At 36.1% G+C, this 232,216-nt stretch overlaps 6 protein-coding genes across 9 annotated transcripts; 2 read left to right on the top strand and 4 right to left on the bottom strand.

The window, feature by feature from the left end:
• Nucleotides 1–1,216: 1,216 nt before the first annotated feature.
• LOC112058469 (uncharacterized) lies at nt 1,217–11,400 on the bottom strand. 2 transcript variants are annotated; one of them, XM_024099326.2, is made up of 8 exons: nt 9,756–9,909; nt 8,726–8,821; nt 7,572–7,671; nt 6,286–6,454; nt 5,009–5,125; nt 4,217–4,362; nt 2,689–2,875; nt 1,217–1,929 (listed from the first exon to the last, which is right to left on the bottom strand). In XM_024099326.2, exons 1-8 carry the CDS (start codon nt 9,821–9,823, stop codon nt 1,805–1,807), a joined length of 1,008 nt encoding a protein of 335 aa, XP_023955094.2. In that variant the 5' UTR covers nt 9,824–9,909; the 3' UTR covers nt 1,217–1,804. The 2 variants fall into 2 exon arrangements, with proteins under 2 accessions (XP_023955094.2, XP_023955104.2); XM_024099336.2 differs by lacking the exon at nt 9,756–9,909 and adding an exon at nt 11,223–11,400 and having other exon boundaries at nt 1,219–1,929.
• Nucleotides 11,401–12,833: 1,433 nt separating this feature from the next.
• On the bottom strand, nt 12,834–24,653 carry LOC112058458 (uncharacterized). Its single transcript, XM_024099315.2, has 8 exons — nt 24,500–24,653; nt 21,439–21,552; nt 19,675–19,774; nt 18,473–18,641; nt 16,209–16,325; nt 15,807–15,943; nt 13,901–14,090; nt 12,834–13,078 (listed from the first exon to the last, which is right to left on the bottom strand). The coding sequence occupies exons 1-8, from the start codon at nt 24,586–24,588 to the stop codon at nt 12,936–12,938; spliced, it is 1,059 nt and encodes a 352-aa protein (XP_023955083.2). The 5' UTR covers nt 24,589–24,653; the 3' UTR covers nt 12,834–12,935.
• Nucleotides 24,654–43,261: 18,608 nt separating this feature from the next.
• LOC128199926 (uncharacterized) lies at nt 43,262–46,255 on the bottom strand. The gene is made up of 3 exons (XM_052891558.1): nt 46,055–46,255; nt 44,909–45,016; nt 43,262–43,347 (listed from the first exon to the last, which is right to left on the bottom strand). The coding sequence occupies exons 1-3, from the start codon at nt 46,253–46,255 to the stop codon at nt 43,324–43,326; spliced, it is 333 nt and encodes a 110-aa protein (XP_052747518.1). The 3' UTR covers nt 43,262–43,323.
• An 11,451-nt stretch (nt 46,256–57,706) lies between these two features.
• On the bottom strand, nt 57,707–72,497 carry LOC112043280 (uncharacterized). 2 transcript variants are annotated; one of them, XM_052881428.1, is made up of 2 exons: nt 72,380–72,497; nt 57,707–59,055 (listed from the first exon to the last, which is right to left on the bottom strand). In XM_052881428.1, the coding sequence occupies exons 1-2, from the start codon at nt 72,416–72,418 to the stop codon at nt 57,985–57,987; spliced, it is 1,110 nt and encodes a 369-aa protein (XP_052737388.1). In that variant the 5' UTR covers nt 72,419–72,497; the 3' UTR covers nt 57,707–57,984. The 2 variants fall into 2 exon arrangements, with proteins under 2 accessions (XP_052737388.1, XP_023934371.2); XM_024078603.2 differs by lacking the exon at nt 72,380–72,497 and adding an exon at nt 66,768–67,064.
• A 22,004-nt stretch (nt 72,498–94,501) lies between these two features.
• Nucleotides 94,502–207,262, top strand: LOC112058447 (5-hydroxytryptamine receptor 2A). 2 transcript variants are annotated; one of them, XM_024099295.2, is made up of 8 exons: nt 94,502–94,747; nt 168,978–169,418; nt 180,387–180,489; nt 183,818–183,947; nt 188,761–188,959; nt 195,225–195,348; nt 201,352–201,459; nt 202,629–207,262. In XM_024099295.2, the coding sequence occupies exons 2-8, from the start codon at nt 169,097–169,099 to the stop codon at nt 203,530–203,532; spliced, it is 1,890 nt and encodes a 629-aa protein (XP_023955063.2). In that variant the 5' UTR covers nt 94,502–94,747; nt 168,978–169,096; the 3' UTR covers nt 203,533–207,262. The 2 variants fall into 2 exon arrangements, with proteins under 2 accessions (XP_023955063.2, XP_023955072.2); XM_024099304.2 differs by lacking the exon at nt 201,352–201,459.
• LOC128198079 (uncharacterized) lies at nt 129,782–134,050 on the top strand. Its single transcript, XM_052881429.1, has 2 exons — nt 129,782–130,614; nt 133,972–134,050. The coding sequence occupies exons 1-2, from the start codon at nt 129,782–129,784 to the stop codon at nt 133,982–133,984; spliced, it is 846 nt and encodes a 281-aa protein (XP_052737389.1). The 3' UTR covers nt 133,985–134,050.
• Nucleotides 207,263–232,216: the final 24,954 nt, after the last annotated feature.

Genomic DNA, 232,216 nt, shown 5'->3' with positions numbered 1-232,216 from the left:
ACATTACAAAATACAAAAACCGCTTAGGTTTTTCTTAGTCTTAATAGAGAAGAGCAAGAATGGCATCGATTCATTTTTGCATATTCTTTCATCATCATCATTATCAACCCATAATCGGCTCACTGCTGAGCTCCTCTAAGAAAGAGAGAGGTTAGGCCAATAGTCCACCACGCTAGCCCAATGCGGATTGCCAGACTTCACACACGCAGAGAATTAAGAAAATTCTGCAGGTTTCCTGACGATGTTTTTCTTTCACCGTTTGAGACACGTGCCATTTAATTACTTAAAATTCACACATGTATATTCTTTAAGTGAATATTAATCAAGCCATGCTTAAACATGTCCATCACGTCATGATGATTGATATGTAACCCATATAACATGCGTTTAGCGGGATATGTTATCGTGTGACATAACGGACCACATGTCGGATGGCTCATTTATCACAAAGGGTAATATCCGGCACAAAGACGTTGAAATCACTGCGTCATCCTGCGGAACTCTATTCTGAGGAGTGATCTGAAAGATCTAGGTCCAAATATAAGATTTTTTTATACAAATATTTTTGGGTCAACCTATTTCCGCACAACGTAAAATTGATTTCGCCCAAGATACTTTAGGATTGAACCACATTTTCACAATTATCTAAATATCATTCGCATGTGTTAAGTTATAGGTTGGATGATTTTTAGGGATCAGTATCTGAAAAGGAAAAAAACTAAATCACTTTGTTGTCCGTTTGTTTGTCCTCCATTTCAAATTGTTCGAAATCCTCGGTGGGTGCACCCGACTCGCATTTGTCTGTTTTTTAATGGGTAGACTTTGGCTGCTGGCTGCAACGCGTGCAGAGCAGCATATGGTGAAAGGCGTTTAAAACCTAAATGATACTTATTTACTATTTACCCTTGACTTAGTGGTAGGTGGTGAGGTGGAAGGAAAACTGGAAGGGTATAATTATATCTTTGCAGTGCATATATGACAAGAAAGTGCGTCCAAAGAATACCTATTGTGACGGTGCATCACTGCAATTAAGCTCAATGTGGTTAATAACTCCGTATTAGTTAATTTTACGTATGTTAGAAAGTAGTGGATTTTATTGCTGGTAGGTGCAAATAAAACACAAATTCTTAGAAACTTATTTTATATATTTTAACGTTATGCGCATTTTTAATGTCCCTGCAATGGAAAGCTTATTTATTGTCAACCTCTAGGTGGGCTGAAGACATCCAGCTGGTTACAGGGATCGTCTGGATGATGCTGACCACGGTGTTGGGAATTTTTACAGCAAGTATGTAGCTGCCAGTAAGCCTAGGATGTGCGCTACGAGATATCTCGTAAAAAGAGAGACATATTGTCCACAAATAACGGCGTAATAAAATCACACTAATCACACTAATATTATAAAGGCGAAAGTTTGTGTGTAAGTGTGTAAGTATGTTTGTTCCTCTTTTACACTGCGGCTACTGAAGCGATTTGGCTGAAATTTAAATTGGAAATAAATTTTACTCTGGATTAACTTATAGGCTATATTTTCCGGGATACTTTTCATCCCGGAAAAATCCATGGTTCCCGCGGAATTTGTGAAAAACTAAATTTCACGCGGACGAAGTCGCGGGCGTCCGCTAGTATAAAATATAATTCCTTTCGTTGCGTCAGGACAAAGCAGAAAGTGATATGTTCGACTCCACAATGACAATAAAACTTTCTCTTACACGAGATGATACATTTTCGTAGACGCATTATAAGCCTACAGCAGTGTACGTCCATCGGCTAATATGGTGATTATTGACTTCTTCTTGTAGCACTATTCACGAGCAAATATGTCTAAAAGAAACTGTTGATATTTTTCTTTGTTTACATTATAAGCTACCCTCACGTTGGCGTCCTTTTTATCGACAAACTCGTTGGTATTCATACCTCGTTGACTACCTGTAATTAAAATAATTTGTTACAATACTTACTAATCATCATCATTATCAACCCATATTCGGCTCACTGCTGAGCACAAGTATCAGAGGACATGACATTATGAGAGCATAATGAGAGGGGTTAGGCGAATAGTCTATGACGCCGGCCCAATGCGGATTGCCAGACTTCACACACCTTACTAATATCATATAATAACTATTAACTCCTTCACGACAAAATTTCTTTAACGAGCTTTTTACAACTCGAGCGACTGTTGAGTTCAGCTGTATCTCACTCTGTCTAACACAATACTTTGAAATGAGAAAAATAGAGGTGAATTCGAAACTCGCACTTGCGATTTTTACTTATCATCGTTACAAAATAGCGCTACTGATTCAATTGAAAGATACACAGTTTAATCGTGGATAAATCTATGGTTTCCGCTGCATCACATCTATTACTATAAAACCGAAAGTTTAAGTAGGTATTAGACAATGTGCGCATCACAGGAACAGGGTCCGTCTAGGCTATTCTGATACGATGTTTTTGTAACTCGCTAGTGCAAGTTTTGTATTCACCTCTATCTCTCTTTGTCTAACACGACGACACTAGAATGAGAAAGATGGAGGTGAATTTGAAACTCGTACTAGCGAGTTAAAAAAATATGGATAAAAAATAGCCGTGCTTTGACATGTGATCATATTTCATTTAACAGATGAGGGTATATATTTTTATGCCGGTTTTCGTACTAATATACGTGAATATTAAAAATAATCATACCACATAATGTAATGCCATTTTTAGAATATTTATATTCTTCGACCAATTCCGGGTTGAGGGCGATAGCTACCGCGGCTGGGTCCAGGGCCTGCCACTCAACGTTTTTTTTCAATGCAACTTGTTCATACTTGTTCTGTGCTCTGATTATGTCGGTATCGATTGCTCCTAAAACATCTTCTCTCCATTCCTGTGAAATAAAATCATATAAACTTGACAAAATGTAGACAACTATCATTAACGTGTTAGTCATTTAATCTATACTAATATTATAAAGCTGAAGAGTTTGTTTGTTTGTTTGATTGAACGCGCTAATCTCAGGAACTACTGGTCCGATTTGAAAAATTCCTTTACTGTTAGATAGCCCATTTATCGAGGAAGGCTATAGGCTATATATTATCCCCGTATTCCTACGGGAACGGGAACCACGCAGGTGAAACCGCGCGGCGTCAGCTAGTGTAATTAATAAAATCAAACACATTTTATAACATTTTTAATCGAATTAAAAATTTATCCTCATTTTTATGATCAGCTTATTTTAACGGCCTACCAGGCCAGATCTCCTTCTTTAAAGGAGCTGAGACATTGAGCTCAGATCAACTATGATGTTACAACGCGGGTTACCGACAGCCAAATCTGGATTTAGGAACATTTGAGTAAAAAAGCGCTCTTTCGTTGAAAGCGGGTCATCTTAAAAAAAAGGTACATAATCAAAACTCTTTGAATGTTTATTTTTTTAATTGGGTTTAAATTACGTTTACGTGACAATATATTGTAAAAAAATATCAATAGAAAATGTATTTTAATAACAATATGATATTGCAAACTAGTTTTACCCTATCGTTTAACAGTCATATTTGTTTTTTGAATAAAAAAAATTAAGAAAAAAACAAATCGAAATCAAGAAAGTTTTATTCATTACAAAAATATGGCGTTTTAAACAATAGTCTTAATAAGTGAGTGTACCGTACCACCCGCCCGCGCTTTCTTGCACGCACAATCGAGTTATACCCAAAAAGCGGGACTGAGCTCGCGGGACATTTATTTTGGATTTAAAAATCGGGACGTCTGGCAACGCTGGTTAAAGATCGGTGTTGTTATCGCCGCGTTGCAACGACTTGCAATATAAGGCGCCCGCGGCCCGTCGTACATACGACTTCAGTTCAGTGTGCTCGTGGCGTTCGAGCCATCCACATCTCTTGTTGTGTAATTCTTTATGGGTTACTCGGGATAGGCGGGGAGAGTGACTTGAGTGGAAAAGGGGAGTGTTTGTTAACAGTCAAATGTACCTCTAACCCTACACACAACGTTCACAAGTGCGTGACTTCACTCAAGGTCATTCTCTGCCATTCTAGGGTCTTATTTTGATTACAGTTAGATTTGTTGATTAAGTTGTCCTGACAATATGTTATGAATCATAACCTTTGTTCGACATTACTTTTCTTATTTTTGTAATCACTTCTGAGTCTGCTAAAAGTACCTATTGCAAGTATACGAATAATATAATCATTATTTTATAAGCCGAACTCACCCTACTGAAGCTCAGATAGCGTATAGTCTGCGAGAAGGGGAAGATGGTCACTTTGTCGGGGGTGGCGTGTTGAAGCACCACGTGGTACGCCTCCACGTCCATGTGGGCGTTGAACTCTGGCGCTGTTAACACCTGCAGGTCTTCAGCTGTAATATGAGATAATGGTTAACGGCATACCAAGAGGCCATCCTCCATCAAGAGACTCAAGAGGCAGGTGATAAATATAACGAAATATCAAGGAAGGGGAGTGTATCACGAGTTTAAGAGGATAGTATTAAAAAAAATACTTTGTAAGGACTGAGGAATACACGTGACTTTTTGGGAGGTTGGTATTTGAACCTCACAACGTATCAACAATGCTGGGGGGGTTAAAAATGCTATGTATCATACGGATCACACGAATCTACCGTTAATTTAAAAATCTGTTTGATGCGATGCTTCCCATACGTAGGTACGATGCGGATATGTGAAAAAAAAAAAATTTAGACGCGTTATGGTAGGCGTCCGCCTACCATAACGCGTCTAAATTTTTTTTTTTTCTACAAGTTAGCCCTTGATTACAATCTCACCTGATGGTAAGTGATGATGCAATCTAAGATGGAATCGGGCTAACTTGTTAGAAGTAGGATGATCCACACTCCTTTCGGTTTCTACACGAAATCGTATCGGAACGTTAAATCGCTTGGCGGTACGTCTTTGTCGGTAGGGTAACTAGCCACGGCCGAAGCCTCCCACCAGCCAATATGATGATAATGATGATAATAAGTAATAGGTTATGTTTTGAGCTCTCACCATGTACATGACCTGCGGCAATGTATAATTGAGATAATCTATTTATAAAATTAGGGTCCAGCTTTAGCGCCATGGCAACATTTGTTAGAGTGCCCAGAGTTATCACAGTTAGTTGACCTGAAAAGCAACGTCATTTTATACTATAGACATGTTTGACGTGACGTGTCTACAAAATCACAGAAAAAAGTGAGCTACTCCACCGAGCGCACACATGCACAATTTTGGGTTTATTTCCATTATATATTTATATAGGTATACACAAAGTTCCTAAATACACAACTTGAGATTATAAATGTATATTTAGGTATTATTTGTTTAAATAACTTTCGTCATTTATTAAGCGACTCAATAAAATGCGGTCAATTAACCGCTTTTGTTCGCCTCAATTTTTCCGCGATAGTGACATATCTCTATGATAAAATCTTTGCTGAAAAGTAAGATAAATCTATTATATCGCATGATAGCATACGATAGTGTTGAGTTATCAATACATTTTGGGAAGTCCATTTTATTTGGCTTTATGTAGTGGTAAGATTACTGTAAAAGCGAGCCCAGTTGCTATGTCTGGTGTAGGGGTCTAGACGCTGAAGATCGCTTGAAGGAAACACTTGGCATCGAGAAACTTCTTTATTCCAACTTCTTATTTTGTACTACTACTAGCGGACGCCATACTTACAACCACTATTTCAATATTGGATAGAAGCAGGCGTTACTTTGCGGAAGTTCGTCATGATTATATAATGATTTATTTATTTTGCTATCATCCGCGAAAAGTCGACGAACCCATGCGACAACGTCACCCAGGTCCGACAAAATACTCTCTACGTACGTTTCACCCCGAAACCGGAGCATCCTCAGGAGATGTTGACTCTACAACGTGCAATTGCACGTTGATTGCACGTTGTAGAGTATTTTGTCGGACCTGGGTGACGTTGTCGCATGGGTTCGTCGACTTTTGGCGGATGATAGCAAAATAAATAAATCATTATATAATAACCACTATTTCATCCCCTTTTAATTTTATTTTCGCAATAAAAAAAATCCTATATCATTTGTATTATGGTCTCAAACAGTGCCAAGTTTCATTTGAATTCATTTAGTAGTTTCAGTGTAATGTCCGATTAACAAAAAATATGGACAGACAGACAGACAAAAACAGTACCGATTGTATAATGCTTTCCAAAAAAAATTTTAAAATATATTTAATGTAAGAATTTCACCAAATATGTCGTTTTAATTTTTTTTCATTATTTAATTAATTATTAAATTGTTGTTACCTTCATGAGTTTTTGATAGTTCGATTAAAGCTTCGATAGCTCCAAGCTCTTTTGGCTCAACCAATCCTGTTACAACCTCATCCACATCACCCATACCATCTATCCCGTAATACGCCACAGTAGCAGGTGTTGTCACCATGGATTCTTTACTACCTCTGTATATTGGGACCTGAATAAGGTGTTAAAAGTCATTATCGTCATCAACAACCCATATTCGGCTCACTGTAGAGCACGAGTCTTCACTCAGAATGAGAAGGGTTTGGCTAATAGTCCACCACACTGGCCCAATGCGGATTGGCAGACTTCACACACGTAGAAAAATAAGAAAATACTCAGGTATACCGGTTTCCTCGCGATGTTTTTCCTTCACCTTTTAGAAGATGTATTTAAATCTATTTTTATATGTTATGTAGAGATAATTCAGCTGGTCATTTTCATGCCCAAAGTGAAGCAATATTTTTGAGGGGTTTTGTACCTCGAAAATGATGAAACGAAAACCTTATATGAGGATCAAATTGGTGGTCACTATTGCCCGTATTAACCAGCATTGAAGCATCGTGGTGGGTTGGGAAGCACCTTAGGGAGGGAGGCTGATAATAAACTAACAGTTTTAATTTACCTTTGAGAAACTCAATACGGTATTTTATACTAGAGATAGGGCACTAGCGCGTCAAAACTGAGGCGGACAAATTGTCTTGATTTTATTTAGTCGCTTATTAAACAACGATCGAATCAGAAATGAGGAGATCCGCAGAAGAACCAAAGTCACCGACATAGCTCAACGTGTTGCGAAGCTGAAGTGGCAATGGGCGGGGAACATAGTTCGAAGAGCCGATGGACGTTGGGGTCCCAAAGTGCTGGAATGGCGACCCCGCACTAGTAAGCGCAGTGTTGGCCGACCCCCCACCAGGTGGACTGACGACATCAAGCGAGTCACTGGGATTCGCTGGATGCAGGTGGCTCAGTATCGTGATGTTTGGAAGTCCCTACAAAAGGTCTATGTCCTGCAGTGGACGTCCAGCGGCTGATATGATGATGATGATGATGATTATTATTAAACAACAAAATTTATTTATTATATAATAGTTACCAAAATATTGTCTACGATGTCGAGTTGTGTATTTAGGAAGTGTAAAAACTATATATACATAAATATATAATGTAAATAGATACAAAGTTGTGAATGTGTGCGCTAAGTAGTGTCACTAAATTCGGATCACTTCTTGCGGTGATTTCGTAGGCACGTAACATATCTATCGTATGAAATAATCGTTGGAGAAACTTACATCTTGTCTTTTAGCAACTTGTAATATTCGCTGATTGTTTCTGCAGACGTTGTCTTCGTTGGTGTTTCCGTTTCCGGTTGTCAATCCGATTATCTTTGGTCTGCAATTAATAGTGAAATTTAAGTGTTAAAAATATTATTAAAAATCAAAATTCAAATTGTAATATATTAAGTAATACATATATAAATTTTAATATTATATTTACGTATATATTATATTATATTTATTTAATTATTTATATATATAATTACATATAATGTATTGCACCTTCCAGCTCTTTCTTCGTTCATCTTTTATTGGCATTGATATACCTGTCGTCAATAGCCATGATAGTATAGGTATTAGTCTGGCTAGTTCTTTAATAACACTCTCATGATATGCGGGCGACGGGCGGAAAGACTCCGCGGGTGTAAAATCGTGCGTGCGGGGAAGTGACGTGCATCAGTCGTAGGTTTTTCATTCAAACTATACACGTGTAGTCGTGATACACTACTGAAAACGAGTCTCCTCTTAGAATGAGGGTTAAGCTAATAGCCCACCATGCAGGCCAATGTGGATTGTGGGTTTCACACACTAGATAATTAAAAAAAAGCTCTCAGGTATGCAGGTTTCTTCACGATGTTTTTCTTTCATCGTTCGGGACACGTGGTTTATAATAATGCACATAACTGTAAAGGTGCATGCCTCGGACATACTGAACCTAAGCCCTCCGAATCGAAGGCAGAAGTAATATCCACTTGGCTATCACGGCTCTTCCTAATAGCACAGAATAAAAAAAAATGTACAAGTTATCAACCCATATTCATCTGCTGAGCTCAAGTCTCCTCTCAGAATGAGAGGGGTTAGGCCAATAGTCCACCACGCTGGCCCAATGCGGATTGGCAGACTTAAAACACGTAGAGACTTAAGAAAATTCTCTGGTATGCAGGTTTCCTCACGATGTTTTTCCTTCAGCGTTTGAAACAAGTGGGCTATCACGGCTATAATTGTAATTATCAATTATAAACAATTCTTCATTAAGGAAGCAAAAGGAAGCATAATTTGTTTACAGTTGCTTATTTCTGGCTACGTAGTTTAGCATAATGATATTTGCTGTTATCACACAAATCAACTTTGCCTAATATTATTTAATAAACTGATTATCTAAAACTTGCCCATTATAGTGTTTTTCATACAGTAACGCTAAAAATATTGCCATAGCATCGTCCCCGCCTGCGTCGTTGTCTATGATCACTTTCGGCGACGTGTCCCTGTAACCCAATAAATTGAAAATCTTTCGTTATCAATCCATATTCGGCTCACTGCTGAGCTAGAGTCTCCTCTCGGAATGAGAGCGGTTAGGCCAATAGTCCACCACGCTGGCAAAATACGGATCGGTAGACTTCACACACGCAGAGAATTAAGAAAATTATCTGGTTTGCAGGTTTCCTCACGATGTTTTCCTTCACCGTTTGAGACACGTGATATTTAATTTCTTAAAATGCGCATCTATCCTCTGGAATCGGAGGCAGAGGTCATATCCACTGGGCTATCACGTATCCCTTAAAAATCTTTATAGAATATTGTGAATATTGTTTAGTTATTTTATTAGTAACTAACAATCGCCACGTGGTTCACCTGTGCAGTTCCCGTTCCTGTGGGAATACGGGGATAAAATATGGACTTATATCTAAAACGGACAAAGTTGTTTAAAGAATTCCACAAAAACTGTGAAAGTGTAAAGGAATGGTAGACAAATAATACTTTTTGATTTTTGATTTGTTTATGTATTTTTACTTTATTTACTTTTTTTCAGTTTCTTTTTGCAACAATTTTTCAACAACAAGCTTCAGAGCCATCAGTAGCCTCAATGCAAACAAACAAACATTCAAATCTTTCCTCTTTATAATATTACCTTAAATATTTTCTAAAATCTAACATGAACGCATGCTAAATAAATACATAGTATAAAACAAGTTGCTTGATGCCTAAATCTTTAAAACTACGCAACGGATTTTGATGCGGTTTTTTTAAATAGATAGAGTCATTGAAGTGTAAGGTTTACACTCGTATGTATAATAACATCCATTTCCGCGAAATTTGTGAAAATATGAAATCCACGCGAAGTCGCGGGCATCCGCTAGTTGCTGTTAAGTAAAAGTTAATAAATTGATTGATTGATTAGAAAATTGACTTTTAACTTACTTTTCACACCTGCAAATATCCACAGTAACGAGAATAAAACACATCACAAGATACACAGAGATCGTCATTTTGGTAACGCTTGATAATAATCGGACGTATTATCAAGTCAATGGCACAGTGGACTATGAACTAGCCGGCACGATTATTGAGATGACTGATACGTTCAGAGTATTAGCGCTGGAGTGTTCAAACAAGGCGAGTTACTTGAAACTAATTAAAGAAATGTATTTAAGCCTTAACAGCTACAATGGTATTTTTACATCCAGGTGACTTTTGTGTTTATAACTTAGTTCCTTTTATAATGCAGCGCCTTCAGGTTTCGTGTGTTCTCCTAAGTCTTCAGTGGCCATAAAAAACGCGGAGAAAAAAGTCTTTAGCGAGCCCTGTGTGCCTTGTGGGAGATTTCAATGTTTTCGTACAATTACTATCGCGTAAACGTAAACGCGAATTTATATGGAATTAAAACATTTGTGCAATAGTGCCACTAGATGGCGCTGTTTCATTACCTTAGAAATTCGCGTTTACGTTAACGCGATCGTCACAGTATCAAACTGCCACTAGGCCTTCTGGTTTTGAGTTATACTCGCAACCTAGTGTTTTTACACCCTTTGCAGTCATAGTGGGGTTTTGATTTATAGTGTAAGTAATTTTAGTTTTATTTTTAGTATTTGTGCAAAATATACCATGTCATGTGTAAAAAAAGTTTGTCATTATGTACTTAATTACAATATATAACTTTTGTATTGTAAAAAAATACAATTATTAAAACTTTAGCAATACATGGCAACAGACAAATTGCTATTATAAGTTCCTAATAATAACAAGCATATACCAACATGTCATGTGAGATTACTTTGTCATAACAGGGATATAAAATGTGGGTAGATATGTCACTATTCTCAGTCAGGGCAGAGGATTAAGTGCCAGCAGTAAGTAGCTACCGAAAGCGATTACTTATTTTTATATTGCATCTAACAATCTCTAGATTTTTAAAACGACTACCTCCTACAAGACCACAAATTTTACCTCTGTAATATTAGTATAGATATACATTATACAAGTATAAATATATAATAGATAACCGAGATAAATACTGTCGAAAATGTCGTGATTTGAAAAACATTTCCAAAGTTCCAAATAGAATAGGTACTTACCATGTCATTCAACGGTAATGACCTATTCGTGTAAATCGTAATGACTATTTGACTTTTAAATATATAATAAGATTGTGGTAGACATACAAAGGTAGATACTTACTTAATAATAATTGTCTAAATAACAGTATAATGATAAAATTGATAAGAATGTTTTTTTTTTGGTTAGAAAAAAAATATCTAATACCGTCATAAACAAAGCAACATAAATATTACACACCAAACGCTAAGTGATTTTACATTTCGGTTTAAAAGAATAGAGGTAGGTAATAAAATAACAAAGAATAACAAACAGTAAATTGCTAGAACATACCTTTGGCACTGCATTGTTCCTTATCTTATCCTTAATAATAACCGAGAAGTGTTCTAAATATCTCCAACAGTGTTGTAATAATGCCGCGTTCAGTTGCAGACTGAATGAGGACTGAGGAGTGAGGAGGGAACGATCGAACAAAAACAAAATGCGATACATCATTCCGATTCCAAGTTGTAGCGTTGAGTGTGTCTGTACTCTGTAATCGGAATCGATACTTGATGCTTCATATTTCTACTAGCGGACGCCCGCAACTCCGTCCGCGTGAAATGTTTTGAACTCGGTTTTATAGCCTTATGGTAGACGTCCACTGATCGCACGCTACATATCGGACGCATATCAAACGAATTGTAGTATTATTTGTATAGAAAGTCATACAAGTGCGTCCATTGATCCGCATCGAACGGATTTTATCTATCGTAAAAATTCGTTTGATGCGATACGTCCGATAAGTACGATGCTAATATGTGGACGCCTATAATTGAGCGAAATATTTTGAAAAATACTTTCTTAGCGGATGCCTACGTCATAATAACTATTTTTATGTTGTGATTACTTTGTACAATACAAATAAAGTTATTTTAAGACTGAAATCTCCTAAAATATTATTTGAAAGCAAATTATGTAACAAGGATTTTTGTTCATTATTCACTTCTATACTATTTATTTTCTATTATTATTATTATATTCTTTGGCAATTGTAGTACTTGATATAGTACTTAAGTATTTTTAATTTTACTTTAATTATAATACTTTGGATAAGAATTAAAATCTCATCATGTTTTCTTATAATTACTTATAAACATGTTTACATTTTTTTCATTTTAACTTGTACAATAACTTGTTCAAGTGAAAAACGTTTGATAAACGAGGCACAATCACAAAGAGCGATAAAGTTTAGAAGAAACTAAAGATATAAGTCGTATTTGTACCTCATTGACATCACGAAACAACATTCTAAAATCCATATTACTAATATTATAAATGTGAAAGTGTGTGTGTATGTTTGTTTGTCCGTCTTTCACGAGCAACGAATTGACGTGATTTTTTAAGAGGAGATTGTTAAAAAGCTGTACAGTGACATAGGCCACTTTTTGCCTCTTTCTGATCCCCCATTTTCCTATTATGGGGGGTGGAAGTTTGTATGGAGCATTCCGCAATTTTCAAGGTAGAAAGCTAAAAATTGGTATGCAGACTATATGTAATTGTAATAAAAAAAACCGTGCATCATTTTTTTTTTGAAAATCCGCCCCCAACCCCTTAAAAGAGGAGGTGAAATTGTATATGGGACTTTTCGTAGTTGTCAAGGTAGGAAGCTAAAAATCGGTAGATAGGGTTAGGGTAGGGTAGGATAGAGGTAGGGTAGGGGCTAGGGGTAGGGTATGGTAGGGGTAACTTTCACGTTTTAGTGAGGATGGCGAGTTCACTAGTACCTATGCTAATTATTATATTCACGTAACGTCATCCATTAGGGGCACAATTAGGTACTTATTACATTTTATTATACTTAATTATGTCCCCTAATCTCTAAAACCTCCCCCCACGTTCAACAATGCACCCTTTGCACATTTTGATAATTTTGTTATGGTTATATTAATAAAACATGGTAAATAATAAAATAAATAAATCGTTTATTCATAATGAACTTAAGCAAAGTAACGCCTACTTCCATTCAATATTTAATAAGTTTGTTCTTTATCGTCTCCTTACTAGTTAACTAGTACTGACTAATAAATCTGATGAAAACAGATTATACAGAAACTCTTTGTACGAGTCCTTATTTACTTTGAATATCAATCTGGCGTTCGCTCCTTCCTCTTGTACGTAATCATTTGTATTGATTCCTCTGGATTTGTCTGTAAAATAATAATTTTTCATTAATCTAAAAGTATAAATATATACATTACGACGGTATGTGCTTCGCCATCTAGACCCTAAAGCCTGTGTTAGGGTTATTAAGATGATTCATCAGTTATCTCGTCGTCATCAACCCATATTCGGCTCACTGCTGAGCTCGAGTCTCCTCTCAGAATGAGAGGGGTTAGGCCAATAGTCCACCACGCTGGCCCAATGCGGATTGGCAGACTTCACACACGCAGAGAATTAAGATAATTCTCTGGTATGCAGGTTTCCTCACGATGTTTTCCTTCACCGTGTTTGAGACATCTGATATTTAATTTCTTAAAATTCACACAACTGAAAAGTTGGAGGTGCATGCCCCGGACCGAATTCGAACCCACACCCTCCGGAATCGGAGGCAGAGGTCATATCCACTGGGCTATCACGGCGATCAGTTATCTAGTACTATTTATTAACACACACACAGAGTAAACAGAGTGAGTATTTACAAGCAACGTACTGAAGCCGGTGAAACCTATTAAAAAGCAAACGTCATGCGTCTTCTTGACAGCCGCATATGCAAACTTTTTTTATAATTTGTATTTCTAAATCGTCTTAGGTCTGGCTTCGGCCGTGTCTAGTTACCACCCTACCGGCAAAGACGTACCGCCAAGCGATTTAGCGTTCCGGTACGATGTCGTGTAGAAACCGAAAGGAGTGAGGATTTTCATCCTCCTTCTAACAAGTTAGCCCGCTTCCATCTTAGACTGCATCATCACTTACCATCAGGTGAGATTGTAGTTAAGGGCTAACTTGTAAAAAAAAAAACCTGCTCATACCATACAATATAATGCTGTTGTTCGTATATAAGGCGTAGTCTACAACAGTGTGCTCTTCCAAAGCGATAGCCATCGCTGCGGGGTCCAGGAGACACCAGTAACTGTTGCTCTTGAATGATATCTGCTCGAACGTATTTAGTGAGTCCATGATTTTGGTCTTAATAGACCCGAGTGTATCGTGTCTCCATTCCTGGAATAGGGATGATGACAATTTAAATCCTACTTATATTATAAACGCGAAAGTTTGTATGTTTGGATGTTGGTTACCCGACTGCAAGGAGGGTTATGTATTTTTAACTGAACGGATTTACGTAATTAGTATAACGTTAGATTTGTCTCAATAACCCAAGTGTTCTCAGATAGTGAAACTAAAAAAAAATAACAAGACGACTGTGACTGTGATATTACAATATGGGTATCAAATTCAAGAGCTTTTTGTGAGGATTAGATAGAATGATTTTCTTCTACATTATTTAATAGGTCCCGACTGCTTTCTAATTGCTTTCTACACTGCAGTCGGGTTGTTTTTATTTGTTTAATTTATTAGTTATTACTCTTTAACACCGAACTTTAACTTCTGAACCGATTTGGCTGAAATTTGGAATGGAAATAGATTTCAAGAAAAGCCTTAACAAAATGAAGTATGTCCGGCTGTAGCAGGCTCTGTATCCATGATGGTAATTGTAGATGCAGTCTAATAGCTCCTCTACACCATCAACAGCGATTATATTAATCGATCTTGATCACTGATGATCGAGAGTTTCCGCGTTTTTGTCGGTCTATTACAACTTACAAATAACTACTAAAATCTATTTACGGTTGTCTAATAAGTATGTTTGATACATACAGCTCGTGTGGGTTAACTTGACACCTGCCTCGAATGATGTTTGTACTTTGTTTGGTAGCCAGGCGTCAAGTCGATGCGCACGAGTTATATATATACATCGCGACAACATTCGTAACAGCGAAACGAATTATCTGTTTGTTTGCGCGACACTTATTTTAAGGAAACACACAGATATTAGCAAATGTGTAGCCACCTAGCGATAACCCGAGTATTCACGTTATCGCCAATGATATTAAATACTGTAGATGTGTTACTGGCGCGTGAAAAATGAGGCGCTAAAAAGAGGAAATTTATAGTCAACCCAATGTTAGTTGTGGTCAACAATAAAGTTTATTTAAATAAATAATACCTTAATATCGTCTACAATGGCGAGTTGTGTGCTCAGGAAGTGCAAAAACTATATAGACATTGTACATAAATATATAATGGAAATAAAGACAAAATTGTGCATGTGTGCGCTCAATGTTGCCTATAATTATTTGGATCACTTTTTGTGGTGATTTTGTAGGAACGTAACCGATCTATAGAATAAAATTATCATTGGTTATCGCAATGAATGCGACCTAGGCATATTATTGATAATAGAGTAGACATATATCAAATTTAATATAAACAATATTAATTTTGTATAGTACATGGAAAAAGGGTTCGAAATATATCGATATTAATTAATAAAAGTAAAGGATTTCTTATAAAAATAATTTAAAAATGTTTTTTTTTTTCAAATTTTCCAAACGTTATAAACGCTGTCGCCCATTTAGTGACGTCACGATAAATAAATGTAAAATACGTCAAAATAAATAAATGACTAATATTTTTCTCAAACGCTCCGTTTGGAAGGGATTTGTTATAGTGACGTCATGAAACAGTTGAAATATTACACAGGTGTTAAAAACATATATTATAAACAGGCGTTTTGGCTTGTTTTGTCAAAAACATATTTTAAAATGAACATTTCCATGTAATCACGTTTAAAAAAAATAAAAAAAAAACTTTCAATCTAGTAGAACGATAATTTAATACCATATAAAATTAAGTGTCAACCAGCCTATTACGTACCTTATCTAACTTTTGGTAAGTCAGTATCTGAGAGAACGGTATGATTGTCAATTTATCCGGTCTGCCACTGTTTACCACAATGTGGTAGGCTTCCACGTCCATAGCGGCGTTAAACTCCGGCTTAGTGAAATTGTCCCCTGAAACATATCGCACATCTATATTACTAGTACTAGTAGACGCCACGCGGTTTCACCCGCGTGGTTCCCGTTCCCATAAGAATACGGGGACAACATGTAGCCTATAGCCTTCCTCAATAAATGGGCTATCTAACATTGAAAGAATTTTTCAAATCGGACCAGTAGTTCCTGAGATTAGCCCGTTCAACCAAACAAACTCTTCAGCTTTATAATATTAGTATAGATTATCTTATGTAGTGACGTGTTAAAAAAAGCTATAAATTACCGTAAACGTGTCCAGCTCCGACGAAAAGCTGCGACAGTCTTGAGAGGAAGTCGGGATCGATTCTGACCGCCAGAGCTATGTTTGTAAGAGGACCCAACGCTACTATCACCAGTTCATCTAGAAAAAACATAGTCAATGATATAAATATGTTCGCTAATATCCATACTCCTAAATTACAACGATTTGAGGGCATCGATATAAATCGTTAGATGGGCCTCTCCATACGAAAGAACGCACAACTTTATGTCATTACCCAAAGACGTGCATCTTATCTTAGTACGTAACAAGCGCATGCTGCGAGTGGACGTGGACTTGAAAAAATATTTACTGTTATTTTTTCCCTTAACCGTGATAGCCCAGTGGATATGACCTCTGCCTCTGATTCCGGAGGGTGTGGGTTCGAATCCGGTCGGGGCATGCACCTCCAACTTTTCAGTTGTGTGCATTTTAATAAATTAAATATCACGTGTCTCAATCGGTGAAGGAAAACATCGTGAGGAAACCTGCATACCAGAGAATTATCTTAATTCTCTGCGTGTGTGAAGTCTGCCAATCCGCATTGGGCCAGCGTGGTGGACTATTGGCCTAACCCCTCTCATTCTGAGAGGAGACTCGAGCTCAGCAGTGAGCCGAATATGGGTTGATGACGTGACGATGCCTTCGTGTTCATTTTAGAAGTGTAAAAATACAAGCCACTACATAACGAGAAATGTGTTACGAGTGATGACGTACTTAATGTGCAATGACAATTTTGCGACCCTTTGAGGCCCATCTAACTATCTAAGATCGATGTTTGAGGGTAGTTGTGAAAAAAACGCTCTCAGCGGATTGTCAGACTTCACATACGCAAAGAATTGAAAAAAATTCTTTGGTATGCAGGTTTCCTCACGATGTTTTTCCTTCACCGTTTGAAATACGTAATATTTTTTTTTAATGCATAGAATTGAAAAGTTTGAGGTGCATGCCCCGGACGGGTGTCGAACCCATACCCTCCGGAATCGGAGGCAGAGGTCATAACCACAGGGTTATCACTATAAAAATTATATATCAGATGCTTATTTAATTCAAAATAAAATATAAAATTAAAAGTTTAAACATTTGATGACTATCCGACATTAATTACTTACTTAACAAAAAAACGTACGTTTTTCATTACATTACATTAATCATAAAAATTAAGTAGGTAGTGCTTAAATGTCATAGTAATAAATTAATTTTAAAGTGTTTATATCTTATCAGATCATTATGCAAAATGAGTTTTTTTATACAAGATCACGGGTACACGTGAGCAGAATTAATTACCTACATTATATATTAATTAAAAAATTGTTTGAAATAAATCTTCAAAAATGATTCACTTTAAATGTCACTTAAACAGTAAGGTTAATTACAATGTAAGCTTCGCAAATTAAATCTACGTATACGGATAAGGAAAAGCACGACACGTTTTTAAGCCTTGACCAGTGTTACGTTTCCTCCTTAAAATAAAAATTACTAGGATGATTATTTAGTAAGAACGACAATATAGTTTTAACGAGCAGGAATACAACTCGGTTTTTAAGTCAGTTTTCATTAGGCCAGCAAATAAAGCGCTGGTGTATAGGAGTTTATAACTTACTAGTAGATGCCGCACGGTTTCACCCGCGTGGTTCCCGTTGCCGTAGGAATCCAAAGATAAAATATTGCCTGCCTCGATAAATGGGCTATCTAACACTGAAAGAATTTTTCCTGAGTACCTGAGTTTAGCGCGTTCAATCAAACAAACAAACAAACTCTTCAGCTTTATTATATTAGTAAAGATTACCTATTTCTCATTCCGCGATGACTTTCTTACTTGACTGGTTTTCATATACGTGGAACTATTGACACATATTGTGTCAAGCCAACTTAAAGGTCGTAGCTCATTAGACCCACCCGGGACCCGACCCGCACCGCCTCGCCTCGAGTGGTCAATATTCTTCGTATGGATATGCTTGGGCAAGCGCTCACTACGTCAACTCCGTATCATCATCGCCGCGCCGACCGCGAGTGGACCATTCGATGACAGCTCGCTATTGACAAGCTTTCCTCGCGTGAACCGCGAGTTGACAACGCGGCGTCCACCTGTGGTCCACCTGTCGACGAGAATTGGACGCCTAGCGACGAGGCGGTGCGGGTCTGGTCCCGGGTGGGTCTAATGAGCTACGACCTTAACCGGGATATGGTAAAGGAGTTGATGATGATTATATATCGGCGAGAGACCTATCTTCTATAGATGGTTTTACCTTTGTATTTTTTGGACAGTTCTATCAGGGCGAAGACCGCGTGGTCCTTTTCTGGGGCAATAGCATCGTACACCGCCGTGCCGTTGTCTCCGAGCCCGTCGACGCCAAAGTAGTGGTCCGATGGCAATCCTGACAACAGCGCTCTGCTACTGCCTCTGAATATCGGAACCTGCGAATGATGCGATTTTCTTGTTGTTTTAAATTAATTTTAATTACTAAATATGTCGTCGTCGTTATCAACCCATATACGGCTCACTGCTGAGCTCAAGTCCCCCCAGAAAGAGAGGGGTTAGGCCAATAGTCCACCACGCTGGCCCAATGCGGATTGGCAGACTTCACACACGCAGAGAATTAAGAAATTCGCTGGCATGCAGGTTTCCTCACGATGTTTTCCTTCACCGTTTGAGACTCGTGATATTTAATTTCTTAAAATGCACACAACTGAAAAGTTGGAGGTGCATGCCCCGAACCGGATTCGAACTCACACCCTCCGCAATTGGAGGCAGAGGTCATATCCACTAGGCTATCACGTCTCTCAATATGAACTTACCTATTACACTTTACCTTAGGTACACAACAATTTTTTTTTACAAGTTAGCCCTTGACTACAATCTCACCTTATTGTAAGTGATGATGCAATCTAAGATGGAAGCGGGCTAACTTGTTAGGAGGAGGATAAAAATCCACACCCCTTTTCGGTTTCTACACGACATCGTACTGGAACGCTAATCGTTTGGCGCAGTTAATAAAGAAATTCCAAGTAGGTTACCTACTTTATTTTTTTAATTTTAACATTGTTTCTTTAACTAACTTTTTTTACTAATCTTCTTCTTTCGAAATGATTGAATTTTTAGTAGTTTTTCTCTATTTAACGGCCTTCGTGGCGCAGTGGTATGAGCGGTGGATTTACAAGACGGAGGTCCTGGGTTTGATCGAATGGGCCGATTGAGATTTCTTATTAGGTCTAGATCTGGCTGGTGGGAGGCTTCGGCCATGGCTAGTTACCACCCTACCGGCAAAAACGTACCGCCAAGCGATTTAGTATTCCGAGGTATCAGGTTAGCCCGCATCCATCTTAGATTGCATTATCACTTATTATCAAGTGAGATTGTAGTCAAGAGCTAACTTGTAAAGAAATAAAAAAAATAAAAAAATCGAGTTTATTATATTATGTAGGTAAAGTATGTGAATGTGATACATACATCTTTCCTCTCAGCAATGCTGAGTATCCGCTGTGTGTTGTTGTATGTTTGTTCCTCACCCACGTTGCCGTGAGTAGTAGTCAACGCTATCACTTCTGGTCTGAAAGTGATAACAAAATAGAACAATGACAAACTATGACGATAGTACAAATTTCCTAGTATGACTATTTATTTTATAACTCCTTACAAAATTAAACGTTAAACAATATTATAATCATGGTCATGGTCAAGGATTAGATCTCAGCCTTGCAGATTATTGTCGTATCCCCTTGAAAAACAGTAATAAACCCTTTAATATGAAACTAGCGGATGCCCGCGACTTTATCCGCGTGGTAATCAATGTGAACTTTCAACCCCTATTTCACCTTTAGGGGTTGAATTTTTAAAAATTCTTGAATAACGTTCCATTTTTTTATTCTTTTTTTATGATTTACCTATAAAAACATTTTTAAAACTGTAGCTCTAAAAATTTTATCCCTATGAGGGTAGGATTGATCAAAATTCTTTCTTAGCGGATACCTACTTCATAACATCTATCTGCATGCTAAATTTCAACCCGATCCGTCGAGTGGTTTGGCTTGTGCGTTGATCACTATGTCAGTCAGTCACCTTTGAGTTACATTTATTTAGATGTATGTAACAGGAGCCGTGATAGCCCAGTGGATATGACCTCTGCCTCCGATTCCGGAGGGTGTGGGTTCGAATCCGGTCCGGGGCACACCCACCTTTTCAGTTGTGTGCATTTTAAGAAATTAAATATCACGTGTCTCAATCGGTGAAGGAAAACATCGTGAGGGAACCTGCATACCAGAGAATTATCTTAATTCTCTGCGTGTGTGAAGTCTGCCAATCCGCATTGGGCCAGCGTGGTGGACTATTGGCCTAATCCCTCTCATTCTGAGAGGAGACTCGAGCTCAGCAGTGAGCCGAATATGGGTTGATGACGACGATGTAACTAGTAGATATTTAGGTTTCTTATAATTCTAGTCTAGTAGTTACTACACACACTAGAGTGCCTGTTGGTATAAGCCTTCTCTAGTATTTTCCACTCTGTTCGATTTTGTGCTACCAGTGATTTCCTGGCGTTAGTTTTAGATCTACTGCCCATTTTGTTGGCTTACGTCTTATACTGCGTTTTCCGTCTCTAGGCCTTGCCTAGCCTATTTCGAATCATGTGACCAATCCACTGCCACTTCAATTGGTTGATTCGAATAACCATATCGGCTACTTGGGATTAGGTACTGTCTGATCCAACTGCTTCTGATTTTGTCCTACTTTTTTACATCTGACATGTAAAACAGTAGGTTTTAATCGAGATCATGGATGGTTGCTGCCCACAGCGTGGAAACCGTTATTTCTTTCATTGTCACTTACAACAAACTTGGAACAAGATAGCGTTAGTTCGGTTTGCTTACAAGAAGACGAGTCTAATGAAGATGACATTAATCAACCGTCGGAGAGTGTAACGGAACCTCCACCACTCAACCCCTCTCCGAGCGCACAGCCGCTTCGCAGTTTGGATCGTGCCGCGATGCAAGAACCAGCTCATGACTAAGGGCCCCGTATGGGTTCGAAACTAGTCGGGCATACGCCGATCTAATTTCACGTGAGTTTTAGCCGTGTTTCATATCAATTAATAAAAACAGTAGATATTTACGACTAATTTGAGGAGGAATTGGTCATATTTAAAAGTATAATATGACATTATATTCAAACCCAAACCAATACTAATACATTAGTTTGGCTATGATTCAAAAGACTTACCCCTCATGGTATTTTTCATACAATAAGGCCATGAATAGAGCCATGGCGTCGTCTGCGCCTCCATCGTGGTCTATAATCAGTTTTGTCTTCGTATCGACGCTGGCTGATTCAACTCTGCAATTCAATGGTACGAGTATATCACTAAAGAAGATATTATTATTCAAGTTAGCTCTTGACTACACTATCACCTGATGGTAAGTGATGAAGTCTAAGATGAAAGCGGGCTAACTTGTTAGGAGTAGGATGAAATCCAAACCCATTTCGGTTTCTACATGACATCGCAACGCAAAATTGCTTGGCGGTACGTCGGTAGGGTGGTAACTAGCCACGGCCGAAGCCTTCCACCAGCCAGACCCGGACCAATTAAGAAAACCTCATTCAGCCCAGCTGGGGATCGAACCCAGAACGTCCGTCTTGTAAATCCACCGCGCATACCACTACGCCACGGAGGCCGTCATAACATTCTAGAACAGTGATTCCAATTACGACCTACAGGAGGTTCAATATTTACTAAAATATCGGACATTCACAACAGCGTTCGCGTAAAATTCCGTTTTTCACAAATCCCACAGTAATCATGGAATTTTCTGGCTTAAAAAGAAGCCCATGTGTTTATCCAGGGAATAATCTATCTCTATTTTAAATTTCAGCCAAATCAATTCAGCAGTTGTGGCACGAAAGACTAACAAGATGATCACAAACATGCAAACACTTACAATCAATCTTTCACCTTGATAATAATGTTCAGAGTCAGATGAAAACAGGGTCCTATGATGAATCGTGACTAATTTTGACTTATCTTCTAGTAATAAGTCAACACACAGCTAAAACTACTCGTACTTATAAAATACAACTAAGTAATACAGCAATGAATTTTCCTCAACTAAACCTTGCTGTAAAACATTTTCACAATTAATAAATTCAACATTAAATTTTCCTCGTTTATAGTACAAAAAATATATACGTTCTTACTTCTTTTTTTGAAGTCGGCTAAACATACTCTTACTCTATCAGCGTTATTTAACGGCCTAATACGTGGCGAGGCCTCCTTATAGGAGATGGGATATGCAGCTTAGACCCACCACACCACTCCAATGCGGGTTCGGCCGAGGCACGGGGACCACAATTTCTCAACTCCGGACTGAGTATTATTATATGAGCTACTGAATTTTTTTTTTCTAAAAAATGATTTTTTTTCGTCTAAAAAATTAATTACCTATCTCATCAAGGCCCACCCAGAATTCGAACCTAGGACCTCCTGATCCGAAACCATGTAGGTTAGGCACTAGAACACTAGAACCCTTAAAATACATCACTCTAATAGGCTAGTTGACAATTTTTTTTAAATAGTCTTAAATAATTCGATATCGAATTATTTAAGACTATTTAAAATTCTACTAGACTTAAGAAAACATTATGTTTTTTTAATACGTGATTTAATGAAGATTTTAATCAAAAAAAAATGTTTTTGACAGTACGAACTAAAACGCTGTCAGTCAAAATGGTCTATTTTATAGTTTCGTGACGTCACGTAAACACCATTAACCAAAAGGTTTAGAGTTTGTCATAATTGTTAGTTATTTATTAGTTTGACGTTTATTCCTTTAGTACATCAATTAAAATTGTGAAGACACAAAATGAACGATAGCGTTTTGACCTTTTAAAAAATTTGAAAATTTGAAAGTCTGACGTCCTCCGTGGCGCAGTGGATTTACAAAACGGAGGTCCTGGGTTCGATTCCCGGCTGGGCATATTGAGATTTTCTTAATTAGTCCAGGTCTGGCTGGTGGGAGACTTCGGCCGTGGCCTGTTACCACCCTACCGGCAAAGACGTACCGCTAAGCGATTTAGCGTTCCGGTACGATGCCGTGTAGAAACCAAAATTAGTGTGGATTTTCATGCTCCTCTTAACAAGTTAGCCCGTTTCCATCTTAGACTGCATCATCACTTACCATCAGGTGAGATTGTAGTCAAGGGCTAACTTGTAAAAAATAAAAAAAAAAGAAATAAAAAAATAAAAAAAAAATTGATAAAATACCTACATACATTTTTAAATTAAGGTTTCTATGAAATCCTTAACTTTTATTAATTAATAATGACATATTTCGTACCCTTATCCCATGTGCTATACGAAATTAATATTGTTTTATATTATACTAGCGGACGCCCGCGACTTCGTCCGCGTAAAATTCGATGTCAACTTTACTACTACCCCTACCTCTACCCTACCTCTACCCTAACCCAACCCTACCCCTACCCTACCCCGGCCCTAACCCTACCCTACCCCTACACTACCCCTACGCTTCCCTACCCGTACCCTACCCTACTCTATAAATTCTCTATCTTACTCCTATCCTTAGCAAAATCGGTCCAGCCCTTCGAGAGTGGTGCGATGACCAAGGGAAATAGGGACTTTTATGCTAATAATATAAAGAGGTAAAGTTTCTGTGGTCGTAGGAGGTAATCTCTGGATCTACTGGACCGATTTGAAAAATTGTTTTACCAATAGAAAGCTACGTTATTTGCGAGTGTCACAGGCTACGTTTGATCCCCATATTCACACGGGAACGGAAACTACGTAAGTGAAAGCGCGGGTTGTCATATAGCGCATTTTTTGCGTCTTTTAGAAATTTTGTATTATCTCCGAAACTATTTAACTAATTTACATACTATAAAGAGCAAATCTTATCTCCATAATATTCTTATGATTATTAAATAATTTATTTTGATAAGGATTTAAGTTATGTAGCATAAATAATGACGCAAACCTAAGTATATAAAATTTATAATTTTTAAAACACAAAAGGTACTATATCTGCTAATATATAGAAGATAGATATATGGTGTTAATCCAGAGTAAAATCTATTTCCATTTCAAATTTCAGCTAAATCAGTCCAGTAATTACGCCTTTAAAGAGTAACAAACATCCAAACAAACATCCATACAAACTTTCGGATGAGTCAAGTCACTGCATCGTTACTTATCAAAAAGTAACATCGCAGTCAAGAAATCATCAATATTTTAATTAAAAAAATAACAAAAGAAAATCCAGGTACTTACAATCCATAGACTAGATACAGAACAACCAAACTCACTACCACCATGATTGAAATCAGTACCGCTAATAAAACTCTATACGGTTTTAACATTTGTCCTTTTATACTTTTTGGATTAAAAAAAACACGCCCGGCCTTGTCTCTCGATATTATTTATGGAGCATTGTAATTATTTTAATATTTTCATGTGCTAAAGTAGCTCTTTTGATATAAGTACGAATAACTGGTTCACATTTGCTACTTAGTACTTTTATAAGTGCAATGAAACACTTCACATTATCTCTATCAAATAAGATTATTTATCTTAAGATGTTACGTGTATTATTAATGTTTAATTCGTATAGGTTACATATGTGACAATTAACGAAACTTATGATCGATGTCATCATCATCATCATCATCATATCAGCCGATGGATGTCCACTGCAGGACATAGGCCTTTTGTAGGGACTTCCAAACATCACGATACTGAGCCACCTGTATCAAGCGAATCTCTGCGACTCGCTTGATGTCGTCAGTCTACCTGGTGGGGAAACCAACACTGTGCTTACTAGTACGGGGTCGCCATTCCAGCACTTTGGGACCCCAACGTGAATCGGCTCTTCGAACTATGTGCCCCGCCCATTGCCACTTCAGCTTCGCAACTCGGTGAGCTATGTCGGTGACTCATTTCTGATTCGATCACGCAGAGATACTCCTAACATAGCTCGTTCCATCGCCCGCTACCACGAGCGACTAAGTCTCGGATCCATAGGTCATCACTGGCAACACGCACTGTTCGAAGACTTTTGTCTTCAGGCATGATCGATGTAGCTGTTTCTAAATATACATACTCGCACATATACATTCTATGTTCTATAATATATATATTATCTAACTAGCGTCGCGATAATTAGGATTAAAACCGTATTTTTTAACGTAGAAGTGACTGATCATGATTCTTTATTTAATCAACATCAATTCAATCAATTTAACGCTTGACTGCGATTTCATCTGATGATAAATGATGATGCAGTTTAATAAGATAGTAGCTGCCTATTTTCGGATACCTTCTGTTCTTTTCACCGATTTAGGTACGTAACTCTATCATATTTATTACGAGAAATTCGGCTCACTGCTGAGCTCGAGTCTCCTCTCAGAATGAGAGGGGTTAGGCCAATAGCCCACCCCGCTGGTCCACCACGCTGACCCAATTGGCAGACTTCACGCACGCAGAGAATTAAGAAAATTCTCTGGTATGCAGGTTTCCTCACGATGTTTTCCTTCACCGGAGATGATAATAATAATTATGATGTATAAAATATAAGGATCTGTATGTGTATTAAATAATTGGCTTAATAAAAGTACGTTTCTTGAAGAAAAATATTTTTTTTTTATCACTCTTCTAGGGCATGTTCGCCGGTTTAACATTTGAAGCTGTACCTATTATTTTTTTCTGCTGCCAATAAACTTCACAAACAAAGCAATTATTATAAGTCTTCAAAAAATATTGTAAAACACAGGCTGTATGGTCAACGATCATAACTTGTCCTGGTTGTAGACAAATTAGATATGAATTAAAAATGTCGTAAAACGTTGTAGCAAATATTTTTTTGATAAAGTTAATGATTTCATTATTAAAGTAGAATTATCAAGATTTTTTAAGTTTATATAAAATATACCAATGCTGGGTGGTAAAGATACCACTTAACCACCCGGCATTGTTGGGATATCCCTTTTTAGTAGTAACTACCACAGGTTAATTATTAAAACAAATCTATACCTAATTCCTATTATAAAGCTGAAGAGTTTGTTTGTTTGTTTGTTTGTTTGATTAAACGCGCTAATCTCAGGATAGCCCGTTTATCGTGGAAGGCTAAATCCCCATATTCTTACGGGAAAGGGAACCACGCGGGGAATAATAATCAATAAAACACTGATAAAAACTTTAATTAAATCGGAAGCCTACAACTAACAGGATATTGGATAACGACTGGGCGACAAACGCCCGACATCGACTTCGTCTTATTACAAAAATGCACAATTGCACAAGTAGTTTTACATTTATATGTAGGTATATTACGAATGTGGAAAAAGTATACAAAACACTAAAATGGCAGTGGACAGGACACATGATACGGGAAAAGGGCGAGAAATGGACAAAAACAATTTCAGAATGGTATCCAAGGGATGGTAAGAGGAATAAAGGAAGACAGGTGAAACGTTGGGAGGATGATTTTAAAAAGGTCGCCGGTCCTGAATGGATGAGAATGGCGAAGGACAGAGAAAAGTGGAGATCGTTAGGGGAGGCCTATGTCGAAGGACAAGCTGCTAATTAATAAGAATTATGTATATACTTTAAAATGTACCTAAATCTTAAATACCAGCAGTAATAAAGGCTTATTTTATTTTTATTTTATTTTATATTACGTATATGTGTGTGTTACCGTCACATACCCACCATAACTAGGCACCAATTTTAAAAAAGGTTCAAGTATCATTCTTGTCGTACCTATCTGTAACATAATTATTCTGTGCCAACTATGGGTAAGTAAGTAATAAGTAATACCTACCTACCTACCTACTTAATTTTTGTATAGTTAATTTTAGATGTTTAATTTTCAAGGTTTCAAGTGAAGATTTATTGGTAAGTACCTAGGTAGGTTGATAAGTTGCTACCTAGTAGTGCAGTTAATATTATACAGTTATTAGTAAACTTTTTGTTCAGTTTCTGATATTAGTGACCTAGCTAGATAATATTATATTGAAACTTATTGTACGAATAGTTTGTAATACTCTAAACTGGGTACAATTAACAATAATGAATAAAACAATTTGCAAAAGCATATTATGACTCTGCAATGTTTTTAATACAGAGCCACCTATCTTTACTCATATGTACTACATGGTCAATTGCTTCTTGATATATTTTTTTTGGCTGTACTGTACTTACTGCTAAGGAATGTAGTTCTGCTAGATGGCGCAGAAACGAATTAAGGTTCGTCAGATATAGATAGCGCTATATAAAAAAATATTATTATAATATACGCGCTCTACACTCACACCGTCCGCGACGTGAACGCTGAGTTCGCGCAAAACTTCATATTTCGTTAAAAGCCAATTATACAAGTTTTATGAGTGTGGACTCCACACTCACAAAACTTCACTCAAGGTGTGGAGTGGAGGACATGTTCTCGTGTGGATCCATGCCGCGAGTGTAGAGCACATGTTTTTTAATAAAGTGCCACCTACTGTTATTCTTGTACACTACATGCTCTTTAATTCTTTCATTTTATGGTTGCAACCTAAACACGTAGTTCTCCGCATATTTGTCATAGATGGCGCTAATATAAAACTAATTTAGGTTCTTTATATTAAATAAAGATGGCGCTGTATTATAAAATGAAATCAAAATAGGTCAGATAAATAAAATACCGGTCATAAAAAAACACATTTATTTCTATATTTTTCTCGAAAATGGTCGATAATCATCCTGAAAGGAAAACGAATATAATAGATAGGTATAATCATAGACGTCTATAGTACGTAGATTTTGTGATAAAATTATAGAGTTATGGTCCATAGTTATCTATGGAGATGCATCGAAGTTTGAACCCCAAAATTGTCCGTCATTTTTTTAAGGGGACGATGTAAACTCACACATCTAAAATAAATAACATTAATAAATATAATTTGGTTACACTACACACATCTATAAAAAAACGAAATACACACAGTCATATATAATTCTTCTGAGGGTAAAACGTACCTACCTATCAATCATTTAGTTGTAGGAGGGTAAGAATTAAATACTATAGTACACCAGAGAACAAAGATCTTACAGAATGAGTCTATACAAGCAGCGTGGTGATACCCATAAAAAAATCATCACGAGTCTCCTTGACATCCGTATATCTTATTTCTTAAGTTTTTGTAAGCAGTTTTTAAAATATTTAAAAATATAAGACGTCAATTTTCTTGAATAATATTAACAGTGACTGATGACTCGATGTCGTACTGACTCGAGAATGTATTCGTTTTCGAATTTAGTATTTGGAGCGGCTATGACACCGTCGTGTCCCGTACGCTCTATCTGCCTATTATTGGTTAAACTGTGGGGTACACTTACTTACTGCATTATAAAACCACCATTTCCTTATATTTTCATCTTCATCATTCGCTGGTACAAGTTCATTTAGTTCAGGCGCTTCTTGCACTATCCGAATGTGATCAAAAGATCCCTGATAACAATAATTATTATTACGAATTACTTATAAATGAAATTAAATATCACGTGTCTCAAACGGTGAAGGAAAAACATCGTGAGGAAACCTGCACACCAGAGAATTTCTTAATTCTCTGCGTGTGTGAAGTCTGCCAATCCGCATTGGGCCAGCGTGGTGGACTATGGGCCTAACCCCGCTCATTCTGAGAAGAGACTTGAGCTCAGCAGTGAGCCATATATGGGTTGATAACGTACGTACTTATAAATGAATATTTTGTACCTTTTTAATAGGTATGAAAGATTGAAAGCTCGGAGAGCACGTAAAAGCTTTCGTTCCCAGTCATAATATTACACTCGTAGTTAACATCAGAAATAATCATGGTTAATTAATTTAAATTATCACCGTAAGCCCACCAATCCGAATTGGAAAAGCGTGGTGGGTCTAAGCTTCATATCCCCTTTTCTAAAATTAAGGAGGCCTGGCCTTGTAATTAATAAAATAGTGGCCGGCCTGATAGTGATGACTCATACGAGAGGTACGTACGTACCTTGGTGCTTTGTAAAAGAAAACGATGTGCACCGTTCCCAATGCTATACTATTCTAAATTATAGTCATACAATAGACACAAGACAACTAGGACTCAGAGCTGTAAATCAATTTATAAAAAAAAAAGTTTGACCACTACATGTGCAAGGTCGATTTTGAATTTCGAATTGTATTGAGTTATTTGAACCACGTACCGATGTTTTCTTCCAGTGTGCGTTATTTTCATATTTTTCCTCTTTGGTAGGAACGTTGCTTTGATCTTTATCAATCGGGTTTTTGAATTCTGCGTTGACTTCATGCGGTATGTTTTGGTTACGTGTTTCAGGTTTTTTCTCCAGCTCAGTTCGTAAAAGATTTTTCATTTTCATAGCATTTTTGTAACCATGCTGAATATCAAAAAAAAACAATTTTAAATAAAAAATTCGATACTGTGGGCTCGACTCCTGGAGTCGAGTTACGTAATCGTTGTTTATTTTAGTCTTTTTTTCTTTGTATAGAGCGGGTTTTATTAGCGGGAACGAAGAGCTGAAACGCTTTGAACGACTCCAAGCGACATCGACTTCGCTGAACGCGAACGCTGATCTGCAATGCCTGGCAGTTCTATGCTCCATATCCTCTCATATACCTGAGGAGGGAGCACTGGCCCTTGAGTGGGCCGAAAATGGGCTGATAATGAATATCCAAATAATTCCATTAGCATTTAATCTTTCTCGTAAATGAAATTGAAGGGAGGAAAGTTTGCGCAAGTTATCTCACAGACTGGATCGTTTTCAATTGGTCCGCGTCAGTCTAAATTGCGTTTATCTAAATAATTTTGCTGCCATCTCGGCAATCTCGGCCGGAATTTGATAAAAAAATATCCGACGAAGCAATACGTCTTAATGATTTTAACTTAGTTATTAGCTGATTTAGTCGAAAGTTAGGTATATGGTACCGTTGAATTGAAAAATACGTTAGTTTATAATCTCACTCGTGATATTATAATCTACCGTCATATTGTGAACTGGAAAATACTGATTACCTACAATTTTGACGTGTTATTTTTCGGTATAATATAATATATCGAATGTGAAACCGTTAAATTGTCACTCAGGATATATCATAAAGTTAGTAAATATTTTCTTTATACTTATACAAAATACAAATTATTATAAATATAAAATTATTTTTATTCTATAAATTAATAAAAAAAATGTGAAATATATGTGACATTAAAATGCATATCTTTATTTATGTTATTTAAATAAACAAAATATTAATATATAACTTACTTTTGGAGATTTTTCGTTTCTGTAAGTTGAATTAATGTTTGAGGAATTAGAGATAATAAAATAATTATTATGTTATTTATAAATGAATGAAAATGAATGTACCTACTATTGATATGTTATATTCTTAATAATAAGAGTCAAAGGTAGTCTTTGTCAAATTTAGAATTAAAACTAACATAAATACTAAAACTCGTAACACGAATACTTATAAGTATATAAATTAACTTACAAATAAAACGACGAGTCTTTTTCCGATGTTCCTACGTTATTCTGTAATATTGAATAATATTTTGTAGATAATGGTAGTTAATTTGATTGAAATAGAAATTAAATATCTAGTCATAGATGCGTTTCTTCAGGTCAAGAGTGAGTTGTCAATAGGCTTAAGCTTGTTACATACTTGATTATTATTACTTAAAAGACACAGTTGCATAAATATTATTACTTAAAAGACACAGTTGCATAAATATTATTACTCAAGAGGCACAGTTGCATAAATATTATTACTTAGAAGACAGTTGCATAAATATTATTACTTAGAAGACACAGTTGCATAAATATTATTACTTAGAAGACACAGTTGCATAAATTATTATTACTTTAAATACACAGTTGCATAGATATTATTATTTAAAAGGCACAGTTGCATAAATATTATTACTTAAAAGACTCAGTTGCATAGATATTATTATTTAAAAGACACAAAGACCACTCTGTTACCGGGCCTAGGTATAATAATATGGTACAATCAAAATTAAAAAAAAAAAATAAAAACTACAAAAAGATTATTTAAATAACGGTTTAAACTTACAAAATAATTTCCATTTTCAGTAGCGACGAACACTTTGACTCTGAAAATAAAGCGTTATTATGTTACCCTCTATTCCTTGGGCTAATGAAGGAATTTCCAAAGAAAATAGCGTCAAAAGTGAAGCATAATTAAGTTTTACCCTTTGAGCGTGGGGATGTTCAACTTCTTTAATATCTTTAGAATTTCATTTTTTGCCTTCGCCTGTCTGTCCTGGGGATTACGAGATTAATGTACAATGGTTATTGAAGTGCATTCTTTACACTTATTACATTTTTTGTATGACTATCTCTATTATAAAGGGTTTGTTAAAAAAAACGTGAGGAAAGTATGGAAAATCCAAACAGAAAAAAATATTTTAGTTTTGTAACAATTTGGCTATAGGGATGATGACAGATTTTTAATATAAATTAAGAGTATGCTAATAGTAAAGCAATTTTGTAAAAGGAACAGGGTATCTGCGATCATTACTTTCGGAGCTACAGGGATTTAAAGAGTCAGATTTGCGGCGCTGTTGCGGAACCCTGAAAAACACCCATACAAACTGGTACGAATTAATAACGTCGTAGGTACATAATGATCTTTAGATTTGTATGGGCGTTCAAGCAAAATTACTAATATCTTTGTTATTTGTGCGTTTATGTTTATAGTTCATTTATTAAAAAATATCAGCTAATAAAGCTATAACTGTATGAATTTACATCTAATCACGGTAAAAGATTTTTAATAGATTTTAAAATTTTATAATCTTATTTATTTTGCAAATATCCAGACAATCTTTGATTTTTATGTATAAATTAGTTAACATTAGTATACAATTATAAATTAGTTGACCTTATTTGCCTGAATGTATCATAAAAATCGATATATTCAAACCTAGTCATCATGCCCATTGCTCCTAGGATAGGGTTTATTGTTTAAAAGTTAGTGTAAAATAATGGGTTTCTTATTTTTATTAAAGAATACCACTTAAATCTATACTAATGTTATAAAGCTAAAGAGTTTGTTTGTTTGCTTGAACGCGCTAATCTCAGGAATTACTAGTCCGATTTGAAAAATTATTTCAGTGTTAGATAGCCCATTTATCTAGGCTATATATTATTCCTGCATTCTTACGGGAACGGGAACCACGCGGGTGGAATCGCGCGGCGTCAGCTAGTAAATAATAATATATTATGAAACCAATCTTGATTTATCTTACTATATTAAGAACTGCTGTCTCCAGTTTGAACCTTTAAAAGAATTTATTTTGTATAAATATATTATGTAGTGATAGTAATATTATGAAGTGATTACTTATTATACAGTGTAAATTTAACTTTATCTTATTACCTTGGTTTTTCGTATTTTACTCGTGATAAAGATGGTATTACCTAAAAATTGATAAATTGGAATGGTTTAATATCTAATTAATGTCCCGTAATTAATGGGATAAAACGCAAATACCTAATTATTTAAGACGAATTTTAATAGTTTTGATAAAATCCCTATCCCCTTTGTAATGTTTAACAAAAATCAGATCTTTAAAATCTTAATTACAGCAGCAGCAATCTTAGTTATAGCATTGAAAAAACTCGTTTGAGATGAGTAATAAGATGGCGAGGGCGATAAATATAGCAAGGTACTTATTATTTTTAGAAAACGTACCAAACATACAAAAAGTATCTAGTTATTACCCACTGAAATAAAAATACAAGACATAGCAACGATAACAAGCGGCTGACCATAATGTAATCCGAAGGGAATCTCCTGAAACCTGAATACATTAGTCGCTCATTACGGGAGTCATACCTGCAACACGGAAACAGAATACCTATTAATTTCATGAATTAATAACCATTCATTATTGACATTAATCATCAATACATATAAATAATATAAAGTGTTTGTCTGTGATTTTAAAATAACTGTGTTTTAAAGTGCTAATTAGTGGTAATTACCTAGTACACGATCATCATCATTATCTACCCATATTAGGCTCACTACTGAGCTCGAGTCTTCGCTCAGAATGAGAGAGGTTAGGCCAATAGTCCACCACGCTGACCCAATGTGGATTGGCAGACTTCACACACGAAGAAAATTAAGAAAATTCTCTGGTATGCAGGTATCCTCGCGATGTTCTTCCTTCACCGTTTGAGAAACGTGATATTTAATTTCTTAAAATGCACACAACTGAAAAGTTGAAGGTGCATGCCCCGGACCGGGTTCGACCCACTCCCTCCGGAATCGGTGGCAGAGTTCATACCCACTGGGCTATCACGGCTCCTTCATTAATATGATGATACCATGATCAATATCAGCCGATGGATGTCCACTGCTTTTATGGCTTTTAATACCAGTCACGAACCAGCATCCGAGCGGCTCCGTACAACCCGGTTGATGTCGTCCGTCCACTTAATGGGGGGTCGACCAACATTGCACATTCCAGTGCGGGGTCGCCATATTAACAACCTCGGGACCCCAACGTCTGTTGGCTCTTCGAACTATCTGTTCTACTCGTACTCACTTTAATCCCAAGTTATCAATATTTCCATAAACACCCGCACCGCCTTCGAACTCTCTGTGAGGAAACTTGAGGGCTGACTTCAGCATGCCCAGCGTTGGGCGCAGCAGTGTGTGTCCTGGCTGCAGGGGTTCCGCTTCTGGCAAGTGACTGGCTTGCGATGGTACTCCCACTATACCGGACAACTCGCGAGGATCAAATTGGTAGAACCTCCTCTGAAATATATAATACATGAAATATAATACATATAAATGAAATTGAATGTGTGTTCTTCTAACACGTTCGCTGCGGCACTGATTTTTCTGTTCTTTACCCTGGTACTGTACGGGGTTTTTTGACCTCGTACTAAACTGTCTGTGGTGCGGAACGAGGTCAATTGACCTGACAGAAGGTTTCAGTACAAGGTCAAAAAATCTCGTACCGTACCAGGGGAAAGAACTGAAAAATCAGTGCCGCAGCAAAAGTGTTTTATAGTGTTTAAGTGTTTTTGCACAATACTAAATACAAACATGCTCTCTTAGAAATATTGTACGTCTGTCTGTTTGTTTGTCAAAGCTAGTCTTTGTTCGGTTGACAGATTTTAATAGGACTTTTACAGGTTATAAAGTAACAAATAGGCTACATTTTATTTCTAAAAAATAGGTACTTCTATTTAATCCTTTTTTATATTTTATTGCAAGTTAGCCCTCAACTACAATTTCACCTGATGGTAAGTGATGACGCAATCTAATGGAAGCTTGTTAGGAGGAGAATGAAAATCCCTTTCAGTTTCTACTCGACATCGTACCGCAAATCGCTTGGCGGTACGGTTTAGCCGGTAGCGTGGTAACTAGCCTCGCCCGAAGCCTTCCACCAGCCAGACCTGGACCGATTAAGAAAATCTCAATCAGCCCAGCCGGGGATCGAACCCAGGACCTCCGTTTCGTAAATCCACTGCGCATACCACTGCGCATTTTTCACCAATTTTTGTCATGTTAATGTTATTTTTTAAACTTATTAAAATGTTCATTTCATAAAAAAAAATCGTAACGTAAAGTAGAACGCTGTTAAACCTTGTAAAGCTTCCCGTTTCCTAGCTTTTCCTAGCTTAATGGCATTTTGTTCCTTGTCAACCCTAGGTGGGAATTACGTTGGGTGCAATAAATTACCCAGTTAAGGCTTCTCTTGTGTTGCTTTAACTTATTACAGGTTTAATTGTTGAAATAACAATTTACGAGTTCGAGTCAGATAACCGGATAGTGAATAATTGATTTATTTTAATAACCTAACCTAGGCTCACTGCTGAGCTCGAGTCTCCTCTCAGAATGAGAGGGCTTGGGTCAAATAGTCCACCACGCAGACCCAATGCGGATTGGCAGACTTCACGCACTGAATTAAGAAAATTCTCTGGTATGCAGGTATCCTCACGATGTTTTTCCTTCACCGTTTGAGACACGTGATGTTTAATTTCTTAAAATTAACATAACTGAAAAATTGGAGGTGCATGCCCCGGACCGGAATCGAACCTACACCCTTCGAAATCAGAGATAGAGGTTATCATGTGTTATCATGACTCTTACATACGAGTAGATGGTAGTTTTTGTAGGGCATTGATGATGATAGGACTGATACTATATGTCGGATATTTAATAGCTAAATAAATAAATTATTCATTGTTTATAAACTGACCATCATGAAGAGCAGCCTGATACTAATTAATAGATTTAGGGGTGATAAACTAGACTTCTTTTGATGATAATATTTAAAATTAAGAAAATAAACAGAGGAATACTTACTGACGGTGTAGGGTCGAGAATTCCTTCATTTTCAAGTCTCGTATTCTTTAAAAGTAAAAAGGATAAGTAAAAATCAATCATAGTTTAATCAATAAATAGTATATTAAGTATTTTTAACTTACAGCAATATGTTCGAGTTGTCGCTCCCAACTAATTCCGCTACATTGAAAAATAACCTGAGATGATTTAAATACACATAAGATGATGATGTACAAATCTTTATTTTTAGAAAAGTAGAATAAAAAAAATAGAAATTCATAAAATAAATTAAGTTCTTATTAATTGTAATTGCTAACTTATTCTCTAATAACTAAAAAAATATTGTTAATCGCTCCAGAGTTATCGCAGATATAGATTTTGTGAAAACATTTTCACTATGTTAATGTTTTTTTTTAATTTAAAATAACCGTTTTACATTTTGTAGGCAAAATATACGAGATAAGTATCAGCCTACTTTTTAATTGTGTAATGCAGTATCAGGCTTTATTATTTACTCTTAAGTTGGTGAGTTTAATTTACTCTCACTTACACAGTTTGGTTTTGACTGAGTTATTGAATGCTGGAAAATATAGCTTAATATATTTTCCGAGGCACAAGGTTAGGTTGTTATACTTTGACTTTCCATCTCCGGACTGATATTGAGAATTATTTGGGAGAAAACCCCAATAATTAAAAATCGATGCCTGGACTCAAACCCAGTACCTGATCCTCAGCCGCATAGGCTCTCCACTAAACGAATGAGGTCAATTCGCAAAATATAGCTACTAAACTTAATTAAAACATGGAGACGACAGGCGACAGACAGGGTATACGATGTCTAGCTAAATTGACAGAAATGTTGGAAAACGCCCGTTGCTACGTGTCTCTCCTTAGAAATAATTAATTACTTCTAATTAATAAATTCCGTCTGTTAACGCATGAATATTTAAATCTTTAAGCCATATCTGGTGTCTAAATTTACGAAAATGGTACGTGTGAAAATTATATTGAATAGAGAGTCGATACTGGGAATATGGTAAATGTCGCTCTACATGCCTTTATGGATATCCAAAAACGTAAAAAAGCTGGGTCTAGAACGGTGTTAGTGTCAATACTAGTATATAAGGTAGTGAACATTGGGTATGGCTGGAGACGCATACAAGTCAAGAGAGTACCCTAAAAGGACAAACATGTATAAAAAGATTTTTGAAAAAAGAATCAAGGTATATACAAGAATTCCGTAGCAATTGGAAGGACGTGATATTTTAATAGGAAGTGGAAGGAAGATTGCACTAGATGACTACAAAATCGCCAATTACGCCCGAATACAATAAAGGAAATTATAAACGCGAAAGTTTGTATGGATGTTTGTTTGGATGTTTGTTTTTCTTTAACGCTGGAACTTCTGAACCGATTTGACTGAAATTTAAAACGAAGATACATAATACCCTGGATTAACACATAGGCAACTTTTAATCCCGGAAAAAACCATGGTTTCCGCAGGATGTGTGAAAAGTAAATTCCACACGGATGAAGTTGCGGGCGTACGTTACTTAATGTTAATTTGTAGACAACTTGCTACCTGCTAGTATGAAATTGAATTAGAATGTTGAAACAACTTACAGTCAATAACGTGGAAACTCTGATAATATTTGCTGGCATTTCGTAAGTGCATGCTTGTCACTTAGTTCCAAGTAAAACGGTTTGCAATTAAACTTACTTATTGTTGAAAATGTTATTAAGATTCAAACACCGTGAAATAGCTGTTACTGTGTAAACTTTACCCTCTGCTTATTGTTTTTGAGTATCCTGTTAGGTATATTCATCATTTTTCATCATTAGCAACCCATATTTGACTCACTGTTGAGCACGAATCTCCTCTCAGAATGAGAGAGGTTAGGCCAATAGTCCACCACGCTGCCTCAATGCGGATTGGTAGACTTCACACACCTACAAAATTAAGAAAATTCTCAGGTATGCAGATGTCCTCACGATGTTTTCCCTTCATCGTTTGCCTCCGATTCCGGAGTGTGTGGGTTCGAATCCGGTCCGGGGCATGCACGTCCTACTTTTCAGTTGTGTGCATTTTAAGAAATTAAATATCACGTGTTTCAAACGGTGAAAGAAAAACATAGTGAGGAATCCTGCATACCAGAGAATTTTCTTAATACTCTGCGTATGTGAAGTCTGCCAATCCGCATTGAGCCAGCGTGGTGGACTATTGGCTTAACCCCTCTCATTCTGAGAGGAGACTCGAGCTCAGCAGTGAACCGACTATGGGTTGATAATGATTGATGATAGTCTCGCGAATTCATCCGCTAAAACCTAATCCACGTTCTTTATTGTACTAAAAGTACATTTTTCTCAATAACCTTTTCTATCTTCCAGTGGAAATGCCATTAAAATCGGATCAGCCATTTCAGAGATTAAACATTAAAAAACAAACAATAAATTCCAAGTAGGTACTGCAGTGTTAAATTACTCAGAAAGTTACTACCCACTCGGTAAATTGAATCGTTCGATTGAAAGTACGTTCTAAAACACATTTCTAAAGTGCATTGTGTAAAAGTGTCAAGCTGTCAAATGTCAAATTTTAGAATCGATCCATTAGCCCCGACACGTTCCCGGGCTCAGTTCTTCCGGTCTTTTGCGCATTTCACTTTTGGAATAAGGGTCTGTGTTAGCCAGACATACTACATTTTATTAAACCCCGACGAAAAAAAGGTGACTTACGGGCTAGTGCTCTTAGACATGTTTGATGAAAATCGGTTGAACCTCTGCCTTCGATTCCGGAGAGTATTTAAGTTTTCAGCTGTGTGCATTTTAAATTAAATTAAATTAAATACTTATTACGTGTCTCATACGGTGAAGGAATAACATCGTGAGGAAACCTGCATATTAGAGATTTTTTTTAATTCTCTACGTGTGTCTGACCGCAATTGGCCAGCGTGGTGGACTATTAACCCAACCCCTCTCATTCTGAGAGGAGACTCGTGCTCAACAGTGAGCCGAATATGGGTCATGAATGATGATATGAATATGAAATCATGTCCCAGTAGATAAATTTCCCAGTTTTTTTTTTAAAAGAATATTTGCCATATCTTTTATATATGACTAATATTCCCATTCCCCTCCATATAGTCGGAAAAGACTGTGCTGGGAGTGGGTACGACAATAGACCAACGGGGCGGGTGATGAGTCCAACCCTTCGGTGATGAGTCCGACCGCTCTTACCGTTGAGCTATTTTGTTGGCGAACTTTCATCTTCATGATGACATGATGAATGTCTGGCTTATGCTGCCTCGTTTTCTGTTTAGGATACCTATTTGAAATAATATCCACCAACCTAAATAGACCTACACACATCACATTGGACTTGGAACGTGTTGGCTGTAATATCCAGGTTTAAGCAATTTGTGATGTTGTGTTTTTTTTGTATTAGGTACCTACCTACTCTTTACAAGTTTATTTATTAATTAATTTATTTATTTATTCATTTAAGCTACATTTCCATTATAATATTTAACACATGTCATAGATAAAATGTCATAATCATTATAAGTGGAACCCTGTGAGGGTGTTGTAACAAGTTAGCCCTTGGCTACAATCTCACCTGATGGTAAGTGATGATGCAATCTAAAGCTGGATTTATATTTGTCTGACGTGTCGTGTCGTGACGCATCAGAACAGAATCAGCATCATACATTTTATATGGCAACCGTCCAGCCGTTTGGGCTGTAGGGCGTGCCAAAGAAATGGACATACATACACACATACAAACATACACATATACATACACTCGAAAAACATTACACTCGTTCTGACGCAGTTGGGTAAAAAGTGGTTGCATCCCGGAGTTAGAAAGTTACGCGTGCACTTGCACAGAGCACGTTTAAGACTTCGTTCCTGGTCATTATTACATCTAATAGAGCCAAATAACAGACAACAAATAGGTCGTCTAATGTCTAAAACCCTTATCCCTCAAGAAAATAAATCAGGCCCGCCAGTGTAGCCTTTAAAAGGTTTTTTTTTTTAAATTATTTTCAAGACTACAATCTCCCTTAGCCCTTGACAAGAATCACGAGAAATCACCTGATATATTATAGTAAGTGATGATGCAATCAAAAATGGACGCTGGCTAACTTGTAAGGAAGAGGATGAAAATCCACACACCTTCGGTTTCTACACGACATCATACCGGAACGCTATATCGCTTGGCGGTATGTGTTTGTCGGTAGGGTGGTAACTAGCCACAGCCGCAGCCTTCCACCATCCAAAAAAGGTATGTAAACCAATATGATTTGAAAATATAACATACGAGTATTGCGAAAAACAACCAGGTGCAAGGGAAACGACCACGCGGCCGATCACCTACCCGCTGGTCTGACCAGGTTAAGTCACTCACTGGACTCCCTGTAACAACAGCCATTAGAAAAGCTGAGGACCGGACTGTGTGGAGGGGAATCGTTAACAACGCATCGAAGGGACTGCAGTGCGGACACGACCTTCAGCAATGAAGAATGCGACCAAGAAGAAAAAGATTACGAAAAATTCACGTAGCATTCCACTACTTCACAAACCTATATTTTTTTTTTGCAAAAGCCACAGACCTTTCTTACGCTCAAGGTCGCCAAGTTTCCAATATTTTGATAAATAATAGGAGTCCGAAGCAGACTTCTCCCCGAATTCTCAACAAAACGACGATGTCTTTGAATTCATCATATTTTTTCGACTCTGTCTGGATCCATATTAGACGTTACTGACATCTTTTACTGTCAAATGCACTTACCAATTTATAGACGGCGTTTTATTAGCTCTGAAATACCTTCTTATTTGATATTGATAAGATATTTGGAGTAGAGAGATGTAAATTCTGTTGGAGTTAAGTGCAAGGGAAATAAGTATGATACATTTCTTTTTCTTTATTTTTTAAACTAGCGGACGCTCGTGACTTTGTCCGCGTGTAATTCAGTTTTTCACAAATCCCGCGGGAACCATGGACTTTTCCAGAGTAAAATCCATTTCCATTCCAAATTTTAGCTAAGTCGGTTTAGTAGCCGCAGCATAAAGGAGGAACAAACATACACACTTACACACACACACTTACAAACAAACTTTCGCCTTTAAAGTATTACTGTGAAGTGTGATAAAAGTAAAGCAATGTTAACAGTAAAATATTATCTCTGTTCTCGTAATATTTTCATATATATTTATGATATAAACATTTCATACAACGGTCCATAATTCCATATTAAAGCCACAACTTGATTTTCATCTTAAAAACAAAATAAATATTTATATTAGTGTAATAATGCAATTTTAACTTTTATCTGTTGTTTATTTTATTTTATTAACTAAAGAAACTAACGGCTCTACGACTACAATATAAATGTTTGTCTATTGTCTCTAACATATTGATTCCGATTGTGATTTTTTAACTTAGCTGTTGTTCGAAAAGTTGTAAAATTTTGGAGAACGTAACAGTAGCCTGATAATGACATTAAGTCATCATCATTAACAACTCATTTCAGCTCACTGTTGAGCATGAGTCTCCTCTCCAAATGAGAAGGGTTAGGCCTTAGTCCACCACGCTGGCCCAATGCGGATTGGCAGACTTCACACACGTAGAATATTAAGAAAATTCTCAGGTGGTTTGTGACATGTGATATTTAATTTTTTAAAATGCACATAACTGAAAAGTTGGAGGTACATACCCCGGACCGGATTCGAATCTATGCCTCGAAGACCGTTTCATAATATGTAATGAAGCCTAATAAACAATTACACTCGCAGCTGAAAAAATTTCAAAATACTTCAAGAGCAAACCTGCATACCTAATGAAAGTGGATCTTTTTTTTTTAACAAAATAAAGATTTGGTAGTGCTTAGTTATAGTAGTGTAGTTATTTTTTTGCACTTTTAAGTCAGATTGTAGTGGGGGTGACAGATTAGTAGGTAATTGAGGTAGTTGATGTTTCATTTCATCAAGTGAATCTAAGTTTGAACTTTATACGAAGTTCAACTTTACAATCATAAGTATAAACTCGCGTAAAATACTATAAATTTTGGCGCATTTCATATTTATTGCTCTTCGAATATTGCAGTACGAAAATAGATTGTTATGTCGCGATCGTCTCCATCTGAAGGGCGTCGAGATTCCTTTCAAACATTTGTCATTCAATAAATGGATTCCAGGTAAAAGGCGTTATTTTGCATGGAAGTGTCAGCACTCCAATAGGTATACAAAGACCCGTGGCATGTTCAATTTATTTTGAAAACTGGGAATCTATTCCGGTATTCCGGACACCTGGTTGAGTTTAGATTTACCTAACATGAGAAAAACTGTTGTATACGAAGAATGGTTTGTATTCGCCCAAAAATAAGGATATTTTTATTCTCTATTGTATATGTTCTCTCAATTTCAACGGCTCATTACTCTTATTATAAAAGAGGGGATATGGAGCGTAGACCCACTACGTTGCTCCAATTTGATGATAATTTAAAATTCTTTAACGACTACTATCAGATGTTATTTTTTTTTAATAAATACACTTAAACAATACACATCACTATCTAGTCCCAAAGTAAGCATACAGAGTAGCTTGTGTTATGGGTACTAAGATAGTTGATATTATAATAATTTCCTACTCCCTATTCTACACCTACCCTACCCTGCCCTATTATCACTCTACACCTACCCTACTCCTACCTATCCATGCTACCCCTACTCTACCCTATGCTCTCCGGGCACGGGCGTGTAACACCACCGACTTTCCCAACTCCGGGCTTAGAAGTATTCAAAATTTGTTAGAAAAAAGAAAAACACAGTATGAATTCATGACCCCGTGATTCGAAGTCACATTATCTAAACGCTGAACAAACGAGATAAGTAGATGTTTTAACATGTCAAGACCCTATAGACAACAAACCTTTTATCAACTGATACACTTATCTTGGCTTCTGACTGGATCTGGAGGAACTCTTTTCTTATTTATTCCTGGTTAAAAATGTTTAAAAAAAAAACATTGTAACGGGTGTGTAAATCGAATACTCTGTGACCCTTTATCACGTTCGCTGCGGTACGAGGTCAACTGACCTCGTATACCTAGCGTCTTTAAGAGTTACGAGGTCAATGCACCTCGTACCGCACCAGAGGAAAGTACAGAATAATGCAGCGAACGTGTTACACCATTTACTTTTTTGACACTTTTGCGTTAGGTGTCGATTTCTGAGCCGCATAAAAGATTTTCTTTTAACTTTAGGTCAGCGTTAAAGGCGAGGTTGCGGTTAAAATGCTGATTGCAAAATGGATTAAAAGTTACAAAGTCACTATAAATCCTCGAGACATTTTGCTTTAGTTGGAAAAGGTCCAAACTTTGTCAAATTACATTATTAGTGGATTTGATAGGATTCGTGCGAACCTCAAAGGTAATAATGGCGAAGGTCATAGAGAAGTTTGCACTTTTTAATAATAATAGCTTTAACATACTAATAAAAGATCTGCTATTTGATAATTCTAAAAACTTAAAACACAACTTAACTTTTCTTTGGGTCAGGTTCTAATTTGGGTTTTTATTTTCATTTCAACACTTACTTGTATAACATTTATCAAATTTTCTACTGTTTTTTTAAAGTAAAGTATGTAATGTAAAGTATACTTACAAAAATAAAATAACATGAATGTATCGAAAGATATATTTCCATTAAAATTTAATTATTATGTGACTTCTATAATATATTAGCTAGCCTATCGGTTGGTAGTCATCCTGTAAAAGAAACATTTTATAAAACACGCTATACCATAGATTATAGAAAAAAAATTAAAAAATAGAATCCAAATATTAAATAAATGATAGTAATTGTCATAAACAAATCCTCATCATCATCATCATCATATCAGCCGATGGACGTCCACTGCAGGACATAGGCCTTTTGTAGGGACTTCCAAACATCACGATACTAAGCCACCTGCATCCAGCGAATCCCTGCGACTCGCTTGATGTTGTCAGTCCACCTGGTGGGGGGTCGGCCAACACTGCGCTTACTAGTGCGGGGTCGCCATTCCAGCACTTTGGGACCCCAACGTCCATCGGCTCTTCGAACTATGTGCCCCGCCCATTGCCACTTCAGCTTCGCAACTCGTTGAGCTACGTCGGTGACTTTGGTTCTTCTGCGGATCTCATTTCTGATTCGATCACGCAGAGATACTCCTAACATAGCTTGTTCCATCGTCCGCTGTGTGATTCTGAGTCTTCTTATGAGGCCCATAGTTAGCGACCAAGTCTCGGAACCATAGGAAACAACCTAGTTAATTAATATTTAGGTAATAATGAGATCGGATACCAGATAAATTGAAATTCGATACGAACGTAGTCAAGTTTGCTAGTTAATACCTTAACTTACTCGTAGATACAAATATCTTAAATATCGAATTCAAATTGATCTTGATGTTCCTGACACCACGACAAATACAATAATCTAATGAGAACTTCGCAATTATACGATTCACGTTTCAACGTTCTACGCCAGAGGGCGTTTGTCGGCAGGCTTTCGAGATTTATCTTTCCCTTTGTTAACGTTTGCGTTTAGGATTTTGAACTTGGAACATAAACATTCCTTGATATTGAAATAGCACCAAAATCTATTTTCATAATGGATTTGTTCGGTATTACAGTTACGCGAAGTTAGAACACGACAGTTCAGTAGATCACGTAGATTTTACCGACTTCAAAAAAAGGAGGAGATTCTCAATTCGTCTGTATTTATTGTTCGTATGTTTTTTTTGTATGTATGTTACCTGATTACTCGAAGACGCCTGGACCGATTTGAATAACTCTTTTTTTGTTTGAAAGGGTATACCCCTGAGGTGGTCCCATTGTCACCATTTCAGGATCTGATGTTGTGGTAATCTGATGTTGTGTAAACCGGTATTGTGTTAATATAAGCCGTTTCTGAAAGAATTACATGAAGGAACACTGTCAGAAAAACCTAAATCTTTATGATATTCTTACATGACACGAATTAATACATCATTGGACTAGTACCGCCATCAAACTGATCATTAGTTAGAACATAATATGATAGATAGAACTTAGTACGATGTTATTTTTCGCTTTTTAGTTAAGTCAGTATGTTTTATGTTTTTGAAGTCGGTTGAATTTTTTTTATTAAAATTTTTTATTATTAAATTTTTGCCATATCTCTTGAATATGACCAATATTCATAATAGAAGTGGGAAAGACAGTAGTCTAGGGCGCGGTCTATCATCATCATCATCACCGTCAACGTCACCTTAAATAATAAAAGTATGGATATAAAATAGTTCACCTGGTTGAAATACCACCATTTTCTACCGAAAAACAAAGAAGCTCCGGAAGGTCCAAGGCTGCTAAATTCTGGTGCATACGGATTGACGTTCATATGATTTCCATCCATCTGTAGTATTTTATATATTAATAAATATTATGAGCTACTGTCTCTTATCAAAACAAAATGTTGCTATCAGATATGTTGCCATCGTCATCATCAGTTGATGGACATCCATTGTTAGACATAGGCCTCTTGCATGGATTTCCAAACAAAACGGTCCCGAGCCGCCAGCTCTCTCTGCAACCCGCTTGATGCCCCCTGTCCATCTAGGTGGAGGACTTTCTTAAAAACTCTTTATGGCTCTGAGTTCTCGCCCTTTTGACCTTAGGTGGAGGACTTTCTTAAAAACTCTTTTGGCTCTGAGTTCTAGCCCTTTTGACCCTAGGTGGAGGACATTTTCGACAAATGTTATGGTTGATTTTTAGAAACTAATCGTACCTACTATTAATTAGTTGTGCCAGTGCGTTGCCAACCATAGTTAAAGGTATCTGGCCAATATTTAAGTGTACCACTTAAATCCTGGTTTATGATCTGTGAAGGCATAGGTTAGGGATTATAAGCCTAGGCTTTTTTATTCGCGTAAATTTAAATATGACCAATATTTCCCTTCAACTAGTCGGAAAATACTGTATTAGGAATGGGTACAACAATAATCCAGCGGGCGATAATCGAACTGACACCACGTTGATGAGTCCGGCTGCTTTACCGTCGAGTTACAGATGCTTCATTTATTTAATTATTATTATTTTTTTTTTATTCTTTACAAGTTACCCCTTGACTACAATCTCACCTGATGGTAAGTGATGATGCAGTCTAAGATGGAAGCGGGCTAACTTGTTAGGAGGAGGATGACAATCCACACCCCTTTCGGTTTCTACACGGCATCGTACCGGAACGCTAAATCGCTTGGCGGTACGTCTTTGCCGGCAGGGTGGTAACTAGCCACGGCCGAAGCCTCCCACCAGCCAGACCTGGACAAATTAAGAAAATCTCAGTCTGCCCAGCCGGGGATCGAACCCAGGACCTCCGTCTTATCTTGTATATCCACCGCGCATACCACTGCGCCACGGAGGCCGTCAAAGTTAATTGCACAGATAAACTTACAAAATGGTTCCACATCCAATTCTGTTTATATTTGTCTTTGTGTACGCTGTAAGGGTTGCCTGGGTTCCTCTCGTAGTCTGAGGAGCCAGAGGAGGTATCTGAGGAGTCTGACATGGAGAACGGCTCCCGGTCACGGAACTTGCTGTTCACGATTGGCTTGTAGCTCTTCCTTCTGGTCGGCGACTTGGAACAATCATACATTCTGCTGTTTAGTTAATATCTTACTTTGATTTTTTACTAAATAAATTAAATTAATCATTATCAACTCATATTCGGTTCACTGCTGAGCTCAAGTCACCTCTCAGAGTTAGGTAAAGTCCACCACGCTGGTCCAATGCGGATTCGCAGACTTCACACACGCAGAGAATTAAGAAAATTCTCTAGTATGCAGGTTTCCTCACGATGTTTTCTTCAACGTTTGAGACACGTGATATTTAATTTCTAAACGCAAACTACTAAAAAGTTGGAGGTGCATGCCCCGGACCGAATTCGAACCTACGTCCTTCGGAATTAGAGGCCGAAGTCATATCCACGGGGCAATCACGGCTATTAATGAAATTAATAATTGTACTTTATTGTACACCATAACTATGAACTGAGAATACAAAAATCAATACATATAAATAAATATAGAAGTGTTTGTTTATGATGTCAAAATATTTGTGTTTTCTTTGTGTGTGTATAAAATTTTTGTACATTTTTCTAGGCGCCATGACTAGTCGAATGGACGAGAGTACCACGCGTATTTTTATACGTGGAATCCATATATATATAAATATAGTTATATGGTGGGATCAGTATTTAATTTTTTCATATTTAAACATTCATCACTTTTCCAACATGTTGACAATACTAAATATACATTAGATTACTCACAGTAAAAAAGTCCCCATTGACCTCGTTAGAACTGAAAAAGACAAACTCTTATTTTATAAAATTTTCTATGAAAATTGTTCAAGTTGTGACACAATCTTCACAAACAATGATAATAATAATAATAAATATAATAAATATACTTAAACAATACACATCACTATCTAGCCCCAAAATAAGCATACAGAGTAGCTTGTGTTATGGGTGCTAAGATAGTTGATATTATAATATTAATATACAATTATATACTACATATAATACTTATATAATGTATAAATACACACAGACACTGGAAAACACTCATGCTCATCAAACAGATATTTTCCAGTTGTGGGAATCGAACCCATGATAGATAACTATTACAAAAATAGCAAGTACTTTGACAAGTTAAATGATATTAAAGGATTTCAGGCATGATTTATGATGATATCTACGATTTCAGGCCACTTAATTTAAAATTGTAGCAAACCACGAGTTCACTGTATTAAAGAAAGGGTCTACTTGATATTACCATTCTAAGAAAATTTCCTTCATCTTTTATGACATCCAGATTTGCTGGCGTATTTAAGTAATGGGGATGATGACTAGGTTTGAATATATTGATTTTTATGATACATTCAGGTAAATAGGGTCAATGTTTAACTAATTTATACATACAAAGCAAAGATTGTCTGGATATTTAAATGAGATTATAAAATTTCAAAATCTATTAAAAATATTTTATCGTAATTAGATGAAAATTCATACAGTTTTAGCTTCCTTACATTAAATGTGACATTTTTTAATATATGAACTATAAGCATAAATGCACAAATAACAAAGATATTAGTAAATTTGTTTGAACGCGCATACAAATCTAACAATCATTACATTGCCTATGACGTCATTAGTTAAAGCCATTTTGTATGGGGCGTTTTTCAGGGATCCGCGGCAGCGCCGCAAATCTGACTCTTTAAATCGCTGTTGCTCCGAAAGTAATGATCGCAGATACCTTGTTACTTTTACAAAATTGATTTACTATTAGTATACTCTTAATTTATTTACAATTTAAAAAACTGTCATCATCCCTATTCTGAGGGCATTTATACATAAAATAAGTCCACCAATATAAATGTTTCGAAGTAAGTCCTCTTGGGAAAAGGAAGCAATATAATACAAAGAATAAAATTAAAAATATCATCATTAACAACCCATATTCGGCTCACTGATGAGCACGAGTCACCTCTCAGAATGTGAGGGGTTAGGCCAATAGTCCACCACGCTGGCCCAATGCGGATTGGTAGACTTAACACACGTAGAGAGTTAAGAGAATTCTTAGGTAGGCAGATTTCCTCGCAATGTTTTTCCTTCACCGTTTGAGTCACGTGATGTTAACTGAAAAGTTGGAGGTGCATGCCCCGGACCGGATTTGAACCTTCCAGAATCGGAGGCATCCACTGGGCTATCAGGGCTCAATGATAGAAAAGCTTGGGAATTCATTTCACTATAATATTAAGACTGGATATACTTAGTTGTAGACAACTTTGTGAGATTGTTATAACAAAAAACACTGGCTTAGTTTGTTGTGGGCTCTCCTCAGACCAGGGCACGTTTGAAATCCTCGAATTTGACTATAATTTTCAGTTTTCCACTTTACTTAACACCATTACTTACTATGTTTTATAGTGATAAAAATCTCTGATAAATTTATTAATTTATTAATAATAAAAATAATATATCTAAAGAAGTCAAGTTCTCAAAAGTTCTCACTGAAAACGAATTTTGACTTTGACTTCATTTATTGAAGCCTTCATTCGCACGAGAGTTTTTTTATCGGACGTTAAAAAAGCGTTCAAATATTCTATGAAGTTCAATGACTATTTCCAACGCCCAAAATTGAAAATCCAACACTGCTCGAAAAAACGTTTTTTTATCGTCCGTAAAAAAACCTCTCGTGCGAATGAGTGTGTATACATCTAAGTACATATTTTCCATCATTTCAAATGAGAACAGCTTAAAACTTTCGAAGTAAACAAATGTTTTCCATCGATTCGGTGTAAATGTTGTGATAACTCTGTAAGCTTTTCGTTTTATTTGGAAAAGAAATTCGTATGAAATGCTTAATTTGAGTCTTACCCGTCTAAGGCTTCGCTCGCGGCGTTCTCTAACTCGGACAGCTGTAGAAATACAATTTAAAATCCAACTACTTTAAAGTTTGTAATACAATTTGCGATTAAAATCCCACTACTTTGAATTTTATAAAATAAAATGATTATAAGTTTAAAAATCTTTTATGCCAACGACCTTGAACGCAGAACAAAGAAAACGCTAATGCGTTTGTATTCTAAGAAAAAAGAATATTATGTTCTACCTGCTGATCAGATTGTAGGCGTTGCCATGCTGGTGATGTGTTAATTAAGCTACTTAACTTATAATTATTATTATCCTAAATATTTTGGTTTTTCGGACATTGCTCTTTCATGCTCAGATCAATTACCTTAGGACCTGCCTTGTTAAACGTTACCCCTCTGTCAAAAGTAAATGATCACTATTTGATCACGTACATGATATTAACTGATGATACAATCTAAGACGAAGGCGGGTTTCGATTTCTATACGACCACACCACTTTCGATTTCTATACGACATCGTACCGGAACGCCAAATCGCTTGGCACTACGTCTTTGCCGGTAGGGTGGTAACTATCCACGGTAACTATCCATGGTTAAAGCTTCCCACCAGTCAGACCTGGACCAATTAAGAAAACCTCAATCGGCCCAGCCGGGGGTCGAACCCAGGACCTCTGTCTTGCAAATCTACTGCGCATACCACTGACCACGGAGGCTGTCAAATACATACGGATACTCCGTTTAAATTGTAATATTAAAGGCACAAAAGATAAATAATAATTAATGAAAAAATATTTGTTTTGGTGTATCAAACGGAAAAAATTGCTTACCTCTTTGGTACCTTCCTTGAACCTTCAAAAAACAGGAAAGTAAAAGTTAAAAGTTAATTCATTGTGTGTTTTTTTTTTTAAATTCATTGTGTTGTTTATTGTGTTCTTTATTTAAAAATATGTTGTGGTTAGTACTTAGATTTACGAGAGATTAGATAGTATTAATAACTATGATCTCCCATGAAAATTCCCCATGAAAAAGGAGCTTTCATAGTTTATGTATAGACAATAAATTATAGCATGTTACTTACGGATAATCGTAAGCCATTTGCTCTAAATTTGCAGGATCTATTTCAATAATAATCTGCAATATAAATATTAGGTTACGTCCAAGGGTATATAAACACATAGCAAATTTAATAACTTGCACTTAAAACACAACACTAAATACTATGTCGTATACTGATAGTTTGGAAGGCGCGGTTTAAACACCGTGCTAGATACGACTCTACGTAACCACTCTTCATACTTCAAAGCCCGACCTGGATTCGATGCCAGTACCTCGTAATTCGATGCCACATAAACTATCGACTGAACCAACTACGGCAATGGTAACAAGATCATAATTAAAAATCATGAATACATACCACAGGACTCCTGGTAAAATTATAAAAAAATCATTACTTTCCGAAACCATTATAAATGCATGAAATCAATAATATAAAATACACTATATGACGCACATAAATACGTTTTTTTCCGAACGGAATAATTTCCGCGCGTACGTAACGTACATTCCAAATGAAGAAAAACGTGAAGTCTGCAGTAGTCTCATAGGGATGATGACAGTTTTTTTAATTGTATATAAATTAAGAGTATACTAATAACAGAGCAATTTTGTGAAAGCAACAGGGTATCTGCGATCATTACTTTCGGAGCTACAGGGATTTAAAGGGTCAGATTTGAGGCGCTGCCGCGGATCCCTGAAAAACGCTCCATACAAAATGGCACGATTTAGCGACGTCGTTGGCTCGCTGATCGTTAGGTTTATATGGGCGTTCAAACTAAATTAATAATGTCTTTGTTATTTGTGCGTCTATGTTTATAGTTCATTTATTGAAAAATGTCACATTTAATGTAAGGAAGCTAAAACTGCATGAATTTTCATCTAATTACAATAAAAAATATTTAATAGATTTTAAATATTATAATCTTATTTATTTTGCAAATATCCAGTCAATCTTTGCTTTTTATGTATAAATTAGTTAACATTGACCTTATTTACCCGAATGTATCATAAAAATCAATATATTCAAACCTAGTCATCATCCCCATTCCAAATTGAAATTACGCATTAGGAAAACGAATAAGGTAAACGAGTGTATGCTGTTAGCCTTAATATAAAATTTAATATCTTGGCATAGAATGCGTTTCTTTAGATTTACAAACCTGTCATACTGCTCAGCTATATTATTTTTCTTTTTAATTCGCTGTATCAATTTTTCTAACAAAGTTGTCTGAAAAAGAATATAGGTACGTGTTTGAACTCTAGGTATGCAAGATACAAGATGTTATCTTGTATCAGACAGATTTAGGGAGAGGTCACACGACATCCTGCATATAAATAGCAATGATGCTGATATGCCTTACGGTGCACTGCGGCGCCGCACCGCAGCACGGTGCGGTGTACGCAGCGGTGCCGCTGCGGCGTATCGCATATAATTGCCATGAATATGCCACACAGTGCCGCAGCTGCGCCGCACTCCGCGTGTGTACTGCGATGCGTACAGCGATGATAATTACACATTAAAATAATTTTTCAATAATAAATATAATTGAAAGTTATACATAAGTATTATGTTTTATTCATAGGTATATCTTTTCCTTTTCTTCTATTAAATATTTAATTATTTTACATTGTTAATTATTTTATTTTATAACTATTGTGAGGGTACATTTTATTAATTAAACTATTGTGAGTGTAAGATTGTGTTGGTATATTTATTAATTTAATTATCCTATTTTATTTTATATGACAAAATATAATTTCTAAACATACCATCACAATTATGTTTGATTTAACTTAATTGCTATTGTCTTTTTTATTTTAATTACTCGTGTCTTTGTAACTGTTGTATGCCAGAAATGGTCAAATACATAATTATACTGTGTGTATTCTCAAAAACACTCAACAAATAAATAAATGAAAAAACGCGGCAAAACGTCTTCGGCGCGGCACCAAACCGCACCGTGTGGCCTCTCCCTAAGTTGACTTACCAAAACATTATCTGTTTTCCTAAAATTGCTATAAAGCACCCGGTCGTTTGTGTTTCCAAACCTATAAAAATATTTATTAACAGCTGGGATATAAAACAAATTATCGGCTATAACTAATACTAGGCCTATCCTATTGGATGCCTGCTTTTAATTAATTTTATTTTGTTTTGAGATTTAATTAATTTATGTATAACTGGGTTAGTACCATCAAACTGATCAGCAGGTAGAGCATAATATGATATTATTTTTTGCTGTTTTTAGTTTAGTGGGTACATTTTTTACCATACAGTTTGATTTTATCTTTAAACCACGACTGAGATATATAAAACTATCATGTAAGTACATTTTAATTTTTCTGCTTACGTTATTCCAAGATTTTTCAAGTTTCCGTAAACAAGAGTATCTCCCGTGTCTTTCTGGGGGTATTTGACGGAAGATTTCAACATTCCCCTCGCGGGCCGTAACAATGTGTGACCAGGGTGTAGCGGCTCTGCCTCGGGTAGATCTTCTACCGATTGAGGAACATCGAGAATGTCTTCATCACTGGTGCCGTGTAGCCGTCTCTAAAAATTACCCTAACCATTCAATATAAGCTATTTCTAGCGAGAGCTGTGATAGCCCAGTGGATATGAACTCTGCCTCCGATATAGGAGGGTGTGGGTTCAAATCCGGTCCCGGGCATGCACCTTTTCAGTTGTATGCATTTTAAAAAATTAAATATCACGTGTCTCAAACGGTGAAGAAAAAAAATCGTGAGCAAACCTGCATACCAGAGAATTTTCTTATTAATTCTCTGAGTGTGTGTAGTTTGCCAATCCGCGTGGGGCCTGCGTGATGGACTATTGGCCTAACCCCTCTCATTCTGAGAGGAGACTCAAGCTCAGCAGTAAGCCGAATATGGGTTGATAACGATGATTAACATTGATGGGGGTGCTATGAGTTGTAAATCAAAGAAACGGCCTATAATATCCACTTTCACTGTGTTCTTCAGATAGGTATTCTGAGCCCCCATTCGCACGAGCGCTTTTTTACGGACGTTAAAAAAGGGTTCAAATACAACAAATGCATTCCCAAGTAAATGTTCACCCGTCAGCGTTTTCAAAACGCGACGCTTTTTCGACCTGTGTTGCATTTTCAATTTTGGGCGTTGGAAATAGACCTTCATTTAACCTCATACTACATTTGAACGCTTTTATAACGTCCGTTAAAAAAACTCTTGTGCGAATAGGGGCTTAGTGTAGTCATCTAATTTAGATGATTTAGCGAGTTGGGACAATCTCATTTTGAATTAAAGGAAAAGGAATTAAGATACCCACTAGACGACGTTTAGCTTGATAGATTGATTGAGAAAATAAGGCTTGTTTTTCTATTCTTTATACCTATTTCTGGAAAAAACATATTTCGTATAATATTTGTACAAGGCAAGGACCACTGGACAAACGAGAAAGGTTATACCTCTACTAATTAGAAAATACTAATAATATAAAGCGGAAAATTTCTTTTATATTTGTTTATTTGTTTGAACACTCCAATTTCTGGAAATACCATTCGACTTTTAAAAACTATTTTTGTTTTCTGATAGCTAGGCTCATGAGAAGTGACCGTATACTATAAAGGGGGCGAAAAGTGCCATAGGCTGGCTAGGGGATACTTATAAGGTAAAGGGGGAGAGAAAGGAAGTAGGTTGCTGGTTGGTATTTAAAATTCGACGGGTAAGGAATTTGGGTTTCCACTCAGACGAGACGATTAATGGAAAACTCAGCGAGTAAAATAGGCTATATTTTATCCGAAACCGCGGGTCGTCGGTAAGTTTAGTATATTTTAGGACACGACCATTTAAATTAGATACTCTTGCTTGTTTGTTAAGTACGTTTGTCCATTTGACGAATTTCGTTACGTTAACAATAGGATTTGGGCGGCTAACATGATTATGCACTCCGATCCGACCCTGAAACTCTGGTACAAACTTGTGGACGCGTTACGAAGTGACAGTTAACAAAAGTTAGCCTAACTCACTGAGCCTCTTTTGTTACACGCTCTGTGAATAACTACACCCTCTATCGAAATACCAGAGTTTTATTAATTAACTATGTATAATAAACTTGTAGTTTTAGAACAGAAATTAAGTTTTTTTTTATTCTTTACAAGTATGCAATTTACTACAATCTCACCTGTTGGTAAGTGATGATGCAATCTAAGATGGAAGCGGGCTGACTTGTTAGGATGGATGAAAATCCACACCCCTTTCGGTTTCTACACATCGTAACGGAATGCTAGATCGCTTGGCGGTACGTTTTTGTCGGTAGGGTGGTAACTAGCCACGACCGAAGCCTCCCGTCCGCCCTTAATCATGAGCTGGTTCTTGCAACGTGGCACGATCCAAACTGACTAAGGCCCGAAGAGTTCGTAACTAGTCGGGCATACTCTGACGTTGTATTACGTGAGTTTTAGCCGTGTTTCATAATCAATTAATAAGTTTATTATTATTTATTTCCTCCTTTCCTACGAAGGAAAAAAGGAAAAATCAGAACATAACATTTAAACCAATAGATAATATATTTAAAACAATAAATATTGGTACGTAGTATAATCACCCAGAAAGCAATGTGAATTAGAGGGGCTGTTGGAAAGGAATAAAATAGAAAGGAATAAATAGGTTCTTTATTAATATTAATTCTGATATTGCCACACATAATAACTGCTAATTTTTAAATGGGTATTTTGAGTGCGAATATGTAGGGAAATAGACAACATTTTGTGTTAAGGTATTTAAAAATGTCACAAAATGCTGCAGACCCAGTGATATGCCATTTTTAGTGGTGGTACTAGATCGCTGTCCATAGCTTGTTAAAATATTTTGTGTAGGTCTTTGATTATGATTATTATACATGACTGTAGGTAGATACTTACTTGAATAATCTTAATAAATCTTCGCAAGTCCCTTGGGTGTATATCTTTTGATACTGATAGAGAAATACTCTAAAAGGAAGATAATTATTTAGATTTACCTATTAAAAATACAGCATAGTATAATGAAGAAGTTTTTTTCTGTCGTACTTTTGATAACGAAATTATCTCTGACTCTAACTTCAATATGTTTCCAACATAACGTTCATTTCCAAGTCTTAATGTTACCTAATAATGATGGTAGTCATCTTTCTTTGCAGTCTGAAAACTCTGTCTTTCTAACTCCAGATCAATATTGATAATTTCTCGAAAGACAGAAAAAACCATATTTCAACCTAAGACCGCAATTAGGTTTAGGGTGGTACTTATGTATTGATACCTAAGATGTTAATGATAATGACCAAAACTGATGGCTTAACGTGCTCTGCGGGGTACAGGAGTTGTAACACCACAAATTTCCTAACCCCAGGCTGAGAGTTTTTGTTAAACATCTCATAAAAGAAAGGAAAGCTCAGTATTTTATAGTCTGTCCCAACTTAGGAACTCATAATCCGGAGGTACATTGACTACCCATTGGACTAACGAGGTAAACCAATGACGTCATTATCATCATCACCATCAGCCATTATGCATCCACTGCTGGACATAGGCTTCTTTTAAGCAGCGCCAGCCCTCTACTTTTGGCTTTCTGCATCTAATCGATGCCAGCCACCTTCCAGAAGTCGTCCTTCTACCTAGTGGGGGGCACCCTACACTCCTATTACGACCATTGACGTACCTATACCCATCGATATAAATCGTTAGATGGGCCCCTCCATACTAAAGAACGCACAATTTTATGTTATTACCCAAAGACGTGCACGCACATTTTATCTTAGTACGTAACAAGCACATGCTGTAAGTGGACGTGGACTTAAAAAGTATTTACTGTATTTATTCATTTTAATCCTTTAATTATGCCTTCGTGTTTATTTTGGAAGTCTAAAAACACAAGCCACGACATGAATAAAGAGAAATGTGTTACGAGTGATGACGTACTCAATGTGCGAAACCAATGACAATTACACGACGCTTTGAGGCCCATCTAATGATCTACGATCGATGCCTATACCTTATACAATAATACGTGCTACTTACAAATAATATAAACCACACAAAAACTGTGCACTTCATTTTACTAATTTAACTTTTTCTGAATAAGATGTAAAACGTGTCACGTTTTCCTTTTAACTAACAATGACATTTAAAACAGTATTATAATGAAACGCAAACCAATTTCATACTCAAATACTATTGTTTTAAAGTTCTAAATCGTTAAAATTATTGGCTAAAGTTAATTGGTTGTATATTTTGATCTGACTTATGACTGATTTTTACGTTTGTTTAATTTAAAATGCAGTTAGCAAACCGTGAAATAAATATACAATGAGTAAGATCGACTGCTACCTACAAACCTATACGGTACCTATTGATCGGTTTTTCTTCAAAGCAGTTGTTTATTTGATTTAAAATAACAGTGAAAATTAAACCTTGTAAAAATAACTTGATGTGATGCTTTTGTGACCCCTTTCTTGCCTTCTTTTATTTTAATGAGGTTTTAGTCGTGGATAGTTTATGAGGCCTAAAAATTATGCACCTACTTAAAAACTATAAATTATCTTGACAGATCTCTCCCTGTACTAAATAGTAATATGTTTTTTTACTTTAAAGTAGTTAAATATTTTTATGAATTAAAATTATGTTAGTAGATAAAATATGTTATTTAGATAATTCCAGTAAATATCCAGGGTTAAATCTTCATAGAATATTTTTACTGGGAAATACTTCAACTTTTTGTAAAAGAAAATGTTTTCTAAGCGAAGGTAATAGGGTACATTTTTCATGACACACTTGTTCCGGATTTAAATGAACAGTAGGTATGAGTAACCCGTGAGCGATGAGGTGGCCATGCTTAATCTACATCACTCGTAGTGGATTTGGTATTGGTAGATATCCAGGGAAAATAGTTGACCTTTAATTGGTCATTTTAGTATGTCTTATTATTTTTAAAATTTTGGTGGTGTTGCCAGAAAATTAAGAGGTATCTAAAAGACTAAGAAAAAATAAGAAAGCATGAATAACTTTAAAATGGAACAACGGAAAAAGCGATTAAAATCGTGGTGTAAATAGGAGAAGTCACATTGACTTTTTACGTGTGAGTTTAACATGAATATGAGTTTAGAATATCAAACTGATCGAGCCTTTTACTCGTTTTATTCAAGGACATGTCATCCGGTGTTAAGTGAGGATCCTAAGATTTATTCACCTAAATTAAAACGATGTTAGATTTTTATTGATTTTTCTTGTTATATTCCACAAGTAAGCCCTTGACAGAGATCGTACATGATGTTAAGGGACGATCCAGTCTAACAGTGAAATTCATAGATGTTTTGGGGGCGCCCCCAACGAATCGTTCACCCACTGGGTGTCGAATTTAAACTCTATGCGTTTGAGAATTCGACACTTATCGGGTGAATGGCCCGCTGGGGGAGCCCCTGCAACGTCTATGAATTCCACTTTAAGATGGAAGCCGACTTACTTGGAAGAGGTACAAGAGTTTCTTTGTTTGTATACAATATTATTTTTGTGCAAGTAATACTTTTCTTTTTATTGTTAGGTGGACAATCAGCTTGATAACTGTTACAACTAGAACAACAACAATAAAACAACATACAAACTTAAAATATAAGACGCATTTATGTTCATCAAAAATGTATAAAAATTATTAACATAAGTATAAATTAGAGTAAGAGTAGGTCACGAGGTGTATCGGCAGTAACTGTTATAAACAAACTATGTTAATGTTCCAACTTATTAACCTAAATTTTTGTATTTCCATTGGCATAACTAATAATCATTTTTATAAAAATACTGATTTGTTAACGTAGTAAAAACAACAATTATATTTATTTCTTTGGAATGTATAAAAGGCTTTCAATAATGGGAAATACGAAAACTAATTCACAGGTGGGTGGACTTTACTCGCAAAGCTTCCTATAATATTGCCAGGCGGGTAATAGTTAGCTACAACGTAAACTTGACCTTCCTTGGTTCTAGCAACACCCACGCCGACTTCCTTGCTGTCTTCCCACACGACCTGGGTGAAATGTCCGGAACCTAAATTATTCGGCTCCTTACCAAACGCGTGGCATTTGATTTCACTGTACCATTTATCTACAGGAGCTCTTCCAGTTAGGGTAAAGTTAGGATCGCTCGACCATGCGTAGAATATGTTTTCACCATATTCATTTTGATCACGGTGTTCTACTTTGGCTTTTTTAGCTATAGCCTTGGCCCATTCTTCAGCATATTTACATAATTTCTTATTGAGTTCCAGTGGCGGCACTTTATGTTTAGCTCTATATTCATTGTGGGCTTGCAGAAACTCATCTTCAAACTTACTGTCTGATATTGAAGTTGATCTAAATATAGTGACCAAATCTGATGCATAATCACTTAGATTTTTACTGTTTCTATGATTAGGTGATGGTGGTGATAAATTATTGTTTGACTCTCTAGAAGTTGTTGAACTGTAAGTGGATGTGGAACGGAATTGCATAAACCCGGCTGGTGGGACGTTTTTAACGAATTGTCCACTGAAGTTGCCAGGAGGATAGTAATTGGCGACAACGTAGAGTTTACCAGATTTGCTCTTAGCGTTGCCCACGCCTAGCTCTCTAGTGTCTCTCCATATGATCTGTGTGAAATGTCCACAGTTTAATACATCGGGTTCCTTTCCAAAGGAATAGTCATTGATTTCGCTGTACCATCTGTCGACGCAATCTTTCGCTCGTATTTTTACATTTGGGTCAGGAGACCAACCGCAATAAACGCTTTCTCCGTACGTTTGATTCACGCTATATGACATGTTATCATTTCTAGCTAGCTCTTCAGCCCATTTTTGGCTTATTTTACTGATTTCTTTATTCAAAACTAACGGCGGAGTTCCATGCTCTCGTCTGTACTCGTTGTGTGCCTCTAATGCCTCGTTCTCGAAGTCACTTGATTTTGATCGGAAGAGTTTACTCTGAAAATAAAAAAATATTTCACATTAGGTCATACATGAGTAAGAAATATTAACAAAGTCCGGTTAACTAATAAAACAATCTTATCAACAGTTTCATAAAAATTCCTTTGTCGCTTGATTTGTTTTTAAAACCTCGACCGATTAAATTATCAATGTTACAACAAAGTTTTATGAACAAATTCAACATAAAAGTGATTAAGACTAATCGACATAATATAGTAAGGAACAAACATCGGTATCACAAATTACTCATACAATTTTATCAAAACTTATTTCCGCTTTTCCAGAATGACTCGATTTCTTAAATGCCACGTAAGACTTTTAAAGCCACCTATCGTAAATTAGTGTGTCGTCCTAAGAAAGACATATTATTTCATAATTTTACGCTTCATTCGAGTTATCTACGAGTTATTTTTCTATCCTTCGGGGACAGTAATTGTTTCTGAATAATAAGTACATTTATTTTGTGCCCCTGACAAAGTGGATGAAAAGTATTCTGCAAGAATATTCCAATTATTTATTATCCAGCGTTTTATTGTATTTTTAGAGCCTAACCTCTGATAATGTTTTGGAACTTATCCGTCACATTGAAAACGGAAAAACAACTTCATATAAGATTTTCTCAAAGGAAAAATATATTATCCATTTAACGGCCCTTTCCCCTTGAAACAGATCTATCAATGACTAATGCACTCTATACATTTCCGCCTTCATAGTAATGGCTTTTCGATAAAAAATATGATATTTCATTTACGTGTGCCTTAACTCTGATTCAGATGTTTTTTTCTGTAGCATTGTATCGTTAAGAAATGACTGTTTGATCGATTGACTTTCGAAGGCATTTGTTTAGGTACTATTTCTTTCTTCGTGACAAAAGATGAAGGTTGAAGTTAGTGATGGTAATTAATCACGATCATGTCTTATGTTGTACTAACCACAAATGCTAAATATTGGCAAAGGTTTGATGACTTGTCTGGTTTAAGATCTTTATTTTTCTCAAAAGAATTACCTTAAATCCGCTTATATGAGAAATACTATGAACTCGCTACAGACTAATTAGACTTAAATTTTATATACAATAAAATCAAAATACTTGATTGCTAAAAATGCGGGTAGTTTTAAAATTACATGTTTGTTACGTAGAATACACGACTAGTTTTAATTAAACAAAGATTATAGCTTACTGAATGCGACATGTGTTACATGACATGTTATTCAATAAATAAAATTTTCATTTGAATTGTAAATCAAAGAAACGGTCAAGTCATACATTTTGACTAAATAATAGGATTTGCAGAGAACTTAAGACTAGATTTCACGTAGAACACTATGTCAATACTTATAATATCTTGTAGAGATATAATTTGTGGCATTAGTATTCGTAAGGGTAATCTATGGATCTACTGAACCGATTTTGAAAATTCTTTTACTATTAGAAAGCCACGGTATTTGTGAGAGTCATAGACTATATTATTTTCTACTCGTATTCTCACAGCAACGGGAACTACGATGATGAAATTGTCATCGGTCATACGCAATATTGATATGATAGAGCTATAAATGTGGTGACAAATATCCAGATCCTCAATCATACAAGTATATTATCATGTATTTAGATCTAATAACTACAGTTTTGCAATTAATCATTACAATTCAAACTGAAGGTAATTTACCCTTTTCTTTAATATTGTTTATCGTGTTTAAATAATAGTTACTGATTAGATTATTTCAAGAATCTTAAGTAGAAAAATATAAAGTTACTAATCTTTCACGATAGTGCTTTATCTTGTTTAAAGAATTTTGTAGTCATACTATTAAATGAAGGAGAAGTCCAAAATAGGGCCTAATATCAGAACGATATAGAAATGAAAAATATACTAAAAATCTTATATTTTTCGTATCTTAGACGAAATAATATGATTGATAACTTAGATGATAAATTAACTTGATCTCGAACGGATCCAGTCAAGTTGTAAATGTACCTTTAAAAAATAATTTAGCTGATTTAGCTAACATACATTTTTCTGAAAATTCTCATGAAATTCTATTATATGACCCAATTTTTTGGGCCCAAGTTTGTATTGAAACTGGGTTTCTTTAGTTCTTTTCTTTCAACCCCTATTTCACCCCCTTCTTATTTTATTTTCGCAATAAAAAGTATCCCATAACCTTCTCCGTATTATGGTCTTAAAGAATTCAGATTCATATGAATTCGTTCAGTAGTTTCAGCGTGATGCCCGAATAACAAAAAAAAAAAAAAAAACACGGACAGACAGACAGTCAAAAAATCCAAAAAAATTTTTTTTAGCTTCAGTATCGAAATCGATTATATAATGCCCCAAACAAAAATTTTCAAAATATCTATAATGTGAATTGGACCTGCTATAGTTGTATTATATTATATATTTTGTAATTCGTAATTTCGTAAATCGTAATTTCGTAACGGAGATGGTTTTCAATTTCATACACTATTAAACCGGTAAAAAATAATTTTCATTTCCCTCATAATATTACGATGAAATGCCAATTTTCTTAAGCACCTAGGTAAGTGCGTACTTATCATTTCCTCTTCCATTTGTGGGTCTCCAAAGTGGGTAAACAAAACTTACCAGCCTTTTATTTCTACGTATTGTAAGGCTTATTACACACGAGCTACAAAATTTAGTTGTAACTAACTACATAATAACATACTTAGATCGTTATTTAATATAATTAGTTTAGTTACCTATAGGTTAGTAGATTTTGAACGCAGTGTCGTGCACAATTTTTTTAAATAGGGTAGGCACTAAAAGTACATATTTGTTTATTTTCTAAATCGAGTTCGTAATGGGTATTCAGAGTCATCTCTGAAATGACTGATTGTAGGTATTAGTAAACAGAAGATGTAGACGTCATAGTATCTTGAATATAAATATGTATGTAAATAAATTGAATTGACAGGTAACAAAAATTTACGTATAGAACTTTGCAAATTACCGCAAATTGTCTGCCAAAACTGCGCTATCACGAAGTCGTGATAACCTAGTAGATATGACCTCTGGAGGCTTAATTCGTAATGATGTTTTGTATAAATCGCAAGTGCGAGTTTAGAATTCACCTCTATTTCCCTCTGTCTAACATGATACTATAGACAGAGAGCGATAGATGCGAGTTCGAAGCTCACACCGTCGAAGTAATCAAAATATCGTTACAGAATAGCCTCTCTGCTTCCGATTCCGGAGGGCGTAGGTGGAAATCTGGTTCGAAGCATGCACCTCCAACTTTTTAGTTATTTGCATTTGAAATTAAATATCACGTGGCTCAAACGGTGAAGGAAAAACATTGTGAAAAAACCTGCATATCTGAGAATGTGCTTAATTTTGTTCATGTGTGAAACCAATTGGGCCAGCGTGGTGGACTATTGGTCTAAACTTTCTCATTCTGAGAGGAGACTAGTGTTCAGCGGTGATAAAGATAAAATTGTCAGCCAGTCTGTAACTGGCTTTAGGTCACCTTAGCGAACTTTCAATATGACCCGAAGCGTTATGTACACGGACCCTAACACGCCTACGCGTATCTACTAATATTCGAACTTGTGGCATTTCTTTAGAATAGATTATATTTATTTTGACGACCTCTATAATTCTCCCTTGTTGGTCCAGTGATTAGCCTATATAGGTCTAAGGTTCTTAATCATGGCAGGACTCAACATGGGGTTTTTTTAATTCTTAGTAACAGCCAGGAATACTAAACATATCCCATAATATCTTCTAAACGGCTGAACCGCTAGCCCCGAGGTTTCACCCGTATACTATAAGTATACTATAACCTGCCCAGGAGTATGAAAAATAATTGTACCAAGTTTCGTTAAAATCCGTCGAGTAGTTTTTGTTTCTATAACGAGACAGACAGAGAAAAATTTTACTGATTGCATTTTTGACATCAGTATCGATCACTAATCCGCCCCTGATAGTTATTTTGGAAATATATTTCGTGTACAGAATTGACCGCTCTACAGATTTATTATAAGTATAGATATAGAAATCTAGAAACTGAAGCCGATAAACGAGCTTTGGAATAAAGAAACCGAATCCAAATAATTGTCTCGCTTGTCGCCACAAACAAATACACAAAAATATACGTATAGCTATAAAAAATGGAACAATTTAGAAAATAAACAAAAATGGCGCGAGGTGGAAACCTAAACTAAAATGTTTTAAGTCAAGGCATTAATGGTGTGTAGGTACTGTAGGCTCAGACCAATTATAGAAGGACCTGTATCGCATTCATAGTCACGAACAAAATTGTCTGTCATTTTCTGAGGAAAACGAGCTTAAATTTTGTATATATCTTATACTAAACTAGAAGTTTTTGCCCGTTTTTTACACAATTCAATTACACAAAAAGGTATTTTTACGGAGCTCTTTAACCGACGAACACGATTACAACTATTTAACATCGATTCTATACCGACAGTTTTTATAATCGCATTAGATCGTTGATCATATACTTTGACAGAAAAGTAACGTCTAGCGAGGCAGGTCCTATACAATAATTGGTCTGAGGCTGTAGGTCACATAGATGCGGTTAACCACTGGTATAGCTGTATCGAAGAATATAATTTCAGTTATCTACGCCTCAAACCGCCGTCGTTCCCAGCAATATTAATTAAGGATCAAGTGGAACGGTTGCACTAATCTGCTATATTAGGAAGCGCGTGTACTTGGGTCATTGTTATTGGGTCATACCTACATTGTCGTCGTCATCAACCCATATTCGGCTCACTGCTGAGCTCGAGTCTCCTCTCAGAATGAGAGAGGTAAGGCCAATAGTCTACAACGCTGGCCCAATGCGGATTGGTAGACTTAACACACTCAGAAAATTAAGATAATTCTCTGGTATGCAGGTTTCCTCACGATGTTTTCCTTCACCGATTGAGACACGTGATATTTTCTTAAAATGCACACAACTGAAAAGTTGGAGGTGCATGCCCCGGACCGGTTTCGAACCCACACCCTCCGGAATCGGAGGCAGAGGTCATATCCACTGGGCTACCACGGCTCACCTACATTGTACTTGCATGTTTTAAGTTTTTGACAACATCTTTGACGCAGTTGGTAGTGCTGTTCTCAACAGAGTTCCGTGGGTTGGATTCCCAGCTTGGTTCAGTTTAGATATTTTTTAAATTCTAAATTGCCTCAGCTCTGGCTGATCGGCACCAGCCGTGGTTAGTTACCTCTCACCACTCTACTAAATCATCATCATCATCAGCCATTATGCATCCACTGATGGACAAAGACTTTTTTGCATCCAATCGAAGCCAGCCATCCGGAGACCATCGCTCCACCTGGGGAGAGGGGGGGGGGGGGGGGAATCACTTCGTTTTGGATTTTATCCATTAAAGAGATTCCAAGCATAGCTCTCTTCATAGCACGATGAGCGACTTGGAGTTAGTGGACTAGCCTCGCTGTCAGTGTCCTCATTTCGGCGCCGTAAGATATGACTGTAGAACGAATAGCTATATCAGTGTACCTCTACCTTTACTTCCACGTATGCCCGCTTCCACCTTAGACTTGGTCACATAACATCAAGTGAAATCGCAATCAAGGGCTAACTTGTCTTTCAAAATAAAAAATAAAAAAAGAAAGTGTTTGTTAAGTTTATCTCGTACCTATGTCTGTATCTGTGTATTTGTCTGTGGTATCCTAGCTCCTAAACAGATGGAACGATTTGGATGACGTTCTTCTTAATAAAATACCTAAGTTTTGAGAGAAGGTTAACATTTTTACATGAAAGGGATTTCTAATACAAAAATCGTGATTATTTATCACGCGGTCAGAGGTTTTCTAATATTTTTTGTATCCAATTACCTTGTTTGCATTAGTAAAGTAATAAAATGATGTTTCAAATGACGTTGAGATAAATGAGAAGATTTTAATTTTAATGGCTATAGGTACATTACAAATTAAATGTTTAATCCAAATACAAATTAAAACTACTTAAAAGACTCTTTTGAAGAGTTCAAACAGCGAATTTTAATTTGCATTTCCAAGAAGTTTCTCGCAAAAACCGTACACATGTGTTTCTGTTGAGGGCATAATTGAATACGCAATTTCGAAACTTGTTGGACATTCTATACATACCTACATCTCACAAATTTAAATTATCTAATAACATAATATTATATAAATAAATTTTAAAATAAATAATTTTAGTAATTTTCGAAGGCTAGTTAAGACCAAAATGTAACGATATAAAAATGTTAAGAAAATAATTAGTTTTTTTTAAATTCCTGCACATTTAAAATTTTCAAAGATGTGCCTTTTTGAAATTACATATTCAATTGATTTTGCAGTATTAAAAAACCAGCGTGGCGCAGTGGTTGGAAGAAGAGATACTTTAGGATAAACTAGTGTTGGACGTAAATGGAAACACTGTATCTACAAATTATTCTATATTTTACATTCTCATTCTCAAATTAAAATCTTCGTTATCTACCCATATACGGCTCACTGCTGAGCCCGAGTCTCCTCTCAGAATGAGAAGGGTTAGGCCAAGTAGATTGGCAGACTTCACACACGCAGAGAATTAAGAAATTCTCTGGTGTGCAGGTTTCCTCACGATGTTTTCCTTCACCGTATGAGACACGTAATATTTAATTTCTTAAAATGCATACAATGCAAATTTATATAAACATACATAATTATTAGGTACCTAAACAAAGTGAAAAAAAAAACATTTGCTTGCGTACAATTTTCTCAAAAACTACGGATTTATTTGGGGTGTGGAAAATTATTTATTTGTGTTGTTTTGTTCGGATTATTATAGTTCAGAGATACAAAATATTGTAGATGTTTCTGATTTTTTTTTAAGGAAAATAAATGCCACCTCGTTAATTATAATTGACCATTAAAAAAACTGCCGCTACATAAGATCTTGTTAATTGCCTTAACCGGGAAATCGAATCTTGGATCTCAATATTAATAGTCAAACTGCTGGATTAACAATCAATTAATTTACTTTTAATAATGTTACATACCTATCCATTATTAAAGTTCATTTTGCATACCTCAATATATCTTGTTTTGTTAATTGAAAAACTAGTAATTCTTGATAATATCTCAAAATTATTTATATGATTGATAACGACATTGGCATTGATTTTAATTTTAAAAATTAGTTAATACAAGAATAAATGCAATTTTTAAGAATTTAGTTGTTTCCGACTAATCTATTAATCCTACTAATATTATACACGCGAAAGTTTGTATGGATTTTTGGATGTTTGGATGTTTGTTACTCTTTAACGTCGCTACTACTGAAGCGATTTGGCTAAAATTTGGAATGGAAATGGAGTTTATTCTGGATTAACACATAGGCTACTTTTTATCCCGATAAAATCCATGGTTTCCTGAGATTTGCGAAAACTGATGATTTTAATGATATGAATGTTTGTTAATCCTTCACTCCTCGACTACTTAACCGAATTTGCTGAAATTTGGTATTGAGATATATTATAGCATGGATTAACACATGGGCTACGTTTTATCCCGGAAAAATCCATGGTTCCCGAGGGATTTGTGAAAAACTAAATTCCACGCGAACGAAGTCGCGGGCGTCCGCTAGTTTTTAATAAAAGCAGGTACGATTGAATATTCAAAAAAATTACAAATAATAAAATAATATATATTATCCGTGTAAAATTTGTCTAATATAAAATTAAAAATATTTACCATTGTCTCCCTCTAATGTATCCAAACAAAACGAGGAGTCCTTTTCACTTTACGGTTCCTGTCCAATTTGTGCGCCCTACTTTTGTATCCTTGCGCCTGAATGCGAATGCTTCCATTATGAAATTTTGTAGTGTTATCACAATATACACCCGTCCCTTTCTACATTCGTACATCAGAATGAGATGCAACGCGATAACCGTCAACTCACTTATTGTTGAGCCCTATCTGAGATTAAAAAGGAATAGAGTCGTTTGATGTAATCATTTATTTATTAACAAAAATTTTAAACAAACTCAATTTTTTTTTGTTTTACTCCTCTTAACAATAAATATGATTTTAAAATTGGTTTAAAACAGAATAATAACACATTTATTTAAAAAAAAAAAAAATCGTTTGTCGTAACTACTAAAATTAATAAATACTGGTTTTGTATTTTTTTAACGATATATATCATATATATTTTTTAATTATTAGTACATATATTAGAATAAATACATTACAAATTTAAAAAGCGCGTGTCTCGTACGAATTATGGGAAAACACTGATTCAAATCAACAGAACAATGGCCCCGGTTGTAATTACGTTATTAAGCCTAACGGAGTACCGGAAAATGATGCATCGCTTAACACAAAGAGCTCGCAAAAATGCGAAAGTCACGAAAATTGATACAACACGTAGCAAAAACGGCATGACTCTGCCTGACCCGTTCGAATAACGCTGTGTACGTTATAGGCGATTGCTTAGAAGCTCAATATTTAATAAAAAAAATTCAACCGACTTCCAAGTCAAAAAATAACTAACTAAAAAGCAAAAAATAACATCTTACCTATGTGCTACCTTCTGATCAGTTTGAAGGCGGTGCCAAGCCAGTGTTGTGTTTTAATTAAAGCTGTTTCTGAAAGAACCACAGAAATTTTGTAGTTAAATGGTGTTTAATTAAAACATCACTGGCTTGGCACCGCCTTCAAACTGATCAGAAGGTAGCACATAGGTAAGATGTTATTTTTTGCTTTTTAGTTAGTTATTTTTTGACTTGGAAGTCGGTTGAATTTTTTTTATTAAAATTTTTATTTTTTTATTTTTAGTGTTAGCATACCTACTGCGTGTGTACAGTCACAACCTATCTAAATGGAAAGTTCTTATCAATACAAAATTATCAAGTCCAAACCCAAGGTAGCTACTATGAGCCGTCGAGGAGTTCTCTTCACTGTGCTTCGTCTTCATCACCAGACCCTTAATACAGTCACAATCCATCTAGGTGGAAAGTTCTCATCAATTCAAATTTATCAAGTCCAAACACAAGGTAGCTACTGTGAACCGTCGAGGAGTTCTCTTCACTGTCCCTCGTCTTCCTCATCAGACCCTTAATACAGTCACAATCCATCTAGGTGGAAAGTTCTCATCAACACAAATTTATCAAGTCCAAACACAAGGTAGCTACTGTGAACCGTCGAGGAGTTCTCTTCACTGTCCATCGTCTTCATCACCAGACCCTTAATACAGTCACAATCCATCTAGGTGGAAAGTTCTCATCAATTCAAATTTATCAAGTCCAAACACAAGGTAGCTACTGTGAACCGTCGAGGAGTTCTCTTCACTGTCCCTCGTCTTCCTCATCAGACCCTTAATACAGTCACAATCCATCTAGGTGGAAAGTTCTCATCAACACAAATTTATCAAGTCCAAACACAAGGTAGCTACTGTGAACCGTCGAGGAGTTCTCTTCACTGTCCCTCGTCTTCCTCATCAGACCCTTAATACAGTCACAATCCATCTAGGTGGAAAGTTCTCATCAACACAAATTTATCAAGTCCAAACACAAGGTAGCTACTGTGAACCGTCGAGGAGTTCTCTTCACTGTCCATCGTCTTCATCACTAGACCCTTAATACAGTCACAACCCATACAGGTGGAAAGTACTCATCAATACAAATTAATCAAGCCCAAACAAAAGGTGACTGCTGTAAATCGTTGACGAGTTCCATCGTCTGTGTTTCGGCTCCATCATCAGACCAACTCCAAACCTTCATAAAGTTGTAGTGGTTTAAAATACCTTATGGAAACACTAACAAACGCACTAGCCGTCTCTACAACTTTCAAAAGTTCCCCTCAATTTCTCCAGGATGCCACCATCAGATCCTGACATGAAAAAAATGGGACCACCCTGGAAGTAAACCCTTCAAAACAAAAAAAGAATTTTTAAAATCGGTCCATAATTGACGGAATTATCGCTGGACATACATAAAAAAAAAAAAAAAAAAAAAAAAAACATACATACAGCCGAACGTAGAACCTCCTCCTTTTTGGAAGTCGGTTAAAAAGACAAATATTACTTTACTGTTCATCATCATCATTATCAACCCATATTCGGCTCACTACACTACGAGTTTCCTCTCAGAATGAGAGAGGTTAGGCCCCTTATTCACCACGCTGGCGGATTGGCAGACTTCACACACGTAGAGAATTAAGAAAATTGTCACGTATGCAGGTTTCCTCACGATGTCGTCCTTCACCGTTTGAGGCACATGATATTTAATTTCTTAAAATGCACATAAGTAAGCCGAGATAGCCCAGTGAATATGACCTCTACCTCTGATTCCGGGTATAGCTTGGAATCCGTTTCGGGGCATGCAACTTTTCAATTATGTGCATTTTACTGTTACTGTTATATTAAAAATTCAGCGTTTTAAATAAAACCCAAATTTTAAAAACTAAAATTATGTAATTGAAGTTTTTCGTTTCTCTAATAAAAATTATTTCCATCACAGAATATTATTTTAATGTAAAGTAATAGTATGGAATAGAATGGCTAATGTTTGCGTGAAAAGAAACTTGCATGTTGTTCTAGGATAATGATATGGATTTTTGGTAACGTTTGACTTTTATGAAATGAAAATATTGGGTGTTTTATACATATATAAATCGTTTCTTTTTTCGAAAATTTCATTAATTTTATATTAGTCTCAATAACACTAATATTTAATAACTAAAGTTTGTATGTCGGTGAGTGAGTGTGATTTGCTTGATTTACACATAGGCTGCTTTTCAATTCGGAAAAATCCATGGTTCCTGTGGGATTTGTGAAAAACTGAATTCCACGCGGAAGAAGTCATAGCGTCCGCTGGTTATTTATAAATTTTCTTTACTTTACACACAGTTTAAACTAGTATTCATTTTCAATGAACAAGTAAGATCACATTCGGTACCACTGTCTGTACACGCTGTACCACATAAGGTAATTGACTATTCACAAAACTGTTGGAAACACGACTCAGCGTTTGCAAATTAAGCTCAAAATTTTGGAACGTTGTACGAAATAGCTCGCGAGCATAAATTAGGAGCGACGGCTAACGACCTATGTCCTATAATTACGTGTATTATTATACTAAGTGTTGTATGTAACTTTAAAGTAAGTAGTTAATAAAAACGTTCACAAACCTGTCTTGTTTATAGTAATTAGTATGTTATACTAGCGGAAGACCGCGACTCCGTTGGCGTAAAATTCTATTTCTTAACATGGATTATCCGGTATAAAAGGAGCCTAAATGTAAATACTGAGTATAGTCTGTCTCTATTCTAAATATCATTCAGTATATGCGGCGTAATAGTTACAGTAACAATAAATAATTTAAACTGATACATCTGCTTACATAGACAAACTTTCGCCTTTATAATATCTAAATATATATAACTCAAAGGTGACTGACTGACATAGTGATCTATCAACGCACGCATTCTTTAAGAAATAACTTTGATAAATTCTACCCCTAAGGGGTAAAATAGGGGATGAAACTTTATACCCTTCATTTTTAGAGTTACAGTTTTAAAAATTTGTTCATAAATCATTAAAAAAAAATATAAAATATAATGTAAATCAAGAATTTTTAAAATTTAATTCTTAAAGTGATGAAATAGAGGTTCAAAATTTTTACTCCCTTTTTAAACACTTTAATGTATTTTTCCGAGATAAAAATTAGCTTTATAATAGCCTGTTGCTACGAGGTCCTTATTTTATCAGTTTAGATCTAAATAAGATCAGCGATTTAGCCTTATAAAGATAGACGGCACGAAATATTTTCAGTTATGTCCAGATATTCTTTCTGTATTAATACTTGCTAAAACAAAAAATAGTATTTATCTCAATAAAAAAAAATCTTCTCCATGCTTATCATTCTGTATTATTATTTGCTTAAACAAAAAATAGTATTTATCCCAATTAAAAAAAAAATCTTCTCCATGCATTTCTTTATCCATCGTGTTACGAGTTATGATGAATTCTTATCAATGGACGTCGATAGCTGGATTTGATACGCCAGATTGCGATTATAAAACACTAGTGTGTTTTTTTATAATATTTCGTTTTTTTATGACAGCGGTAATAGTACATGATTTAAGTGCGGCAAGTTGAAAATTACAGCCGAGGCGATATTGTAGCTCGAGCCAAAGACGAGAGCTACAAGGAAGCAGAGGCTGTAATTATCAAAGTGCACGTAACTATGTCATGCGAAGTTTTGTAACACATTTGCGAGGAAGCACACTTTCTGAAAATTAATTTGCGTCTTGCCTGTCTTTTTTTCTTACGATGAAATTTGGATACGCGTAGCGATAAGGATAAGAGTTATGGGCATTAATTACTAGCAGACATCTTCGTTCGTTAGAAAGTATATACCTACCTACTGTATCTACTTAATTGTTATACATGCTAATTTGTTTATAAGATTGACATTCCTTACAAAAATATTAAAAAGTAGGCAACGCAAGCGACTTCCTCCACTAAAAAAACACTATGAAATTTCAGTCCCTTTTTAAACACTTTAATGTATTTTTCCGAGATAAAAAGTAGGTACTTAATAGCCTATTACTACGAGGTCCTTATTTTACAATTTTTTATTTATTTTATTTTATATTATTATTTTTACTACACTACAATTTATTCAGTTTTGTGTTTGTGTTTTGTGCAACCAAAGCAGAATTACTGTGTTTGATCCTGAAATACAGGATCAAACACAGTAATTCTGCTTTGGTTGTAATAAGCATTGAGGCAGTTGGACAAGCTCTGTCTGCTAAGCCACTTCAAGAATAAGAAGTAATAAAAAATAAAAGATTAAGATAGATATCGACTACTGGAGATCATCTTTTCTAGGAGTTTTTAAACACAAAGCATGCGTTGCAAGTAATCGACTCCCTTCGATATGTTTTGTGGCATCGTGTCATCCAATAGGGGGTCGATAAACACTGCGCTTTTATCAATTGTTACTATGGAGTTAGTAATAGTTAGTTAGTTATAGTTGTACTATAGCTATATACTATAGCTATACGACACTCCCATGATATGCGGGCGTCGGGAGGGGAAGGATTGCGCGGGTATGAAATCGTGCGCGCGGGGCATCTCTACCGCCCTACGAACGAATTTGCCAAGCCATAACACAAATACGGACTCCGTGGCGCAATGGTATGCGTGCCGCCAAGCGATTTAGCGTTCCGGTACGATGTTGTGTAAAAACCGAAAGGAGTGTGGATTTCAACCTACTGCTTCGATTGCATCCTCACTTAACATCAGGATTGTAGTCAAGGGCTAACTTGTAGAGTATTAAAAAAAAACAAATACTTACAATATAAGGGCATCCTGGAACAATGCAGGGCAACTTCATTTTAGGATCAATTTAATAATTATTAGTCCGATATTTCGCAAACACATCACTTTTTAACACAAAAACTGTTCACAGCAGCCGTCCAAACTCCCTCTGTACTCGTGGCCGACAGTATAATCGGAGATAAGTTTTGTTTGTGATGTGTAGTACAAGTTTCAAGATTATAGATTTATCTCTAGTAATCGCAGGTTTAACTTTGTTGGTGACCTCTTTTTTTAGGGTTCCTTAGACGACTAGGAACCTCTTTAGTTTCGTCATATCTGTCCGTCCGTGGTTACTTATAAATCAGCTATTAGAATTGAGTACATATTAGCAAAAAACTATAAATTAGCTTAAGTATGAACTTAAGTGTGCGGAGAAAATTGCTTCAAAAAATCGTAATTCTCATTATTTAATAAAAAAACTGACCAAGTACGTGTCGAGCCACGAGCAGTGTAAGGTTGGGTAGATTAAGGTATCACTTTTTTTTAAAAGAATATTTGCCATATCTTTTTAAATATGACCAATATTCCTATTCCCCTCCAACTAGTCGAGAAAGATTGTATTAGGAGTGGGTACGACAATAGACCAACGGGGCGGGGATCGAACCACCACCACTCGGTGACAAGTTCGACCTCTCTTACCATTGAGCTATTGAGGCTCATTTTAAAACTATACTTTAATCCCTTATGTGAAATATATCGCTGGCCCTTAAGTCACAAAGAGAATAAAAAAAAACATAAGATACTCGTAGTATAAATTCTAAAATACAATAAATTTCGTTTCATTGTGATAATATGTAAACGCTATCCGCTTTTATCATATACCATACAAAATTACAGTCAAATATTTACCTACTATGAAGATAAGTGAAAGAATTTACAACGTAAAAATCCACTATAAGGTCAATTGTGTGCGTAACCCAACAGATTTTAATAAGATTTGCCTCTTGGTTTACTATTACCAGATATACTTTACTGGAAGTCAACTTAGCGGACGCGCGCGACTTCGTCCGCGTGGAATTTAGTTTTTCACAAATCTCTCGGGAACCATGGATTTTTCCATTAATATTAATCCAAATTATCCATTATCTTTAATCCAGACTATAATCAATCTTTACTTTAAATTTCAGGTGATTCGGTTCAGTAGCCGAGGCGTGAAAGACCATCAAAATCATAAGGTTTTCGAAAATCTCGGAAATCCATTGATTTTTTCGGGATAAAAAGTAGCCTGTGTTAATCCAGAGTAAAATCTATTTCCATTCCAAATTTTAGCTAAATCGGTTCAGTAGTCGCGGCGTTAAAGCGTAACAAACATCCAAACATCCATACAAACTTTCGCCTTTATAATATTAGTAGGATAAAGAAGAAAGACTTTTTGTTTGTTTGTTTGGAGCAAATAGGCTCCGAAACTACTGAACCGATTTTAACTATTTTTTCACTAAAAACTAAATTAACAGAAAGTAAAAAGACATTTATATAAAAATATATTTATATTGACAAAAATCAGAGATCCGTAAGAAAATTGCAAGAAATCAAATTCAACGGACAAAGTTGTGGGCGACCGCCAGTTAAATATAATTTTGTACATTGTTCCAAATTTGAATACAAGACCACAGAGTGTGATTGTTTAACTTTCACAAGTTGGTGTCTGGAGGCAGAGATTAAATAGTTACACGGTACACTTCAATCTTGACTCTACGGAAACTACCGTTTCCGTAGAGAGAAACGTAGAGTTTCAGTTTGGTAGAACGATAGCAAACTTGCAACATTGTTATTTCACACATAAGTAGTTTCACCTGTGTAGTTCCCGTTCCCGTAAGAATATGGGGATAAAAGCTTCAAAAGTGGATTCCAAATATAAGGAAACCATGTCGAACAAATTCACAACATTTGTCAGGACAACATAATTAACAAATTAAACTGTAACCAAAATAAAGCCCGATAATGGCAGAGATTGACCTTGATTGGAGTCTCGCACTTGTGAACGTTGTGTGTAGGGTTATAGACGTCTTTGACAGTTAAACAATACTCCCCTTTTCCACTCAAGTCACTCTCCCCGCCTATCCCAAGTAACCCATAGAGAATTACACAACAAGAAATTGGACGGCTCAAACGCCACAGAATACTGAAGCCGACAGCACGACGAGCACCTTATATCGCAAGTCGTTCCCGCAAACCGATCGGTACCCCTCTCTAACTCCCCACTCTTTATGGACCCAAGATCCGTCATATCCGTCTCAAACTACTATTTCCTACAATAGCATATTACACTCACAAATCGTGTCTTTCTATTGGCAAAAGAATATTCAAAATATGTTCAGTAGATCATACACACACTCAATACCACAAAATTTACAAGAGACATACACAACCTGACGAGTTATAAGAACACTAGCAGACCCGCCCGGTGATGAACTTATTTTTTTTAAATACCTAACCCGACGGACTCAAACCCAGGACTTCGTTTAATTAGTAAGTATATTCATTCTAATGGTTTCAAAATTTACAAGTAACTTTCTGGAATAAAGTGATTACAGTTAAATAATATCTGATAATTTTCATAATACAAATGCAGCTGACATTTGGCCGTTGAAATAACTTTTGAATTATATACTGAATCTCATATGATTTTTAAAATAAAGTTGTTATATTAAAGTTTATATCCACATGAATCTTCGTAGTGCATTGGGCATGCAGTACCATTTTTTGATTTGGAAAAATTAACCTTATCATGATTACAGTAAGGATCAAAATAGTTTCGTATATTTTTAGCTTATTGCCAATAACTTAGATATTACTTGTTATTTTATTATACCCCGTAAAACTTCATAGCTTTGAAGCAAATTCGCTACTATCGGGTAGATAAAAAATAATGGTCGTTCCATTCGCCGTCCTTTTTCCTTATTGTGGTTCCGTATGTGAAAAATATGACCCTCTAACTTAAACAGGATTTATAGAAAGTAATCTTTAACGAGCGTTATAATACTTATATGTACATTCACGCTGGCAGCTCAAAATCGTTTTGCTTGGATGCAAGATGCCTATGTCCAGCAGAGAACGTCCATCGGCTGTTAATGATTATGATGAATACTTTCAGAATCCTGACTTATTTCATAAGGACCAAGAATCTGCGATCGCCAGAGTTACGTCATAATATGAAGGCAGAAAGTCTGTTTGACCATTATCCTATCATTAGGTTAGAATGCTAAAAAAATATTATAGAATTTGCACAGTGGTGGCTTTGTAAGGTAGAAGGTTCCAAGTGCCCAGTGCCTCAATGGTCTAAGTAATGTACGTAATTTTTTGATATATTCCTTGCTATAATATGAGAAATCACGTCGCCAGTAGCCAGCCGGTTAGCATAGCGACAACTCTTCGAAAATACCGTTAAAGGTAGCCAAAGGTTGCCACGAAGTTATGGGTTGCTTTATGGAAACTATCACAGGATCTTAGTCCAAAAATAAATCTAAATCTAAATTTATTTATACATGATAACTTTTAACCCAATAATCGAGATATTTCCTTGCTTCTAAACTAGCTGTCTAAAATGGTTGATTTACTAAAGATTTTTATATTGCCTGTACCAAGATATACGTAAATATATGCATTTTAAAATAATTTTGAAATCAGAGAATAATTCTAAACATACATGATTTTTTTATAATAGCTGCTTTAGCGTTATGTAAGCTAGTCAACCTAAAAGAAAAGAAGAAGAGAAGAAAAAAGGTAAATAAATATCTATGTCACGGAACCAAAATCCTTTTATCACAACTCGCACGGCCGCCATTATTTACAGTTATACACTAGATATCCGTCTTCCATGGCATCCATCTATCCCCGCCTAACGCGGTATATTTAGCCGCTATCTCTTTCTATAATAGCGTGACAAGGACTCATCAATGGCAGACCTGATTGAACGTACGAAGAGGTTCAGCTTTGTATCGAGGAGTTATTATCACTCTTATCAAAATGGTGGACTGGTAGCGAATTAAAAGCAGGCGGGCCCATTTTTACCATCCGTTTTAGTTACAAATGGTTATTAAGTAAATCCTGTATATAAGCCCTCTTAAACTTAAAGCATATTTAACTTCACACTGTATTTGATGCTAAAGGGTCATGTTCTTATAAAAGGTGTCGTGTGAACATATACTTGGGAATGCATTAGATATTTTGTTGTATTTGAACGCTTAAACGTCCGATAAAAAAGCTAGGTAGGTACCTACCTCCGTTAAAACTTAGCATTGGCGATTTCTTAACGATCTTACTTTAATTCATGGTCTATTTCCAGCGTCCAAAATTGAAAATGCAATACTGCTTGAACAAAGGCGTCGTGTTTTAAAAACACTGTCGTGTTAACATATACTTGGGAATGCATTTGTTATATTTGAACGCGTTAAAAAAAGTCTCGTGCAAATGAGGACATTTCAGGTTTATTAGGTTTTATTTCCTCCTGATATGAACCTACAACTTCCATACTATTAATGACGAAGATTTGTCCGCGTAATCTTAACTGCAAACAAACGATCTTACTGGCGCTGTAGATGATTCAGCCTGGAGGTTGGTGTCGTAGAGCACGTTAATTTCAATTTTACGTCCACCACCCTGCATTAAATGAGCATGGCATGATGGTCAAAGCTCCATATGCCCTCTCCTATAAGAAGACAGATCTGCCCTGCGGTGGACCGTTAAAATAGGCTGTATCAAAAAATCGTATTTTATAAAACTTTTCATGTGTTTCTAAAATGTAATACGTAAGTGGATCAAATTAAACATTGCTCATGAATATCCCGGCGCTTTATGGCCCTCGAACATCGCGATGGCTTTGAAAACCGATTCAAAGACATTATCGCTACTTTGCATATCTCAATTGAGTATGGCTGCTAAATAAGCGGATAGTTTGAAGAAATAGAAGTTTGAATTTGAATTGTTTAATAGAAGAGTGGATTATTTTGACTTGATTTATAATATTGGGAGAAAATATCTAGGGCTGCTTCGTCGTGAAAACAGTGCCACAAATATTTAATTGCAATTAAAGTTTATAGCACAAACATCAGATAATAATAATCAATTGGAAGACACGTCACTTATTTATCTAAAGGTACGGTCAGTATGCTCTATACGAGCATGCTTATCATCAGTTTACATTTGGTAGCAATAAGCATGCTATTTTTAAGTATGCTCCTGATTAAGCTTGCTCAAAGCAAACATTCCAATCACACATGCTAATTTGTATTTAACGCTCTCTGTCTATAGTACGTGTTAGACAGGGAGAGATGAAGGTGAGGAGAATACAGAATAGCAATACCGATTGACTAGCATACTCAATAAGCATGCTCATTATTAGCAGTGTTGCGATACACATGCTAATAAGTAGCAACTGCTCAATAGTAGCATGCTTTTGTGCTTGAAATGAGCATGTGTAGCTTAACAGTAATTTGGTTAGAAAGAAACCATGAGACATGTTTTATTTTTTTCGAATATTTAAGTTGTGTCTATCTAATCAGTATTTTTGATGTTGTTGTTATTAAGATTCTTGAAATAAAACTAAACTGTTGTATTTCTTAACGTTCCGCTGAATTTGGAGCCACATCCAACAAAGCTTTTTTATCTTAATATCGTTTTAGATCTTAATAATATTAGATTCATTACAAATGTATGGGAAATGGATTTCTTTTGTCAGATGTTTTAGTCTTTGGCTCGTCGTTCTTTAAACAAGAGATTCCGATTAGATACTCGTATCTGTTTAAAAGGCTGCTTTTAATTGAATTTCTAGTAAATTCTTCAGCTTGAGATATTGCTTTCTTGCTTAACATTATCTGTTTTTTCTATCTTGTGTTTGGACCAAGGCTAAATTTTAGAAATTAAACTATCGTGAGTGTTATTCATATTAATTGATTATAAAACACGGCTAAAACTCACGTGATATCAGGTCGGAGTATGCCCCAATAGTTTCGAACCCATACGGGGCCCTTAGTCATGAGTTGGTTCTTGCATCGCGGCACGATCCAAACTGACTACTCCGACCTAAGTTTTAGCCGTATTTCATAATCAATTAATAAGGCTAAATTTATTAATATCAGTAAGATCCTAATTAGAAATGACCTTCACCTATTTGTTCTTTACATAATAAATGTTTTAAATCAGATTTAACACATTAAAAAACAATTCATATCCTTAAAATCATCGGTTTTCGCAAATCTCGGGAAACCATGAATTTTTTCGGGATAAAAAGTAGCCTATGTGTTAATCCAGAGTAAAATCCATTTCCATTCCAAATTTTAGCCAAATCGCTTCAGTAGTAGCGGCGTTAAAGAGTAACAAACATCCAAACATTCATACACACTTTCGCGTTTATAATATTAGTAGGATAGTAGGATGAGAATTACACTTATGACCTCAACGAAATTCAATCCAAAATTTAACCGGGCATTAATTAATATTAGTATTAAAACATAGCGTTTCTTACCAAATGCGCAGGCAGGGTAGCGCGGCACAAAGCCAGACCTCAACTTTGAATCTCAAAGGAATTGCCGACGCCGAGTTGGAGCTTGCCACTTTAAATTCCACTATGCATTGTTTAATGTTTAGCGATTGTGGTACAGATGTTACTGCATACTGCAACTGTGTAGTTAGTATTAATACTAGCTTGTAGAATAATAGCCTTTTTTTTTTTTATTTTATCGTGGGGAAATCCTCATGGATACCTTCTCGCCACGGGGAGGCAAGAAGGTTATGTCGGACTTCAACCGACTAAAACCCCACGGTGTTCCGACTCACCGCCTGATGACTAAGCCGCGGGAACATTTCATAAACTACCGCAACTCAGCCAGCGGCACTCGTAATCAAGCTCTCCTGTTGTGTTATTCAAATCGCTTCGGGAACACTAAAAACGTCCACAACTCGAGGATTTATATCCAGCGGGCGACAGATTCCCCGTTTCTGTCACCCGGACGTCCTCGTCAAGGAGGCAAATGACGGTCGTGAGCGAGCCGCCTTCGTCCTGCTCTTCTACGGCGGATAGGATGACACGCCAAGTCAACCTCTCTTAACCTTTCCGCCGCCTCTTGTAGAATAATAGCCTGCGGTAGCTAGACCTCATTTTATGAGTTTGATAGCCCACCACGGTGCGGTAGACAATTATGGAGTTTCAACCGTGGTGGCTTTGAGATAATTTTTTTTTTTATTCTTTACAAGCTAGCCCTTGTCTACAATCTCACCTGATGGTAAGTGATGATGCAGTCTAAGATGGAAGCGGGATAACTTGTTAGGAGGAGGATGAAAATCCACACCCCTTTCGGTTTCTACACGGCATCGTACTGGAACGCTAAATCGCTTGGCGGTACGTCTTTGCCGGTAGAGTGGTAACTAGCCACGGCTGAAGCCTCCCACCAGCCAGACCTGGACAAATTAATAAAATCTCAATCTGCCCAGCCAGAGATCGAACCCAGGACCTCCGTCTTGTAAATCCACCGCACATACCAATGCGCCACGGAGGCCGTCAAATAGTAATATTGTAAGAAAAGAGCAGTCTAGAAGGATATGACACTGCTGTGTGGGTCTTCTCCGGCCCGTGTAGACGGGGCGGGGGTACTGGCCTTGAGGCAATGCCTTCTTGCCCGGGTGTGTCGCGGGGGATCTGGCTCCCCCGGTACTCTCTTCCAACCCCTCCCGGGGTTGAGGCTTTTTCTTGAGCAGTGAAGGTGAGTGTTTGCTGTACGCCATTAAAGGATCTTCATTTAAGATAAATTCACGATTTTTGCCAGGACAACTTAATTATAAAATACGAATAAAAATGTAACTAAAATAAATACCCTAGAATGGGACTTCCTAAAACCACCACGACTCAAACTTCTTATGTCCATACATAAGTAAAAATATATACTAAAACACTTTCAGCTTTTTTTAAAAATTTATAAGGACTGCATACTAGGCTCTCATTCTGTTATTAGGACTTACTGAAAGTTAATATTTATACTAATATATAAAGATGAAGAGTTTGTTTGTTTGATTGGACGCGCTTATCTCAGGAACTACTGGCCCGATTTGAAAATATCTTTCAGTGTTAGATAGCCCATTTATCGAGGAAGGCTATATTTTACATATTATCCCCGTTTTCTTACGGGAACGGGAACCAGGCGGGTAAAACCGCGCAGCGTCAGCTAGTTTGTAAATAAATACTTTGAAAATTATGCTAACCGATACAATTTCACCTGTACCTACAGCACTGATATTACATCCTACTTACTATAATTTCACTTCGTACCTACTTGTTAAATAAACTGTAAACTATCTCATCTAACAGAATACGTGTGTAGTAAGCTACATTGTACATTATTGCTTTAACACTAAGGTTTAAAATAGCGTGTACTGCATCTACGTCAAGTGCCCAAAGGATTAATATCCAGATTGGATTGCCAAGAGCACGATCCGCTCAGAAAGTAACCTATGCACACCAAATTTCAATTTACACCTTATTTTCTCATATAACTATGTACCTACAGTTTATCTAACTTGAGAAGTCTATTTGGCTTTGGATGTAGTTGTGAAGTGTGTGTGTGTTGTTTGATGATAGGCTTTGGGCGTTGCTAGTTACCAACGTACGGGGAAATACGATTTAGTTCCGATATTTATTCCTCGGACGCGGACTAAGCGGTTTAGTTCCTCTTTCCATCCTTTCTCATACGCACTGCAAAGATGTGCAATGCTCTTCCAGCTTCCGTTTTCTCCATCACCTACAACGGCAACCTCTAACGGTTTCTATATACGACATCGTACCGGATCCGGAACACTAAATCGTTTGGAGGTACATCTTTGCCGGTAGGGTGGTAACTCGCCACGGCCGAAGTCTCCCGCCAGCCAGAACTGGAGCAATTAAGTAACCTCAATCAGATCAGCCGGAGATCGAACCTAGAACCTCGGTCTTGTAAATCCACCGCGCATACCACTGCGCCAAAAATCAAAATCAAAATCAAAATCAAAAATCATTTATTTCAAGTAGGCTCAGTTTACAAGCACTTTTGACACGTCACACGGATTTATTTATTCCTCGGACGCATTACCGCCAGCCATGTAGAAGATACTCAAAAGCAATCGGCATAGCAACCAATGCTATTGGCGTCCATAGTTTCACTTGCAACGTGGTTTCATAAAACCACACAATGTTTTTTTTTCTTTACGATTTTTTTTATGAATGACTAGTGGACGCTCGCAACTCCGCGTGGAATTCAGTTTTTCACAAATGACCCGCGCGAACTATGGATCCAGAATATATAATAATTTAATTAGGAGGAGGAGATGTTGACAAGGAGATGTTGACTGTACAACGTTGTAGAGTCAACAACTCTTGAGGATGCTCCGGTTTCGGGGTGAAACGTACGTAGAGGGTATTTTGTCGGACCTGGGTGACGTTATCGCATGGGTTCGTCGGCTTTTCGCGGATGATAGCAAAATAAATAAATTATTATATTATATTCATGATGAACTTCCGCAAAGTAACGCCTGTTTCTATCCAATATGGATCCAGAGTAAAATCTATTTCCATTTCAAATTTCAGCCAAATCGGTAGTAGTGGTGTTAAAGAGTAACAAACATCCAAACAAACATCTATACAAACTTTCGCATTTATAATATTGGTCAGCTTTGCACACAAAAGTGCCTGTTTGTATTAGCACTGCAATAAAGTCAAATTGTTTTCCATAAATAGAATATCAATTCGCCGTAGGTACAAAATAGTTTTCCGTTTAAAGAAAAAACAAAAATGATCTCGAATGCCAGCATTCATTATTGAAAAACTATTTTCCCCCTCCATTGAACGTCCTGAAGCGACTCTGCGAAGGCTTATCTGATTATATCCGCTGAAGTGTTCTGTTCACAAAGGCTTTAGATACACTTCCACTGTTGAACCTTGTTGTTATACTGTGAACAGGGTTTTACTGCGCGTGAAATGCATTTTGTTACATTATTAAATTTTAGTACGTAGGTATTGAAAGGGTAAAGTAAACCTTGACTGAGTTTGTTGTGGGCTTTTCTCCGACCAAGAAGAGTTGATTTTTCTGTAGTTTCCTCTGGTGCGGTATGAGGTCTTTTGACCTCATACTAAAATTGTATTTGGTGTGGTACGAGGTGCATTGACCTCGTAACTCTTGAAGACGCTATATATACGAGGTCAGTTGACCTCGTACCGCAGGGAACGTGTTAATAGGAGACCGATGTTGCCACCCATTGACCCATTATAATAAAAGGACGCACAATCATGTAGTAAATTTCACTTAAAAACTGGCCAATTTTCCTTTGACAGTTTTAGAATTATTGGTAAAGAAAATTATACCTAAAGGCCAATAATATTGTCCAATATTCAATAAAATCCCAAATACAGAGCAAATTCCACCTTAGTGATTGAGTTTAAGGTTGAATTTGCAAATGCGACTACTTGAATTGAATGCCTAGAAGTTGTGTTGGCACTTATTGAGAGGGGACGTTTTTTGGCTGACTTTCATGCTTACTTAACTTAGCCGATTTGAAAATCTTTCATCAATGGAAAGCTACATATCAACGAGTAACACAGACTATATTGTATCACCACATTCCTTCGGAAACGGAAACTACGCGTACGAAACCGTGTGGGTATCACTAGTATAAGTACTCCTAAGTACTCCTAGATACATAGCTCGAGCTGAGCACCGGACAATGTACAGAGATTAGCATAGCGATTTGCCTTCCGTTTTAATATCCTACTCGTTCCGGCCAAGCTTCGCTATAATATTAAAACCTTATATTATATTCCAGATTAAAAGACGGTATAAAACTCTTATGACTTGTAAAGTGTGTAGGAAATTCTTTTGTATTATTCTTGCACTTTCGATTGATTGCATTAAAAAAATGCTGCGGATTTAGTTTTATACACAGTTTTCCGCCACTTTTACTGTTATGAATTTGGTTAAAATTATTTTTCAATCTGCTGATAAACATATGTACCTATATTTTATTAGTAGAGGCTAATGAACAATCTTTATAGCAAATCCTCTGTTAACGGAACATGGAATACACAGAATACATTCATTTTAAACAATCGTAATTGTGTTTCTTCAATAGTTGCTAGCAACATCCCTATTACTCTCGAAAGCGAGACATACGAGTATCTGTACCAACTGGAAAATCGAGCAAAAAAAAAGGTAAAAATCTTTCGTAGATTTTGGTGTACTCTTAACAAGATCCCGAAGACAGTTATGGACCTGCCAATGTATAAGTTTATGCAATGTGTTAAAAACATTTACATTGTCGAGGTTACTACACAATTAATGCGTTCCATAATGATAAAGATGCTTGGGGGCCATTGGATCAGCTTATACCTCCAGGAAGTAAAACTAAAAGAAATTTTAATGATGTTAACGATCATACATTATTCAAAAATTGTACGATTTCTTTTTCAAAATAGCAATTGTTGAGTTTCTTGTCGGATCTTCTAAGCAAAACCTGCCTTCCGAACCGGTCTCACAAGAGTCAAGTCAAAAGTGCTTGTAAACTCTTACTTGAAATAAATGAATACTGAAATATCCCAACGAAATGGATACTGCTAAATATGATATAATGGCTGAACGTGTCGATTGCATTGACCAAAATGGAATATGGAGCAATTTGAAACAATAGCCAAACTTGATTTAAATTGCTCCAATCGCTTTTGCTTCTAAATGGATTGATCCATACGCGTTGTGTATGATGTATGATATACCGTGGAAGTGCACTATTAGAAAATAAAAACAGAGAGAAAATACGTTTATTATTAAGTCGTGCCACACATCACAACCTCTTAATTTGTAGAGTCTGATGACTCAACCACAGGCATATGGAGACCAAAACTCCAGTAGCGCCACAGACCAAAAATACCACAGACCACTTTGTTAGGTTTGGCATAACTTTGAAAATGTACCCGTTCAGCATTGTGCTGCATGACCATGACCAAGCACAAAGCACTGACAGCTAACAACACCTTGATCCAGGTTGTAGTGTTTGTGTATATATACACCGGTAGTGGGACAAAGCAAGCAGTCTGTCTTTGGCATCGAGAGGAGGCGGACGTGTGCTGCTGGCCATTATAGTGTAGTGGTGAGACGGTGACTTACTGCTATTACAGTAAGGACAAGGGACCTTACACAGGTGATGACACTTTATGTCAATCGGTAGAAGTTGCACTGATCGATCATCGAAGACTCGCCTATACAATTTCAACAATCAAACAAAAATCTGTTTAGATTTCCAAGACGGGTCTAATACTCAAAATGGTTGCTTTCAGAACGATATTATCGCTATCAGGGTATCGGGGTCAGCGCGGTGTTCGACGTAGAACGATAAATCACCGAGCAGGTAATATCCGTACATTACCCACTTCCCTAACAACCGTGCACCGGCGTCGAGTTCCGTGCAAGTTGCTAACAAATATACTTTGAGTTTGAGTACATAATATAGACTGTAAGCTAAATTAGAGTACATACTGTATACCTGTTACCTGCGGTGCCGGTCCGGGGAACCGAAAGACATTTTGTGCTCAACATTGGTAGGGTAGCTAAATCATGTCAAAATTAATAAAAGCAAATAGTTTCGTATAGTACTTGAAATAAGGGTCTAAAATATATGTTATTTAAAATTTCAGTAAAAGATTACTCGCGTATTTAGTCTATTTTTCCAAAAGCCAAAAACACCTTTCTCCATTTCGTGACTTCGTAGTCTTATTAATCATATACTATTGAAGTCAAAAAAAAACAGCCTAAAACTTAATCTTCCGAAAATAGAATACCTTATTAAGGCTTTTGGTATGTCTATTAATACAAACAAAATTCTTATAAACAACTAAGTGCAAACATTTTGGCCAACATTACCAAACTCAGAACAATGTGGAGCATTTAAATTCCAAATCTCAAAGTCACGGGTATTTCACTTTGAGCGCCAAAGTTGAGGTCCGTCGAACAAACGTCCGCCAACTTTGTGCCATGTGACCTCAAAATAACATTTACTTCATTGTATCGTTACTGATTTACTGAGAGCCGTGATAGCCCAGTGGATATGACCTCTGCCTTCGATTCCGGGGGGTGTAGGCTTAAATCTGGTCCGGGGCATAAACCTCAAATTTTAAATTGTGTCATCAACCCATATTCGGCTCACTGCTGAGCTCGAGTCTCCTCTCAGAATGAGAGGGGTTAGGCCAATAGTCCACCACGCTGGCCCAATGCGGATTGGCAGACTTCACACACGCAGAGAATTAAGATAATTCTCTCGTATGCAGGTTTCCTCACGATGTTTTCCTTCACCGATTGAGACACGTGATATTTAATTTCTTAAAATGCACACAACTGAAAAGTTGGAGGTGCATGCCCCGGACCGGATTCGAACCCACACCCTCCGGAATCGGAAGCAGAGGTCATATCCACTGGGCTATCACAGCTCTCATTAAATTGTGTGCATTGTAGGAAATTAAATATCACGTGTCTCAAACGGTGAAGAAAAAACATCGTGGGAAACATGCATACCTAAGATTTTTTCAATTCTCTGCGTGTGTGAAGTCTGCCAATCTGCATTGGGTCAGCGTGGTGGACTATTTGGTTTAACCCCTCTTATTATGCTAGGAGACTCGTGCTCAGCAGTGAGCCGAATATGGGTTGATAATGGTGGTGCAGAGGTCCTGGATTCGATCCCCGGCTGGGCTAATTGAGGTTTTCTTAATTGGTCCAAGTCTGGCTGGTGGGACGCTTCGGCCGTGGCTAGTTACCACCTTACCGACAAAGACGTACCGCCAAGCAATTTAACGTTCCGGTACGATGTCGTGTAGAAACCGAAAGGGGTGTGGATTTTTTATCCTCCTCCCAACAAGTTAGCTAGCTCGCTTCCATCTTCGATTGCATCATCACTTACCATCAGGGGAGATTGTAGTCAAGGGCTAACTTGTAAAGAATAAAAAAAAGGTTTATTGGACGTCAAACCGTTATCGCTGCAGGCATGTGGTCTTATTGGATGCTGGGTAGCATCATGAAAAAGCTCGGCCGGAAGTATAATATCCTTTTAACGACATCTCTAGTGTAGTTGGGTTTAACTCTATATCTCAGAAATTTCAGAACCAATTTTGATGAGACATACACTGTTCTCGAAGTTGGAGTATCCTTAGACCAATTCATAATGGAATCTGATATAGACTAATAATTATAAGCAAAAACTGTGCAATTCTGATAATATTATTTACATACGGGCCGAATTAATAATCCTATTTTTAGAAGTCGGTTAAAAAACGTTCAGTTAATGCTGCCGTTTGGTCCATTACAGAAAGTTGTAAGTCTAAAGTAGTATTATTTTCGTCTGTCATAGTCTCAAACCAATTATAGAAGGACCTTTATCGCACTCATAGTCACAAACAAAATTGTCTGTCATTTTCTGAAGAAAACGAGCTTAGATTTGGTGTATATCTTATACTAAACTAGAAGTTTTTACCCGTTTTTTAAACAACTCAATTATACAAAAAGGTATTTTTACGGAGCTTTAACCGACGAACACGATTACAACTATTTAACATCGATTCTATAGAGACAGTTTTTATAATCGCATTAGATCGTTGATCATATACTTTGACAGAAAAGTCCTATACAATAATTGGTCTGAGGTCATAGTAAACGTACTTCACCAGGTATCCAATAGAGCAATACGCAATAAAATACAGCATCGCTTGGAGCCAATATCTCTGGGGATCAATAAAATGTGGTAGACACGAGCGTCACTTAGCTCCTAGTCGCGGAGACAGCCGAAACTTTTCTCAAGGATTCTTTATTTATAATCACACTAATATTTTATAGGCGAAATTTGGCTGAAATTTGGAATGGAAATTGATTTTACTCTGGATTACCACATAGGCTACTTTTCATCCCGAAAAAATCCACGGCTCCTGCGGGTATTGCGAAACTCGTAGCCTCAAAGTAAGCGTACATGTAGCCTGTGTTATGGGTACTCTACATAACAGAACAGACAACGCTAAAAGCTAAAGCTTTTAGCAATAGAAGTAGCAAGAGGGCGTGGCCTGCGTACACCCGGGTGTGCGGAACAGCACAAGCGGGTACATGTACTAGCAGTCTTGTTTTATTCTATGACAAAAGGAATAAATAATATTAAACTCTAAAGTAAGGGTGTAAGTAATAAATAATATTTTCACTAAATATTAAACAGCAATTTAGGCCACGCCCCTGGGTACGCTGGTTTCAATACAAAGAATTGACACTTTATAAATCTAGTTACCTCTTTTATCTGTGCTTTACGCCGCTACACGTTATATCAGTTGCAGAGGCGTAACGGAACAACGAGCAACCTACATTGGTCCCTCAGAGACACTCCATGAGGCTTTCGATGACCTGGGCGGCCTGCTAAGCTTCTGGAGCGAGCTCGGCTGGATGGAGAGAATCCAGAGGAGACCTATACCAGGACCCACCAATCAATGGCCAAGTATGGAAACAGCCCAGAAGGAAGAAGAAGAAGACTGGTTACTCTAAGATAGTTGTTTTATCATGATAAATTTATATACTAGATACATGTAAATACTTATTTAATGTACATACTCCCAGGCACTGAAAAACATCCATGTTCATCACATAAATAGTTTTGAACCTACGGATGTGGATGCAAAAAGCAGGGTCACTGCACTGCATCTACAACCGTGAATGCACCACACACACACACACTAAAGAATTTTTCAGATCACTGTACCCATGCTATCTGTAAAAAGTCTACTGTGATACGCAGCCGTCGTAAGTTTTATTCTTACAAAGCGACGACTCCCTTTGTACTTATTACCACTGACTCTTTGCTCTTTATACTTTTCTATAATATAATATATCCTTTTGTTTTGTTTAATTGACGGTGTTGCCAGAATTAATAACACGCCCCGTGTGAATTAATTCTAAGGCTAGGTTAAATGCATACTTAATTTTATGCAAACCAGCCCAAGCGCCAGATTTAGTAAGCAAAACAGCTGCATTTATTATGATAAAATATGAGACTAAATTGTGAAAAATACAGACATGCGACAATTTAAAGGTCTCACAGAGATGATACGTGAGTCGTTCCCTTCTCCAATTAGCTCTACCTGTAAAAGATTCAACAGATTCAACGCTAGTCTTTGCCCTGTTACTGTAAGGCGCAATTTTTTTATTAATGCTATTTATTTATATGAATTGACTATTAACAACATAAAGTATGGATTCATATAACATGCTTGTATAGTTGCACAGATATTTCTCGTCAAACTGTACAAGCAGTTTGTTGGCAGGTTTGGGCTCAATAATCTAATTCTATTTACTTCCTAATTCTGCTTCTACTAATATCTAATTGTCTTTAAATTATAATTTAACCGTGTCTTTGAAATATTGCAATATTATTTAATACTGCGACTGTCTTGTCTCATGTCTACGTTTACACTGGAATAAGTTAATTTACACAGGCCTCTGTGGTAATACAAAAGATTTCCGCTTCATTTCCGCTGGCGAAACTTTTTTGAATAAGCGAATAGCTGGTTACATCGAGTTATTGTGACAAATGTTTTAATTAAGTTTATTAATTTCAAAACTCTATAATAAATTGTGCCCAAGTTTGTAAAATTTTATATCTGTTTAAACTGTTGAAGTTTTAATTTAGATTTGTTCATATTGCTGCGTTTGAATTTAGCTTTGAATTACAAACACTATTTAATTTGAATAAGGAGAAAAAAACTTTACAACAAACTACTTGCACAGTTAGTACAAAAGCTAAAAGTAAGAGCGCCTTGTAGATCAGGGACAAACTTGCACACAATTGTGTAATTACTAACACTTTAATTCAGGCTTCTGCATAATGGCTTCCAGACAAAATCATCTTAAGACATACATTTTAGCAACGAATCAAACGCACAATGTTTTCTCGAGATATTACGTATTTAAAGAGGCACTGTACAAAATCTCTCTATAACTTGCTTAAAGACCTTGGCCTCTCTAGAAGTGTAGCTAGTTCTATATTAGAGCGAGTATCCAAAGCTGCTCTAATAGGATCTTACCAAATTTGGCTAGGCAGGGAGAACAACACGAGCAGAGAACGGGGAGTGTTGATTGATCGTCAAGGAAGTTCAGGACTCTGCTCGGAGTTTTCTCTCTACCACGCGATGGACCCGGCACCCACACGGTGAATCCATGGAATGCTAAGATATTCGTAGCTGTAAATTGTAATAAACTGGACTGTAGTTGTATAAACTTGTAACTATATCCATATCCTAAATTAGCTATCCTAAGGTAAGTAAAATGAAATAAAACAAATCAGCTATTAATCAAGTAGCTTTCACTTACAAGTATTCTTATAATAAAGCAATTTTTCGCAAAAATAGTTTCATTATGTATATGTCGCCTCTACGGCGTAGACCTCAGCCTAAACTTTGCATAACTTTTTGTTTCGGCACGCATTCAGACCGTGCCGTTCATTTGTGAGAAGACGTCTCTCTATCAATTTTTGATCCCTATCCAGCATTCCCTTTTCCTTGTTTCACCTCTAAGAACAAAGGGAATTGTCCATCCCCGGCTCAGGCCTACCCTAACCGCCCGGCAGTATATTTATATTAAAAAATACTTGATAATTCTACTTTAATAATGAAATCATTACTTTATCAATAAAAATTTGCTACATATACGACATTTTTAATTCATCTTTAATTTGTCTACAACGGGGACAAGCTAAAATCGTTGATACAGCCTGAGTTTTACGATATTTTTGAGGACATATGATTGATTTTTTTGTTCGTTTTCTTGTTTGTTAAGCTTGTAGGTAACAGAAAAAAATAATACAAAAAAAATAATACAGCTACATTTGAAGCTGTATTATTTTTTTTGTCTTCGCCGCTTTGGTACACAGGCGAACATTTTTCCCTAGAAGAGAGAGAAAAAAATGTATTTTTCTTCAAGAAACATACTTTTATTAAGCCAATTAATTAACCAGATCCTTATTTATACATCATACTAAAATCGCCATTTACTTTTATAAGGAGGTATACCTAGGTTAACTGGGCCAGCGTTGTATGGACTGGTGGGCATTCTCCTTTAGTAAAGGTAAGATATTTACTATTTATATCCTTAGGACATGTCATGTCCAGTACTCGTAATACACCCACTTTTAACTCGAACGCCAACTAACATCTCTTAATCTATTTCGTGACATTTATGATGGTAAAATCACACCCTCATCATATTTACTAAATCCCTGGGGATATAGTGGCACGTACTGGCTTATGACTGTCGTTCGTGATGGAAATAAATAAAAATATTTGGGTCATTCCACGTCAAATCGACCAATAGTTGGACTCGACCCCTTTCGATTTGGATAAATTTTGGTCAGAAGTTTTCTTTTATCCTATAACGAAGTTCTGCCGAAGAAAAAAAATTAAAATTTTTTTTTTCAAAAGTTATGCAAAATCCAAAATTTCACTATTTTCCATATTTTTTAAATTTATGTTTTAAAAATCTCGAAAACTATTGCAATTAAAAAAATCGTCAAAATTTTTGTTTTTTCAAAAATATGAATTTTTGAAATTTGTTAAAAAAAAAATTTCTTAAATTTTTTTTTTTTAATCAGTTTGGCGAATCGCGTAATTTTGATATTTTGAACAGTTGAAATTTCATTTAGTGGCATAATGATGAGAAAAAATTGACGACCAAATTCAAACACCTGATGAGCTATTCCAATGGGCAAAAGAAAATGTTCACGGAATCAATTGTGACTTTGTTTCAAATGAGCAGATTCAGCGTATTCAAAAAAAACTTAACCAGAGATTTAAAAATGCTCTGCCAGTCGAAGGAATCCGAAATTGTCATGCCGCTATTCCCATTTCAAGTGATGTGATGAGAGTAAAAACCTCATCCTCATCTGAGGAAGGAAAGGATTTCCGGTTAAAAAATACAGATATCTACGAGTTCGTTGAAGAACCAGATATTAAAAGCAGGTAAAAATCTGAAATTTCTGTGTTAGTACTTTATCTATTTAAAGTTTGGATTTAAAGATTTAAGTCATATTAACATTTTTCAGGTTAAGAAAAAGAAAAAGAGCAACAACAGTAACTGAAGAATTGAAGAAAAAAAAATTTTCGTAACAGAATGTCAAGTAAACTTACACGTAAAAAGCCCTATTAAATAAATTAATAACCAATAATAAACAAATATCATTAATGTTTTTTTTCTCATCATTATGCCACTAAATGAAATTTCAACTGTTCAAAATATCAAAATTACGCGATTCGCCAAACTGATTAAAAAAAAAAAATTTAAGAAAAAAATTTTTTTTAAAAAATTTCAAAAATTCATATTTTTGAAAAAACAAAAAACACAGTTCCAAAAATTTCAGGATCTTTTAAGATTGGTACAAGGTAGTACACAAAAAAATTTGAGCCAAAAATTTATTGTCGACGGTCAATTTTGACAATTTTCAAAAATTCAAAATTTCACAAATTGGAGATTTTTCAAAATTTTTTTTTGAATTTTTTTTTTTTAATAGCCCCAAGTATCCCCTTTGAAGTTTACCATAAGCGATTTTTTTAATTGCAATAGTTTTCGAGATTTTTAAAACATATATTTAAAAAATATGGAAAATAGTGAAATTTTGGATTTTGCATAACTTTTGAAAAAAAAATTTTTAATTTTTTTTCTTCGGCAGAACTTCGTTATAGGATAAAAGAAAACTTCTGACCAAAATTTATCCAAATCGAAAGGGGTCGAGTCCAACTATTGGTCGATTTGACGTGGAATGACCCATTTTTTAAGTCCATTATAATTTTATAAACTCTTACGTCGTCTCAAAAAAATATGATTTTTTTTTCAATCTAGTAGAACCATAATGATCAATTTAAGACCAAAAGAAAAGTGTCAACTAGCCTATTGAATAAAAAACACATTCACCTGCATTTGACCCACACTTTTAGCGCAGCTAGGCTATTCTGTAACGATACTTTGTATAACTCGCAAGTGCGAGTTTCGAATTCACCTCTTTTTCTCTCTGTCTAACACTTAGACCATTAAAAAGAAAGGAACTGCCTCGTAAACCGTTACCCTTCTGTCAGAGATCAAGAATCAATGATCTAACGCGTTTATAAAAACTGATGCTATAGAATCGATGTTTCATTGTTGTGATCGTTTTCGTCGTGTAAAGAGCTCCCTAAAACTGCCGGTTTGTGTAGTTGAATGGCATAAAAAACGGCCAAAAACTTGTAGTTTAGTAAAAGATGGAGTAATGTTTCATTTGTAAGTATTTCTACCATAATTTTATCAAATTTGTAATAAAAACCATTTCTAAAAAGAATCGATTCTTTTGACGGAACAGCAAAAAATCGATCAAGTAATCGAACATTCTATATATATATATATAGAATGTTTATATATATAGAATATATATATATTCTGTGGATAGTCTAAGGGATTTAAGGGAAGGGTTGGTTAGTCTGTGTAAAAATTACGCGTGCATGTATTGCGTTTCAAATACATAGTTGTGTGTAGTGTATGGACACAGAATATACTTAATGGTGTTAAATGTTTTTGATGTGTGAGTTTACCTCGTCCCCCACAAAAAACGACAGATTTTTTTGTTGGTGAATTTGGGTGCGAAACAGGTCCATTCTATTTATGGTCTAAGGTCTAACACGATACTATAGAATGAGAAAGATAGAGGTGAATTCGAAACTCGCTCTTGCGAGAAATACAAAGTATCTTTACAGAATAGCCTAGTAGATCTCTATTAAAAGGCATATAAAAATGTATTAAGTAATACATAAAACATTTCTCACCCTCATGACCTGTACACGCTTGCGTTACTCACAAAGAACCACTCAATTTGTTTGATGTTGGACTTTAAGTCACAGTATTTCGGTCGAGGGCTCTTCCCTGAAGATCCGATTCTCACAAGCACTCAGATTCTTACAGCAAAGATAATTGTCAGGCAATTTATAACAAAAAAATCCTTTTGATACATAAAAGTCACTAAAACTATCATTAATAAATAATACTGTAATTTTGTCTTACGAAAAATCAATAACCTACGACATACTGTAATCCAGGTCAAATGAAACTAATTGAATTTTAATAATTCATTTGATTTTCGCCGTAACAGAAATAAAAACTCATACGTAATAAAAGATTAGAAACTAAGATATTGAATAATTAATGTTTAATATTTTTCAAGAAAACTGCCTTGAAATTAAAAAATATTCGGCAAACCTGTCCTACAAACGTATATTTAAATAGTAAAGTAAAAAAAACTAAATAGTATATATAAAAGCAAAAGCTCACTCATCCTGAAAACTCGAAGACTGCTTGACGTAAAATGATGAAATTTGGCAGGGAGGTAGTTTATAATTAGTAGACATCCGCTAAGAATTTTGCGTGAGAATTAACGAGAGAAGAAACAACAAGGCCAATCGAAGTCGCGGGCATCCGCTAATTCAGAATACAATATTCATCATCATCATCATCCGGTTCACTGTTGAGCGCAAGTCTCCTCCCAGAATGAGAGGGGATAGGCCTGCTAAGCTGGCTCAATGGGAATTGGCAGACTTAACACACGTAGAGAATTAAGAAAATTCTCAGGTGTGCAGGTTTCCTCACGATGTTATTCCTTCGCCGTTTGCAACACGTATTTTTTTTTAGTCTTACCGCCAAGAGATTTACCGGAACGCTAAATCACTTGGCGGTACGTCTTTGTCGGTAGGGTGGTAACTATCCACGGCCGAAGCCTCCCACCAGCCAGACCTGGACCAATTAAGAAAACTTCAATCGGCTCATCCGGAGAACCCAGGACCTCCATCTTGTAAATCCACCGCGCACACCACAGCGCCACGGAGGCCGTCAAAAATTTAATTTCTTAAAATGCACATGATTATGTTTATTTAAATATCGATTGGATACCTTGTATAGTCCAAACTCTTTATAGATAAGTTCAAACATTCTATAACTATAAAGTTCGAGTTATCAATTTCAAGAAATCGTCAGTTGTAGACCTTTACATAGGTTCAGTTTCAGTATTTCAGTGAAGCTTTAAGCAATAACCAACAGGTGCGCAGTATAAGGTACAACACAAGCTCATTCAACGGTGGCTTTCGCTACGAACAGACGCGTTCGAACACACGCGTTCCAAATACGAACTTTCAAATTCTAAATCCGAACGTTCTGTGCCGCGGAAAAAAATAAACTGTGCTAGTGGTTTGCTGAGTTGAGAATATTGATTAAAAACTTTTTAGAACATTAAATTATTTTTTAAAAATAGAATATAGATTGGAAAACGTGATTGTGTTGTTATCGGGGATCCAGCGACAAATCCACTGAAGGTATGAATGGTGTTATTAAGTTAATTGAATTTTCAGATTGGTTTTGATATTCCAAATGGGTTGTATTTCAATGAATAGAGACACGATTGATGTGCGTATAATATGCAATTGCGTATATTGTTTTATTTTAAATGATAGGGTTTTTATCGCATTGGTGCTGTTGACACTCTTCAATTTTAAATTTAAAGCTAGTTTTTACGTAATTAGAGTTACCATCAAATTATAGCATCTATTTTAATGATTATCCTCAGTAATATTTTAAAATATAGCACCAGTTTGTATAGTGAGTATTAGTTACGGATAACATATAGCAACAATTAAAGCAATTTCTTAAAGTCCTCTCATCAAACGAAGGTATAAAACCTACGGTGAAGGTCTCTGCTAGTAGGGCTAAAGAATCCGCATCATTTTGATTTTTCCCATCTGCATCCTTAGATTTATTTAGTGGCATTGATCGGCTTCAAGAGCTCCCAAATAATCTTTAATATGCTCCCGACCGAATTGTTTTTTTTTTTTTATTCGGCCACGGCGGTCAATTTCATAGTGAGATTAACCATGTACGCAGGAGATATTATAGTGAACAAGTGTGTACTATAGTCCGATGGGAGGGGAGTCTGACCAGTGAAAGATCAGGCACAGGATCGACGGCTTTACGTGCTCTCCGAGGCACGGGGGTGTACCAACACCGCCAACTTCCCAACTCTAGGCTGCTAATAAGATTTTTCTTGTGAGAAAAATCGCAAAACGTATTATTATTGGTTCAGCTACGGACAATGAGGTACGGGGTTCGAATCCCGGGTCAGGCTCTCAAATAACAAGGGTGTAAAATGCCAAGGTATTATAACTCATAGTCTGGTGACTGGATCAAGCAGCATTGGAGCAGTGTGCTTTATATCTCCTCCCTCTCCTGTAAAAAGGGGTCTCCTGACCCACTAGTGGCAATCTCTAAAAGAAAATGGCCTCGCTAAAGCCACTTCTATATTAATTCAAGCTACGCCATTAAAGGCAAGGGATCACTTTCGCTTACGTTCGCATTCTAACCAGCGGCATCCGTCGAAGCAGGTTCTTCTTTGTGTACAAAGCTTTTTTTTTACATTTAAACACTTTATTTTGTATATCTGGACCAAAAAACAAACAATATAACAAACGAATAAAAAATAAGATGTACTCCTAGGACACAAAAAGTTGACATTTTTTTTCTTTACAAGTTAGCCCTTGACTACAATCTCATTGATGGTGAGTGATGATGCAATCTAAGATGGAAGCGGGCTAACTTGTTAGGAGCAGGATGAAATCCACACTCCTTTCGGTTTCTACACGGCATCGTACCGGAACGCTAAATCGATTGGAGGTACGTCTTTATCGCTTCATAACTATCTCTTCCAGGCAACCTTATGTTTAGGAAAATATTAAAGTGAAATATTTTGGGTGGTGTATAAAAAATATGATGAACATTCTTTCACCGGTAAAACAGGATACACGTGCAAACCAGTAGCCTGCGGTTCTTAACCATAGAAGTTATTACATACTTATAAATTGTAAACAATGGATAATTTCTTGATTGGATTGGTAATGATTCTTTAGGGTAGGTATTTATTGCACGCAAAAAAATCCTTGAAATAGTATGTGCAAAAAATAAAGAATTTGAAAACGATATAAATTATTAATGAAAATCCGAAAATGAGCTAAGTCAAATCTTAAGCAATAATGTAATCTAAGTTCTATAATCTATAGAATTTGGCACCCACTTATATATACTATACGCACTTAGATAGAAGGCGTGATAGCCCAGTGAATATGACCTCTGCCTCCGATTCCGGAGGGTGTGGGTTCTAATACAGTCCGTGAACGGACCTTCAACTTTTCAGTTGTGTGCGTTTTAAGAAATTAAATATCACGTGTCTCAAACGGTGAAGGAAAACATCGTGAGGAAACCTGCATACTAGAGAATTTCTTAATTATCTGCGTGTGTGAAGTCTGCCAATCCGCATTGGGCCAACGTGGTGGACTATTGGCCTAACCCCTCTCACTCTGAGAGGAGACTCGAGCTCAGCAGTGAGCCGAATATGGGTTGATAACGACGACCCACTTAGATATCAGTTATATCGGCCAAATCAATAACGACACACGATGTGATATTGAATTTTGCTCCCATTTTCACATTTATGTTTTGATATGATTAATATTTAGGGTAACTTTAATGTTCCCTGTTTACTATTGAACCCTAAAAAGGTCTGATTATGCATACAAGCTGCAAATATGAAATAGCTTATAAATGAACATGTATACAACAAGCTGATTCAAATGTTTGGGGTAATTCAGTGACTAAATAATTTACTGGGGTGATTACGTCAATGTAACAGTAAATATCTGCACTGGCGAAAGCGCAGTCTCCTAAAAGCTGTTGCAATGTGACAAAGAGATTGAGTTAAATCTCAACATGGTGCTATTTCGAAATCCCCGGGCTTCAATACTGTTAAGTAATTGAGTTATCTTTTACGTAACACATCAAAACAATATACTTTTTTCATAGTACAGATCTTAGATTTCTACTCATAGTGCAAATTAATATATGTCTCTACTACATAATTACTACTACTAATATTATAACCCACTTCTTTCTCTTGACTGTTTTATTTTTCGTTTATTTGTTTTGCGTACAAATAAAAAGTAAAGATATATTTAAAATAACAATTTTTTAGATTGTTAAATTTATATATACGATTTAATCCAAGTGCAAAAACCTTAACCCAGATAAGCCTGAAACTATTTTTGTCTTAGAAAGTTGCGATTTTTTTATATATTCTTAATTATTGCCTCAGTATTTCAGGAAAAATAATAAAAAAAATTAGTGTCCCTCGGAAAAGCTGGAAAATGACATCCCATATATGGGTCGGTCGGTAAAACATATACTATTTACTATTAAGTGTTGAACAATGTATGTAGGCATAAATAAAATACTTTTTATTGCATAAAAGTATTATTTATTATTGTTTTAGTAAGATTTAAGTTTTTGCGACAATTTTATACTGAATGGTAACTAAGAAAACACTCTTTAGGATGCAAACGTATATTACACTTCACGCAAATATAATTGCAGTTTTTTTTACATACTTTGCATTTCAGAATCTTGCTATCATAGTTTATAAGGTGACCGATGTTATCATGTCGTACATTTTCAAGGTGACCTTTAGGTGCAGGACAAGGTCCACGTTTTTCACACCTTCTGTATGTTTCCAATAAGGCTCTTGTAACAGATCTGCGAAAACTTAGGTGATCAAGTTCTCCACCATCAACACGAAACATTTGCCAAGAATTATGCAGCGCCATGTCAATACTATGACAAAATAAAGGGAAATACCATTTTTTGCCCCTGATGCTGGTTCTGTATAGGCCTATATTCTGGTCGAAGCGATCAACCCCTCCCATGTTTTCATTGTATATTTTGACAATATGTGGCTGATCAACGTATACATATTTTTTCAAATGTTGAGAGAAACGTCTTGTATTTAGTAAAGGCTTAACATATTCCACATTTGACGCAACGGTAACAACACTGTTATCGTTCCATTTGCAAACAAGTATCTGTTCTTCTAAACTTGCCTTGTAAGCAAAACTTCCACGGTCAGTTTTTTTGAATGCCTGGTTGGATGGCAAGGGGCACTTGGAGACTCGATTTTCACGAACTGTACCGGTCGCTTTCAAGTTTCTATTTTTCAGTTCGTGTAAAAGAGAGATAGATGTGAAATAATTATCAAAGAAAAGATGAAAAGTATTGTTAGGGTACATGTTTTGAAGAGTATTTGCATACTGTAGTATTACACTGCCACCAAGTCCAAATTTCTTGTAAACAGCTGGTAGTTGTGTGGACTGTCCTTGGTAAGGATCAAACCAAATAACATACCCTAAACGAGTAGCCCCAATCCAATATTTGTAACCCCATCTAATTGGCTTACCCCTGATGAACTGTTTACAACTATGACCGCCGTAGTAAGGAATCATAGCCTCGTCAATACTATGCATCTCTTCAACGGGTGCATTTTCTTGAAAAACAGCGTTTAGCAAGCTAAATAAAGGCCGCATTTTAGCATATTTATCACTTTCGGTCTGAATCAATGAATTGTCACAACAGTGCAAATGGTTCATGATGTATGTAAATCTGTCACGAGATAGAGATGGATTCACAAGAGAAAATTCACAATCGGACGAGTTTTCCCAATACATACGACGTCTTGGCAAGCATACGTATCCACTATAAAGTAATATTCCAATAAAAGATTTCATTTCACTGGTAGTTACATTGCCTGGTTTGTTTTTTTGAGAAGCATACAAATTGGTATATTCCACAAGCATATTTATAACTTCGTCATTGAATAATTGGTCAAAATAGTTTATCGGTGAACGTAACATATTTCTGGGGCCTTCTAAGGGCTGGAAACTAGGAAAATCATTTGGTCGATGTCGATTCCTCCATTCGTACGTTTTGTATTGCACTGATGGAGGACGAATTACTGTATCTTCTAGTTCGGCAGATGTAGATGGCATTGGCTGTTGAAGCGGCTGTTCAATACGAGATCTTTTTTGTAAACTTGCCAAAGAAATCTCGTCTTCACTCTCAGATTCAGAATCAGTCTGATTGGCATAAATAGCTTCAGCAGGTGCACGTAAAATTGAACCAGGCAGGTTATGTATAACAATATTATCCTCTTCTCCTGAATCTTCATCAGTAACCGCAGTATTAGCGGTATCTAGTGGTTCAAATGTTATGCATTTTGGGACCGGGCTATCATCATTCTCTAACTCGTTCAAAATTTCGTGTACTGATAATGGTTTTGATCTGAAACGGGAAAAAACAAAATATTCAGTTAAAACTTTTAATGTATTATGGTTGTGCCGACAGACCCATACATGGGTTCATAGAATTTGCGGCCATATAAAAGTGTCAAAAAATTAGGTTTTCAATTTTTTATTTTCAACATAAATACTGAAATGTTACTTAGTTTCTATTTTTACTTCTATATTTTTAAAATTATAACAATTAGTATATTATAAACTTACCTTTTTGAGGACATGTTTTACAATATCCAATAAAAATATATTCAATCACGTGAAACACCAAGAAAATAATTAAATCACTGCGTTACTTGTCATTACAATTAACAGTTATCTACTAAAGCTTCTAAAAAAATGTGTAACTTGGTTTAAATAAATCAAATAATGAGGGTAGATTTTTTTATTCTTACGAACCCATGTATGGGTCGGTAGGTTTATCTGGGTTAATATTAAAGTTTTTTCTCTTAAGCTGGGTTAAAAGCTTCTCTTGCGCGGTTAGCGGTTAAAAAACTCATAAAGTTGTAACAATTCTTTTACCTAGCTATTCTCTTTCATTCTCCAATAAGAATAACAAAAGCTGGTTCTAAATTATAAAAATGTTACCGTTGGCTAGTGCCAAGTTTCTTGTTGGAGAAGAAACTTGCATTTTGTTTGTAGGGTTTGGTAGTCAACGAGGAAACCTTATAGTTTCACCATTTGAAATACTGTTCGTCTGACTGCGGTTCAGCTCAGAAAATATTAGTAGTAGAAAGCTGTAATTGCACAAGTGAATAAGCACGCAGACAAAGTTTTTGTTTGCTGTCAATTGTCATGTCATAGTTGCTTTACAAAAAAAACTTTGGTTTTAATTTTAATTTTAATTATTATTAGATTCTTTTGATTTAGTTTTAATTATTTCTTTTTATTTTATTCACTTATTTAAATTTCAATAAAATGCTTGTATTTTTTAAATTATAATGATACGGGGTACAAGAGTGGAGTGGAGTGGAGTTTTTTTTTTCGGAAAGCGCCAGATTAAGTGAGATTGTGGATTAAGAAAATTTTTCATATTTTTATTTGCAAACGTACGGGGCCCCTGCACGACAGAGGCCTCGTACGTCATTGATACGGCTGATACGGCCCTAGCTACGCCCCTGAGTTGAAGCTCTTAGTTAGGTGTGGCATTTGAGTCTAACAGAAGTAGGAACGGTAGGTGCGGTTCTGTTCACCATTCAGATTTCACTTGACCCTTTTACCGTTATTCAATAGCTTTACTAATAAAATTTTATTATTATTTTCCTTAGTCCCGTAGGTACCTTACTGAGGTCTGTTTCACGGATGCCCTCGGTTTATCAGCGCACTTTCCTTTTTCGTGTGATATCACACGAATATTATAAAGGCGCAAGTTTGTGTGTAAGTGTGTTCGTTTCTTCCTCCTTTGCACTGCGGCTACTGAAGTGATTTGGATGAGGATGAGAAATAGATTTTACTTTGGATTAACACATAGGCTACTTTTCATCCCGGAAAATCCAAGGTTCCCACGGGATTTGTGAAAAACTGAATTACACGTGGACGAAGTCGCAGGCGTCCTCTAGTAAGAGGATAAAATACTGCCTATGTTATAATATTCGTATAATGATTCATGATGAAGCTTTTGGTACTAACAAAGCTTTGTTAAATCTAATAACATTCCTATCTGACGTTTCAAAAATTCTTGTATACTGAATTTGACTTCCTACTAATCGAATATCAAATCCTTTATTGTCTGATACAATTTACAAGGTCGTAGGAAAATAAATAATATAATCTGTGCCTACACTTAAATCAATCGAGAAATTAATTTTAACACAATATTAAAGAGTTACACGTGAAGTGTCGGAAAATGTCTAGGCGTCTCCTCCTGGGAGTTTTCATCGAAAACGTTGTCTAATCCCTTTGAGATAGAACAAAACCATTCCCGCGTAAAAGCCTTCTATAAAGCGGAATATTCTACCATGCATTGTGTTGTTATATCTCAAAGGGATTTTGGTGCAGCGTTTTCGATGCAGACAGGCGGTTTGACTTTTATCACCACGAAAAATATTTCGCTAAAGCCAACGCTATTCCAACAATTATCATTGCAATTTAATCTATTTACATAAAATCTTATCTTTATCATGAATTACTCAGTTTGATGAAAACCGCATGTAAATCCGTTAAGTAGTCTTTGGGTTTTTGATGCTTTGTGTTAAACTGACAGACAGAACAGAAGTGGTGAAAAACTTCGAATTATAAGATGTATTTAAACAATTTTGGCTGGTGGGAGGCTTAGGCTGTGGCTGGTTAACACCCTATGACAAAGACGTACCGCCAAGCGATTTAGTGTTCCGGTACGATGTCGTGTAGAAACCGAAAGGGGTGTGGATTTTCATCTCTCTCCTAACAAGTTAGCCTATTGTAGTCAAGAACTAACTTGTAAAGAAATAAAATAAATAAAGAGAGAAAAGGAAACTATAATTAAAATAGGTTACAACTAGCATGATGTGATCCTAAAAAGGTTTTATGCTAGGTTTAGTTATAGTAAGCTGATAATAAAAAAAATCGTAACAGAAAAGAGTACTGAGAGTTTCTTGTCAATAAAATAATTACATATTCGTTTTTTTATTATATATTTTAACGGGACATAAAACACAAGAACATAAACAAAACTGTACCAACAAAGTCATTATGTAGTATGTAGACGCATAGCTACTAAATCATATTATCCAAAGGCACGTAGATACACGCCGAAGCAGCACTTCGTCATTGTTAGCATCGGTATCCACAAATTGCAGTGCATGCGCGGGATACCTACTTACATTGTATGCATACTGCTGTGCGATTCTGGTATTTTACACTTCGACGACCTTTTCGCCTATAACACGTCTTATTCAAATTTCGATAGAGAGACATGATAGCCCACTGGATTCTACTTTCGATTCGGAAGGCGTAGATTCGTATCCGGTCCAGGGTATTATACCTCCAATTTTTCAGTTACGTGCATTTTAAGAAATTACCTAAATATCACATCTCAAACAGTAAAGAAAAAACATCCTGAGGAAACCTGCACCCCTGAGAATTTACTTATTAATTATCTATGCGTGTAAAGTCTGTCAATCCGCATTTGGCCAGCATGGTGGACTAAGGCTCTCATTCTAAGAGGAGACTTGGAGTCATCAGTGAGCTGAATATGGGTTATTAATGATGATTCGAATTTCAAAATGTTTATAGAATGCCAATACTTGTGACGGTCTTCATGGCGCAGTGGTATGTGTAGAAGATTTACACGACGGTGGTCCTGCGTTCAATCGCCGGCTACGCTGATTGAGGTTTTCTTAATTGGTCTAGCTGGGAGGCTTCGGCCATGGCTAGTTACCACCCTACCGGCAAAGACAGCCAAGCGATTTAGCGTTCCAGTAGGATGTCGTGTAGAAACCGAAAGGGGTGTGGATTTTCATCCTACTCTTAACAAGTTAACCCGCTTCCGTTTTAGATTGCATCATCACTTAAAACATCTGGTGAGATTGTAATCCTCTCTGTAAATAGAAAATTAAGATTTTAGCATTTATTTACCATTATGCTTGTATGTAGGTATAAAAACACGGTTTTCTAATTTCTTATTTAAAACTTTCGCTGCGGTACGAGGTCAATTGACCTCGCACGTCTAGCTGCTTCAAGAGTTATGGGGTCGACTGACCTCGTGCCGCACTACAAAGTTTTAGTATGAGGTCAAAAAACCTCGTACCGCACCAGAGGAAAGTACAGAAAAATTAGTACCGCAGCGAAAACTTATTAAGATTATTATTCCAACATAATTGCCAGCGTCTCCCGTTGTTTATCTCAAACTTTGGGTGACAAAATATAATCAAGTAATCCCCGTTAGGTAGAACTTGAGAGACGCTTATTTTAATGAGGGTAAATCGTGTTTCCTCCATGTAAATTACATTTTATATTTTAACACTTTGGTGTTCTGATTATTATTTATTATCTATACTAATATTCTCAACTACCTACGTATACTATAGAACGCTGCACTCGAAATTATAGACGAATACGTATACCTAGGACATATGATCCAGTTAGGTAGGTCCAATTTCGAGAAAGAGGTGAACCGTCGAATCCAACTCGGCTGGGCTGCATTCGGGAAACTTCGCGACGTCTTTTAGTCCGAAATTCCTCAGTGCCTGAAGACAAAAGTCTTCGAACAGTGCGTGTTGCCAGTGATGACCTATGGTTCCGAGACTTGGTCGCTAACTATGGGCCTCATAAGAAGGCTCAGAGTCACATAGCGGGCGATGGAACGAGCTATGTTAGGAGTATCTCTGCGTGATCGAATCAGAAATGAGGGGATCCGCAGAGGAACCAAAGTCACCGACATAGCTCAACGAGTTGCGAAGCTGAAGTGGCAATGGACGGGGCACACAGTTCGAAGAGCCGATGGACGTTGGGGGTCCCAACGTGCTGGAATGGCGACCCCGCACTAGTAAGCGCAGTGTTGGCCGGCATACCACCAGGTGGACTGACATTAAGCGAGTCGCTGGGATTCGCTGGATGCAGGTGGCTCAGTATCGTGATGTTTGGGAGTCCCTACAAAAGGCCTATGTCCTGCAGTGGACGTTTATCGGCTGATATGATGATGATGATGATGATGATGATAATGATGATGATGATGATGATGATGATGATGATACTAATATTAGAAAGGGGTAAAATTTGTGGTACTGTAGGGGGTAATCTCTGAACTGAACCGAAAATTCTTCTGAAAGCCAATTGAGAAAGCAAATTGAGAAAATTGAGAAAGCCATGTTATTTGTGAGTGTTATAAAAAAAGCTTGGTGTTAAACTGTATCATACGACTGTGTGGTTTTAAATAAGTTTGTAAAATGGTGGTAATCAAAAAAAATAAACCTTGGCTAAGTTTGTTGTGGGCTCTTATCGGACCAAGGCGCGTTAGAAACCCTCGTAACTTTAATTTTAAGTTTTCGACTATTATTACCACCATTAGATTAAATTAAATTATGACATAATCCTGACATTTCAAAAGTGCTTGTAAATTAAGCCTAATTGAAATAAATGAATTTTGAATTTTATAGGCCAAAGAATTTAAAATAGTGATCAGAATAGAATAGAATCGAGATCATAAACAGTACTCATCAAGAAAAGCTGTAGTATAGAATAGAAAAAGAAAACACAGCAAATTGTTTTGAACTTCAGCATGGGTTAGGTAATCACAAATATTACTTATTTACTGCGAAATCCACTTTCCACCCGCACGAGACCGGGACGGGGTAGAACATCCCCTAATATAAATCAAAAGGGTCCGGGCCCGAAATAGAACCCTATGACGACAATTTTGTCTGCCAACAATCGGAAATTTTATTTTCCGTTGAAAAAAAGCCAATATTCTCGAGGCAATGGCTTCCGTAATTAGATTTTGATCAAATTGGGAATAAAAGAAGTTTCTAGTAACACCTATATTTGATTTGAAATGTTACCTGGAATTAAGAATATCTTGTTCAACTCTAGTAGAGAGTTCTATTACGTCAGGATTACATTAATTATATCGTGGTTTTGACTGTCTAAAATATTCTAAATCAAAATATAAAAGGCACGCGAGAACACAAGTTCTCTAACAAAGTAAACTACTTACTAAAAAGTTTCAATAACTCCACGTAAAGGTTGAGACCCCAAAGCCAAGAGTTCATGGGTTTGATACCTGCTCGTTAAAACTATTGTTGTACCCACCTCTAACATAGTTTTACTGGGTATTATTCAACAACAATCAATCAAACAACAGATACTAAATATTGAGAGTAATTGTTAAAATTCACCGCGGCTAGTTGCCTCGACTGGTGACAGAAGGGCTGGCTCATTTTTTGCGCAAAGGTTCAGCCTGGCTGTCCAGCGCGGAAATGCAGCCAGTATTCTTGCCACCATTCCACGTGGGCATTATTTGTAATGTTATTAGGATAAGTTAGCTTAAGTTCCTTATTGTATTATTTCTCAATAAAATAAACCCATTTATAAAATCACACTAATATTATAAAGCGAAAATGTGTGTGTGTATGTGTGTATGTATGTGTGTGTAAGTGTGTATGTTTGTTCCTCCTTTACGCTTTGCTTATGAAGCGATTTGGCCAAAATTTGGAATGGAAATAGAAATAGATTTTGCTCTGGATTATCACATAGGCTTCTTTTCGTGAAAAACTGAATTCCACGCAGACGATGTCACGGTCGTCCGCTAGTAAAATATAAAGTAAAAGTGAAAAATACAATTTGATTAATCGATGATATCGAAACGATCAATTGCTCATCGAAATTACGTATCAGTACGCTAACGAACTGATTGAGATCTACTGAAAAAAATCATTTGCGAAATACAATATAGCAGTGTAAAATACTTGTTAACGAGAAAATGTACAATTTAATTATATTGAATAGCTGGATGGCTAGTTCGTCGAAATTTCATCGAAACAACGTATCACTACCCACGAATCTTTTTCAGAGAATATCCATTCAGCAATTCGTTTCGGTGTCGTAATTGGTAGGTAAGTGTAATTGGTCAGTAATTACGTCGCTCTCAAAGGTTATGCAATGAACACACTTATAACATTCGATGCTATGTCATATCGACTCTACATTACCTCGATATAGAGTTGCGACTTTAATTAGCATAAAAACTTTTTTTATTCTAATGTATAAAAACAATAACAAACGTATTACATTTAAGTGTTTTCCTTTAAAATTGAACCTTGTTGTTTTGATTTGTGTGTGTTTGAGTGAAAAATATGAATTTGTTAGAGAGTAATTCTGCCGCTTGAATGTGTAGGTTTTTTGTGCAATTAGATAGCTCGTTTTTATTCATCTGATCGAGAGAGCCACGACAGAGAGAGTGATATTGTCGATGCTGTCGCTATTGGTGGACCATATTATGTCTTTTATATTCAAGAGATATCTCGATATCTCTTGAATAAAAAAGACACCTTCTAAAGTCTTAAAAATTAAACTAATAATCATGAAATATTCCTAAAATTGGCTTTGAGTATTAAATGTAAAAAGAAAATTTCAACAATGTAGTATTGTGTCAGATTTTTTTCTAATAGAACAGTTTTATTTTTATTTTCCGTTGACATTGTTAGAAGTAGACATAACCCCTTCCAAGTCTGACGATTATATCAATGTGTATCTACCATTAAAGTATTTCGATATTCACTTAAATTCACACTTTTTGAATTAAAAATTGTTTTTATTCTGCTCCCGAACTTATTTGAATGTAGAATAATTTGAATTAAAAATATATTAAGAATCAATGATAAATTCTCTATCCCGCTTTTGGCGAGAATAGTTGTACGAATGTCATTTTGTTTATAAAATCATTATTCAAACCTGTATAATCTATATGGTATTGCCTTGTATACTCGTATATATGTTTTTGTCAGTTGAAAACCCAGACTGAAATAAAAAAAGAAGCTTTATTTCTTTACAAATACGGACAATTTTTTAAAATTATTACTAAAGATTACAAGTTTTACAGATTGTTAGTGGGTTTATTTATTTATTAGGTTTATTAACAATCACTTACACTAACTAAAATAATAAAATGTAACTAAATTATAAATCACTATAAGTGTAGTGATTATTTACAAATAAACACAGCATGAAATAAAGAAGAACAGTATTTATAAGATAACTTAAATATCACAAATAAAGGACATACACACTAGTATTATTAACTGAAAAAAAAGAAAAATGAGAGAAAAAAAAAATGAAATAAGGTGAGCACATTTTAGTCATAAAAGTACTATTGTAGAGATGATTTTTTTTCCGGAAACTATATAATGATTCAGAGTAAATGTTAACATTAGAACTACTAGGTATTTTTTTTGGAGAATTGGCACCAAGGACAGTTCTTCGTTACGGAGGATGTAAAGGAGTGATTGGTTTTCGTGGATTATAGGGAATCCTAAATGTATTCATAGATAATAATTGAGCACAATCAATCTATGAATTTATTTTTACGTATAAGTTGTACTACGTTACCTACGTTACCTAAGTTGTCCTACGTTGTTCTAAGGAATGTATTTTAAAATAATTTAACCTTTCCTTATATGAAAAGCTTCTTATAGCTTTGCCGATACTGGATGCTAAGTGCCAGTGGGTTAGTTTATATTCTCTAAATATTTTATTTATGTTATGTTAGTAGTGTTATTTTATTTTTAGTATTATTATCATTTTTATTAGAACTGTATGTTGAAAATCCACACTGAATGTTGGTAACTATGTAGGTAAAATATTTAAATAAACTTATTTCGAATTTTATCACCTATTAAGTAAACAGTGACAAAGTTGCATTAATCTATTAAACAACATAATTCCAAAGTTTACTCTAACCCCCAATGAATGGGCCGCGTCGACAGTAAAGAATGAATCGTGCGAAAATTCATTACACGTTACAGCTACCAGTCAGCGGGGATTCTGTGGAGTAACCAGAGCTATTAATAAACTGTGGGAGCGTTTCAAATAAAATCCCTATTAAAATGGCTGGCATTAATCTTTAAAACTGAGAATGTTTTCTGTTTTTATTTTATGTATGTTTTAACTGCGGAATTAGTTTTTTAATGTATACAGTATTTACGTAAAAGTTAATTTTTTGTACTAAAAATATTTTGTTTCAAAATATTTAAGTGGAATAATTTTTTAAATACATCACACATTTTTGTGTATAGTTTATTTTTTGGAAAGCAATTTTCCAACTAAACTTTAAAACGGTGCTGCTCTAATAGGATCTTACCAATTTTGGCTAGGCAGGGAGAACAACACGAGTTAATCGATTGTCAAGGAATTCCTTAACCCTACGTCCTGTGATTACAAGTCCAGGACTCTGATGGGAGTTTTTCTCTCTATCATGCGATGGACCGCATGGTTAATCCATGGAATGCTAAGATATCCGTCTCTCTTAAAAAAGTCGAGATAATAATATTGGGTGTGTGAGGGCTCCAAATATTTTTGATTCCTTGCGAGTGTTAAAATATGCAGCTTATGTGGACGTATTTTACGACTGTGGTCATTTATAGGTTTTTTTTTTCACTCCGAGGGATTGCAGTGTATTATTTTATCTTAACAAATATACCTTTATTGCGTACCTGAGAAAAAGGCTCGCGAATTATGGATCAAACGGACTAATGGTTAAAAAGTTCAGTTATTTATTTTTAAGGTACACTAAAATCAATAACTGTATATGTAAGTATATGTAACTGTATTATAATCATCGATATAAGCAAAAAATATGTTTTTTTTTCTTTTTTTATTCACATCACTCTAAAACTACTATTGTACCTAAATGTAAATTGGCGCGATTTGAGATCATAATATGAAAATGGTTACAGAATACTTTTTTTTGGGAAAATAAAATCAAAAGGAGGTGAAATAGGGGTTGAAAATTTGTATGGAAAGTACTACCAGAATATTACTAAAAATAATGTAATTGAAGATATTTCAAAATTCTGCATTATAAGGGGTTAAAAAAATATATACGGTCGAATTGAGAAACCTCCTCCTTTTTTTGAAGTTGGTTAATAATGGGGTAAAGTTTTCATTAATATAAATCGTTCTTGTTTTGAGTTATATTTTTGGAAAATTGGCTATGTGTACAAAACATGCGAAAATATAAATAGAAGGGGTTGAAATAGGGATTGAAAGATTGCATCGATTACTAAGCGGACGAAGTCGCGGGCGTCCGCTAGTTACTAAATATATTTTAGGGTGCAGCCATGCGTTGGTATATTGAGGTACCTCACACACAGTAGGCTGCGGTGGCTTTTATCGTTCGCTTGTCACGAGCACGAACCGCAAAAGACGCATGCACCAAACGTCGCTTCTGTAGTAGGTATTTGTACTGTAAATAAATAGCTCATATTCCATAATGCTCTTATTTTAAAGTATTTGTATGATTTGGTATTCATTGGTATGTAGGTTACAAGTGAATAATAAAAAAGTCGGTTGTAAAGTGAATAATAAAAAACAACGTCATAAGAAAATACTGATGGAATGGTTGCATTTTTCAAAAGAAAATGTTTATTTTTCTAAAAATACTGTTTATTAATCTTCATAGCCGTGATAGCCCAGTGGATATGACCTTTATGTGTGGGTTCGAATCCGGTCTCCGTGGATGCACCTCCAACTTTTCAGTTGTGCGCATTTTAAGAAATTAAATATCACGTGTCTCAAACGGTGAAGGAAAACATCGCGAGGAAACCTGCATACCAGAGAATTTCTTAATTCTCTGCGTGTGTGAAGACTGCCAATCCGCATTGGGCCAGCGTGGTGGACTATTGGCCTAACCTTTCTCATTCTGAGAGGATACTCGAGCTTAACAGTGAGACGCATAAGAGTTGATAACGATGTTTTTGGTATTCATTGGTATGTAGGTTACAAGTGAATAATAAAAAAGTCGGTTGTTTGTAAAGTCGGTTTTCTGACGATAGTTAAACGTGATTTAATAATCTTCATAGACCAGAATATACTTTATTTCTTGTAAAAAAGTTGGCAACCCTAGAGCGAGGGAACGACGCATGACGTCATCTTTTTTCGGATCAGACGGCTCCATCGAATTATAAGACGTTGTCAAGTCAAAAAACTTTGAGTAAGTGCGACACAAAATGATGATGCCTGCATTGAACTGATTTTGATGACATTTGGTTTAAGTAATAGAGATAAATACCAGAAATGAAAGTTTTATCGCAGGATCTATAAACATATCATGAAGACAAAGTAGCGGGTGTCCATTATTGATTAAAACATTGTATAGATACAATCTGTCTGCTTTCGTTACGTTAATTGCTATTGCCGTCACGATTTGTTATATTGTAACATACTCCAGCCTATATTTAATGTAGATACTCGTAATATAGATGCCTCTAACGTTATATTAGTAGATAACTATGTTTGATATCATTGCAATAGTAATGCACGTCATTCGTGTATTCATTTTCAGTAAAGTATTGTTTAGGGTGTTTTTAAATACAAATACTTGAATACAATGATGGATGGATGGATGAATGATGGAGTGCAGCTAGGCTATTCTGTAAAGATATTCTTTTATCTCGCAAGTGCAAGTTTCGAATTCACCTCTATCTCTCTCTGTTTACCACGACATATAGAACTAGCTGACGCTGCGCGGTTTCACCCGCGTTGTTCTCGTTTCTGTAAGAATACGAGAATAATATATAGCCTATAGCCTCGATAAATGGGCTATCTAACACAAAAAGAATTTTTCAAATCTGATCAGTAGTTGCTGAGATTAGCGCGTTCAACCAAACAACTCTTCAGCTTTATAATATTATTATAGATGAGAAAGTTAGCTGCGAATTCGAAGCTCGCACTTGCGAGTTATACTCAGCATTGAGAATAGCCATGTCTTAGTTGGATCAAGTGTGTCTAGAGATGCCTAATCACTCTTTTCTTGATGTTCAAAATAAAGGTTTACCTGCAGGTTTTTGGAAATAAATGGGTTGAATTAACCTCACTATTCCGCAGCAGGTATCCAGTTTTGACATGACAAGCTTGAGACTACATTAAATACCAACTTAAAATTGTCGAAACAATAGTAGATTAATAGGATTAATAGGCCCGAGACGAAGGCGAGGGCCGCCTAAATAGAAACCGAGTCTATTATGGGTTTAGCCCCACGTGTTACACTCTGCTTTTCACTACGATTGCGAGAAAATAAAATACGTTAGTACAATATTCAATGATTTATTTTAATTGAAAATTAAATATACAAAGTCTACATTTTTGGATATTATGCTGATAGATGCTTTTATCCAGTAAATAATTTCCGACTACTTTGAAGATAAATAATAAGTATGTAAGATAAACGTGGGAGATAATAGTTTAAAAAACTCCTTTCGTAAGTGAATCCATTCGTTGTTGTTTTCTCCACTTATAAAATTTTTCGTAGGTAAGTACCTATTTAAGTAAATGCGTCTAGACTTTGATGGTAACAGATTGAAAATTTCATCCATCTCCAAATTAGGATCACCATTCTCACTAGATAAAGACAATAATAACAATTATTGTTGAAAAATATGTAAGTTATGGTCACAAATTGACAATGAATTTCTGAAAAAAATCAAGTGTGTATTATTCACGCCAATTGTTTTTTAAATTCTCGCTTTTTAATTTTATTTTTTTCTTATGAGAAAGAGGCAAAGGATGTCCCATGTCTTCAAATCTCGCTCTATTCGCAACTCAATAAAAATTAAATAAAAAAATAAACGCATTCCACAGACAAAAACGCTGCATTTCATTCCAATTTAAAGTTTTTTATTTATTTTTCAAAACAATCAGTGCCTTACCTATAATGACTCTATTTTCGAATAAAACCTCCTCCGTTTTATAGTAGACTAGTACTTGGCTAGTACTCGTAACAGACAAGAATTTAAAAAACAAAATTACTTTAGCCCCTAGAGGCTAATATGCTTGTTTAGCCCCGCTGTGGAGTGGTAATATGACAGTGTTTTTGAGCAAGAGTAGTGAAAAAATTGTTTTTAGTCAATTATAATTTAGTGGTTCTAATTACGCTACTAAGATTCGATTCACATTATTATAAACGACAAGTTACATGAAAGCTTCTAATAACAAAATCCTAGTAATATTAAAAACGCGAATATTTGTATGGATGTTTGTTACTCTTTAACATCGCTACTACTGAAGCGATTGGGCTGAAATTTAAAATGGGAATAGATTTTACTCTCGATTAACACATAGACTACTTTTTATCCTTTTACCTGTCTGGATAATATATTTTATAATTGTGTGCTTGAGAGAAAGAAGATAATAAATAAATTAAGCTCTGATCATAGTGGTCAAATAATTACTATCTTAAATAATAAAACCAATAGCAATCAATGGGTAAAGTGTAGGCCAATAACTGAAAGTAAATTAAAGCGATTCAAAAACACAATTATTTCTAAAATTCCAAGTCTTGCATTTGAAAATAATCATCCAGACATGCTCTTTGGTACACTTTTCAAGACAATAGACAGAGAGTTTAGTAAAATTTTTAACTTTAAACGCATTAATGCTAGCCAAAAATTAAAGTTTAGCGAATGGGCTACTGTAGGCATTTACAAAAGTAGAGACAAACTGTACGAGTTGTACGAGGAAAAACAATATACTCAAACGCGAACTTATTTAGATTATGTCAAAAGTTACTCAAAAATTTTCAAACGTGTTTGTATTCTTGCGAAATCGTTACACATCAAACAGAAAATAATTGAGTCTGAGAACAAGATACAAACCACCTGGAATATAATTAATAGAGAATCAGGAAAAATCAAACCGCGGGATATCAGTTTTGAATTAATTGTCAATGACAAAAAGGTAAACACTGATATCGAGGTTGTTAATGCCTTTGAAGATTTTTTCCAGAATGTTCCTATCTTGTTAACTGATTCACTAGATTCGTCTGCTACGGAAGCCCAGAGACTATTAAGAGGCAATGTTAAAGAGTGCAACGTTCTTTTTGAATTTCACCACATAACTGTATCAGACATTAAAAAATCTTTCAATTTGTTAAAATTAAAAAGAACCGGAGATCTGTGGGGCATGTCAGTGAAAGTAATATCTAATATAATTGATGTAATTGCTCCCCACTTAGCCATTATTTTTAATGAATGTGTGGACTTAGGTATTTTTCCGAACCTAATGAAGCATGGCAAATTGATAGCACTTTTTAAATCAGGAGACAAATCAGATCTTAATAATTATAGACCGATTACAATATTGCCAACACTTAGCAAGGTCTTTGAAAAAATCATATTAAATCAACTTTTATGTCATTTTAATTTAAATAACTTGTTTCATCCTGAACAGTATGGTTTTACAAAAGGTCGCAATACAACTGATGCAGGGGCTAAACTTTTAAAACATATTTATGAAGCATGGGAAGGTTCTAAGAATGCTATTGGTGTGTTCTGTGATCTGTCCAAGGCGTTCGATTGTGTTGACCATAACACCCTTCTACTCAAGTTAAGCCACTATGGCATCAAAAGTGTTGCACTCGATCTCATTGCCTCTTATCTCAGTGATAGAACGCAGAAGGTATGCATAAATGATATAAAGTCGCACGGTTCCACTACCATAATGGGCGTCCCACAGGGTTCAATTCTGGGTCCTTTTCTATTTTTAGTGTACATAAACGATTTACCATACCATGTCAGCGGCATATGTGAGATTGTACTGTTTGCTGATGACACATCCTTAATTTTTAAGTCCGACAGAAATAAAGATAACTCTGACGACGTAAACCGTGCCATATCGCATGTGTCGCATTGGTTCACTGCAAATAATCTACTTTTGAATGCCAAGAAAACTAAATGTATTGAGTTTTCATTGCCAAATGTTAAAAAATTAGATAAGTCTATAATGATCGATGGTGAAACACTGGAAATGGAGAGTTCCACAGTTTTCCTGGGAGTGACCTTGGATTGTAAACTTCAGTGGGGTGCTCATATAGAAAAACTGTCTGGTAAACTTAGCTCAGCGGCATTTGCCGTGAGAAAAATAAGACAGTTTACTGATGTTGATACAGCTAGGCTTGTTTATTTTGCGTACTTTCACAGCGTAATGTCTTACGGTATTTTATTGTGGGGCAAGGCTGCCGATATACAATCTATATTTGTACTTCAAAAAAGAGCAATTCGAGCAATATATCAATTAAAATCACGCGAGTCCCTTCGTCAAAAGTTTAAAGAAATAGGTATACTAACAGTAGCCTGTCAATATATATATAACAGTATAGTATATGTAAGACAAAATATTAATTTGTACAAACGAAAAGGAGATTTAAACCCACGTCTTACTAGACACGGGCATAAGTTAGTTATTTCTGCATATCGTCTCCAAAGAGTAAAAAAATCTTTTGTAGGTTTGGGTGTACTCTTCTATAATAAGATCCCCAAGACTGTGATGGACCTGCCAATGCATAGCTTTAAGCAATGTGTTAAAAAACATTTACTTAGTCGAGGGTACTACAACATTGATGAGTTCCTTAATGATAAAGATGCTTGGAGGTCGTTGGATCAGCTTCCACCTTCACACAGAAAGTAAAACTATAAAAAATGTAAACAGTAATTGTTATTAATTGTAAATTATAATACTGTATGACTTTTTCAAAAGAGCAACTGTTGAGTTTCTTGCCGGTATCTTCTCAGCAGAACCTGCCTTCCGAACCGGTGGTAGAATCTTTACAAATAGTCAACTGACGTGTCAAAAGTGCTTGTAAACTGAGCCTACTTGAAATAAATGATTTTTGATTTTGATTTTGATTTTTGATCCCTAAAAAATCCATGGTTTCCTGAGATTTGCGATAACTGATGATTTTGATGATATGAATGTTTATTACTCTTTCACGTCTCGACTACTGAACCGAATTAGCTGGAATTTCGTATTGAGATATATTATAGCATAGATTAACATATGTGATACTTTTTATCCCGAAAAAATCCATGGTTCCCGAGGGATTTGTGAAAAACTAAATTCCACGCGGATGAAGTAGCAGGTGTCCGCTAGTGTTTAATATTATACCTTTGAATTGAATACGAAATACGTTTTTATTTTGCATAATACTTGACGAGTTTTTTCCCGATTTTTACCCGAAGCTTACGAAGCGTCTTGAAAGGAATGTGTAGGCAAAAGCTTTGTGCCATCGCTCTTGACCTTGTTACTCCACTTATAGAACTCCCGTTTTGTATTCGTTTTGTGAAGGGAATTTTCTTTCAATATACCTCAGGTACCTCTTATGTTAATTAGAGTGAAGGTAAGATGTTTCTATATTCTACCAATTGATTACCAATATTATCTTAATCTATACTAATATTTCATCCGTCAATATATTGTATCCGTGATAGCCCGGTGGAAATGACCTCTGCCTCCAATTCCGGAGGGTGTGGGTTCGAATCTGATCCGTGGCATGCACCTCTAACTTTTCAGTTTTGTGCATTTTAAGAAATTAAATATCACGTGTCTCAAACGGTGAAGGAATAACATCGTGAGGAAATCTGCATACCAGAGAATTTTCTTAATTCTCTGCGTGTATAAAGTCTGAGCAGACGTGGTGGACTATTGGCCTAACCCCTCTCATTCTGAGAAGAGACTCGAGCTCAGCAGTGAGCCGAATATGGGTTGATAACGACGAACGAATCATTAATTACCAGATAACGATAAACGTTGGTAACGTTGATAAACAATAATTAATATTAATCCGCCAACTAATTATGATATTTATTCGCCGTAACGTACCGTCTAGCAATATTAATAAACTGGGCAATGAAATGTCGCAGCTGTTTATATTCGTTATGCCCATGGCGTAGATTTACGTCAGCAATAAATAACTGTGTCTTCTGTAATTCATAGTATAGTTGTTCTATAACTGGAAAACGTTCTGGTTATGAATGTATTAGTTAATGGACCGAAAGCCAGCGATCATCATGACTTTTGACTGACATATGATCTAAGATCCCGTATATAAGGCGATCTTCACCGACCTGGATGAAGCAGGTGGACCTAGTGGCAGTTTGATAATGTGACAATCGCATAATTGTAAACGCGAATTTCCAAGGAATTGAAACAGCGACATCTAGTAGCACTGCTGCATAACTGTTTCAATTCCATATTAATTCGCGTTTACGTTTACGTGATCGTCACAGTTTGAAACATTGAAAACTTCCACTAGGCACTCTATTTACTAGATAAAATCTTATTAACAACTCCAAAATCACAAAAATAAACTAAAAAGCGAAAAATAACATCGTATGCGGTACCTTCTGGTCATTTTGAAGGCGATGCAAAGCCAGTTGAGTATTAATTAAAGCCTTTTTTAAAAAACACGGGAAGGAACCGTCTGAAAATCCTGAAACTTTATGATTTAAACCAATGATGTTAGAAGAAAAAAGGGGTAGATAGGTTAAATCTGATCTAAGCTAATCTTGTATGCTGGGATATTATAAAATGAGGATCCCAATATATATTGGGGCATTTTATGAAAATTGGAAGTTCGTCAGCTATGTTCCTATTACGAGTAAGTACGCTAACCAATTTATGGAGTTTGGATAGTGGTGAATTTGGGAGGTTGCAGGTTTGAAGAGACTTTTAATCGAAGGTACAAATATAAAGCGCATTTTTTTTTATGTTCATAATTTAAGAAATCATATCCCAGATCACCAGTCTCTCAGCTTAGCAGAAACCCTTCGAAAAACAAAGTTGAAGATGAAACTTTAAGGGTAGCGAAAAATTGCCACGAAGGGAAGGTGTCAGATTATAAAATCCATTTGCAAAAATGCATCGAATTCCACGAATATTCCATAATTTATAAATCTCTCTAATATGAAAATTTTATACCAAGCATTAGAATATTTGAAAGCGTATTTTCACATTATTTTCTATTTATAACTCACGTAGCTTAACGTTTACTTAAACGTTAAAGTAATATTAAGATATCATCAAAGGAATTCCAAGATACCATTAAAAATATAAAACCATCTTTGCTCCCATACACTCGTATCTACTTAGTAATTCTCATATTTTTGCACAAAGGCTACCCTATAACTCTACTGGTAATTCTATCAAAAGCCTTTTTGAAGATATTATTTTATAAAAATGTACTGCAAAGTTCAAGTGTCTTTGTATCGAAGGGTAAAAATGTCAATGTAACAGCGCTAGGTGTACCCATGCATAGCATTGCCTCTCTTATTATATTACATTCGTGCACTGATCCGTTTTCTAAAACATTTTATTTATGGAAAAAGCTCTGTAAGAATATCAAACTTCACAGTTTATGTTAAAAAAAGATACGGTTTATTTAGCAGCAAACACATAAATTTCGATGTCTACTTCCCATAGAACTATAAAATTTGCAAATAACATTGTTATAGACTTTCTCAAAAATTTCAAAAGTCAGAATTTCGGAATTCGATTTATATCCTATATACAGAACCCTCGATAAGCGAATCAGTTTCGTACTTCGTAGGTACGTATCCAGTTTTTCATTTTAGAGTCAGAAGAGTTGAGAACTGAATTACTCAGAGAGACCGCCAACCATTGCTTGTACTAATAATCAAATCATATAACGATCGTAGCGTATTCTTAGACAGAATCCTGAGCCTAGTGAATTAGCTTACTGGTTATTTATTTTAGTTAGTTATTAAGGTACTGTTACAAATGCTCTAAAATAGCATGCTAAAAACGTGCTATTAAGTATGCTCCATACGAGCATTCTTATAATCAGTTTATATTTGCTATCAATAAGCATGCTATTTCTAAGCATGCTCAAAGCAAACATTCCAATTACACATGCTAATTTGTATCTATCGCCCTCTGTCTATAGTATCGTGTTAGACAGGGAGAGATGAAGGTGAAGAGAATACAGAATAGTGATGCTGATCGACTAGCATACTCAATAAGCAAACCTGTTCAGACGCGCTAAAAGCAGGCCCTTTTCCACCCGCGCAGCAAGTAGCATGCTCATAAATCGCACGGCTGTTGATTCTTGAGCAATCTCGAAACAAGCATGCTCATTATTAGCAATGTTGCGATACACATGCTAATAAGTAGCAACTGCTCAGTAGTAGCATGCTTTCGTGCTTGAAATGAGCGTGTGTAACAGTTATGTTAACTTAAAGAAACGACCGGGTTCAAACAAAGTTTACAATTTCACGTACTGAAGCTCGATAGGTATTTAACCTTCGCTTGTAACAATCGACACTAACTTTCAAAGGGTTTCCGGAACTAAGCCTAATGGACACGATGACGAGTTGATGGCCCTTAACAAAAGGGTCTTTTGTACCGATTTCGAAAGAAGACAGCCGATGAATTTTTTGATTATAAATCAAAAAATTCATCGGCTGTCTTCTTTCGAAATTGTTGTAAGATTCTTTGATTGCGTTTGAACTTATAAAATTTAATCCCGGAACATATCGTCAATTTTATTCGTTCCACTGGTAAGTTTTTAAAATTAACCTAAAAAAAATAGCAACTAATTCTATGTTTCCATGGAATTCAAAGCTATTTTTTAACGTAATATTACAAATATTATGTTCTCAAAAAAAAGTAACGGTTATCCTAACTTACCTAACCTAACTAGGCGGCTCGAAACAACCAAGAGTGTTCATCTCTTACCAGATAAAGTTTTTGGACGAACAGGTTCCTACGTTGTCTACCAAGTCCTCAACATCCTTAGTGTATATTAAATGAGATTTAGGTTAGCAAAAATATTTATAGGTAGGGCTAGGAGCTCCAAAGAACAATGTTTCTCTGCAAAATTAAAACAGTTTTCTATATTTAGCGACCCATAAATAAATATAACATAGCATTCGTTTGCCAAATCGTTGTCGCGTTGACAAATAATATCGGAATAGTTAAAATGAAAAAGCTGTAAATCAAATTTTAGATCGATGATCTAGAGGTACAGAACTAATAGTATACCAGGAATGGTCATTTGGCAATTAAATGCTGTCACCGTTTTTTGAGTAATTTGACTTTTTATACAGAATCTAAATTATTTTTTATTAACACTTCAACATGTTTATAAAAATAGTGATTGTATTTTTCTCTCATTTTATTCATATTTTTTTTTAATTGTTATCAAAAATTACAAACTACAAAATATAATATAATATCAATTTCAGTTATTTCAATTTATTTATCGCATCCTTACATTATGACCTAGCCAAACTTATTCATTGAAAAATATCATGAAGTAGCTTACTAGTGAAGTGCGGAGTGTCAGTTGCAATATCTCGTCGATATCGACAGTCAAATACAAGGATAGTTAAAGACGTGTGTTACATGGATAGTCGGAATTACTTTTATGAATGAAAACATAATTTTTTTTTTTTAATTAAAAAATATGTGTCTTATAAGTAGACTTGTCAACACATTGAAGTTATAGGAAATACTCCACAATACCCTCTATATTTCCCCGAAGATATGCAACTAAAGAACGCCAGGAAGTTTCAGGTAGATAAAAGATAAAAAAAACGGCAGTCGCAGAGTCAAATGTTCTAAAAAAAATATCTCCAATGCTCCACGATCGATCAATTCGTTTGCCAAACCGCTGACAGGTAGCGTCAATTGTCATGAGAATGGGAACCGGTACATCAATGGATTCTATTTTTGGTGCAGTGTGACATTTTATTTCCATTCAAACTTACAAGGGCAAACTGTAATTTTTGGAAACATACGAAAATATAGAGCATTCAGTATTCATTGAATGAGTCTTTATTATATTACTATCCATACTTATAACGTAAGTGTGAGTTTGTTTAAAAACTCTAATATACTTTGTAGTTAATACGGTAGAGTTAGTTAGACATTTTAACTTTTTATAGCGTCTGAAAAAGACTTGTAGAAAAAAATCCAACACTGATTTAGCTCGATATACAATACTAGCATATGCCGCGCGGTTTCACCCGCGAGGTTTGCATTCCCATAGGAATACGGGGTAAAATATTACTTATAGTACTTGGGGAAAAGGTAGAATTCCAACAGTTAACAAATTTTTCAAATCGGGTTAGTAGTTTTAGAGCCTGTACAATTCAAACAAACAATCAAATTTTTCCTCTTTATAATATTATTAATTAACTATTTTTATCGTCAGTTTTTTATAATTAGGTATTGTATCTACAAGGAGCCACTGTGAAGCAATTAAAGGCAACAAAAAAGTATGTTTATGTATTTTTTCAAAACAAAAAAACTATTGTTACTCCCTGATAATGTAACTTTCTGTAGTTTTGAGTTTATTCATTATATACAAAAATACAAATCTTTCCTTTCTATAATATTAGTAAAGAGTAGGTACAGATTAATTAATTAGGACGTAATAAAAAATACTCTCGCGTTAATAAATTTTCTAGCACATCCATTACGTAACCAAAACTTGTTATCACCAAAGAAATCTATTAGCTGCGCCCTTGTAAGTTTTAATGGTAGATCTTTATTAAGTTTCGCCGGACAAAGTGGGCTGAAAATACATTTTATTGATCAACCCCGTTCCATTCGGATTCTCGATAACAATTATATTGAAGGTTAGAAATAGAACACAATTAGTGCTACTAGTAATTTGTAGAGTTCTAAAATAGTTTACGACCTCTGACACAATTGATGTACGGCTGGCTAAAGGATTTTTTCAATAAGTGATCCTAGATACATATCACAGTTGAGTTAAATTTAGGATCTCATATTTTCTAAATTGGCGGTCATTTCGCAATTAAAGGTTAAACTAGTCATGGAATAAAAAATAGTTCACGACCTCTGACACAATTGATGTAAGCTGGCTAAAGGAGGTTTTCAATAAAGTGATCCTGGATACATATCACAGTTGAGTTCAATTTAGGATCTCATATTTTCTAAATTGGTGGTCATTTCGCAATCAAAGGTTAAACTAGTCATGGAATAAATAAAAACAGACTTTTTTTTAAATTCCTTACATTAGTATACTATTATTAGTCCAGTACTGTACTGTACAGTATTTAATTTCTCGTGAGGATTCTTTATTTGTAACATTTTACGAAAAAATCTGTAGTAAAATTCATAAATAAATTTCTCGTAACATATATAATCATGATTAATAGATAAATTTAAGAATTTTTTTTCGCAAACCTTTCTTTATATGTAACTATTGAACGTTTTAGCAGATACCCAAATAACCCGATGTCACTTCCACAAAGTTGGGTATCCTTCCGAGAAATTTCATCCCCTTATAAAATTCATTGCTTACAAAATATCTTAATTTATCTCAGACTGCATTGTCCATAGGTCACTTCTAAGAAATTGTAATCACAAATAAATTTCGTGATACCCAGTTGGGTATGACCTCTGCCTCCGATTCCGGAGGGTGTCGGTCCGAGGCATGCACCTCCAACTTTTCAGTTGTGTGCATTTTAAGAATTTAAATATCACTTGTCTCAAACGGTGAAGGAAAACATCGCGAGGAACCTGAATACTAGATAACTTTCTCAATTCTCTGCGTGGGTGAAGTCTGCCAATCCGCATTGGGTCAGCTTGGTGGACTATTGGCCTAACCCCTCTCATTCTGAGAGGAGACTCGAGCTCAGCAGTAAGTCGAATATGGGTTGATAACGATACGAACCACAAATAAAACTTTCATTATGCAATTTTTTTCGTAAATAGAGTTTATCGATCTATACTGTATAATATGTCGATTTTTTATGTCAGGGTCACTTTCCCTGTGCCGAATGCGGGTTGGCAAACTAAAACGTGTGTGTCCAAACGGATTTATAAATATTTACTATTTTCGAAAGACCTTTGTTAGAGTCATTTAGGTACAGTTGAACAAAAACCGGACAAGTGCGAATTGGACTCACCCACCGAGGGTTCATTATGTAGGATCATTACAAATAGTTCAGCAATCGATTTGCGCAGTTTTTGTTGAGCTTTTCCCGAAATTCAGACCCCCCTGTTTTTCGAGATTTACCTATCTCTATATTTTCTTGTAGTCTATAACGATATCACTTGCAAAACTTCATAGTTTTAGGTCAACGAGAAGTATTTATTCCCTTGAAAGCGTCGAAATGTGCATTTTTTGCTGAATAAACTGCCATATCTTTGTTTTCTACTGATTAAATTTCTTGGAAGAAAGAAAAGCTCAATTTAGTATTATGTATGTGTGTATGTCGGTATGTGTATTTTTAGCTATATTATACACTAGCGGACGCCCGCGACTTCATCCGAGTGGAATTCAGTTTTTCACAAATCACGCGGGAATCATAGATTTTTCCGGGATGACAGGTGTGCCTATGTGTTAGTCCAGAGTAAAATCTATTTCCATTCCAAATTCAAGCCAAATCGCTTCAGTAGCCGCAGCGTAAAAGAGGAACAAACATACTTACACACTTACACACAAACTTTCGCCTGTAAAATATTAGTGTGATATACCTAATATGATATAGATTCGATGAATTATTTCGAATATAGACGCTTTTGTATATAATATAATTGTTGTGTTGTGCTTACCTACGGTGTTTTTGTTTGTAGATAAGCTGACGTGATCAAGTTGATTTATTGCTATGCATATATAGCTTATATGATGAGGATTCGATGAGCCATTTTGAATATGGGCGCTTTTCTATTAAATTGGATACAGTAATCGGTTATTGAATTAATTGATTGAAACTGTAATGAGTGAACGTATATATTTTAAACCGATTTCCTAAAAAAAGATGAGGTTATAATATATTCGATTGTGGTGGGATTAGGTAATAATATGTAAGCAAGCCGTGATAGCCCAGGAGGGTGTGGGTTCGAATCCGGTCCGGGGCATGCACCTCCAACTTTTCAGTTGTGTGCATTTTAAGAAATTAAATATCACGTGTCTCAATCGGTGAAGGAAAACATCGTGAGGAAACCTGCCAGAGAATTATCTTAATTCTCTGCGTGTGTGAAATCTGCCAATCCGCATTGGGCCGGTGGACTATTGGCCTAACCCCTCTCATTCTGAGAGGAGACTCGAGCTCAGCAGTGAGCCGAATATGGGTTGATGACGACGATGTAAGTATGTTTTAAACCGATCACGGCCCACTTTTCTACAGCAATGTTTCAATTCACGCCGCGGTGGATCCAATATATCGACGTCGGAAGCAAAGCAATTAGCGCTAACGGATACAAGTCATAAGCCCGTGTTGCTGGGTCACCTACCTATCGCCATTGAGAAAATTACTGCCTTTCCCAGCCCGTACTATGAAATTAGACACGAGGATAAAATTAGAAACCTATTTATAATTTATTATTATATTGATTTACGACATTGTTTTTAGTGTTCTGATTTATTAAATTAATAGTTTTTATATCGTTTTTAACGAAAATACAACGTAAATTAAACACATACTAACTGTTACGCGTTAGATACGCCTATAAACGCGTTATATAAACCATAAAGCTACTGTTACACATGCTCATTTCCAGCACGAAAGCATGCTACTATTGAGCATTTGCTACTTATTAGCATGTGTATCGTCACATTGCTAATAATGAGCATGCTTATTTCAAGCTTGCTCAAGAATCAAAAGTCGTGCGATTTATGAGCGATTTATACTTCGGTGCATGCACTTCCAGCTTTTCAGTTGTGTGCATTTTAAGAAATTAAATATCACGTGTCCCAAACGGTGAAGGAAAAACGTCGTGAGGAAACCTACATACCAGATAATTTTCTCAATTCTCTACGTGTGTGAAGTCTGCCAATCCGCATTGGGCCAGCGTGGTGAACTATTTAGCCTAACCCCTCTCATTCTGAGAAGAGTGAGTCTCTTCTCTTTAGTGAGCCGAAAATGAGTTAATAATGATGATAATCCAAGTCGGAAAAAATTGCGAACGTAATTTTACCCGACTTCCAGGCCATCTTTCATTTGACAAGACTTGATTTTAAACACTTTTCTTTATCATCCAATTAAAAATTATGGTCATCATATTTTTCATTTTATAAACAAACCAACAATATTATACTTATTCTTCAAATACACACTTGTCTTATTAAAATTTATTTTAAAGCTCATATCCATGGTTAATTTAAATTTTTGTCTTTTCGAAAAAAAAAGGCACACCCAACAGTGGGAGATCTGGGAGAATAGGTTGTTATAATGCATATAATATAAAAATTGAGTTTTATGTAATTCGAGGCGAGATAATGTAAGCAATATTTTCATATTATTTACATACAATTAAGCGCTATTGTAGGCTTTTGTGAGTGTGTAATGAATGTGCATATTTTCTGGCTAAGTATTTGTAATTTAGTGCTTGCTTGAGGCTTTGTTTGCGCTTCATGCCTGGCTTAAAATAACAAGTAGGATGAAAAACAAAAGGGTTATATCTCTACATCATCATCATTAGTTTAATTAATGTCCTAATGTACCTAGTGTAAAGGTTCTTTGTAACATAGCTCGGTTTGGTAAGTTTTGCCGTTATGCCTATTTATCTTGAAAAAGATATTTACCTATTTCTTTAAATTATTTATTATCTTTTATTTCTTTAAAAACAATAATAAATTATGAAATAAATTTAGTATAAATTAATAGAATAAAATATTCTTTCTTAAGTTTTCAAAACAAATGCTGGCTCCTAATATTAAAGGAACTAATCAATTTCCAAATCCTCCAATTATAATAGGTATTTTGAGCTGGTGGGAGGCTTCAGCCGTGGCTAGTTACCACCCTACCGACAAAGACCAAGCGATTTAGCGTTCCGGTACGATGTCGTGTAGAAACCGAAAGGAGTGTGGATTTTCATCCTCCTCCTAACAAGTTAGCCCGCTTCCATCTTAGATTACATCATCACTTACCATCAGGTGAGATTGTAGTCAATAGCTAACTTATAATGTAAAGAATAAAAAATAAAAAAAAATCTTTCTAAGCAGCAATGCTTTCAAACGTCTGAAAAGTATATCACAGGCAAACTTACGGGTTCAAGAACCTGGACGTGTAATACTGTAGGATCCTGCAAGAATATTACACAAAGAACCATTACTATTCTGTTATGTTAAAACAGCAAAAATATTTTTGCTGTTTTGACATCGCCAAAACAGTGACAGTGCTACTGTTTACTTTACTATTTGACGGTCTCTGTGGCGCAGTGGTATGCGCAGAGGATTTACAAGACGGAGATCCTGGGTTTGCACCCCGGTTGTGCCAATTGGAGTTTTCTAATGCCAATTCTGGCTGGTGGGAGGCTTCGACCGTGGCTAGTTATCACCCTAAGTCGTACTGCCAAGCGATATAACAAACGAAAGTTTTATATTTTTTATATTAAATGAACAATAATGAAAAAAAATATCTACTCCAAAATACTACCAGTTCCGAAATGTCCAGTACCCCTGAATCTAAAGTGCTTAAAGTTTGACTACAAGACCCATATAAATGGAAGGAAGGATTCAAATGAAAAGTGTATCGTAAAATTACACCGCGAAAAAGGTTCGCAGCTCAACAAACAGTATTCCGCTGAGTCAGGCGTCGCCAAGTTTTGGTTACATTATGGTATTTTTTGTAAATCAAACACGTTTCGGATGCTAAAAGGTTCAGTATAAAAACGAAATGGGTTGGTCACCCACAGGAATTCAGTACAAGTTTTAAGCCACTTTTGTATACGAAAATATCTGGGGCACGTATTTGGGACGCCGAAGGCAGTAAGTTTTGTGGTTCTATTTCCATTTTCATTGTGCATCAGTTGGAAGTGACAGAAAAAATGGATAAAAATAATGTATGAAGGCGGTGCTTAGCGGGTGTTGTCTTAATTTAAGCCATTTCTGACAGGACCACATGAAACAACACTGTCTGCAAAATCTAAATCTATAAGATATTCTCACATGGCTTGAACTAATACATCACCGGCTTAGCACCGCCTTCATACTGATCAGCAGGTAGAACATATTATGATGTTATTTTTCACTTTTTAGTTTAGTGGGTACGTTTTTAGGTTTTGAAGTCGGTTGTATTTTTTTTATTAAAATTTTTTTCAATTTCATTCAATTAACCTTAAAACAAATAAACTTACTTATCTGTTACTTATATTATAAAGCTGAAGAGTTTATTTGTTTGATTGATTGAAAGCGCTAATCTCCGGAACTACTAGTCCGATTTGAAAAATTCTTTCAGTGTTAGATAGCCAATTAATCGAGGAAGGCTATAGGCTATAGGCTTTATGTTATGCCCGTATTCCTACGGGATCAGGAACCATGCGGATGAAAACGCGCGGCTTTAGCTAGTATTTTATAATACCAGTATTGATCAATGTCTAAGTCTGACAAGATTTATTTTCGTTCGTAAGTCAAGATAGAGAGCAAAAAGTCCCATCTTTATCTACCGCATCGAACGTTAACCGTAGTGCAACTTCCAATTACTATCCGGTTTTGCTTCAGAGCTTGGTTGCACTCTGAGGTGTATTTCCAACAAGCTTACTTACAAAGCCGCCGCTTTAAACTTTAATGGAGCGTTTTTAGCGGACACTCAGAGCCACAAGTCCGGGTATGTTTTGTTGGGATCTAGCTGATCGTGGTATTTTATACCTCCTTTGGAAGTATTTCAAGTGTAATGAACTTTTCTGCTTTTGGCTAACACTTTCTCTATATTTTTCTCTCTACTCTTAACTATCTATAGTTATATTATAAAGCTGACGATTTTGTTTGTTTGTTTGTTTTATTGAACGACCTAATCTCAGGAACTACTGGTCCAATTTGAAAAATTCTTTCTGTGTCAGATAGCCCATTTATCGAGGAAGTCTATAGGACATATATTATCTCCGTATTCCTACGGAAACAGGAACCACGCGGCATCAGCTAGTATAAAATAAATAGGCTGTTATTTGAGATTGGCTTGATCGATTTGAATAATTGAGTGATTTAAAAAAAAAACCCGGATAAGTGCGAGTTGAACTCGCGTGGGTGCGTTTTGCCAAAGTTGTAGGTTTATTAATTTCGGAGATTCAAGTTTGATCTTGAATACTCTAGTATATTAAATAATTAAAAACACCGATATCAGCTCAGCCGACCACATTTAAGGTTTTAGATAAAAAAATCAAAATATAAAAAAAAAATATCGTACTATTTATAGTTTGCTGCGTAGGTTCGCACACATACAATACGATTAAAACAGAACAAAAAATTCTAAAGGCAGGCACGTGCTTTGAATGCACTCGTGCATTTATGTAGTTTTTTTTTGAATCCTGAAAAACAATGCTCAGATTGGTTTGCGATATGGAAACGAAAATGTAGGGAACGTTTTCAATATAACAAAGCAAACCAAGTTCAATATACTGGACAGAAACTAGAAATGGAAATTCTTTATACTGTATACAATTACCTACTATTACACGTGACTTCGTCCACAATTGGATTTGGATTGGCTTATCCAATCCCATCCAAAGATATCGTATGATCTTTCCAAAGATGCATGATTAATTTCCAAAGAAATTCATGAAAGACGTAGCAGTAGAAAAAGCTAAAACCTGTGTCTTTTGCTGTGAACCTTGAGCTAAGGAGTCATAGTGTAAAGAAAATTTTGGAATTATTCCGCTTCTTTCTTCTACTGGCGAAAAGAGCTGACTCATTTTTTTGCGCTAATGATTAGCCTGGCAACGCGGAAATGCAATTAGTATTCTTGCTATAATTTTCGTAGACATGATTTGTATAGCTTTTAGCTATTAGGATACAATTGAGTTAATTATTGTATTAACTTTCAATAAAATGTTTCGACATTTTCAAAATTTTCAAAATGTAACTTGCTACGTCAGTTTCAAGATAATTGTCTCGCAACACTCCTACTGTTTTAAGCACGAAAAAGTCAATCCGCACAGCACCACTCCAATCAAAACTAAGCTGTCTTCCGAAAATAGAATATAGTTAGGTTCTTATAGACAATATCAAAATATTAACTTACATTTAAAAGAGTTTTTGTGAGATTACAAAGGTTCAAAGCATTATTTGGGACCTCAACAATATTGGCTATCATCCCAAAATAGGATAAAGTGTCTAAAAACGGGTATGACATCGTACTAAAGTTGCTTTTATTTTACTAGATTAACCTAACAGCCGTTTTTATTCAATATCTATCCGCTTACTAAAGTTAAGAAAATCTATCTTTCTGTTCTTATCTGCTTTTCAATAACCTACTGATAGATAGTTTGAATATTTAAAGATTTTGACTGTTATTGAGAGATTTAGAAGTTTGACTGTTACTGATAATCGAGGATAGCTATAATTTTTTATTTTTATTTATTTATCCGTAATCTTGGGTTGGTTGAAAACGACTGATAGTCCGTAATCTAATCGGATGATTAGTGGCTATCATAACTTGTGCTACGTGTAACGCGTTGAGCACTTTCTTGCCATAGTGCCATACAATAACTGCATCGTCACCTAACAACTAAAGGTCAAGTCACAGAAAACATATGTCAAAAAACAACAAGGTCATAAAGTTAAGTGAGACATCGGTGTATGTACTGATCCGGTAATCAATATATGAAGAGTCCTGCATTCTCTGTTGTAGTTTGAAAATTTCATTAACACGCTACGTTTGCAAGTTCGTTGATACCACTCCCATGATATGCGGGCGACGGGCGGAAAGATTGCGCGGGTGTGAAGTCGTGCGTGCGGGGAAGCGACGTGCATCAATCGTAAATTTTTCATTCATCGCTACTCCCCCCCCCCCTCGCCCCGTGCGCAGCTTCGGGAGTGTTACGAACGAAGTTGCCAAGCTATATTTTTATTTAGCTTTTCTCTAAAATAAAAATAAATTGGGAGATTTCCAATGACAAGTACAAAAACTGAACAGTGTAGTATAAAAATCTCAATTTATTAGAACAATATAACCCACACACGAGATTCACAATCAGTATGACCTTCAATTTGCTAAGTAAATTCTGCTGTAAGCAACAAAGGTCGCGGAATTATGAAATGGGGTCGATTTATCACCCCCCTGACACCCGCATTGTGTTTCATACAAAAGGTTACAAACAAAGCTACTTTAAACACATGTTTTGATCTTGTTAATCGTCGTTAATCATTGTTGATTTGATGCTTATCAACAGTTAATTTCACCGGGGCATCAATTAAATCGTAATGTATATATGTGTATGCTAACAATTGATATATTTTGAAGTGGAAACTTCTTTTGGATTTAATTTAATTATTAGTTTAATGTCTTTAAATTTTACTGTAATTAGTTTACTATATTTTTAAAATTTCTTTCATTTGTTTTGAGTATTTGTTGTCTTTTGTGTATTGTGTGTGTGTGTTTCTTTCTTTCTTTCTTTCTTTTGGGAAGGTAAATTGCTTCGTAACGTAACGCGTTTTGGTGCCACTCTGTCTGGTTTCACTTTTTCTCACATCATCATTAACAGCCGATGGACGTCCACTGCATGTCTCACTCTTGTACAGACTTCCAAACAAAACTGTCTCGAGCCGCGAGCATCCAGCTGCTTCCTGCAACCCGCATGATGTCCTCGGTCCACCTAGTGGGGGTCCAATCCGCTTTCCGATGCGGGGTCGCTATTCCAGCACCTTGGGACCCTGTAGTATATAACGAGTGTCAATTCATTGTGTCGTCAGTAATAAACTAGCTACCGAGCAAGACTGTCTTTCACTCGCACCTTACCGATATACCAACTGGCGACGAGTCGTGTACATACCCGCGTTTAAAATAAAAAATGAGTTCTTATCTCGGAAACTTAGCCTCTTTTGACTATAAAATTAATGAGTGGGAAGTGTTTCACAGTAAATTAACACAATTTATAAAGTTAAATAAAATCTCTGATGATAGTCAAAGTGCAGTGTTATTGACACATCTCTCGGATGACTCATATCGGCTAATTCGAAATTTGGTGCACCCAAAGAAGCTCGAAGTATGTAGTTATACTGAGCTGGTAGAAGTGCTAAACCAGCATTTTACGCCAAAAAGGTCGACCTTCGCAGACAGGGCAAAATTCTACGAAGCAAGCAGATCGGACGGTGAGAGTATCGAAGAATGGGCGGCACGGCTAAGAGGGTTGGCCGTATATTGTGACTTCGGTGCTGAGCTGGACACGCTCCTGCGCGACCGTTTCGTTCTGGGCTTCCGAGCAGGGCCGGAGCGTGATAAACTCTTCGAATGTGATTCGAAAACCTTGACATTCGGACAAGCCTTGGAAGTGGCACAGAAGACGGCTTGTGCGCGACAGGCGCGCGTCGTCGTGAAAGAGGAGCCAGTATTTCGCGTCGGTGAGCAGCGGAAGGCTGGCCACGGCCAGGCTCAGGCCAAGCCGAGTCGATCGGAGGATAGATCGAGTGTAATGCAGCGCTGTAGTGTGTGCGGGTTGCGATCCCATAGTGCCGATAAGTGCAGGTTCCGTAACCTGAAGTGCAGATCCTGTGGGGGAGGGCATTTAGTTAAAATGTGCAAAAATAAATCTAATGTGCATAACATCGGTGCACAATCGGAAGGGTGTTCCCAAGACCCTCTTGCAGGGAGGGATTGCAGGGAGTGTGACCTTTTTAACATGAGGTACGTAGACTATAAGCCCATATTATTAACAGTAAACGTGAACAATACTCAGTTACATATGGAATTAGACTCTGGTTCGGGTGTATCTGTGTTATCAGAGAATTTTTATTTAAAATATTTTAAGAATTCTAAACTACATAATGGTGATCTGCGAATGTGCGTATATACTGGTCATAAAATTACACCTTTAGGATATTTTATTGGTGAAATTACTTATAATAATAAAACAAATAAAATTAAATTTTATATTATTAAAAACGGGGGCCCCCCGTTACTAGGTCGTGATTTTATGGCTAAGTTTGGAATTTCTTTTGTATCGTCTAATAATAATAATTTAATTTGTAAAAATAGGCCTACTGAAGATGTGCAGCGGTTGTTAAGTCAATACCCAGAGATTTGGAAGGATGATTTAGGATGTTTTAATAAATTTGAAGTTGAATTGCACTTAAAAGATGATGCGAAACCGAAGTTTTTTAAGCCACGATCCGTTCCTTTCGCATTGAGAGACCAAGTTAACGCGGAACTCGATAGATTAGTTAAATTAGGAATTCTCAAGCCTGTTAACCACTCAGAGTATGCCACCCCGATAGTTCCAGTGCTAAAAGAAAACGGGAAATTAAGAATTGCTGGAGATTATTCGTGTACATTAAATAAAGACCTAAAGATAGATAAATACCCCTTACCTAGGATCGAGGAGGTTTTTTCTAGACTAGGAGGGGGAGAGTGTTATTCGAAAATTGACCTAAGTAATGCTTATAATCAATTTAAATTATCGGAGTCATCTCAAAACCTTACGACTATCAATTCTGAAAAAGGGATGTTCGCTTATACCCGTCTGGTTTACGGGCTAGCTAATGCCCCAGCAATATTCCAGAGAGCGATGGAAACATTATTAGCAGGGCTGGATGGAGTTAGCGTCTGGCTAGATGATGTTTGTATAACTGGACCAACAAGGGAAATTCATATGTCTAGACTTCATTCGGTTTTAGGTAGATTGCAAGACGCAGGTTTACGTTTGCAAAAAGACAAATGCGTTTTTTTCAAAAATAGTGTGACGTACTTAGGGTACGTGATAGATAAGACAGGGTTAAAAACATGTCCTACGAAAGTCGAAGCGATACTCAAAGCGCCCGCGCCCGCGAACGTGCTCGGGGTCAAGCGTTTTTTGGGAGTCGTTAATTATTATAGGAAATTCATTCCGGGTGCGTCGGCGTTGCTAAGTCCACTGCACGAGTTATTACGCTCAGGCGCACAGTGGCATTGGAGCGAGCGGCAGCAAGCGGCATTCGAGAGCGTGAAGCGCGAGCTAGCTAGCGAGCGCGTCTTAGCGCATTTCGACCCCGCCGCCCCCCTCTTCCTCACCGTGGATGCGGGGCCGTGTGGCTTGGGAGCAGTACTTGCTCACAGAGACGCCGAAGGCCGCGAGCGCCCTATTGCATTTGCGTCCCGTTCCTTAACGCAGAGCGAAAAGAACTATAGCCAAATACAGAAAGAGGCGACGGCTATAATTTTTGGTGTGAAATATTTTCATCAATATTTATATGGACGTCAGGAACCGTTTATACTGAAGACGGATCATAGGCCGTTACTATCTATTTTTGGTAAAAACAAAGGCATTTCTGTCACTGCTGCCTTACGTTTACAAAGATACGCAGTAATATTATCCGCTTATAATTATACAGTACAGTATATAGATGGCAAGAATAACCAAATCGCAGATTTCTTTTCTCGCTCACCCATATCGGTAACATTAGATAATGAACGAGAGGACGGTTACGCTAAATATTTCTTATTCTTCGAGTCGAACGCGGAACCGGTATTGTTCAGTGATATTAGACACGCGACCGCGGAGGACAAGGTACTGAAAACAGTAATGAAATACATGAGTAAAGGTTGGCCTAGGAAAATAAGGTGTAAATCAATATTACCGTATTTCCTATGTAAAGGAGATCTAGAAGTGGTGGATGGCTGTTTATTACGGGGCCATAGAATAGTAATTCCGGTCGCCTACAGAGAAAGTATGTTAAAAGAACTACATTCATCTCATTTCGGCATAACAAAAACTAAAAATATGGCTCGCGGAAAAATGTGGTGGCCTCAGATCGACTCGCAAATCGAACGGATGGTGAACTCGTGTCAGACGTGCGCAGGCCTGCGCAGTGCGCCGCCGCGCGCGCCGCCGGCGCCGTGGCCTCGCCCGCCGGGGCCATGGCATCGAATCCACCTAGATTATTTTTCTATCGGCCAGTCAATTTATTTAATTGTCGTGGATGCATATTCTAAATGGTTAGAATGCATTTATATGGACCGGGGCACATCTACCGGTGCGCTTATTTTTAAGTTAAAAGAAATGTTCTCTAAATTTGGCGTTCCCGCTGTGCTAATCTCGGATAATGATGTTAAGATAAGTTCGGCGGAATTTCATAACTTTTGTAGAATGAACGGAATACAATACCTTACGTCACCGATCTATCATCCAGCTAGCAATGGACAGGCAGAGAACTCTGTAAAAACATGTAAAAAAATGATAAAATGCATTCTATCTGAAGGTAAATGCCAAAAACATGTCAATGAGAATCTCCTTAGTTTTCTTTTTAACTATAGAAATAGTGTACATTGCGCAACAGGGGCCACACCGGCTATGCTGATGATAGGTCGGAATTTAAGATCTAGATTGGATTTAATTTTACCGCCTAAGCAATTTGATAAACAAGACAAGCCAACATTAAATCAAAGTCGTAATTTTATTGTAGGTGAAACTGTTTGGGCTAAATGGTATATTGCGAAAAAAGGTATCTGGTGCGTGGGCGTAGTTAAAAAAATTATAGGATCGCGAATGTTACAAATTTACTTTGAAGATTATAAGACAAATTGTAACAGGCATATTGACCAGGTCAGAAAATATACTGGAAGTGATGTAAACTTCGATGATTGTCTACAAACGCCTCATAGTTCAGTTACGCCATTTTCACCGCATCCGTCAGTCCCCGCGCCGTCGCTTACTGAGCCACCGGCTTCTGGACCGGCTTCTCCGCCCCCTCCTGACATTGCTGTGGTGGAGGAGAGGGACTTGCAGGTTCAGACAGGCAGTAGTCCTTCTGCCGCTGAAAATGAAGGACAAGACCTTACGGACCAAAGAGAAACGGTTGGCGAAAAAGGGGCGGAGCCTGGGGAAGACGGTGAAAACAAGTTGTACGTACCAGGTTCCGATTTAGTTAATGAGCCAATTAGTTCTGACAGTTCTAATCCCGATGTCTGGCGATCTACTCGTAGAAGAGTTAGAAAACGTATAGATTATAGACAGTATTTTAAGTAAGTAAACGCAAAAAAATACCCGTTATGTATATATTGTTCCAGGTTTCCAAACTAGTGTTGGAGGGATGTAGTATATAACGAGTGTCAATTCATTGTGTCGTCAGTAATAAACTAGCTACCGAGCAAGACTGTCTTTCACTCGCACCTTACCGATATACCAGACCCCAACGTCCATCGGCTCTTCGGACTATGTGGCCTGCCCATTAAAACGACTTTTTAACGAATTAAGGTTCGCGACTCGCTGAGCTATATCAGTGTCTTAGGTTTGGTTCTTCTGCGGATCTCCTTATTTCTGATACGATCACGCAGAGAAACCTCAAGCTTAGCTCGCTCCATCGCCCGCTGAGTGACTTCGAGCCTTTATATGAGGGCCACAGTTAGGCCTAGTGGCAGTTTGTTACTGTTACTGTCACGTAACGTAAACGCGAATTTCTAAGGAATTGAAACAACGCCATCTAGTGGCACTACTGCACAACTGTTTCAATTCTATATAAATTTGCGTTTTCGTCAACGTGATAGTAACAGTATGAAAATATTGAAAACTCCCACTAGGAACACGGGTCTCGGATCCGTGAGTCATCACTGGCAACACGCACTGTTCGCACTGGTAACGGTGTAAGTTACATTATTTTAATAATCCTCCAGAGATTAGCCGGGGCAAACAAACAGAAAGACATTTTTTTAAAAGTTTGTATGTATTGTAAAAATGGATTACAGAATGAAACAGTATTTTAAAATCAATATGATATAAAGTCAAATCACGCATAAATAAATTATTAAAATAATAAAGCAAAGCGTGTTATTTACTTGGTAAATATTATAAAGTAAATAAGTAACTGTAAATATCCATTTACAGCCCACCATTGCTAATTTAAATTACCGTTAATCAATTTGCATTCAAAAGGCAGGCAATTGCAAATATTGTGAGTGAATTTTATTTACTGAATTAAATAAAATGTGAATTGCCTCGTTATAAAGTATCTATATATATCATCATCATCATATCAGCCGATGGAAAGGACATAGGCCTTTTGTAGGGACTTCCAAACATCACGATACTGACCCATCTGCGTCCAGCGAATACCAGCTCGCTTGATGTCGTCAGACCATCTGGTGGGGGACCTATTTTGAAAACTCTTTCACCATTAAAAAGCCACTTTGTGTGTGAGTGTCATAGGCTATATTTCATCCCCGATATCTTACAATACAAGGAAAACCGCGGGGTATCGGTTAGTTACAGAAAATAAATTAAAACCATATATTTAATTACAAACTACGGGTACATCAGTTATAATTGCTTAGCTTGTAATACATTGTCGAGACTGATGTATCATTTCATTTTCAAAAAAACAATGTTGTATATGTCACAATTGTCTGACACAATATTAGTAATATCCGGTAATACAATTGAATCCTTGAATGTCAACAGTCTTTATACCTGTAAGTATACTACAGAAACCAAACTATCTCATTAAAAACAACATTGTTGTGCACAACAAAACGAAAACATAAAACAACAATATAACAAAATATACTCCCGCCTCAATAAGTGAACACGAGTGGATATAAAAAATAATACTACAAAGCACTTTCACGAGGTAAAGATAAAATAGCGTATCATCAATTTGCGGGTAAAATATGACGTAAACAGGCTCAGGCGCGCCTTCTCACAGGACCATGAAACGTATCAATTTATCAAACCTCAGACATCAGTTTTGTGTTTGAAACACAATATTATCACTAATAAAAGGTGTTTTGCATAGAAATCAAATTAAGGTACTGTTACACATGCTCTAAAATAGCATGCCAAAAACGTGCTATCAAGTGTGTTCCATACGACCATGCTTATCATCAGTTTACATTTGCTAGCAATAAGCATGCCATTATTAAGTATGCTCCTGAATAAGCATGCTCAAAGCAAACATTCCAATTACACATGCTAATTTGTATCCATAGCACTCTGTCTATAGTATCCTGTTAGACAGGGAGAGATGAAGGTGAAAAGAATACAGAATAGCAATGCTGATCGACTAGCATACTCAATAAGCAAACCTATTCAGACGTGCTAAAAGCACGCCCCCTTCCACCTGAGCAGTAAGTAGCATGCTCATAACGATAATATTAGAAAAATATTAGAAAAAGATGCAGCTAAGGTAGATTCCCAATTAGTGTGTTGCGTTGCGTTGTTACGACGGATCAACGCATTGACGTACAGCTGTGTGATAACGCACGATGATAAAAGGGCGACGCAAGCAGCCAGTCACTCCCAATAACGGATTGGAACGTGAAAAACTGTCTTTCGTAGCAACGTTGGAACTTCGCTTTGACGTCGCAACGCTGAATGTATCTTGTCATTGAAAAATAATATGGAAAAAGACGCAATATCGACGCTGCGTTATCGCAATGGAACGCAACGCACTTATGGGGCATCGCTTTTACGGAGAAATGCGTTTGCTTACCAGGTGAATTTTCACTCTTGACAATAATTTACCCGTCGTAGGTAGAAGGGAAAATTCCCGTTATAGTTGGTAGGGAAAGTCAGTTACTACAATATCTTTTTGATAGAAAAGTCTATATGGGAAATACCCATATTGCGCTTCAGAGGTGTCCTCTTCAACTTGAAAACTTTATTAAAGACGCAGTGAATGTCAAGGCTTTCTACGATCGTTAGTAAAAATGTCACAAGTAACACAATAGCATGAGTACATGACGTGGTATTTATGTCTGTCCCTGTAGCTAAGTGGCACGTCGATTCTCTTTCTACGATCGCTAACGCTTCGAAAACTAGAAAAATGTATGGGGATGACATTTGCTATCGACAGGTTATGTGATTAATCTGTTATTCCGCTACATTTTTCTGTTCGAAGAGTTTCGATTGTAGAAAGAGAATCGACGTCCCACTTGGCTACAGGGACTGTCTAAAAAGAAATTCATAGATCTTCTGCTTTCCGGGGCCTTTTCCGCACTTGGCCACTAAGGGTTGGACGTTGTGCGTAGGTACATTTGGTGCTGGTCCCCGCTGGAGTCACCCCAGCCAACCGAGCTCGCTCCAGAAGCTTGGCAAGCCGCCCAGGTCGCCGAATGCCTCATGTTGCTGGGGATCCAATGTGTGCTGCGCGTTGTTCAGATACTCCTCTGCATCTAAGCATGACATGTAACGGGATTTCTTCTTTTTCTTCTTCCTCCATGCATACTCTGCACAGAAGATTGTCGGTTATACCTAGAACTAGAAAGGTGTTCATTTAGTGAACAGTGCCCTGTCATTAGTTCCATTACTGTTTTTTAATTCATAGATATTTTTATCGATTTATTTTTTATCTTTATTGGAACATGGTTGAAACGATGCCGCTTAGATACCATAATTGTTATTACAATTGGATATAAAAAGTTAGTCATGAGCTGGTTCTTGCAACGCGGCACGATCCAAATAGATCAGTTTGGGTCGTGCCGCGTTTCAATAACCAGCTCATGACTCAAGGCCCCGTATGGGATTGAAACTAGTCGAGCATACTCCGACCTAACTAAAGACCTATCACTTAAGTTTTAGCCGTGTTTCATAATCAATTAAAATGACATTTTGTCAATTTATTTGATGTAATTTTGTTACGTTGATAATAAAGACCAAAATAGTGAATAGGCCAGCTGGTCAGTTTACGCGCGTGTCTGGATGCTACTCGTTAGCCAAATTGAGGCTTATTGGCTTACTTGATCCGCATTAGCCGCATGGACGGCCATGATTACATTTTGCTACAATCTCTCCGATGTACTAGTCGTAGTTAGGTTTGACTTGTCAGGATTGAAGATTTACTTTATTTACTAGCGGCCGCCCGCGACTTTAGTTTTTACAAATCCGGAAGCATGGATTTTTCCGAGATAAAAAGTATCCTATGTGTTAATTCATACTATAATACATCTCAATACCAAATTTCAGCTAATTCGGTTCAATAGTCGAGGCGTGAAAGAGTAACAAACATTCATAATCAAAATCATCAGTTTTTGTAAATTTCGGGAAACCATGGATTTTTTCGTGATAAAAGTAGCCTATGTGTTAATCCAGAGTAAAATCTATAACCATTTCAGCCAAATCGCTTCAGTAGTAGCGGCTTTAAAGAGTAACAAACATCCAAACAAACATCCAAACCTCCATACAACTTTCGCGTTTTATAATATTAGTAGGATATCAACAGCTATTTGAATTAACAGAGCCCTTCCGATGCTTATGTTAAATGTCCCCATAGTTGGTTACCGTACTTACTTAACTATGGTAGTAGTAGAAGCGTTCATAAAATTAGGTATGTCTGGTAACCGCAGGTTCACATTCTATAAATACCACGTGAGAACCTTCTCTATGACATTAACTATCGTAAATCGTTTTAAATCCCGATCTACTGACAGCCGATTTTCTGCCCTCCCTGAAACAGAATTAATGCTTCAAACCTTTTTCCGGTCAGATGGCTTTGTTATCGAGACGGCGACCGCCAGCCATTTATCAACTTCCCATTGTTATCCCATTGTTTTCGGATTTGGATCCAGACTGAGTGCACGATCCGTCTTGCTTCCCGACTAGACTTAGACATCTTAAACCTCAATAACTCAACGGTAAGAGCGGTCGAATTCATCATCGAGGGGTGGTGGTTCGATCTCCGCCCCGTTGGTCTATTGTCGTACCCACTCCTAATACAGTCTTTAATGACTAGTTGGAGAGGAATATTGGTCATATTTAAAAGATAAATGTCAAATATTCTAAAAAAAAAAAACGTCTGGATATAGTTAGGAAAAGACAAGATTTTTAACTTTAGGCTTAATATGTACCATTTTCTGACGTTCTGTTTGTCTCATTTTCAATTTCATTAAAGTATTATTCAGATAGCATGTGTACAATGACAGTTACCTGTATAACGTTCCCAAGTATTATCGTGAATCGCGGCAAGCTTTCAAAATTGTAACTGTCACCCGCACCATTTTACATGAAAGGAACTGTATCTATTATCGTGAATCATTTGAAAAATACTTTATGTAACGCTGTAAAGATGGTACACCAATATGATAGTGAAGTCAGAAAGCATAAGAACTCCTATTACATACCTATCCCTTCGGGAATGAAGCTTGATAATTATGACTGTATGTAAACCATAGTTATCACGCCTTATTTCGATAGGAGTAGGCAGAAGTTTCAATTTTTAGCTGGTTTCTTAGATATGTAAAAACGAAGATTTAATAAATGGAGACCTAGGATTACATGTGACTCATATATGTATATTATCTACTTGAAAATTACATCGATGACTAAACGACCCTGAACTTTGTGTAATTTTATGAATTTACACAAACTCTCCTTTAATATAAATTTATTTCTATAGTTTATGGCTATAAAACTCCCCGGCAACAACAGGATACGCAGGCGAAGCGACCTTCGTCTTTATTTCCTTTATCTATGGTCTCCGTAAATCTGTCTTAATATTTTTACCGTCCAACTGTGTAAGCGATGTAATTTTATAACGGTATTTTGTTTCAGTATTTTCAACATGTACCAACATGTTTTGCGCACGAAGTAAAGCTTCTGGAGCAAGATAAAGTGTCGCGGGAAATATTTTAGGAAGCGTAATCTTGTTAACTTGTCTTGTCGAGGGAAACAGTACCGTGTAAAATTGATCGCACTTTACACGGTTACTCACGTAACACACGCACATATGACGTCATTCGTACTTTTAAATCGTTTCTGTGGTTACCAAGTAGAGCTCTTTTAAATTGTGATAGATCTATATTATATATTATACTAGCGGACGCCCGCAACTTCGTCCGCGTGGAATTCAGTTTTCTATTTCCATTTCAAATTTCAGCCAAATCACTACAGTAGCCGCAGCGTAAAAGAGGAACAAACATACTTACACACTTACACATTTTCACACTTACACACAAACTTTCGCCTTTATAATATTAGTGTGACTAGTGCGATGTGATATAGTATATTGATTTAAATAATAAGAAAATGTAGTAAACAGTTGTTTGTTTCGTAATATTTCAGTAAAAATAATCTATAGGTATAAAGGATGTACATTGATTTTTTTAAAGTAGTTGATTATTATGTTTTCAATACAATATTCCTATTTGCAAACTACAAAACAATCTTCGGTAATGGAGTGACCAATCCAAATGTCCAATGGATATCTACCTACTACTTGACAAAATACCAACAGTTCCATAAGTTTTTCATTTCATAAATCAAAATGAAAAAGAAAATTCAAAAGTTTATAACCCTAAGCAATAAAGTACTTACAATTCCGATTCATAGCATAAAAACAAATTATTCTAATGTTCATTCATTGGCGTTCGGGCTAAAGTCAGAAAAAACTGTAAAGATTATGATATGGTATTTGCTAATATAAAAAGACATTATCAAGGAAGGTTATAAATGTCATTATCAACCCATATTCGGCTCACTGCTAAGCTCGAGTCTTCTCCTAGAATGAGAAGGGTTAGGCCAATAGTGCACTACACTGGCCCAATGTGGATTGGCAGACTTCACATACGCAGAGTATAAAGAAAATTCTCTGATATGCAGGTTTCACGATGTTTTTCCTTCACCGTCTGAGACACGTGATATTTAATTTCTTAAAATGCACACAACTGAACAGTTGGAAGTGCATGTTCTGGACCGGATTCAAACCCACACCACACGATTTGCATCCACATTTGTAGTTCGTACAGCAAAAATTTGGAATGCCCTTCCGGCGTTTGTGTTTCCTGACACTTATTATTTGACCACCTTTTTAAGCAAAAGTGAATTGGCATCTTCTAGGTAAGCGCACTCCAACTTAGACCGCATTAATGCTTACTATCTCACTGCTTTTCAAGGTTTTAAGTACCCTAACCTAAAAATGAACTCCTAAATACATAAAAATCTGTTTCACTGGACTTGACTGACCGATAATATGCTACGAAAATTTTTAACACGTAAAAACCTACGAGCGGGCAATTCATTTCCCATATAGGTGCGGTAATAGAGATCGTTGGGGCCCTAATGGACCGTTATTCCAAAAGGTCAACGTGATCCAAAGTAATGGACCTTGATTTATTTTTACTTTTTACACGGCAAATGCTGTGGAATGTCTTAAATTTTTATGGAACTTGTACACCTTTTGTTTTTACTTTCCCACTTTGTTGTTATTGTTTTTAGCTTGGATTTTCGTTGTTCTTTTGTTGTTGTAATCTACGAGAATACCAGAGTATGTTTGCATTTTGTTGTACAAAATGCACTTGCAAAATAATTTTTGATTTATTTTTCATTTGGTTGTAACGTTTCTTTTTATTTTTCAAGTTTTTTTAATATGCAATATAGGTTTGCGCTTGACTACAATTAAGCCTGATGGAATGTATTAGTCTAAGTTGGAGTCTGCTTACCTAGAAGATGCCTTTTCACTCTTGCTTTGAAGGTGTTTAAATTATAAGTGTCAGGAAACACAAATGCCGGAAGGGCAGGGGAAGTTTTAGGAATGTAATTAATTCATGACAACACTGTGTATGTGTGTGACATTAAAGAGAGTCGGACAAATTATGAATATGAACATACCACGCCGTGGTAACGACAACTTGGAAAAAAATATTGTGGTGGGAAATGTGGAAGGCAATCGGCCAGCCACGAGGTAGATCTCCAACTCGATGGTCGGATCTTCTCAAGGAGACAGAGGCCCGCACCTTTTACAGTGTCGTCCATTGTCTACCGAATAATAACTCGCCTAGGCGGTCACGATCCTTAGTCATGAGGGACCCACTGGAGAAAGAGAGATAACTTGTCATCCCGACTTCGGAGCCTTCGATAATAAATATATTATTATGCACTCTGACTTGTCTGCAATAACGTACCAATGACATTACCATGTCATTACGGTCATGTACGTAAATTATCACCAATTTACTGAGATGCCTCATCCATTTTAAATTTAGTACAATCCATAGATCTTTACTAGCTTCTAAAAAGGATTACACACAATTTTTTTAGCAGTTTATAAACTTCGATAGACGTGTAAGTTTTCAAGATTCTCGTTTATTAATCGCATCACCATAACAAAATAATAATTTTATAGTTATTGCCCTCAAAGTTTTACATCATAAATAAAGTATTATTTACAAAAATGGTCACAAAATCGACACTAGTAACCTGTTATTTGAAAAATCCGAAAAATTAAGCTATTGTTTTTTTTTTTCAAAATTATTCATATTAGTTTTAAATTCTTATCTGTGTATTTCTTTTATTATCATCTTTTTTAATTAAAAAAAATATAACATCCTGATAGTTTTATGAATTTCAATTAATGTCAGGTAAGAATTTATGACCCAACTTAAGGTGAATTTTTCCCAGCTTTTACAACATCGCTGGTAATTACGTGACACCAGTGACTGAGAATTTCATTTGCCAGCCCATTACCGCCACTCTGCTTCTTATTGATTTTATCCGCTTCATAAAACAAGAAGCACTGAGCTATATTAGATTATTTAGACCGGCCTGCGATAGTTACATATACCTCATTTCAGGAAGTTTGTTAGCCTATGGTCCTACTACAATAGTTATCGGTCTACTAGACTGAAGTTTTGTTTTTCATATTTTTTGAGACGTGATTACATGAAGATTTTAGTTTTTAAATAATATGCTAATGACAATACGAGGCAAACCGCCTGTCGGAAATGACAGTCTATATTTCAACTGTTTCATGACGTCACTATAATAAATCCCATACAAATGGAGCGGTAGGTAAGTATGCTAACACTATAAATGAAAAAATAATAATTTTAATAAAAAAAAATTTAATCGACTTCCAACACCATGATTAACCTAAAAAAAAAATTACATCGTACCTATGTGCTACCTTCTGATCAGTTTGGAGACGGTATCGGACCAGTAGTTCCTGAGATTAGCGCGTTCAAACAAACTCTTCAGGTTTATAGTATTAGTATAGATAATGTTTTATACTTAGACAGCTGAGGGTGATCTTACTCGTATATCATACCGATATAATTTTTCATATAAATCACTCAGATGAATATTTAAATTCGCCACGTTCTAGGAAAATACTGGTGCGCGGAAAACACAGCACAAGAAAATAATGGTGGTCGCTTACTTTGTTATTTATCACGCGTGCCTCGTGAGAATACACGCAGTGAGGAAACTTGCAATCTCGAGGGAGCAATTCTTAGAAACTTCATCGACACTGCAGCTGCAACAATATACTGCGATATAAAGACTAGGAAAATTGCCAGTTTAATATTAATGAGTTGCTTGACCATGTTACTCAAGGGTTTACCTACCGTTTCTTGTGAACTACAAGAAATGTTAGACAAGCTTTCGAACATTTTTCGCATCAATTGTTTATGAAACACGGCTAAAACTCACGTGATATTAGGTCGGAGTATGCCCGACTAGTTTAGAACCCATACGGGGCCCTTAGTCATGAACTGGTTCTTGCATCGCGGCACGATCCAAACTGTCACGATCAGTTTGGATCGTACCGCGATAAGCCTATATTTTATGTTCTTTTAAAATAAAAGTAGGCCCAGCCTCCATACAAAATTGGGACATGTCCTTTGTATGTCATCCTATCAATATCAGTGAAATCGGTGTATTAATATACATTAGAATTATTTTTTAAGTCAGCGTATCTTACTTACGGTAGTCTGAAAACAACTTTAGGCATTATTGCCTTCTTAATAGTCTTCGACTCAAAGTACCCACTTTATTTGTTATTTATTACACACTATAATGGAAAGGAAAAGAAAACTATAAGAAAGTGTGCTCCTGGGAGAGATAATCAAAATTCATGAGTACTCTGTTACTTGATTGTGCTTATTCGTACTGGCTCGATACTTGGTCCGTTCGCTTTGATAGGCTCGATTTTCTAGGCTCAGGTTTTGATTCCCATTTTGAAGCTTACAAAGTGTGCTATTAATATGGTGAGAGATTCTTGAATTTAATCGCAGTTTTTCGGAGCCACTGATAACACTATTTTTGATTTCGTTTTTATGTCGCGCTTTTCATCTGAAGTTTTTTACCGCAAAACACCATGTTGCGTAGTTTTCTCTTCCCGTGAGGTTAGTGTCAGCGAATTATTTGTTGACATACTTTTTCTAGGACTTTCTGGGCCCATAACCTAATGATTATATATGAAATAACACTATTTTTATAAGATGCAAAAGGATTATTACAGAAACAATTTTGTTGTAAATAAATGTATTTTAAGTAAGATAAATTTAAAGTTTATATTTCCAACATAATTTGTAATACGGCTTGAATCTTGTCCAATATTATGGTAATAATTTTCAAAATAGTGAAACATTTACTATTGGTTCGTTCCATTCGAAATGTGACGTTAATTTATCCACTTTAACAAATTCAGGCTACCTATAGAAGAGTGACGTTTGACATTTGTGTCGTGAAAATCCACGTTCACGATTTGTAAGTTTTCTGTGTGACCCCATTGTGACACATATTTGAAAGTTGTATAGTACTTCTTTAACCAAAGGGTTGTAAAAATGTTTGTTGAACCAAGTTGTTGAAAAAATTCAACCAAATGTTTAACTTTTTGCGCCTTTATTTGCCCCTTGGGGACGCCAAAACTATAGCTTGGTAAGTGCCTTGGTAACACTCCTGATGCTTCACTGAGCGGCGGGGGACGGATGACGATGTCAGAAAAAAAGCTACGCACAAATTAGTTCCGACAGTCGCGGGTCATTGAATACGAGTTGACTGCTCGACTGATGCACTTGACTTTTGGTCACCCTGCGCGCACAATTTCACAGCAATGCACCCATCCCCCGTCGCCCGCATACCATGGAAGTGTCATCAATGAACTTGCCAAGCTATAGCTAAGAGTAGCGTGCAATAAATAAAACTTACGACGTGTGGGTCTTCTCCGGTCTGTGTGAACGGGGCGGGGGTACTGGCCTTGAGGCAGTGCCTCCTTGCCCGGGTGTGTCGCGGGGAACCTTGCCGCTCCGGTGTTTTCTTCCAACCCCTCTCGGGGTTGAGGCTTTTCAGCCTAGGGGTTTCGGTTTGGGTCAAATCTGCGACTGCGATTCCTCGCTATCCGGCGTTGGGTTCGATGAGGCCCCCGCGCGGACTGCGATGTCGTCGCTATCCTGCGCAGGGGCGGATATAGAATAAACATAAAATAAACAAAGGGCGAATAAAAGTTGTGTAGTGTCAAGTGTCAGCACACAGAACATAGTACAGCTGGCGCTTTTTTTTTATATGCAGATAGGCTCGCGTTTGACCATGATCTAACCTGATGGTAAGTGTAGAAACAGTCTAAGATGGGACACGCTTGCCTAGAAGGTGCCTATTTACTCTTGTTTTGAAAATACCTAAGTTATAATATTCAGGAAACACAGACTTGGGAAGGGTATTCCAAACCTTAGCCGTGCGTATGAGAAAAGAAGACGCAAAGCGTTTTGTACGGGTCCTAGGGACATCTACAACATAGGGATGAATTTGTGTCACAATATAAATAAAGACAATAGAAAATAATTTCGGTAAGGGCCTGTCGCACGTGTCATATAGGACCTGTATATTATATCATAGACACATTCCACGCTTCGAGCCATGTCTGGATCACGTCGACCTTTTGTACCAAATGGACCATTACGTTCTTAACGATATTTATTACCTACGTAATATGTTCAAAACGAATTGCTCCTGGTACGTGAGAAAATGGTTATAGCCTATTAGAAGGATGTCATTTTTAATAATATAGAACTAGTCTCTAACAGCCAGACAAAAATATTAATTTACTTTATTAGTATTACTGGCTGCTTTTGGTGCTTTTCTCTAAAAAAATAAACACTGGTGTGCTCACTTCGTTATCTGTGCAAAAATTACAAGCGTATCAAAATGTCATGAAAACAGGCAAAGATGCAAATTAGTTCTCAGAAAGTGTGTTCAAAGTGTGTTTCCTCGCAAAAGGTGTTATAAAAAGTCGTATGACATACGTGCGCTTTGATAATTACAGCCTTCCTTACTGTAGCTCTCGCCTTTGGCTCGAGCTGCAATATCGCCTCGGCTGTAATTTTCAACTTCCCGTACTTATATCATAATGTACTATAATATCCCTATCAGAAATACTTAAAAGCCCAGTAGGTTTAGTGAAGTTATACTATCATATAGTATACCATATTAGTTACACTCGCGCCTCGTACATCGTCTCGTACCTTTACGCGTCCTTGCCTCGCGTGCCTAAAAACCACTTTGAACGTGACCGCCGCGAGTGACGATACGAACTGCGAGCACTTTACACACACTCGCCTTGTACTTCGCCTAGTGGCTCGTCTCGGCGCTCGCGCGAGAGTGTAAATGAGTTATAGGGTTATAATATGATAGTGTAAGAGCCTAAGAGGGTGGTAAGTTCTACGTCGCGGAGGTCGAGTAGAATGGATAATGGATATTATACACTTATACAGAATATCTATAATTATTAATTCTTCAATTTTATCCCCATCCCCATGTTGCAAATAAATTTAACAAATATTTTAATTTAACAATAAAAACCTCTAATAATAATATTAAAGGAAATCATCATAGCAATAGCATTTCACAACATTTACAATGTCTAATTTTAACACCTATATAGCACCTCATATACATTTTAAACGACAAACGCGCGTGGTAATCGACTAGTAGCGCCATCTATCGACCGATGTTTTAAACTTTCCCTGTATTACAATTGTAATTATTTTCGTACGAGTATGTGTTAACACGATAGTGCGTTAGCAATTTGGCATGCGTCATTGATTCATAAAGATTGTGGGTTCGTTTATCGTCATACTAATCTGTCCTACGTTAGATAAGAAAAATCATCCCAGTTTTCAATTCAAAAAGTCCCTGAAAATTGTCTCCCTACTAATTAGAAAGTTGGGAAATTTTATTTTACGAAGTTGCAAAAGTTCAATCTCTATCTCCTTGTTCAAAATAAGTTTTGCAGATTAAGGGGCACTTTTGAGATTATAATTTCAGAAAGTTGGCACCTTCGGAGACGTTTCGGCAGATTCGTGCAGAAATTATGTGCTTTGAAAATTAAATGTATTTAACTAGTTACAGTTCGCTTGGAATTGAAAGTCGTATAAACTTTGTATTTGCCTCATTTATTGCGTGGTAAAAGTCCATTTTAGATGTTTATTCAAGAATAGCTGACACGCCGCGGTTTCTCCCGCGTAGTTCCCGTTCGTGGGAAAACGGGGTTAAACACAGTTTCTCTTCTTATCCACAGCTTTTACCCTTTCTAATCGGTAGTAATTAGACAATAGATTATAATAGATAGATAAACTTGATGTTTAAAAAGTGCTTGTAGGTAAACTAAAAAACGAATTTGAATTTAGAACGTCTCACCATACTACAAAACTCCTTATAGCAAAATGATCAAATAGGTTTACGAAGAAACTCGTGTTATGTAAATGCACATTGTATTGTATATATTTCCATCATGGCTGTAATATATTATTTCAATATGAACTATTCCGTATTCCGATCACGTCAGGACCTTAATAATCCGACACTGAAGCAATATGACGTATCCTGAGAGACCTGTTATCCGAGATTTATAAAGAAAACATCTTGTTCGATATTGGCTTTCCTTCATTTTCCATTCGTATTACATTCAAATTGTGATCCTTAGATAATATTGAATAGTGACAGGTGTTACCTTGAGGAAGTAATAAATGTATATGAAAAAATTTTGCTTTATTCCACGAAATCATTTTACAACTCCCTCATTTGAATATTTGTATATTTGATAGATACGTATTTAATACATAACAATTTAAGATAGATAATTGCGTATTTTATACTATACTAGCTTTTTTTTTATTCTTTACAAGTTAGCCCTTGACTACAATCTCACCTGATCGTAAGTGATGATGCAGTCTAAGATGGAAGCGGGCTAACTTGTTAGGAGGAGGATGAAAATCCACACACCTTTCGGTTTCTACACGACATCGTACCGGAACGCTTAAATCGCTTGGCTCTGTCGGTAGGGTGGTAACTAGCCACGGCCGAAGCCTCCCACCAGCCAGACCTGGACAAATTAAGAAAATCTCAATCTGCCCAGCCGGGGATCGAACCTGGGACCTCCGTTGTAAATTGTAAATCCACCGCGCATACCACTGCGCCACGTATATACAAAATAGCTTGTGTTGGGTAATTCACTTTTTCACACTACCGCGGAACCCATGAAAGTCCCATTAAAATCCATTCAGCCTTTTCAAACAGACTGATAGACAGACAAAACTATAAAAAACTTGTTTTTGTTCATGTAAAGAACTTTATGAAGTTGATAAAACACAGTTTACGTAAAGAAAATATTTATACAATGAATACGATTTTCCAAATTCCAACATACAATTAAACCAGGAGTGTTTTCAAGAGATGTAAATCTTACTAGAAACACATAGACCAATTTCTGAACAGTGTATTTACCCACCCACTCGACCTGTCCCTTATTACCCATCCATCCCTTTATTACAAACTGAGGAGGGCGTGCAAATAAGCCACGTACGAAACCAATTAAGGCAGAGCAGTGTTTCCAAGCAACTGGTCTGAACGGAAGGGTTCAAGAGTAATTTGAGACGCCGATACAATTGCGTGCTCATGCTATGCCGCTACAAGTTTTCTTTTTTTTTTTCGTTGATAACATGGTTTACACTACTTTCTGTTTACAGATATCCTTTACTTTACCTTATCAGCCGATAGACGTCCACTGCTGGACATTAGCCTCTTGCATGGACCTCCAAGCTCAACGATCTCGAGCCGCCAGCATCCAGCGGCTCCCTGCAACCCTTTTGATATTTTCGGTCCACCTAGTGGGGGGTCGACCAACACTGCGCTTTCCGTTGCGGGGTCGCCATTCTAGCACTTTGGGACCCCAACGTCCATCGGCTCTTCGAACTATGTGGCCTGCCCATTGCCACTTCAGCTTCGCGACGCGCTGTGTCAGTGACTTTAGTTCGTCTGCGGATCTCCTCATTCCTGATTCGATCACGCAGAGAAACTCCAAACATAGCTCGCTCCATCAACCGCTGAGTGACTTTGAGCCTTCTAATAAGGCCCATCTGGCCCATAGTCAATTTATGGCCTATTACAGTGTTGCAGTCTTCTTCGTCGTCACACTCTTGACAGAGTGGTCGTGGTCGTCATTTGGTCAGTGTTGCAGTATCCTTGTAGTAAACGACAACGGCTCGCCTTCCTCTCCGGGACACTAAGCTGTTGCATCAACAACTACTCAATTCTGGGTTGGGAATTTTTATCGAGAATTTCTTATAAGGAAGAAATCTCAATATGCCGGGACTCGTACCAGATCCGAAGCCTAAGCTTTGAACTTATCAAGCAGTTGTGTACCGACCGAATTGAGAACCTCCTCCTTTTTGAAGTCGGTTAATAAAATTTATATTGCCGACCTGAACTTCGCTTTTATCTGCCTCTCTTCAAAGCTCTGCATGGCTCATGTCCCAAAAAAGCCTTGTTGTTGTCTTGCCTCTCAATAAAGCGCTGCGTACAAGATCCTAGACTCTGGAGAGGCGTTGCGTTTAACGTATTGCCTAGTTTACGTGTGTGTGATGCGTTTAAGGTTAGATGCTAGTTTTCACACGCAAACGTAAACGCAACAGTATGAGAGAAGATACATAGAAGATATTAAACTACAGTGTAGCAGGTGCTTATTCTAGATGCTGCCAACGGTGTAAGTGGGTCACCGAGACAAAGGTAATGAATAGCCGCCCGAGGCGTTCATTATGTTTGAAGAATACCTAATTATTTATCTTTGATACCCATCTCACGGTTGGGTATCAAAGATAAATCTGTCTGCATTTTGTCGCGAAACGGTGCGATCGTTTGGAGGCTTTCATATTTCGCTGTGGACCCGGTAATTAGGCCATTGATATTTCTGCTTTGTCTTGTATTTTCGTTTCGGCTGGTGTGATTAGGTGGTGTTCTTTGTGTTGAGCTCGAAATATTGTTGTGAATGATGATTTGAAATGTCTCGATGGTGGACAATGGGGGTGCCTATTGTCATTTTCATGAAAGGGAAGATTGTTTCCCTCAATGCGAATATGTTTGGATTGATATAAAGCCTTGTCTATTTACGCCATAATTATGATTTCTAACGTCGCACGGGTATCGATTGAATCAGCAATGAGTAGATTCCGAAGCAAAGGCAAGTTTATAGAAAAATGGAGCTAAAAGGACATAAACGATAAAAACTAATACCTTCTCGGTACGTATTCAATTGATGAGAAAATATATTAATGTAGTTTTATTTTAGTTAGAGGATGCCTTTGCCGTAAAGTACAATGAAATAAGAGACATTCTATGGTTATAAATTAGCTTAATTTTTTTCTTCAACGTGTTCTTAATTCTTGTGATGTATTTATTAGCAATTGTTTATATTTCGGGAAATAAAAGGCTTTATTATTATTATTAGTTTTATTTTAACAAGGTAAGTAGAAATAATAAAGTATGACACTGTGGTATACGAATTTTCTTAATTAACATAGACGTAAAATATTCCCGCGCCTGGAATGTTTTCATTTCATTTCTTTTCATTAACTTTGAAACAGGTGTTGTTCTGCGAATATATTATACGAAACAGGATAAGCGTGCAGTTAAATAACTAAATTCCTTGGAAAAGTATGCATTTTATAACATAATGGCTTGAATAACATTCATTCATTCTTTGTAATTGCGTTTAGTAATTATTCCCTTTTTAGCCGTGGAGCATTTTTACAAGTGATTACTATCAAGTTAATTTTCCGTGAGTAGCTTCATCTTCATGAGACGCTCGAATTTTATATTTACAAAAATTCTTGATTGTGGTAACCAACTGGGTTACCAGGTAATAAAAATTTCTGAGCGCCGGAACGAGATAATGTACCACACAATTCGAAGAACACTGTGGATGTTACGTTGTACAACTATTAATTAATTAATAATTAAAATTAAGCAACAGTAAAAAAAAAATATCTGGTTAGTGGCAACTATTGGTAAACTCTCCTTCTCCCAACTTGTATAACGAGGTTATTAACTATGAAGTTTTATGTAAAGTTAAACGTTAAAAAAAAGAGTCGTGTACACTATTTATAAATCAAGAACAGCTAGACCAATTTGACTGAAAATTGGAGGAGAGGTAGATTCGATCCAGGAGACGGACATAGACTACTTAGGGGGTAGGGGTAGAATAGGGTAGGGGTAGGGTAAGATGGGGTAGAGTTCCACGCGGACGAATTCCCGGGCGTCAGCTAGTATTACTATATAAAATTGTCGTGTTACTTGCAATATACGCTTGACCAATTTTGATATTTTTTTTTCTATATGTCTAGTAATTATAATATTCCAACCGAATCCCGTGATAAGGAGTGAAAAGTCAGGCAAAGAAAATAATATCAAACAGCTTGCAAATTACAAGTATCATGGGTGAGACTTACCCGCCTATGTTTAATATCTTCCATTAACACCCGCCTCTTGTCTTTGAGACAAAAGAAAATGAACAGCCGCTGCCTGGCGCGTTAATTATGTTTGATTACTTAATTGTTTATTCTTGTAGCACAAGAGCCCAAGTACTAATGTTTTCCTTTTTTATATTTCTTGTAATATGCCCAAGTAATGTTTTCTTTTTTTATATATTTCTTTGTTTTCTGTTCTATTTTTTCAAAATAATATATATACTTTACACAGGTGTATAATGTAATAATAATTTTGCCCGTAGTTTGGTTTGCTTAAAATAGGTAGATTTTAATAAAAATACTCATTTATACATACAATACTCTCATAGGGCGGCGGTTAAGAATTATTCTTTGGATCCAATACTTGTATACATTTACGTAAACTATTCGTAACTCACAAAAATTCTTTATTTGCATTTATATTTTATGATTCAAAATGTTAATACAAAAAACTTAAGTTATTAAATATTTTTGAAATGTTTAGTATGAAGACTTATTCACATTTTTAATATGTTTAAATAAAAGAAGTTTGTTTAAATAAACGTTTAAATAAAAGATGATGTTTTGTAATGAAATATTATTACAAAACATAAATGTTCATAAAATCTATCTTTATTTTTACATGCAAAAACGTCTTATCATGAGGAAAGAAACATCATTTAATTTCCATAATTATGTTGACTTAGAACATTTGAGTTTTCTCATTCTTTTGAAGCTTGTATATGTTTTATCTCGTAACAATTTGCGAATTGAATTGGCACAAACTAGGGTGTAAAGTGTTATGTTTACTATGATTTTGCATTATCTAATGCATTTCATCTAAATAATAACGGAGTTTTGTGTACTGTTTTATGACTGATTATTATTTTTTTCTTCTATTTATTTATTTATCCATTTTTTTTAAATTTTTAAAAATGTTTATAAAATACAAAACACAAATAAAATTTGATAAAAAAATTCAACATTTGAGTGCCAAGAATGCTGCCAATGCCGGTAGTCAGGGCTCCAGAGTGACGAACCTCCTCATAATACGCGCCGTCTCATGAATGAATGCCTTCTGTATCCGACTCTTGATCCAACAGTTAAGCGAAAGCTTCTTAAGGTGTTGGTCGAAGCTTTTCGCTATAAGATCATTGACTGAAATTATTATTTATTAAGATCTCATTTAGTTATATAAATCCTTCGCCTGGCTCTTACACTTTCTCAAACCTATTTCGGTTAAATTCATTTCGTCGCAAAAGGTCAAATCGACGTAGCTCTTGAAATATTTCCGTAATTAGACCAATGTTGTTTCTATTTCAAATGCCTTTATTATCTTGAGTTTAAGAAGTTTAAATATTTATAAACCCTCGCCCTTCGTTTTTTGTTTCAATACTTTTTGGACTGAAGGTCCTAGGATTATATAATGTCGCTGTAAAAAACGTTACCAAGTTGACTACAAACTCCTGCCTTCTTAACCGACTTCAAAAAGCCCGCTTCTATCTTAGACTGCATCATCACTTACCATCAGGTGAGATTGTAGTCAAGGGCTAACTTGTCAAGAATAAAAAAAAGAAGATGATGACATCGAAAATAACGCCCTTTAATATCTATATAATTTAATAATATCGCAAGAAATGTTTGCATGTTTGTTACTCTTTAGGCTACTACGGAAGCGATTTGGCTGAAATTTGGAATGGAAATAGATTTTACTCTGAATTGACACAATGGCTACTTTTCATCCCGAAAAAATCCATGGTTCTCGCGGGATTTGTGAAAAATTTAATGCCACGCGGACGATGTTGCGGGCGTTCGCTAGTATTATATGGATTGACAAACTTCAAACCCCCTTCAAATTTTTTCTAATTTCATGATGCACAGCGAAATAATATACCTAAGCTTACTTTAGTAAATCAAATTATTTTCAAAATTACTTAATCACTCATTCATAGTCAACTTAATTAATCAAAACCACAATTGGAAATTGTGGCTCAAGCAGATTTGTCTTCTAATAAAGAATTAACCAATCGATTCCTCTGCGGTCGCTCTGACCTCTCAAAGGTCTCTCAGCTCTCTGACCGCAAATTCAACTACAGTCCGTAATTAAGTACTGCCCTATATCGTTAAAGTTAACTTTGATCACAGCATCAGTATGTCCGCCGTTTGATCGAGTTTTGATTAATCTCACTTATCTCTCAGTAAAGTCTAAGCAGGGGATCTAATAGTTATGGTGATGATAATATAGTAATGACTGTGTTCTTTCAAAATCATAATCAAAAATTATTTATTTACTGTAATTAAAGACTTAATTAACATTAGAGTATATAAGTAAACAGATTTCGTAATTTTCAGAATATCTCCAATTCTGCTGAGAAGAGCTTGCATTAAACTCAATAGGTCTCTCTTTTAAAATCTTTACAGTATTTATGCTTATCGCCATAAATAATTATATTTCATGTTCCTCTATTAAAGGTTTTCCAATTAATATCCTAACTCTCGTGAATTTTTCACATATGTATCCATAAACAACCGTTTAGCCGGCAGAGGGTGGGGACATCTTAACTCTCTCAAAAATTTGCTCTTAAAAGCTTAATATTTTACAAATTTTTCCCTAAATTTAGAAATATTAGTAAAATACCCTTATCGATCCTTTTTAGACTCATATCATTTAAATACCTATCCAACGATACCCTATACTATGAAATAAACGAGTAAAAAACAAATCATCCCCACCATATCTCCACATCCCCCATCACAATTACATGTAGCCCCCCAACAAGTAAGTAAGTAAGTACTCTAAAAATATTTTTATTTCAAGATTTTATTTTATGACTTTAGTCACATTTTTAATGTGCATACTCATGCTAAGTTACTGCTTTCTGGAAGTAAGAGTCTCTACGCTAAGCCGCGGACGGACGGACAGACAGACAAGGCAAAACTATAAAGGTTCCTTGTGGACTACAGAACCCTAAAAATAAGATTTGTTATTCAGTAGTAGAAATAAAACTTCTTTTCCTCAATCAAATGTTCAGCTAATAAAATCTGGAAATTTTAACTTCCGTAATTACGTTTTCCTTGAGTTATATCAAATCGTTTTGATTGGCGTGCAATCGAGCTGAAGTTCCTTTTGCAAAGTTTTATAAGAGGGCGGTTTGTTATTTTGTATCGGATTATATTTTGTTTTTTTTTTCGTGTTGAGTAAGTGCCGATGGCTCCATGTGGGACCACTACGGCGTCACCGGGGGGTTTGGGCGAGCGCAGAAGCATCGCCTGATGAGACCCGAAGGTTGAAATAAAGATAGAGGACGGAATGACTCTCTAAGGGCGTCTCCTACGAGACTCGGACCTCGGCTTAGAGGGCCATTCGGTAGGTCATGTTGAATCATTTGTTTATTAATTGTTTACTAGGAAACGCCCGCCTTTGAGTGCGAGAAAATCGATGACTATGACTATGATATAAGGCAGTATTTTCAAAAAAATCTCTCAGGCGAGGCGGCGTGACTTTTTCCGACACGTGCAACAATTATACGAAGGTATACATTCGCCCATGACTTTCAAACTAGATGTAAACCTTCAACCCCTATTTTAACCTCTACAATTAATATTTTCGCATATTTCGTATATCAAAATTTCAACCCCTTTTTTACACTTAACCCCTTTTTTTAAGTAGAGATTATTGGAAAAATCTCGAGTTAAAATTTGAAAAGGACTTTCTATACAAAATCCTATAACCCTCTTTGAATTATGGTCTCAAATCGTGTAAGTTTAATTTTTTTTAATCTTTGCATCAATACTAAAAAAAAAAAATTAGTGATAACACTGCTTAGTCACGACTGCCATTTTAAAATTGTTTTTTCATGCCCATATGTGGCACTATCAAAATTTGCACCCAGAATTCTTTTTAACCGACTACAAAATAAAGGAGGAAGTTCTCAATTATCATTAATTTCACCAATTATAAAAAATCTTTTTTGTTTGAAAAATATATAGATACTTTCAGATTGATCCCATTTAATTTTCATGAAAATCAGCTTAGTCATTTTGCCTTAAAATAACGAAATTGCCTGTACAGTGCGCTTTCGTTCACTATGCTAGAACACACTAAATATATCAAATCTTTTTAACAACTTGTGGTTCTTCCAGAAACGGCTTTTATTAATACGCCACTGACTTGGCACCGCCTTCAAAGTGATCAGAAGTATTTTTGTGATTTTGTAGTCGGTTGAAATTTGTTGTTAAAAAGATTTTATAAAAAACCTGTCACTAAAATTAAGAAAAAGATTTTTGAAAATATTATATCCTTAGTGAAAAAGGGGACGAAAAATCCACAAAAACAAACAAATTCAAGGGCTTCTAGTAGTCTCGAAGTAATATAAATTCTTCCTGAATATTGCAATTTTATTTTCCACTGTGCTTTCATCGGAACACTTTCTTTGTGTTCCATCGATTGACGGGCAATTGCGCGGAGGTGCCTTGATGAAGTTAACGAACGATGCGGTTTTGTTGTTTCGTACCTGATTGACTTCAGACACTGTTGCGATGGAAAGATTAATGGTACACAGTACTGAAAAGGAAAAATAGCTCAACTGCGTAGGATGCCGTTGTAAAATCTATTAAAATTATTTTCAACCGACTTCCAAAAAGAAAGATGTTCTACGTCCGGCTCTATGTATGTTTTTTTTATGTATGTGCAGCGATATTTCCGTCATTTATAGACCGATTTTAAAAATTACACTAGATAATACTAACTAATAAAACATGACACTAGATTGGCACCGCCTTCAATCTGATCAGAAGGTAGCACATAGGTAAGATAAATTCTAAAACATAGGTAAGATGTTATTTTTTGCTTTTTAGTTTAGGTTAATTTTCGAGTTGGAAGTCGGTTGATTTTTTTTTTAATAAACATTTCTTATTTCTTAAAATAGTCAACATGCTTTTTTAACGCAATGGTAACCAACTATTCGTCGGATATTGGATAGACGCAGGCGTTACTTTGCGGAAGTTCATCATGAATATTTTCTGCGCAAAAAGCCGACGAACCCATTCGACGACGTCACCCAGGTCCAACAAAATACTCTCACTTTATATACTCGTAGACAAAATACTCGTCCCGTTGTTGATAAAGTAAGAGTATTTTGTCGGAATGAGGAAATCCGTAGGAGAACGAAAATAATTGATGTAACCGCACCGCAAAGAATTAGCAAACTGAAGTGGCAATGGGCGGGCCATATCTGTCGTAGAACAGATGGCCGCTGGGGCAGACGTGTTCTGAAGTATAGACCGCGTACCAGCAAACGCAGTGTAGGACGCCCTCCAGCTATATGGCCCGACGACATTAAGAAGGTAGTGGGAAGTGGCTCGATGAGGAAGGCGGAGGATCATGTTTGGTGGCGCGCTCTCGGAAAGGCCTATGTCCAGCAGTGGACGAATACAGGTTGTTGATTGATTGATTTTGTCGGACTTGGGTGACGTTGTCGAATGGGTTCGTAGGCTTTTCGTGGATGATAGAAAATTAAATAAATTATTGCCTTTTAACTACTCGTCGGTTGTCGCTGCGTTTCGTTAACACGCTCATGATTAAAACCGCTGATGGATTTAGATCCTCAATAGCTAAGCGGTAAAGAGGCTGGAATCACTGAAAGGTGAATCTTTTGTTGTACCCACTTATATCACAGTCTTATTCGACTAGTTGGAGGGGAACGGGAGTATTGGTCATATTAAAAAGATAAAGTAAATATTCTTTAAAAAAATTAAAGAAATAAATAAACCATTAAAAATGTGAAAGATTTACCTTTTTCTTACCAAATATCTCATCCCCAAAGAAAACGTTTAACCTACGCTTCCTGACATGATTAATATCAAAAATTATCACGCCAATTCCAACCAACATTCGTGTAGCATCATCATCATTATCAGCCGATGGACGTCCACCGCTGGACATAGGCTTTTTGCATGGACTTCCAAACACAACGGTCTCGAGCCACCAGGATCCAGCGGCTCCCTGCAACTCGCTTGATATTCTGGGTCCTCCATTTTTTAGTATTACCTATCAGAAAGATACTAATTTAAAATTCACATACGGTTACAGAATAGTCCTAATAATCTATTGCCATAAATATACATGTCAACCTGTCAGTTATAATCTACCGGCTCCAGTTGCAGTTCTATTTTTGAGAGCTGACACGCGGTCACAGTGTAAGCCATGTCAACGACAATACAATATTTCAAAACTAAAATTTTGATCTAAATGTTGTTCTGTTCTGAATAATGTATGACAATCGTTTGTTCTGATGTAAGAGCTATGAAATACTGAAGTAATCTTACTTCTTAGAAATGTTCAGTAAAAAATCAATCCGTAATTGGGAAGTAGATGGCGCTAGCTCCTTGCCGTAGCCGCCGTGCTTTGGAGAAAACGTTAAGTCATTATCAAGTTATGTAAGGTCATTAATTATCATTAACATCAGGTAGTGGTCGCTACATACATCAATAACTTAAGACCGTCATCCCCCATTCAAGTAGAGCTAGGCAACTTGAGGCATAACTTCAGCCAAGCGCTATTTTCTGTGGTATGCGCGATGGATTTACAAGATGGAGGTCCTGGGTTTTATCCTCGGCTGCGATTGAGATTTTCCTACACCGTGACTAGTTACCACTCTACCAGCAAAGAGCTATATAGCGATATAGCGTTCCTGTACGATATCATATAGAAACCGAGAGGGATGTGGAATTTCACCCAACTCCTATTAAGTTCCTGCTTCTATGTTAGATTGCATCATCATAATATACCACCAGGTAAAGATTGTAGTCAAGGGCTATTTGCAAAGAATAAAAATTGTCTCCTCTCAGAAAGAGAGGGGTTAGGTCAGTAGTTCACCACGCTGGCCCAATGCGGATTGGCAGACTTAACACACGCAGAGAATTAAGAAAATTCTCTGGTATGCAGGTTTTCTCACGGCGTTTTATAACGTCGATGTCGAGTTATGTTGTGATAAATAAAGTCGAAATTATGTATTAGTATTACGTAGATAAATAGGTCACGATGTACGGAACCAAGAAGCTAGAAGGGGCGGAGTGTTTCCACTTACTCTAAAATTGTTACAGACAAGTTTAAGGGCTGGAAGCTCGAACTCACTTAGGGGAGTATAAACACGTGCATTAAATTATGAACTTGCTTAACAATTTGAGACAAACTTAAGTTATAACATAGGCAATTTGAAGAAACAAACAATTAACTAACTTCGTAAGGATTTACGAGTATGTATCTTACTCCTATTATTAAGAAAAGTATCACTTAATTAGTAAATCTTAATAATTATTTTTTTTTTAATTTTTAATCACAAAATATTATTTAAAACATTATTAAAAATTTACAAGAATACAACCCTCCCGTTGCCTTTAAGTACCAAGCTATTGCTGGTCAGGATTCAGGAAGTACCCCACAATAAGCACCATCTCTCGGATTACTGCTTTCTGCCCTTGATCCAATTGTCAAGCAAAGTCCTAATAAGGTTTATATTTTTATTCTTTACAAGTTAGCCCTTGACTACAATCTCACCTTATGTGATTATGCAATCTAAGATGAAATCGGGCTAACTTGTTACGAGGAGGATGAAAATCCACACTCCTTTCGGTTTCTACACGACATCGTACCGGAACGCTAAATCGCTTGGCGGTACGTCTTTACCTGTAGGGTGGTAATTAGCCAAGGCCGAAGCCTCCCACCAGCCAAAAAAAGGTGTCGGTGAAAGAATTTCATTATATTATCAACATTCTTCATTGTGAGCAAGGTTTAAGTATTTTGTAAGTGTGCCAAACGAATCAAACTGTTTGGTTCATGATTTTGATGAATGTGCTCATGATTAAGAGGCTCGCATGAATTTAAAATTAGTTGGGCATATACCGACGTGAGTTTTAATTTTATAATTTAAAATTCCAGTGGTACCAATACATTATATCACTAAATTATTACATATTAACTTACTGCTAAGTTCGTGTATAATTTAGCTCGTGTACTGTACGTACCCTTCAATTAGGGCGGGGCCACACTAAACTGCTACCAAGAAACCGTGTTATAGCTCTCGGAAACCAATCTCCATGTTATTTGAAGTATATTACTACTCGTATAGTTGTTGCAGGTGTATTTTCATGTGAACTACAATATTACCATCACCTCTTGAATTTCAACCCATATTCGGCTCATTGTTGAGCACGAGTCTCCTCTCAAAATGAGAGGAGTTAGGCCAAATAGTCCACCACGCGGGCCCAATGCGGATTGGCAGACTTCACACATGCAGAAAATTAAGAAAACTTTCAGGTATGCAGGTTTCCTCATGATGTTTTTCCTTCACCATTTGAGAAACGTGATATTTAATTTCTTAAAATGCACAACTGAAAAGTTGGGCGCATTTTAAGAAATAACCGGAATTGAAGGCAGAGGTCATATTCACTGGGCTATTACGACTCAATACTACTAAATTCTAATTACTGGATAAACGAGGCAATCACACAGGCCTCAATTAGCTTCTATATTTTAATGGCCCATCACAAGGTTAGGCCTCCCTTACAGGAGACGAGATATGGAGCTTAGACCTACCATACTGCTCCAATCCGCCCTAAGCTCCGCCAGTAGGCGGGCTTAGGGCCATATGTCTATTCATCAATGATCACTTTCAGATTTGCCAATAATGACCGGAATTAATTTATGCGATGTTATTTGACAAGAATATGCCTAATACTTCACCGGTCAAGCTATAAAAAAAGGATTTTTAGGAAGAGTATACAATACAAAATTAAACACACTCAAAGTTTCGCTTCTATAAAATTATTAGCACAAATTCATCAGTTTCAAAGCAAGAGTTTATAGGCATTAAGTAGGCAAGCGCGCTCCCACAGACCGCATTACGACTTCCCATCAGGCGTAATATTAGTCAAGCGCGAGCCTATCGTCCATAAAAATCGTGTGATTAGGATAACTGAATAGGCATTTGTTAAATTCGTACATTCAAATCGAAAATTGTTATGTTCCGAACTTACGTAATCTATTCTAGGTATTTCCCGTCACGCTATATATTTATAGCTTTTAATATAAAATTATTTAACTGTGTCAAACACGCGACGCTAAGGGAGCATTTACATTTGACGTTAATATCTGGCACAGTGGCAATGCCTTCGTTTATGATAGAGCGAACATAGGATCGTTACCCGCTCAGATCAGTTTCAGATTGTATGTTTTCTTATTTATCGATGTCGTCTGGTCAGCTGGTAGACTTCGGCTTCACTAGTTATAGGCTAGAACATACTGCAAGGCCATTAAGCAATCCGGGACCATGCCCTAAAAAGTCCTAAACTGAATCGATCCCAATTGTGTACATGACGTGATGGTGATCATGGTTGGTTACAAAGTTAAGCCATGTCATCCGCATTTGAACAGCTTTCTAAGCTTTTAATATTAATAGGCTAATGATAATGATGATAACACTCCAGCTGGCCTATTCACTATTTTGGTCTTTATTATCAACCTATTAAAATAAACAACTAATCAATTGACAAAATGTCAACTGCATACTATATGATATCCACCAGTAAGCTCCGGATGACATTTGTATTTTGTATCATAGCATTAAGGTGACATTTCAGAACAGTGTAACCGTCCTAGCAGACAGCAGCTGATATAAGTCAAGTGTAGAGTCTCCCTAAGGCTTGTAATCAAGAGTTTTTGACACTGAGTCCGATTGTGTTTGTATTTGCATATCATAATTCGTAATCTTTTTATGAATGGAGCGTTTCTTTCAGCGCTAAGTATTATCGCTGTCACGGAAAAAGAACGCCGATTAGGAATATCAATTTCAGCTTTTATATACCAAGTCAGTATATTTTAGGAAGTTAAGTATAAATAAATTTTCTTTTTCAATGTAAAAAAATCTGTTCTATAATTTCACTATTTTTTTTTATTTTCATGGGCATTTACTACAACGGGAGTTAAAAAAAAAAACAGAAAATTAGGATAAGTATAACAATGGAATACTTTAAATTGGTTATTTTGTATAGCATTCGTCATTTGAGCTGATAATAATTACCTACCTATTTAATTTTTGGTCTATTGTGGGTAAAGCTTTATTGATTACTAGCGGACGCCCGCGACTTCGTCCGAGTGGAATTCAGTTTTTCACAATTCCCGCGGGAAGCATGGATTTTTCCGGGATGAAAAGTAACCTATGTGTTAATCCAGATTCCAAATTTCAGCCAAATCGCTATAGTAGCTGTAGCGTAAAAGAGGAACAAACATACTTACACACTTTCACACTTACACCCAAACTTTTGCCTTTATAATAAACTAACGAACGCCCGCGACTTCGTCCGCGTGAAACTCAATGTAAACTTTCAACTACCTCTACCCTACCCCTACCCTACCCTAAACCTACCCTACTCCTACTGTACCCTACCCTACCCTACCCTACCCGTAAAAAAAGTATTAAAAAAAAGTATCCTATGTCCTTCTCCTGGCTTTAATCTACCTCCCTGCCAATTTTCAGCTAAATCGGTTCAGCCGTTTTTGAGTAATAAGTGGAGTAACTAACACGATTTTCTTTTATATATATAGATATTACCTAGTGTGATTTTTATAATTAAGCTAAATTCCACGTGTTTCAAGTAACATCGATGTACATAAGTAAATTTCAGGCAGCTTTGAAATAAATCGCCCGCTGCCTTTCAGTCTACAAAATATTTGAAGCATAAAATGAAATTTTCTTTGCGAGTCGATTTCAGTTTGTGAAATTTCTCGCATGTGGTTAATTTTGCGAAAATTTGGTTTATGGCTTCGAAGCGTAACATGTGTTAGGTTTATTAACTTAGTGTGTGAGAGGGATCTCAGTAACAATATCCACGTGAGGGAAAAAGCTTCACTATAACGTTTAGTTGTCCTTTTTTTGTTTTGGTAAAGCTTCGCTATGTTGCCATTTATTTTAAAAGAGTTAGGTATGATTAGCAACCCATTTTCGCCTCATGGCTGAGCACGAATTTCCTCTCAGAATAAGAGGGGTTAGGCTAAAAGTCCACCACGCTGACCCAATGCAGATTGGCAGACTTCACACACGCAATGCAGGTTTTCTCACGACGAAGGAATCTGACGAATTGATAACCTCCTCTTTTTTTGAAGTCGGTTAAAAATAATACACATTTAACTGAAAAAGTTAGAAGAACATGCCTCGGACCAGATTGAACCTACACCCTCCGAATCTAAGGCAGAGGTCTTATTCATTGGGCTATAACGGCAGTTCGACTTTACTTATCACCAATTATTATAACATAACCTAACGTTTCAAAAGTGCTTTTAAAATAAGACTGTTTAGTTTACCACAGACTCTTAGTAAGTACATCTGATATTTATAACATTCTGATGTTGCGATGTTTGTTACCAAACTCCTCAAAAATAGCTGGGCTAATTTTTATGAAATTTTGTGTGCATATCACGTAGATCAGAAAATCGGCCAACATCTGTTTTTCCCCTGAATGATATGGTTTCAATTTCAATTTCAAAGCCTTTATTATTCCTTACATTATTATATTAAACAAGTTTTTAAATTAATAAGAGTAACAGTTTTAATTTTTTTTTCTATGTTAGTATAGTGTATCTGTTTTAAGTTTAGTATGTTAGTAAGTTAGTCTTATTTCTAATTAATAAAATACGGTGGCAAATAATAGAATGATATGGTTGAACACCCCAAAATGTGGCCAAACAACATTTGCCAGTTCACCTAGTTAGTCATATGAATAATTATATTTTTGTTTCATAACGGCAGTGTACTTCGTGTTATTTACGCCTACGATTTTCCTACACTGTGTACTAGCCAGAAGTATATTAGCATACTAATGGATAAAACCTAAATGTCACTTCTGAAAATAGAAAAGTGTACTTTTCACAGAAACATGGATGTAATGACAGCCGTGCGAAATGTCACGTGATCGTAATGAAATATTCTGATTGTTACCGCTAATTACGTAATAATTAGTGGCGTGGAAGCTTCTGGGAATGTTTCTAATAACCTTTTTCACTTAGCGTTTTTTTATGGCGCTTTGTATACGTGAAGTTCAGTTTATTACGAATCCCGCGCGAACTTTTGTTTTTCCGAAATAAAAAGTAGCCTATGTATTGCTCAATAACCTCTTCTATCTGAGGAAGTCCTATTTGAATAGATTAAGCTATTTCAAAGATTAGCCATTTCAAACAGACAGACGGACAAACAGAAATTGCATGGACTACCACTTTTTTATTCATTTTGTATTGTAAATTAAAATAACCAAATTGGCCGTACTTTGGCGCTTTCATTCACCATGGCACACTAAAAACAGAGAAATTAAATCTTTTTTACAAAAAAAATTAACCGACTTCAAAATCACAAAAGTAAACTTAAAAACAAAAAATAACATCGTACTTACATACTACCTTCTGATCATGAAGGTGATGCCAACACAGAGTTGCATTAACTAAAGCCGATTAAATCATATAAAGTTTTAGGACTTAAAGACAATTCTTTCCCGTGGTTCTTTCAGAAACGGCTTTAATTAATACGACACTGGTCTGGCACCGGCTTCAAAGTTATCAAAAGGTAACATACGATGTTGTTTTTCGCTTTTAATTCATTTTTGTGATTTTGAAGTAGGTTAAATTTTTTTGTTGAAAAGATTTTATTTATAAGTCATTACCACCGTAAGTGGCATTGAAGAAGCATTGTAGGTCCTAAGGTAGCCTAGCCTTGTAGGCTATTAAAATAGGCTGATAATAAAGTAATTATTAATAGTATGTTGTTAAAAATAACAAACATAGCATACATACTCGTATATCGTGTCTATTTCCTCAGTGCTTCTTCCGTTTTTCGCATGTTAGAGGTTGGAGCCTCCCTAATAATTTACGGCGGTCATTTCCGGAACGCCCTATAATCGGACTCTAATCGTGGAAGGAAAAGCTATTACGATTTAAAAGGTTTAAGAATATACGTCCACTTTCACTTGGAAACGTTGAGGTTTACCTATCTGTGAATGGGATCTTCCACATATACGCCCAATTGCATTCCCTAAGGGATTGGTTTCCGGGTAATTTTGTTTTTCTATCAGCGTTGTTTTTATTTAAAAGCTTTTTCAACCCTCTAAAATAGGTGATAGCTTGAAGTGCTGTGTGTTTGCACTTATCCATTTGTCTGTCAGTGACATGGGAACTTCTAAAGATAATGGACCGATTATCATGAGGTTTTTCAGTTTTTTTGAAAGCCTACGTCTTGGAGACGGTTCTTAGCTATACACATGAATGGAAGAAATTCGGAGTATATTGGTGTTTTTTTATTGTTATGGAATAATAACTGTTCCGCTATCTTGGGTGGTCTGCTATATTGTATTTAGAATAACGTTTTGCAATATATCGTGCATTGTCATCCAATCTTAACATGTATACAAAATATCAGCTCAATCGGTTGAAGATATCTACTTTAAAATTGAGCTCAAAGAATCCACCGTCACATCTTACATACATTGCAAGTTAAATAAAAGCTTTTAAAATATGATTTAAAAGTCCTTAATAACTTACGGAGGTAATTTCCGGAAGCCATTAACATTTAAAAGGATTAAGAAATATACTTCCACTTGGATATACGAGTATACATGCAATATGGAAGTTTATTCATATTAAATTTAATATAGTCCATGAAGGGTCCAAAATAAATTGATATCAAACAATATAAGTTAAGGATTTCATGGAAAATTTCATTTAAAAGTCATGTATATTTTCATATATTGCACTCATCAAAAACCCACACACCCTCCGGAATCGAAGGCAGAGGTCATATTCACTGGGCTATTGGCTCTCGAATACAGTAAAGATTCCAAATGTGATAGGGAGGTAAAATTCTCTGAAGACATACCAACAAAATTCTTCGTCCTATTTGTGTGAAAATTGTAGTTAGTAAATAATTGGGTCCGTATTCTTCCCATTGTCCTTTCTTTCTCGTCTCTCTGTGCTTTGGTCGTCCTAAATAATTTACGGCAGTCATTTCCGGACGGTTCTGTTATCGCCGTAATCGTAAAAGAATTATCTCTGCAATTAACAGGGATTAAGATTCGCCCGCGTATAATTTATTTACTTAATGAAAAAGTATAAAGGCTTTTTATAATGAAAACTTTTTTATATTAATTTATTGTAAACACGCTCATGACTAAGGGCCCCGTATGGGTTCGAAACTAGTCGGACATACTCCGACATTGTATCACGTGAGTTTTAGCCGTGTTTTATAATAAATGAATATGAATAACAATCACGATAGTTTAAATTCAAGAAAACCTTTTTATGCAGCGTTTTTTGTTACCGAAGTGATAAAAACTTACATGCCAGTGAAGCCGCTTTAAGAAATTTGTAAAATAAATCATATTGATTTTAATTTTGTGTACTAAACTGTTGTATATATTTGAAAATTGTAAACAGACATGCTCATTTTATAATATGAAATGAAATGTACCCAATTAAAATAGTCTTTAGCTATATTATGCTAATATACATAGTCATGCAAGTTAATTAATCAAAGAAAACAGAGGACTGTTTTCTTCTCCAGTCTTGTCACTTCCCTGGAATCCTCCAGGTGATGTACCTAGTAGATTATTAGAGTCAGTAGAGTCAGTTATACATTCACATTTACTTTTCTTACAGTTCCGTCAAATGTAAACACATTTACATCAAATTTCAAACGGAAATTTCCAACAAATTTCACAACTTTTACATTCGCTTTGAGTTTTTAAATGCTCCATTTCCCACTTCATAAAGTTTGGCCAAACACTCGCGTGGGAGACTTAAAAAGTATTGCGAAACTACTTTTATAGTACGTAGGAGTACATTGGAAATTAGCTCGTGAAGCAGCCAGATTATGAAATACTAGCCAACGCTCCGCATTTTCACCCATATTCGGCTCACTGCTGAGCTTGAGTCTCCTCTCAGAATGAGAGGGGTTAGGCCAATAGTCCGCCACGCTGGTAAACTGCAGCCTTCACACACGCAGAGTATAAGTAAATTTTCTTGTATGCAGGTTTCCTTTCGATGATTTTCCTTCACCGTTTATGACACGTGATATTTAATTACTTAAAACGCACACAACTGAAAAGTTGGAAATGCATGCCCCGGACCGGATTCGAACCTACATCGCCGGAATCGGAGGCAGAGGTCATATCCACTGGGCTATCACGACTCTACTTCACCCACATAGTTCCTATAAAGTATAAGCCTATGACACTCATAAATAACTTGAGTTTCTAGTGGTAAAATAAATTTCAAAATCGGTCAGTAGATTACCCCTACAATACCATAAACTTTACAAAAAATCAAAAAAAATCAAAAATCATTTATTTCAAGTAGGCTCAGTTTACAAGCACTTTTGACACGTCAGTTGACTATTTGTAAAGATTCTACCACCGGTTCGGAAGGCAGGTTCTGCTGAGAAGATACCGGCAAGAAACTCAACAGTTGCTCTTTTGAAAAAGTCATACAGTATTATAATTTACAATTGATAACAATTACTGTTTACATTTCTTATAGTTTTACTTTCTGTATGAAGGTGGAAGCTGATCCAACGGCCTCCAAGCATCTTTATCATTAAGGAACTCATCAATGTTGTAGTACCCTCGACTAAGTAAATGTTTTTTAACACATTGCTTAAAGCTATGCATTGGCAGGTCCATCACAGTCTTGGGGATCTTATTATAGAAGAGTACACCCAAACCTACAAAAGATTTTTTTACTCTTTGGAGACGATATGCAGAAATAACTAACTTATGCCCGTGTCTAGTAAGACGTGGGTTTAAATCTCCTTTTTGTTTGTACAAATTAATATTTTGTCTTACATATACTATACTGTTATACAGGAAGAAATTTTTTTTAGTGCGGATATTTTTATATTTTGTACATAAACAAAATTTAATGATCACGTATTTTTTCTTTTTTTTTTTAACTCAAAAATAACAAAATTATCGTTAGCTAAAGTTATTTACTTTTGAACAGAATTTTAGGGTCACCCTATTGTGCGTTTATTTTATTTTCGTTTGATACCTAAAGGACGTCACCAGATCACTTTTAAGCTGAATATATCTGGTTTAGTAATAATATGTACATTATTTTGTTATTTTAGAGACATAAATTAAAAAAAAAAATTACATAAAATGTATCGAACTGTTTGTAGATTTATATTCTATTAATGATACAGAACCACGAAAAAAAATATCCGCACTAAAGACCGAATCACCCTGTATATATATTGACAGGCTACTGTTAGTATACCTATTTCTTTAAACTTTTGACGAAGGGACTCGCGTGATTTTAATTGATATATTGCTCGAATTGCTCTTTTTTGAAGTACAAATATAGATTGTATATCGGCAGCCTTGCCCCACAATAAAATACCGTAAGACATTACGCTGTGAAAGTACGCATAATAAACAAGCCTAGCTGTACCTTACCTCTTTATAATATTAGTATAGGATGTAATATTATGCAGCAATGCTGCTTAGCGTCAAAAATAAGCATGGCACTAGTATTTTACCAGATGAGTTTTGTCACAAAATGCTTTATTACTAGTTGTTTCTAATGCACTCCTCTAAACCCCATAATTCACAGATCTTCAGTAACTTAACTTTCGTCTATTCCAAATGTTTTAATAAGAAAACACAATTTAAGTTCATGATTAAAATTATTTTTAGCTAAACTAATTTTAATTTTACTTGCAAGGGAACCCAAATTAAAACCTTAATTGAATTGAACTAAGTTAGTAGACCTATCTCGATGAGTAATTTTAATGAAATAGAGCCAGCACTGAGAGAATTAGTCTTTCTAGTACTGTCTTCAAGTTTTACACAAAATGTTCTTCAAATTTAATTTAAAACTTATTACAAAGGGGATCAATGAAGCAAATTAGTTTTAAACATAATTTAATCGCTTTATTCTTGGACGGTTAAAAGTCTGGACCTATGAAACTTGCTACCTTACAAAGCCACAAAGGTACAAACTATAACTTCCCCACGGTGACACCGCAGAGGTCCCATAGAAGTCTACGGCACTTACACAGTAAAAAAAACAAACTGTAGTTACCTAGCATACTTATAATATATAGCGGCCTCATATAACTCGTTGGTCCCGTGGTAAGCTGGTTAGACTACCGTCAATTAGATGCATGGTTTAAAACCTGGTTCAGGCTAAAAACTACTGGACTTAAACTTCAGGCCATTTGAAAATGTTCAAATTAAAAATCCTGCTGAGTTAGCCCCCATTAGCATATTATAGCATATTGTAAAAAAAGTGTTCAAATATAGTATGAAGTAGAATGAAGGTCTATTTCCAACGCCCGAAATTGAAAATGCAACACAGCTCGAAAAAAACCGTCTCGTTTTTAAAACGCTGACGTGTGAACAATGAACATATTTAAAGCGTTCGTTTAAAAAGCGCTCGTGCGAATGGGGGCTTAGGCTTTTAAAAAAACCATTAAAGCTTAGTACTTTACACTTAAATAAAAAACAAACTAGTAAAACTATAAAATGTTTTCAAAATCACCCTATCATTGTTACAGATGCCTGAAATCGGAACAAATTGAGAATGTACAAAATGGTCATGGTCAACAGTATCTACCACATTTACGAAATAAGATGAAATGTGTACAAACAAAAATGCACTTAGAAACTTCCAACAATGAATGAGCTAGAATTTGGCGCTTTATTCAATGAAATCGATTACAACTGGGAAGACTATAACAATACTGAGATTGAAGTGAATGTGACGGGTGGGAATCGAACCTATGGTGTACAGAATGAGGTGGTTCATAACTGGTGGGCTCTTATAGCTATTGTGCTGGTGGTTTGTACGGCTGCTGGCAATGTACTGGTGTGCCTTGCGATATACTTGGAGAGGAGGCTGCAGAATGTGACGAACTATTTTCTAATGTCGCTGGCAATAACTGATCTGCTCGTCGCGATATTGGTGATGCCTGTTGGTATACTGACGCTGGTGAGAGGTGAGTCTTTATTTATACATAACTAGCGGACCCGGTCAAGCTTCGTTTTGACATAAGTGCACTTATTCTCTATCCCTACTCTACCCTTCTATACCTCTACCCCTACCCTACCCTACCCCTACCCTACCCTACCCCTACCGCTTGACTCTTAAACGTTTGTATGGGAAATAGAAAAAGGCAGTTTTTAGGGTTTTCCCAGAAATTATTTGATTTTTTCTCACCTTTTAAACCTTCCCTATACCTCCACGAACATTTCAAGACCAAGATAAGATAAATCCGTTAAGCTGTTATCGAGTTTTAGCGAGACTAACGAACAATATATTATATTATATTACAAAAAAAACTAAAGAAACACGAAATAATAGCATGTCAAACTAACAGTAAATAAGTTTTTAAATCAAAGTATCGTAACTCAATCTGTTGTAACAATTTGAAAATAATTAATTGATAAAAAGAAAATAAAGAGTTACTTTTTTATGATATTACTAAAATAACTCTTTGTCCCTATGTATGCTTAAATCTTTAAAACTACGCAACGGATTTTGATGCGGTTTTTTTGATTAGATAGAGTGATTAAAGAGGAAGGTTCCTGAGAGATTTGTGAAAAGCTGAAATCCACGCGGGCGAAGTCGCGGGAATCTGCCCGTAGTTTATAAACAAATAATATATTTACCACAATCGGTATCAAGCACACTACGCTTTTTATGTAAGCGTGGCGTTACAAATCTATAAAATAATATTGACTATCATAAAATCAATATTTTTCAACATGCTGAGTTTCGAATTCGTGTCTATGGCTCTCTCTCTACAATATCGGTTTAGACATAGAGAGATAGAGAAAAGTAAGAAACTCACAATGTTGAATTACAAAAATAACGTTACAAAATATTCCTACTAGGTTTATCGTTTTTTCGCGGAAAAATCAAAATAAATTTGTTATTCATTACTAACTGCAAGTTTAGAAAATACTACAAGTAAATATTTTTGTATAAATGGTGAAGCGAAAAGGTATACAATGAATACAAATGCATTTAGCAAGCTACGAAAAATACTGTATTCGTAGATAGCCACCATTCTACGTAGCATGATTATTATCGAGATGCTACGAGATGCTACGAATTTCTACGAAACGGATTTATTACCTGAATTAATTCACCTCTATCTCTCTCTGTCTGACACAATGTTAAAGAAAGAGAAATACATAGGTGAATTTAAAACTCGCACTTGCGAGTTATACAAAACATCGTTACAGAATAGCCCTGTTGAATTATCTTTTGCATTTACTTCATCATCATCATCATCATCATCATTATCTACCCCTATTTTGCTCACTGCTGAGCTCGAGTCTCCTCTCAGAATGAAAGGGGTTAGGCCAATAGTCCACCACGCTGGCCCAATGCGGAGTGGCAGAGAATTGAGAAAATTCTCTTGTATGCAGGTTTCCTCCGACGGGTTTTCTTCTCCGTTTGAGACACGTGATATTTAATTACTTAAAATGATCAGAGGCAGAGGTCATACCCACTGGGCTATCACGGCTCTAAGAGCGAGTACGATAATACAAACGTCTAGCGGTCGGGATCGAACTACCACCTCTCTGTGAAGAGTAAGCCCATTTACCACTGAGCTATTGACGCTTCTAAAGACTGTTTGTCCGGGACAATCGCTGGACTTAGAGAATATATGACGTCACGTGGACAAAGTTGGGCGTACTCACTAGTTTTGTGATATAACTTCTATACTTACCGTAGAACTGAGGTTAACGGCGCACTGTCCTTGTGAATGACGTCACCACTTTGCGTCACAGAATCCTCGGTAATTTATCAAGCTCACACTGTCAGGGTTTGGCGTGAAATTAAATTAGTGTTACACTATTTTTCGTAATAAAATACACAATAGGGCATCTACCTGACACTTAGATCTGCGTACGAAATGTATTTTACTTTCATTTTCCCGGAAATAGCTTTCTTTTAAAACCACATTATTTCATTTAACGTCATTCTTGAAAATTTAAAAAGTGTAATAATGTATGGTTTATTTCCTTTATAGCCAACTAGTCTATATAACAACTAGACTATATTACTATATTGCTAGGCAATTTTACTATGCAAATAAAATATGAATTCCACTCTCTGAATGAAACCTATGCTCCAAGGTTACATTTATTGCTATACCAAAACTCATCATGATCGGTTCAGCTGTATATCAGTGAAAAGATAACAGACAGACTCATTCGCATTTAATTACATAACATACATACTTGCGAAGCATTTTATGACAAACTAAATTCAGTTTTTCACAATTCCCGCGGGAACCATGGATTTTTCCGCAATGAAAAGTAACCTATGTGTTAATCCAGAATAAAATCTATTTCCATTCCAAATATCAGTCAAATCGCTTCAGAAGCTGCAGCGTAAAGGAGGTACAAACATACCTACTTACACACATACAAACTTTCGCCTTTATAATATTAGTATGAATATGATTCCACACGTAAAGTCGTGGGTGTCGCATAGTAAAACGCCCCTTAATCCTCTAAATGATAAAGAATCGCCATCTGGTACACAGTCTAGTATAAATAAAATATTAGCGTATATAAAATCTAATAACATTATAAGTATTAACTTTGGTGGATCTACATTTTTATTGGAACGATAAAAATCTTATGTAAAATTCATTCCACGGTTCCAGTTATGGCCCTTAAAGTGGCGCCCGGCAAACTTCGGGAAAGGCTATTAAAAACTTTTTGATTACGAAATTGACGTGGGCCAAAATTTTTTATTACATAAATAGCTTCTACATTTGCTTTCGTGATCTAAAATTAAAACGTTGAACCTTAATGGAAAAGTGAGAATCCAATCGGAGGCGCTAAATTAATTTGCGTCGCGGAAACAGTATTCGTTATTGTTATCACCATTACCTTCATTTACAACTGTTACAGTCACTATTATTAAGTTCTTTTAACGGTCTCCGTGACGCTGTGGTAAGTGCGATTAATTTACTAGATGGAGGTTTTCTTAATCGGTCTAGCCGGGTGGGCTTCGGTCGTGGTTAGTTCAAAATCATAAAAATAAACTAAAAAGACGGACGCTTTTTTAGACGGTTCTTTCCCGTGGTTCTTTCAGATACGGCTTTAATTAACATGCCACTGGCTTGACACCGCCTTTAAAGTGATCAGAATGTAGCGTACGATGTTATTTTTCACTTTTTTATTCATTTTTGTGATTTTAAAGTAGGTTGAATTTTTTAGTTTAAAAGCCTTTATTGACTGTATCGACACTATCAAGGTAGCATTCCGTTATTGGCGACCTGCGACTGCGCGACCCACTGCTTTGTATGAATTTATATGGATCACTATACAAAGCCCGCGGCCCCGACGCGCGACCATTTTTGTCTAGTGCTCTATATAAATTCACTAGTAGACGCCGCGCGGTTTCACCCGCATGGTTCCCATTCCCTTAAGAATACGGGAATAAAATATAGCCTATAGCCTTCGTCGATAAATGGGCTATCTAACAATGAAAGAATTTTTTAAATCGGACCAGTAGTTCCTGAGATTAGCGCGTTGAATCAATCAAACAAACAAACTCTTCAGTTCATCTTTTCTTTAGGTCATGCGACCGTTTTGCGGTCGCAGATCGCGGTTGCGCGTCGCGGTTGCCAAGATTGGAATGCTACCTTTAGTATGAATTTATATGGAGCACTAAATAAAACTGGTGGCGCGACGCGGTCTCGGGCTTTGTTTAGTGTTCCATATAAATTCATACTAAGCAGTGGGTCACGCGGTCGCAGGTCGCGGTCGCCAAAAACCGAATGCTACCTAGTGGGTGTACATTATAGTGGCAACGTCGCCAAGCCGCCAGAGTATCCAGAAGCCACGTAGAGACCTGGTTGGCTGGGCTCATGGCCACGCTTCCATTTTGGCGACGTTGCCAAACCGTCGCCAAGTGAGTTAGGTACCATACATTTCAATATTAACTGCTTGGATTGCTGCGACGTCGTCATAGCGTCTTAATGAGACAGAGCTCAAACTTAAGGCTCTGGACGAATAACTTCAATGTGCTATATAAGTCTTCAGACTCAATGCCACGGCTGACAGGAGGGGTGGCGTTACAAATTACTCGAAACTTCGCACCGAAGACAGTATCAGTGATTAAGGTTTTGATCAAGTTCAAGTTCAACCTTAGCGTGTTCCAAAGGTCATTAATTGAAAAATATATTTTGATCGAGCTAAGCGATTTCTATTTAACAAGAAGTTAGCCTTGAATGCTATCTCATCTAATTGATAATAGGCTAGTTGACACTTTTTTTAAATGTTCTTAACCACATGACTATAGAATATTATATTGAGGCATTAAATATAATAATATTGTAAGATATATTTAGGCTTAGGAACTCAGTGCTAACCAAGGATAATAAAGGAGTTATAAAATGAAAATGTTTAGTTATGGTCTGTGGTAAAACCACAGACCATAACTAAACATTTTCATTTTATAACTCCTAAACATAATATGGTTGGTCGTGATTTTACTTTGAAATTATTTAATCTAGTTTTGATAAATAAGATGGTGATGATTAATGTAATCTCGTGTTGTTTTTTTAATTATTATAACATCACTTTTGTATTGTAATAATATTTATAGAATCAGGTCATAACAACAAAACATTAGCAAACTTTTCGTTAACCGCCTACGAAAGGTTATTACTCACAGTTTAATGGAAATACGGGAATTTGAAACTAATGGCCGTGTAATTTCACGCCGACGACGAAAATAGGTCGGATTCATTCTTTTTATTAACGATCGTATTTATCGATGGATTTATTTTGGGACTTTTGGGGACACATTTAGGATACCCGCATGATTTACACGTGTTGGTAAAACGCCATTATCATGAGCCTATTTTAATGGCCCATCAGTGTCGTCTTTTTAGAGTTCCGTATATCAATAGGTAAAAAATGGAACCCTTATAAGACCATTTTTTTTTTCAATCTGTATGTCTAAAGCTTACGTTACTTAACGTTAACGTAATAAAAAACATTTACGCCGCAAACATTTTGACACTCAAATGAATATTTTTTAGGGTTCTTTCCGTTGTTCTAAAAGTATAAAAGTGATACAGACTTAATTTCAGTAGGCATAGGTAAAAATCATTTGTAATAAAATCATAAAAAAATATTGTCTTTGTTTTAAGTACGTAATGAAGTACCTACAAATGTGTACAGAACTCTGGATGAGTTAGACTCGAACTTCTCCGTTTTTTTTCTATAGCAGACGGATAGAGGTAGTATTGATTGATTCACAGATTGATTCACACTGACACAGGCTCCTCATATTATGCGAGGATAAAAATAAAAAGAAATATGTTGAGGGCTTTGATTATTTGTTAAGGGTCTGCTGGCCGATTCACTAGTTTGTTCTTTATTATCAACTTATTGAAATAAACGCCAAATCAATTAATAAAATTTCATTTTCCTTTTGTGTGATATCCACCAGTAAACACTGGATGACATTTTTACATAGAATCTCAATTTCGTATATATCAACTAGCATACGCCAAAAATAGAGATTAGGCCTGCTGGTCATTTGGAACATTTCTTGAACGCCACCCAAAGCCACCACGGTCCAAACACAGACCTATAAAATACTATTTTGGTGCAAGCGTTGATTTTTGAATCTAGGTAAGAAAAATCGCTTCTGCAGTCCGAGTTGCATATTGCAGAAATACATTCGCTAGACCCAGTAGACCGATAAGCTACAGCGTAGTTGAAAATCGATTCCAAAACGATATAGAATCGATGCAGGCGTTTCTATTACTAAACGATCGGTAACTTTAAAAGCAAGTACTCCTACATTGAATTTTTATTCAAATCCGCTATTCGATTTCCTTTTATTTAAATTTTTATTACCTACTTAGAATTGATATTTAGAATTCTATTCCCTTCTATTTTCAATTTAAATATTTATTGATTTACAGTAAATAATTATAGTTATTAATTCATACACAAGTTTAAAATTCATGCTTGACCACGATCTCAACTGATGTTAACTCCATTTATGTTTCGTAGCCAGGACTTTTTCCTTCTTTTTCCTGTAATATGTATGCTCATAATAATGATTTGAAGCAAGTATCTATCGTGTCGCAAAATAAGTTCAAGATACGAGATCTTCCGCTGCCTGAAGGTTTTGTTTTTGTTGGACCTAACTCCTAACATGCCTATTTATCTATGGAAAAAGCAAAGACAAACTTATAGTTTATCCCTCCCTCCCATTGAGAAGATATTGAGCTTACACCCACCTCTGCAACTGCTCCTGCCAATTGGCAGGCTACTGGTGATAATGTTAAACACTTTAAAAGCCACTATCAGATGTTAACCTGGACTGACGGTGTGCTCTCCGATGCATGGGGTGTAACCACGAATTACACATTTCCAAGCTGAAATATTTAACTAAAAATTTCTTGGATGTCCTTAAGTTTTCCCAAACCGAAGGTACCTGGAAAAAATCGCTACTTAGGGACAAGGCCGCCTTCTGCTGATCTCTTATTTAAATGTTTTTATTTCACTTGTATTTGTATTTGTGGTGTGCAAATAAAGTATAATTATCTATTTATCTATCTACCCCGCGTTCTAATTGACATAAGTTCACCACTGTTTCAAGCAGTTAAACAATTTTACAATCAATCAATCAATCAATCATACTAAGACCATTGAAAAGTTAGGTCAACATGCGTTCATTCACAAGTAACACGGTATTAAAATTATTCAGGAAAATATAATTTATATATAGCGGACGTACGAAGTCCATTGTCAAGGCTAAGGTCGATATTATCAATATACCACTCCCACACAAACCGATAATACAATTCGCATTATTTTCATTAGAATTCTAGGAAATCTCTTGATTGTATTCCACCAAGTATTCAGTTTTTTTTCCAAGGAAGTCTGGTTATTAAAGGAATTTAGTATATTCGTGTATTAATGAATACTGGTTAATTTTTTGATTAATGAGTTTTCAGGATATTTGAAGGTCATTTTGAATTAATGCTTTGCTCAATTTTTAACGAATGCCTAGTTTATACAATATAATAGTGATGGTATGAATGCTTCAATAACTACATTTAGTATATGTGTACTTACATTATGGACATAATTTTGTAATTAAGGACTCGTTATTATATTTTGTGTAAATCACTATGCTAATTTATATGAATTTTAGTCAAAAACCATTGATAATTTTGAAAAATACAGAATAGTGTTATTTTATTATTGATTTTCCAAAAAAGCACATCTATACGCTCGGCAGTGAGCCGATTATGGGTAGATAATGAACGAACACTAGTGTTATAAGTCAGTTTTATCCTTTCTCCATCCAAGTAAAACCTTAAACATAGTCAATAAGGGTCGATGTAACATGTGCTATGAGTTATCACAAGATTATTAGGCAAAACACAAAATTTTATTCAAAATAAATGTTCATCGCAAAGCTTATTCGATTTATCAGTTGTGGAGATCCTCCAAGGAAATCCAATAGGTACCTGTCATTTTGATAACGTCAAATTAGGGCCGGCAGCGGGCTGGGTGTCTGAATTGAAATGGACTTCATTCAAAATTTAAATAAATTGAAAATCCCGCCCGCCTCGTTATTTGGTCTATATTTAAAGAAAGCTCCGCTTTAGGGGAAGGGGCTATACGATTTTTGATAGAAAGCAAAGAGAATTAAGCTTTACAATTTCACGAATGAAAAGAAATACAAATTACGAAAGGTCAAAAGATAATATTGAATCATTGATAAGTACTTGTAGATAGGTAATCATGGATCTCCCGTTTTTACATTTCCATCGTAATATTATATTTTTAATGCAAATTTTTCATGCAGTAATTATTCTCTATTTCTCTTCGAACCTCAACCAAAGAGAGGATATTTGTACTATTGTCGTAGTGACCTTAGCAAAATCTTTACAATTAAAATTAAATGAAAATAATAAAAGATCTATATAACATTCTAAGTAATTTTTGTCTTAAATTCTCCATCTCAGTTTTTGTTAATTTTTGGAGTTTATTGGAGTTTACTCCTTTAGAATCTATTTTTTATATATAGACCCCGATATGAAAAAAATATGGGCAGTAAAATTCAATGAACGAATGACAGTGTTACGTTTTTTGTGCGCAACCTATTCTGCGCACCCTTAAGGCGTAGGTTTAGAGACGTACATAGTATAAGCTGCGGGGCAATATACACCCCTGTATATAGTGTTCTATGATACACATATTTTTCGATCTTAAAGAGTAAATTCATATCTTTTACAACGAGCCAAACGGTATGAAATTCACAGATCGGGTTAGAAACTGCTGTGTGGTTTTATTATACAGCAGCCAACGTCCGTTTGCCTTCGCTTTGAGAGAAATTTTCGTTATTTTTAGGTATCAAAAACAAGCATTACTTTTATAAAATATGCACGTGTGCTTTTTTGAGTGATTATTTTAAGAATGATCTGGACTTGCTGTTATGCTGATATAAAATTGAAAATAATACTTTTAGTACGCAATCTTTACATTTTGAAGACGACGGCGATGGTCAATTGAAAATGCCGCCTTGTTTCATAAACTAGAGGGCCTGGGTTCGATTGTTACTATTTTGTTACTCGATTACGGTAGTGGTATCAACATTCATTATTTATGTTATTGTGGAGGGAGGTATCAGTGTTGGTATAATGGTTTGTTAGGCAGCGTAGACAACGTCACGCTGCCAGTCACGTTTGTGATTTTCTGCAATAATGTTACGTGTTGTATTTATTGCTAATATTTTGTGTTGTAATTATTGATCAATTGTTTAGTGTGGGCATCGAAAACATGTCGGGTAAGGACGTAGTGTGTTCATTCAGAAAGGATCCTATAAACCTACTACCAAGGTCACAGGTCCTGGGACCTGTTCGAGGTGTTTCCTCTACCACAAAATAATGGTACAATCACTGTCGCTGCTACCCGTGACGTAACAATTATTTTTTTTTCTATTTTGTTTTTTACTCATGCTTTACTTTTACATCACTCAGTCGTGGGTTGAAAATAAAAACAACAGTGTTGAACAAAATATAATTCACAACTATTATGAGAACAATTCATTAACAAATTAAAAAAAATATATTAAACTAACTCTAAAATAATCACAAAAGATACGGAACACTGAATTTACAATACGAGAAATAGTACTTAACACTCCAAAAATCTAAGTTTCATTTGAATAGTTTCAGAGTTATGCCCGGTCAACATAAACTACGCACAGACAGACAAAAAAATCTAAAAAGAAATATTTTTGGTTTCGGTATCGATTATTCAACTTCAACTAAAATTTGCAAAATATCTTCAATGTGAAGAATTTGACTTGTTAAAGTTTTATTTTAAGTATAGATCTAGATTATCGAACAACCGTCAAACCTAAGAATACTGTTATTTATAATTTATACCTGCAGAAGCCCACGGCTCCGTTAGCTTGGCATTATTTTATTCATACTAATCACGCGGTAGGATTTAACTGACATAAAAAGTGTATGTTTATTAAGTTATGTATTAATCAAAGATATAAGCTATATCTATTCCAAATTTTAGGCAAATAGTTTAAAATAGTTCAGTATTTGCCGAGTAAAGGGGTATCAAATAAACGATTACCGTGTCTATAAGTTCGTGTAATTTGTCGGATATAAAATAGCATAGAGCATAGTAGGTTGAAATGATAGTTATGATAAGATACATAGAGTAGCCTTTACTCGTAAGTCACGTTTATCAGTAGTCGAAGTAGTAACTTGAAAGATAGCCATTTTTTATCTTTTTACGGTTCCGTAGTCCACGAGGAACCCTCATAGTGTGTGCTTTTGAGAGTTTGAAAGCTCATTTAATTTACAGAATGTACACTGCGCATGGCTCGACACACACTTGACTGTTTTTTTTTTTAAAGTAGGCAAAGTATTCTACCAATACATCAGCTGTTCTTTATAAGTACTTTCGTGAAAATTAAAAACTAAAGATATTTTCATCTTTACCATGCAGACAAAAGCGTCGCCTGTACCTATTCGTAATAAAAAGTCTGGAAGGTTTCTCATTATGCCGTCCGATTGGGATTTGCGGCTGAATACGTTTATTAGGATTTTTTGTCATATAATTTCAACAGTTTTTTTTCCTCTTTATTGTGCTCGCGATAACAATACATATTTCGTAATCATATTATTGGAAATCAGATCAGGGTTTCAAGAGGTTGCCTTTTGTTAAAATGGATATTAAAATATTATATGAATTGAGATTTGTAGCGCTATCCTGTAACTATGTTCTTTTGTACAATGTATGTCTATTTTTTGCATATACTCCGTTTCGCTTGTAGCCGGCACCATGTTGTATTCAACCTGCTTACGTATCATGGTGTTGCTTCTAACGGTAAGCTGCACCATTACCAAGTATACAACATTTTTGTGCTACACCCATGGTAGAAAGCAATAATTACAAAGCTCCTTAAGTAACTCATTTAAGTAGCTTAGTTAGCTATATTATAATAAAAATTATAATATATATTATAATAAAAAAATAAATAAAAATTACAAAATACGTGGAAACCGCTTTTTCATTCGAAGCCCGCGGCTCCGTTAGTTTGGAATTATTTTATGCATACTAATCAAAAATCGCAAAATAACAAACTTGGAGCAAGATATTGTTACAAGTAGTTCGGTTTTTTTACAAGAAGATGGGTCAAATGAAAATTACATTCAAAAAGCAATCGAAGTCAATTCCCACCCCTCAATCCCTCTCTCAACGCGCGCTCCGAGCGGCCGCGCGCGCCGCAGTTCGTTGTTCGTGCTGCTTTGCAAGAACCAACATGACTCAGGGCCCCGTTCAAAACTAGTCTGACCTTTGTATCACGAGAGTTTTAGCCGTGTATATAAATTAAAAGAAAATACTGTTATTAAATATAAAGTTTTTGTCTGCAGGTTACTTCCCGTTGCCAGCTGTGTACTGCCTCACTTGGATCTGCTTGGACGTTCTGCTCTGCACTGCTTCCATCATGCATCTGTGTACCATCAGTGTTGATAGGTATGGATTACTATCTTTAATTTATCAGGGTTCTGTACCTTCCATTCCCATGGAAATACGGAGATAAAATATAGCATAGGCTACTCGATGGAGCTTTACATTGGTAAAAGTTTTTTTTAGAATCTATCCAGTAGTTTTGTTACATGTGTTGTTTGCAACAAATAAAATGAAAAAAATACCTCTTTTTAATATTAGATAAGTTATATAAAATGAAAAATTGTAAGGTAATGTGCAAAAACCGGTTTTGTTTTCTTAATCAAACTTAAATATATTGAAATTAAATTGTTAAATTTATTATTAAATCAACAATTTATGTTTATAAAAATATCTTAATATTAATTTATTAACCTTTTAATTATAGATATTGGATAGAAGCAGGCGTTACTTTGCGGAAGTTCATCATGAATATATAATAATTTATTCATTTTGCTATCATCTTTAATTCATTGTCTCAAGAACTTGCAATTGCACGTTGTAGAGTCAACATCTCCTAAGGATGCTCCGGTTTCGGGCTGAAACGTACGTAGAGAGTATTTTGTCGGACCTGGGTGACGTTGTCGCATGGGTTCGTCGGTTTTTCGCGGATGATAGCAAAATAAATAAATTATTATATATTTTTAATTATTGCACATAATATAGTCATGTCTGAATTACATAAAACAGTATGTGTAGGGTGTCCTTTGGGAAATCTAATGCAGTCTTGAAACTGAAGCCAATTTAATAAACGAGTGTGGTAACGTGCTATCCTGTCTTCTTTAATTTAAGTACAAAGTTAAATCGGAGCATTTGAAATTTACAATCTTACTACAACGAGATCGGGCGTAAAATAGTGTTTATTTGCAATTAAAAGACACAATTGGCACCATGCCTCGCAGAGTTCGTTAAACGTAGGCGTCCACTTATCCGCATCGTACGTATCGGACGCATCGCATTAAACATTTTTTTTTATTTTACGGTAGATAAAATCCGGTTTGACGGCCTCCGTGGCGCAGTGGTATGCGTGGTGGATTTACAAAATGGAGGTCCTGGGGTCGATCCCCGCCTGGGCCGATTGAGATTTTCTTAATTTGTCTGGCTGGTGGAGGGCTTCGGGCGCGATTAGTTTCCACCCTACCGATAAAGACGTACCGCCAGGCGATTTAGCGTTCCGATACGATGTCGTGTAGAAACCAAAAGGGGTGTGGATTTTCATCCTTCTCCTAACAAATTAGCCCGCTTCCATCTTAGACTGCATCATTACTTACCATCAGGTGAAGTTGTTATTTGTAAATAATAAAAAACAAATACGGTCGATGCGATCCGTACGGTGCGGATCAATGGACGCATTTATTTGACATACTATACAAAGAATACTAAAATCCGTTTGATGCGACGCTTACGATGATCCTGGTCGATAACATTAAAACCATTGACATTATCGGCGTCCGCTTGCCGCTAATCTGTGTTAACTATACCTACTAATATTATAAAGAGGTAAAGTAAGTAGGGGGTAATATCTAGATCTACTGCACCAATTTTAAAAAAAACTTTTTACCGCTAGTAAACCACATTAATTGTAAATATTATAGGCTATATTTTATCCTCGTATTCTTAAGCCAACGTTAAATACGCGGGTGAAACCGCGGGGCGTTGGTTAGTAATCTATAAACTGCTTTGCCGATAATTCTAAACAAACACACACAAACACGTCTGTCTGTAGTCATTAATCAATACATACATATAAAAATAAAGTGTCTGTCTGTGATTTCAAAATAAGTAAGTTTTCACAAGTGCTTTTAGTTATTTACACAATACTAAAACACAGTACAAGTTTTTCAAAATGTTTGTCTATCTGATGTCTGTCTGTCTGTCTGTCTCTGGAACGGTTGAACGTTTTTGACTTTGACTATATAAAGGATACTTTTTATCCCGGAAAAGTCCACCAATCCCGCGGGATTTGTGAATAACTATTTCACGTGGACGAAGTCGCGGGCGTTGACTAGAGACAATCTCGTTGACTGAAATTAGTTTAGGAAACAAAAGAAGAACAGTTGAAATAGTCCAAATAAAAGCACTACAGAAGCTCGTACTCGTGTTGTGGTAAATAAAACCCAGTCCTAGCGCTAATAGAATGAAATTAAATAAAGCTTTTGTGTCGGCCGTGCTGACAATTTACGAGAACGACTAAACGTACTCGTATGTCTGACTTAACTGCATTGGGCTGTTATAAAAACTGATTGTTACATAGTGTTATAGTTTTCTTTTTTTATTGAGATAGAATACAATAAGGAACTTAAGCTAACTTATCCCAATAACTATACAAATCATGCCCACGTGGAGTGGTGGCAAGAATACTGGCTGCAGTTCCGCGATGGACAGCCTTATGCGCAAAAATTTATATTTATTTAATTAATAAATAAGTAACCAGTCAAGGCAACTAGCCGCGATGAAATGATTTGGCACTGCGACTCCATGGCCCAACGGTCTCCACGGCAAAAGGTACAAATGACGGAAAGCGTTCCATATTAGGGCCCACCCCATTTCCCAGGGAACCAGCGTCAATACATCAGGTGTCCTCCCATCATCCCGACCTATTCCTGACAGCTCGTTTAGCGCAGGAATATTTATGGTAGCAAGAGCCCTTTTTATTATATCTAGATGCTAGGTGGCGCAACTTGTTTCGAAAAGAGTAGGGATTTAGAGAGGGGTAGCGATCAGTTGGCGAGAATGACTTGCAATATAAGGCGCTCGGCGTCCAGTCGGCTTCAGTGTGCTTGTGGAGTTCAATCATTCCACATTACTTGTTGTGTAATTCTTTATGGGTAACTTGGGATAGGACTTAAGGGGAAAAGGGGGCTGTTGGTTAACTATCAAAGACGTCTTTAACCCTACACACAACGTTCGCAAGTGCGTGGTCTTATTTTGGTTTAGATTGGTTAATTAAGTTATCCTGAAAAATATGGTGAATTATAACCTTTCGTTCGACATTGGTTTTCTTATTTTAAAACCCACTTCTGAGTCTGCTAAAACTAATATACTCGTATAAATGCGAAATGTTATTCATCACGATATCTCAAAAACCGCTTGACGTAGAAAGTTGAAATTTGCCAGGGAGGTAGTTCATAGGTAGTAGACGTCCGGTAAAAATGGTTTTTGTGACAGAGCCGGATTAAAGAGGTCTAAGGACGGACGAATTTGCGTCCGCTAGTGTAATACAAGAAAGAAAAGCTCAGTATTTCATAGCCTGACCCAGGATTCGTACCTTGGACCTCGTGATTATCCAAACTAGACCTACGAGGCTGATTGTTATTTAATAATGTTGATTTAACTCACCATTTTTTTTTTTCAGATATCTCTCTCTGCGGTACCCCATGAGGTTCGGAAGAAACAAGACGAGAAAGCGAGTAACGATCAAGATTGTATTTGTTTGGATACTGTCTACAGCTATGAGCCTTCCTTTGAGCCTTATGTATTCAAAGGTAAATTTATTTTTTTAAACTTAAATATTATTGTTCAAATTGAATGAGATACAACACAATACAAACACAATAGTCATCATATATACTCTTAACGTAATTGTACAGGTTACTCTTATGGCCGTAATAAGTTAGGTTAGAATAAAACACTATGCAGTTACACAGTATGCGTCTTACCCGCACAACGTCACGGAACGCAAGTGTGGTACGACTTCTGTTTCGTTTCCCCGCGCCCGCACTCCGCACGCAGTGCTTGTAAGTTGCATACATTTATTATATGTTACAGTAATTAAATTAAATTATTTAAGTACTTCAATACAGAAAACACTAAGAAATCACGTTCAGTCGTCATTCTATAGCACGGATTGTATCGAAAAATTGTAGTGACCAATCGCTTGTTCGTGAAATTACATCAATAAGAAAAATTGTCTGGCTTCATTTATATACGCGCACTCACACCCTCTGGAGTTTTCTGTATTCCGAATATCTACTTGTACATTAATTTATATTATTTTATAGAACATTTTCTAAATATGGTAAAAATACGAATAAATAAAAGCTAAAGCATACAACATGAACATGAAAATGTTGCTGCCCCCGCGCTCTTATGGCATCAAAAATAGCCATGGTAGTAGTTCTTAACTCCGCTACTAGAGATTTACTATTATAAAACTAATATATAAAGGCGAAAGTTTGTGTGTAAGTGTGTAAGTATGTTTGTTCCTCTTTTACGCTGCGGCTACTGAAGCGATTTGGCTGAAATTTGGAATGGAAATAGATTTTACTATGAATTAACACATAGTCTACTTTTCATCCCGGAAAAATCAACGGTTCGCGGAATTTGTGAAAAGTGAATTCCACGCGGACGAAGTCGCCGGCGTCCGCTAGTGATTTATAAAAAATATTAATATTTTTAGTGTGTCATTAAAAAAACGAATTAACTAAGCCAACTTTCAAAATCTATAATGTAAATGCAATTAATCCTACCATTTCACTCGTTTCGTATGTAGATTTCATCTTATTTGAATAATGAACTTGTTATGTGGATGGTGCTTATATTTCTGAATACATCACTAGAACAGATCATGCATAGTCGATTTTATAGTATTGATTAGTATCACAGAATCGTCATTCATCACGATAACTCGAAAACCGTTTAACGTACAAAGTTGAAATTTGGCAGGGAGGTAGTTCGTAGGTAGTAGACGTCCACTAAGAACGGATTTTGCGAGAGCGCCGGATTAAGGAAGTCTAAGGGCGGACGAAGTTGCGGGCGTCCGCTAGTACATAATAAACATAGGTACCGTAGATTCAGCCCTGAGGGACAAGCAGTAGTTAAATGTTAATGGAAGAGTCCAGTCACCGTTTAATGAAGCTATTCACTATTCCGAGGGCGGTACAATATCGCGCAGTTTGACGACCACTGTTGTAGTTGACGTATATAGTAATCACCCATGATCGGTGACGATCAAACGTAAACGCCACTGTGCCGACTTTTCGGACAAACATCATGGCTCGTCTATGATAGGATTTATCCATCAACAATGATGAACCAATCAATCAATTTAATTATTTGCGGATACATGCATGATACATGCATGATTTATATATATATATATATATATAAGTATCGTGATGTTTGGAAGTCCCTACAAAAGGCCTATGTCCTGCAGTGGACGTCCATCGGCTGATATGATGATGATGATGATGAGATTAGTAAAAGCGTTAAGTTTCGACACCCAACAGCCTGGTCTGTTTCGTTCGTTGATTGATTAGTGAAGCAATTAAGCCATACGCCATACAACTGTAAAAGGCTGTTATTAAACTGTTTGCTAAAATGTTTCAGCCAATATTATGAACGCAAAAGTTTGTGATTGATTGATGGATGAATCGATGTTTTAACCCTTTCACGCTAAACTATACTTTTTTGTTAGATTTTGAAAAACCTTGAAACAACACTCAAAAACACTTAGCTGTTATTTGTGGCGGGACTTCCACTAATACATAATTTAAAAATGTGTTGACGGCGTCGCTAGTTAAAAACATTTTTTTTTTTCAAATAAATATGACACCAAACTTCACTTTTGACTGAACATAAAGTAAAAAAAAACATACATACAGCCGAACGTAAAACCTGCTCCTATTTGGAAGTCGGTTAATAACTGACTCCTAAATGGACGACCGGTCGCCTATCGTATCCGTTACGTGACATGTAAAAAAATATAACTACCACTAAGGGGAATAGGCGAGCACAGTATCATGCTCACAACGGTAGACTAAAACCGCATTCACTGACTGTCGGTTTCTTCAACGCAGACGGGCTTTTCGATAAAATACTCGCGGGCAGCGAATGGTTAAAAAGCTTGCTCTAGAAGTAAATCTTTATAAACATTGATTTTTGTACATTCGAAAAACCATTACTATCAAAGTTGTTTTAGTTATAATATAGTTAAGGTATTTTCATTCTGTGGTGTGTGTAAAGTAAGTATGTATATTTTGTCGTCAAAAACAAACAATTAACTAAAACTCAGAACTGTGTGTTTGCTATTCTACTTTTCTGTATATCGCTATTCTACTTCTATTTGTCGAAAATCTCAGTACTTGCATGTTTAAAAGACTTTTGTAAATAAACCAAATAAAATCTATGCCACAAAACAAACCACCGCAATGGTTGATCAAATTGAATAACAAAAAGCTGTATTTGTGTTCGAAAGGAAACCTTGATTCCCAAAATAGCAATAAAATTGTAATTATTTTGTCACTCCACAAAAATCAATAAAATCCATTGACGTATCACTGGGGGAAAATGACAAGGGAACTTTATTCAAGCCTCTACGGTAAACGCATACTGAATATGCTAGCACCACTAATGACGTCAGTAAACCGTGCCAATTGCATGCCTCCTGCATAGTTGATGCTTGTTTGTAACACGATCATATACCTAGTTTTAATTTATTTATGAAGTGTTCTTCAAAGCATCCAAGTTCGGTTTAGTCATGCTGAAGTTAATTTGCGGGGAATATGTTTGAATAGTCAGTGGAGTTTGGGGTCCTAAGGTGCTGGAAGGGCGACCCTGTACCGGAAAGCGCTGTGTTTTTGACCCCATGGATAGATGATATCAGGCGTGTTACAGGGCACCGCTGGAAGGCATGCTGCTCAAAACCATTTGCTTGGAAGTCTATAAAAGTCTTTTAAAGTATTTAAAAAAAAGAAGAAGTTCAGCAATGGATGTCTATCGGCTGATATAATTGATGATGTTGATAATTAAAGGTAATCTAGAAAAACTGAACCTATTTTGACAGTACTTCCCCAGGAAGATAGAAAAGGTTATTGAGAAACATATGAACGACTTTTTATTCCGGAAAAAAATATAGCTTCTGCGGAATTTGTGAAAAACAGAATATCACGCAATATCGCCAGCATCCTTTTGTTAATAATATTGAGTGTGTAAACACTTTTACTCGCGCTACACACGTTCAGTTTTTACACTACATGTACAGTTTTATCTCATCGAAGTTTCAATCATTAGAGATAACTGTACAGTTAATACAGACGGAGACTACACACGGACGAACTCAGTGAAAACTGAACGTCTGTAGCGCGAATAATTGCACTAAAGACGTCACATTTAAATCTATACTAATATTATAAAGCTGAAGAGTTCGTTTGTTTGATTGATTGAACGCGCTAATCTCAGGAACTACTGGTCCGATTTGAAAAATTCTTTTAGTTTTAGATAGCCCATTTATCGAGGAAGGCTATAGATTATATATTATCCCCGTATTCTTTCGGGAACGGGAACCACGCGGGTGAAACCGCGCGGCGTCAACTAGTTGCAGAATAAAAGTACATAGTTATTTCTCTTTTAGTAGCGTGTTTCATCTTAAACGGCATCTTGACTTGGGTAAGGGGATGCGATGACCCTTGATAGCCCGTGTACAACGGTTGACCGGACATTCACCCGAGAGACATACAAGTACATACACCTTCTTGCGGTTTTTTGAACTATAAAATATTTCTGACTATATTTATAATTAAAGCAATGAGCAATGAGAGGTTTTTAACAAGTTTTTATTTAACTTATAACTAATAGAAACACACACATATAGAAACACAATCTAAGGGTATGACTGTGTATGATTGTATGGTACCTATTTTAAAAAGGTTTTTATACTGCTTATACAGGTATAAAGACTAACTTAAGAACTAACATACTCTTCCTTGCGAATTCTTCCTCAAGAACCCAAGTACTATAAGCATAGAGCATCAGACTTGTGGTGCATGCACTAAGCAAACCTAACAGCATACGGCGCTGATTGATTGAGATGAAATAAGTTCTTTTGCAGAACAAATATTACACCTGACTCAAAAAACTGTTTGGCGACCCCTTGGCACAGTGGGTAGTGACCCCGCTATATGCATTTACAGCTATGGGTTCCATCCCCAAAATTGCAAAATATTTGTGTTATGAACATGGGTGTTTTCGGGCAGCTATCTTAGCAGGGGCATAACTATCGCCGTATCAATGATACGGGACTCCCGGACTACAGGAGGGGGGGGCTTGTAGTCCAGGGGCTTTAGGGGATTGTGATACAATCTCACTTAACCTGGTGCTGGAGAAAAAACTGTTTAAGAGATTTTCGGGATTTACCGCTTGTATATTACCCCTTAACTAATTTTGATACAGGGCCCCTCAAAAGCAAGCTACGCCACTGTATCTTAGTACCCAAAACACAAGCTTTAAGTAAGCTTACTTTACGACTAGATAGTGATGATAGTATAAGCATATGTATTTAAAAACACATTTCTTTCGCAGAACGAAGAATCAGTCCTCATCAATGGCAACTGTCAAATCCCGGACCCGCTGTACAAAGCCATCGGCTCCGTTATCTCGTTCTACATCCCTCTCGGCGTGATGCTGCTGACGTATGCTCTGACGGTGCAGCTGCTGGCGCGCCAGAGGAAGGGGCTGGGGCAAGGCTGGGCGGCAGGGTGGCTCGGTGCGATGCCCATAGGTATATATCATTCTCACTCACATGCCTTTTTCCAACTAGTCAAATGCGAACAAAACGCAGGCGTGTATATTCACTGCGAAAAGGAAGTCCATTCCAGTTTACTCCTACTTTCCGGAATAATAATAATAATAATAATTTATTTATTCATCAGAAAGCAGGTTTACAAAGATTACTTAAATATAATAAGACCCAGATACTTTCTACCATAATAATTTGGTGTATGAAAAATTTAAATAGACTATGTATAATCCTAATTTAAAAGCAAACAAATAAAAAAGAAAACATATGTAATAGCTTATACAATTTAACATTTTAAGATTCAATGATTATGACAAATCTAACTCAAAACCTGTGACAGATAAAATAAAATAATAGTCATAATATATACTGTCAAAATTATTAAACCATGTTAAATTTAGTGCAAAGTCAAGTAATTAGTACCAGTTAAATGTTAAAATGTCAATTAAAATTATGTCAAACACACATGTTAATTAAAATTATGTCAAAATATTTATCATACATCAAAAAAAAAAAACATTAAAATTTGTAATTTAAATACTCATTTAAGTTATAGAAACATTTATCCATAAGCATTTTAGAAACCTTACTCTTGAAACTATTTACATTGTCAATCTTATAGATATCTAGTAGTTTGTTATATATTGAAATTGCACTACAATGTACACTCTTAGCGAACATGTCAAGCCTTTTTGGCGGCATTATTAACTTATCTTATATAATACACCTGACAGCATTGAGCTTCTGGGTATTACAATATCGTCCAAGCTCAACTTTGGAGAATGCATTGAGTCCAAAGCAGAAACAGCTGATATTGGGCATTTTTTGCCCAATATCTCACATTGTGAGGTGAAATGCTTATTTGACTTGTATAACAATTTTTACTTTATGATGCCTTATGATTGCTTTAACAGATTTTTCAGCCATAAATTATAACCTATCATATATTCAGATACTTTTTTTTTTACTCTACAAGTTAGCCCTTGACTACAATCTCACCTGATGTTAAGTGAGGACGCAATCTGAGATGGAAGCGGGCTAACTTGTTAGGAGTAGGATGAAATCCACACTCGTTTCGGTTTCTACACAACATTGTACTGGAACGCTAAATCGCTTGGCGGCACGTCTTTGTCGGGTGGTAACTAGCCACGGCCGAAGCCTCCCACCAGCCAGACCTGGACCAATTAAGAAAACCTCAATCGACCCAGCGGGGAATCGAACCCAAGACTTCTGTCTGATAAATCTACCGCGCATACCACTGCGCCACGGAGTCCGTCAAAACTTACTATAACAGACTATAACAGTCTATTGATGAAAAAATAATAAAATTTCAATAGTTTCAGAATCTATGCGTTACACACAAGCAAATAAACCATTTTTGTGGGTGGATCGTTTTTCGTTGAATAAAATTATTTACATTCACGAATTCGTTGAAATATCAATTAAAATAAAAACCACATACACGCCGCGTACTAAAATCGTAATAACATTGAGTTTGTTCAAACATAATGATGCGTGAAATTCGAAATTCGAAATTGTGGTGGATTACGCCGAAATCTACACCTATTTTAATAGAGGAACGTGAGCGGACCACAGCTGTTATAATTAACCATCGCGGTTTGAAACCGTGTTTGATTGACCATATATGTATATAGTACAAAGTACTCGTAATGAATAGTTTAGTTTTAATTTCAAAGTTTTAGAAATATCATTAAACTAAATTAAAAAATTGAGCAAATGAAGTTGGTGGATTCCTCACCAAGTGCGTCGCAAGGATTCACTGGATGCAGACGGCTCAGCATCGTGATTTTTGGAAGTCCCTAAAAAGAAATCACATAAAATTTAAAGTTTTGTAAAACCCCCCAAAGGTCATGAAATTATTAATTACACTCTCGATCAAGTTATTAATATTGTCTTTCAGTACGCATTAATTTGAGACCCACTCGAGTATATTTGTAGACATTCATTATTCTTCCCCACTTTAACATCCCACAACTTTTAAACTGCTCAACCGATTTTCATTTTTAACGTCCATTAAAAAAACTTTCGTACAAAGAGGGCTTAGTATAGATTACAGCAATTGCTATAACATGATTGCTATAATTTAATGGGCCCGAAGAATGATATTATGAGCTGATTTCAATAAACTAAATACTTATATTGTTACGAACTATCGAGTATTCGGTGAGAAAGAATACAATATGGAACTTAAGCTAACTTATCCTAATAACTATACAAATCATGCACACGTGAAATGGTAGCAAGAATACTGGCTGCATTTCCGCGCTGGACAGCCAGACTGATCCTTTGCGTAAAAAATGAGCCAGCCCTTCTGTCACCAGTCGAGGCAACTAGCCGCGGTGAAATTATTCGATGAAATTTTTTGGCACTGCGTCTCCATGGCCCAAGGGCCTCCACGGCAAAAGGTACAAATATGTAACTCTCTGTCAGAGAGGCATACTTGAGCCACTTACCGGTTTCAGCTTTTTCTACTGCGGCTCCCGGTAATTAAGTATTCAGTTCGAGTATTTGGAATTAAACACCTGGTGACTTTATTCCACTCCTCAATCCAATTATCAATACACACCTACACGAAGGCCTACACGCGTGTTGTTTATTCCACGGAGTTCGCCAAATCAAAACAATAACATTAGGAAACCGACAACAACTCGAAGACGTAAACAACTTGAAAGGGCGAGCGATTATGTACCCTATGTCAGTAGTAATAGGTTATCTGTAACAATATTTACGAGATTCAGTTGTTGTTTAATTAATCTCCAACAAGTAAGATACTAAAGTACCCAATTACCCATTGCGATAAGGTTGTGATGTTATGTAACACATGTTTGAACGGAATTTTGTAACAATGTATATTTTTAACAAGTGGGATACACGGTACATTTTGTTGTTAGTTAAGCAAACTTTTAACTTCTAACAAGTAATCTACTTACATACATCTTCGGAGTTTGTCAGTAATTGGATGTTCTCTCTAATTAACTCCTTGGGTCTTATTTATTTAGTGCCAGACAGCGTTAGGACGTTGTAATTAGACATGTACACCAGAACTTTGAGCCTAAGTCCACGAATGTGCGTAACAAAATTCACTGCATTGGTCTACAAGTTTTTTTTTTAATTTTGCTGCTAATTTTTACCCGACTGTCGATGGAAGGTCATGTTTACCGAGGTGTATCTTCGTACGAATATGTAAATAAGATTGTATGGCTTATTCTTTTGCACGCTTTTCAGCCCATCGCCTTTAGTCCAATTAATCATTTAGGTTATGGTCTTAACCTCAGAATCTAAAATGTAAATTAAAGATTTAAAAGTAATAAAATCAAGAATCAATGCATTATTATCATTTATTATACAATATTGTCTAGAATATTGTAGGTTTTTTACACCGTGTTTTTTTAAAATATTTTTTTCAATCATCATCATCATCATCATCATTATCAACCCATATTCAGCTCACTGCTGAGCTCGAGTCTCCTCTCAGAATGAAAGGGGTTAGGCCAATAGTCCACCACGCTGGCCCAATGCGGATTGGCAGACTTCACACACGCAGAAAATTAAGAAAATTCTCTGGTATGCAGATTATTTCCTCACGATGTTTTCCTTCACCGTTTGAGACATATTAGACGTGATATTTAATTTCTTAACTGAAAAGAAACTGAAAAACATTTTTTTTAAAAATAAATAACGATAAATTATATCTATCGTTATAAAACCCACTTTTACGAGTAAAATGAATTATGAATTTTATATCTCAAATACTAAGGATTAAGATTTATAACATTATCGGGACATCTTGACATCTTTTCCACGAAGAATAATTTTTAGATCTATTATCAGAGACCCTTAACGGTAATTCAAAACCTGCGGGATTATAATTGACATTTAAAAGGTACAAGCGGATTATAGGGGTTCACAGGCTCTCTGGACGTCCGTTTCAATACAGAAAATGTTATTTGCGGTCTCGTTTGAACGTTTCATTACGCAGATAGCTAGGTTACGTTATCTTTTCGCCTGACGTTATTTTACCTCACATAAAAGGGAATGAGACATTTGCGTAAATAAAATACGGTTTGCATTTGTAAATAATAAATGGACGGGTAATCTTTAATTTTTAGCTTAAAAGGAATAAATGGAAGGAGGGTCACTCGGTGCCTGTCTGTAGGTATTATTTTTAATCATCATCATCATCATCATCATTAACAGTCGATGGACGTCCACTGCTGGGCATAGGCCTCTTGCATGGACTTCCAAACAAAACGGTCTCGAGCCGCGAGCATCCAGCAACCCGCTTTATGTTCTCAATCCACCTAGTGGGTCCATTATTTCTAATATTAATTAATTATTATAATAGAGAAAATAAGATAAAATTAAAAACCGAATTGTAAATCATACACCATAAACTGTGATCTACATTTTCTTGTGGAAAAATTAAACTTATAAGTAAAAACAGTTCGAAGATTTTCCGATTATACAAATAACACGCACAAACCTATCAAATATAGTACTATTTTTTACCTAAAATCTTGAAATTAGACACGTCATGATATTATATAATACCAGGACGTGTCTAATTTTATCATTCATTTCATAAGATTAGCTAAATTTGTCATAAGTTGCTTCCCAAGGCATGAAAGTGCAACAACATTTGCAATTCAAGGCTCTTTTCTACTGAGAATTCATTTTGAAAGACAGAAAAGCACTATACCTAATCTTATTTTTAAGCACTATCCAAGGTTCAAACCCTTTGAAATATAGCCGACAACGTTGATGAGGCATTTCAAAGTTAGACTAAATTAATATCTACACCCAACTCAAAGTGATCTGTTAAAAGCTTTCATGTTTAATACGTTAATGGTCCAGGAGCCTGTGTCAGCTAGATCTTCGTTATTTTATATGGTATATAATTACGTTAGTTAACTTTAATTCATTATATTAATTTCAAACGGATTTTCATTAGAAGGAGCTTAACAAATTAGCCAACTTCCATCTTAGTTTCCACCTATCAGGGATTGTATTCAAAGGCTAACTTGTAAGGAATAAAAAAAAAACTAAAAAAAAGAATTTGGTCCCACGGTGGCTTTAGCAGGTAGGGGTTAGCAGATTTTCATGTTAGTTATTTTTTATATTGTATACGGTATTTTAGAATCTAGACTCTTAGTTACTTAGCAACACACTTCGCTACAGATTCTTAAAGTTTAATAATTTCCAGTGTTTTTAAAAGGGTTGTCGCGAGGGTAAGTGATTGGCAACTAATATGATTTCTCATAACTGAATTCGCGTCTCATCGAGCTATGACGGTGACTTTGGTTCTTCTTCTGAATCAATTGAATATATCTCTTCTAATTCAATTGTTAAGCTAAGACAATATAAAAATACGCTCTATTAGACGGTTTATCTGGATCTTCTATCTTCTATTAGACCTTTGAAACCTGCTTACTCTCAAAGCCAACACGATCCAAACTTTACAGTTGCCTTACTTATCGTACTTTACCTTAGTTTTAGTTTAGTAGAAGCAGGGACTGATAAAATTTTGTCTTCTATAAATTCACGAAGGTCTGACTGTTACAGGCTGTCTATCTATAAGAGCTTAGTAACCACTGAGAGGGAATACTATTAACTATTTACTTATTGGCCAATCGCTATTGGAATGTAGATTACAGCGTTTTCACATTAAACATTCCAAATGTTACAAAACTGGAACTAGTTGTGCCCTTACAATAGAGGTATTGAATATTAAAATCAACTATTTTAAAACTTTTTTTATTTAGATGTACAGTGAATTTTGACGGCCTCCGTGGCGCAGTGGTATGCGCGGTGGATTTACAAGACGGAGGTCCTGGGTTCTATCCCCGGCTGGGCCGATTGAGGTTTTCTTAATTGGTCTAGGTCTGGCTGGTGGGAGGCTTCGACCGTGGCTAGTTACCACCCTACGGACAAAGACGTACCGCCAAGCGATTTAGCGTTCCGGTACGATGTCGTGTAGAAACCGAAAGGAGTGTAGATTTTCGTCCTCCTCCTAACAAGTTAGCCCGATTCCATCTTAGACTGCATCATCACTTACCATCAGGTGAGATTGTAGTCAAGGGCTAACTTTTAAAGATAAAAAAAAAAAGAATAGAAAAAATCTGAATATAGGGGTAAAATGTCAAGTTGAAAAACAAAACTTTTGCGAATTGCATCCTGTGATACATCAAAAATCCCAATAACATTTTTTTTGTATCTCTGTAAACAGAACGCCGTTGCACTTGGAGGAGGTTCCTCAGTCCTAGAGGAGGTACACCGCAGCACTCTGCAGCATCCACTGAAACAGAGTTACCACCGATAGACACTAGAGACCTTTGGCTTCAAGACTCTAGGTAAGCTGTCAGAACAAATACATGTTGTGTTGCCTAATGTATTTCATGACAGTTCATGACAATTCATAATTCATGATTTATTGTATGCAATTTTAACTAATAAAAATGTTATTGTATATAATGAAATAGATACACTGAATAATCTCATGATAATGTCGGAGTATGCCCAAAAACTCCTGATGGGTTCAATGGGATGGGCGTTCAATTCATTTCATTAATATTAGTTTGTACTCAAACATTACACATTCATGGCAAGTCATGACAATGTACATCCTATACATAATTCATGATGAATTTATGCAACGCGAGTTTTATTTACATTTATTTATTTCTGAGTATAAAATTGGTAAACTGGATAAATCACATGATATTGTTGGAGTATGACATAACTAAGCCTATTCAGGAGTTTTGCAATAAATATTTACTGTAGACCTCCTGATGAGTTTATCTGTTGTGCAGAGATAAATGAGTTTATCTGTTTCAATAGTATGTACTGTGTGTCTATCTGTATACATAATTCATGGTGAATTTTATGCAATTAAAACTAATCTTTATGGTTTTTTTTAAGTGAAATAGATAAATAGCTTAAATCACAATTGGCCGACTAGCTTAGATAAATAAATAACTAGCTGCATAAAATCTCAGGGTTCTGTGGGATGAGTCGTTTATTTGTTTCACTGTAATAAGTTATAAACCATTTAATATATTGCACAATTCATGCCACATTAGATATAATTCATGACTTTATGTGCTGCCTAATGTTCGTACTTGTATAACTAAGTGTTTTATGTTTATAATATTTAATTTTAAACTAAAATTTATGTTATATCAATTGTAGGTTATATTTTAATTTAAATTCGATACGCCACCCATTTTCAAGATCTTTTTTACTCCATTTGCTAAATTTTCGTTAAAAGGAATACAAAGTTTTTGCTTCACGTATGATTTAAATAATAAATTCGTTCAAATAGTAAAAAGTTTTACTACAATTTTACATTCCTGTACAATATTTTATTATTCACATATATAACGGGAAACATTGTTTGCGTGCAAGCAAGAGACATTCGGCGTGATTAATGTTTCAGCTTCAGTTACAAATGTTAAATTAAACTTATTTAATTAATTTAATGCAGACAGTTGTTTCAACGCATACGTTGTTTAATAAATTTAATGCAAACTGAATATTTCAGATTTGTTTAACTTGTACTTTTGCATTGTACGATTTGCATTAATTTGTTTTTTGTTCAATGAAAAGTGCTTTAATATCCCAGTCTGGCTGACAGATGACTTTCGTATTTTTTAAGTCAAACTATGTATATCTAACCTTGGAAACAGCTGAACCGATTTTAATGGGACTTTTACTGGAAGATATAGGATGTCATAAAAAACATATTGGTCACTTTTTATCCTGAAAAATACATGGCTCCCGTGGAATTTGTGAAAAACAGAATATCACGTGTACCTACGAAGCCGAGGGCGTCCGCTATTTATATAATTATAAATATGAAATATCATTCTACACTCGTATCATGCCTAATTGCCTATCCAACATATACCTACCGTGTGTCATGAATACACGTACAGACAATTAGAATCGAAACACATCTGTTTTAGACAAAGTAACGAACTACATCCACGAAATGGTTTTTTCAAACGCACGGACTGATATTTGTTTAGATGCCATACGTCCAACGTAAGCGTACTCAGTACCTCTCAGTTTTGCGGTCGACCCCTAACCGGCCCGTGTGAGTGTGTATGTTTGTTACCAATTTCCTCTGCAACTACTAAACCAATTTGGCTGGAATTTGATATGGAGACAGATTACACCTTAGATAAATACGAGTATGTACCTAAATAAGCTGGTTCCCGTAGATAAACCTCTCTACTAAATTAAAAGACTTATATACATACTTCCATACCAATATACTAATCGCGGCAAACCACTGAAACGATTTGAATGAAATTTGACAATGTGATAAGTTGGACTTTGGAGCAGAACATAGGCTACTTTTTATCCCGTAAACTTGTTCAAATTCAATTAAATTTTAAATATATCGTGTCTATATAGTCCCTGTTTGGGTACAGAAAATTTAGGCTTCTGGATTCATCCACAACGAAGTTATAGGGGATCTAAAATGGCTTGAACTGCTTCGAGAAAAGTTGAATATGGCCGTGCCTCTTTATTTGCTCGATTTGGCAGGGGTACTGCCATGCCCCCAGATATTTTCCGCGAGTTTTGTTTAAAACAAAATTACACGCAAACGGTGTTACGGGCGCTAGCTTTATATTTTTCTTTTATTTTGCTCATTATTTTTAAATTATATTCGTTATAAGCAAATGTTTTAATAAACTCATTTCCTTATTCACTTAAAAGGAAAGATAAAATTACATGCAGCAAACTGCACGCCAGGGAGGCATTATATTTTGCCTTGAACTTAATCCGCTTCGTTACTCTAATATGAAAACATTATATCCGCCAGGTGGTCCAATGGTTAGCCCATGGTGGCTTCAGAGTAGAGGACCGGGGTTCCAATCCCGGGTCGGGCTATTACTGAACTTTTCTTTCTTCATAGGAAATTCTCAGGAAATGTATTGCCCCAGTGACTCAGCGAGCACGTTTAGAAATCGTTCCCGATCGTTATCATTTGATAGTGATCGTTAAATAATCATATTACATCACCCCAAACCCACCAACCCGCTTTGGAGCAGCGTGGTGGTTCTAAACTCCATAAGCACTGCGCCCGCGAGTGCGAGTTTTATGTTCCTTTGTTTTTTATGTTACAATTTAACTCAAAAAACTACTCGACAGATTCAAATATTCGTTAACCAATAAAAAGATACATCTCTATCGAGTTACGCAATATTTAATACTCATATTCCCACATGAACGGGAACTACACAAGCAAAACCACGGGGTATCTGCTTTTAATTAATAATCCAGGTCATTTTCAACAAACTCGATATAAATCCTATCTCGCACTACGAGTGTATTAGGAACTCAATTAGCGGTTGCTTTAAACATAGTCTAGAGTAGATTTTATAGCCCATTTAAGTTCATATTAATATTAAAGGTACGTTTCATCAACACGACTCCGACAGTAGTTGTGAAAATTAATACATAAAACTCAACAATCATGCGGAAAAGGAGGTGCGAAAAAATAAAAAATGGATTGAAGGAATAAAAAGTAGTTGTGTGTGAATAATATTAGTGGATCATCATGAAAAGCTGTCTTAATAAATTTGTTATCATGACGCAGACAAAATCTATAAAATGCTTGTAAATTTAGGATGTGCGTTCAACCAGTCATTGACGGACAATTATTTAATTTTGGTGCTAAAAAGCACCATATTATGAGCCTTTAAACACTTAGCGTGTTAGTGACACTTCGCTAGAGATGTTCGATTTTTACACGCTTTATATTAGCTTCACTTGTAACTATGTATGTAAGAAAATCTTGAAATCTTAATTTGACCCACTTTCCGGTCCTCGATTAAAAAAAAAATTTTGCACACGCTCTGAATTCTGATGACAATACATGATTAGCTAAAAAATATCATAACAAATCCAATATGGCGACCTCCCTAAGATGGCGGACTGGCTGTTTGAAATCCACCCCCATGATATGGATATCAAATAAAAGGTTTGCTGTCGGAATACGAAATAGACACGTGACTTAAATCCAATATTTGTAATCTTAAATGCGTGCTAAAAGCTTGTTTTTTTAGTTTTTTAAACTACTAGCTGACGCCGCGCGGTTTCACCCGCGTGGTTCCCGTTCCCGTAGGAATACGGGGATAAAATATAGGGCCTAAAGCCTTTTTTGATCAATGAGCTATCTATCACAGAAAGAATTTTTGAAATCGGACCAGTAGTTCCTGAGATGAGCGCGTTCAATCAAACAAACAAACAATTTTAGTTTTTACAAAATCTTCAGCTTTATAATATTAGTATAGACTTAAAGTTATTTTATTAATGGTGTTTTTTAATTGCCACGAATATAAGTGACTGGCAATTAGGGACATGATTTATTATAATATTATTATGTCGAAGAACAGCCTTCTACATTTTGTTTATTTGATCGCACCAGCAAAACGGCCCCTAAGCTTACACGCTACTCCAAGCTTAAATTTAATTGTAACGGCATGTTCATTAAGTTGTAATATAGTTAGAAACAAGCTAATATATACTAGTATGAAGGAAATAGAAAACACAGCGTTTTATTTATTCATAATAATTAAATGCGTGTTTCATGCAATTTAATAACTATTATTATTTTCAGCGTGTAACATTATTGTAGCAACCTATACTAATACATATTATACAAAAGAAGCGCATTTATATAAACAGACAAATGTCTGGTTATATAAACGCGCTAATATCTGAAATTGAAAAGTCAATTATATTAAAATTTTTCAATTATTAATTATTAGTAACTAGTAGACGCCGCGCGGTTTCACCCGCGTGGTTCCTTTTCCCGTAGGAAAACGGGGATAAAATATATCTATAATCATCCTCGATAAATGGGCTATCTAACACTGAAATAATTTTTCAAATCGGACCAGTAGTTCCTGAGATTAGCGCGTTCAAACAAACAAACTTTTCAGCTTTATAATACTCGCATTAGTATACTGGCGATCGCACGTGATTTACTCCGCGTAATATTTAGTTTATCACTAATCCCGCGGGAATGTTGGATTTTTCGGAAAATCATATTATAATCGGCTAAGCTATTTCAAAGCTTATCTCGGAAGAACGGACAGACAGAAAACAGACTAAAAAAAATTTCCTTAACCAAAGTTTTCATTTCAGGGATTTTTAAGGGGATAAAAAGTCTATAATAGTGCAGAAGCCGTTATTTTTTACAAGTTTCAGGACACCGCATTTTAACCTAGAATTAAAATATACATTATCTAATAATTACATGATATGGCTATACTTTTATAATATATTTTTTTATTTGAAATAATGACCATAGTTTGAATTATTAACGTTTATGTAGATACGAGACTTTTCCATCCTTTAGATAGACAAAGATCGGTAAACTTCACCCCATTTGGCCGTATTGAATTTTTAATAATGTCTTTATCATGAGTTAATAATAAAAAACATATTTTTAGTTTTAAGTTAATTTCTTTTGCATCATCAGTTAAAAACATTTTGAAATCGGAACGCAAAGATGACTTTTTTTATAATCTTTCGACAATTTTTACAAATACTTATATATATTATTCATTATAAAGCTGACCTGTGTTGTTGCTTATGTATGTCTACTATTAAGATATTAAAATGCTTATTGGAATTTAAGAGCGCTTTGAAAAATTGTTAGATTTCACAGTTGTAACGCGCTCTTAGATTTCACTTTTTGTTCAAAAACCTTCATCTGATATTTATGGTGGTCCTAAATATTGGATGGTGGTTCATTGTGCCGCTGCAATTGTATGTTTACCATATTAAAGGGGATATGGCATATAAAAAAAGAGTTCGTCGTAATTTTTACACTTCTGACATCCCATTACATTAACGTTTCTTTACTATTCATTCTGAGAGGAGACTTGAGCTCAGTAGTGAGCCGAATATGGGTTGAAATGGTGATGATGATAAATTTTTTGATTGCAAGTGTGGTAGTACTGTTTCGCGTGAATCCTTTCACAAAAACTTCACTACTACATAACTTACCTTGCTTACCTAACCTAACGGTATCTTACAACGGTAAATTTACGCTGGAGAAACGCTAATGTAAGAAACGGAAATGACTTATTCGCGTATGAATTTACTAAACACTTGTGTTTGCTTTTCATTACGTATTCGGAACGTGCATACGAGTAATTGTATTATACTAAAGAAGCATTGTTTTGTTTACAAACCGTAATTAACGGATGCAACTTTTGTATTTCATAATAGTTGTGTCGAGTGTATCTTCCGAATCTGTGCTTTTGTGTTACCATGTCCCCTAGTTTGTGTTCTGTGTGTGTCTGTGCTCAGATTGTGTTGTGTGTGCACAGTGAGCCCGCTCCGTCAGCCATGAGCGCACTGCATCATTTCGGAGCGGAGATGTTGCGCCTGTCACGCGGCTTGGAAGCTTCCGCTGCGGCTAAGCCGTCGTATAGAGGGTATACAATTGGCATTTATTTGTTCGCATCGAAATTTACCGCCTCCACAGATTTAGTAGCTTAAAGGTCGTACCTCATTAAAGCCACCCGGGACCCGACCCGCAACGCCTCGTCGCTATTTTTTTTTTATGTTGAGTAAGAGCCGATAGCTCCCTGCGGAACTACTACGGCGACACCGGGTTGGGTTGGGCGAGTGCAGAAGTATCGCCTGAGCGCAGAAGCATCTGCCCTCGTCGCTAGGCGTCCACTTGTAGTCGACACATGGACCACGGTTGGACGCTGCGTTGTCACCAGTGAACCTCGCGTGGTCAACGTATTTCCGAGTAGTCTCTAGTCGCGTTTGGCTATAGGTGTGCGTGTCACATCTACCTATCATCGAGTGGTCCACTCTGCACGTAGACACCTCGCGAGCGAGGCGATCCGATGATGGTACGGAGTTGATGTAGTGAGCGCATGCCCATACAAATCCATACGAAGAATACTAAGCGGTGCGGGTCGGGTACCGGGTGGCTCTAATGAGTTACGACCTTAATGTGTTCCATGTACTGCTTTTGTTGTTGTTACAATAACTAACATGAAATTAATAATATGGTTGCTGAATACTGTGAGCTATTTGAGAAGTTTCAATAACTCTACCGCAGCGACAACCTCTGGTTGAGGTACTAGTCCCCTCTTGTCTGTTAAAGCAATGTCATATATTCTTCAAGTAAAAGGACACCTATAAGCGTAAGAAAATGGCAAAATCACTTGAAAGTTGATGAGATTTTATGCTAACTGTAACTCATAATAATTTGTTCGAGAAAGTAAATACTTTTGCAAATTATATATCAGATAAAATTTTAATTATAAGAAAGTAATAAGTAAGAAATGACAAAATATAAAAATAATTTGAAGTAAAACCATAATTGATGAAAATCCTCTAAAAAAGGGCTATTCAATCTGTACAGGGCAATACCCTAAATGCTGCATTAAAATGCTTTACATTTCATTCATTTGTCTAGTTTATAGAAATCATTAATAGAATCTTACGAGTAGAAGACGCTTGATCAAAAACAATTAATAAGCACAATAAAATGTTATTTGATAAAACGATCAAAAATAAAACATTCATTCATATTTACCTACATGTATTCGTAATTCGGTAGATTTAACAGTTATTATTCTTGCAGGACAAATATATCAGAGCGTGGAGGGATGCTCACTCCAGGATCCTTGAGCGTCTCGTCAAGTTCACCGTCCTCCATGCTCCAAGACAAGCGACGACTGTCATCCGCAGGTGATCCAAATAATCCTATAAACAGACCTCGGAGTGCATCAGACGACGAAAGCAATGATGGCCTCTTAGCTCCTGTCACATTGACCACAAAGTCCAGAAGCTCTGAAGATGGGCTTCTGCTACCACCGCCATGCACTTGTCCTTATTTCGGGACAGATTCCACGCCCCCGAGGCGTCAAACAACAGAAGTGATAATTGTCCCTGGTGGAGACATCAATGGATGCAATGGGTATCCTCGAAACGGCATGAAAGGTGACGAGCCTTCCACTCCGTACTTCAGGAGATCCAGCCGCGGAGCGTCTTCCATGGTAACTTGGGAGGAAGCGCGAAGGTTTAGACGGGGTTCAAGTTTCGGTGGCGCAAGAACAACTCTTTCTACGCCAGTCAGAACTATCCGGAACCAAAGATCCATTAACAATCGACCTCAACCGCAACAAAATCCAACTCCTCAACGACAATTACCACGAACTCATCATTCGAGGAACTCGAGCGTCATATCAAGGAATTCCTCACGACACGGGAGAATTTTGCGTCTAGAACAAAAAGCGACGAAAGTACTCGGAGTAGTGTTCTTTACGTTTGTCGTTCTTTGGGCGCCATTTTTTATCCTCAACATGGTGCCGGCGGTGTGTCCTGAATGTGAGCGGAGGATTTCGAGTTGGGTGTTTGACTTTGTGCTGTGGTTAGGGTACGCGAGCTCGATGGTCAATCCCATATTCTATACGATATTCAATAAGGTGTTTAGACAGGCGTTCAAGAAGGTTCTGTCGTGTCAATACTGTAAGTCAGCGAGGTAGCCCGCACCCTGGGAGCGCGTCCGACCGACGTCTGACCCGGGGCTCGGGGCGCTCTCAGTGAATAGAAACATTCGATCTCAATTCGTATAAACTATAAAAAGCTTTAAATAAATAGGTACGCTTTTAGCTTAGCTATAGGTAAATCGTGGCTTCAAAAGACAAGGTATATTTTTTTAATCGCATATTAATAAGGATTCAGTTTCGATTTATGTTTTTATGTTTACGTTGTACGAAAAACTGTTTTGTCAAGCTTGGAAAAGTCTAGTCATTCACTGAGTCTTACTAGTCATTTTTTATGCACATCAAAGCCAAATACTCATTTAGCTACCAGAATCAAGAATTTACGTAAATAAAAAAGTTGATTGTCTCATCGAGATGAAGCTACTCACGAAAAATTAGCTTGTTAGTAATCAGCTGTACAAAATGTTCTTGGGATCCCTGACTAAAATGAAGGGTTATGATTATTGTGTAAGTAACAGTGTATATTTAATTATTTATTTTAAGCTATAGCTTGTAATTTTTATTTATCAGCCAATATTGATGAGTTAGGCAGTTATCCGGATGACTGATTGCGGCTACAATATCAATATACGGGTTGTTTACGTTCAAAACCTGTGGGGTCTGAAAACTTTCCGTGGTTACGTTATATTCCATACTGACCTTTAAACAAGAACTCGTATCTTGCTCAAAGGTCAAAGTTAACAATTTAACTTTACGAGTAAAATATAAAGTTAAACATATAACAATTTATCTGTTTAACTTTGTATTTGAAATTTATATAAATTCTATAAAATTAATCGTGGTAGATATAATTAATTTGTGTATATTTGAGCTCTGTAGTGATGAGGACATCTTAATACTATGTATATTGAATTTCATAAATTTACTTTAAAAACACTCACGTGCAAAATTCATTTAGATTAATCTAGTCGTCTAAACTATTATTGTGAACAGGTAACACTAACTAACTAACTAACAGGTAACTCTGCACCTGACGATAACATAACAGCCGACAATGCTTTCCAGGCAATACAATCACAAGCTACACAGCCGGCGAACACGAGGTCCCGGATATCTGACGTCATGCGGACGTGGGTTGGGTTTAACCCACGATCTCGAGGGCGCCCAGACTTGTACACTCAGGACAAAACACCCTTTCAGAAAGGCCCTCTAAACCGAGGTCCGAATCTCAGAGGACCCCCTTAGAGAGTCGTTCTGCCTACATATTCTGTTTCTGCCTCGCCCATCAGGCGATGCTTCTGGGCTCACCCAAAACCTCTGGTGACACTGCTAAGGTTCCATTAAGGACCCTACAGCACTTACACGATCAAGAAAAGAAAAGTGGAGTTTACTTTTTCAGTTCGACTGTCTAAATAGGTGTACGTTGCACATTGTTGTTCGTCTCAATACTTACGCCTGAAAAGTGAAAGGTGCGCAGAATAGGTTGCGCACAAAAGTGTGCGCTGTCGTTCGTTCGTTAAATTATACTGCCCATATTTTTTTCATACCGGGGGCTATATATTATGAAAAATCGATTCTTAAGGAGTTAGTATGTTAATATTTACTTTAAGCCAGCTATGATGATCCACAAATGAATTTAGCGGTTATGAACTTAAGCAAAGATAGTTGTAAAAGTAATTGAGGGATTCCACTACCAAACTCAAATGTGTATTTCGCAACTACTTTAAAGTTTCCCAAAGTTATGTTTATTCCACGCGAACTGTTTTAGTAACCGTTATGTAAAGTTCATTATTGCGTGGGATTAAATTTACATAAATAATATTTAAGTTTGGATATTAATTATAATGAGGGATCGCAACTACACCAAAATAACCACGAGGCAAATCAGTCAAGTAATAAAACCAAGCATTAATTATTAATTTCTTATAAAATTTATGAAATAATAAATTCATTCTTGTTTTTTTTTCCTTTCTAATAACAAGCTTTTGTCAGGCTCTAATAATTACAAGCTATTTCCTACATTTTAACAAAATTATTTTCTTTTGTTTTTCATAATGAAAATAGTATGCTTTGTTTTTATTATGTATTATTTTTTTTCTGTGTAAAATGTAATGAGAATTAAAGCTCGCTGCATACGTAGCGTTTTTATCTCGGACGGGACGGGTTTTTTATCTCTTACAAAATACAAACTATAAATACGTCTTGAGGCGGCGACAAGACGTTGTGTTATTACAACATAAATATAAACTGGGACTCTAGCCATGTTGACTTTCTACGATCGAACATAAAAATGTATGGGAGTCAAAGTTTGATTTCGATCTGTCACGTAATCGACGCTAACGATTAGAAGTCGTAGCCATATTAACCACGATATCTATTCGTTCATCGAAATTCCTAGTACAAATATAAATTGTAGTAGCCAAATTCAAATTTATTGCGCTTACGATTCATAGTAGAAGCAAATTGACAATACGTAGACCACAGACAATTGAATATGTTTTTTCTCTTTACGTGACGTGATTGACGTGAATCAAAGCGTTTAAAATCATCGTTATAGTTTAGATTACAAGCATTTTACCTTGACTAAGGCCCTAGTATAGATTTCATTTACGTTTAATAAAAACGACGGAGAAAGTTGTTCTCAATGCTAATCGTAAAGCAACTATTTGACAAGTTTTCTAATCTTCAGCCAGTTTCGAGAGCCCAGCGAATGATCATTGAGTCTATGTACCGTAATTATGTCGTTGGTTATTACATAACTACCATCGACGTCTTTAGCCCGCCCCGTATGCAGTGACCTTTATACATTGAATTATCGAAGTGGTTTTAGGCTGTTTATCAAAATAGGCTGACAAATATAAAAGTATTTTAATAAGTTAGGTATAACAATTATGTAAATATTAAAATAGTCTTATTGTACAAAACCTATGAGTCGCGATGAATTATGAATGCATAATTATTTTATACTACAATATGTGTACATTACTATTATATATAGGTAAATTGATTGAATAAAATACTTGTTGTTGAATAAATAATTGAAAAATAATATTTATTAAAAAATGTAAATAAAGTATTAGTAGTGTCTAGTTATCTATATTTTTTATGTTAAAATAGCTCACCTAGGTAGCTCACCTAATTTGAAAGTAAGTCAGTGTCAATGCAGAGATAACCGCATTACAGTCCAGCCACTCAGACATTGACAGGTGTCAGAATCGCAATTTCTGAGCGACCTGACTCTAGTAAGGCCATAATCCTATTATTAGGTCGTGAATTTGATCCAAGATGTAAATCAAACACAGGATCTGCTGGGCTTATGCACCATATTTGTTTTTATTTTAATCACACCGCAACACACACACGTGAATGTAATAACGCAGTAAAAATATTTATTATTATTATTTTATTTTATATTCTTTACATGTTAGCCCTTGACTACAATCCCACCTGATGGTAAGTGATGATGCAATCTAAGATGGAAGTGGGCTAATTTGTTAGGAGTTTTTTACACGACATCGTACCGGAACGCTAAATCGCTTGGCGGTACGTCTTTGCCGGTAGGGTGGTAACTAGCCACGGCCAAAACCTTCCACCAGCCACATAAAATATTTTGTTAAAATTAGTTAATTTTTAACAAATACATATAAAAGAATTGTAAAAAAAATTGTTTCGTTTCTAGTTTTTGTAACATGGCTAAGATTGTGTCTGTAAATAAATCTTGTAAATAGAAATGATATAATATTATAATGAATGTGTAAAAATGACATTATTTATGAATATTCGATTGAATAAAGCTATTTGATCGTAGTAATATCTGGTTTTATTTTCTCTTATTATTTCGAAAACAAAGCAATATCGTACTAATAATATAAACGCGACAGTTTGTATGGATGTTTGTTACTCTTTAACGCCGCTACTATTGAAGCGATTTCACTGAAATTTGGAATGGAAATAGATTTTTTTCTGGATTAACACAGGGTACCCCGGTTTTTATCCCAATTTGCGAAAACTGATGACTTTGATGATATGAATGTTTATTGCTCTTTCACGCCTCAGCTACTGAACCGAATTTGCTGAAATTTGGAATATAGATATACTATAGCCTGGATTAGTACATAGGCTATTTTTTATCCCGGAAAAATCCATGTTTCCCGAGGGATTTGTGAAAAACTGAATTACACGCGGACGAAGTCGCGGCCGTCCGCTAGAAATATTATAAAGGTTTGTTTCATCATATCAGCCTATGGACGTCCACTGCAGGACATAGGCCTTTTGTAGGGTCTTCCAAACATCACGATACTGAGCCACCTGCATCCAGCGAATCCCTGCGACTCGCTTGATGTCGTCAGTCCACCTGGTGGGGGGTCAGCCAAAACTGCGCTTACTAGTGCGGGGTCGCCATTCCAGCACAAAGGTTTGTTTAAACTAATATTATTGAGGTAAAGTTTGTGAGGTTATAGAGGGTAAGCTCTGAATGTACTGAACCGATTTTGGAAATTACTTTAACAATAGTAAGCTACGTTATTTGTGAGTGACATAGACTAAACTTTATCCTCATTATCCCATGGGAACTACGCGAGTGTAACGGCGGGCGTCTGCCAATAAGACTTAATGATGCAACAAAGGCTTCATCATTAACAACCCATATTCAACTCACTGTTGAGCACGAGTCTCCTTTCAGATTTCAGGTTGGCACAAAGGCTCCTTACACTAAGTCAATCACGGTCAACAAGACTGAGATGACAAGAGTCAACTGCGCCAGTTACGGAATTATCATTAACAACCTGTTACTAGCTTTATAGGAGAAGGGATCTGGAGCTTAGGCCCACCACGCTGGTGTTACGTGGATGGCAGGCATAAGGTGATAATCTTTTGAATATCTAATGTTATTGTTAATGATCAAAACTACACTCCGAGGCATGAATATACACCAACACAAAGATAAAAAATTCTCTAAAGATAGAATACAGCAACTGTGAGATGGATTATTTTATTAAATCCGAAATCTCCGATCGTGCCACAACCCTGCAGTGTTTAGTTTAATAAAAATTAGCCTATTTGTTACTCATATTACTCAATATTCCGAGATAGCCCAGTGGATATGACCTCTGCCTTCGAATCTGGAGGGCGTAGTTTCGAATTCAGTCCGGGGCATGAACCTTCAACTTTTCAGTTGTGTGCAATTTAAGAAATTGAATATTACGTGTCTTAAACGGTGAAAGAAAACATCGTGAAGAAACCTGCATACCAGAGAATTTTCGCACGCCGCGCTGGCCCAATCCGCATTGGGCCAGCGTGGCCTATTGGCCTAACCCCTCTTATTCTGAGAGGAGACTCGAGCTCAGCAGTGAGCCGAATACGGGTTGATGATGAATTACTCAATATTCAGACTATAATCTATTTCTGACTTAAATTTCACTCAGATCTGCTAAGCCGTTTTAATGATTTATTAAAAAACATCTCTCCATATATCCATCCACCCAAAATTTCGCAATTATAATATTTGTTTGATATTCACGCAAACATTTGCGGATGACGAATGTCCGCTAGTCAAAGGAATTAATGAAAAAATCTTTTAACGTCAAAAACAAAGTAACCCGACATTTACTGAGCCAAAACATCTTTTAGATGACTTAAATCTTAAGCATTTCACACCCGTGAAAGAAAAATATTTTCTCAAAGTAATAATAATCCTTAAAAGAAGTTATTCCTTTGACCGTTGAAAGTTATCTGGAATGAAATATTTATAAACTGAGGCTTCAAGTAAGATTCTTAGGATACTTGATCTTATTTACTTCCTGTATATAAAATGCCTCGTTGGTCCAGTGGTTAACCTATGTAGCTTCGGATCACGAGGTTCTGGGTTCGAGTATTCGATAGGACGGTCGGATACGAAGTACAGAGGGTTTATATCTTGAATATTTTTAGTAAAGATGAAGTACCGGTGGTAGAGTTTCTAAAAATAATTAATGCATGTGATTATGATATAAGCTTAGACATTGAAATAAACGAATTTTTGATAACGATTTTTAATTTTGAAAAATTCTCAGTCCGAAGCTAGAAGATTGGTGTTGTACCATACTTTAGATACGAATATTTTAGCGTTCCATGGATTCACCATGCGGGTGCCAGGTGCGCGTGGTAGAGATAAAACAACCGAACAGAGTCCTGGACTTGTGACCTAAGGATGTAGGGTTAAGGAATTCCTTGACAATCGATTAACACTCCTCCGCTCGTGTTGTTCTCCCTGCCTAGCCAAATTTGGTAAAATCCTATTATAGCAGCATTGGATACCCGTTCTAATATAGAACTCGCTGCAGTTCCAGAGAGGCGGGTAATACTCTCGAACCTACTCCTACGGTATACAGACTAACTACATAGCCATTTTTAGTTAGTTCATTTGTTAGGTCATAATATTTATTCACATTTATACTGTGGTCCTTCGGAATGTTAGTCTTCCAAGGCACAGTAAGCTCAACTAGTACTTACAAAATCTCCTAGCAGAGTCCTGGACTTGTGACTACAGGATGTAGGGTTAAGGAATTCCTTGACGATCGATCAACAGTCCCCTCCTACGCTCGTGTAATGGTAATGTAAGTAAGTATGTACCTAAATTATACGTAATCCTCTTTGTTTTAAATAAATTACGTAATATTATATACATAGCTATAATAGGTATAGGGTCTTAGAAGCGCGCGTAATCCTTTCACCACGAATTCGGGTAAGCTTCACCTTAATCAACTATGTCCCTTCAAAGATTTCAATTATATACAAGGGACAGCTTTAGCACTCAGACGAAAAATTATATCAAAGGATAAAGCTATAAGATGTATTACGTAAATCCGCTATAGGCTAGACATACTGTGCCTATATTAGCGTACATATTTATAAATACGAGGTAGGTGCCTTTTTAGCTTTTTTTCCCAAAATATCTCAGTTAAATATGTACCTACTTAATGAGTCTGGCAGTTTGGAAGTTGCTGGTGTTGAGGGCTTACATTATACACTTCGTGCCTAAGAGATAACATATTATTGTAATTTGATTTTAACCCACCATGCCACATTGAAGCAGGTGAGCTGTTTGTTGCGTACTTACTCCATATCCCTTGAACTAATATACGGAGCGATGCCTAGTCCTACAGAAGCTAATAAAGAAACTGATGTCATGATGAGCTTCGTTTTTGGCTCACAATGATTAAATATAAGTCCATTACGGTGGAATTATGCAAAACGCCCAAAGGTGTGGTCAATTAATACTGCGCAAACCAGCGCGGGTCGCCATTCTAGCACTTTGGACTCCCAAATTTATAATTTAATGTGGCTACTTAATCAAGGTGAGTTACACAGTGATGCTGCTTTGCCTTATTAATAATCGACGAAACGTAAATCGTACGTCGCTAACTATGGGCCTCATATGAAGGCTCAGAGTCACACAGCGGGTGATGAAACGAGCTATGTTAGGAGTATCCTTTTTGCAGACGACACCACCATATTAATCAAATGTAAACAACATCAAAATATTGAATGTGAATTAAAAGGTGCAATAACAGACGTGGTGGAATATCTTAAAAATAATAATTTAAATGTTAACATGGGCAAGACCAGTATAATGCGATTTCAAACCTATAAATCTCAACCACAAAAAATTGATATACAACTAAATGATACGCGCATTCAGGAGGTAGATGAAAATAAATTTCTGGGAATTACAATAGATAAGTATTGTAATTGGAAGGCTCATATTCAACAACTCATTTCTAAAATTGACAAATATGTATATGCATTAAGGCGCATAAGGCAAGTTGTATCTGTGGATGCAGCAATTCTAGCTTTCTTTATTAAGATATGGATTGATACTTTGGGGTAATTCAACTGAAGCGCATCTAGCATTTAAGGCACAGAAACGTTGCATTAGGGCCATATGTAATGCTGATTGGACGGATAGCTGCAAGCCTTTGTTTAAGAAGCTAAAAATTCTACCACTTCCATGTTTGTACATATTTGAAATCTGCATTTTAATAAGAAAGAATCCAGAATATTTCAAGTTTAAATCAGAATTGAACCCAGAGTCAAGGCTCAAAAATAAATTATGTGTACCCTATACGTATTTATAATAAGTTGCCATCGCACAGTTATAACATGTCATTTTCTTCTTTTAAAAAATTGTAAATGCAACAATAAATGTTTTTCTCATAAATTATTGACTGTTTAAATTTTTATTTTTGACATTAATTTTTAATTTTCGACTTCATTTTTAAATTATATGACATCGATTGATTTAATGTTGCATTACACCTGACATAGCATTTATATAGAAATAGTTTAATGGATTCTGATAGTATATTAATTATGTTCTTATTTAAACAAAATTGAAACTAGATAGTATTTATGTGATGTTAAGAATGATAGATATTTTTATTTGATGTCAATTTATGCTACTTGTACTTGTATTTTTTTTTTTATTTGCTAAAACCGTGTTCACCGATTCAATATTTAATTATTGGAATGATTAGTTAGTATAATATTACTTTTAATATTCATACACCTGTCAAGGTAGAAAGTATGTATGTCTAGCTTGTTCTTTAAACCTTCTGTACTTTCTTATGAATAAATGAATTATTATTATTATTATTATTATTATCTCTGCGTGATCGAAAGAGAAATGAGGAGATCCGCAGAAGAACCAAAGACAAAGACATAGCTCAACGAGTTGCGAAGCTGAAGTGGCAATGGGCCAATGGACGTTGGGGTTCAAAAATGCTGGAATGCCGACCCAGCACTAGTAAGCGCGGTGTTGGTCGACCCCCCACCAGGTGGACTGACGACATCAAGCGAGTCGCAGGGATTCGCTGGATGCAGGAGGCTCAGTATCGTGATGTTTGGAAGATAAAAGGCCTATGTCCTGCAGTCGACGTTCTTCGGCTGATATGATGATTATGAAACGTAAATGCAAACTAAATCCAACGATCAACAATTTCCTAAATAAATATCCCGGTCTTGTTTATATATATCAGATAATAAACTTTCACTCATATATTATCGGAATTTAACCAGTGCTCTCAATGCCGAGTTTTCAATTAAAAGTGAATATTTCGTCCCTCGTGCTCAAAATTTCCCGTTCATTTTAATGAAAACGATGCAAACGACCATTTCCCGGAGCCGGTAATTGAATTACGTTCTTTATGTCATCATTTTTGGTGCTACCTACTAATTTTGTGAGACAATTTTTTCGGAAACAAGGTAACGGAGATTTAGTAACCGTTTTCAGTTACCTAACTGGTACACAAGGACATGCTCGAGACCGTAGTGTTAGAAAGTCCATCCAAGAGACCTGTTTGATCCTGATAGCCGGAAGACGAGTATTGTTTCAACAAGGTCAAACACCCTAAAAATCTTATTGAAATGGTTAAAAAAAAAACATTATTAATTATGTTCAAGTATCAAATGTAATGTTAATACTTTATAGATAATTACACTGATTAATTTGTAAACTCTCATCATTATCAACCCACATTCGGCTCACTGTTGAGCTCGAGTGAGAGGCGTTAGGCCAATAGTCCACCACGCTGGCCCAATGCAGATTGGCAGACTTCACACACGCAGAGAATTGTGAAAATTAGGTATGCATGTTTCCTCACGATGTTTTCCTTCACCGTTTGAGACACGTGATATTTAATTTCTTAAAATGCACACAACTGAAAAGTTAGAGGTGCATGCCTCGGACCGGATTCGAACCCACACCCTCCTGAATCGGAGGCAGAGGTCATATCCACTGGGCTACCACGGCTCTTTTTTGTCGTAAAGTATATTAGATTTTTTGTTTACAATTTAATTTAAATAACATTGGTCTATGATCTCGTATATAAGATGGCCCTCACTGACCTCTATACGGGATGAAATGTTTATTTTATATTAAAAATATATCAATAATATATTGCCAATAGGTTGTCTAATTTCATAGTGGTAAACAAAATCTCATTCTGTACATTTCAATAGAACTTATAAATTGAGCCAATAAACAATATATATCAAGTACTTTTATAGGAAAAATAGAGTGCAATATTACAAAACGTCTGCAAACATTTAATCAATAAATAACAAAAATTGAATACCGTTATAGTGGAAAGCGTTTGTATAGAGATTGAAGAGATCCGCTACTTACCGGATAGTAGAAACCAATTTAGTTGCAATTCTCGGTTGGATTTCTTGTATTGTTGAGCGCCGGAAGGCTTGGGAGCGGGCTATGATTGTATTAAGCTGTACCTACTCGACGGATGTTCTCGCAACTTTCTTCAATTAAAAGTATTGCATTTTGATATTACTTTCTACATAGTTCTTGAAGAAATGGAGTATACCTACACGTGTAACTAAAGCGGTTTTAACTAAATAGTCAGTCAAGTGTAATTTTTTTTATCGAATATCGCTTTACAGCCGTGCAGTAGAGTAAAATAAAAGGCGCTCATAGCAGCGATAGCTAACATGGCGGCGGCGATAGCTTCACTTACTTCTACTTGCATGGTAGTTTAAAAAAACCTGACAATTTATATAGTACTTTTTTCGTTGTAAACGTTATTTCTGACCTCGTGAAAACTGAATGTTTTAAAAAAAATATTTAAATCTACCTGTGAAATGCATATAATTTTAGAACGAAGACTGCTTGTTTGCAAAGCAAAAGCAGAGTCTACCAACAAATTCCAACAAAAGCACAGCCAAAAATCTTCATTTTAAGACATAAACCAAGGATAGAACTATTAGTTTATTAATCTATATGGTGATACGGCAGTTGCGCTAAAATCTATAGATTTTTTTTGTTACAAATGCCAGATATGTTCACGAACGACGATTACAATATTCTAAGTTGTAATACAAGTTAAAACTTAATATTAAATTAATTTATATGGTAGCAAATCAGTTAAATAATTTAATTTATATAAAATTTATCATTTTCTATGGGTGTGTGTGTGTTATATATGGAACCGATTCTTGTATTACGCCGAGAAAAATAAAAAGAAACTACTTAGGCTTTACACTATCGGATAGTTGATAATCTTGGTCTTTGCTACCTTCCAAAGCCACCATGGCCTAAAGTCCATAACTGATAACCGTACTTACCAATGGCAGCATGGGCTTAAGATGAGCCTTCATAAAATGTAGAATGGTAGTAGATTTGGCTACTGCAGGCCCTAATGGGAGCAAATGGCTTAAAATTTTGAGCCTTCATAAAATGTAGCAGATTTGGCTACTGCAGGCCTTTGGTTTCTATCGTGTCGATATTGGTAGCGAGCTGCACCAAGTAGCTGGATACGTCTCTGTCAAACTTCGCACAACTTATTGAACGAAGTTTCGCTTACATAAAACATGATCGATTTTAAAATGCATTGCTTATGAAAATTTAAATTGGAAAACATCTCTTGGATGCTGAACGAAATGCAGGTAATCAATATAATGTGGCATTTCCCAGCTTAGATACTTGATTTATTTTCTTTGACTTCCAAACAAAACGGTCTAGAGCCGCGAGCATCTAGCTGCTTCCTGCAACCCGCTTGATGTCCTCGGTTCACCTAGTGGGGAGGTCGACCAACACTGCGCTTTCCAGCGCGGCGTCGCCATTCTAGCACCTTGGGACTCCAAAGTCTATCGGCTCTTCGAACTATGTGGCCTACCCATTGCCACTTCAGCTTCGCGACTCGCTGAGTTATATAAGTGACTTTGGTTCTTCTGCGGATCTCCTCATTTCTGAATCGATCATGCAGAGAAACTCGAAGCATAGCTCGTTCCATCGCCCGCTGAGTGATTTTGAACCTTTTGATGAGGACCACAGTTAGCGACCAGTTCCTATCATTAACAACCCACATTCGGCTCACTGTTGAGCACGAGTACCCTCTCATAATCAGAATAAGTGGGGCATATCCGGGCTGGATTCAAACCCACGCCGTTCGAATCTAAAGCAAAGCAAAAGGAAAAAATATCCATTGTGTTATCACGGCTGCCTTTTCTTGAGGACTCAATACGAACCTGTATAGGGAAAGAATTTCCCACTGTATACAATTTGTTTGTATAGTGTTAAAAACGTTAGGCACTCTAGGGACTGGTAATAAAACATTTTTCTCGAGTGTCATAGAAAGTTTTCATATCAATCAATTAGGCTTGACGTCGGTTGTTCTAACATTAATTAATTTCACTGAGTACACCAGCAATGTTTGCTCTAAGCGCCCGACATGAATAGATAATCTAATTCCACTGGCCGTATAAACTCGGTTAGTTTAGGTTAGGCGTTCGAACTAGTCACACGATGCTAAGTCGTTACTGATACCATCAGTTACGGTCTAAAATCTAGCATAAGTAATATTTACCCTCATCTGTTATTTGTTCATCATCATCATTAACAGTCGATGGACGTCCACTGCTTGACACAGTCAAGCCTCTTGCATGGACTTTCAAACACAACGGTCTCGAGCCGCCAGCATACAGCAGCTCCCTATAAACCGCTTGATGTCCTCAGTACACTGTGGCGGGTCCCTAGGACCCCAACATCCATCAGCTTTTCGAACTATGAGCTCTGGCCATTGCCTCACTTTAGCTTCGCGAGTCGCTGAGCGATGTCAGTAAGTTTAGTTACAGATACTAACCTACTTGCCTGGACTTCCAAACAAAACGGTTTGAGCCGCCAGCATCCAGCAGTTCCCTGCAACCCGCTTGATTTGTCTTCAGAACACCGTGGGGGGTCCCTGGGACTCAAACATCCATCAGCTCTTCGCACTATGTGCTCTGGCCTTTGCCTTATTTCAGCTTCGCGAGTCGCTGAGCGATGTCAGTAATTTTAGTTTCAAACGTACTGTCTACTCTAATAACAGCATGCCTGTCTGTAACTCTGTAATGCCTAGTTCGGACTACTTTTGTATTTTATATTAATTGATTACGAAACACGGCTAAAACACACGTGATATAAGGTCGGAGTATGTCCGACTAGTTTCTAACCTATACGGGGCCCTTAGTCATGAGCTCGTTTTTGCAACGCGGCACGATCTCAACTGCGAAGCGGCGGCGCGGCGCGCAGCTGCTCGCATTGCGCGCTGGGAGAGGGGTTGAGTGGTTGGGAGTGAAGGTTCCGTTACACTCTCCGACCGTTCATTAATGTTATCTTCTTGTAAGCAAACCGAACTAACACTATCTTGTTCCAAGTTTCTTATTTGTGACAATAAATAAAATAACGGTTTATACGCTGTCGGCAGCAACCATCCATGATCCCGATTTTAGTATTGCAGTCGAATAAGAACGATTTTTGGGCGGTAAATCCAACCGAACTAGGCATAAATCTTAAAAAGTAAGAGTGTACACGTCATCTCAGCATAATTATGCCGTGCACTACGTAGAAGTTGCATTTACAGCTAAATTCAATGTTTCACATACACATTTTAATTGCAATGCACTCGTACGTCTTCCAGTTTATATTGAAAAGCAATCAACGCTAAGCTCCTAGTGGATTTATCTGCCAATTTTTTTTTAATTGAGTTTCATTTTAATTGTATAGTGATTCGTAGATTCGTCTCGTATTTAGTTTTGGTTTCATTCTGGTGATTTTATTTGGTATTCAATTTTGTACATGTACAACAAATGTAATTTCTGAAATGTCTTGTCACTAATCTTTGTTGGCACTGACGTAAACGTATGAACTTATGAATATCAAGTTAGTCAGAGTGTAGTCAACATATACAAAGCCAAGATGTCAGATATTATATCCATCTAGATATAACGCCAATATTTTCTAATTAGTTTATCATATGAATTTTTATCATGATAATATATATAAAATGTAGGTACCATAACTGCTTAAAATATTATTATTCAATTGCAAGCATCAAAAATGAGAAAATATTTATTTTATATAAAATTTTTGTACATCAGGAGTTTCAAAGTCAGTAAAATTTAATTATTTAAAATAGTAAGGTTCTATCTATTTCCAGCAAGAAAATGACAGTCCATTACAGTTCGACGTCTACTAAATACAGAAATAGGCAGCGCCCTTGGACTTGAATAACGTAATAGACTGTTCAAAGTAGTTCAACCTTGCTGACTAATTTAGATATTTCTTTGAAAACAACGATCTTAAAACTTTCTGGCCTTTTTTATGACATGTTAGAGCTTGATTTCAATCTCACTCGATATTAAGTTACAATGTTAATTCAATTATTCAACATCACGCCACAGCCGCTTGGGTTTAAAATATTTATTATTTCACAAATAATTAACTTATAAAAACAATAAGAATTGTAACGTGTTATACACAATACACAATATTTCAATATTTCAATAACTATTTGCGGTTAGTCATTGAAAAATACCAACAGCGGCCATAGCAAAGAAAAGTTATATATTTTTAATAATTAGTTAATAGTTATAGAAGTGGGCTTTCAGGAGTTTTTTAAACAGGAGAATACTTTTGCAATCTTTAATGCATTTTAGGAGCTTATTATATAATTGAGCACTTTTGTAAGTAAAATTTCGTTTACCTATTTTGGCCTGGGGCCTTTTTCGGCTGTGGCGTACTTGCCGCTATAGCCATGTTACCTATCGATTCTCTTTCTACAATCGCTAACGCTTCTAAAAGTAAAAAAAATATGTATGAATAAGTAACACTCATAAACGATAGCCCACGTGATCAATCTATCCATTGAATATGCCATTCCCATGCAGTTTTCAATTTTCGAATCGTCACCAATTGTAGAAAGAAAATCGATAATGTAACATGGCTATAGCGGCAAGTAAGCCACAGCCGAAACAGACCCCAGGCCATACGAGTACCTGCAGGGTAATTATGTAACTTGGTGTATAATTTTGATATATACGCCCACATCAAGTGGCATTTGTATAATAGTGGTAGGCTAATCCTACTAATAATATAACGCAAGTTTGTATGGATGTTTGTTACTCGTTAACGCTGAAACTACAGAACCGATTTGGCTGAAATTTAAAAATAAGATCCTGGATACATACATACTTTTTATCCCAAAAAAATCCTTGGTTTCTGTAAAATTTACGATGGTATGATGCTTATGATGGAATGAATGTTCAGTAGTTGCGACATAAAAGAGGTAACAATTACTTCTTTTTATGTCGCAGCTACTGAACCGAAACCTAAACCGAACCGATACTGAATTAACTGAAATTTGGAATTAAGATAGATTATAGCCTGGATTACTATTAGCCTTAAGCTACTTTTATCTCGAGAAAATCCATGATTTTTGCGAGATTTGCGAAAAACGATGTGATGCGTGCTTATGATGTTATAACAATTGGTACTCTTTCACGTCACGACTACTGAACCGAATTTGAAATTGAGATACATAAGAGCCTATACTTTTTATCCAGGAAAAGTTAAGTTACGTGCACGATATACTGATATTTCGCGGGTAACACTACGGGACACAGCTTGTAATATTATACTGATGCTACTATATTACTACTACAAAATGGGAACGTTATTTTAACCAAAACCTTTAAGTGACACTACAAAACATTAATCAGCGCGCGATGGAGCGAACTATGATCGGATCTTTGCGTGATCAAATCAAAAATGTCAAAAGAGATCCACAGAAGAACCAGAGTAACCGGCATAGCTCAACGAATCGCAAAGTTAAATTGAATCCACTAGTAAGTAATACGAGTATAAATGCTAAACTCGCAACCAGCACCTTAGTAATATATCGTTGTTCTGCGCCATGATTTTTTAACGCTACGGTTAAGTAGTGCGTGATTGACGATAATTAACTACGAGGCCAATTTAGTATGGTCACGTTTTATACTTATTTGATTGAATTGGTATCCATTTTCATATCTTTCCTCCTGTTAGTTATGTCTGATTATTTTAATCTGTAATTCCATTCTAAATATAAACGCACAGATATCTGACTATATGTCAGTTTGACTGTCTGTGTCAATCTGTCAATATTATACGAATAAACGGACCTAAGAAACGAACCCAGGATCTCATAAACTAGCCGCATAGCTGAAATACTGTATGAACGAGACAGTTATCAAATATAATTACGCTTACAGAAATAATTAATAGCATACAGTTTACACAAACCTCAACAATTGTTATGCCCTAATGGTCATGAAACGAAGGTGCTAGAGTTTGTGTGGGGTTTGTAAACGATGCGAACGCTTTTCCAACCTAAACGCTAAATATTCACGGAGGGAAATTTTAACACAACCAATTTTCACTTTCCCCCAAATTTGTAATAATAGAATAACAATGCTCGGACAAAAGTTTATGTAATTTGCGTTACTTTTGTTTTGATTGGATTTGATAAAAAATATTTATTATTTTAACGTTAATGAAATAACGGTAATTTGTAATTGACTGATTGTCATTATTTTTTTTTTCTCTTAATTTTATTACATTTATTTTAGTAATTGTGACTGTTTGTATTTTTTCACTGTATGTATAATATTTGCAAACTATTCATTTAGTTGAATATTGTAAAGAACAATAATTCTTGCAAATAAATGATTATTATTATTATTATAAAAATGATCAAAAATAAGATTATTTAAAGAATTTTGAGTTGCCTTTTAATGTAAGCGTTATTAATTTTTAATTGTGGAATTTAAATGGGTTAAAATTATTATTTATCTTATAGAATTGCAGATTTTTTTCAATGTCGATATCCATCTGCTCATCATGCTACATACATGCTCATTTCTGAGGAATATTTAATGCCCCTCATATGGAATGTTTTTGTTTTAGTTTATTTAACTGAATATTATGTAACAATAAAGGGAATTCACTGGCTTCCAAGAAGATATAGTTTGCTAGTTCGTAAGTCAGAGTTCAAGTAAAATAAATGAGTGTAAACATTATTGTTTTTCAAATATATTGATTTAATTTTTTTCGTTGTTTTTATTAAATACAATACAAAAAGGAACATAAGCAAACCCTAATAACTATACAAATCATGGCCACGTGGATTGGTGTCGAGATTTGACCCGAGAACCGGATAATTCGAGCCACAGACCCGTTTTTTTAGACCTTCTGGTTACCAGAGATCCGGATACTTTTAAGTTATTAAAGAATGCCCGCGACTACGTCCGCGTGAAATTAATTTTGTCACAAATCGAGCGGGAACAGATTTTCCGAGATTTAAAGTAGCCTATGTGTTAATCCAGAGTAAAATCTATTTCTAATCCAAATTTCAGCCAAATCGCTTCAGTAGCCGCAGCGTATAGGAGGAACAAACATACACAATTACACAGAAACTTTTGACTTTATAATATTAGTGTGATTAGATCGTTCTTAGTTGCGCCGTAGGCATATGCATTAATTATAGAAAATAAAAAAATCCTTGTCCAATTTTTTTTGTAATGAGTAAGCAGAGCTTTTTTGCGACTATGAAGTGGCGGCCACTATGCCCTTGAACTCGCACTATCCACCTTTTATAAACCCCGACGCAAAAAGAGGGGTGTTATAAGTTTGACGTGTCTGTCTGTCTGTGGCACCATATCTCCCATACGCATAAAGCGATTTTAATTTGTTTTTTTGTATGAAAGGTTACTTATGGGCCAGTGTTCTTAGATGTGTTTGATGAAAATCGATTGAGCCGTTTAAAAGTTCTGTGGATTGAAAGTGGGGAAGAATAACCGGATGTGTGCAATTATACTTGAGTTAGGTCTCAAATGAAAGAGCACTGATTGAGAATATTGATGACTTGATCGAGAGTATAATTAATAATTAGGTTAGGAGTTAAAAAATAATTTGGTACATTCTCTAAAGGTACTGTTACACATGCTCTAAAATAGCATGCTAAAAACGTACTATTATGTATACTCCATACGAGCATGCTTATCGTCAGTTTCCATTTGCTAGCAAAAAGCATGCTATTTTTAAGCATCTCGTTATCAACCCAAAGCTCAAAGCAAATATTCAAATTACACATGCTAATTTGTATCTATCGCTCTCAGTCTATATTATCGTGTTAGACAGAGGAGAGACGAAGGTGAAGAGAATACAGAGTAGCAATGCTCTTCGACTAGCATACTCAATAAGCAAACCTGTTCAGACGCGCTAAAAGCACGCCCCCTTTCACCCACGCAGCAAGTACTGCATGCTCATAAATCGCACGACTAATCAACAGTCGTGCGATTTATGAGCATGAACAAGCTCGAAATAAGCATGCTCATTATTAGCAATGTTGCGATACACATGCTAATAAGTAGTAACTGCTCAATAGTAGCATGCTTTCGTGCTTGAAATGAGCATGTGTAACAGTAGCTTTACATCAAAATACACAGCTCCAATCATGTTGAATTGGCGTCACGATCCAATCTTGGTTATATAACGCCTGTTGACAGAATCCGATCTATCGGAGTGCATTTACTTGAAAGCCTGAAAGCATGATATTTCAATCGGGAATGGAAACCACTGCTCACGCTTTTGAGTGTTGAAAGCCCATTTGTATTGGAGATACATCATTACCGTGTTCCAGATATTTTTATTACGCGGTATTCTGTACCTGCAATTTTTTTTCAATGACGAGTTAGTATTTGTCTGAGATAGAATCTAGAAGAAAGACTACGGAACAAAGACTATAATATATAAATGAAAAATCAATTGGCTCTTAACTGAATGCTTTTTATATTAAAAAACTAGCGAACGCCCGCGACTTCGTCCGCGTGGAAATTAGTTTTTCACAAATCCCGCGGGAACCATGGATTTTTCCGGTATGAAAAGTAAAGCCTATGTGTTAATCCAGAGTAAAATCTATTTCCGTTCCAAATTTTAGCCTAATCGCTTTAGCAGTCGCAGCGTATAAGAGGAACAAACATACTTACACACTTACATACTTACACACTTACACAGAAACTTTCGCCTTTATAATATTAGTGTGATGTGATATTTCGAATAATAAAAGAAAAATTGCAGCTACTAAAAAATCTATCCAATTTTCCGAGTTAATCCATTTTGTATTTTTAATCTTAATTTGAAAATACATTTTGACTCGTAAATTTCGAGCCGTTAAGTCCCAAGAATGGGCAATAAAAGTTCTTTTATTTTGTAGTTTACGGTCATAGCGTATTTACGATGGCATCTATTAAATATCACTTCCCATTTCTGGGACGTAAAATATTAATTTTTGGCGGTAGCGTCCACTATAATACTGGTAATACTGTGGATACATAATTATTTATTTCTTGCTAATAATTAAGTATTTATCACATATTCGTTATCAACCCATATTCGGCTCACTGCTGAGCTCGAGTCTCCTCTCAGAATGAGAGGGGTTAGGCCAATAGTCCACCACGCTGGCCCAATGCGGGTTGGCAGACTTCACACACGCAGAGAACAGAGAATTAAAAAAATTCTGTGGTATGCAGGTTTCTTCATGATGTTATTCCTTCACCGTTTAAGACACGTAATATTTAATTTCTTAAAACAACTGAAAAGTTGGAGGTACATGCCCAGGAATTGATTCAAACCCACACCCTCCGGAATCGGAGGCAGAGGTCATATCCATCAGAGGCTATCACGGCTCTCACAGTATCATATAATATTATTTTTTTATTATTTTCTATTATGTACCTACTATTAAAGTAGGTACCTACTAACTATTAGTTCCAAAACGCATTTCAAGTTTATTTTCCTTTATTGGCCTCAAAGAATTGCTTTTTAACAAATCTTCCGCTCATTTCCTTAGAGAAAAAGAAAAGCCAGAGAGAATAGAGATTATAAATTTCTCTAATTACGACCCACAAAAAAGTTTCGTAATTTATATACGATTTTGTAATTGCCTGGAAAATTTAGGAAAAGTTTTCCGTTTTCGAAGGAACGGCGGAACGAACACTTTCAATTGAGTTTGTAAAAGAGTTTTAAAATAAAGCAATAATATTAGGTAATTATTATGTACTAGCGGACGCGATTGCGCATGCGTGAAATTCAGATGTTTACAAATCCTCTAGGAACCATGGATTGTTCTGGGAATTTATCCCGGAACAATCCATGGTTCCTAGGGGTTCAATTCATGGTTCATAGTTCCTTAACCTCCTCCATTTTCTATTGAAAGTCATATTACAATTGTTTAGCCATTCCAAAGATTAGGACAAACAGAAAGACAGACAAAGTTTTTGAAAAAGCTTGATTGTTTTAGTACCTATCATGTAAATAACCATATGCACGTGATTTGACACAGCTATTTTGAAATCAAAGACATATACTTATATTTATGTGTAAAATAAAATGTATGTGTCTGTGTGTGATTTCAATATTGAAACCACAAGAACTGTGTTTTCTTAATTGATTATATTTATTTACAAGTACTTTCGAAAGGTCAGTTGACTATTTGTAAAGATTTAACCATCGGTTCGGAAGGCATATACCTACTTAAACAAAATCACACTTTTTTTTATTTGTTGTCTATCTGTATATCTGTTTGTCCGGGAAAATCTTAGGAACGGCTTAAACAATATAAACGGGTTTCTCACTGGTAAACAGAGGAGGTAATTAAGCTAAATATAGGCTACTTTTATCCCAAAAAAGTCCATTGTTTCCGCGGGATTTGTCTAAATTTAATGTCACGCTAACGAATTTTCAAGCGTCCGCTAGTTAATAAACTAAATATCAATTAAATATTATTCTCGGCGTAATAAGAGAAATCATCGTCCAAATGGTTCCCATTAAACTAAATATCTGAGGACTGCTGACATGATTTCTGATCCTGTTAAACGTACAAAAAATTATGTAAATATTCATAAATATTCCGTATTTAACATTACAAACAAACCAATTACTTTTATCGACATATTTGTATAAATATAGATCATATTATTTTATGTTCTATTACTTTATAAGATCCCTGACTAGGTCCTTATTGTATATACCGCTCAGCAGTTTGTTTCTTTGTGATCAACAAACAAAGCGATGAAACTTGCTCTGTCATTTATATCGAGCACTTCTAATTGTAGGGGAGACCATGGTACTAAATAGGGATTTACTCTTGTGTGGTGGCAGTCATTACCTATAAACCGTGGTGGTATATTTGGTAAATTAGACATAGGAAGGATAAGGTTATACTCGCGTAATGTTTCCGCTTTCATTGGTGAAGAAAGCTTCTACAGAATTTTAATAAAAATAAAAATGACAATGATTTTTAATAAAGGTAAATCACCCAGAATACATATTACATAAAAATTATAAAATAGTGCAAAAAATAATCGTCATCAACCCATATTCGGCTCACTGCTGAGCTCGAGTCTCCTCTCAGAATGAGAGGGGTTAGGCCAATAGTCTACCACGCTGGCCCAATGCGGATTGGCAGACTTCACACACGCAGAGAATTAAGATAATTCTCTGGTATGCAGGTTTCCTCACGATGTTTTCCTTCACCGATTGAGACACGTGATATTTAATTTCTTAAAATGCACACAACTGAAAAGTTGGAGGTGCATGCCCCGGACCGGATTCGAACCCACACCCTCCGGAATCGGAGGCAGAGGTCATATCCACTGGGCTATCACAGCTCTTCCAAAATATATATAATACAATTTAATTTATTACAATTAAAAACTTACGTGCTAACTGGGAAGGTTAAAAGACTCTTCCCAGGCGTCATCCTAGTCCGGAGTAAAGACTATTTTCTATTATGGTCTTTATGCACAGATAGACAATATGTAAACAAAGGGCTGGGCATCCCGTCACAAACAGTCTGTAGAATGCTGTTACGCGCTGTTCTAAGTCTCGCCCAGAAGGAGGCCACGCGTGTTCTTATAATAGAATAAAAGTCAGGCACTCCCGATTCTGCAAACATGCCTGAGGCACTGCAATATCTAGGCAGACCCATCAAGATGCGAAATGCATCGTATTGCCGTGTAGGACTTTCTGCGGAAATTTGTCCACAGTTGACATGTATAAAAACACTGGCAATACGCGTTAAACAATGTTTGCTTGACGGGTCTGCTACTTTTGCCAAATCTGCGTGCTAGCATATTACATCGATTTTTTCTCGCCCTAAATATACCACCCACTTGGTAGGGATACTGTATGTATATATCGTCCCTTATACCTATCTGCTGTGTTCGAATCAATCCAAAAATCCCCTCTTGGGCTCCTTTACTACAATACAGAGTATAGTATGTACAATAGAATGTCAATACTTCAGTACGGGAGCAGAAGTCGTAAACAGGCACATTACTCATCTCCTTTTATCACGATCGGATCGTGAAATATAATGTCATATTTTTATGGATAATAGACCATAAAGACGGTAATAGGATTTAACATAGACCAAGCAATCCAACATCGTCAACATTTGTAATGGTTTTTATTGTTGCATATTCTCTGTGTATTTTTCTAATATTAATATTTAATATTAATTAATAACTAGTTTCGAACCCTTGCAACGCGGCACGATTCAAATTGATCCAACGTTGTATCACGCGATACAAAGCCGTGTATGATATATATCGTGAGTGTTATTCATAATCAAAAATTATCGGATAAGAATCTTCTTACTTAAATTGTGTATAATTAAATTCAAAATATTTCCAAAAAAAAGATGTTAATACTAATATTAAACGGATAAGTACACAAAGTAGGTATGTCGTCCGTACAACCAACTGTTGAAGAGTAACCTCATAAAGGAACTTTTTTAACTAAATAAAAAATAAAAAAAAAACATACTATTTTGTACAATATAACAAAAACATACATTCAAACATAGGAATTCATCCTTTTTTGAAGTCGGTTCCAAATTAAATTAAATACCTACTTACTTCTACCTTTTTTTAACCATAAAATGTACATCAATGGCTAATTTACAAGGAAATTACAGCAGGAAGCCCAAACCCAATCCGTATGATCGAATCCCAATTCTACTGTATTTTTATTTCCTTGCGCGCTTAGTATTCAAATCGTAGAGTTCTCTTTCCTTGAGAGTTCTCCGTTGAGGGTATCACAAGCTTGTCTTGGCTGCATTGTATATCACTTTTTTATTACAGTTGCCTTTGGTCTTGCCATACAATTCAAGATTTTGGTTGGGCTGAAATAGTACATTGCTGCAGTGGCCGGCAAGCGAGGCATTGATGGACGAACGTGTGAATGTGGGCCGAGGCGAAGCCGAGGCACAAATACGTAAGTCCATCAATGCCTAGTTGCAGCCAAGGCTTGTAAAGTACTTCTCTCAAATATTGCGCGGAAATTAAACTTAGTTTTAGGTCACGGTTACCTCCTCCCGAAAGGCCATCTAAGCCGAGGTCCGAGTCTCATAGGAGACGCCCTTAGAGAGTCGTTCCGTCCTCTATCTTTCTTTCAGCCTTCGGGTCACATCAGGCGATGCTTCTGCGCTCGCCCAACCCCCCCGGTGACGCCGTAGTGGTTCCGCAGGGATCCATCCACATTTCTTGTTATGTAATTCTTTAAGGGTTACTTGGGATAGGCGGGAAGAGTGACTTGAGTGGAAAAGATGAGTGTTAGTTAACTGTCTTTAACCCTACACACAACGTTTGCAAGTGCATGACTCCACTCAAGGTCATTCCCTGTCATTTAATGTCATTCAATGGTCTTATTTTGGTTACAGTTTGATTTGTTGAATAAGTTGTCTTGACAAATGTAGTGAACCACATCCTTTGTCAAACTTTTTTCTTATTTTTGTAATCCACTTCTGAGTCAGCTAAAAATAGGGTAAAGTTGCCTTAAGTACAACGGTGTTATTTACTATAATATACGAACACCAGGCAACAAAAAAACCTCGACTGCCGGGGCAAATATTTTGAAATATTTATACAGAGCTGCAATGGACGCTTATTCTTAAAACAGCTGCGCGTTTCCAGGCAAAATACCCATCTTTTGCATGATAAGCAAACATGGTAATGGTGTTTATTTATACATTCACAATACAAAGGTTGTTAAAAATAATGTATTCCATTCATGGATGTGCCTGCATTTTTGCTCAGGGCGTGTACGCCTAACCTTATTTGTATTCTTGTAGGTAGGACCCATTTGCATGAAGCTTGCGTAACAGTATCACTCGCATTTTGGAGACTATAATATCTTTAAAGGATATCGATTTATATTCAAAAATTATTTTTTTTCAATGATGCTTATTTTACAAGCACTTTTGAAACGTCTAGTAATGTCTTGAGTCACGCCTTGGTCCGAAAAGAGCCTACAACAAACTCACATAAATGTACATATTATTCTTTGCCACTCGGGGGATTATTAATAATATTCTTAGTGGGAATTGTTAGATCTAACAGACTATCGTTCAATAATCGTGTTTTGCTTTTTAAATCCGCTTATGATGTCGACCCGTTTTTCCAACACCTGCATGAAATAAACAAATTTTGTATTTTAATTTTTTTTTTCTAATTTTGTTCCATGCGGTAAGTTCATTTGGAAGCTGTTATGTAGCACCATTCTATAATCGGACTCAAAAGTGATTACAAATATAAGAAAACTAATGTCGAACAAAGGTTATGTTTCACAACACTTGTCAGGACAACTTAATTAACAAATCAAACTGTAACCAAAATAAGACCCTAGAATGGCAGAGAATGACCTTGAGTGAAGTCACGTACTTGTGAACGTTGTGTGTAGGGTTAAAGGTACCTTTGACTGTATACAATCGCTCACCTTTTCCACTCAAGTCACTCTCCCCGCCTATCCTAAGTAACCCATAAAGAATTACACAACAAGAGATATGGACGCCTCGAACGCCACGAGCACACTGAAGCCGTCCGTACCGTAAGTCGTTGCTACGCGGCGATAACAATTCGGCCACGATGTTTCTTTATCTGACAGTGTGAGTTTTGAATTCTTATCTATCTCTGTCTATCTACCTATAACATCGCGTTACATATAGAAATGGAAATAAAAAGAAAATCAAAATTCATTTATTTCAAGTAGGCTCAGTTTACAAGCACTTTTGATACGTCAGATTAATTAAAAGATATTTGTAAAGATTCTACCACCGGTTTGATAGGCAGGTTCTGCTGAGAAAAAACCGGCAAGAAACTCAACAGTTGCTCTTTAAAAAAAACATAGCTACAGTATTATGATTTACAATTGATGACAATAGTACAATTTCTTATAGTTTTACTTTTTGTGTGAAGGTGGAAGCTGATCCAATGGCCTCCAAGTACTTTTATCATTAAGGACTCATCAATGGTGTAGTAACCTCGACTAAGTAAATGTTTTTTAACACATTGCTTAAAGCTATGCATTGGCAGGTCCATTAGAGTCTTGGGGATCTTGTTATAGAAGAGTAAAGAGATGAATTCAGACTTTCACTGCCTACTTATAAGAGAATCGTTACAGAATAGCGATGATGCTCATGTAACCTACAAAATACATGTGAATACAACAAACACCTACGCACCATTCCCACATCACCCCGCTCTAATCTTCATGTATGCGCTTTATGCACGTTTCACTTTGAAGCAATATATACGAAGATTAAATTTTCTGATAATAGATATACTACAACTAGAATCAACCATGCCATTATTGTAAGGCACACAGAACATAGAACTCTGAAGCGTTACTTTAGCAAAATTCCATGTCAGGCATTACTTACCTACTTTTATTTGGCGGGTACCTCCGGTGAGTAATAAAATCCACCTGAATAGGATAATTGGATCACAGGAGAAATTGCAGACTTTGCAACGTCATCGCAATGTAGTTTGTCTGTCGGTTTTACCGTATAGATATACTTTGGTGAGTGTGCTCAGGAACTTCATTAACTAGTTCCTCCTTCTCCTTTCATCCACAGAACCGCAAGATCGCGAACGGTGACATCCGTACGTTGTGGATGCCCAAGCAACTTTTGCATCGAAACGAGTTGCATCCACATTTCTAATTCGTACAGCGATTTGGAATGAATGAATGAATGAATGATTTATTGAGCAAAAAAAAATATTTTGTATACAGAATATGTTGAAACGACAGTTGTGCTAAAATCTATAAAAGATTTTGTGTAACAACCACCATCTCTTCACGAACGAAGATTACAATATGTTTAGCTGCAGTACAAGTACAATTAAAAACTTAGTATTAAATTGCGAATGCCCTACTGGCGTTTGTGTTTCCTGACACTTATAATTTAAACACCTTCAAATCAAGAATATTCATCTTCTAGATAAGCGCACTCCAACTTAGACCGTATTAATGCTTTCCATCAGGCATAGTTGTAGTCAAGCGCAAGCCTATATTGCTTAAAAAAATAGTGGCAGACGTCCACAGATCTGCATCGTACGCATTGCATCAAACGGATTTTTATTTTAATGGTAGATAAAATCTATGCGATGCGGATCTGTGGACTTGGACTTTCTATACAAAGAATACTAAAATCCGTTTGATGCGATACGCACGATACGGATGTGTGGACGCCTACCATTAGAGAGACATTCCACACTGAGCAAAAATTCCTGAATCGCACTATTTACCTCAGAATACAGAAAACCACCAGAAGCCACGTTTAGATGTCATTCTATAGTGCGCAGTGTGTCCAAAAATTGTACACAACAGCCTGCACTAGTCGCAATTCTCACCCGCGTAATGTTGCTAGTACATGAGGCTGTTAAATTTTTCCCTATTTTGTGGTGAAAATTTATAATGTTAAAAGGAAAACAATAAGTGTACAGTTCATCACATTAAATGTTAACTTGTATGGTAAATAATAAAAACAGTGGGACCGGTTTTCTAGTGATTGCTAAGAGTCAGCAAGAATATGAACTCTAAAAAATTTAAGACAAGGACAAATAAATAATAGATATAATAAGACGGTTATTATAAAACTTATCAACTAACAAACTAAAGAAATACATATTTACAATAATAATTGTATATATTCCATATAATTATATTATATTATTATTATAAATATGTATTTCAATCGCGTGCACAGTTATTATTATCTCGTCTTATTTCTCTAATTTTTATGTCTCTTAAAATCCAAGTATAAATAAGGCCATTTAATTGGTTTAATATCTTTTAAGAATGTGTTTTGAAGATAAAAATATTTTATTTAATCCTCTTGCTCAAACAAACAAGCAAACAAGTAGGTACACAAACAAACAAAAGACCAAACAAGCACACGAAAACAAACAAATGTGCAAACAAACACACAAACAGACAAGAACGAACGAACTTATTATAATATAGCACGCCATTGTTATTTGTAAAATTTTAAAGCTTTAAGATTATTTTACACTTTCTTTATCTGCGCTGATTACCACAATTTTATTTCAACTTAATTGCCGGAACCTATGCCTACCTATTTAGTTGATTAATATTTTACATAAATAATAAATCCTTGAATTGAAATTAAAAGTAGGGAAAATCAAAACAATTACATTGGCAACACTTACAAAATGAAGTCATCGGTTTCTATGACAACTAAATTCACGTAAAAATTATTCATTATTTTAACATAAGAATATTTATTTGTGCTACTTACACGTGAAATGTGATCCTATTCAGTTTCTTTTTTCTACCAAAGGCATTTTTACACGAAGGAATAGCACAAGACGGCTTAATTTAATTAAATTTGTCACCTGTATAGCACGTCAAACAACACGACAAACACAGAGTGAGTAATCGTAAAATGTGTAGTTTAAATGGCTTCACTTCTTTGCGCTATCACTCCTTCTGGTGGTTTTCTGTATTCTGAGCTATTTACATAGCTAACCAGACACTATTACACAAAATACCATTCCTGCTAGTCATCCCGCGGCTTGACATACGTGTTATCCGTTTCCATGGGAATACCGGAATAGAATATTTAACCTATGTTACTCACAGATACATTTCCATTCTCAATGAACTAAAGATAAAAGAAAGGCTTTCGTCGACTGTGCTTTTACGGGTCTTAAAGTTCTTTGGCCACATCTCCAGAAATCATGATTCTATAGAACGGTTGGTAGTGCAAGGGCAAGTCCAAGGCAAAAGATCCAGAGGCCGATCTCCAACCCGCTGGACGGATTTGGTTAAGGCTGCTACACAATCATCTTTGGCGGAGTGTACTCAAAATGCAGCCAATCGCCAAAAGTGGCGGAGCATTGCACAGAAGGCGTCGCTCATCGCTGCAACCACGACCACTCTGCCAAGAGTGCACGATTAAGAAGAAGACTCACAGATAAAATAGCATTCCATTGGTAAACAAATTAAAACTCGTTTAGTAGTTTATCCGTGAAAGCGTAACGAACAATCTTTACTTTCGAATTTTTATAATTTAAGATACGAATTATTACCGACCTATTTCGTCCTGTCGCTATTAGGTCGTGAAGAGGAAGTCCTTTGAAATATGCAACTGCTATTACTCCTTAAAAGAGTGAGGTAGCAAAATATCTCTGTACATTCGAATAAAAAATGCTATTTGTCACCCGCCAAGTGGGTGATATCAAATCTCTGGGAAATTCGCAGAGCGGGGACTGGAATAATGTGCGCAATAAATTCATATCAAGGGGAAAGTTGCTCAGAATTTCTATTGAGAGTGACTGTATTAAAGTCGCCAAGTGGAGGCAGCTCCTCCACTTGGCGACTTTAATACAGTTAAAGTTAAAATGTGTTGTTGCAAAGCGGACAAATATTGAGGAAACAGCCTTCAAGTTGTGAAAAATAGTCTACTAAGACTAATTTAGCAACAAAATTATAAATTTTATTAACCTAACCTACATATTATCTACTATAAGATCACTATGTATAATTTTCTTATGTGCGAAATAAAAGATTTTT

The sequence above is a fragment of the Bicyclus anynana genome, chromosome 4 (genome assembly GCF_947172395.1).
Source record: "Bicyclus anynana chromosome 4, ilBicAnyn1.1, whole genome shotgun sequence".
In the NCBI taxonomy this organism is placed as follows: Eukaryota; Metazoa; Arthropoda; class Insecta; order Lepidoptera; family Nymphalidae; genus Bicyclus; species Bicyclus anynana.
This window is presented reverse-complemented; position numbering and strand designations above follow the sequence as displayed.

Excerpts from the sequence above, each read along its gene's own strand:
- LOC112058469 (XM_024099326.2), bottom strand. The coding sequence starts at position 9,823 with ATGACGATCTCTGTGTATCTTGTGATGTGTTTTATTCTCGTTACTGTG. Across the intron at positions 8,822-9,755 it reads GATATTTGCAGGTGTGAAAA|GGACACGTCGCCGAAAGTGA; the intron begins GTAAGTTAAAAG and ends ATTGGGTTACAG. Across the intron at positions 7,672-8,725 it reads TATGAAAAACACTATAATGG|ACCAAAGATAATCGGATTGA; the intron begins GCAAGTTTTAGA and ends TATTAATTGCAG.
- LOC128198079 (XM_052881429.1), top strand. The coding sequence starts at position 129,782 with ATGAGTTCTTATCTCGGAAACTTAGCCTCTTTTGACTATAAAATTAAT.
- LOC112043280 (XM_052881428.1), bottom strand. The coding sequence starts at position 72,418 with ATGAAGTTGCCCTGCATTGTTCCAGGATGCCCTTATATT. Across the intron at positions 59,056-72,379 it reads TTCCAGGATGCCCTTATATT|AGTAAACTCTTCCGATCAAA; the intron begins GTAAGTATTTGT and ends TTTTATTTTCAG.
- LOC112058458 (XM_024099315.2), bottom strand. The coding sequence starts at position 24,588 with ATGTTAAAACCGTATAGAGTTTTATTAGCGGTACTGATTTCAATCATG. Across the intron at positions 21,553-24,499 it reads CTGTATCTAGTCTATGGATT|AGTTGAATCAGCCAGCGTCG; the intron begins GTAAGTACCTGG and ends ATTGAATTGCAG. Across the intron at positions 13,079-13,900 it reads CAACAGCATTATATTGTATG|ACAAATCCAGAGGAATCAAT; the intron begins GTATGAGCAGGT and ends ATTATTTTACAG.
- LOC128199926 (XM_052891558.1), bottom strand. The coding sequence starts at position 46,255 with ATGTATGATTGTTCCAAGTCGCCGACCAGAAGGAAGAGCTACAAGCCA. Across the intron at positions 45,017-46,054 it reads ATTGGATGTGGAACCATTTT|ATGGATGGAAATCATATGAA; the intron begins GTAAGTTTATCT and ends AAAATACTACAG. Across the intron at positions 43,348-44,908 it reads AATGGTGGTATTTCAACCAG|GATGACTACCAACCGATAGG; the intron begins GTGAACTATTTT and ends TTTCTTTTACAG.
- LOC112058447 (XM_024099295.2), top strand. The coding sequence starts at position 169,097 with ATGAATGAGCTAGAATTTGGCGCTTTATTCAATGAAATCGATTACAAC. Across the intron at positions 183,948-188,760 it reads TGAGCCTTATGTATTCAAAG|AACGAAGAATCAGTCCTCAT; the intron begins GTAAATTTATTT and ends TTTCTTTCGCAG. Across the intron at positions 188,960-195,224 it reads GCTCGGTGCGATGCCCATAG|AACGCCGTTGCACTTGGAGG; the intron begins GTATATATCATT and ends CTCTGTAAACAG.